The 247,318-nt window shown below is 41.5% G+C and overlaps 5 protein-coding genes and 1 long non-coding RNA gene across 8 annotated transcripts; 3 read left to right on the plus strand and 3 right to left on the minus strand.

Annotated features, from left to right (window-relative positions):
* The first annotated feature begins 4,516 nt into the window (after nt 1-4,516).
* trpm3 (transient receptor potential cation channel, subfamily M, member 3) lies at nt 4,517-179,447 on the plus strand. Of its 2 annotated transcripts, XM_030060102.1 has the most exons (27): nt 4,517-4,991; nt 13,022-13,084; nt 110,189-110,268; nt 112,242-112,443; nt 114,670-114,883; nt 116,733-116,857; nt 118,280-118,451; nt 130,872-131,046; nt 131,598-131,721; nt 141,487-141,559; nt 145,502-145,602; nt 145,815-145,949; nt 146,266-146,316; nt 150,939-151,079; nt 154,822-154,851; nt 156,546-156,838; nt 158,294-158,522; nt 163,265-163,468; nt 165,702-165,842; nt 168,264-168,392; nt 169,331-169,582; nt 170,521-170,695; nt 172,603-172,731; nt 174,507-174,654; nt 175,213-175,406; nt 175,791-175,923; nt 176,134-179,447. In XM_030060102.1, the coding sequence occupies exons 2-27, from the start codon at nt 13,028-13,030 to the stop codon at nt 177,752-177,754; spliced, it is 5,328 nt and encodes a 1,775-aa protein (XP_029915962.1). In that variant the 5' UTR covers nt 4,517-4,991; nt 13,022-13,027; the 3' UTR covers nt 177,755-179,447. The 2 variants fall into 2 exon arrangements, with proteins under 2 accessions (XP_029915962.1, XP_029915961.1); XM_030060101.1 differs by lacking the exons at nt 154,822-154,851; nt 172,603-172,731 and having other exon boundaries at nt 176,134-177,754.
* A 10,815-nt stretch (nt 179,448-190,262) lies between these two features.
* klf9 (Kruppel like factor 9) lies at nt 190,263-194,982 on the plus strand. Of its 2 annotated transcripts, none has more exons than XM_030060229.1 (2): nt 190,263-191,080; nt 192,732-194,982. In XM_030060229.1, exons 1-2 carry the CDS (start codon nt 190,679-190,681, stop codon nt 193,005-193,007), a joined length of 678 nt encoding a protein of 225 aa, XP_029916089.1. In that variant the 5' UTR covers nt 190,263-190,678; the 3' UTR covers nt 193,008-194,982. The 2 variants fall into 2 exon arrangements, with proteins under 2 accessions (XP_029916089.1, XP_029916088.1); XM_030060228.1 differs by having other exon boundaries at nt 190,264-191,075; nt 192,727-194,982.
* Nucleotides 194,983-195,163: 181 nt separating this feature from the next.
* fam219ab (family with sequence similarity 219 member Ab) lies at nt 195,164-206,772 on the minus strand. The gene is made up of 6 exons (XM_030060230.1): nt 206,544-206,772; nt 205,037-205,136; nt 202,407-202,512; nt 201,310-201,390; nt 201,057-201,111; nt 195,164-197,216 (listed from the first exon to the last, which is right to left on the minus strand). The coding sequence occupies exons 1-6, from the start codon at nt 206,619-206,621 to the stop codon at nt 197,058-197,060; spliced, it is 579 nt and encodes a 192-aa protein (XP_029916090.1). The 5' UTR covers nt 206,622-206,772; the 3' UTR covers nt 195,164-197,057.
* Nucleotides 206,773-212,899: 6,127 nt separating this feature from the next.
* On the minus strand, nt 212,900-217,658 carry LOC115365294 (uncharacterized). The gene is made up of 2 exons (XR_003928759.1): nt 217,263-217,658; nt 212,900-214,098 (listed from the first exon to the last, which is right to left on the minus strand). It is a non-coding gene; the product is annotated as an uncharacterized LOC115365294 (long non-coding RNA).
* Nucleotides 217,659-221,266: 3,608 nt separating this feature from the next.
* On the minus strand, nt 221,267-225,510 carry ela3l (elastase 3 like). Its single transcript, XM_030060232.1, has 8 exons — nt 225,471-225,510; nt 225,178-225,266; nt 224,827-224,924; nt 224,201-224,329; nt 223,410-223,546; nt 222,267-222,412; nt 221,443-221,595; nt 221,267-221,312 (listed from the first exon to the last, which is right to left on the minus strand). Exons 1-8 carry the CDS (start codon nt 225,508-225,510, stop codon nt 221,295-221,297), a joined length of 810 nt encoding a protein of 269 aa, XP_029916092.1. The 3' UTR covers nt 221,267-221,294.
* Nucleotides 225,511-235,505: 9,995 nt separating this feature from the next.
* bco2l (beta-carotene 15, 15-dioxygenase 2, like) lies at nt 235,506-243,473 on the plus strand. The gene is made up of 11 exons (XM_030060482.1): nt 235,506-235,633; nt 235,774-235,996; nt 236,572-236,685; nt 236,856-236,958; nt 237,820-237,960; nt 239,278-239,438; nt 240,079-240,249; nt 241,708-241,845; nt 242,731-242,913; nt 243,128-243,238; nt 243,357-243,473. The coding sequence occupies exons 1-11, from the start codon at nt 235,521-235,523 to the stop codon at nt 243,471-243,473; spliced, it is 1,575 nt and encodes a 524-aa protein (XP_029916342.1). The 5' UTR covers nt 235,506-235,520.
* The last annotated feature ends 3,845 nt before the right edge of the window (nt 243,474-247,318 follow it).

Here is a 247,318-nt window from a genome sequence, read left to right on the forward strand (position 1 = left end):
TCTGCTTCCTGTTGTCTCCCATTGATTCTTCCTGCACAACAATGTCTTTCAGCCTGGCCTGGGCACTGTAAAACTGGCTCCGACGCTTGAACATTCACACTGCGCTGTTACAACGAATACAATACTCATCTTGAGACAATCTTAAGAGATCAGCCGAGCCCACGCCATTTTTCAAAGGCATTTAACTGGGGTGACATTTGTATCTATTTTTGAATAGCCTTTGAATGCTCTGTTTCTATGTCACGTGGATGGACTGTGACAGTATGTAATGCTTGTGTTTCAATTATGCAATGCACGGGCTTTTGAACTGTGCAAATACAATTACAGAAATGCCACGGCTAAAAATATGACACTGTATGTGTGTGTTGGAGTGTGGGTGGTAGCCTTTAGCAATATATATTGTTGAAATTCTTTTATTCCCCTCTCTTTCTTTTCTTTTCTTTTTTTTTTTTGGGAGGATGCTGCAGCACACAAAACACATTGTGGCACCTCAGCAGCTACTGTATCTCTATATCTCTTTTTTTTTTAACACTCACAGGCAACTGCTTTTGGATTCTTCCCCCTTCTCTCTGACCTTTCTTCTGACTGGAAGGTTAGACAACAACAACAACAAAAAAGTGGAGAGAGCAACAGGAAAAAGTGAGAAAAGAGAAAGTGGACACAAATCTATTGAGAGGAAAAAACTAGCGAGGAGTGTTACCCCCTGCCCACACCTGAGCACATCTACAGTCTATTTTCCACAACATGCAGGCAAATCGATATTCAGCAGAGGCCCTGGCAGCATACAGTACAGCTGTAGCAGAATACGGTATTATTAAAAGGAATTGGTGCTATATTTACTCTAATGATGAATACCTGCATTAGATGAGTGGATCAATGGTGTGTGTGAATGTGTGCATAGAAATGACAGTGTGTTCAAATCTGTGAATTTTTACTCTTTTATGCGTCAGTCTTAGCAGTTTGCCTCGTCCAGCCAGGAGCTTTACAGCTTCAGCAGACATCGGCTCAGTGTGTTCAGCGTAAGTTTTCCCTGGATTCCCTCCCCGCTCGGTATAATCTTTAATTCCACCATTCAGTCGTTTCAGCGGTTCCGCTGGATTCCCTGCTGATGCACAGTGATGGTGGTCCTGAATAATTAAACAATTCTGACAGCCATGTAGGGGGCCGTTTCCATGACAACCCCTCTCCCGGTGTCCTCACTGGCCTGAAGAGTAATGTAAATCTCCTGTCTGCTTAATGTCACCTTAACAACAGCAGAGTGGCACACACAACCTGTTGCAGGAACATGCCGGCTGATGTGGGACGTTGGGTCAGTGGGAACTTTTAATTCTCCGACCCCAAGTCCTCAGTTTCCTCTGTGCTTGTGTCATCACAGGTAAACAGTGTGTCGCACTGCCTGTGGTATTATAACACACACACACCTGTCGTCTGATAAGGCATGCGGTCACACCTCTTAGTCATGAGTTTGACAAAGACGCAGAATAAAATGGTGCTTTGATTCTTGAGTAAAGTCATTGTAAATAATAAAATATGCAGGAGCTACAATGCCTTAGCAGGAAGGCAAGTACCATTTCCACATTCCCTCACTATGGACTGTATGGGCAATACATGCATGTAGATTATGAGCGTCTAATAGCAACATACAAAATATTTGAAGTCCTCAATGCAGATGACTTGCTAAAATCCCACAAACATGCTCAACATGTTGATATGAGTCAGTGCAGAGGTGGGCGGGATGTTTTAAGGTCACAGTGGGCATATTTTAATGATGTCCATAATCTTTTCTGACAGTACGTCAACCACTGAGACACCCTCCACCACCCACACTCACACACTTCTCAATCACCCCATCTCTCTCTCTCTTACACACATCACTACTCAGGGCTAGTCAATTACCCTTTAACATCAAATGCTTCGTCAGTTCCCCGGCCCATTAGACAGTGAATTAACCTTATCTACCTGCAGATGAAGAGGTATGGGTGTGACAGTTATAGCCTTGCCCCAGTCAGAGCCATTGCTAGGAAATATGCCGTGTACTTTCAACCCAGTGTGATACCAGCTTATCAGGCCCAAGAAACCCAATAAAAATGGGATTATGACGCATTCTGTGTTATTGTCAAAAGTGCTTATACCAGATTTTAACCGTTCACTCGATTAATATGTTACTCCATTCTGTGGCTGATGGCTATCAGGGGCTGCGAGATGTTATAACACAGCACACAGCGTGAGATCTGTAAAGCCAGTACTTCCAGTGCACATTCCCAACCTGAGTCACTGAGTCTCAAATGATCCATGTCCTCTGTGGTGGTGAAAGAGCGAAACGGGGCTGTTAAAACATAAGTCAGAGGGCTTGAATCATTTAGTATAACAATGAAAGATCCTTGGCTGTAAAGGGACCTTGATGAAGGCAACTGCAGATGAAATGTGTTGCTTTCAATAGACTGAGACAGCCTTCAGTAGCCTACATATAACTACAAGATGGACTGTCAGGCCTCACCTCTGTGTAATAAGTGTATAACAAGAAACTGGAACATATTTTCATTACTTTTGGCAATGTAAATTGAGTAAAAGATTTTGGGGTACAATTTCTCAGGAACTGCATGGCATCTTTCAGGTAAACATCAACAGAGACCCAGGCTTTTTCATTCTTGATTTTTTTTTTTTTTTTTTTTTTACCTCAGAAGAGGTGACTCTAACCTGCATGCAGTTTAAACTATGTGACAAATCACTATTGCTGGCCAGAGAATGTGTTTTGATTCTCCTCATGACTCAATCAATACAGTTTTGAGGGGTGTTGAGAGTTCCTTTACTGAAATATGGTCTCCTTTGTTTGACTCCTTACCTGGGGAATAGACATGGTTAACAGTGATGCCAATACCCCCTGCAATGGCCAAACTCATCCAGAACAAACTCATTTTCGTCTTTCTTTTTTATCTCATTGATTAAATACTGCTGTGTCTGTTTTAACTGAGCTTTATTTCATTTATCACTGTATACTGCTGTGTTAAAGTTGTGACTTTTATATACAGACACACTAAGAGTGTGTATGCTGGATACATGAAGGATGGCCTCTGTGTGTAATGTCAAGGTGAGGGAGGGGTGAGATCGGGAGCTGGGAGATTTCTTTGTTGACAATGGATGGATAGCGCTAATTTCTTTTATTACTCATTTTACTTTTTCATTTCTATCTCTGTGTCATTCATGTGATGGCATAATGTATAACTCCCGTTTCTGTGAAAAACCAATAAAATTGTTTAAAAAAAAAAAAAAGAAATATGTTGCTTTCAACACAATTAAAGGACTTTTGCAGCTACTAAAGAGAGGTTGCACACAAACACTTTTCTGTACTTCTTATACACTGCCTCGGGCCACCTGTTGGCAAGGAAAAGGGGAAAGCCATAAATGTTTTGATGATGCCGATGATAATTTGTCATATGCTGCCTGCCTTAAAACTCTGCCTCAGCAGTTTGCATTGTTTGTAACACCAGGTGTGAAACCAATTGTCCTTTTGGGTCAAATTAAATTGAAACTTGAACTACCACTCACCAAACAACAATGATAAAAATTTCCTTTACAAATGGCACCAGAAAATTCATCTGCTGTGACTGACCTGAGAGCAGGCCCAGGGGCTGCGGCTCAGCTGAGAGCTTTTGCTTGAGGCTGTCACTGATCCTGCAACAGAGCCAAAACCAATTTGCTGTCAGCCCTAAGGGCCCGGGCCCAGCTGTAGGAGGATCACACGGTAAATCCACTGAGAGGCTCTCTCTGTACTTAGCCTGTTAGGCAGAAGATCTCTGACCATCAGTAGGCTACAGTTATCAGAAAGTTAGTTTTAAACACTGTTGTGATAATAACCTTTTCAGCTGACTGCCTCATTATGTGAAGTGATTGATCGGCTCAGTGTGTGTGTGTGTGTGTGTGTGTGTGTGTGTGTGTGTGTGTACACGCACACATTATGGTGGTAAGCTGATAATGCTGTTGTATTTAGAGCTGCATTTTATGGAGGGATAGCTGCACCTTTAGCCAGGCCCACCATCATCACATGGCTTTCTGATTGCTTATAGATTTTCTGCGTCTTCAGATGAGAAAAAAATAAAACAAATAAAGACCTTAATGTTCCCTGCTTTGGAGCGGTGTTGATTGAATGTCTATCAAGTGTTTGCCCTTGAATTACAAATGAACCATACACCCTATAAGCCCTTTTAAAGTCACTGTAATATGAAAAGAGTTTACATAGCCTGTGGCCAGAGGTTTGGGCAAAATGGTAGTTTGGGTAGTGTGTACCCAGAGGAGACAGGAGGAGGCGCTAGGGGACGAAATTATTATTATTATTTTTTTTACATTCATTATAACTAACGATAAAATGCATATTTAAACTTTATGGCACATAAATAATATTATAAAACTTAAAAATCACGTTTAAAAATCGTGTGATTTGATTGGCTCAGCTCACTCTGTATCAGAGGTCAGAGGTCGGAGATAGTTTTGAAGTTTTAGCTAGCCACTGTATGGGATACACAGTCTGTGGCCTGGAAAATCCCTGGCCAAGGTGAAAAGCTGTTACAGTTACTGAGGTACAACAGCTGAGAAAGTCTCTACATTCATTTTGCTGGTAAAGTAGAATACATTGTTGGGTTATCCAATTAAAATGGCAGAGGTAGAAAGACAAAACAAACAAACAAAGCAGTTGGCCGGTTAGCATTAGCATTTTAGCTAGCTACATTTGTAGGAATATGAAGATGAACCGGATACAATGGCGGGAGAGGTATCTGAGGAGGAAAGCGAGTCAACAAGCGTGAGTGGAAACAACAGCCCAAATGAAAAAAAAAAAAAAAAAAAAAAAGAAGGAGAAAAAATGCCTTGGAAACCAGGACCACCATACTAAATTAGAGAGTCAGGCCAAGAAGCTGTCATGATGCCAGAGAAAGACCAGGACCAAAACCACGACCCTCAAATCCAGCTGCACCTGTCCCTCCGGGCCAGGGACTCCAGTGAGTAAGCTTTATATTCTTTTGCTTACTGATTTTAAGCTACTTCTTACTATCACTGGTAAGCGGTCCAATCATAACTCCTTCAACTATTTCTTAAATGGCTTGTTTTGGGACCATTGGCTGTGTGTGCGTGTGCGCGTGCGCGTGCGTGTGTGTGTGTGTGTGTGTGTGTGTGTGTGTGTGTTAACACGGCTTGATGTTAGTTTGCTCCATACAACCCGTCCAGGCCAGGCTGGTGTGCAGTCATGTCAGTGGAGAGCCTGTTGTGTATTGGCTGCATGTGAATGTTGAGTTGCTGTGTGTAGTAGTACAACAGGCTGTTATGCACATATTTCAAATAATTTCTTTTCTTTTTTTTTTCTTTTTTTTTTTTTTTTTGTCATGGCACATTGACGGATATCCCTTTGTAGCACTATGTCTAAAACTGTGTGCATAGCTGTATAGCCTTGAGTCTAGCTGGGCTCAGTGCTGTGGTTGTATTTGTCTCTGTGCTGTCTAAAAAATGGGCATAGATCCAACTCTACAACCCATTGAAGTATAGGCATGCTTGATGTTGGAGAGGGGATTTGGCTCCCAAATCTGTCTCTGTGGAAAAAGCACAGAGACACATGCAATATACAGGCACACATACACATACTTAATTCACACATTGTGTATTATATTATTTCATAATGCTATTAAGAAAAATAAAACAGTAGCACCTGCTGTAAACAGTTAAACACCCTCTTAGCTCCCCCAGACAAACTTATCTACAACCACAGGATGCACAGAAATAAGTAAAGGGGCTGTGTGTGTGAAGGCTTCTTGTCTGGTATCCCAGTAGAGCAAGAGACTTTTATGGACTAGAACAGAAACTTTTATTTATTTATTTGTTTTTACATTTTTGGCATTTACCAAATCAAATGCCTTATTTCTCTGTTGTTAAATAATTGGTGCTTCAAGAAGGAGAAATGTACAGCTTCAGCACTGTGCAGTTGTCAAGATATGCCAGTTCCACATTATAGGCTAGATCTTCACCAAAAGTTAATCCACACCCCTCTCTGGCCAGTTGGTGTGAAAAACTGGTCGGTTGTTTCTTGGCCCATGAACAAGCTTTCCACCAAGTTTTATTCGAATTTGTTCATAACTTTTAGCAATATCCCCCTAACAAACAAACAAACAGACAGACAAATGGAATAGGGTGAAAACATAACCCCCGTCCAACTCTTCTGGTGGAACTAAAATGCTAAAAATTGATGGAAAATATAAAGATTTGAGCTTAACCAATTCAGCTATTAACAACAAATCCTGTCTCTCTGGACAAGTATTTATTGACATTAGAAATTCAAAACAGCCTGCACTGTCCAAGCTAAAATTAAATTAAACATTTTTTAAAGATTTTTTTTTTTATTTCTGCTTTAATCAACTTGCAGTAGAGATAAAGGAAAGGCGGGGGATGACATGCAGCTAAGGGCTCGGGCTGGATTCAAACCGAGGCCGCTGCGGTAAGGACTTAACCTCCATCAGGTGAGCCGGGGGCGCCCCAAAATTAAATTAAAATTTAAAAACTTCCCCCCGAACTAATATAAAAAAGCCAAACCTAAATTTTACTTCTTATGGCCGTAATGGAGCGGGCTCTCAGTGTCCTCATTATCCCTTCTTTTTACTTTCCACTCTTCTTTCTATTCCCCTTCCTCCTCATCAGCCTCCTCCACATTCTTGTCATGCAGCTCCTTTTCCACGATAATTATCACCTTTTGTCTTATTTATGAAATCCATTACTGTGTTACCGTGGATTTGCATACTACACACGCTGCATACATACTGAGGTTTTATTACTGGCACTGAGGTTTGCTAAAGGTGTTACATCTCTCTTAATTGCCTTTTTCTTGTTTGCCTCTCTCTTTCTCTGATTTGCCTTTGCCAGATGCTTTCCACTTTTTTACTTGAGCATCTTTTCTTTAATTTTATCTTAGACCCTAGAACAAGGGCCTAATATTTATGGTGTGTACGCAGGTGTGCACAGTTGTATGATAGAGTGGCGCGCAAACGAATGAGGCCTGATCCCTCCGGTTTATACCTGATGTGACAGACCTCAATTGGATGAGCCATTTTACAGGCCTTGACAGGAGAGAGGACAAAGTGGTGGAGGTGGAGGGATAGTCAGAGGGCCTGCAATAGATGGATGGAAAAACAAAGCATGGGAGAAGGGAAGGATGGATGGAGAGAGAGGAAAAAGTGAGGGGAAGAGGGAGCGTGAGAGGAGGGAACAAAAACATTCAGCTGAAGCTCTAGATGAAATGTGGATGAAACGGAAAGATAGAGAGATGAAATGGGGCAATAAAAGGAAGAAAAATGGGATGAGTGAGGGAGGAAATGGTGGGTGGGTCACAGTATTGACAAGAGGAGAGGGACAGAAATGGGGCGTTCCATCATGCTTATGTTTCCAGATAGAGAGTGGCATCAGGGGGCCCTAAAATGATCACCAGGGCGACGGGGCCCCTTGCTATCATCCCAGAGGACCCCCCTCCTCCCCGTTACTGTGGCATCTGAAGGATCCCTTCATTAATTCATGACAGAGTGCTGGGCTAAATTAGCCCTCGTTAGCCACCCGTTGTTTACTTTTCTTCATTTGCTCTCATTAACCCCCGCCTTCAAATTGGGCAGTCAATGTGTGTGTGTTTGTGCGTGTGTGCGTGTGTGAGGAATTTGTGGTGGGCATCGTAACACTCTCACCTAGCAACCTGCCCCAGGGAGATGCTCAAAGGATCTGGATCATTCAACTCTCCATGCACACACACACACACACACACACACACACACACTGAGTCTCCCACCCTGCACCCCCTTTGAGTAAGTGTGACTCAGGTGCCACTGCCGGTGACGTTCCACTTGTCAGATGCTAGTCAGGTCCAGACGACAGCCAGATCGACAGCAATAGATGATTTGTCACTCTCTCACTCACCTCTGTTGATTGACCAGGCCTCGGCAGCGTATTTGAGGAAAGAATGCGCAGACGGATCACCCGGTGAGGAAGAGGAGGGGAGCAGGAGGGACACTGTTGCTTTATCCTCATTATCATCTTTTTGGACGTTTATTTGATCCTCGTGGCTGCCAGCTCAGAGATGTTTTGTGTAGAGGAGCAACGCAGGCAAAACTTTTCCTCATCTTCTTGACTTTTCAAGCCCATAGACAGTCAGTGTGGTTTGACGCAAGCCATTTTGAAAAATCAACAAGCCCAACGTGGGAGCAGTGCTAAATTGGGAGACCTGAGAGAGCTTTGTTTACCGTATTAGGTATATTATGGTAATGCCATGGCAGGAGGGCTGAACTGAGCCGGCTGGGTGGCTTTGGAGTGGATTGTGGGATGTCTGGATTGTAGTCCCGGGCCCAGCATGGTTCCTGGCCCTACAGATGTGTTTTAATAGAGGATGACAGTGTCACATGCATGCACACATACAAACGTCATGCCCTGTCCTCCAACACGCCTCCACTAGCGGAGGGACGTCTTGCCCACCTGTGGCTTCTGACTCTTCTGACTGGAAACAGCCAACCCTCTCTACTGGCCATCATTTGTCCCTCCGTCCAATCATCTGCTTCTCTCTTTCCTCCTGTTGTTCTGAGATTACCCATCGTAAATAAGTATATGTGTTTCTGTTAAAAATAACAGTACCTTTGCTTAAAAGAAAATTCAGAAGTTGAAGACTCAAGCAAAGTAAAGGCGAAAGGAAATCGATTCCCACAGGAACCTACAAAGACTTTCAGAGTGGTAAGAGTTCAGCCATTTTAAATCTGTTTGCTCACTTACCACTGCAGTTCCAGTTGTGGAAAAATTGTTTGTCTCTTATTAGTTGAAGGTTCTTAAGTGCTTTGCTCGGGTTACTGTTGTTAAGATTTTTTCATTTTTTGAATTTGTACCAGTTAATGTGTATATATGGTTATGCAGGTCTTCTTATGATAGTTGTAATTGTATTATGTTAGCTTTAATAACAGATCAATGCTGAGAAGTGGTCGGCTGCTGGCATGCTGAATAAAAGATAAACATCTCCCTTTTGTCTCTCTTTCTCTTTCCCTGTCCATCTGTTGGCTGTTGGACACTGAGACGGCCATATGCTCTCTATGTATAAATCATCCACAATGGTCCCGTCCCTGTTGATAGGCTGCTGAACATGGATTTAGCACATTTGTTCAGAACAAGCCTTAGAGGGCTTCTCTAACTTTGTCCCGTATGCTGTTAATATTACCAGGGTAACTTCTGTCCTCATATCCCTTTCCCTAGAACTGCTTTTCTTTTTGTTTCTTTGGACTGCTGATTATCTCGACTACAGCCACTTGTCTAATCAGATTTGACCTTTTGTTTTTGCTGCACACCTTTAAAGTCTCATGCCCACACCTATTTGCACTAACACCGAGAAGGTGCATGTCCAAGCTGTAACAAGTCTTTCTGCTTGTGAACTCAATGCCTGCTGCGTTATGAACTGAGGGCCAAGCACTGTTTGTGTCGTGTCTATTTATGCATTTTTCTCTGTGGTTCATTTCTACTTTACAAATGTGACTGCTAACAAGATGATTTGGTCATGACCTGGACAGCACAGTCATTATGATAGATAGACAAATGATGGACTGACCACTTTTCTAGGCAATAGAAGGGATGCGACTGTCTCTGTGTGTGTGTGTGTGTGTGTGTGTGCATGGCACAGGCAGATGTTAGCATGCTTTGGTCCCCCCCCCCTGTGATTTGGTAGTGAGTGACTTTTCTCCAAGCCTTTCTTTGGCTGTTGTTTTGACTCATACGAGCTGTTCCTCATCTGAGAAACTGTGAAAGTGAGTCATTCACACACACGCATACACAAACACACACAAGCATGAGCATATTTAGACTATCATCCGTTTGCTGGCTACCGTTTCGACTGTTGTCAAACAGCTCTTGAGATGAGCACAAGTGTCAGTTGCAGCAAAGGCAGTTTGGTGACACTTCCCCACAGGAGGCTGTAGTTACTGGAATCAACATGACAGTTTGCTTCGTGCCTGTCAGGGTTAACATGGTGAGTCAGTCCCAAACACATTCACTGGTGCCAGAACTGTTGAAAAAGCACCAGGAGCATACTGTACCATAAAATATTTTGGTTCTACTCATGTATTTTCTGGTTATAGTAGGTGTAGACCCCTTACTAGATGTTGTAGTTGTGTATTCCTGTTGTAGAGGGCAGAGATAAGTGAGTGATGTGTGGAGGATGAATCGTTCAAGGGAAGAATATCCTCATTGGTTTTTAAGGCAACATTAGTGGTGGCAGCAATATTTCACAGAGATGGCATGCGCGTAGCTATGGTTTTTCTTCCCTGGAGCGGTGTTGGGAACATTCATTTATTATGTCGACATTTCAGACTCTATTTATTGGCACAAAGCACCAGTGCGGAGGTGATTTCTGGACAGGGCTTAACTTTATTTTTGAGCTCGTAATAATTCACCAATAGTGCTGTGTATAAATAAGCAATTAATATATTAAAGAGACTTACTGGAGCGAAAGCACAAATTCTGGCAAACAGAGTCACACATATTGTCTGTGAATGCTGTGTGTGAATTATTGATAGTGTCAGCCTGCTTAAAAATGCATCCCCAACCTTTCTATCGCACACAGAGAGGAAGTACCAATTAGTGTTAGGATATGAGTCGAGACAGAGGGTAATTATCAGCGGCGTGAGCACAGCAGCCCTCATACTCTTTTTGGAATATGTTTGGGCACAGACATGTGTTTTTTTCCCCAACACACTCTGCAGGTACACAAATCGCAAATGCATATAAGATTTACACATCAAATATTGAATACTGTATTATTAATTTTCTTCACATGATGCGGCTGTAGAAGCGGGTGTGACAGTATTGGAGAGGAGAGATGGAGCAGCAGGTTCATGAATGCGCAAGGAAAGGAGGTTGAAGTCTGGTGATAAAAAGACGGAGGAAATGCTCCGCTGATCACAGACCATTTGATGTTCGAGTACAACATGATTCTGAATTCATTGAACACATTTTCTGTATAGATTTTCTCCATTTGAGCGAGGTGGTTACATATCAATGTCTGAGTGTGCACATGAGTTATGACTAAGTTAATGACAAATCATGCATGCATGCACTGAGGGACAGGGGAGCAGGAAGTAGGCGCAGTCACAGATGGAATAAAGTGAAGAATTGGCACAAGAAGTGAAGTTGGGGTAGAGAAACTGGCTGCAATGAAGCGTGAGGAGGTAGTGGTCAAAGATTGTACAGACACCAGGCGAGTCTGAGTGACAGAGGAGTTCAGCTATGCCATGGACTGTCACTGCCTGTCTCCTACCATTAAAATGTGTGGGGCTGAATCAAATGTTGCATTGGAGTGATTATTTTCCATCATGATGAAGCACGGGGATGGATTCTAATTATTGCTGTGGCTGGGTGAATGTAGAAAGTAATGAATTTCATTTACATCTATCAGTTTTTTCTAAGATTCTTTTTTCATTTTCTCCAGAAAATGGTGGTGTTGTTTTCGAATATAATTGCAAATTACCAGTGAACATTTTTGCCTCATCAGTTGTCACCTTAGTGCTATTCGTGATCGCCGAACGATTAATCCTCTGATAGCTGTTCTAATTCTGGATATTCCCCACTGAGCTGTCAGTATTGCTAAGTTAGGTTCAGTATGGATTAGGGGGCAGTTTATAGCATCACTAACCAAATCATCAGTGACATAGAATCAAATAAATGTCACCATAAAGTCAAGTTAGGATAAAATAAGTGGCATCATAAGCGCAAGTAAAGCAGGCGTAGTTTCTCTGAATGTAGATGAAAGGGCACATCATTTTAAATTTCGCTTTTTATCATGTGTGGACACATTTCATGAACTTTGTAGGCGCAAAACAAAGGGAAACTGCAAAAACAGAGGTTAAACGTTATTCTTCTGGGAGATTTGTTTCAGATTGTGTCTGTGTATGTGTGTTTACACCTTGTGTTAGGTGTGACTGTGTCTTCTCAGTGTGTGTTTGCATGTGCACTGGGTGGACATGTTTGAAAGTTAAATTATAAAAGTGTGTTCTCCATCATTTTTTTTTTTAAAATGTAATCACACAAAACATTTGTTTGTGCATTTCCAACACTACTTATCTGGACTGACATAAAATCTATGTAAAATAGCCTAGTTGGGATAAACTCATGTTTATAATACAGTTACAGCACAAGGGCACAAACACATTGTGTGAGATATTTCAAATGAAAATTCCTGTATCTTATTTGCATTTTTAATGGAAAAAATACATACCTTGAAGTGAGCCTTGAAAATACAGGTTATATTCAACAACCTTTTGTTTGCATCACATTTCTCTGTGATTCTCTCAGCTCCTTTTACCAAACCAATAAAAACATTCAGAGAATAGAATGAATATAAAGGGATTGTGAACAGCGGTGACAGCGGTGAGTTGTGCGAGTGGGTGTGTGGAAGAGAGGGAATACATTGAAGTAGTGAGGAGTGCAATGATGGAAGAAATGTGCCGGTTTTGTGCAATTATAAGAAATGCAAAATCTTATGCAACCATTTGCTGTGTTCTTGTTTTCAACAAATTGCATCATCCTTACATTATTGAGGCTTTGGGGTCAACGGATCCTTTGTGAAGCAAGTATATGGCAAACGCTAATCTGCTGCAGTTATAGAACAAACAGTAAATAAATACCTCTGAAAAGAAATCATATCTGTGGGGAAAAGTATTCTGATTGCAAGATTAACAACACAAACATCATTTACATTTATAAAATTAGTATTCAAATTTCAATCTCTAATTACAATTGGATTTTCAATTCAGTATTTCAAAGATTTGGTCTAGTAATCGAAAAGGAAATCAGAAATGCAATCTTGGAGTTGGTGTAATTGTTCATATTGTGTTGGATGCTGATTTGAAATTTTAGCAGGTAATCAGATATAGTTTACAAGTTGTATTTAGGAGTCACACCCATACTAGGATGAAATTCCATAAAATATACCTGGTTTCTTACTTTCTTTTTCTCTCTTTCTTCATCTCTGCTTCAGAGGAAGATGACACGGAAATCCCACACCAGGAGAGTTCTGACCCCACTGTGCACAGAAATGAAAGTAGGAAACACACCTCCTGCTCCTTCACCATCTACCCCTTGTTCCCCCAGCATATACATCCTGTTCTCTTGTACGCTGCTCATGCCATATTGTTATAGCTGTAAATACGAGCTTGGACAAAACATTCATGTCTTCTACCTACTTATATTCACTACTTGGATTTGTCTGCCACTGTCTGCCACAAAGCATTGCCAGTAAAACTACTTGATATAGGTGCCTAGACAGTCTATGTGCGCCTCTCTCCAGCTTTATACAGATTTATTCAGCTCATTCCTACAACTACTGCTTCTGCTGACATCTTAACCATCTTATCCTGCTTGCTTCTCTCTACTATGTGCTTCTGTTTCGTTCATGCTTTTGTCTGTTCTATATACGATCTATGGTGTGCTACTGTATGTGCTTTAGTGTCATATACAGTATGTGCTTTTATTGTAGGTGTGTTTGTGCTGCTATAGTCTGTTATTGTGTGCACTCTGCTATAGTATCTTATGTGTGCTATACTTACATGTATATTGTTTTGTCTGCTTGCCATTGTCTGCTGATTAGGTCTTTTATATGTTATTGTGTCTCTTATGTCGTGACTTATGCAGTTTTTAATCTCTGTAACACATGCATTTTCATTTTTGTAATTTTAGGTTGCCTTTTAAAGTTATTGCTAGGGACAGCAGGGACATTCCCTCTGGCTCTTACTTATAGTTTAACTGTTGATTAGTGTTTATTGTCCCTGAAAAAAAAAACAATAAATAAATAAACCGGCTAGTGTTAAAATGAGCATTTGCTGTTAGCCTGTAAACCTGACTTAGTGATAGCTGTGATAAAACCACACCAATTTGAATGACCATGTTAACCCTGTCAACTTATCAGGATGAATTGTCAAGTTGGACTTCCAGTGTCTCCAATATGGTGTGAATGCAGTATGTACACCCACATTATGTTCCCTTAGCATCTTATTTTTGTTCCCTTGGCATCTTTTTCCTGTTCCTTTATTCCTCAGCAACACGTTTCTCAGTTTACCATGTTTTTTTGCCGCTTCAGGCTATTTTCAAAACAGTAGGATAATTATCAACATTTCTGGGGGAAAAAAGTTTGCAATTGTGCATTACACTATGTCTCCTTGCCTATATCTTCTGCATCAGTCCAAGAAGTTTGGACTGACACCTACACATGTTCTTGTAAATGCGGTTTGCATTTCTCTTTTATGTGCTAAAGTCAACCAGAGGTGAACATTGAAGTGTTTCATTCCAATTTGATTGAGTTGGAAACAGGTCTTTAGTCAGCTCATTCCTTCAACGATGTTGTTTAATGAGTTTAACTTTGAAGCCAGAAATCATTTTCACAGTGTCAGATTTTTTGGCATGCTTTGGGGCAAAACATATTTTAATTGCGAAGGACATTCTCATTTAGAGCTTAAACTGGAAGTCATGGACGATGACTTTTGGATGAAGTTGCGTACATTCAGACAGTTAAAGAATTTGCCTCATCAGTAGAGCTGGGTATCGAACACCAGATCTGATATGGAACCAGTTCCAAATTTACAAAACCAGGATATCATTAAGAAACACAACTTGAGGTTCTGCGTGTTGGTGACTGCAACAAATTGGGCCCTGCACATTTGCTGTAGACACTGACGCTGTACACAGGACATATGCTTGGACGGTGTAGGTGTGCAGAGCAAAAGATTTCAGCTAGGACCAATAGTGCTTAAAACTCAGGTAAACAGAGGTGAAAGTTGGCTGGTACAGTCTGGTATTCCTGCTACCACAAACAGATTGAGTTCAGCTACACAGTGTGAGGAACAGAGGAAAACAGTGCCAGCAGTCCATTGCACCTGCAACTTATGACTGCATTTCCAGCAAGAAAACACATCTACTAGTCAGCAGGAAACCACAGTTAGCTAGCAAGCGAGGCTGCTTATGAATGTAAATGAATTTGCGTATTCCTGAGAAGAATCAGAATCAAGAAGAACTGCTGACAAAAGATGATGTGGACACAGTTTTACAGACACTGATTTCAAACTCTCAGATTTAGAAAAACAATGTAATAATGAATTTGAGAAAAATGGGAAGAGGCAGCTTGTAGGAAGGGATGAACAGCATGTTCCACAAAATGTCATGCTGTCCTCATCAGCGTGTTTATTGAAAGATGGTGGAAATAATATGCTCTCATTAGTCGAGTACAGTATAATATAATGTTGTTGAAGTGGCAGTTAAAACAAATCAGCTGTTGCTATATGACACTCGGAGATTAATGGCTGAGCGTTTCTATGACTGAACAGATAAATGGACTTTTGACTACGGTATTTGTCATTGTAATAAACAGTGCAATTCCCAGCATATCTAACTGTAACAATAGGGGCATTGTCCCCTTAAATTCACTGCGCCCAATTTGCTGTCAACACAGTTTGGCACAATAACTCTCTCTCTTTTGGAAATTAGAAATCAGACAAGCAATTTTTCTTCAAGTGTTTTGTTATTCCTTCAGTTAATGGCAGTAACTACTGCAGAGACATGCTTTCCTCTTTTTTTGATATCTTGTTAAAGTCTGAGCTTGACATTCTACAGGACCTCTGGAAAAAAGAAAAAAAAACAAACATCCTGCTCATCAGACAGCCAATTAGATTGCCTCACAAAAAGTCACCATTTACTGGAATGACTTGGAATTAACTGGAGTATTTTGTTCAGGCAAACAATTTAAAATGTTAACTTAATTTTTTATTTGTTCGTCCACCTTTACATGATCATGTGTGATGCCTTAGCTTGTCACTGCCTTTCAGTTGTAGATGCAGAAAAGTTGTTTTGATTGCTTTGTTAGATTCCAGATTCCACTTGATTATTGTTATTATCTTTGTTGAATAACAAACATAGGCTAATGCTTATCACATGCTATGTGTATGCATCATAAAGAAAATGTCTGGTATCATCTTTTCTGAGGAGATCAGTGACTGATCCTCTAAGTTGACTGTGTGTGTGTGTGTGTGTTACTGAAAGAGAGAGAGGGACAGGCAATACTCAGTTATGTTTGTATGTTTGCAAGTGGCAGGCTGTGTGTCTGCTGTTTGTGTGAGGAAATGTGTACGTCTGTGGAAGTAACTGCATACGTAATTGCACTTGTGCACATACGGTGATATATGGGAGGATTCTAATGAAGCATTGATGATGCAAGATCAAAGTTTTCCGGGCAGTAACCATGGCAACAACACAACCCTGCGTAGGTGGAGTTTTGATGTTAAAGAAGAAGGTGGGGGTGTTGGGAAAATGGGGGGAGGGGTGGGCTGTTGAGGAAGAGGAGGAGGAGGAGGGAGGTGTCAGTGAGGTGTCAGCTCGTAGAAACCAGACTTGTCCAAACTTTAAATACGCAGTCGAATTTTTTTCTCAGAGCTACTCGGATATAATTCGACAACTCTCTTCACATTTCTACCATTCACAGAGTTTCCTCTTTTGCTTTTTTCACACTCTGCTGCTATGGATCCATCTCAGCTGTCAAGCAGATTTTCCACAAACTTTTGAAATGTTGTAGAAACTGAGGCACGAAATTCCAGCGACATGGTTGAGATGAATAGCATAAGCTTGCAGCCACGTGTAAGAACAGCCAGTTAATGTAATAATTCATCACAATATAATAAAATGTACCACTAAATAGGTTGAGAATGTAATAAAAGCCTTTTAATGTAATAAAGTGCTGGATAACATCACATTAAATTAAATGGCAATTATTAGTACACTTTTAATTGAGAGTGTAATAAGTAGTATATAATATACTAATAATATAATACTTTATCACATAACTTGATATCTTTGTTACATTACCAGTTGAAGTATTTAAACCCACTGTTTCTGTACATTGTTTCAAGATATTTAAAGGGACATTTCTCAGGCTGTAATTGACTCACAGTTTTAAGAGTTGACTCAGAGTCGCCTTTCAATACAATGAATCAGCTGTTTGTCCACTATAAAATGAATCATTCACCAAGTGTTTGGTATTACTCAACATGCTATGGTTCTTTAGTTTCAGCTAATACTGGCCTTACTTAATGCTTCCTCTCAAAGTTGAGAACAAAGCAAATGCACTTGGAAATTTTTAATATGCGTTATGGGTGCCTTGAACATACCTAGTAGGACTGCCATTATGACATTTCTAGAGGGTAGTGGTCATATATCATTTTAAAGATGACATTTCAGGACCAAAGCCAATTATGCATTTTGTTTTTTTTTACGACACCAAAGACACCATACCAAGACACCATAATTAAATATAATTCAAAAACCAAAGCAAAACTAGATGGAAATATGTCTTGTTCTTTACAAAGAGTTAAGATAGTGTGGCGTGATTACACATTTTCTCAAAAATTGACATGATTATGTCTTTTTGTCTCTCACTCGCTTCTCACCCGGTGTCTCTTCCTATTTTCATCCTTGAGGGCGGCTCTTTTTAAAATTTTTCTGTCTCTCACTCAATCAGTAACTCACTTGCCCACATTTTCCCTTTTTTTCTCACACTCTCACTCACTTGCTCTCTCGCTCACCCACACACACACAGACACACACACACACACACACACACACACACACACACACACACACACACACAGACACACACACACACACACACACACACACACACACACACACTTAACACTGGTGGGTACTCCCAGGTGGGTGGAAGGGTGGCAAATGGTTGTTGGGAGCAACAGCAGTGTCCCTGGTGTTCAGACAGTATCACTCTCTCTTACTCTATCCATGTTTCGTTGTATGTCTCGCTATCTTTTTCTCTTATTCTCTCTCAAAGATTGTGTGTGAGAGAACACAGGCAACATCAGTATAGCCAGAAGGTGAACATGCGTATGTATCACTTGAGCGAACAAGTTTGAAGCATGCCAATTTGAGTGACAGGACTCTCAAAGCATAACAAGCAGCTTTCTCATTATGATCCATTATTCATTCTAATCCTTAAGGGCGTCTCTTGAATAAAGTATTTCTCATTCTCACCTTCAGTCAACTCCACGGCAAGCTGTTTTTACAGTGGATCTGAAGGCTTTGAGATGAGCAGTGTGAGACGAAGACGAAGAGAGCAGCAGGAAATGGAAAGTCAGAGTAGATTACAACTGCTGGTTTTGTTCGGTATCGCCCTTTAATCTTCGAACGCACCAGAGAAACCGAGGCTCAGGCAGCTTAGCCCATGAGCCTTGAACCGCATCGACTAAAGAGGAAGAAGACGAGAGGGGAGAGCGGGAGTGTGTGAATGAGAAAACAGAGAACGGGAGGGGGTGGTGGGGGGGCGGGGTGGGGGGTGAAGGTTTAGGGGCTGTGGGTATTCAAAGCACAATTTTCAGAGGGCGAGAGTGACTCTGAACAGGGTGTCAGTCTTCCTGCCTCTCCAGCTCTCCACAAGGCTCAACAGGAACCCTGCACCCCAGAGACTCAAGCTTGTCTTTGTTTTTTCCTCCAATAGCCCTCGCTCTCTTTCTGTCCCTCTCTCCACCTGTCTTGCTGTCCTTCCCTCTCTGTTTTTTTTCTGTTCTTTCTCTGCAGTGTCAGCTCTTTATCATTATTCCCTCTCTCTCTCTTGCAGTCCCTTTCGCCCTACTCTCAAAATCTTAACACTCCCACCCCTCCCTCTCCCTCTTCCTCTCTCTCCGTCCCTCCCTCGCCTCTTCTCCCTCTTTCTCTTTGTTTCTCTCTCTCTCTCTCGCTTTCTCCCCGTGAAGAGGGAAAACAGCATCAACAGCAGAGCCACAGTAACAGCACATGCAACAGGGTGCAGACAGCACCCTCTGCTTCGCCACCCCTCCTCTCTGACTCTCCCACTCTCCCAGAGGAGGACCAAAGGCAAGAAAAAGAAGAGCAAAGGAGAGCAGCCGAACAGGTGAAAATCTGTGAATTTCTTCATTGAAAGGAGCGGAGACTCCTCTCAGTTACAAGATCAGAAAAGAGAAAAAGTGAAGGAGAAACAGGTGGAAAAGAGCTGGATTTTCTCTTGCACATTCCTCCAAATTGAGAAAAGCGGTGCAGAAAAAGAAGAGGCAGAGAGACAGAGCGAGTCAGGCTAGTTCAGCAGGCAGCAGAGTTGAGGATGAAGTGACGATGCCACCTGTAGCACTACTTTGATTAAATAGTGTTTGACTTCCTGCAAGCCTCAGTGTGGCCACCCTTCTTCCCACATCTCCCTGACTGAATTCTCCACACCTATGGCTTCCAAGAAGAAGTGGGCTGAACGGAGGGAGTTGCGCAGAGACCGGCCCTTCTCCACCCGGGATGATTCATCTGTTGCATCTGGGACATCTGGGCCTGGGCGTCCTACCACTAGGGGGCGTTTTTCGGAGTCATGGAAGAGGCTGAGCTCCAGAGGGGGGTCCACCAAGAGGGGGGCGCTAAACTCTCAGCAGCCACCGGTAAGATGCTTCGAGGACACACAGACCCCCTCGATACGACCCCCCACCCCACCCCCCCAGACCAATCAATGACCTAAGCGCCAGGAGGGAAATGTGCCATCTTGGGCTTGTGTCAAGATGGCATGGTGCCTGGGGTTGGAGGTGTTGGGGGAATAGGGGGGGCTATGAGGGATTAAGATGTAAATGGGATGAAGAAATTTGGAGCATACTGTTTTGAATAGACGATGGTGTCATATGTCATAGGAATAAACAGAGTTTTGGGGAGACTCACCTGTTGGTCAGGTTACTAGTTAAAGCTGCATCAGTTGCATCTGCAGAAACCAAATACTGTTTCAAATCAGGCAACAAAAATATGGAGTGAGCAAGTAATTTATTAGCAAATCCAGCTGGCAATAACAACCATGTAGACGCAGACCACAAATTACATGCTTATTCCGTGCATTTGCCAGTTGAGCCTCAACAGTCCTTGCTTGTATTGTCTCTCTGCATTTTTGATTGTTATAAGTGAGAACATCACCCCTGTGTCCTTCGGATTATTTATTCTGGTTATCCACGCTAACAGTTTAGCTTGTGTCATGCTAGGTGACTAGCCTTGTCCAATTTAATATATTCATGTTTTTATTTTGTCCCTTGTATATTTTTACATTTAAAAAATGAAATATCACCTATTTAATACATCTGATAGAGTGAGGTATACTTTTGGACTTTGTACTGTTCAACAGTACAAAGTCCAACAGTGTTGCACTGTGTGCAACAGTGTTGCGCAGTCTCCCATAAGCCATTACCTTCACTTTGCATGATAAAGGGTACAGTATTCTCTGGACCTTCAAAACAGTATGTTACTTAATGTACTTTTGTTTTATATACAGATTATATAAATATCATCAGAAATCGGATTTTGAAACTTAAAATCTGAGAATTTCTCGGTTTTCAGATTATGCAAGTTGCCCACTGTCACTCAACACGGTTTATGATAAAGCGTTAGCATGTAGCACTGAGGCTAATGCTCTACCAGGAACGCATGAATGATTTGTTGTATGTGCTCTCATCACTTAATGGGCAGGATGACCAATCCTGCCTATCCTGGCAAACCTCCAGCAGGCAGTGGATACTACAGGGAGAAAACTGTGTTGACACTATCTGCAACCAGGTTGACAGGTACTCTATGCTGACAAATTGTTAAGTGGTTTGAGAGGCTCCACTTATCTCTTTGTAGTTGTCTTGTGCACCTGCAAAGTTTTGCTTTGGTTTTGCCTCTCATGATGTAATGCCATCTGAACAGCTTGATAATCCACAACTTTTTCATATGAATAAATGTCTCTTATTGCATTTATTAATAATTCAACCTATACCCAGTTTATGAAAGCTTTAACATGTTATTTTCTCAACACGCGTGATGTGTTTTACATTCATGGAAGCAGCAATAGCAGTTTGTTTCAAATATGTTACACAGGAGCTAGGTAGTTAACATGACTAACAAAAGTAACCATGGCTGAATAAATACAGGAACGACGAGTACCTACATAAATGTAGCTAAATGAAAGGCCAAGGGAAAGGAAACCGATAATTGCAGATAATTGTGAGGAAGGCAAACCTTTTGAAAAGGAGAGCAACTGAAGGAAAACACTCAAAGATGAGAAGGGACTCAGGAACCATACACATGTAGTTTCTTTTTCTTTTGGTAAGAGGTTATTATTTGATTTATTACCCACAGTGTCTTTTCAGTGTGTTTATTATCTTGACCCCTTGCCTACTTTGAACTGCAAGCTGAAAGTAAGCTTTTAAAGGATAACTTTTGGTAGCCTTATATCAGGTAGATAGGTAGATAGTCCAGCATTGCCTGAATTGGTTGCAGAAATGTGACCCAGAACCAATCAGGACAGCAAAATGTGTGATGTCGCCCAGAGCGTCTCCTGAGCCTCATCAACGCTCCCCTGTCAGGCATCGTATCAAACCCACCCCATATTAGATAAACTATTGTGATTGGCCAGATCAGCTGGAAGTCTGTCTGAACAGGAGGGGGGCACACCAATCATTTTCAGCAAATAGCAGGAGCTCATAGATTTGTCTTGTCCCCAGAATATCCAGTAGATATTTCACAGCTAATTAAATAAATAAATAAATAAATAAATAGAAATTTGTCAGTTTAGCTCAGTTTTGTAAACATAGTGATAAATTAGATAAAATGACAGGTGTTGCAGCACAACTGTAAGTAATTGCTCTCTTATGACAATTAAGTGGCATTATCAGCTGTCAGTTGTAGATGGCAATAGATATACAATAAAACAAAACATTATCTTCTAGGACAGGCTTGGTCTGTAGTGTAATAGTCCACAAATGTGGTCACTTTTAGACTCTTTTAGAGTTAGACTAGACTGAAAGTCTGTTTTGTTATTAGTAGTTGCTTCACTAGTCTCAGTAGAACAGCCCAGCTTGTTTGTAAATTACAGACATTAAATCCTTTAATAATAAATAAATTCCGGCCATAAATTTTATTATGGCAGCACAATGGTCATACATTTTCTCCACCCTGGAGGCCATGGTTGTAGATGTTTATTTAGGATGCTGTTTTGTAAATGGTTTGTTAAAACAAGTTTTTTTATTACACATTTACTATTTTATTGTCATGTACACGCCTACACCTTTACACAGTCCCATCCCCAGTAAATACACTTGGAGATACAGTACATGAGGTAGTTTTTTTAAATTTCCTATTTGAAACTATTGACTGATGCATGCATTTGTCAAGGGGAATAATTTGTAACCCATTTGCACACATGCACTCTGACTCTCTTCTCTCTCTACCTCTCCACTCCCTCACTCTCTTTCTCTCTTGCTCTTTTCCACCGCCCTCCTCTTTTCGCCTGTCTCTTGTATCTGCATCAGGCACTGGGGTGTTCGGAGAGTGCTGAAACATTAATGTATATGCTTTTGGTTGCTTTGGTCTGGCTAGCTAGTGGGAATAATTTCTCCCCAGTCATTCTGCCAGTGATGAAACTTCTCTGTGATATTGATCTGGGGTCTCACCCTCTCAATTTTGAAATGTAGAGCTTTATTGATCTTTATGTATCAAGGTCTGAACTGAAGCTGATTTCTGCTCATGGGTTATCACATGCTCACCCAATTTAAGGCCTCAGCGTTTTTTGGAGATATGACAGCTGAGAGATGACAGAAATGAATAGAGAGTGGAAGGAGATTCTAACTTTTCAGTGGGCGCCCAGAAACCACATTACATGCATATTAAAATGTAACAACTTTGGGAAAAATATTTATTCTAGACTGGTGTCCTGTGCAGGGTAGTATTCCCTGCTTTTCACCCAGAGCATGCTGGGATAGGTACTAGCCTCCTGTGACTCTGAATAGGCATAAATGTATATGGAAGAAGGTTGTTACGTATGGATGTAATGGATGAAAATGGATGTATAGGAGCATATTTACTATAACAATGCTAACTGTGAGGCATTATTGTCACAGGTGTCAAAACAGACCATATTCCTGTTTCCGGCCCTACATTTTTTATGACAGTGGAAAGCATGTGCTTTATCTGCAATTGTGTGTGTTTGTGCGTGTGTGTGTGTGTGTGTGTGTGTGTGTGTGTGTGTGCAAAGAGAGGCTAAACTTGGCCCTGTGGGGATTTGTGTTGCATGGATATGAACCATAGAGTGATACACCCACAACACCACTGCTAGCTGGAAGATACTTCACATTATTAGATGTTTATTATGGCCAGGAGGGTCTGTTTTTGCCTATTTGTGTGTGTGTGTGTGTGTGTGTGTGTGTGTGTGTGTGTGTGTGTGTGTGTGTTACTGAGTGAGTGAGCCAGTGTGTGACTTCACTGAATGAGTGAGAGACGGAGTGTGACGCACCAAGACAAAGACGCTCTGAAAGATCAAAATTTGGAACAGCGAGCGGACAAGAGATGGAGAATTACTGAATTACTCCACAGGAGCTCGGAGAGAAGTCGATCCTCTGTATTGGTGTTGAAGGAGTGAAAGACAGAGAGAGTGAAAGGTCCAGACAGAAAAAGAAAAGTGAGCCAGTGAAGCTTTCAGAGAATTCAACACTGAGACAAGTCTGTCTCTTCTACTTGCTCACACCTCCCTTTGCTTTTTCTCTGGCACATTTCTCCTCCCTGTCTGAGTCCCACATCACACCCCCTTCCACACTTTTATGTGTTTGTGTGTACAAAGAGTGTATATCGAGGGATGAGTGTGTGATAGTGTTTCTGTCGGTATGTGTGTTCAACCATGCTTGTTTCTTTATCGCCATGTGAATGCCCTGCAGTTCATCAAGCCATCTGTGGATCATGGCGGCCTTCTGCTCAGTGCGTCCAGAGAATTCCCACTCACTCACCGCTTCTGGTGTGTGTGCGGTGTTTGTTTGTATGCATGTGCACAACCATGTGTGCAGTGCATGTACAGACGAGCATATGTGTATGTCAGTAGTGAGGACTCCTGAGTAGTGAGGACATTGGATGTTATTACCATTTGAGATAAGCCTGCAGTGTCAAAGCCCTGGTGGCTCACGCTATCGCCCTGATGGTGTTTGGCTGTAATGAGCTTCATTTAAAGTCACAGTGGGACCAAGACAGGCTTCAGAGCAGACAGTTCTGCTCACTGTGATCACCCCTGCTACCAAAGCATGACTTCAAAAGCCCTCATAACCCATTTATCTGCTTTCCTCAGTGGTCGTCAGCTGCTGTGAAGAGGCACAATGTTGTTCGATTCATGCGCCTTCAGATTTTGCTCGCATTAAGAAAAACAAGTAACCGATTTATTTCCTCATCTTCATTTTAGCTGGTTTTAATGAGGTTAGAATCAAACTGAACATCCATTGATTTCTCAAATCCTTATACGGGGCATAGAATACAAGGTTTCGGGGAATGTTTTTCTGCTTATGGGATTACGAAATATGCCGTTTCACCCTGGTGCCTGCAGATTATTGTAATGTATTGTTGCCATCAGAATATAAACTTCTCTATGCAGCAATATTCTTGTTCTTTTTGTCCCCCTCTGCTTCATGGTTTGAATCGTGCCGTTCCATCCCAAAGCCTATAGAGAGAGAGAGCGATGAGCCACAGCCGCTGTCGTTTGAGCATCAGTGGCAGTGCTGTGCATTAGAGTGGAATACATAGTGCTCAGTGAAGCTAAATGCTATAAGATGAGCATCACAGTTGATTTCATCTATGAAGCCTACCAGTAATTTGACTATTACTGTCATTTTTGCTCAGCCTTGTTGTATGTTTACAACAAAGACATAATTATGTGCGGTCATTGAGAAATTAGGATACTTTTGAAAGATTCCCACTAGCATTGAGGCTATGTGATATTGATTGGGCGCATAATCAACTAAATAGATCTAGCTTCCTGAAATTTGTATCCTCTTGGCTGCTGTCTAATTGTCTCCAATTCACAATTTTTCTGGAAAGGTCAAATCCACCACCATTCATTTTTCTGTTTAGCCCATTTTTAGTGGTCAAACATGACGCTTTAGGTGGCCCAAGATATTTTTTTGGTGGAATATTTGCGTTTTTAAATCTCTGTTTCAGCCCCTTATGCTGCCACCAAACAGCCAACACATTTTTGTTGTATTTTGGCTCGATTACTTATTTTGAAATACCATCAATAACATATTTGGCAAATGCCCCCATGTGAAGTAATTTTTAATGTGCGTGCATGATCTTGCTCAAAGGTATCACATGCCCATTGGTGGGCAGATATTGGCTGTAGGCGCGTTAAACCTATGGCCTTTTGTTTCTGGGACAGTCTCTGTCTATCTGCTAGACCACACTAACACGTCCATTTGTGTCCTGATTCCTACAAACCCTAAATCCACAGGTCCTACTGCTACAACTCCCTCTTACATTTCTCCTGCACAACTCGTGTGAATAGACATCATGAAAGTTTTGGGCCTGTCCTGAATTACGATCAGTTGTCCAGAATTCCAAATCCTGTCCTGTTTGTCCAGAAAGTTAGACTAAAGCAAAGTTCTGATTAGCTATAGCCTAATAAAACAGTAAATACTGATCGTTATGAGACATTACTTGTTGCCTTCATACGGGCTCTGTTATGTCCGTAGCCTGTATGAATTATGGCAGATGTGACAATGAAATGAATTTTATGTAACCCATAATGATTCATATATTGTAACATACAACACAGTCATGTTTCTTTTTCCTCATGACAGACAGATGAACCGAAATAGTAAATTTTAGTGATGAATTTTGAATTTCATGTGTTTTACTGTCGCTATTGTTGCTCGCTGACACTGAATGTAATGTGCTTGAGGCCGCGCCCCTGTGGCCACATGACCACACCCACCCTCAACTCCCCTGTCCCAGATTTCACCCATTCTCATCTGGTTACCCTATACACAACATCTCCTACCACTGCATTACAGTTAGATTAGAGCAAGCTGTCCATCCCACATCTTTTCATGAACAACTGTATGCATGACTGTGACCATGTGTACCTATTTGCCAGCTGTGTGTGTGGGTGCTTGTGTATGCTGCTTTCAGTAAGTGTATTGATTTTTCATCACAGTCATCATCATCATACAGACACAAAAAGGACATGTTGAATTTTTTACTGAAAATTCAATTTGTTCTTTTTGTGTCTCGTGTCCCTCGGGGGAGAGAAAATCGAAAATGCGTGAATGCTTTTGTTGGATTCTCATCACAATGAACCCAAGTGTGATATTACTTGATGAGGCAGAGGTCAGAAAGGAGCAAAGAGTTTTATCGGTTCCTATGGAAACGGCTTGTGGATCAGCGATTTGGATTGTGTTCAGAGATGATGATTTTAGAAAAGATCAGTGGTTCACTCACTTAATAGCGTTTTCTGGGTGTTCCCGCAACAAAGCTGAGAGTTGTTCAGTCATTGTGCCTCATAGCGTGACCACATGGAATTGCTAATGATCACTTTTCAACACACTGTGAAAAAACATCACTCAAAGTTGTGCACTTGGTTGGTGTGTTGCTGGGAGACAGCATGCCGTAACTAGAATTTAGACCAATTGATCTTTGCAGAACTGTACATTGTTGTTATGAAGATACAAAAAAACAATGCAGCTTCAAAGCATCTGACTGCTGCATGCACACTGCCAGCTCTGAAGTTATAGCTTTTAACTCTGTTAGCTTAATAATAGCAATATTAATTCTAACAGAGTAGCTACAACAGTGCTAACAAGTGAAACATGTTGTCCAACAGTAGAACTTCTAATATAATAATCACTGTAGTTTACTAAACGCTACGCAATCAAGACAAACCACAGAATCAGAGAGAAGGCTGCAGAAGAGAAGAAGAGCACAGAGGCAAAAACAAAGAGAAACGTCATTACATAAATGCAAGGGAAGGTCTGTTAAAGGACCAGTGATTTTGTGTGTTTAGCCTATTATTTACATCTATCTATCTATCTATCTATCTATCTATCTATCTATCTGAATATTTCAAATATCTTTTTCCAAAACAAGTAGTCATGTTTGAGAACTTCTGTATCATTTTTCATACGTTATCCCTTCATTCCACTATGATATTAATAATGAACTCTCTTTCCATCACTGTAATAAAGTTGTCTACATTACACAAAAGCAGCCGTGCTGTTGAGTTTTGATGACTTGAAATTGGGTGGAGTGAAACGGGGAAACGTTTGCTTGACACAGCAAATTATCTGGGGGGTTCCTCCTGAAAGTCATCAGTCATGGCCCTCCTCAGTCGACTCAGAGGGTAGAGTCGGTTCATCCCCTGTGTGATTTGCCAATGGTTTGTTGCAATGTAAAATGTGGGATAAATTGTAGTAAATGGGTCAAACATTCAAAATCACTTGTATGGTACTGGTATGACCATAGAAATTAATTTCAGATTACACAGAGATTACATTACAAGTGATTACCAGAATCTTAAATCTTAAATCTAAAGCCAGCAAACAACTGGTATAGTGATGCCAGAACTGGACTGATGTATTTCCCTCTGACAGCAACAGTTAAAATGTTAGTTGCTGGTTTCTAAACAAATTGAAATCACTGATTTCAGTTGGAATAAACGGAGTTGCTGCAGTTATGGAGACGTACAAAAAAAAAGGGGGGAGAAATACAAAAAATGGCTCAAATTTAAAGTTGGTTCTTATGTTAAACAGATGATATTAGCCATTGTGCTCATTTGAAATTGGATTATAGTCTCATAATTTCATTAAAAAGCTTTGGACAGTTAGATCACATCATTTTTCCTGGTGTCTTGCATCCTCCCTCCTTCTCCCTGCCCATTTCTAGTTCCACTGGAGCATTCTCTGTCCTGTATTCAACCAACACATATTCTTATCTTATTTTGTCATTTCATTACATGATGACTGATGTTGTACAACTGGTGCCTGAAATCTGGATTAGCAGTTCTTACAGTTTTTCCTGCTTTCTTGCATCCTCTCTCCCTCCCTCTGGTCTCATGTTAGAATGAAGGGACATTAGAGCACTGGCTTTTCAACTTCAGGCCTATTTCCTATTAATTTAGAGTTGGTAAATATGGATTTTATCTGTTGTGGTGCAATGTGGTGACCATGAAAATAAATTAAGAAACCATAAAGCATGCTATTATATTGCTAATGTGAACAATATGAGCTGTAAGATGGCTCAGTTCAGTTACCTAGGGATTCTACTTTGACTTTCACAATAAAAGTGCTATTCAGTATCAGCAGCCTTAATAAGTTCATGCAAATAAAAACTATTTTTTGTTAGAGGTCAATTTAATGCTCTTCAGTATTGGATGGGACTTGATCCGTGTCACCCCCCCAGCCCACTCCCCACCCCGCCCTTCCCGCTTGCTATGCCCATCTAAGTAATATGCTTAGTGGAAACAGTGAAGACCAGGCATAAATTAACAGAGGCAGTGTCAAAGGTGCTCGAGTGAGTGGGAGCACTACGTCTGGCTTGTTAAATTTCCCTAATCGCAGACACATTATTAAAGGTGCACCAGCCAAGTTTGCACATTCCAAATGTCAGCAAGATCAACTGTTTGAAAAATTTGAACCTCAGTGCCCAGACACCATAAGGGTGCATTCAGACGGGGTTTTTTGCTCATATGCTAAAAACAGCAAGGCACATCCAGTCTCCTTTGGTGCAGGTTTTTAAGTCGACATTTGACAAATGTGCCAAAAAGTAAACAAATTCATTGCACTGTCACTGTAAATATAGATGGATGACGACAGAGGCTTTGCTTTTGGTGGTGGATATAATAGCTTACACCAGTGCTAATGTTTCATCATCATATCACCTCCCCTCATCATCTGTCTTACTTCTGCATGTGCTGTCTTTTGTTGTGTTTTATCGTTAACTGCCACAACAGTGATGCAAAGCCACATGTCGTTGTTAGTGAGGTGTAAAGCAAAAGTGCCACTGTATTATATTAAGAGCAACACAGCAGCTCTGTTTGTATTTACATCGTGACCAAGTGTGCACATAAAAATGTTGTGAGGTGTTTGGCCTCACTGAAAAAGTAAAAGCAGGACGCACATGTACAGAAAAACCCCCCCCCCAAAAAGACAGTTTTGTTCATCAGTCTTACTGCACGTTTCAATCTGTGGTTCCCTGTGTGCAGAGAATTATCTATACTTGATACCCAATTTGGACAAATAGTTTGAATCTGTAGTTTCTCGTATAGGGAAGATAGGACACTCTTTCCGATTGCAGTCACACTTAGGTGGAGAAAATAGGTGTACATTAAAATCTTGGCAGTGTTGTTTTAACACAACCAAAATGTATATTCAATGAAGAATTTAAAAGTCCAAAAGCTGTATTACAAATCTGCTCAAAGTCAACCCATAATAAAACATCTTGTTATAGGCTTAGGTACAGTGCTGCGTAGCTCAGTGTCACAGGGCTCCTAAAGTTACTTGCTTGTTATGATGTCACTGAAATGAGAGCAGTTCATCTGATGTGACTTATACCAAATGCTCAATCAAACCCTTGACTTCCTCTCTTAAAATCTCACTATCTCAAGAGACTTATGTTGGCTCTATGTGGTAGACATAATTTTAATATAACCTCATTTACAAAATGAGAAACCCAGCCCTTTTATGAACACATTAATCATAGTACTACACAGTCAACGGCGTGGGTGGATAATATCACCCACAGCCTATTAGTAAATCATTAGCCTACAGTACTGTGCCTCATACTAATTAAAGAGAAATCAAGTGGCAAACGGAAGTGTAGAGATGAGTGAGAACCATCTGGACAGAGGGCAGTGGGAGGCGGACAGACAGAGACAGATCTCAGCACAGCCTCTGTGATCACAGCACAATGAACCAGACAGAATGAGCCATGAAAAACACACAAGCAGAATGACAGAGGGTCTTTTCTTTTGTTTGGAAGTTGATCTGCGTCTCAGTGAAAAGTCTGACACAACAGCGTAATTGGTATCTCTTAGTAACCGCCATGCCGTGCGTGTAGACTTTAATTTCACATTGTGTTGGCAAGTTGGTGAATCGAGTCTTAACAAACCAACCTGAGTTTGGGCTGCTGGCATGCCAGTGCTAGGGGTGGGAAACACTGGGTAACTGGCAACATGATGCTATCTTCTAATCTTAGCCATATGGCATCATTGTTAGACAATCATCTATGGTACATCACGATAGCTGTAACTGAGGAAGAAAATACACCCTGGAAAAGACAAAATGATGTTCCGATAAGCAAGAATCAGTTGTATTTTTCAGTGTTTTAATCTGCACAGCCACTGCAACATGAACATGACAAAACTGTTTCTGCTAAAATATCTAAAGGCACGGAAAAAAATTGCCTCATGATAAAGTGTAACAATAATGTATAACAAGAAGAAGTATTGTGATATATTGTGTTATTGATTTATTGTCCCACCACTAGCCAGCACAGCTATGAACTTGACGTTTTAATCTGCTTACTTCATTTTTCAGTGGCAGACTGATAGTTCAAATGCTAGTTTGATGGTGGTGATGTTGATGGTAGTAGTAGTGGTATATGTGTGTGTGTGTGTGTGTGTGTGTGTGTGTGTGTGTGTGTGTATGTGTGTGCGTGTGCGTGTGCGCGTATGTATGTGTAGAGGGTGTTGACTGGCAACAGTATCTTGGAAACAGACTAAGCATCGTGTGTAGCGTGTTTAAGCAGTGAACGCAGTGGGAGGTGTTGGATAGTGGGAGCACAAGCTAGGGAGACAAAGCATCTTTTGGGAGAGAGAAAGCACTTGTTTATGTTTGCCTGTGTGTATTTGTGTGTTTGTGTGTGTGTGTGTGAGAGAGAGAGAAGAAGAGGGAGCTTGATACAGATGGAGCTATAAGCGTGAGAAGAATGAGTCAGTTGGGTGGTTTTAATATGTCCTAAGAGTGTCAGATGTTACAAACACAGGTGTTACTTTTTATTCCTCCCACTGTCTGTCTGTCACACACAAAAACAAAGTGTGCAGCACCGCCCTTTCATTGTTCAAGCCTCAAACTATTTTGAGATCTCCTCCTTAGATACTATTCACAGCGATGATGTGGATGGTGAACTTTGCAGGCTGGAGAGGAGAATGGGCAAAATGAACTCTGAGGCCCGTGAAAGGGAAAGGGAGGGGAAAGGAGGGCCAGAGGACAAGTTTTGATAAGGTCGCAGGACAGACTTTTGTTGCCGCGGCAATGACTCCCCAGCTCACCTTGCTGAGAACAGTTGACCTGATAGACATCAGCAATGTGTGTGTGTGTGTGTGTGTGTGTGTGTGTGTGTGTGTGAACATGCACTACCTGATTGAGGGCAGTGGCTTTAAAAATCTGTCACTGTCACGGCAGTTTGGCTCCATCAGCCTCTGTCTCCCTGAGTTCTTTTACTTTGCCTTTGTCTGGTTTGTTTATCATAAAGAAAGGAAGGTCACATTTTTTAGCTGTATCATCATTGTATACAATCATTGTTGCGCTGTTTATAGTCCTGATATTGCCATACAAGTTATTGTTTGATTGAAGTTGTTGATATATCTCAATATCTTGTGCTGATACTACTACAGATTTATAATATCTATCTATCTATCTGTCTATCTATCTATCTATCTATCTATCTATCTATCTATCTATCTATCTATCTATCTATATATATATATGTACATTAAAAAGGTGAGAGAGATACTATCAAACCACATAAAAAAAAAAAAAAATGAGAACATGATCTCAGGTTTTATTCCTCCTGCCTCAGTTTGATTGACTCTTCAGCTGCACCTGCTATCCTCCACTACAACAAACAGGTAGTGAGCAGCAGTAACTGTGAGCTTGGATTATATCAGAGGAGGCGAGGGCAAGCTTCCATCAAAATACAGAGCTTTAGCTGGTGATGGTGTCAGTTGTGGACTTTTTCACATCAGCTCTGCTATTCGCTAAGCCTTCAAAATGTAGGTTTTAAGCAAGTGGGCTCTACAGCAGTGTTTGCTAAAAAATGCTATTATAGTGTTGCAGTGCTACTACCAACAATTGAGATATTTTTACCATAAGTTGGTTGGTTTCACCAGAGACCAGACAGTATCGTTACCCAGCCTTGCTGGAATATATTACTGTAGAAAATGCAGCCACTAAAACGATTGCAGTTACTGATTTGTACAAAGTCACAGATCTTGGTGGATGATGAAGATAGTTATCAAGCATAATATTAAATAGTAAAATCCCTGTTTTTACATGGGTTTACCATCCCTTTAAAAAAGCTAGAGCTAGAGTATAACCTTCTTGAATCAAAGAGAGAGGACATGGACATGCTGTATCTGATATTCAAAAAAAGCAGACATTGGCCTGGTATATCAGAAAAACAATTAATTAGTCTAACTCTAATGGAAAAATTTACTCATGAAACATAACTGTTAGAAAATATGTAAACTGGAAATTCTGGATTCATTGTTTTTACTGCCTCTCCTGTCTCTGTGTGGCATCTTTCAATCCCATTTATCTCCCATTTTTTTCCTCTGTGTAAGAGAGAAAGACATAGAAAGACAGTTCCATAATCCTGTCTCTCCACATGGCTTTTGAATCATTTGTTTAAGTGAACTGTGAAAAGCCATTATGAGAAACTAATGAATCAAATTGAAAGGTGCATTATATTGGTGTGATTGAAGTGTGCCGTTGTGCTTTGTCTACACATTCTGCTCCTAGCCCTCTCGGCCAGGGCACTAATTCTGAGTGGCAGGGATATAGAAGTGAAATCGGCTCCACATATGTGTGTGTGTGTGTGTGTGTGTGTGTGTGTGTGTGTGTGTGTGTGTGTGTGTGTGTGTGTGTGTGTGTGTGTGTGTGTGTGTGTGTGTGTGTGTGTGTGTGTGTGTGTGTGTGTGTGTGTGTGTGTGTGGCCGTGCCCATGTGCGTAAAACAGCAAAATCCGCTCTACCTGAAGTGAGGGATTAAAAACGGTTCCTCTAGGGGTTCCTTATCTACTCCACAGCTGTCAAAGGACACACACATGCAGACATGCACACACACAGGAACATACATAGAAAAACGGAGGCCACTACTCTCAAACTTTGGGATACACAGGTAGCGGACCAGGTAGTGTTTTACAGCCTATTTAAAGGTTCCTAAACTCCTAGCGTTTCAAAGACACGCCCCCACACATGAGCACCAAGGTGCGATGGAATGAACGTGCAGCAGAAACACACTCGGCATGGGGACTCGCCAGTTTAAGGAGCCACTCACAAAAGAACACGATTTGAGTTGCTCCCCTCATGGATTTGTCAGATTACTGGCATGGGTCCTGATCAAAGCTGTTTTAAACCCCCTCTGAGCAGCCGCACTCTGAATTCCTTCCGCTAATTTATCCTCACTCAGACGGAGAGCGAAAGAAACAGAAGTGGAGAGAGCGAAAGAGGGAGAGACAGAGACAGGCGGAGATGTTTCAGTCATGCTCAGTCATGCCTCAGTCTAAACAGCTTCCATTAGACAGCTCTCATTAGATTATAGCTTCTTTGTATGCGGAGAGAAACCGTAAGCCTTTGCCACTTTTTTTTTTAACCATCATTCCTCTCAGAAATACCTGTAGTTTTCTTAAGCGCTCCCCTGTCTTCATTCACATTCACTTGCTCATTTAGATATGTTACGGTGATGTGATCATCATCATCATCATGACCTTTATTTAAACTTCTTCTCTCCACCACTGGTTTTTGGCCTGTGTTAACCCCATGAGCCATAGTCATACAATAGAGCTGAGCATTGCAATATTGTTTTTTCACAATACTGTATAGGTTCTATTTTAAGCTCTATTTATACATTTTCAGTAAATTCCATAGTTTATCGCAGTGTATCATGATACAAATCATATTGTGACCCATGTATCGTGATAGCTATTGTATTGTGAGGTCCTTGCCAATACCCAGCCATATTAATACAGTAATTTGTTAGGATGTATTTTCATGCAGCAGTGTTTCTCTATATTTTATTACTTTAATATCCAACGTCAGTAGTTTTAATATGTGGAAATGACGGATGTTTCTTGGACCGCTTTTGCCTCGATGTTTTTGAACACCATGGCCACACCAATAAAGCATCCAAACTTTGCATATCTCATTTAGATGCAATCCAGTCTCTGTTTACCCCAAGCTGTCCTCAAACCGTGTTGTCCATCGCCAAACCAAGAAACAATAACATCAAGTGATGACCTACAGTAGTGGAGAGAACATTTTTTCTGTAGCTCTTTCCTTTTTTATGTAAATTCAGACACTGTTCAGTCGATCTCTGTTGATTTGAATCCTGTGTATTATCTGCCCTTTGAACTGTGCCTTTGAAGCTGTGTTGTGTGAAGCCATGAGCTCTGAGCTTTGAGGCTAAGCGTTTCCTGGTAAGTATTTCCCGGTGCAGCGGTGTGGCAGTAATGACTGTCATAAAGGCCATTACCAGGGGCCCAGAGGCCACAGGACTGCAGGGTTCAGCTTTATTACACCGGCCCCAAAGATGGTAATTACACTATGTCTATGTTGCTACGGCAACATTGGGGTTTCAGCGGCTAATGCAGAATTTATGTCAGGCGAGTGTGGCATTTTGTTTTCATATGGAGGGTTGTGGTTGGGCATTTGGTTTTGTGTGTGTGTGTGTGTTAGTTGTATCAGGGCCTCATTTCAAAGAGAGAGGCACACATTTTAGGTTGACTTATTAGTTGTGCCTGAGTGTCCCACCATCTCTTTCGCCTCACTTGTTCCATCCACACTATTGAGCACCGGGAGCTCCAACTATCTTAGCCTGTGCCTTTCAGAGACAACTGGCCTGAACCAGACTAGACCTAAACTCAGGCCGTCTTGACCAGGGAGAAATGATCTCATCAAAATTACAGGAGTCTCATGGCTGGTGTCTGTCTCATCGGTTCAACACGCTTTACCATCCAAATTTCTAATTTCATTCAGTCTTGTGAAAGTTTCACTGAAGGTTTCTCAGCTCAAACCTCCATAAGGAACCAGTGATCAACGTGAGATGACGGTGTGCACAGGTCTGAAGACGGCACTCCATTCTGACTGTTTGTTGTTCTGGCTTCTGACATTGAGCCATGTCTGCATTGCTCTGTTGACTCAGAAGATTAGATCGGCAAGCACTAAAGCTAATCTGGCATTTATAGTTGTGTGTGTGTGTGTGTGTGTGTGTGTGTGTGTGTGTGTGTGTGTGTGTGTGTGTGTGTGTGTGTTTATGTCTGAGTGAGAGTTAGCTCCATCTCTCCATTGAGTATTGAGTTGACAGGGACATTGGGGAGCTGGAGCTGGTGTTAACCAGATGGGCACTGCACTGATCTGCTGTCTGGAGAGAGAGAGAGAGAGAGAGAGAGAGAGAGGGAGAGGGAGAGGGAGAGAGAGAGGGAGAGAGAGAGAGAGGGAGAGGGAGAGAGAGAGGGAGAGAGAGAGAGGGAGAGAGAGAGAGAGAGAGAGAGAGAGAGAGAGAGAGAGAGAGAGACTCCTTATTTATTTTTTTCCTATTAAATATTGGCCATAGAAAACTGTTTTCTTTCATTTTCAAAGCAAAAGAGGACAAATGGTGACAAAATAGCAAATCTTTATCTCACACTCTTTACTCATGTGTAAAGTTAGTGTATGTATTGTGAAAATTGTGCTTAAAAACACATAATTATTGTTTTAATGTGACCATAGCAAAACAGGGTTTTTTTTGTTTGTTTGTTTGTTTTTTGGATCAAAATATATAGTCATCTTGAGAATTATTGTCAGCCTCCATCAAAATGAGCAAAAAGAAAACAGTATAACAGGATTTAAGAGAGAGATAGTTATTAAGCTACAGAAAAGGTTAGTGACTAAAAACAAAACATACATCAACAGTTGAAAATAGCACTAAGCGCAGACAGAGTTATAATAAAAATGTTTCAGAACATTTTACCCACGCAAACACAGTGAGGAATATTGTGAAAGAGGTGAAGAAGAACCCAAGGAGCACAGTTTCAGATCTTCACAGTTCAGTGGAATCCCTTGAGGTGTATAAAGCTTTAAAAATAAAGTGTTAGACGCCACCTCCATGTCAACAAGCTTTTTGCAAGGCTCTCACAAAAGACACCCTTACTGAGAGTGATCCATAAACTTACATGACTGATCTTTGCCGAGCATTCCTGGAACTGCTGTTAGGATTATATGATGTGGTCAGATTAAATCGACACATTAACTTGTGGTGATGGATCACTGATGCCTGTGGCCTGTTTGCTGCTGGAGGTCCAGGGTCTCCTGTTAATATTGATGGAATAATGACTTTCGCTGCGGACCAGGACATTTGGCTCCTGCCAGCGATATCGAGGACCTTGAAATATTCTGTGTGGAGGACTGGTCCAAGATCCCTCTGAGTATTTTTCAGCGTTGTTAGATAATAGAGGTGCAGCGTTGTTATCCTCTTCATGGCAGGCCTCATCAAATATTAAAAAAAGTTTTGCAGGAAAATTGTCCTTCTCAACAAATGTTTTGCATTTGAAAAATGATTGTGTACCATTAAAATTACAGGGCTCCCTCTTTTGTTTGAGCTTAAATTATGATTCATTATATGTATTGTTCATTTTTTGCAACCTTTTTTTTTTTTGCTAATTTTCTCGAAGGGTGCCAATAATTCTGGAGGAGATGATATATTTTTTTTTTTCTCAAAAAGGAGCTGAGTAACTCTGGAGGACAGCTCAAGTTCACTTCTTTGTTTCACCAAAACAAACCACTAATGGTGAATTTGTTTCCCAGCCTCATTTCCACTCAGAGATTCAGATGGAAACCTTAATATGTTAACTTGGGGGAAATATGGCTAAGTAAATCAGTTCAACTGCCTTAATGTAGACACATTATGCAAAAGAGAAACCCAGCTCTGGGCTTCAAGATTGATATGCATAAAATGAGTATACCTTGATGTGTTTCTCTCAATTGATTTTCTCTCTCCATCACCATATCCATTTCTCTCACTCTCCACTTCTTTGGATTGAAGATGGAAGACTTCCACCTCAAATGCACTCCTCGAAAAACTTAAGGCACAGCCATTTTGACCTTGGCCCTACTTTTCCTTTTCCATCATAGTTATTGATTGAAATAGCACTGCTTCCTGTCATTCCCAAGAAGGAACCTAGGTAAATGAATTTGCTTGTTATTTGCTTGTTAAAAAACAGTGATTACCTTGCATTGGAAAGCTGATTTTGGCCTGACATACTTTATGTGCTCCGATTTCATTTTGATTAAACACACAACACTCAACACAATAACAAACCCTCAAAAAATAAGGAAACAATTCCTACCCCGTCGCCTCCTATTTGAGTTTTTCAGTTGTGCTAACATTGTGCTACCTACTGAATCAAGCAAGCTGGCTAACCAGAGAGAACCACCTGTGCTAAAGGAGGTACAGCAGTCGTCTTGTAATTGGAAGGGTCCTGGTTCGACCCCAAGCTCCTCCAGAGAGTGTGTTGAAGTGTCCTTGAGTAAGACATTGAACCCCTGACTGCTCCTGATGTGCAGCTTGCCATGCAAGGTGCCAAGCCCCTGCAAACAGTGTGTGAATCAGTGAAGGTAAACTTTGGTTAGTCAGTAGACTAGAGAAGTGCCATAGGCTGACAGCCCTGAGAGATTCAGTCCTTTCATTCAGAGCGCTGTGACGACGGCTAGCACTGTTTTTTTTTTTTTCTTTCTGTGATCCTGAGGCATAAGGTTTACATTTTTTTGAGAGATCAGAGTACCTCCCGCTATGGAGAATTATTTCCTCTCACACAGTTACAGAGCTTGTGTGTGTGTCGATCTTCAGTTGTTGTCAGTGCTGTGTGTTCATGGGCAGCTTTTAGCAGGAAATGTGACGCAAACTGATGTGTCTGTCAGTCTCAGTGATTAAGTTTGATTAGGCCTTTAGAGGCTGAATGATGCCTTTTCTGATTAAAAGAATGCAATCCATTCAAAGTTTACATGGCTAGTGCCAGTAGTACTGACCAAGAGTGGCTAGAATAGAATAGAATAGAATTTAAAGCATTTATTGTCAAATACAATGAAATTAGGAGTGCTGCTCCGGATCAGTGTGATTAATAAGACAGCTAAAGATAGGCAACAAGCACACATCCAATAAATATTCAACTAAAATAAATACTTTAAAAAGAATAGATATTGCACCTGAAAACATTGTTGGATTATACTTCATTGTCATTGTTTCATCTTTTTATTTACACCAAAGAGATGCTTGTGAAGACTCTCAATCATCCAGCTCATGGTTATCCAAGGAGAGTTTAATCGAGGGCAGTGTAACAACAAATTCCAGTTGCCCTTGATTCAGCTGTCTTTGGGTTACACCAAATACAGTTTGTAATGTCCCTTATTACTTAATATTTTAGCTCTCTAGGGAGGTAGGTAGGTAGGTATACTTTATTGATCCCAAACAGGGAAATTCCCAAAATTTGTGTGCGGTTCAGATTCCCTCAATAGATATTCCTGCTGTTTAAATGACTACAAAAGAAGGAACACCATCCTCCAATTTCCACAATATTTCATTTTGCAAATAAACATCTTTACATTCCTTTATCATCACTTTTTAGTTCTATTGTAGATCAGAACAAAGGATGGTGTCAGTCCTGAAAGCAATAATAGCAGGCAACAAGATTACCTCTGTGTGCGCTTATACTTCTGTGATTTAGGATCTGTTTTTTTTTTCCCCAGTCTAGCCACTGTTTTCCTTGGGCTGACAGATGGTGAACTAATTATTGGTGCTGCTATCAATGCTGTTGTCAAATAATCAGTCAGCCAGATTCTGTGTGGATTTGCCTCCCCAAACTGAGCCACTACTGATCTTCAAAGCTTTGTATTTGATTTAGGCTTGTTGGACATGAATCGTACTTTTAATCCAGCTTGGGTTGAATTGTTATTAATTCTTAGTACCTTAGTACCTTATTAACTCACATCTCTGAAAATGCTGCAGTAGAGGTTTAGGGTTAGGATTACATTTATACCTGAATTTGAAATTTTCCCTGAATCCCTGAAAATCTTCAGATTGGGACGCTCTTTCAGTAGAAATGCAAACTCTGCAATTGCATCCTCATTATACTGAAGATAGATAACAACTACACTTTATACTCCACTTATGACTCTACCCTTGATGCCTCTAAATTTAATCTTGATGCCAGTGTGTTTCTCCAACAGACTTGAATCATCTGATGATGCCACTTATTCAGAATGATCGGTCTGGGTTTGTCAGGTCCTGCTTGGCCTCATCCTACTCTGTCTCATGTCTAGATCCTGTAAAAGCTTTTTTTTTTTTTTTTTTTATCAAGTGGAACTAGATAATTATTGGTCTGTACTTGTGCATATGGGTCTTGGCTTTCCTGTTCATTAAAATGGTAATTATTTTGTATGCTATCCTTCAGCTCTGGTTCTAAACTGGTCAACTCTGCACTCCTTGGTTTCCTGTATGGCACTGAAATCATCAAGTTTGCTCTCTATCCAACAGATCATTCAGGGTTTTCTATAGAACCATTACTGCAAGCCATCCATTAGTCTGCTGCTATCTGCCCCATGTCATTTAATGACACCCACCACAAGGTGTCAGCCTTTGCAGACGACTCTCTGTATCTAAACAAGACATCTGGGTCAGTCTAACTATTTGTCACGTTAGGGGGCTTCTCGGGCAATAAGATAAATTGTTTTTTTCTGTCATATATTTTGCTGTCAAGCTGTTCCAATTTCTTTGTTGACAGTCGGCTTGCTATTACTTATTGTTACTGTTAATACAATCTCATGCTCCCTAGGGATCCTCCTGTTAAATGATGATTCTGACTGAATTTAACAGCTGGAGTTGAATTTACAGCATCAAAGACATTACTTGCTCTCATGGAAACCGCCACACGATCTGTCTGTACCACACTGCAATACATTGTAAGATAATCAGCTATGATACATCATGATATCTGTAACTGAAGAAGAAAAAAATAACTCGAATGAAGGCAAAATAGTTTCCCAATAAGCAGGAATCATTCATGTTTTTCAGTGTTTTAATCTGCACAGGTTAAAACACAAATATTGATATTTGGCACGTGTAGTGATAGTATTATCACAGGAGGAATTATTGAAAGATATTTTGATGTTTTCTCCCACCCCTAATCAATCCATGTCATACCGAATGCCAGGACTTCTCAGTCAACATACCAGCAAAAATCTTCAAGACATGGATTATAGCCACTGAGAATGTGGAATACCAGCACATTGACTTTTTTCCTTTATCTTTTGCTTATTCTTTATCCAATGTCAAAGGTGTGGGAAGAGGGATGGAAACTGGATACAAGTAAGGGGGGTTCGTTGAGAGTGGATGTGGATGATTTAGTACTTCTTTAGTTCTTGTTGTAAATACAATATTGCACATCAATAGAAAATAAATAAAAACAGCTAACCAGTTAAAAAAGCTGACTGTAGACAAGCAGATCAGTTCAGCAACTTCAGATGAGGATTTACGTGTGTATTTGTGTGAGATTTAAAGCATAAGACAATGTTTTTCTGTCAGATTGCGTAAATACCTGTGTGTAGAGAAAAGATAGTTTTGCTTTGGATGCTGTCGGGGCTAACAGCTGTGGTATCTGTTGGCCTTATAGGACTCCACTGGAGAGCTGTGTACCAAGGCAAGCAGGACATATGGCTCTGTAATGAAGCAACTGTCAGATTGATCAGTGTGATGTTAAAAAGATGATTCATCCATTTTCTTTTTTTTTCTTTACCACAGTAAATTCTTAGTAAATGTAGCATGTGTATGTAGCCTATATGTTTACAGTCCACAGGCTAGCTGGGATATTAGCACATCACAAATTCTTCTCCAAGAACCACCAGTATTCCTTATACATTATTCAATACCAAATATGTGGACAGAGTTCCCATAACTGTGCCATGCTGAGTGCCATTTATGCCGTCCACAGATCAGGGGCTGTTTGAAGATTCATGTCTTCTGCTAGACAAACACACACAAACAAACACACATTCATGGTACAAACATACATGCCTTATTAATGGTGAACCATGACATCTGCTTGGCTGTACGCAGAACAAAATATTAACAAAGGCAGATAAAGAGCAGACCAGAAAACACAGAAAACACTGAGGCATTTTCTTTCTATACTGTTGTTTGCAAGTATCTTAAGAGAGTAAATCATAGCAGTAGTTTAGTTCAGTTTAGTTTTTTATAGGTAAAGAAAAGCAGTACAACTTTATTTAGACATTATATATTGTACTATGTAGCTGTACTATCATGATGCATCTAATTGGCTTTTCAGCAAAGGCTTATAGTAGATGTTGCTCCTACTTCGTTATGAGTCCCTGTTTGCAATGTTTGTCTCTTTTGACTCTTTATTTGGTTGATTGCTCAGTGCTGATATTCAGCTTGCTATCAAATGACTCACTTCAGTGATTCATGTTACTGAAAAGTCTACTGATTTTCAAGTAATATGATAACATGAAACACAGGGTGGATCCCAGTCCCTTGTTTCATGTATCCTTGACTCCTTGCTCCTCCATCTTCATGCTCATGACCCAGAAATTGATCTCTGACACCACATTTAAAGACATCGTAATTGCTGAAGAGGAAACACAAGCGCAACCTTGGTGCGTCCTATATAAACGTTTCCATGTTTGTCTTTTTCTTTTTTTTTTGTTTTTTTTTTTTAACTGTGCAACCACGCTACACCTGGCATTTGGAGTCATAATGATATCACTTCACAGATGTGAGTTTAGGCGTTTCTTTTCTCGTCTCCTGACCTAATAAGTTACGTTTGTTTGTGTCGTTCCAAGGTTTAATGTGTGATATTAAAAAGATTAAGTGCTTAGGTGTTTACATCTTCCCAAATAAGAGTTAATGAGTTTCAGTGTTGAGCAGAAAAGCTGCCACACCCACACTGAATTTCTTTACACTGAATCTTCCACCAATTTCTGCAAATTAACTCATAAGTAACAAAAAAAGTTAATGTAGAGATGATTTGGCTATATCTGACATTATGTGCATTTATTGTGTCCATGTCATTGCAGTGACAATAAGATATTTACCCTCAATGTTTATTTATGGATTCAGATGGCGTTAGGCTATGTGTTGTATTCCTTAGGCTAGGCTTAAGGTAAGGTTATGTAGTCTGTATAGATGAAGCAAAAGGCACTTTAATGTTTCCTTTCTTTCATCTGGTAGCTAAGTATTAACATTTGACTGTCTAAATAAAGTATTGAAGCTCTTTGTTTTCTAAAAACAAAGATAAATGTGGCAAAGTGTTTTGCTTTGTAGGAAAACATGACTGAAATTGGAGATAGTGTATCTTAGTTGACGTGCATGCAATCATGTTTATAAAAAAAAAAAAAAAAAAAAAACTAGATGTCTCAACAGTAAATTTAATTTGATGTTGCTGTTGCTGCTACTTCAATTGTGTATTTGGGAGATATCAATTATTTCACTCCTTTCCATTATGGGGAATGTGAAATGCCACGGAGAGATCATTTTTAATGCAGAGAAAATTGGATTGACCTTGTTGGACTATTGCACAGCATGGGAACTACAAATAATTAGTGGTAAACTGATAGCTTCAATTTATCCTGATGAAACAAGATTTAAACAGGGGTTCTGGGTTTGTCTCTCCTTCCACCACTGCATTGTCTCTCATCTTATCTTTTTTGATTCCTCATCCCTCTCTGCTTCCTTTCTTTTCTCCTCCATACTTATTGCTAGTCTGTGTTCTGTTTTCATTCGTCTGACCTGCACTCACTCCTGTTTATTTAATCAAACATATGCACATAACGTAATATTTCTCCTCTCTTGTAAGTGGGTCTCTTACCAAACGTTGCAGCCCTGGCCTCAGCTCTGATCATGATAGATAGATGGATAGAGATAAATCGAACAGCAGGGAAGGTTGAGGAAGAGTAAATGCCGGATTTGAAAAATGTGGGCTTGACTTAATGGTCACCGCTGACAGATGTGGTCGTGGGACAAGAATAACTTGAAGTGTATAAAGGGCGAGGGGTGTAACTGTTAGAGAAGTTTTAGGAAGCAATAAACAGTAGCAGACTGTTGCCATGGTAACAGACTTCTGATTGTACACATGACCCACAGCGACTGAGAGCAAGCGAACAACTGAGCAAGTGAGGGCAAATGCACACGTTGGCAAAGAAAAAGTGGAAAGAAAATCCATTTTGAGAGCTATTGTGTGTGTGTGTGTGTGTGTGTGTGTGTGTGTGTGTGTGTGTGTGTCTGTGTGTGTCTGTGTGTGTGCAGGCTTCCACCCCGCAGGCTAATCATTGCCTCTCTCCAGATGGAGGAGTGTGCCCGACCCAGCAGAGGTCTTCCTGCTTCCCCAGGGCAAGAAGAGTAGGGGGTCGCAGTGTGTATGTGTATTTGTGTGCTGTGCGCGTGCATGTGCGTGTGTGTACACTGGTATTGAACTGTCACTTACCCAGGATCCTCCAGGGGATAAGCGTCACACAGAGAAAAAGGAGAAGAAGCCATATTCGTGAGAGGCTTGGCACATCAATCCTCACAGACAACTTTGTTATCACATACCTTCAGTCACTTTAAAAAAAAAAAACAACGAAAGAACGACAGTGTCACTGTGTGTGTGTGTGTGTGTGTGTGTGTGTGTGTGTCTGTTTGTTTGTGTTTGAGTGTGTGTGTGTGTGTGTAGGATGCGTTTATCTAGAACCAAAATAACGCCATATATAATGCCATGTGTGCATACATTTTCAGCATCAGTGGCCTCAGTGGGAGTCAGACTGCTAATTTTGGCGGATTTAGTACCATGGGAGACGGAGAGAGAGAGGTTGAGGTTGAGGCAGCAACAAGATATACAATCCTATACTTGATAGTACGCACTAGATGTGTCCCATGGTGTAAATAACATTATGATAAGTGCATATTAGCACTCTGAGTCACCCCAAATGGGAATTGAATTGCGTCCTCAGTGCCAGCAGAACACTTCTCTATACCATCTGAGTCACAGCTCCCTGAGGGGAATCAAATCGTAGCTTTCTTCTGTCTACAAAACCCCAGGTTTGAAATAAAACATATAACTGCAAAGTATCAAGCAAGATGTTGCTCTACACTGGGAGACAATAACAAGCATCTTGGCACATAAATTATTCAGGAAAGGCGCTTTCCAAACAAACTTGTATATTCACAGATCCTGTTACACTTAGATCCTTATGCTAAGTTTCAAGGTGCCTGCACTTGAATGCTCTGTTCACAGACAGAAGCTGCTCTCACTGTCAGGTTAGATATTCACCATTTGTCTTTTTAATAAATTGTGAGGTAATGATAAATGGGCTCTCTGGATGTTTCTATCTTTTTGAAGCCTGGGAAAAAAGCAGAGAGACTGAGTAAAAAGCCAACTCGTGTTTGCACAGTTTGTTCCAGTATAGATTAGGTGTAAGTGCTTATGCAGACACGTGCACATGCACAAACTCTCTCTCTCTCTTTGTCTCTCACAAACACACACAAACACAGGCATTTGCAATTGCACTCAGATGAATAACAGGTTCACATCTTCAGTAAGCATCATTAGGTGGGAGCAGCACATCAGAGGCTCCTGACTTTGATGGAGTGACAGGTGGAAATGGGTTTCATTCTCGCTGCTGTCACAGTGCAAATAGGCAGCGTGACAAGATCCACCTGTAGCAGAGATGTCTCAGAGAAAAAAAACTGCTCAAGAGCATGCCCACTCAATCTTATTATGCATCAGATCTATGGTACACTGAAGATGAAAAGTAGTTATTCACCTACACTTGCAGGCAAAGACTCATAGATGTCAAAGAAAGCCTGCTATTTCATAGTGCTGAAATGACATTAATTAATTGATGAGTCAGTAAACAGAAAATCACTTACAATTTTGATAATCCAGTTGTTTCAGTCATTTATTAAGTTAAAAATGAGAAACATTTGCTGAATCAAGCTTCAAGGTAAAAAGCAGCAGGTTAATTGACTATGAAAATAATTGTTCATTAGTTTTGGACAACATTTCAATGCGGAAAGTGTACATGGCAATATTTTTTGATCTGATTATTGACTATAAATGCCGTTCATGAAACCCTTGGCATGTACAAGACATATTTCATGTAATGCTCCCTATCCTACTTCAGGGAACCATCAAAACCTGTGTACGAGATGAAGCGTGGCCGGCTATTCCTTGTTTTTGCCTCCATTGTCAGATGCAAGCCCTCAGCACAAGAGCACTTAGGTAATTCATGGTAAATTGCTCCCAGACTCGCTACCCTCACCTGCCAAGTTAAGATCCCTATGGAAGAAATAAATTACTGTGAGTGAATTGAATCTAGTCTTGTCCGGACTTGTTTTCTGCTGCTGCTTTAATGCCTTTTTTGAATGTTGTGATAATTAGTGTTGCCAAGAGGAGTGAGAGGGTAAAGTAAACAGCCTCTCTCTCTCTCTCTCTCTCTCTCTCTCTCTCTCTCTCTCTCTCTCTCTCTCTCTCTCTGTCTCTCTCTCTCTCTCTCTTTCTCTCTCTCGCTCCCTGTCTGAAGCAGGTGTGTCGAACCTATGCCCCCTGGTGGCTAAAGTGTGCATGTTTCTCTTCAGCCAAACATGAACACAGACTTGACTTTACCAACTTATTTTCCTGATGTAATTATTGTTCAGTAGCAAGACTCAGGCTTTGCAGTAGCTCAGTGTGCCTGCTAGTTGATGAGTGGTTAAGATGTGTTGATTTTGGAAATATTTGAGTCAGGCCTGGATGCAGGTGGAGAAGCTGGGATGAGTATTGTGTATTAGAAGGCTGCCATCTAGAGCCAAGATAGTGACAGTGCAGGGTGACGCACTGAGCCAGAGATGTGACTGCTGAACCATTTCAATAGATGGAGAAAGATAACACAAAAGTGATGGGGGGAAAGGACAGGCAGTCTCTCTCTCTTGCTCTTTCTTTCTATCTCACCAACCCACACACAAGCACACAACCCCTGTCTCCACGGTAACCAGCTGTACGGTTGACAGACAGATTCCCCAGGGGTGTTGGCGGTCCCCGGGGAGAGATAGTGGTCAGTGAGGTGGACGGTCTGAATGTCACTCTGTGACTCTGTCAGGGCCAAACACACACTGCGACTCAGGAGAGAAGCTAATTAGGACAACCACAGATATGACATGCTATCACTGGTACAACAAATTACCCAGATGGTAATCACGATACAGTGATGTATTGTATCACATTTTGACATATTTTATTAATTGCAGCAACAGCTTGTCAGCCATTGCCATACATTTTTCTGGATAAAACAAGAATAGAATAGGTTAGCCATAAAGAAAATGTGGATAACAAAAAGCTTTAGAGATTATTCATTTAAAGATTAAATACATATAGTGTAACTGAAAAGCCATAATGGAATTTATGCACTGTGGCTCAGTTGAAGTATTACACCATTCAGTGTTCATTACATGAAATACAGGACAGGCTGTTTCTCTTGCGTGGTGCAGTTGCATAAAACAGAAATAGATGGATAGATTAAAGCTTTGTTTATGCAACTGCATTGCTTACGACATTAATTTGAACTGGTTATTATTTTTTTCCCAGTGATAACTCTGACGTGCGGCTTCATGTTTTGTCATCAACACCTCTGATCCTCCGGTGCTTTGATCTGTGCCTAGTTGGATCACATCATACTGAATCACTCCACAACCAGCCAGAACATGCAAACGCCTTCACACGGCGATCCGTCAATTGCATTTTCCATATCTATTGTCTGGATGGGAGGTTTTGTGTTTTTGTAAGTAAATCAATAACTCCTTACAGGGTTAAACAAAAAAAAAACACTGAGTAATACAAATAGAGGCACATCAAATGCAGAATGCCAACAAAGAGGAAAATGGAAAGTTGGCTCATTTTCACCTGTCTGCGTCATAGTCAAGCATTTCAGCCTTTGGGTGCTGTTTAGCACTGATAAGCTTTTCCTATTGTTGATACATACTAGGTAACTATAGCTCTGTGTGTGAATCAATAGCATTTGCAAGGTGCAATTTATTCCTGCTCCAAGGCAAGGAGACAAATCAATTAGCCTGTAATCATACCTGTAGTCATAACCATAGTATTTAAGAGAGAATGATGATAGAGACATTCTGTACTACTATATGTTTTAATGAGTTTACTGCTGGGAGGGAGGGCAGACAAATTGAAGATGAACATTTTTTCTGCCACTGTTACACATTTGTTCTTTAGTAGACAATACTGTAAAAGAGATACAGAATGAAACTTGCATTGAAAATACATTGTATATAATTGCCTTTAATTTTTCCTTGCGAAAGACTTTGGTTGCAGTCTGGTGTCCTGAGGTCAATGAGATGCAGTCCGTTAGAAAAGGTTAAGCATTATTCAGTGCTAGAGAAGTTTGAACATAAAATAGGCACACACACGCACACACATGCAAACACAAATGACCTCAGTTTAAGGTGAAGATTATCTGAAGCATAGTGAGAGTTACAGAGAGAGAGAGAGAGAGAATTTCAGTTAAAAAAAAATCTTTGTTTTACATGTTAATTTTACATTTTATGTGTTAATACAAAATCTTATAGCGAAACAGGAGGAGAGCGAGATAGACAGAAATAGAGAGGCAACCCAAGGAAGCGCTGAAAAATGGGTCTATGCAATGTGATGTTTACCTCGAAAGTGCTGTTTTATTTAAGATAATTTTTAAATTGTTTAAGTCAATGTAGGTGTTTTTCTGATCTGAATATGATCTCAGTTATGCGTTCAAATCAGGAATGTAGGTCAGTCTTCCTTTTCGCTGTCACAGTATCAAGCTCCGTGTGTTTCCATATGCAAGCCCCAGCTACATTCACTGTAAAAGACAGAGGTTGGACTCCACTTCACCCATTTACTTAACTATTATAACGCATCACACGCTCATCTCTTGCCAGTTTTCTCCCTCTCCCTCTTCATCCCTCCCTCTCTTTCTCCATCACTCTCTCTCTCCCCATCTCTTCATTTTTCCCCCTTGCGCACAGTCTCTGCTCTTCCCCTGCGTCCAGCTCCATTTCTCTCTGTTAGCTTGTGGATCCATTGGATGTTGATCTCATCCTCTCTCTCTTTCTCTCTCTCTTCCCCTCTCTCCTCCTCTCTCTCTCTCTCTCTCTCTTTCTCATCTTGGAGACAGTAGTGTGCAGCCTCAAATCTGCGCTGCTGCCTGTCAGGCTGCTCAGTTTATGCGCTCTGCGCTGCTCTCCTTTCCTCTCCTCTCATCTCTCCTCTGTGCTGCTGCACCGCACTGCACTGCTCTCCTCTCCACCTCTCCTCCTTCTCTTTCTCTCTCCTTTCTCATTCTTCTTCTACCTTCATCCCTCCTCCACTGCACTCTCGTCTTCTCCATTGTGCTTTGCCGTGCCCTGCACTGTTGGTTTGGGAAAATACTGTGTACTGTGGGCTTTTTTTGCGCCAGAGCTGGGAACACTTGGGCTGCAGGTGGAAGAGGAATCAGATGCTCCTGGTGCTCCAGATTTGGCTTGGCTCGGACCCTGTGGATCTGTGTGGGCCGGAAGGGAGGAGAGGGAGGAGAGGGAGGGGAGAGGAAGAGGAGAGCTGCCCAGGTGAGAGCTTTATCCGCTTGGGGAAGTGAAGGCTTTGAGGCGGCGGTGGTGGCGGCAGCGGTTGCTGGTTGTCCGTCGAGGGTCATGCCCTGGGACCTAGGTGTTTTTTGTCGGTTGGAGTTGGAGACGCCCTCCAATTTTTTCCCCCCTGGTGGGGCAGTGTTGATCCTGGCGCTGGGAAAAGCCGCCGGGCACCAGTGGCGGCACCGCGAACAGTGGGCACCATGAACCAGCTGGACGCACCACGGCCACTCAACTGGACCATCAGGAAACTGTGCCATGCAGCCTTCCTGCCGTCCGTACGCCTGCTAAAGGTAGAGAACACAGGGGAAGGGACTGTGGGAATGAATTAAAAAAATATATGCCTTAGGAAAATGTGTGGTAAAGTGTGTCAGGCAGCCCTTCAGCTCTCTGCCTACTTTCCCAAGGTTGATTAGCAAATAGGAGAGGGGAGAGTGAGAAAGAAATGGAAGAAGATGGCTGGAAAAGCTGCCATGCCACCTCTCTGCCCTCCTTTAAGAGTGCACAACACAGAAAACAGTGCATGGGATGCAAGCCCGGGCAAGAGGAGAGAGGATGAAGAATGGGAGCCAGAGAAGGATAAGAAGAAAGGGGAGAATGGGGAAGGGAAGGATTGTAAAAACTGCCAACATTCAAAAAAAAAAAAAAAAAACTCAGAGGGGGGGGGGCATGGAGATTTGGAGGTGTGGAGATGCTTGGGGGGGGGGTGACAATGGAGAGAGGAGCATGATGTAAGAGTGATGGATACAGAAAGGGATCAGAGAGAGAAGTAGGTAAAGAGGAAAAAGAAAGATGCATAAAGGAGTATGAGAGAAAGAAAGATAGAGAGGATGAGATGAGGACAGTAAGAGCTGGAGGGGGATCAAAGGGGCATTAGGGTGGATCACAGGGGTCCACTGTTAGAGATAACAGGCAAGTGGCACAAAGGGTGAAGGGGAAAGGTTGAAATTCAGAGATAAAGAGATGAAGGGATTGACGAAGGAGGGAGGGAGGGGTAAATGAAACGGTTGATAGTGAATGAAAGACAGGGACAACAAGGGAAGCCAGAATTGGCAGCAACGGGTGGGGAGCGATGATGATGGACAGGAGTGAGGAGGGAGGTTTTATAAAGGGGGAGAGGCGGGAAGGATGAGGGAGAGTTAGAGGGATGCACAAGTGGAAAGGAACATGATGAACTCACATTTTGCAACATAAAATCCCAGTAGGCTGTTCCCATATGTTGTTTAAATGGAAATCTCTGTTCAGCTGCTGAGTTTTATGTCAAACCTCATGCATCCTTGTTGGATATATTTTGTGCATTTTGCTAGATTTAGCTTTGTTCAACAGGCGAACTGTGAGTGAGTGTCTATTCTGTGTATGTGTATGTGTGTGTGTGTGTGTGTGTGTGTGTGCGTGCTCGCTTGTGTTTTACAGTGTCTAGATTATTGGTTTCCCCTGAGCCTGGCAGTCTTGTAGATATCTGAAGTTCCTTTTTATGGCTTGTTTACAGACACTTGTAGACTGAAGCCTCATCTTTATTCATCTGCTTTCATAAACCAGTTATATGCACTCTATATGGAAGTCTATTGTTGGAGCTCCTGAATGCCTGTTCCTCACTCTCCTTTGATCTGGTTTTATCAAAGTGTCTCACAGTAAGTGTCGCTGTGATGTTGAAACAGGGCAACACACCACCCCTGAGCCTGGGCTCACATGTCACACATTTGCATTTGTATAGCTTGGTTAAATTAATATCATTGTAATCCCTGATTGAATGTGTGCAGGGGATGGGGTGGGGGTGAAGAGTTGTGTGTTTGTATGTGTGTACGTGTGTGCGTGTGAATGTAAAGATGCATGTTATGGAGCTGCAAGCAGAATGTTTTTCATAATGAAATGAAAAATTGACTTTTTCTCCTTGTTAGCTAATTGCCCATGCCACATTATACACCTACTTAACAATAAATGCCAAAAACATAGTTATGGTTATTTTTGTAATTGAATGTAGAAAATCCTATTACTTTAACCTCCTTGAGAGGTTAGTGGTCTCTTTAATGGTTATCTCATGCTATGCCAATATAAGGTAGCCTTCATTATTCAGGGTGTTTCCCTGTCTTCGACCCAGTGCATGCTGGGATAGGCTCTAGTCCCCTGTGACCCTGATTAGAAATAAGCGGGTATGGAAAATGGATGGATGGATATACCTTTGGGCATGAATCAAAAAATCAAATGACAACCAATAAAACAACTGCAAAACATTCCCATCATGCCCCATGTTCTGTGTGTGTGTGTTTAATCTTTGCTTACATGAATGCACATGACAGAGCAACAAATGCATTTGCAGCATCCTTTCCTGAAGCGGGAGTTGAATCCCTAACCTTGGTAGCATTACTGCCATGCTCTGCCCACAGAGCCACGCAGCTGCACAACCACCGATGGAGCTACAGAGACCAATAATCTCTGATGGGGCTAACAGTGTTTATCTGATTCCTCCTATAGGGAGACATCACTATGTCAGTGTTAAATTAACCTAATAGGCCTGTCATTATCATGGGACATTTCTGCACGACAAGCACTTTCCTCCTGTCTCCCCTCCAAGTTATTACCTGCCTGCCGCTGCCAGCTCCTCATGAGTGTGTGGGCAAATGTGCGTGTGTGTGCATACAGTATAAGTGTGACCACAATTTATAGGACTGTCACACATATATTCTGTCATCCGCGGGGAGGAAAATGTGTGTGACAGATTGTATGTGTATTTGCGTGTGTGTGTGTGTGTGTGTTTATGTCTGCGTCCATGCATCCTTTGCTATCAGTGTATGCATTTGCGCTATAGACAGTGCTGTAGGCAAAGCTGAAGTTACAGCAAATAATATGCATTTTATATGCACCAGTCTGTGAGTATGTGAAGTTAACAACCTGCCAAGTTTAATAAGAGTTTAAACTGGCAGAGATGACCGAAAACCTAAACCTATCATAAGAAGTTGATGATGCTGCAGTATTGTGCATTATTACATTAATATTAGACTATATACAATCAAATAGTGATATAATGTACTTGAAGATTTTATTGTCTACATCATGATTGTACCTCCTCCCAGAATACCTCCTCAAAACAAATATCAACAATTGTCATGTACAGTCCACCTGACCCAGTGAACCTCACACACACATACTCGCACACTGCCACAAGTCTTGAGTTTGGGATAAGATACATTTTAAATGAAGAGCGTGTAACAGTCATGAGGGACTGAGTCCACCTGACACTTTATCCACAAGAGAACTGCTTCTTAGAATGTGCGAAATAGTGTGTCTGTGTGTGTGTTAGAGTGCACACACATGCATGAGTGATTGTGCGTCCTCAAATGTTCCTGTGTACGATGGTGTGTGATCATTGTGTATTTGTGTGTGCAACTGTGTGTGTGGGTTTCTATATGCGATTGTGTGCATGTGACTGTGTATGCTTGACATACACACATACATACATACACCTTCTTGCATGTACGTTAATGTGTACTTGCAGTGCCTGTGTGTGAGTGTGAGCATATGTGTATCTCTGCACACGAAGATGAAAAGCCCCATTATGAAGGATAACCTGGAGGGGTTACAATTCAATTCACAGCTCTATAAGAGCTAAGTGTCACAGTAAATGGACTTTTAACTTGATTTTTTGCTTCATTAGCAGACTTTCCTCTCTGGAATTACCAGTCAGCCTCAGTAAGATAGAAACTCATGTTCAGTTATAGAAAATATAAATGTACTTCAGCGGGAGATATCCCCAATTTACCTGTCAGAGTTTTCAGGGGCAGAGGGGCTGCACTAACTCAAGTCCCATTTTTTTAAGCAATGATCCTAAACCGCCAATGAATCAAGTTTGCACTGACAGGAGTATTCAACAAGTAATTAAATTCATTAGAGCAGCTTCCAACTAACCTTTAAAATGACAAAAGCAATTGGTAGAGTGTCAACTCCCTAAAGAGTGATATCTCTATTAAACAAGGTAGGGAAAGAAGTGTTTTCTGAATTTGGGCACAATGGGAGACAATAGCTGTAGTTTCACTCCTGTTTGCACAATCTCAACCTGTGTATCTACTCATAAACAATACATAGTTTTGAGTTCAGTTCTTTTTGTTTTGTACTTCGGTAGATTATAGATTTTACATTGTAGATTTTAACAAAGTAGTTTTGTGATTTCAAATCTTCACTCCATCAGAGCTCGCATCTGGTTTCTTAAATATTGATATATCCTCTGTACTGACAGCTTTGCGCTTTCACAAGTTTAAGCTTGGGATTTTCTGTGACAGATTGAAGACTGGGTGGAATAAAGGCTGATACAGGGAAACCATATGGGACAAAAGTCTGGAATTGAATACCTGTCTTCTTTCATCTCCTCTCAGTGACTTCTGTACTTTCTTTTTCACCACAAATCTGTCCCTTTTCAATCATGTCTGTCTTTTCTTTGCGTTTTTTAAAACGACAATCTCTGTCATTGTTTGCATTGTGATTGTTTTCCTGTTTTATCTTGCTTTCCAGCGCAATCCCATTTTAAACTGTCTAACGCTCCGCTCCTCTAACTAGCCTTTATCTCTTCTGTGATTTTTATTTCACATCTCCCTACTCTCAGAAAATCAGATAGGGGGCTTGGTGTTAATCCTTATCATGAGTTAATGCCTCTGCGGTAGCTGTGTGGAGAAAAGATGAGCGAAGTGTGTACAGTAAAACACCCGTCTTTGGCTCTCTCCCTAAAGTAATTCATTTTCCACCCTCCCCTCCCAGTCTCTTCCCCGCATCTTTTTCTATTCCTGTCTATTTGCCTCCACCTCTTTTTCTTTTTCACTCTCTTTTCGCACGCTTCCTTTTTTCTTTCTCTCTGTCACCCGAGTGCTTTCCACAATAAAACCTAGATAACACTCCATCTTATGCAAAATACATGGGAGAAGGGACGCTACTAAAGAAATAAATAAATCTCTCTCTAATGCTAAAAATAAATTTGCATTACATAAAATGGCACAGTGTTGTGGAGCTTTATGTCTTCTTGCCCGGGTGAGAGGAGTGAATCTGTGGGGAGATTAGCCTTACACAACAGTCTAACACGGATATTAATTATCTCATTCAATCTCTGTTTCCTGACAGTGCAATCTTTCATCTAAATGACCAAGGAGCAGAGTACATTCTGTCACCTATAGGTGGCACCCCACATTTCTGTATCAACTGTAGATGGATATAGATGGATGGATAGATCTTGGCATAAAGATGACATGCAAACTGGAAAAAGCATAGACAAGATCCACCTAAAATCAAAGTATTCACTATAGATTAGGTACCTGCATTTTTTATATGAGTATGTGTTTTTGTATAGAGTCCTGCTATGTATACTGTGTCAGTGTGTATAGCATACATGTAGTATATTTGCATTAGAAGAATACACAGAGGGCTGACTGGCTTTCATAACACAAATCTGATCTGAAGTCAAAGGTGTGTTGATACAGATGTTATCACAGCACTGCACCTCTGCTTAGCTCTGTTAACATGGACTTAAAGCTGTAATACATTCCCATATTCCAGTGAATGGGTTGGCATCAGTGTGTTTAACTCAGTTCAGTTTGATATGACACTGTGTGTGTGAAGCATCCTTTTTACTGTCAGGAAGCACAAATCAGATTTTACGTGGCTTGTCTGAGCAGCTAAAATGCCATAATGTTCATACAGCGGTGCTAATTTGCAGGCTGAGCTGATTCTCTGCACTGGATTCCCACTGCACACAGCAGAACAAGTGCTCTGGCTCATTAACATATTTCCGTTCATCATTAAGACTACTGGAAGCCACCGATTATCAGATTGAGTTTGCTGTGCCGGGTGATGAGGGTCTTTGTGTGTCTAGTGTGTGCTTTTCCCTTCAACTTTTCACATTGCATTGTAGATCACTCTTGTTTTCCTAACTCAGTGCCCTCTCTCCTTCACTCTTGTTGCCGCCACACTTGCTGACAGATCCAAGTGTGTTAGGAACAAATGCTGCTTGAGTGTTGACTGAAACTCTGGACGAAACAAAGTGTTGTCATGCACACGCCTAAGGGCAACTTTCTTCCCCCTTCTTCACCTTCCATCTTTTTTTTTTTCCTCTCTTGGTGTGTGAACAGGCCTCAGCCCCTACATAGCATCTCAAACCTTGCATATTTGTGTCTCAATTAACCAACAAATTCTGTGTTCATAAGATTTCAATTAAAACATTATCTCACTAATGAGGCAAATGGAGAACATAAGCTGCCAATTAACACCTCATTCTTTTCTTCAGGCACACAAAGACTTTATATTTCCTATTTGGCATGGTTCCCACGCAGTATCATGGGGAGTGAAACAGGCTGTTTTCACATTTGTCTTTCATATTTTCTAAAAATGACACAGTCTTAAAAAAGAAACCAACTTCAGGAGACAATATGTCATCTCTTTCTGTCTAAATATATCTGTGCTAAATTACTGCAACAGTTAGTACAGTATGATTTTGTCTGCCAGTGAGTTGCTGAATCATCTATGAGGGAAGCATGGTAAAAGAATATTTCATTTTAAAATACATGGTCCAGCTCTTCCAATGTTCATTCAATTTTCCCACATACAGTGCAATAACGTGCTGTTATCCTGCATATGCTGACCAGTTACTGAAGTTGATCACTTCACCATCAGCACACTGACTCATTTGAAAGCTTACACACACAAATGCGCAGTCCTTCTCTATCCACCCACGCTTTCCACCTTGTAGCAGCAGCAGCAGCAGCATCCCTGACATGATCAGTAGAGTTATGAACCCTGCAACCTGACCTTTGGCTTGTAAACTGCCAGGGGGATTTATGTGCTAGAGATGGAGGGCTGTTTGATTATGTATAAGGACAGACAGACACCTATCTTTCTCTTAAGCTCTGCTTTATGGACTCTCTCTACATACATTTAACAAGGAATATAAACTGTCACACTGGTGTCGGGGTAATTTATAATGCCCCATTTGTGTATGTGCTTGAGCATTTATGTGTGTATCTAAAAAACAGTTGCATATATGTAGTTTGTGGCTGTGCAGCTGTATCCATTTTCCTGTGTGTCCTGACCCCTTACCCACTACTTCTTTCTGCTCATATTTTTCAGTTGGTTTGTCTGTAGCACTGAAGGTCCCTAAACTCATGATACTTTCACCCTCGCAGCTCTCCAGGATGTAGACGTGATGATGGCTAACGCCCCATAAGGAGAACAGCAGAGAGAAAGGCTTTGGTTGAATGCACACACGCTATCTTATTAAATCACTCTAATCAATTACGCTAAGTGCTACCGTCTTAGCTTGTGCCAAGAATGGGGAATGAGGCTACTGTGTGTAGGACATTCAACTGTGTGTGTGTGTGTGTGTGTGTGTGTGTGTGTGTGTGTGTGTTTGTGTGCGTGTGTGTATGTGTTGGAGAGAGAGAGGGGGAGGGGCAAGCTGTGGTCGCATGTAGTGTACCATGGATTATTCACGTATGCGTGCATCCTTGGGAAGTAATTTACAGCTTAACAGTAAGTCAGTAATAAATCAATAAAACCAATAATCAATACATATCCATTTAATCACCTACCCTCACATATCATTTTCAAGGCTGTTACGATAATAGAAAGGCACGTTAGGTGTGAGGTAAGGACTGGAAAGTATGCAAAGTATCTCTCGAGCTCAGGAGACTAAAATTGGAGCCTTGCCAATCAAATGAGAGCTGAAGCTGTATTGTGATTGATGTGTGTGTAATCAATCAAGCAGTTGTTCATGTTGAACTGAAGCCAGCGAAACAGCACTGCTTTGGCAGGGTGTTGAGGTGCAGCCAGACTGGCGAAAGCCTGTATTCTGGAAAATCAGCACCATGGACAGCAGCAGCACAGCATCTCATCCTCTGGCTGCAAACCCTCCAGACATTGGTGTGTTGCAGATACTGGTTACAAATGAAACTGAGATCAGGACTTTATTATTTATGTATACTCAGTGTTACTTGTAATGGCAGTGCGCCTCTAACAATGAAAATTAGTATTAAGGTGCTTTTACACGGATATTTGTTAGTGTGCATGTGAACACTGTTTTTTCATTCATTTCAAAGAGAGCCTGCATCCCACAGCTGCACTACTTAGCCTCACATTAGCCTTACCCCATGCAGAGATGTTGAAAATATTTTAACTTTTGCGTGGGGCTCTTTGGGCCCCTTGAAGATTCATTGTTGTTCTGCTCATATAACTTGTAGTTGGTGACAGTGTTATATGACCAAGCTGGTCAGTAAAAAATGGAGAGGTTAAAGTGGTAGTTCAGGTTCTTACCAATACAGTTTTATTTGCAGCTCCATGCGAGTGTAATAGATCCTCCAAGTCTGACCCGTCAACCACTTCCCTGTTGCAAGAATGAGCGCTTCACTAGGGGTGTTGTTTTGGAAATTAAATGAAGTGGATCTGATCCAGAAAAGCAAAACAGTTTTGAGTGGTGAAACCAAGCTTAGACAATATTTTGAAGGATGCACAACACACGTTTGTTTGGAAGTCATTATCCATACTCTTTTCCAGTCCTCTCACTTGCTAACTGATGGAACTACTTTGTTTGGGTAACACTATGCAACAGCTTCCTTAGTGCTGTATGTCTGTTTACACACCTGGTAAACGCTGCTGCGTTGTGATATAGAAACAAAGTAGTTCCAAATGAATCCCAAACAAATGTCTGTTGCTGTGCATCCTTCAAAACATTTTTTCAGCTTTGGGTCTGCAGTAAATCATGTTGTTTGCTGGGCCATATCCACTTCACTCATATGGGTTAGAGCCTGAAGTATTACTTAAACAGAGTGGTGAATGACCGCCACTGCTAATACGATGGTGCAGACCCACACTATCATAATTGGCTACCTAAAAGAAAGACCTGATAGTTTGTACAGTAAGCCATGTGAAAGGAATTGATGTCTATTCCTACGGTTGTAAGTATATTCCAAACAATGGAAGACTGTAAAATTATTAAAGGAGGATTGAACCGTAAAAACACATAAACACTGTTTATGCTGGTAAACTGCAAGGTAAAATGCAAGGTAAAACTCTGCCTGTTTTACAGGCATTATTATGTAATGATTAGATGGAGCATTTTCTGGATTCGCTGGATGCTAATTGTAATTAGTACTATATATAGTTACAACTACCTAAGCCTGCAAATCTAGGAGGGTTGAATTTTCTTTTAACAACATGTTTGTTTGAGCCATAGTCTAGGTTGTATTTAATGTCAGCCTGCAACATATGCAAGCAAAAACATCTGTCCGAATGCACCCTTCGTGACAAAGACGTAATGCCTAAAAATGCCTCATCACATGGAGAACAGCTCCTTAGTTTGTATCCTTTCTTTATTTTGTGAGCACTCGTGTATCATAAGATCTGGCATGCAGAGCTGCCTGAGATGTGCAAGCAGTAATAGCAGGGTGTGAGCATCAGTGAGAGTGACAAGAAATAACATACTACAGTATGCACTCATTAGCATTTTACTGGATAGAGTCCCACCTGTTTAAATCTCTCTGGGTGAATAGGTAGTATGCACACACAGTGCCTACAGGTGCAGATGTTTGTGGATGCGTACCAAACATCTGAGTATATGGTGGTGTATGACTAATTTATACCGTCCTGGTCAGTGTGGTCTGAACATTTAGACTCAGGGGGAGGGGTTGAGTCATGCCATATAAGTTCTCCATATTCTAAGCTATTAAAAAGGCCGACAGGCCACTGGTTAACTACAGACCGCACTGCTTCCTGACCCACTTCAGCACTCAACTGCATGGTAGATAATTCATCCTTTTCCCCCTACCTACCCGCTCAAACTGAGGTGTGATTTATCATGCAAAGAAGAGAGACAGATAAGAAAGAATGTTATTGTTTTCTCTCTCAGCCCCCTCTGATTTAATATTATTCTTTGGCGCTATAGGAGATCAAACGTTTGGTGCTCCATGCAGTGTGATCGGTTGCATAAGTGCTCAGCGTGGCTTTTTTTTTTTTTTTTTTTTTATCATTTTACGGCATCAAATGAAAATGAAAATGTTTTTTTTTTATTACTTTATTTCATTGTTAGGGTTCGCTGCACATGGTTGTTTTCCTTTCCGCCTGACAGGTTTATACAGTAGAATATGCATGGATATCATTAGGGTTGGTTATTTTTTACACTGCTTTGATGAAAACTTAGCCAAACAGTGGTTGGAATGAAAACGTTATAAATAAATCATTGTGATACAAAGAGCTTTTATATTGCACAAGAATTTAAAGTGAGACTTTTGGTTGGCTACTATTGACTCATTCCCATGACAAGATATAATTAGATGGAGTGTATTTGTTACCTTTTCAAGTCATATTAACAATATTACATCTTGTATAGCAAATTGCAATACCAGTCTTTATGTGGATGATACAGTTCTGTATTGCTTTGCTGATACTGTGCACTCAGCCAGTGCAATCCTACAAGCCTTTGACATATCGCAGCATGCACTTTTTAAATTTGAAATAAGTTCTGAATGCAAACAAGACTGAAGAATAAATTGTGTTCTCTAGAACCAGAGATGTTTCAGACAGTGGTTTGCATCTTACCACTCTGAATGGACATAATATTGAGAAGGTATCAATATCTTCATAGAAATATCTTGGCTGGATCACAAAGTGGCTTTTAAATTTCACATTGACACACTTGTCAGCAAGCTATGACAAAAAAATGGATGTTTGTGCAGAAACAGAGCCACTATTCCTGCGTTTAGAAGGGAGTGGATAATTTAGGCCATCTTCTTGTCGGTTTTGCATTGTAGTGATGTTATTTATAGACACACCTGCCTCCAGCAGTTTAACCCCTAGATTCAGTTCATCACTCTGCCCTAAGATTTATCACCGCTGACTTTTATTGTGCTCATCATTACATCTTGTATCAAAAGGTTGGATAGACATCTCTAAGTGTGAGACATGACAGACATTATTTACAAAGCCCCTAATGGCAACTAGCCATCATAAATCACTTCCTCATTAAATTGGTTCTGTAGTCATCGCTTGTTCAAGTGATTGGCTAATGTTCCAAGTCCCACGAGCAAACACTAAATTTGGTAAAACGACTTTTATCTTTTGTGCATACACTTTTGGAACATTTTAAAACACACATTACAACACAGATTAACACAACACAGATAAAACTCACAATACCCATTAAAACACAACTGTACCCATAGATAAATTTAAAATTGATGATGATTACAAACTAGCTCTATCTGTGTTCTGTTGTTGTTTGCTTGTTTGTTTTCTCGGACATTATTTTTGTGTGTGTGTATATATATATATATATATATATATATATATATATATATATATTAATTCTTTTTTTTTTTTTTATTGTACTCTCAATGTTACTGAAAATAAGGGCATGCCCTCAGTGATTCCTCGAGATTGGAATAGGCCTAATGGTTGAATGAATGGATGAAATGAAGAGGAGTGAATAAAGACTTTTTTTTTTTTTTTTTTTTTTTAAATATGGAGAGTGTTGAAAGGGAATAATATTCTTTATGACAGGCAGAGTCTTTTAACAAAATGCTTTGATCTGAGAGAGCACTGGAACAGAGCTCTTTCTCTCTGCCTGTCCCCCCTTATGTAATGTCTCATTTCACCACTGTTCTCCATCTGCATCTCTCTGTCCTCTCTCTTTTTTTTTTCTCTCTCTCTCTCTCTCTTTGTGTTTCTCTCCCTGCTACTTCATCTCTGTTACTCTTTCTGCTTCACATTCCCCTTTTATGATTAAAAAGCTCTCTAACCCAAAGCAAACAAAATTCACTGCATTTTCATACAGTGAACCTTTCTCCTCTTATTCTGCACAATTAAATTGTCATTACATCTGCATTTATTCAGTAGAACAGAATGACAGATAAAACGTATTTTCGTTGGGGATGCCTCAGTCAAGTAAGTTGAACTGATTACAATGGTACCTAACATACTTTCGGTTTCTAGTTTTCGAGATGGAAAATGCCTGGCTATATTGGTCAGTCCATAAAACTCACATTATTCAAATGATGTGTCCAATTTGGATTCTAGCACTGGGACCTAATTAAGCTCTCATGTTGTTCTGTTGTCTGGCCAGCAGTGTGCTGTGCTGCATAGTGATTGGAAATGCTTAGTGGTCATGTTAACACATAGACAAACACACGTGGGCATACTGACACACATATATATCCACATCCACATATACAGAATTTTTCAGAATTTCCCTGGTTGGGATCAATAAAGTATATCTATCTATCTTTCTATCTACATGCATTTGAGGAGCCAGAGACAAATAATACACAAAGAATACACATTCCATAAGGGATTAATTAAGTATTGTATTGTGAGCATTATCAGTACACTTTCACATATAAATAAGCACAAGAAGGCACATGTATTTGCAGGCTTGACTGCACACACACATTGACACTGGCTTAGATTTTATCTCTCAGCTTCTTTATCCAAAACCTCTAACACCTTTTTATTTGTAATCAATATGTGGTATCCTTTTACCCACCACCTCGCACTGGCCACAACTAAATTTGCTCTCTTGCAGTGACATTTTGGAAGACTTTCAACCACTTAGAAGCGCTCAAAGGAATGGCACTGTTTTTTTCCCCCCCTTGTCCTTGTTCCATTTTAAAATGTCTACGAAGCAGGAATATGAATCTGGCTGTTGATGTTTTGTTTTTAGAACAATTTGCACTCCAGTTTTCGGGAGTGCAATCATTTCCTTGTAATTTATCTCTCTTTCCCTGTGCACATCTCTCTCTCTCTGTCTCTCTCTCTCCATCTGCCTTGCTTGTTGTGTTGTTTCAGTGATAGTGGTCTCTCTCAGGTCATTAGCTGTGAGTGGTGACATCCTAAATCATGCAGGAGCGGCTTCATTACCCAATTGCCTCCTCCCTTATGTTTCCCGCTGCCTGTAGACACACCCAAATCACACTTGTACACATTCAAAAACACACACACACACACCTAACGGTGCCCACATGCTGCAAATGGCAACATGCACACACACCTACAAATGAATGCTCACACTTGCACACACCAGCATGCACATTTAATTACCAGCAGGCCTCCATACACACACAAACACACATACACACACACACACACAGAGCACCAAAAGACAAACCCACACATTGGGCTGGATGCAGGAAGTGGTATACGAACTAATTTCCTCCTATTTTTGTTTGTATCCACAGTTTGTTCTTATTTTGTTAGTACCCATTGATTTCTGGAGTTCACCAGTGTTTTTTTATTTTTGCTTTTCTTTTACATAAGAGAAATGTTACAAATGGTCTAGAGCACTCTTAGCAAGATAAGAAAAAGCTTTTTCATCGCCACAGTCTGCAAATTGGTTGTTCAGCACATGGAAACATATTTTTTAAGACTGAAAGACATAAAAAACATTGAAATTAGAATATTTTAATGGAGCCATCTGACAATTTATTGAAATAACAGCACAAAAAAGCCTGTATTTTGATACTGAACAATTGTATTTCAATAACTGTATGTCTCTCTTCGGAGACAATATTCACAGTGTCACAGATTTTTTTCCCTCTAGTTAATTAACTTCCTGACTTTTTTGTAACTCCAGTACTGAAAATCACATTTGTTTTGTTTTTTTTGTTTGTTTGTTTTTTTAAAACATTCATTTAACAGGACTTCAATTTAGTTCAGTTAGACCTTTATTGTGCCAAGAAGGGTAACATAATTTGGCTCTGCCCTCACAAACCACACAATCACAATCAACTTGCATTTAAGCTGCTGAAGCTCCTTTACTTCCTTAATGTTTTGGTGGAGTCTGAATAGTTTGCACACGGTACACCAGGCCTTATATAGCGTTTATGGGGTGTTACCTTATGCTATTAACAAATGCTCAGACACATGCCTCCATTTTCACAAACAGGTGCGTCTGGAGTTGACTTCTCTTATTTTTCTCCTAACAAACTGAAGAAAAGTCTACATTGGATTCATGGTGTGTTCTTTAACCGCGCAACTGTTTGCACTTGTGTTCTTCTAATGATGAATCCCATTATCCTTGTAAATTGAAAGCGTATACAAGTTGACCCTAATTAGCATAGGTAAATGCATGACACTGCAGGGCCGTGTGCACACACAGAAATTGATCAGTTTTAGAGAAGTCAAGAATGCCCAGGCGAAACTCGAAAGAGGGTGGAGCTGCTGCAGGAAATGAACGCCAAACAAGCATATTTGTAGCATCAATGATGGATATAAAGTAACAGAAAAAATGCCTGGGATACGATTACTCGTATCTGGAGAAGGGTACACATCTGGTGAAGTAAAAAAAAAAAAACTTGAATGAATTGAAGCGTTAGTATAGTGTTTATTTATTATAAAAGACCAAAATGTAAATTAATAAAAATAATTATAAAATTTTATAAATGAAAAAAATATTATTGTAATTTAAACCCTATAATATTATACAACTGTAGAACTGACAAAAATGCAATATTAGGCCTAATTTATTTTGCAGAAACATGTCAGCACTTAAATGTGTGTAAATGTGCTCTTTAGTAAGCGGAAATTCTGTTCTCATCTGTCTAAATCCCAAATTAGAAAACACTGGCAAATGTCAGAATCTTCGTGAAAACTGCACAAGTGGATTTTAAGAAGATATTTCTTGATGAATAACGTCCAGTGTTGTTTTGATGTGTTCATGAATCAGTGATTAGCCTGTTTCCTCTCCAGAGTTGGTTTGCAATGACACTCTAATAGAAGTGAGTCCCTTCTCCAGTGAAATAGAGGCACTGGATAAAAAGTCAGCCCCAGTGGAGGCATTAGGTTTTTTTCATACAGCTAAAATGGTACACGCATGCTTGCACATGCACACACACACACACACACACACACACACACACACACACACACACACACACACACACACACACACACACACACAAGCATGAGGGGTCTTTGAAGCTGTAACATTAAGCTTTTGTCGATTTTAACAGCTGGTGTTAAATGGCCTGAATTCCTATATCACTGTGACCCTCACAGGAATAAGACCAAGCACGAAGAAATTGTCTTCTCCACTTCTCTCTCTTCCATTCTCACTCTCTCTTTCCTTTTTCTGCTTCACCATCCGTTGCCCTTCTGTTTTAATGGGATGTGCAGCTATAAATCTCCTGGCAGGGCTATAGGACAGCACTCATGGGAGTTAAACCAGCTACACTGTCTGTTTGTGTGTATGCATAAGAAAGCATCCTATGCTTTAGTGAGTGTTTGCTTTCCAAGCATGGCAATGTATATTTGACAATCTGTTTAAAGCCCATAAAAGATACAGGGTGGAGGAGGGAACGTGACTGAGAAACAGAGTGTGGAGGCAGAGAAACAATGTAAGAACAGACCGATTTTATCGAGGAGGTAAATGAGATCTTGTGTGTCTGTGAGTGTGTGCTTTCATCTGTGCCTCTTTGAGTAAGAGTGTGTGTATCTGTGTATGTGTGTGTGTGTGCGCTAGTGTTGCTAGAGAGGGTGATGTATGTGTGTGTATGTGTGTGCATATGTGCCTGCATGTGTGTATGGCTGTAAATTGGATATTGGGACATGGAAAATGAAAGTGAACAGCATAGCCACACAGCGCTATTTTTGTCCCTCCATCCATCTCTCAGTCCTTCTCATGCTCTCTCCCTCAGTTGCTCTCTCCCATCGTTCTCCCCAACTTTCTTTATGCCTTCTCACTCTTTCTTTGTCTCTCTGTGTGTGTCTCTCTCTCTTTTCACTCTCACTCTGTCTCTCTCCTTGCCCTTCCCCCTTGGGATAGCAGTGGCCATATCAATCCCGTCACCTCTCCCAACCTCCCATCTCTTATAGACACTGGTCATGCTCCCATCACAGACCGCAGTTACATCCCCGACCCCCGAAGGGATGACTGTCATTTTACATCTAAGAGGATATTATAGCAGTGCTCCATTTTGCCTTCCGGCAGCTAAAGTGCAATTTTAAAGTGCAATGCTCAGTCTAAAATTATCTATGCAATCCACTCACAAGCCATTTCCATGCTCAAACCTTCCACTGTCCTGCAAAACTCTGAGCTGAAACGTCAGATGTTCAGTCTTCCCCAGTTTTACTGCATCAGATTTAGCGATCACAGAAGTAGTCTGTTTTTTTTTTTTTTTTTTCAAAAAAAAAAACCAAAAAAAAAACATGTTCTTACTGCACTGATGTAGTCCTGTTGTTATACGCCCAAGGCAAATTCTTTGGAAAATCCTGTGATACTTATGCAGGATTTCCCTCTACTCTTATTCATCTTTTCCTAACCCACTTCCACAGTAGGCAGCCCGGCTATGGCACTTATATCTGTATCTATATAAAAATTTAATTTCTGCCAAGGCTGCAAGAGAGCTATTGATCCCACCGCCTGGAAAAGGAGTTTTCTCTGGCAGACCAGAGAGATAGCAAGTAGAGGTTTTATTGGGAGGGGGAAGGAACAGTATGAGATCAAATATAGTCAGAAGCTCATTTGAGACCAGCTTTTCCTAGCACTTCAGTGTGAGTAGTTGTTCCCTTTTTGCAAAGCACAGTCACTTGTTCCACGCAACCTTGTACTCCTTCAGATGCACTCCAGTTCACACCTGTGACCTGAGTTATTGTTCTTGTTTTATGTGGAAACACATCATTTGCAGTGCCTCTCCTTGTTTTCCTTTACCGTTTTGCTCAGCACACACATACAGTATGGCTGTCCTAAGACTGTGCCTCCCTCAAGAGTGCGCAACAACAGTGGCAGAACATCAAGAGGATTATACACTCTGTGAGGACAACTAGAGACTTAGACAGCACTGTTCTCTCTGCCTGCTTTTCAGCCTGATCCCAAAAGACAGTGGGGAGCTAGGATGCATTTTCTATGGAGAAAGAGAGAGGGATAAAGAAGAAGAGAGAGCAAGGTGGAGAAGAGGAAAAGAGAAGAGGAAAGGAAAGGAGGTGAGGTTAGAAAGAAAAGAGGTGAAACAGCTATTGAGGGAAGAGAGTAGAATGGATGAGCAGACGGGAAAAGGGACAAAAGATGGGATGTAGGAAGTTGGCGTAATGGTGTGCGTGTATGTCCAGTTCTCAGTGGGATTGTTGGCTGGTGCTGTGCTACCCAGGCACCAGCTCCAGCCCTGCCAACAACCTTATGTAATGAAGCTTTATCCCTGTCACTCCACAAGGGTGAGAGGTAGTCCAGCACTTTGCCTGGGCTCCATCTGAATGGTATAAAGCTGTGTTGAGCTGGTGGGGAGATACATTGTGGCTCCTGAATGGGGCTTATTGCTCAACTACTCGTTTTTGGAAATTTGGGGGAAAGCATCTTGGTTCTGTGAATAGGCCATGCTGTCACCAACCCAAGCATTTTTGTTCAAATGGGTTTACATTGGCCTGTCAAAGAAGAAGCTCATCCAAGTATGACACTGGTATTTTAAAGTCCAAGTGGATCTGAGGTGGTTTGGTTTTGCCTTCTTGAGAAGACAGTTGTCTGTGTCCTGCCATTTTGGTTGTGACTGGATTGGTCTTTGCATCATTTTTTTGATACACATAATCAATGTGAAATATTTCCCACTGTGGCTCATAACAGATTGGACAGGAAATCAGCTATTTAATGTACAGGGTGTCCACAAAGCCTCTTTACAATTTAAAAAATCTATTACAAACGCAATTGATGAGATGTTAATCAGATTTGTTTTGTGTACTCAGTGGTTATCAAAGTTTTTAATCACATTGCCTTTGTGTATTTCAGGTACCCTGTTGATGAAATAGGTTCTGTTAAATAAACCCCTAAAAAATGGCTACTCCTCAAGAAAAGGCACAATGTGTATTGTGGTTTATTGAAACTAAATCAGATACGCAGACTCAGCAAAACTACAGGATTCTGTGGGGTTATGTTAAAGATATTGTGTATCGAACAAAGATACGGGACATCAACGACCTGAAGCAAAAGATAACTGATGCCATTGCCACCATTGATGAGGCTATGCTACAGCGAACATAGCAAGAAATCGAGTACCGTCTTGATGTGCTTCGTGCAACTAATGGTGCCCCATATAGAGGTGTATTAAATGAGGCAAAAAAAACCCTTCAATATCTACTCCTCATTTTGTAATAATTTCCACAGATTTGTCTATTCATTTGCTTTTGTAATAAATTTGTTAAATTGTAAAGAGACTTTATGGACACCCTGTATTTGAACAAGGCACTGCATGGGCTTCACTGACTATGATCCTGTTTGATCTACCTCACACTGGCCCTCAAGTATGATGACTGTTTTAACATTACTACTCGACTAGACCAGATGAGACTACCAGACTGGTTTGAGACTATTTAAGTCATGATCCCTACCTGTCACACTAGATGATTTTAGACCTGTGCCCCTAAACATAATTACATTTAGACATCAGTTTGCTCAGGTTACAGCAGATTGCCATCATGTTTGGTGAGCACATTCATGCTCCTCAGAGAGTGAACCCTGTCAGTTTTGGTGACCTCATGACATTTCTTCTATCATTGCTCTCAGGCCAAAACATACAATCTCCATTTTCCCACCACTTTCTTTCCCCTGACATCCATCATGTGTCTTCATGTGTAATGCCAGTGTGATCAACTTCCCAAAAAGATGGCAAACATTTGGTCTGATTTGCCCTTGTTGAGCAAGCCTTGAGCAATCCTTTAAACTCCCCCAGACTTCACTTGTTGTATCTGCTGGTTTTGTTGTTATTGTAAGCCAGTGAGCCACTAGCGCCTTTATCGTGAATTTTGACCATCCCATTTCTCTTCAAAGTCACAGGGTCAGGAGGACAGACATAGTGTGGTTGTTGAAACATGTTTTTACTTGTCAGCCATGAAAGGTCATATTTGGTTCAGCGGTGCGAGGTGCCCAAAAAGGCTTCTGGAAAGCCATTATTGTACTATGCTGGCCCATTTCTTCCCATCCTTTATGGCATTTTACAAAATGCTTTTATCTAGGGCTACTCATTGCCCCATGAGAGCATATCCATATTGTATATTTTTAGAATGGCTGCCCATGGTGGAGAGCGAACCTCTGACCTTGGCTGTGTTCACAACATATTAAACCATATGAGCTTTGCAAAACCAGCTCTCATCCCTTGATCTGTTTTTGTTTCACATGTGTGCATGTCTGCGTGTGCGTCCTTGTGTGTGTGTGTCTGGTAAAGAGGGTCAGGTGCTGAACAGTGGCTGCTGCCAAGGGAGGCAGACAAAGAAAGCCTAGACCACAGAGAGGCTGTAAATGAGAGTAGCTATTTGGGGAAACCTTCTCACTCTCCACTGTGCTGCACCACAGGTGCAGAGAGGAGCACACATGACTCATTTCATGGGCAGACACCAATTCATATTACATGCATAGAGTCTTGGCTAGATGAGGATACACAGGATTCATGCACTGGCATATAAATTATATGTCTGCAATTTGTAAACACAAATATGCCAAAAGTTGAAAATATGATAAAAATGGACAATCACACTTTATTTATTAATGTGTTTTGCTCCTATATTTGCATGTTTGCATGGAAGCTTTCACTCTGTGAAACTGAATCAATTGATAGAAGAAGGCAGGTGAGTGAGGTGGGAATAGGGGAAAGAAAAGCAATTAAAGAGGCAGTTAAATTGTAGCAGTGCAGCGGAGCATTGGATAGAGTCGGTCCCCGGCTTAATTACGCCTGGCCATCACAACGAGATGTGTCATCACTGAACAGCAGATGAGCCAGGAGTTATGTGGTCTGGCTTCATCCTAATGTGTGCTCGGCCTCTGCATGCTGTCGTCCATCTGATAATCACATGGACGGAAGGAAACTGAAATGGTTAAAAATGTTTGGTGTGACTAGGGAGAATAAATAGACACACTAAGATTCTGTCTAATGGGACATGTCAGATAGCACCAAGAAATGTCAGCTGATGAGGGTAAGATATTTTTGCTGTTGTTATTTATATACAACAAAGGCGTCTCTGATGTATTTTTGTCTCTTGATATTTTCAGTACATCATTTTGAGGCTTCTTGTTCAGCTGAGCTCATTTCAACTCCAGCTCTTGCTGTCTTTAAATCTATCATTTCTCACTTTAAGTCAGTTCCTGTGTACTTATCTGGCTATATTTGTACCCTCCCTTCCTATTTGTTTCAGCCCCCTCCACTGCTGACTCCTCCGCACCCTCACCCTGCCTTCACATTGTCCCTCCGTCTCAGTCTCTGTCTTACATGAACATGTCTCTGGGCTGACAGGCTGACAGCAGGGAGGAGAGAATAAGAGAAAGGCAAAAGAGAGGGAGAGGATAGTTGAGAGCCAAGAGGTGATGAGGTGTTTCAACCTGAGGAAAGAGTGAAAAATCCCATTGTCAAAAAGGGAGTAATAGAGAGAGAAAGGCTGAGGGCTGAGGCAGTAATGAGTTGCTGAGAGAATGAGAGAGAAAGAAGTCCGAAAAGGGAAGGGGGAGTGAAAATGTCCATTGTACAACAGAGTAAAGCAGGACCAGAACAAGAAAACAGTGTGATAGACATTTTTTATGAAAAAAAGCCAGTGAAGGGCAATGGAGGACAGCAAATGAGAGAGGGAGACATGTCAAAAATAGACGGTGAAAAACCTGATAATGAGCGAGGGAGTGGAAGAGAGGCTGAGAAAAAGAGAGAGAATGAGAGGTTTCACTCGCCCTGATCCTTTGCCAGCTCTCTTTGCCTTATCAGTCTTGTCCAGACATGGGAGACCAACATGTACCCACAATGCAATGTGGCTCTTACCCATCCGCCTGGAAAGAACCCCTAACCCTGTCCTATCAGCACAGGGCGAGGTCGGCTGCCAGTGCCAGTGGCTCTTCCTCTCTGAGTTCAGGGAAAGATTTACACGCTCGGCAGAGGGGCAAACACACACAAACACACACACATGCACGCATGCATACACGCCTGAGACAAAGCTTAATCAGCCAATCAGCACTCAAAGTTAAGGCCAGGCCACATCACAATCTGCATCACTGCTTGGGGCGGCAGTACAGACACAGATGAATACACACACACACACACACACACACAAACAAAATACACAAACAGGTAAACCAGCCAGAGAGACAATATTGCTGTGCTGTGTTTGTCTGTTTTATGATTTTTATGATACTCTAAGTGAAATCCCTCGCCAGCAAAAATGGATGCAATGGATAATATGTCTATTTCCAGTGGAGTCGATAGGGGTTTTTAATACGGCCCAAAATGGCTTTTGAAAATTTTGCGCACATGCTTGCACACACACACACACACACACACACACGTGCGCGCACACACACAGTCACGCAGATGAGTATGCATGTGCACCAGTCATTCAGAAATAGAACTCAGCTGCACTGAGTCAGCTACAACCACAGGCAATAGTGAAGGGAAGCGAATAACTATGCAGTCTGCATGCACATATTGCTTAGTGCCACTACATTTATCACAGGACTTGCTTAGTGACGTGTCCTCTACGATGAACTGACCTTAAATACCAACGTGTGATTAGAGGTGACTCAAACATGTAGCTCCAGTTTAAACAAAATGTTAGATCACTTCAGTGTGTGTGTGTGTGTGTGGTTATGTGTGTTTTCTCCCATGTGCGCATGACCATTTCCTTTGTGTGTGATCAAGGTAGGGCTTAGTAAGTGTGACTCCTTGACTGATACACATTGATGAATTGGTTGATGAGTTTTGCGAGGCCATTTCCTGAGCCGAAGGGTAAAAGCCAGCAGACTGCGAACTTGACACAGGCGTGAAAAATCAACATAAAAGCCTTTCGAATCCTCCTTCTTCCATTTGAAATTAGATATTGTGCACGGTTTGAGGAAGAGAAACGGACAGAGAGCGAGAAAAGGAGGGAGGGAGACAGTGACTTATGCATTGTGTGAGCAAGGTGCGTGTGAATGCGCTGTGTTAAAACTCCCCGTGGAAATTACAACCGAGATGAGATGAGATTCTTCATCCGCAGCATGTGAAAAAAAAAATTATGCAAAGGCGAAAAATCTCACGTGAGCAGACAGCAGCAGGAGGAATGTGACTCTTCGCTCCATCACTCTCACTATGAACTCATTATGCACATCTTCTTTGCCTGGCATGTCCGATCATATCATTAGCAAAATTCACCTGTCAAGATAAACAAGCTCAGGGTGGACCAAAAAGGACACGACAAATGTGTATTGCAGGGTGACATTGTGTGTATTTGCAGTGAGTCGCGAGGTGGGTGGTTTGCCCTGTCATGTGGTTTCTGTCCATCTGTTGCAGATTAAGCTGCGTCTCTCACTCCAGCCCGCCCCTCTTACTGGTTTGTTCCCACAGTGCTGACCCCTTCACACCTGTTTGATACACACTCTACATGACAAATAGGTTTCATCTGACCTGGATTAGCAAAGGTTAAGTCATGAAGAAAGAAAAAACAGAACCACTTTACAATAAGATTACCCTTATACAGAGTTCTTGAATTATAATTGGGTTATTAATTTGGTAAACACTTTATAAATCACAAATAAACAAGGATAAACAAGTTTCCATGCATCAGTGCTGGCTCACTATTTGACAAGATTAAGTCTACTGCTGAACTGCATCTATTCTGTTATATCTCAGTTGTTGCTAGTTGCTTAGCTTACTTTAGCTTGTCCCTTTATCAGTCAGCCATCCTTGGTATCTGCATCAGTCTAGGAACACTGTGTTACAACTTGTTTAAAATGATTTATTAATGATTTATAGTATACAACCTAATTAATAACCTAATTATAACCATAAATCCTTTTGTAAGGGTAGTCTTATTGTAAGTGCTAACGAGAACACAAAATGGGTCCCAAAAAATGCTGTTTCATTTGTGTGATAGGTGACCTCTGAAAACAGACTTTGTATGAAACAGAGATGCTCATTGATCTTTGTTTGAAGAGATCTAATGTAATCATTTCTGAAGCTGGAGGAGCAATGAATCTGCTCTTTGCAGCTCAAATGCCATCAAAATGCCCAGCTACACATAATTGACTGGCTTTTAATCTTGCAAGCCCATAAAGTCTATCTCAAAGATTTGAAAATAACTTTTGATAGCTTTACAATGCTTGGTGCTCCTGTAAAGTTGCACTACAAATTTGTCTGGCAATCGTTTTTTTCATATTTGATCAAAATCTTAGGGCCCACACACTCACATTTACAGTAGCTACACTCCCATTACATCAGGTCACTTACATCTGTACCCACTGTCTTTATGTGTTACTCATGTCTTAGCATTGAGGAGAGCATATTAAACCTAGGGTTGGATCCTGATAAGATTTTATCAATGTCAGTGCCTTTGATTCCTTAATAATTCCCTTCATCAGTTCCCAAAATGGAACAAGCTTTTTAGAATGATTGAAAGAACACTATAGGCCCTATCTTACACACTGTGCTAGTTTCCAACAAGCACAGCTGTTATTTTCCCATGCAGTGTCCATGTTGTGTAAATAGAAAATGCACTCGTGCCTGTCTGTGTGCCCATGCGTATTGTTGGTGCACTGCTAACTTGGGGCAGTTGAAAGCGATTGCGCGATTGACCAACAAAAACCAGGTCTGAAGTCAGTGGCACAGTTTTCACTGTTTGTTTAAGGGTGCATGATCAAGAGTATAATGCGCCCCTGCATAGGCGCGTGCCAGCACGTGTACAATCTGCTTGTTACACACACAAAGATGGCTTTACACACATAGGGATTCCTTGTTACAAACACAGGGACACCTGCTTCACCTCAGGGAGCTTTGGTGGAATCCTGCTGTTGCCGAAGATGATCTGCTCTTGTGCTTTCACTTTGTGCACAAGAGGATCCGTTGCCTCTGCAGAGAAGCGTTCCTTCTTACCTGGCAAATGCGCCATTATAATAGCAATCTGCCAAGGCGCAAGTGTGCATGGTTTTTAAAGGGAATGGGACATGGCACTCCGACTGATTTACTGCTTATTGCACCCAAAACACATCCATGATTAATTAGTCCAACCCTTTTGACCTATGCGCCCAGTGCAATGACCCTTTTCCCGCCATTAAAAAGTGGACAAAAAGTGGACTTGGACACGCCCTAAATGCACTTGTGCCATGCTCTTCAGACTGTGCGCTTAGATCGTTAAAATAGACCCCTAAACATGTGTGCCCACTACCAGTTCACCAGTTCCCAGTTTTACTTTTGGCTTTACACTTGAACACTTCTTCCACACTCATGTCACGTGCTTCTGTTATTATCAAGAATTGCTCAATTTCATGCTTTAATCCACTGTGCGCTGATGACAGCAAAGTCACTCATGCACTTTGATGATGTCATACAAAAATGCTGAAATTATTGTAGCGTGAATGAGGAATGTTTACAATCACTTGTATTCTTCTGCGGAGAGATCATTTTCTGCATTAGTGTGAGGCGCTGTGTGGGAAGCTGTGAGTGGGTGAGGAGGTTTGCTGCAGGTCTTGCTTGAAAATGAGACGCTTTATCTAAAAAGATATCTGGTGTCAGCAGAGGATAGCTAGATAAATGTGTGCATGTGAGAGTGTGTGTGTGTGTGTGTGTGTGTGTGTGTGTGTGTGTGTGTGTGTGTGTGTGTGTGTTTGTCTGTGTGTTTGTGCTCAGGGTCAGTGGTGCTGTGGAGCTCAGCTGGCAGGGTATGGGGCAAACTCCCCTCACATTTAAATCCCACAGTGAGTGCCCACACTTTAAAAGCTATGGATTTGCTGACCTAAAATATAAAGCCAAGGCATTTAATGTGAAATCAGACTATGGCATGCACCTGCCTTGTTATACAGACGATGTAAACTCTGCTGGAAAGAGAGGGAGGGAAGGGAATGTGTGAGCAAAAGAGAGTGCTTTTTACAATATATGTGCTGCACTGTGTGTGTGAGTGTGTGTGTGTTTGTGTGTGTGTGTGTGTGTGTGTGTGTGTGTGTGTGTGTGACTGGGGGCAGCACTGATTGTCTGATTATGTAGGTAATGGTGCTGTCCTCCCAGACTGGGCTGGCCTGACAGTTCATTTCACCGGACACAGTGTTAGCTTGACACCACTAATCTCAGCAAATCAAAGCACTCACTCACTCACTCACACACACACACACACACACACACACACACACACACACACACACTCACACACACACACACACACACACACACACACACACACACACACAATACCATTAAATGAAGATTTTGGAAAGACTTTAGGATAAGGGTACATGAAATAACATGAATTCAGGTCTGAATTCATACAGTACATGAAAATGCATTACTTCATGCATTAATATCTTTTGCAGGGTTTTCCCTGCCTTATAATTTCTTAGGCGCACCGCCTAGATGTTACCAGTGATACAATGGCAACATAGCGACTTTCCAAAATACCCCCAAGTGACTTAATAACCTAACGTTAGTCAGAAACTTATTTATGTAACGTTTGTTGTGTTTGTTTTTGTGCCGATATGCCGTGCGCTGGCCGCCCATCTCTCCCTCGTTCCACTTGCTGATACAATGACAACTTAGCGACTTTTCAAACTCCCCCAAGTGGCTAAATCCCCTAACGTTAATCAGAGACGTATTTGTGTAATTATTGTGTTTGTTTTTATGCTGCTATGCCGTGCGCTGGCTGCCTTCCCATTAAGGCTGAGCAATTTTATCGATTCTGCGATATATATCGATATTTTGTTTCCCGAGAAAGTATCGATTTTTCAGCCGCGAGTATCGATACATTAAGCCCCATTCAAATCCCCCGTGTTCTGTCTGGCGCTCTGCTCGCCGCCCATTTCCCCTGTTCGCGTTGCAGGAGAGCGATTAGGTCAGCCAACCGCTAGTGTTGATGTAGAGCATTTCTAGCAAGTTACCCATCTAGATACTCTCTTTACACAGACGCTGACGTCTTTCTTCCTCTGTTTATGCAGTCAGAGCTAAGAGATTCAGGAGAGAGGCGGCAAATATAAATCCAGCACCTTCAATCCATGTCAGTGTGCTACCGCAGCGCACTGACATAGATTGTGTAACAAAGCAAAGAGTTGCCACTCCGGTCTATTTTCCCTGGCTAACAGCAGCACACTGGCTTAGCTTGTCTATTCATAGAAGAGGTATCACTTCGGCTCATTTTTCAATCTGTGTTATCACATGCATACCACTGCTCATTCATTGGTAGCTGAATTGTTAGGTCTTTTTGATAAGTAATTTACATTTTTAAAATAATAATAATAATTTAACATATTGTTAAATTATTGGAGTCAAGCCAAACTAATTTTCTCATCACATCTTTGATTCATTTTGTCCAGCATTTGCAAACTGTAGACTATCTGTCCAGTCAGAGCCATATATTGTGTAATTGATTGATGCTTTCAGTTTTCAGTTCAGTTAATTCAATTCAAGTCAATGGAACACTCACAAGATGTCACCAAAATCACTCTGTCCCTTTAAAATCTTTCAGAAAATGATGCAAGTGTATCGAATCGTATCGAATCATATCGAATCGTATTGTTGGCCGAATATCGTGATATATATCGTATCGTGAGCTGAATATCATGTATCGTATCGTATCGTGAGATTAGTGTATCGCTACAGCCCTACTTCCCATCTCTCCTTCGTTCCACTTGCTGTTCGCTTCGCTTTTCACACACAAGCACCCAGCCACCCCGCGCAGTTGACAGAAGTTGTGATTTTGATTTGATAATCATTTATTGTCCAGCTTTTTTGTATTAATTTCTGTACTTTATTTTATTTCCTGGTACTGTTTGTGTTTGTACCTATTTTATCTTAGATCTTGCCATTTATGTTTGTGTGTGGAGACATTTGAGAAAATTATTAAAAATAATTAAATTATAAAATGTTAATCTAATGCCCAAATAAATCAATCAATATCTGTGTTTCCCAATAACTGCCTTTTATCAAAATGCAGTTTGTTAAACACTCTGAGACAAATCAAGAAGCTACTATAACAATTTCAAAGAGTGCGGGGGTCCGGACGCCCCCCCCCCCCCCCCCCCACCACCACCACCACCACCATGAAATAATAATCTATCAACCCCATGTTATTGAGCACAAACACTTTATCTAATCAACTTTATCAAAATGTTTATATTATTTCTGATTGTCTGATTGTTTTGAGCTATGAAGCAAGATATTTTTGCACATCTATAAGCACAAACATTCATAACTACTGCATGAATTTAAAACAAATTAAATTGGGGGAGAATAAAACAGAACAAAACAAAAAGTGAATGGTTTCTCTTGTAAAGAGTCTTATAAATGAAAAAGTTATTAATTAATGCTGTTCATGAGTGAGGTCATAAACTTGTGTTGATTCATGAGATATTAATACATGAAGTAATACATTTTCACACTTGTATTTTTTATTTGACTTACCCTTACTATAAAGTATTACCATTAATTTTCTTTCTTTCATCCAGAAAGGACATTTATTCCCACCTCTGTTTAACAGGTGCCTCACCAAATATTTCAGATATTATTTCCTCATAAATCTGGCATACTCTCTTTTCATGTACAATTTCTTCCTGCATTTCAAAGCCCATCTTTGACTAATAAATTGGTTCTGAAGTATGTGGCTATAGTAATATCAGTTCATACCTCATGAGGTTAAACCAGGCAAAGCTGAATACTGTACTGTGCTGGCCGTCTAATGCATTCATTATAGCTTGCAGTGAGCACTGGGAGTAAGAATTAGTCTACCTGTGCTGTATAATAAGCTCCATTAAGTAACCCCATTCTGTAGAAATGGCCTTGTGGTCTTTGAATCGAAGATGACTATGCTTGCTTTGTCACTGGAAAGCAGTTCATTCATGTTAATGTTGCACCTCCATACTGTCAGATCCCCCCAGGTGTTACATAACCGATTACATAATACAACTTCATAATCCTTCGTTGTTACGCTGCTAATTCTCTATTCAACACTTCATCCACTGGACAGCTCCTGTGCACATTTGAGTTCCCACAGATCATTATGTTGCCACCCCAGAACACACCTGTGTGCATGTGTGTGTGAGTGAATGTGTTCCAGTATAACCTGTTCTCAGTCTCGGTTTCTGAGTCAGTTTGAGTGAGATGCTGGAAACGATGTACAGTATAAATGAATTTCTTATTTGTCCACCAATTTATTATTTTGTTAGAACCCTTTGCTCTCCCGTTTTCTTACTTTGCTTTTCTTTTAAGTGAGAATTTTTTTTATGAGTGGTTGAGAGAATTCTACCCAAGACAAGAAAAAAGTTTTCTCATTGTGGACAATCCACAAAGCTCTGCTTGTCCAGCACAAGGAAAGCCGCATTTTCAATGTGAAGAACATGGAAAATGCATTAAACTAATATGAATGCATGGTCAATTTTAGAATATTTTATGTTTTAGAGTAATTTTAGAGTAAGGATTAGATTATTAAATTTGCCGATTCAGGGTTCATTGAAATAACAGCAAAAACAAATCTATAGACTATGACAGGTATTTAAAAAATGTTATACAGTGGTCCCTCGTTTATCGCGGGAGTTACGTTCTAAAAATAACCCACAATAGGTGAAATCCGCAAAGTAGTCAGCTTTATTTTTTACAATTATTATAGATGTTTTAAGGCTCACCCCTCACTACACACTTTATACGCTTTTCTCAGACAGGCATTAACATTTTCTCACTTTTCTCTCTTGTTTAAACACTCTCAAAGTTCAAACCTTCGTAGAAAAATAAGTCCAGTAAAAAAAAAAAAAGCATGCAAAATTGCACAAAAAAAAATCTGCGAAACTGCGAGGCCGCGAAAGGTGAACCGCGTTATAGCGAGGGACAACTGTATGGATAAATCAATTCTAAGAATGCCCCCCATCAGTTCAATTCACTGCAGTTCTGTTCAGTTCTATTCAATAGGTTTTACTGGCATGACATTCTTGATCAAACACGTTGCCAAAGCAAAAAATGACAGATAAACAATAAAATAAAATGTAGACGGAGAAAAATAAAACATGTATACACATTAAGATAGTAGTAATTTAAAAAAGTGTATATACACATATACTTGAAAATTATAATGATAATCAGCAATAGTATAGAATAATGTTAACTGAGTTAAGACAATTAGAGGGAATTAATTAATCAGTTAAATGAAAAGTATTCTGCACTGAAACATGTCTTGCTTTGTGACACACAGTAACATGTTTCTCTGCCAGTTCTACTGTAGTGCTGTCTTCCCCCAGAAGGCTCTGAATAAGTCTGTCTTTTGGGAGCTAACAAAGTCTGGGATTTTCTGTTTGAATTTGATTAAAAAAAAAAAAGTCTCTTTGTACTTTGGACAGCTGGCAAGGAAGTGAATTTCTGCCTCTCCTGTTTCACATGGTGCACAAACTCTTTTTGCTCTTTCTAGCCATTTTCTCGCATGGCGACCAGTTTCAGTCACTAGTTTATGGTCACTCAGTCTATATTTAGCCTAGTTAGGGTTTCTCTTTGTGTTGGACGTTTTATTTGAGTCAAATATTGGGCTAATTGAAATTTTCTGTCCAATAAATTACAGACTTCCTTCCACTGTGTGCAATGTCTTAGCTTGTTTTCTTTATCTATATCTTTTACTCGTTATTTGGAAATTATGTTCATAGCATCATTTTGGCATATATTTATGGTTTCCTTGTTTGTTCCATCCCAGGTGCATCGAGGTTCTAGGTTCAGATAGTTTTGCTGTTCTGAATGTGCCCTGTGTTGGTATGAATTTGGATCTGACTCTATCAAGTGGTTCCTAAATTTGATTGTTCTTTTTTTGATTTTAATTAAGAGTGGGAATTGGCTCAGCTCTGCTCTGCAGTGAGCCTGAAGTATGTGTGCTCTGTTGTATGGCTCAGTGTTGTTTTTCCCAAAATTAATTGATATTTTTTAGTTTGTGATCTTGCTTTTTTTTTTTTTATCATAATTTTAGTTTTGTCGAGATTTACTCCGATTGCCCAGTTTTCATAGTAATCACAGAGTTTGTTCAAATGGTCCTGCATTCCTTGCTCTGTTTGACATAGCAGTAGAAGGTCATCTGCGCAGAGAAGACACTTTCCTTTCCTTTTAAGTCAAATCCTAGGGCTGGAGAGTTTTGTAGAAATTTTGATTACTGGTCAGTGTATATATTGAATAATGTTGTGGCTATATTGAAACCTTGATGGACCCCGCAACATTGTTTGAAGAATTCTGTTCTTTTTTTGTCCAATTTTTACAGCACATTCATTTTCTGTGTATTTACATGGGATCAAGTCATATACCTTACCTCCATTACCATTTTGGAGTAACTGATAGAAAAGACTATTGTGCCACATCTGTTGTTCTATGTTTGGGTATAAAACCAATTTGGGATTTCCTTAGTATATTTTTTTTATCAATCAGGAAGGTCAGTATTCTTGAATTTAGGGTACTACAAAATAGTTTTCCCAAATTAGTATTTACATAGACCCCTCTGAAATTATTGAGATTGTCTCCATTTTCAAAAATAGGAGTAATCAGTCCCTTATTCCAGATTTCAGGATATATGCCACTTTTTAAAACCAAATTAAATCATTTTAGTACAGCCATTTTAAGTTTGCTGCTACTGTGTTTCAACATTTCTATTCTGATACCATCACTGCCACATGCTTTTCTGTTTTTATGATCAGCCAGCTTTTCATGTAGCTCTTACATTGTGATTCTCTCTCTCTCTCTATCTCTCTCCCTCTCTCTGTTTTACTAATTAAGAGTGATTTGTATGTTCTCACTGCAGGAGATTTTTCCTGGGGAAGTAGTCATGTGTAAATGCAGGCCACTTTCTGTACCATTCACTTCCTCTTTGTCCAATTAGAGGGCATGAAACAGATTCCCGCTGAGCAAGGGCCGGTGGAACACAAGCTATTAGCCAAAATAGGCAAGATGCTGCTGCTGATTAACAATCATGACTGTTTGATTAAGATGGAGACTAGCATGGATGACAGATGCCAAAACCATGGATCTCCTCCTCCAGCCACACAACCACACAGCCACCCTGACACATACACATGTTGCAAACAGCACCATCCGTCTTATCTCTGCAAAGATTCCTGTTAACACACCTTGATGCACTGATGCCACGCTTGAGTAAGAGCAAAACACAGACAGAGAGGGGCGGGCTGGGATGGTGGGAGGGGGGCAGACAGAGATACAGGGTGTTTCAGATTTCATCTAAACACCTGACAGGCTCCTAACAATCAATCTGGTCAACGGCAACAAGCCAGGCTGTTTGGTTTCAACCAACTCAGTGAACAAATGATACAGAGTGTGTACAAGCATTTGTGTGTGCAACATCTGTGTGTGTTTTTGATATATTTTCTAGTGTGTGCTGTTGTGTGTGTGTGTGTCAGAAAAAGATAAAGAAACCATTGATGATGAGACCCATAGCGACAGGCCATTAGTCCTCTGAAGATGGAGAATGAGGAGCAAAGGAATACACACTAACAGAAAAAAAAAACAAAAAAACAATTGTGTGTATAAGTGTGTGTGTGTGTGTGTGTGTGTGTGTGTGTGTGTGTGTGTGTGTGTGTGTGTGTGTGTGCGCGCGTGCGCGCGCGCACACGTATGCACGAACACACGCGCGCGTGTTCGTGCATGTGTGCATGTTTGTCATTGAGTGCATATGTGTCACAGAGAAAGTTCAAGGCCATTTTGCACCTCAGCTTTTGTCCTCATTATCCTGTCATGTCTGTAGTTATGCAAACAGTCGCCTCTGCTCATCCAATTGGACCTTCAGATTCCCACAGCACACTGCCAGTGACACATCAACAAACACACACACACACACCATTTAACATAATGTAGATAGAGGACAGATGCAGACAGGAGATGGGAGGGACAATTGTTTTTCCTCTAGCTTTTTTCCAGTTCCAGAAGAGGCATCATTAGCAGACAAAGAGTTGAATCCACTGATGGTTCCTGGGAACTGAGCAGGGATCTCTGTATTGCCACCAGGACTTGGCGAAGGCTTACACCTCGACATAACCACATAATGTTTTAAGTTTCACTCGACTGCTTTTTTCATGTTTGCTAATAACTAGCCCACAGGAACTGCAAAGCAATAACATCAGTACTCAAACATGCACTGATTCACTCATTCACACACGCACGCACACACGCACACACATACACGCATTCTATAATAATTCATAATAAAACTAATTAATTCCATTTGCAGTGCAATTATTATTCTGCCCTAGTCTGATTCACACTAATATTGAAGCTGTTGAACATGTCTGGATGCAAGGTTCAAAAGGCTGAATCCTGGTTTTGGTTCCATACCCCTTTGAATTTCCAGTTCATTAAAAGTTAGTCCAGTAAAGAATGAAAAAATGTGATACGCGGTCGTTGTGTGCACTCTTACCTTAATAGTCGCCTGCATAAAAATGCTTCATAATGAAGTTGATTGATGTGGAAGACGTGGATTGGTCTTGAGATGCTGCTCATTTTCTTTTTTCTTCAAGTGAAAATATGACTGTACTTTTGTGCTGATTTGATGTAACACTCGTTCCTCCACAACTGAGGTGGTGTGCCTTTGAGTTGTGTGCCTACTGACTTTACTACATTATTTTTTTATCTGTTTCACTGCAGAGTGCTTTGATTCACTTATTGTGAGTGTTATTTCTTGACAGGAACTAAAAGGCAATAAAAGGTACATGATTAAAAGTAAATTACTTGAACATCACAAAGTAGGCAGCGATAAATTAAACATTTGGATCGACAAGAGTGTCTGTCGATGGGAGTGTCAAAGTGAATGGGATCTTGTGAGTAATGGAAGGTCATGTAACTTTGCATTAGAGACAGAGCTGAGGACTCTCAAGACTAATGCCACAGCTACTGCTGACATGACTTAGGGGGATGTAACTTTGTCTTGACTCAGACTTGAGCCTTGACCTCATCTGGTGACAAGATAACTTGAAAAACTGCCTGACACTGCATCTGAAACTTTTTTTCTTTCTGGTGTGGGAAACTTGAGGCTTTGAGGTTTTTTTTTTTTTTTTTGGATTTGACTTTGGAGTTTTGGAGTTTGACCTAACCTTTGGTCAGAGGTGGTGTGACTTAGCCTCAGTGTACCTCTTGACAGAGATGAGTGTAAAAAATCAGCACAATTGAATCCACTGATGGATCCACTGATCTCTCGCTTTATCTGTTCTTTTTATCCCTTTCCTCCTTTCACGTATCTCACTTTCAACTCTGTTGCATCTCTGTGTCCTTGAATAGCATTGTGTTGATAGTGTAGGAGGGACAGATCATTTTAATGAGCCTTGCTTCTCTTTCTCCTCCCACTTCTAGGCCTGTCTTAAAGGCCAGAGTTCATCTTGATTTAGCCGACAGAAGCTGACGTGATTGTGTGGGAAAGATGAACATGGATTTGGGTACACTTATATTGTACACACACACACACACACACACACACAGAGAGAGAGAGAGAGAGAGAGGGAGAAAGGGAGAGAACCACCCACAGTGTATATACACTAGGCTGGGCTTGTCAACCTGCTAATAGAGACTTTGATGTTTTCTTAATAAAACATTTCACAGCAAAACAGAGGAGAGAGGAACTAAAATCACTTTAAAAACTCATCAACTCCCACATGCGCACGCATGGACACTTATATGCACACACACACAAACATCAACCCACACAAACACACACATCTCTCACAAGCACAAACGCAATTTAAATGCTGTCAGGCCTTCTTCTCTCACTGTACATATGGCCTTCACCCAAACATTTGTAAATGGGACAATGTCATTTCTCAAAGAAAAATACTTCACCCTAAGGTGCATTCATTTCAACCATAGACATAATAAAACACAGGCTCAAGAATGAAGCTCTTTACACAGAAATTCAGCCTGTCAGAAAGAGTTGTCACACTCTGGTTAGCACTGTAAGACCTGGCTCAGCTGGATTTATTCCCTCCAGCTTCCTTCACATTACTCAGGAGTGTTTCTTTGACCGAGGTAAGGTGGAACTAGAACTCACACACACACACACACACACACACAAAAACAAACAAGATACAGTGCAAAGCCACAAAATACAATCCAAAAAAAAAAAAAAAAAAAAAAAAACAATACAAAAAGGCAGAACAACACAAAATCACAGAAAGTGGTAAGTGCAGGCAGAAATGGATTAGATGTCAGTCTCAGCCAGTATTTGTCAGTCATGGTAATTTGGCAATTTGTGGACCAACAGTATTATAAATATTGATTTTGTCATGCGTTTTTTGGTTCTTTTTGTGTTTTCTTATTTTGTAATGTGTTTTGCACTGCAGGGCAAAGGGTACCATTCAAACTGGGAATTTGGGAAACTCTAGTTGATTCCCGTGGCTACTGTAACCCATGCACCCAACCTTTTAAATGACAAGACATTGTTGAGAAATGTTTAAAGCAAATGAAATGAAACATTGCTCAAATTGCTCAAAATCCTGAAGGTGCTTTGAAAAGATTTACTATACGCAATAAAGTTATTAAAGCCTTTTCCTTATCCAAAGAGATATGGCCAGAGTCCTGGTTACAATGTCCAGATGAGTCAACCATGTCCCACATCATGATCAAACAGTGAACAGCCACCCTACAACACTTGTCCGGGTGGACTATAGAGTCAGTGTCCTTATCAAGCTTTTTTGCAATGTACTACTCAACACATTCACCCAAAACACCTTATAAATCCTGTCCAATGATAGCCTGGAAAGGCTCTGTGCAGCTCTGACAAGTTCTCCTGTTACCCACTATTCCCTCTTGATCAGCCTCCACCTCTCTAATGTTCGTCTCTGGAACATCAAGAGCCATCCTTCAGCAGATGTGGTGTCCTGCTGACAGAAGGTGGACTGCAGACTGATGGAGCCCTAAAATGTTCAGCAAAACTAAGCATATAACATTCATACATATATCAGGGTGCACTCATACAGTCCCCCACTACTTTGTAGAAATTGTATTGTATTGGCATCTGTTTAGTAACACCCTACAGCAAATGGAGTTTGCAAATTGCAGGGTAACAGTACCCTTTACAAATACAGAGAGCGGAGCCCACTGTGTGCTGTGATCCCTGCTCATTTTTAAACTTTCAGCAGAGCCACTTATTCATCCTATACCTCCTCCCAGCCTGAAGCCGTGTCCATGGAGGCTGATGAAGATGGGCTGCTTCAAAATAAGCTTCTGGTGTCAGCAGTCCTGCTGCGACTTGTGCATGTAAATCATGCATCCTGGCAGTGGTAATGCATCTTTCACGCCTTTGGCATGATCAAGGGGTGTCCCACAGAACTCAGAAAATGTCCAGGATCTGGTAAAAAGCAGAGAGCAACACATTCATTCACATTCAGCTCCTTCCCAGCACACAACTTGTCTTGCCCCTGCTCCATGCCATTGGACTCACGATGATGACAGCTCACCACTGCACACAAGCCGCTTCAAACCATCCATCAGTCTTTGTCCACTGCTCTTTTCACATTCCCTCCAACCTGTTCTGACCCTCTTATTTTGGATTATAGAGTTGTCAAGTGCCCCACAGGTTCAAAAGTATTTTCCTATTTGGATTTCCTTTTAATGATCACCACTATATCACTCAACATTTAATTACAGGAGTCCTCTGGATAAATAAATTATACTATAGAGTTATGATGCTCATGTTTCAACATTGATACTGAGAATTCACATTTTTCTGTCACTTGAGTTGCCAAATGGCACTGCATATTAATACTACAGTTCCTGTGAGCCTTATTCAACCAGCTATACCTACAAAATATATTCAAATGTATTCAGTATTATATTATATTGTACTCCAGACTGGTGGTTGCAATCAGGAAGAAACCACTGCACCATAGATCCTGAAATGATTGAAGAATGTCTGTGTGGAGTCAGCTCAAAGCTATGTACCAGCGCAGCCAACATAATTTCAAACTCGCTCTATCTTAAGGCAGGGCACTGTGGGACTTGTAGTTGGTTTATTGAACATTTTTATGTACTCAGTCACTTTTACTTTGCACCTTTTACTTTTTTCAGTGAACATGGACTATTTCAATACACACTTTATTTGTTTGTGTTTTTGATTCAACTTGAAGAATTTAATTTCACAAGTGTTTGAAATGAATTGCAATTGGGAAAATAAATAGGATTTTTACATAGGAACTCTGGCTGCCTAATATAACCCTGCCCACTTTGCAGCTCTGTTCATCCACTGCTACAGCCTCCATCTGTGTCAACCCCTGCCAAGGAGGGCTCTTGGTCTGTTCCCCTTAGCCCCTCTACACCTTCACTTTTAGCCCTGGGATTGGTCTAGTCCTACTTCCAAAACCCCCTCACTCCTACCTGCTCCCAAAGCATTCTCATCAGTTACCACCTCGCCACACTTATCCTCAATCCACCTCGCCATTCTTTGCTCATCTTCCCCCATGTGGCTTCCCTGCTGTTCTCCCCCAGCCCCACCAACAAATTCCCCCACTCTCCTCTGCGATACGCTGCCCAGGGCTTCTGTCTCTCCAAGTGTCTTGACTGTAGACAGGCAAAACCTTGTGTTCACTGTTCCCACACTGAAAACAGAGCAATCTGTCAGTGCTGGCATACACAGCACAGGAGCTGTCTCCAACTCTCACACTGAAAATCACATTTCAAGTTTAACCAGCTCATTTTTTCACAGAATGATAAACACGCTTTAATTCCTGATATTTGCAGTGAGCTTATTCAGAAGCTCCAAGTGAGCATCCTGAAACACACTATAGCCAAAGCCTCAGATTTAATGACATGTAACACTTGGCATTCAAAGCCCCTTCATCCAAATACCACTAGCAGTAACCTTGTTGACCAGATTTCTTTTAGAATCACCACCAAAGCCTTATTCATCATGGAGGTCTTGTCAGGTTTTTGACACCCTGCCTCTTGGCAGAGTTCTTCAAACCAGGAAAATGTCTTTCACTGTATCGCTGCTGTCAGGCAAACACCACAGCTGATAATGACACCTCATCCATTCCCCTTATTAACTGAGAAGTCATGCTGTCCTGTCAACTTGTACCAAGCTCCCCCACCCACCTGCCCACCTGCCCACCCACCCACACACTGCTAGCCAAAACTAAACTAACTTAACATCTTATACCAATGAAGTATAACTCAGCACCCCATTGTGCAAGAAAGGAGTGGAAAGTGAAAAATGGAGAAAAGTGGCCAGAAAGCCAGTAAACCACAGACCCCCCACCAATACCTCTCACCAGCAGAGTGGACCTGCTAATACATATATTTATTAGCAGCATGTAGAGAAAAAGAGAGAAATGATATGCTCCAGTGGGAGTTGTATGTCCTCCCTCTTGGCAGATCCCCCCTCACTGTGAGGGAAAAAAAGAGTTTTGAAGTGAAGTTCCTTGAGTATCAAAGTAAGTAGTGTGCCAGAAACACTTTAGACTTTCTTGAACAGACTTTCTATAGCATTCTGCCAGTTGGTAATAGATAGAGACAGACAGAGAAGGCGATAGACAGAAGTACAGGCAGACACTGCATGCACACGTGCGTGTATGTGTGGTAATGGATTTTTTTTTTTTTTTTCAGCTGAATGCTGAAATACCTTTTAATGAATAAGGTGGCTTTCATCACACATTGGTTCCATCATCTTCTCTCCCAAGTCATTATATACATTTTTCTGCAATCAGCTGAAGTTCATATGCATGAATGCAGGCGCGCACGCACGCGCGCATACACACACACACACACACACACACACACACACACACACACACACACACACACACACACATACATGCACACACATACACATACACACGTACATGCACAAACACACACATATAACACTCAATTTATATCTACCCTGTTCACTAATGATTTACACTTTCTGTGGTGTATGCAACTCTCGTGTTTCACAAGACTGTGGATTTAGATTCGAGTAAGGATAGGGCCACATATTTTTGTCTGAACCCAACCCGAGCCTGAGAGCATAGTAACCAAGCCGACTTGAACCTGACAGGCATTCCTGTCTCTGTGTCCAAACCCGACCCAAGCCCGAAATGTTGCTTGTCCTCCATCGCTAGGTTACATTTACCGCCTGAAATAGCCTACATGTTGCCTTAAGCATTGTTAATCCAAGAAAATCTGTCTTTTTAATTCCATTTTTAATACTTGGAACTTGGTGTTTATACTGCTCTATTTAAAGGTGCATATCATGAAATCACAAAACGCTTATTTGCAGAGCTACAGTAGTCTCGTCACAAATTTTCAGCGCTCAGCGGGGTTTGTATCGTCTAGCTCTCTTGGGAGATCTCTGTTTATAACTTAAGGTTTTGTCAGCTTGTAGTTCAAGCCTTGTAAACTTGATCGGTCTGGGAGAGGGGCCATCTGTTCTTGGCCAGTCGTCTGCCCTCTGTCAGGATCCAAGCCAATTATATGCTGCCTCTCACACTGACACTGTTGTCCCTGAGTACACTTCCTATCAGTCAGTCAAAGGCACAGCAACAAAGATGACTGCAATGCAAGCACAGTTGAGTTTTTGTATGTAACTGTATTGTAACCTTCCCATTGGCTTTTTGTTAATGTCCGTATTTGTTTACAGCATGTTATTAGTGTTGTTAACTGTCTCACAAGCCCATGCCAAACATTTCTATGGAGCAGAAGTAGCAGGCTAATGATAACATTTGCTGTGAGTGCTTGTTTGCTTCATTCATGCAAGGCTCCTCAAGTACCATGTACATTAACATCATCGTTTATTTAATGACTGTCACCATAGTGGACATTAACATTAATTAGACGAATGCAGATGTGAAGTTACATGTGTTCAGATTATTCAAACTTCAGTTACAGATTTTTTTTAAGCTTCCACCGACAGAGTTTCAAACACAAAATAAATTCCTCCAGAAAGATTCACAACTGTTTCAAAAACTAGTTTCAAGCAACCAGAGCTAAGTTTTACCTCTTGACAGGTATCTTTAAGGTTTCTGATTGTAACATTTATCTAGCACTCCACCAGAACTCGATATATCCAGAGAAACTGTTTTCCGTTGTCCTTGAATGAGCAGCTAGTCCACCCAGCTGTAGCTTTCAATTATTTCCAACAACTTTTCTCTTTATTGTTTCAACCTTGAGCTAGTGTTGCAGATGGAGCTCAGCAACACAAATTCTACTATTTATTGCTTTCTCATTCGTTGCCTAAATAAATAAGATCCATTTGATTTATCAAAATGTCATGCATCATATATATTCTGTATTTTGTACCACACTTTGACTGTGCCTCTATCACACTCACCGGGTATAACTTTTTCAGTTCCTCTGTCTCATTTTCTCTCTTTTTTCTTCCTTGCTACCTCTCTCATATTTGATGATCAGGGGCTCTCTGTCCACTTTCTGCATCTCTACAGTTATATAAAATATACATATTTTATAATACACACACAAGAGGGTGAGGGTGCAGGGTCAGACAAGGGAATATTTACGCAGAAAAGCTCAGTAAAGAGCTGTGTGTCAGCTTTGACCACAGTTCATGTCTGTGTCTCTGTGCAAACTCAGAGTAGAGATCTGATTCACGTAGATGAGTGTCTGGCCAAAGGCCATCCAAAGGCAAATCAGACGTATTTTGCTGTCCTGCTATATTCACTTCAAACTTCAAAACAACATGAATCTAATTACTGAGAAAACACAGAGATGTAATTTGGATATGTATGAGGATGCTTTCACACATGTAGCTCATTTGCTTTGTTGTTCAAGGGCTAAAATGCTACAATTGTTCCCTTGGTTTGTGAGCAATTGGTTAGAAATGTCTTTGTTTTCCCACAGAGAGATTTGTAACAACATCAACATACTTTAGCTCTGTTCTGACCTTTGGAGATCATCAGCTTTCTGGTTTGTGTGTGTGTGTGTGTGTGTGTGTGTGTGCGTGTGTGTGTGTGTGTGCGTGTGTGTGTGCGTGTGCGTGTGCGTGTGTGTGTGCGTGTGCGTGTGCGTGTGTGTGTGCGTGGTTGCAACACAGTCTCTAAAAATTACATTCCCACACAGCTTAAATGCATTTTTAATTACATTTTAGAGGGAAACATCTATGTATGCATGTTTCTAATCAATCATATTTTGGTCCCATACAACTAAACAGCATTCTCAATTGCATTTATATTGAAACCGTGAGCTGTTTTGGTTGGTTGAGTTACTTGCGTTCTCACTGCAGATAAACCGCTCCAGGGTTTGATTGGAAGCCAACCGAGACATTCCTTTCTTAGCGTTCTCAGCCCACTTGTTTTGTCCTGCATCCGAGTACGATTACTTTGTTCACATATACCCAGACAAACCAATCTTTGTGGGGAACACTCACAAAGACCGGTGAAGTGTTTCCAGATGAGCCAGGTGAGAAAACACCCTAAATTGCTGTCTTCTGTGACTGAAGATTGGGGAAGGACTATGGATTGGTCTCTGTCCATTCCTCCATCCATTCATCACTTGTAATTTCGCCACCTTTGCAGGCCTGTTGTGGATGATACTTGGGGGAGTGGTGGATTTTGACACGGGTATGGTTTTTCAATATAAACCGGATTGGAACTACATCTGTGATTAATGCCTTTTTACATTGATATCCAGTGTTCACTAAATGAAAATGATTGGTCCACCACAACACCACCAATAGGCCAAGAAGTCCCTGAGATAATAACAGCTGCTCCCAGGACAACTTGCACCTTTTGTGAAGAATATCATCATTTCTGTTGACTTGTCAGTTAAATCTATATATTGTATAGTATATACCTGAATATTTTTTTTGTGTCCATGTTTGTGTTCGGGAGGCTCTTTAACTCACTTGGGGTGTTGAGATGTCTGACACATTTTGTCTAAAAACCTTTTACATTTAAACCGGTAATGATAATAAAACGCTATTGTGGAGCAGCCGCAGCCTTCAGCCTGTAAACATGGGCACACGACTGACCTCATTCGCTGCTTTGACAATGTGAGAATCTTTGCAAAGATCATCTTCCCTGAGATCTGATATTAAAACAAACCTCACACATCAACATTTTCACATCTGTGAGAGGCTATTGATAAAGCATTGATACGGCCATGTTTATCCAGTTCCTCACAAACTGCTGACTGACAGCACCATTACTCAGTAGACAGCTCCACTGACAGGCTGATAACAAAAAACAAAAACCCATGATTCTGTGTCAATTTCAGGAAAAGAGCATCCATCAAATGTGTTAACAGTGTGTTAATAATCTGATAAACTGTGCGTCAGTATAGTAAGTGCATTCTTATGCACTTACCTAGTTTAATCCAAATCACACTCCACTCAGAGTTGGAAGTATATACAACATGCCCGTCAGGCCAGTCAGTGTACTATTCTGCCAGAATATCATGAAATATTATGAGAATATTATGCCAGAGTACAGTGCAAAAGATTAAGTGTCCCCTTTAGGTCAAGTTGTAATTATTTATAAACATTGGCAAACAACATGAAGCTCCTTGATGCATCCAGGAGTTGCCAAAATCAGCCTAGTACTGTGGGCACATTTGATAGATGGACAGACAGAAGGACAGATCAATACAACCAGATCCATAGTCCTTCCTTTTCCATTTCATCATTTAGACACGCCTGTTCTCTGTGTCCATAAGCCCCGTAGCAAAATATTGTTAAGCAAATATGTAATTATTCTGTCGATGTTATCCTATTCTGTGTGTGTGTGTGTACATGTGTGCATGTGTGTGCTGTCATATCAGTGTGCTGATGCACGTGGGCATGCTCCAGAGATCGCTGTCCCAATTCCCAGCAATGCCCGAGGGGCTTTGGGAAGAGGCCCAGGAAGGGAGGGGAGGGGGTTCCTCCTAGTTTTCAGTATCCATGGTAACACCATCCTGCCCTGCCAGGAGCTGTGTCAGTGGTGCTGAGACAGGATGCGGAGAGACAGACGGAGGGATGGAGGAAGGGAGGAAAAGAAAGAGAAGAAAAAATGGGTGCAGGATGTAATGAGAGACAGATGAAGTCAGTGAGATGAATGCATTTCGTATGTGGTCTCTGATGTAATTAATTTGATAAACTAAACTAAAGTAATGGACAGAAGGAGAGTGGATGATGGATGGATGGATAGATGGGTGGATGGTTGAAGAGATGACTGAGCTGAGAGTGAATGAAGGATCCAGAAGAAGGCAAAGTAGTGAGGAATGACAGGGCTGTATGAATGGATGGAAAGTGTAATACCTACCACTCCATGGGAAAATAACGCATAATTCAGTTAAACTAGGACTCAAATAGAAGAAAACAATATTTACTTAGCCAGGTTTACACATTGTATACAGTTGTATGGGAGATTTCTGCACCGCTGGGAAGGAGCTCAAACGGGAAGGCAGAAAGGGCTTTCTGTAACATCAAGTGTGCAGTTCAAATCCATATTCCAATTTGGGCATGGCTAAGAATACATCAGTCTGTCTCACTGTAAGGCAGGGAGATGTGGGGCCCGCTCCATTAAAACGGAGGGGGGAAATGGGACAAAACTCACACTGAGACATACGGAGTTCAAAGTATTCTCTAGGTTCAAAGAAAAGTGGCAAATTCCACATGCAGGACTTAATTAGACCAATATTCTTAAGTCCTCAGTATCCCAAAAAGATGCATTAAAGAGCCCTATCAAAATAATGATCACACATGTTACTATTTTAACACTGCCATCACAAAGAATGCACTTATGAAGGAGGCTGCAGCCTTTTGTCAGTCATTTTCTTAGGTTTGGTTCCGGCATCTGCATGTTTCCTCGTACTGACATGCCTTGTGTTTTTGACACAGTGCATTTTTGGGCGCTTACCTGTTGAATATGTCTGTACTGAAGCAACATCGCACCATACATCAACAGTGGCATGTATGTTGAGTTTAACTATATCCTCAGTATAGAATAGTCTATTAACCGTCTTCCTCAAGCACAACCAGACCAGAGGTTGCCAGTTCTCTCTTTCCCATTTTTATTTTCAACACTATGTCCCTTGATAGATGGCAAGCGCATGAGAATGATGTCGCACCCCTTGAGCATAGTGGGTTCTTGCTTTTGAGCTCTCTGTGATCATAGCCTAACGCCCTAAGATCACAGCCTAAGATCTGAAAAGAGACAACTCACAGTTCACTCAGCCAATTTGTCTGGGGACTAGTCAAGGCTGGACTCAAGCAAATTATAAGTAAAGTAAAACAAAACCCACCACTTCCTGGAATGAGATGATGAACTCCAAACCCAAACTGGAATATTAGTATCAGTATTTGTGCCGGTATCAGGCTTAATGGATGGTATAAGTGATTTCAGCTAAAACTGATATTCGATACCAAAAGCCCGGAGCAACATGTCAGAAATGACTGATAGATCGATAATTTTTTGTCAATTTAGTGACACACAGAAGCTTGTATTTGTCAAATGGTGGAGAGAAAAAAGATTTTATATCAATTTTTATGTCCAATTATGCCGTATTATGCATTATATAAGTAGGCTAATGGTTCAAGCCTGTCACAGTAAAAAGTAATGTATTGGATCAGTGCTCTGTATCGATCAATAAATTAAGGTTTTGGGGTGTTGAATGTATAACCAAATGGACTGCTGTCATCTCCTTTAACTTCTTTCCTTTTATCCCTTTCTATATTCGCACATTAATGAATGCCTTACACGTATATAATCCTCCCTGCTACCATAGCTCATTCATTTTTTTTATGTTGTTAATCTTTTTGCTATTTTAAAACAGTACTTTGGCAACACATGTCAACTGAAATGCCAATAAAAGCCCAGGGAGTAAAATTGAACTGAATTGAATAATGTCAAGGCTCTAGTGGCCTCTGCCCACCGCTATTACACACGCACACACTCACACGCACATACACACATGCTCGGACAGAAGGGCTATCCTTGGCATTGGCGCTACCCTACTTACTTTGGTAGGAAGGGGGGCGCTCTGACTTCCTTCCGCTGTCTCCCTACCTCTGTTCCTTCCTGTCTTTCTCTCTCTCTCTCTCCCTCTCTCTCTCTCTTTCTTTCTCACTATCACATGTGCACACATACACACACACACACACACACACACACACACACACACGCACGCATTTGAGTCCAGTGAGAGTCCTACTTGACTTAAGTGGTGGCTGGATTGGTTCTACCAAGCAGATTGAGTTTACAAACCAGCCTAACTGCTTATCGATCAGTTCAGGGTTCCATGAAGAGGCAAGCGACGGGGGAGATCAATAATTCAATACAGCCCTAATGATTTTATTATGTGATTATAAAAGAGCAGAGGTTTAGATGTGGATTCGTGTTGATGTGTAGGGGAGTTTTGAGTGGTGTGTTTTAGGGGACTGTTAATATGGGGGGGGGTTAGGATTGGAATTTTGATTGTGTGTGTGTGTGTGTGTGTGTGTCTTTGTGAGTGTGTTCATACCGACTGCGTGCCAGAAGAGGAAACTTGTCAGCTGTTCCCGCTGTGCTGGAAACAACATGGAGAGAGACATAGAGAGAGAGAGAAAGAGAGACAGAGGTACTGTGTGTTTGTGTGAGTGTATGCTCGTGTGTGAACGCGCATGCATTGTCGTGTGCCTGCAGTCTTGTATTTTTGTGCGAACACATTGTGTGTCTGTGACTGTGATTGTGACAAATGGTTTCAGCTATTCATTTCTGCTTTGGCTCAGTAACTCTAAATACAAGTTCTATTATGATTTTGAAAAAACGCTGAGAATCGTGTTCCACTTACATTTTCCAAAATGAGACACTGGATGGAGGAAATAATTTCTTTTCTCCTGGATGGATAGGCACACAAACATTGTGCTCATTTTAGAAAAACAACTAATTTGTCCTCCATCTATTTACGAACAAACATCTTCTAAATGCCTTGGTTTTCTTCCAAGTACGTTCACATTTTTCATTAGAGAGTCGGCGATTGATCACACTCCTGTGCTCCATTAGATCTCAAACAGCCGTTTCAACCGTAAGAAAAAAAAAAAAGCAGCTTAAGAGCCTCACAACGTCACCATCTGTTTTTTTTTTTTTTTTTTTAAGAGATTTTAAGAAGGCTTCACATTTGATCATCCATGAGAATACTGCGAAGCCATTTCACGTGTCTGACAGCTGCCTAAAGCACTCCGGGCTTCCCAACAGCGAGACTGTGACTCGCGCTAATGGAGCTGCGGCTGAATCACAGTGTGTCCACCATGCTGGATGGGATATTAAAAATGAATCATTGGCCATGTACACTTGACCTGCGAAATACATGTATCATAAATGGAGGGGAGAGATGAGAGGGAGGGTGAGGAGAGGGAAGGAGAGGGAGGGACATCAAGTGAATGAGAGACATAGAAGAGATGGGGAAGAACGGACAGCAAGAAAGTCAGTCGATATGAGCCTTTGGTGGATAATTTTATCACTTCTTTTCCCAGAATATGGCCCTTTCTTCTTCTTCTTCTTCTTCTTCTTCTTCTTCTTCTTCTTCTTCTTCTCACACTCTCTGCCTCTCTCTCCCTGTCTTTATTTTTCTCTCTCTCTCACACACAAACTCCCTATCGACTAGGGAGTAACCGTCGCCTGAGAAGCAATTTCACAGCCTTTGGCCTGAGCCACCTCAACACCTGCAACTTCATTACACTGTCACTGGTCTGTGTTACACACACACAAGCTACACATACACACATAAAACAGCATGATGACGGTGCTAAGGCACTATAGCACACAGTGTCCAGGTCATACAGCCAGTGGTCTGTTTAACAGGAAATTCACCTCTGTGGAACAGCCAAAGCCCATACAAAAAGGAGTGGTACAATAGCATTGGACAGGCAAAGATATTAAGATAAAATGCATATAGAAAGTTACAGAGAAAAAATAAAGCTTTCCTTGAGATATAACCGGAACAGTGCACTTATAAATTGGGATGGGATAATATTCATACCACGCAGTATGATTCAGTATGCGATAAGGGGTTAAGGGTTTGATACACCACAATACAATGTCATAAATTATGACTGTGCAAAGTTATGTTTTTATCTGAGCCATAAATTTTCCAAGTGATGGCACTGGCTTGTGAGAATGTAACACTTGATTTGGACTTTCCACTGTTAATATTCAGCTTTATGTCATTTTTGTATCACTTAGCATCCACAGTGTTTCTATCTGACTCTTACTCAAACTGATGCAAAGTGGACACTGAGCTAAAAATCAGCTGATTCTGTTGATATTGATACTACGTTGAGTATTAGCACTGATATGAAATCAGGATTCTACTGACTCTTGAGTATCTACATTGATTGGGAAAATCAAAACTGATACAAAGTTGTTACAAAGTTTATTTAACATTAGAGGTTCCAAGTAAATCTAAAAATATGGTCATAAACAATGCAAATAATGTAATTCTTATGAACAGCTATTATTCATTATAAACTGTCACTGGACTTTTCTTGATCATTATTATTATTGACACGTTTTTCAATTGCAAAAAATCAATTTTAATGTGTTGTTTTATCCCTAGTAAGGATACAGCACAGACTGTTAGTGTTTCTGTACAAAAATACAGTACTAACCTACACTACCAACACAACATGCCAAAATTCAATATTACAATACAATGCTGAATGACAGCACTTAATGAAATAACACAGCAAAAAGTCAATACAGCAATGCTCACTGCTGCACTATTTCCGTCTCGTACTTCTCTCCTTCATCCGGTGCCTGTGTATAATAATGTACTGCACCACTTCTCAGAGGCTGACCGGCGGGTGTCAGTCAAAATAGCTTTTAAATAAAACGTCATGTGATCAGTAGAATGAATGCAGTTCATGGCCTTGTCTCTCTCGCTGTCATTCACTCTGGCTCGTCCTCTCTCTCCCCCTCTCTCTGATGTCTCCAGGCCTAATGACAGCAACCTGTTGCCACTGTTATGTTTCTCTCCTTTTCTCCCTTTTTCACTCCCTCTCCATTAACTTCTCCTCACTCTTGAAATTCATCCACAAACTCAAGACATTACTGACCTTAGGCGAGGCATGCAGTTCAATACTAATCACAATAGAAGATGAAGTGAACGCAGAATTGTACGGGAAACACGACATATATAAAACAAAAAAGTGATGTAGACTGAATCAGAGGAGTTAGGCATCATGAGGGACAAGAAAAAATTTCACCCTATGTTATTTCATCATGCGCTTTTTCCACTGTCTACTCCTTTCTTTCTGATGTAAGGTTTCCCCCTCTCAGCACAGTGAATGTAAAGCTATCCTCTGCTTTTCTCTCTTTTTTTTCTCCTCTCACATCCTCTGTTTCTCCTGCTTTCCTATGACTGTCTTCTTTTCTTATTCCTCCTCTGTCTGGACCCCGATGTCAAACTTTTAATCTCTTTCTAACTCTTTTCTCCTTCCTTTTCTCCTTCGCCTTCCCCTTCCATACTCTTAAGCCATGTCCACTCCACTTGTCTGGTGCAGAGTTGCTGTCTCCTCCCTACACCCTCCTCCTGTCTCCTTCTCCCAGCTCTCCCACCTGCACTTTCTCTCTCTCTCTTCATGCCCATGCTCGTTTTCAGCCACTGTCGCCCCTTTCGTGTCTCTGACATAGAGTGCGACCTCACTGTTTGTCCAGACTCCTCACGCCCTCTCGCTTTCCTCCCTCTCTGTCTCCTCTCTCGGTGATTGATCCCCCCTTGTTCCTCTCCCCTTTCATCCTTACCTCCTCTCTCTCTCTTAACCCCACCCCTCCCTACTCAGTGTGAACCTGTCTCCCCGTTCCTCTGTCACAGACAGAATGGCCATGCCAGTGTTGATTAGAGCCCGCATGGCCAGACGCTCAGCTCGGCTTAGTGGAGGCCTGTGGGAAAGAGAGCTGCTTATTCAAGCCTCAGGAGATGGATTGGAAACGACGGGGGCTAAAACAAGCAAGCATTCTCTCATTATGTTCACACATTCAACACGCACTCACACACACGCATACAGCCATGCATGTAGACACAACCAGCCTACACGCACACACAAACAAACCACAAATGCACACCCTTAAATAATACTTTTCCCTTTGATTTTTGAATTTAATATGCTATATGCTGCATTACAAGGTGATTCAGCCGGCGGCGTAACCACCCATTGTTGCTAAGGATTAACGTCTCTTCTTTGAAGAATGGGTGTGCTGTAATGTAGACGTGAGTGAATATACTGAGAGTGCGGCAGGACACTTGCATCTCTTAACACTTGGCTTTTCAAGAATTCAGATTTTTCCATCAATGCTGATCCACTCCGCTCCCCGCCTCGCCTTTCACATCTGCTGTACTTCATGCCTTTTTTTTCTTTTTCCTACTTTTTCCCTCTTAATGCTTGATATATTTATCCATTTTCTTGTTTTTTCACCTTCCTATCCCCTTGTGTATTCTTCTTGACACGCAACTACCCTCTTCCTTTGTGTCTCCTCTCACTGAGCCTCAACTCCAAAAGCCACATTAGCACATTCTGTAGTGCATTCTCCTCTCTTTCTCTCTTACATGTTCCTCCTTGGCTAATCACACACAGTACCTCCAAGCACAAAATGTACTACGATCTCTATTGCCCTTTTTTTTTTTTTTTTTTACCATTACCTTGTAGGTGACAAGTCTTCATTGTGGTAAAGGACCTGCTGATATTTTAAATGTTTTAAGCGATCATATTTAAGGGCATTTACAATTCCTGTTTTACATTTTATGTAAATCGAACACAGCATATCCTGTGCTGAATTGAGCAGAAAGGCTGCTTGAAGGACTTCACTCTGCCTACGGTGTATTTTATAGAGCACCATTTAACTGCAATGACATCCATAAATTACACATAGGTTACTGCATAAACCTCTGTGCGACCTGTTCTAGAGCCTCCCATCAGGATAACAGCCAATCATATTTCAGAGAGTGTTAGTGAGGGTCACCCTAAGGCCACAGAGGTCAGTGGTCAAACACAGATGACATCAGATGACAGGACCTTACATGAGGAATTATATTTCTTTGTGATGCAGCCTTGCATGCTCCATAAGGAAGCAAAAGCCATGGATTACCCATCAACATTTGAGTCACTGAACATCGGCAACCTGCAACAATGGCTGTTTATGACTAAGGAGCACATTTGCAACAAAGCTCCCCCATCTGTTAAATCTAATCAAATCTAAAGCTTTAAATCTAAGACTTCCTGTAAATAGCACCCACTTTTAGTAGGACATCCTTTTAATTTGTCATTTTTTGGAGAGTGTATGATATAATACAGACAGTTAAGCTCCTGAGAAACACTTTTAAAGCCTTGTTACTCAACAGCTTCATCTCATTTATTTAAACTGGGTGAATTTATGCATTGTGTGTGCATTTAATACAAATAACCCCAGTGGCCCTTAACAAATTAAAAGCGCTCAGCATGTCAGCTTTTTGGAAGTGTGCCATGTATATGTCTTCAGTGCTTTTTATTGTTGCCAATTTTTTTGGGCGACATAGTGAGCATGATGAAATTATGGGCAATGCCCCTGGGAGACTAAACTCAAACTTTTCTCTAAATCTTGTATTCATGGCGAATTGTTTCTGTCACTGGTTACTCCTAATAGTACAAGAAGCTTGATCTAATTTGATGCTTGCCTTAATTTCTATACAACAGTAGTTTTATTTATTTGGAACAGAATCCTGAAAGAGGTTGGACATCAAAGACTGAAGGAGTATTCCATGTATACACCATGTACTGAACCCCTGGGATAAATGGATTTGACCATCTCTCTCTCTCTCACACACACACACACACACACACACACACACACACACACACACACAGAGAGTAAGCTGTCCACAGGTCCACTATATCAGCTCTGTTGCTCTGCTACAATTTCTAAGTTTATACTTTAAATCTCTCCTAAGCTGTAAAGTGCTGAAACAAGTGGAAAGGTCCCTCTGTGTTCTGTGTTATGTGTGTGTGTGTGTGTGTATGTGTGCGTGCTTGCCCATACTTATGCATGCTGGCAACCCTTCAAAAGAGAAAGCCAAGAGTTTGTATGCGTGTGCAGGTCAGTGAGTGCTATTTCACTTGCAAAAAAAAAAAGGAAAAAAAAAAACAAAACATTCCTGTTGTTGACAAGATTACATTTTAAAAGCACCACTGACCTCGTCCTTAATGCATGCAGTAACTATATGAAGTTGACATTGATGTTCTGTGGGTCTGGGTCAAGTTTTGACTCACAATCTGGGAGGTTTACCAAGACGGTGACTTGCCCTGGAATAGCTGGCAGCATTGTGAAGGTCACTGCATACATTTTACATCTGAGGCTACTGTATGTATGCAGGGATTGTCACCTTGTGGATCACACCCACCTCCACACGCACAGACACACATTTAAAGGACCACCAGTGACTATGCATGTTTAGCATATCTACAAAATTTATGTATTTAATGTTTCTGCTAATCCTTTCCGGAATCAAGCATAATTTTTTTTCTACTTTTCATCTAGCCTTTGGTTTCCACTCATTCCAAAACAAGAAAACTGACTTTCAGAGACTTCAGACTTTCTTTACACCAGTATTCCATCACTGTAATACAGTAGTCCACATTAGTTTTCCTAAAAGCAGCAGCACTGTTGTGTTTTGACGACTGAAAATTGGGCAGAATGATGACTTTTGTTACCACAGAAGCAGATAATTATATGGTGTGTGTTTCAACCAAAACTCCTGATTTGAAAATAAAGGGATATATCTTGAGAAATCTTTAGTACTCTCTTTTGCAAAATGGTTTGTTGAAATGTAAAATGGGGATAAATTCTAAATCACTGGTATGGTCCATTAAGTTATGCCCTAAAAATTGCTGTGCCTGCCAGAGCTGCCTGTGGGTTGTTGTTTGGGGTCATTGACACTCAATGGGGGACAGAGAGTGAAAAGAGGGAGGAGGTGAACAGCGATACAGAGGGAGAGGGGCACTTTAAGTGACATTAAGGGGAGACTACTGTGAGAGAGATGGAAGGTGAAAGCATGGTGCATATTATATTCTGACTCTATCACAGCTCAGTCCAAGTCAGATCAATTCGGGTACGAGAGAGAGAGGCCAAGGGAAAACAGATCAGGCTCATTTTCTCCACACTGATCTCCGAAACATGTAACTAAATGGCTATTTCGTATAAAGTGTCTGTCAGGTGAAAACACATTAATTTTTCTCGGTGGCCGTATCTATTTGGGTTTCCATTTTTTATCGACTCATACATTAATATCCTAAACTCCTCCATCTGGGTTTCCTCACTGCATAAAAAGCATCTATATCAGCCTGTAGGTTCAGTGAAATGGAAGCAGATGGTCCAAATGACCTCTGTCTAGAAGCTCATCTCTTCCATTAGATGGTGAATTTGAATGGTGAGGACGCATCACATCCATTACAGGCTCATTAGGAGATGATGCCAGGGAAATCCTTCATTTGCTTGACTGACCCACTACTATATTTACAAACATTAAAAACTGACATCCCTGTTTTCTATTTCATTGAACATCAACATTCATTTTCAGAAGAGCAGAAAAGAGGGTGATGCTGATGAGCTGCTAGATTTGACACCCTGAATCGTAAATTTTGTAGAGGGATCTGTCTTAGAAGATGAGAATTTGGGTGATGTGATATGTCAGAATCAAAATTTTTGAGTGGCTTCACACTTAAGAGAGAGGAAAAATAAATATTTGGTTTTTATTTATGTATATATATATATATATATATATATATATATATATATATATATATATATATATATATATATATATATAACATTTTTTTTTTTTTTTTTTTTACACACGCCTCGTCATGAAAAAATGTGGAATGAGCAAGAGTGGGATTATTTACAACTCTGGTGACCTGGGTGTTTGAAGAAGGTTTCTATTCTAAGCTAAGTTTTCATTTTAAGTGTTTTTTGTTTGTTCGTTTGTTTGTTTTTTAAGTTAAACATGGTCACTGGCTCAACGTGCAGTAGGACTTTATTGAAAGAGACATTTTGATCTGGTAAAGATAATCTTCAAGTCACTGAAGAAGATCCTTACCAGATTTCACTTTCTGAATTCCTCAAAAACATGGATTATCTATATTATCTTAAGAAGAATAAACTTAAAGGCACAGACATGCTATTTGTCTTTCATGGTCTGAATTCTCCAGGCTGCTTGTTAACATAATGTTGATTTCGTGTTTATTTTGGCAGACAGACAAGCACCTTAGAGGGCAGAGTATGTTTGTGTTCTTGTGTGTTTGTGACTGCTAATGTTTCTTCAGGCTATCTTTATGCAGCCATGCATACAGACAGGTAACATTATGTGTGTGTGATAGACCACACTCACACACATTTGCCTCAGGTCTCTGCAGCCTTTGGACTTCAGGTGCATTCCTCCGAGCATGCTGAGAGTGTTGTGACGCTGGAAAGCTCTGCTGTTGCTCAGAAAACTTAGGAACATTGTTCAGGGATTTCATTTATATCAGATTTGGGCACAGCATTTATTTCTGATGAATAATGAGCTTGGAGAGAGTTTGCACATGTGTTTTAGTGATGTGTGTGTGCACTGGCAGGATGCGTGTACATTCATTTAGTGCTACATGTACGTTTGGTCTTATGAACAGGTTTTTGCTACCTCATCATGTTTGATAGGAGGTTTTGCATCATAATTTACAGTAAGTAGGATTACAGTCACTGGAAAGTACATTTTACATCATGTTTTTCTACCCATGCGTTTGTTAGACTTCATTTAGTTCAGATTACAGTCTTATGTGCCCAAGTTTCCCCACTGCTCCTGCTAATTAAACCTGGTCCACATTATCTTCAGGTCCGTTAATCCCCCAGATGAAAACACTGGGAACTAAGGGGGCGAGGGTTAGGGGCTTAAACCTTTGAAACTGTAATGAACCAGCAGGAACAGGGTAACAGGGTCACTGCATGTACAGCACACACAGCTCACCTACACAACGTGCACGTGCATATGTCTGTCTTCATAAAGTAAATTTATGTGTGTGTGTGTGTGTGTGTGTTGTGAAAGCATAAAGTAAGGATGGTGAGCAGGGAAGACGAATGACATGTTTCTCAGCCTATTCTTGCCATCCAGCCGTTCCCAGCGGTCTTGATCTCTGACAGAAATCTGGCTGAAACAGATGACACACACACACGCATGCACACACACACACACGCGCACACTCACACACACACACACGCACACACACACACACACACACACACACACACACACACAGTTTTTCTATATTTGTTTGGAAATTGTATTGACTTATATTGATTCTCTACAGCCTTTCCCTAAGCTTAGCCATAACCAAATTATGCCTAACCCTAACCTTTAACCCCTAACCTTAACCTAACCCCAATTCTAACCTACCTCAACCAATAAGCCAGAATTAGCAGACCTTGTGAGGTCGACCCAAAATGTCCTGACAACCCCAAATGTCCTCACAAGAACAGTGGCTTCTCAAAAACTGGGCCTCACAAGTATAGCTAAACAACCCCAATTAATTCTTAAGCACTCTATCTCTGAAAAACGGTTTTGACTTTTGCATTTTGTGGATCTTTAAGGGATTATTGTGGAATTACAGATAAAGAACTAATTATGTTTGTCTTTTTTATGTCTTGGTTCATACATGCAACCAGTTTGGTTGGAGTTAATGGATGAAACAGGGCACAGAGGACACGATGAGAAGTCAGGAAAGGCACTGGCTTAATACCCCTCTCCAGCACCACACACACACACACACACACACACACACATTCCAACAGTGCTGATAGTGCCAGAGTGACTGTGGATTAGACTTCTGGACAGAGCAGAGGTCTGGTCTGGTTTTCCGATCAGGTTTGTTCAGAGCGATTTAGTTTTTAGCCAGGATCATGCCGCTTTATACCCTCCACCTTGTTTATGAAAGGAAGGCCACAGCAATGCTGCCCACCAACAAAAACAGGTGAGTCATGGAGAGCAGGCGTATCTACTTTACTTTGGGTTTTTTTTTTTTGGTCTTTTTGTGCAAATTATTTCAATGCCCTGAGGATTTACCACAGGTTATTAATAACACACGTGGTTTTTAATAATGGAAACTGAGTCTACTTCTCTCTCTGAATTTTAATTAGAAAAGGAACGCTTCATTTGTAGAAATATGTCTTTCAGTTTACGACGACAGTAATTAACAGGGAGAGACAAAAGGGGAAACCAGTGGTGCCAAAAATCAACTGACATCATGTGCCCATTATAAATCCTCTTGTTGCATGCATGCACATTGTACAAATTGGCCATCTCAGAAAATATGATACATTCCATCTAATTTGTATTGTACGATAAATAATTGAAAGTGGCAACAAAATAACGCAGCAAGCTCAAAGTGTGAATGCAATAATTGCATGTTGTAACACAAATTACAATAAGTGTTAGTTTAGTCATTTGTAGCTCCTAAGAAATAAATATGCATGCATAAAATGTGTACAGTCTGTTGTTGCCTCTAGCTTACCAAACTATTTTATCACAGAAAAATGCATTAGATGTGCTCTAAGATTAGCGTTTCTCTTACACTTTAAAATTACGTCCTCTTGGACCAGCCTAATTCATAGTGAATGTCTTTCTATTAATCATTTTCTGCTTATATCGCTGTTTAAAAATGTAACAGCTGTCTGAATTACGATGTCAATCTTTATGCATCTGAAATCAAAGTGGAGCCAAAGCACAGATAGTAAAGTGGAGCCAAAGCACAGATAGTAAACATTTCTCTGGCTTTCTCTCTGCTCTGTGTGTCATGGCAGCGTACTGCATGGCACTTAGCTCACTGAGAGCGCCGAGAGGCATCAAGGTGCACAAAAGGAAAGGAAGCAGCTGTTCCTGTCCTTTGACTTCCATAACTGAGCCAGCTGGCAAGTGAAACTAAATTCACTGTGAGGGAATTCAAAAAGTTGCACAAAGAGGAGAAGAGAGAGTCTTAATGTGGTGTGAAAGGGGAGGCGGAGATAAAGCGTTAATTGGAATGGATGTATCTGGAAGACAATGTGAAAGGGATTTTGTCAGAATTTGCGCATAGTATTCTTGTTTTGATGTCTATATCTTTTTAGTCTCTTGTCAGTGCGACTAACATATGCCCATATGCGAAAGCTGAGTCATTCATGTTTGTTCAAATGAAAGAGGGACAGAGAAGAGAGATTAAGCTGTTGATTTGACATGGTTTTCAATTCAGCTTCCTGCCACTGCCAGTAATGAAGAGGAGAGACAATAGCAAAGGACGGGGAGGAGAGGAGAAGAGAGTGGTGGTGGCCAAGGTGGAGATTAATGGAGTCAAGACCCCTAACAGGCTGTCAGACGCTGCTTACTTGTAGCAAAGGCACTCAACATGCACACACATACACACAAACACAAGATTCCCTCTCCCCTCAACGTTTTGCCAGACGGCTGGTGTGTGTATGCCTCAGTGATAAATCTTAATTACACAATGGGGTGCGGGCCATGTGCCATCTCATCATGCCATGTCAAATCTCATAAGTGACACCAGAGAGTGGGAGAGACAGAGAGAGAGATGGAACAAAACAAGAGACAGAGAGAGAAAAGGGGAACAGTGCAACAAAATCTATAGAAAAAGAAAGAAAAGTGAATTACACAGAGGAGAGAGTATGCTGGCCAGGGAGAATAAAGGAGAAGGGAAGCAAATGCAGAAGTAGAGGCTGTTTTCTGTCCTTCAAAGAACACGAAAGGCTTTTTGTGTCGAGTGGCTGTTTGTGAGTTTCACATCAACCATGTCAACACTGATCAAATCTAAAATCCTCTGCTGCTATCACGGTAGAGCAGCAGATCTAGTTTGTGTCCGAATGAGCCGGCGGATGAATACACAGGATCAGTGCTGTCAGAGAGGAAAGGGGCCTGGGGACGTGATGCGGCCCCGCTGAGTCATCCTGGCCAGGGTGACCTGTGAAAGTAGCCCCCCTGTCCCCACCCCTCCCCCTTTGCCCGAGGCTTGAGCCCCCCAGAGTAATGGTTAATCGTGGGAAGTCTGGTGTTAGGGTAAGTGTGCCTGTGTGCGGGCCGAGCCCGTTTGTGGCCGGTTGCAGTGGGTTTTGGCGTGCCGTGGGGTGACAGGGCTAGTCAGACGGATGGGGAGTGTGTTGTTATAGCCGTGGCGATGGGGAAAGCCCTGTACAAGCAGCTCTCAGCTCCGCTGGCTGGGAGAAGAGCCGGGGCAACTCTCCCAGAATGAAAAGCAGAAAAAAAACTAGCCTTTTGTTTTCATGGCTGCTGTGTTCCCTCTGTTGTGGGTTTGGGAATCTGGTCTGTGTGTCCCCCTCAGGCGTCTGCTGTGTCTTTAACCGTCCCTTTGAGTATCGTTGTGACTTTCTGTCCTGTTCTGGATGCCCTGGCGTTGTGCTCTGTCACCTCAAAGCCTCACACACACAAACTCCACTTCCTTGATTGGCAGTGCCGAACCAGGAACTACAACCTTTGAACCACAAAGCGCTAAATTGTTTTACACACAGCTGGCATCGGCTAACACTAGTACGGTCTCCTGTGAACACAGACATTGTTGGTTATATTTGTGTTGCCTCTGTTTGGGATGAATGGCTGTATTCATTCTATTTTATCAATTCCTTTTCTTTTTGTGGTTTTTTTTTTTAAAGCAAACACAGCAAAATATAAGAGCACCACATACAGGAAATGTACTGCTACATGAAAACAAATAATCATTTGTCACTCACTGTATACCTTACTGATTTTGACTGTGCTTGCCTTTCTTATGAAATATGAAGTAGTAGGAACTCCAGTGCAAGGCAGTGTTTCCCTTGTTTAAAACATTTAAAATGCCTCTAAGTGTCTGGGCTGCCCCCTGAAAGTTGGCAAGTCGAATCATATGTTGAACCTCATGAACCTCCACCAAGGTGGAGTCCAAGGTGTCGTGTTTTTTCTTTTCTTCTTTCTGTTTTTTTTTTTTTTTTTTTTTTTTAAGTCACTGTTTGTAATCTGTATCTGTTATCTGTATATACTGTTTATAGTGTAAATTATGCTTCATATCTTGCCATCCACTTTGCTGCTGTAATACGTGAAATTTCCCCACCGTGGGACTAATAAAGGAATATCTTATCTTATCTTATCTTAATAATACAATAAAACAAAACACATTCTCTTAAAATGGCACTAGGAACATATTACAATAATGAATGTAAAAATATTAAGTTTTTATTATCCTTTTAGAACTGGTAGATGTGCAATTAATCAGATTAATTAATTGGAGAAGTGCGGAAGATGGTACTAAAGCCACTGTCCATAATCAACATGAAAACACGTCACATGTGAAGTCATTGATAAGGAGTCGATTCATTGTGTTGAAAGGCCGACTCTGAGTTGACTCAGAGTAAGACTTCTACTGTCCCATAGCACAAGAACATAATGTATCTGGAGAAGGTTGATCAGTTCTCAGTGATTTAAAAACTTACCTTACCAATGGCTGAAATTTCTGGCTTTCAAAACTCTCTCCAGCCCATTCTCTGTTTTGGAACAAAAACACTCCACCCTCCCAATTTACTCACACTTTCAGTTGTTTAGTGATGGAGAATGGTGTACAAGCGACCGGCACCACAATACCTTTTTGTTCTTCAGCCAAACAAGAGGCATTTCAGCTGACTAATGTCTTACAGTAATCATCATGATGTAGTGTATTAAGCGTAACAGTTGATGCTTGTGTGGTAGTTCATAGAGATAATTAGTGTAAGGATTAGCAAATATTCATTCATTCATTCATTCATTCAGAGAAGTGAGTTTATTTGTCTTCAAATAACACAGGGATGGTATTACCATCTACCGCGTAGCTTATATAAAGTTCAAAATGACTCAATTGGTCTGTTTGGCTAGTGGGAAATTAAAAAGTGATTAGCTTGTAATGTCCTCAGTGTTACTCTTAACCCTCTTGGTCAGTTTTTTTTCTCAGATTAGCCAATTCCAGAGGGTCTGATTGGTCTGGCTCTGCGCTGTAGCCACACACTTATACACATACATTCTGTATGTATATATAATGTATGAATAAAACAGAACTGGATTTCTGCAGACATGTTGTCTGAATATCACTTAGCCCTCTATGACAAACTTCTTTTTCTTTTCTTTTCTTTTCTTTTCCTCTGTTCTTTTTTGATAGTGGAGAATCAAATATAGTAGCCCTGATCTATATTTTAAATATTGAATGATTAAATATATTATTTAGGGAATATTGTTAATAGAATTTGTATTTGTTTTTGTTTTTTTTAAAAATTATACTGTACTTTATTGCAATTTGTCTTTTTTTAAATTGCTAACATTTACATTACAAAATTTGATGTTACAACTTGAAAATTACAATACTCACACTGGGCTAATGAGGATTCATCTAGCCTAATGAAGTTTATATGGCACTGGTCTGGCTGGCTAGTACCCAGAATTATTTAGTTCCACTTCTGTTTTTCTGTATTTTCAAAGGAATCCATTATTTTTCATTAATATTCAAATTTATACAGTGATGTGCTTTAACCACATCCTTTTCTCTGTAGATAGTTACTGTGATGTAAGCATCAAGTTCCATGATTTGGGTTTCTTGTGTCACGACAGGAGGTTGATGGAGGACCCAAATGAGGGAGCCAGGAGGCACGGAGTTCAGCAAACAGCAAAAATATTTAATAAACTCTCAGGAAACTCAGGGAACAAATGACAGTAAGGCAATAACTGGACAAGGAACAAAACTCAAAACAGGACTTAAATACACAAGAACTAAATAGCTAACAAGACACACCTGGGGAAGGGGCTGGAGTACAAGACAGGAGAACACAGAGGATAGGCCGAGGGAAACACTGGGAGGGATCAGAACAATCAGGGATAATTGACAGACACGGGACAGGTGTGGCACTGGGAGGGGCAAACAAGACTAACCAGACACAAGAGACCACAGGAAAACAGAAAAACAAGAGACTAACAAGAGACTAAAAGTACAAAAACACAGAAAACACAGAACCATGACATCTTGAGTTCAGACACTAGCGTGAAAACATCCTGCATGTCATGCACCATGGTGGCAGGCCACAAAAAGCAAAAAGAAAAACAGAATTATTATTACTATAGTGTTTGCTTTATGATATGTGACTGTACCTCTTTAGAAGTTTCTGTCAATGCTGATTGACTCTAATTAGCCAGCTTATTCTGAAAATGTGATTAAATTGAGTGTGTTTGTCGATCACAGGCCAACATAAGCTGTGCGAGACACCATTCAATGTTGCAATGCCTTGGCTGCTGGTAGAGGTCGATGAGTCATAGATTATATATAATCCAGTTTTAAATAAAACAATACAACACGCAGACTTGGCTGCGTTTACTGAATTTTACATTTCATCTTTATTCCATAACATTTAACCTCATTAGTGGCCTTTCAGGAGGAGCAACCTGAGAATCAATTCTATGAGCTCGATGCAGGGTTTCCTACCTAGATCGCCTCTTACTAAGATCCTTGTCTGTGTGCAACCAAGACTTTTGCATTTCTGCTGGATATGGGTCATATATAGACCCTATACAACTGTGTATATTAGGCTCGATATGTGCGCTTGTTGTGTGCTTGTGGCAGCGTAATTGGCCCCTGGTCAGTCAGTCAGTCTCCCACTTCTGCAACAGATATGACAGAACAGCATCAGGTCATAACACACAGGTCTTATTCCTTTGGCTGCACTGTCCTCAGGAACTGACAAGGTCCTCCATATTTATGTGCATATGTGCTAACACACGTATAGAGGTGCATCCACACATATGTGCACAGACAAGTGCACACAGAGGCAACAAGCTGCATAGATAGATTATAGGGACTGACACTCCAGCAGAATTGACTGCCTCAGTGCACTGATCATCAGCTTTCTCTCTCTCACAGCTCTTCATCTAATCCAACTTGGGCTTGAGACACGAATAACATAAAATATAGTTGTTAGAATATCATCAGTGTATGAATCTGTTTGTGTGGGGAAAAGTGAATTGTGTGTGTGCATGTGTGCCATGTCTGTGTACACGTATTCCATCTTCAAAGTGTTGAGGATTTTGTTGTTAAAGCAGATTCAGATGTGAAATTGATGATTTTTTTTGTTTGTTTGTTCTTTTTAAAGGCCCACTGAGAATAAGGTTCTGCATCTCATGTGCTTTGATAGAAATCCCCAGAAACCAGGCTGTTCCTTGAGAAATTGACTGTGGCAGACAAATCCTTGTATAACAAAGCGAAGCCACCGATCCTATCTCATTTTGATCCAAAAACAGCGTCTGTGTTTAGATTAATCTGATAACCTTGAATTTTGAATTTCAACCTTAAAGACAGAACAATATTTGTGGCACTCTCTGTCTGTGCTGTAGGCATGTGATTATATTCCACTGACGTTTCACGAGGAACGTGTTAGCTTTAAATACACTATATTACCAAAAGTATTCGCTCACCCATTCAAATGATCAGAATCAGGTGTCCTAATCACTTGGCCTGGCCACAGGTGTATAAAATCAAGCACTCAGGCATGCAGACTGTGAAACAAGACATTTGTGAAAGAATGGGCCGCTCTCAGGAGCTCAGTGAATTCCAGTGTGGAACTGTCATAGGATGCCACCTGTGCAACAAATCCAGTCGTGAAATTTCCTCGCTCCTAAATATTCCACAGTCAACTGTCAGCTCTATTATAACAAAATGGAAGCGTTTGGGAACAACAGCAACTCAGCCACGAAGTGGTAGGCGGATGAGGGGTCAGCGGATGCTGAAGCGCATAGTGCAAAGAGGTCGCCGACTTTCTGCACAGTCAATTGCTACAGAGCTACAAACTTCATGTGACCTTCAGATTAGCCCAAGTACAGTACGCAGAGAGCTTCATGGAATGGGTTTCCATGGCCGAGCAGCTGCAGCCAAGCCACACATCACCAAGTGCAATGCAAAGCGTCGGATGCAATGGTGTAAAGCACGCCACCACTGGCCTCTAGAGCAGTGGAGACGCGTTCTCTGGAGTGATGAATCACGCTTTTCCATCTGGCAATCTGATGGACGAGTCTGGGTTTGGAGGTTGCCAGGAGAACGGTACATTTTAGACTGCATTGTGCCGACTGTGAAATTTGGTGGAGGAGGAATTATGGTGTGGGGTTGTTTTTCAGGAGCTGGGCTTGGCCCCTTAGTTCCAGTGAAAGGAACTTTGAATGCTTCAGGATACCAAAACATTTTGGACAATTCCATGCTCCCAACCTTGTGGGAACAGTTTGGAGCGGGCCCCTTCCTCTTCCAACATGACTGTGCACCAGTGCACAAAGCAAGGTCCATAAAGACATGGATGACAGAGTCTGGTGTGGATGAACTTGACTGGCCTGCACAGAGTCCTGACCTGAACCCGATAGAACACCTTTGGGATGAATTAGAGCGGAGACTGAGAGCCAGGCCTTCTCGACCAACATCAGTGTGTGACCTCACCAATGCGCTTTTGGAAGAATGGTCAAAAATTCCTATAAACACTCTCCTCAACCTTGTGGACAGTCTTCCCAGAAGAGTTGAAGCTGTAATAGCTGCAAAAGGTGGACCGACATCATATTGAACTCTATGGGTCAGGAATGGGATGGCACTTCAGTTCATAGTATGAGTAAAGGCAGGTGAGCGAATACTTTTGGTAATATAGTGTACGTTGTTATCAGAAAACCTTTTTATTTCGTGAAGGACAAGAGAGCATTGTCAGCTCTCCACTCTCTTTTACATGTGAGCTGCTTGAAGAGCTCAGGTAGACGAATGTGAGTGTACTCTTGATATGAAGCTGAATTCTGTACTCTCCCTGCTGTCATTCTTGCATGCAAAGGTCAGAGCCCTGATGTCAGACAAAGACTGACTGAGTTCTCCTGTCTTTATCCCTGCAGGCACAGAAATCGTGGATAGAAAGAGCATTCAGCAAGAGAGAATGTGTTCATATCATAGTGAGCGCCAAAGACCCCCATAGGTGAGTACTGAAAAGTGTTTTTGCTAATGCTGTCTAATGCTGAGAGGAAGGAAGTGCACAAATTGGCTAAATCCCAATAACTGGTATCTGGAGGTGTGGCCTAAACCCTTAGAGCTCTGGCTGATCTGTTAAGTTTTTCAATTCAAGAGGTGAATTTGGGTGGGGTGAGGTGTGAGTGCAGCATGAAGAACCTATACCCATTGATATATAATAAATTCATGAAATTCATTTGAAAGCATTTGTAAGTGTAAATAGTGGAGATGTCCCAAGTAAGATTTCTTTAGTTGAACAATCGACTAATCACGGTCTTGGTTGGCCAAGACCCCGACTGACAAATTAAACAACTGGTTGACCAAAAGTGGTCAACCCTGCTAAATAACCCTGTGAATGCAATACAGTAGTAAACACAATATAAGGTTTTTACTGTGCTAGATTTCATTATCAAGATATGTCCTAGGAACATTGTAGAAGTTATTTCTCAAAATGCACATGGTAGAAAGTCCTTACATTTTGCTTGTTTATTTGATATAAAAGTTACTGGACCTAAGGGGTGAGTCAGCTAATGTGATATCCTACCTGACGTAGACTAAGTTCTGTTTCACTGTTGACCTTTAAAGAAATGCCTCAAAGTAATATCATGTTAGCCTCGATTTGCATCACAGGTACGTATTCTCCACTAATGAGGAAAAATGTAAAGGACCACTGACATGCATTTTCAGAGCACAAATAGCCAGTTTAGGTACGATAGTAACATTTGTGGTATTAAAGGACAGGCCAGTGTCCTACAATATATAAAAGGCAATATATAAGATGCCAACAGAAATGTACTGTGTACACTGAATGTGTTTATTAGTATTCTTCCATACTACACTAATACTGTTGTATGGGTGATGATAAAAGCACTTAAAGAAAATGAACAGTGAGTTATGAGGGAGGGGAACACCTTCCCACTCACACTTCTTTCCCTCTTGATGCTCTCCTCCTCTGGCTCTGCAAAGTCGCTGTCACAGTCATGTCTAAATCTGTAGTAGTGCTGATGCTGTTGCTCGGGGTGACAGACTCAGAGGAGCAAGTCTAATTCCTGAAGCGCTGGTCCAAGTACAAACATATACACACACATGCACACCCAAATGTAAGCAGGCACTTTTATGCACTTGCCATTGTGTGCGGACAAGCACCCATGTGTAAACACATGGACACACACACACACACACACACACACACACACATGCACAGGAAAGGCTGCTGTTTGTTTGGGTAAAAAGAATTAGCATAACTGGAGGGAAGCTGGTGGAAGCTGAGAGCAAGAGGAGGGGAAAATGGGCTCCTCCAGATCAAATGATCTTGTCTCTATTTACTCAAATAAACGTGTGTTGACTCACAAGAGAGACAGAGGCACATACCCTTGCTAAGAGATGATGGAAACTTCAACTGATAATCAAAGCCTTCGGACAACCCCAACCCCCCGTCCACTGGATGGTTCCCACTCCATCCTGTGAGATTAAAACACAACGTGTGAAAATTACATTCAACTCCTGTGCATAAGCATCTACTTAGGTAGGAGCACCACAATCCACACAAGTGTCACTCTGGTGAGTTCCTGTAGCTGTAGAGAGGAAGAGGAAGACAGACGAAGGGAGACAGAGAGACAGACAGAGATTTTTGAGGAGCAGAACACAAAAGAGACAGAGGCAGAGGGAGTAAAATACAAAAACGCGGGGGCCTTTGGATCCCTCTCCTTCTCGTCTCCCAATCAGAGGATGAAAGTCCGATGTCAAGCTGTCACTTGTGCCTTACCCACCTCCCACTGCCAGGCATACATGACTATGGCACACACACACACACACATTCTCTTTGCCTCTCATGCTCCCTGCACTTCCTTCTCCTGTGGCTCTTCCTTCCCTGGATTTCAATTACTCTGTGTAAGGGACTGTGTAAAATGCTGATTGTCCTTTTACTCTCCTCCCATCCAGGTGTTGCTGTGGCCGCCTGATAGGTCAGCATGTGGGCCTGCCCCCGGGCATCTCATCCAGTCAGAATGATAAGGCAGAGCGCTTGGCCAAGAATGACAGCCTGTCGGAGAAGTGGTCGATCAGCAAACACACGCAGCTCAGCCCCACCGATGCCTTCGGCACTATCGAGTTCCAGGGTGGAGGACACTCCAACAAAGCCATGGTGACTGCCCCGGTCATCCCACATTGTTACTTTTCCTCTGTGTCCTGCAGACCGAGTGCATTGCCCAAATGTCATCTTCTCAAGAAAAATACATCAACACTTCATGGCTTTCAAAGCTAAAGCTAGCTAGCTACCAAATGACTTCAAAATGCGCTGTATAAGTGCAGATGTCAGCCATAATCTACAGCAGACTGGGCTGTGAAGCGTAAATTGAGTTTGTACTTGAACAAATATGGCACCTTGCTTTGACCTGTAATTGAAGCAGTCCTCTTGGGCCAGTGAGTATTATTCTGAAAATGACAGAATGCCTTAGTGACATGTATCATTTCCCAAAAATGTTTTGTCAAAATCGGATTAGTCTGTGTATGAGATATTGTGTGTCACAGCCAGACGAATCAACAAATGGAGACCAATTTATTATTATCAAGAAGGGAAAAACATTGTGGAGGAAAAATAACAACTGAGCTTTCTCGAAGACGTTGCTCTGATGACATCAGTGGTCAGAGTGGACAGTGTTGAATACAAGAGGAGGATTGAGGTTTATGAAACTGCAAATAATAGTTGAGGTTAAAGCTCCACAATAATAGAGCATTTACTTCCTTTTATTTATGAGGTATTGCTCAATTAATAGCAGAAATTATTTTTGTGGAAAATTATGTCCTCAAGTGCTATAAACCATAATGTAGTTTGACAGTAAACAGGTCTAGAGCAGTGAAGTGTGGGGTGCTCGGCTGATGGAAACAAGTTTGTTCCTTGATACTGATGGCACATTTGTGACAGTGCTGTCTGAAAAAAAAAAAACAGGGTGAATATCACATTGACTGTCATACTTTTTTGACATTTATGACATTTCATACATAGTCATCGGTTTGCTTGTGAAGCTTTCCCTGCAGACAGTGTCAGGTATCAGTAAAAATCAAATGTCTGAATGACTGAGATACATTGTAAAGTTTTTGCAGGATGTGTAATGACTATGGTTGAGCTTTTCACATGCAGAGGCTAGAGCTAGTTTGTCCAGATTCTCCTCAGTTTATTCATTGTTAAACCAAACCAGCTTGACTTTGACTCAAAATATGATGGAAGGTATTGCACATATACAGTATGACTTAACATTTGTCATGTCTGAATAATCCTCAGAATAACAATAACAGCAACAAAATCATCAGTCAAAAGAGTCACATTACACAGTATGATAATTCATTTGAAATAGGCCTACCGTATTTCCCCAATTAATCGCCCGGCCGCAAATAGCCACCTAGTTCTTTTAAACGCCTGGGGTCTGCACCCATTTTGCATATTAAACGCCCACCCAAATAACTGCCGGGGCGATTATTTGCATTATATTGAGGTAAACCCAAAATAAGGCTATTCACCTTATTTTTGTAGAAGTAAACAGTTAGCCGCACAATAACTGTGCGGCACTTCGGTTTTCTGTCAAAATAAGAGAGCTAGCTAATGTTAGAAAAATGGGTGTCCCGTAATCTTAAATCGACCGACTATAAATATGTTGGACAGTAACTGTCAACACAATAATGGCCTGGTGCAGGTCTGTGCAAAAATAAATAAAGGCCTGCAGCGAATAGCCGCCTGGTTCTTTTAAATGCCTGGGCTCCAAGTTGATTTTGCGTATTAAACGCCCGGGCGATTAATTGGGGAAATACGGTAAAGACGAAACTCATTTCTGTCAGGAGAGAACAAGGTTATGATTGATGAATTGCTCTGTCCCAAAGCACATTCACAGTTGTACATATGCCCAGCTTTAACACCACTGTACTGTAACCATCTTGGTTATCACCGTCTGCATCACATCACCACCATTTCCATGGTAACAGTGAATTCAGATGATTGAGGCTGAATTGTGTGTGATTTATTTCCACCGTTAAATTATTCATCCAGATACATTCCAGGTTGGATCTCAGGGGTTGCATGAGACAGATAAACAGCTGCTCTATAATGCATGTAGTTCTCCAATCATAACAAACATCTGTTCAATACCTTTGGGGAGAAGTTAACGTGATGAATAAAAGCCGAACACTTGAGGTTATTGTCTGCGACACAGTCATAACATTTATCTGTATAATTTCAAGGTACATTTAGCAAACAATATAGAGAGGTGTTCACAGCTTTATTTGATGCGGTCCAAATTCAAACTTGGAGTGCATGTGTGTGTGTACGTGACAGGTGCTACATATGTGTTTCCACCAACCCACTGTATCCTGTTTGCAGTATGTACGTGTGTCGTATGACACCAAGCCTGACCTGCTGCTCCACCTGATGACGAAGGAGTGGCAGCTGGATCTACCCAAGCTGCTCATCTCAGTCCACGGGGGCCTGCAGAACTTTGAACTGCAGCCAAAACTGAAACAGGTCTTCGGCAAGGGGCTTATCAAGGCTGCGATGACCACCGGAGCCTGGATCTTCACCGGAGGGGTCAACACAGGTGAGGCAGAAGCAGAGAGAGTATTATGGTAATATTTAAAGTCTGCGAAATGCTCCTGAGAACTGTTTTATTACATTACATTTACACAAATGTTCGTATTAGTGTATTTTACAAAAAAAAATATTTTTTGTGAATTTTTTATGATCAGTGTGCAGATCCTCATTTCCTCCTTTTTGATACATATCTAACAGCCGTGGACCTGCAGTTGGAGTTTTCAAGTCAAGCGATATCAGCAATGAAATATCTCATGTTTATTAAACCCTTCAGGGCTGTGGGGATGTTGAACCATTGGATCACTGAGAAAAGGTCCTGTCATGTTCATTATGAACAGTTACTCATAGTTAGACCAAATGGTAGAGCAGTGAAGTGATAGTTCTCGCTGCTTCCAACTACTTTCATCTTTACTAAAAATACTAGGCAGATTAATCTGCTTCCAATATCTTCTTTTTCATTGAGATGCTTATTTGATCCATACTTTTGTTTAAAAATCAACATTGTTGAGCAGTTGCTCTTGTTTTGCACATGCAGAGTATGGTGATGTATCTTCCCTCCTTTATTATCTTTGGTCAGACACAGATTCTTGAAAGTAATCAACACTATTTCATTGCATCTTCACTATAGTGGCCACCAAGCACACCAAGCTAACATCACTAATGTTAAAAGGCAACAAATAACAAAAACTCACTCACAGCAGGCAGGCAGGTGTCACGAAGGGGCTGTGACAGACGGAAAGAATAATTCAGTGTGGGATGCGAGTGCGCACACAATGAATACAGAAAGGAGCAGAAAGTAAGATTTAGTGACAGAATGGGTGCAAGGGGAAGACGGAGGAGGAGAGAGGCCTGAATAATGGATGGAGGGATGGATGGGTGGGACAGTGGGGGGTGGAGGTAGAGAGAGAATGAATGTCAGCAGGAGAGATGGGATGAGATGGCCTCCAGGCCCAACTGCTGCTCCCCTGAGAACAAAATAAAGAGGCCTGGGGCGACGATCTGCCTGGGCTTGAAGCTCGGTGTGTGTGCGTGTGTGTGTCCATGGTTCATCTGTTGTCATCATGTTGTCTAACCTGCATGTGTGTAGGCTAACTTGAGTGTGTGTGTGTGTGTGTGTGTGTTAGGTCTGTGAATGTTTGGCTTAAAAGAAATTCAGTTTGATTCACAAATCACTCTTGATGTAATTTAATAATGTGTTTGTTTTTTTTTGTTTTGTTTTGTTTTTTTTTCCAGTTTAAGTTTGCAAATTATGATTGGAATCAAAGATCTGCACAAGTAGCCAAAAAATTATGTCCATTAAATAAGCATGTGCAATAATGAAAGACTATCCTTTTTCATTTGAAATATGAAAAATCAGACAATAGAATCACTTAAACATGTTTTAATCTAAGACAAGCTTTGACAAGAAGATGCAGTGCATAGTATTACCTGTTTTATCACCACATGATCTTTTTTCTTTGTAAGAACTGTGAATGATTCGATTCAAAGCATTTCATTCTGAAGTCAGAGCCATTATTTGCATTAATTTCCTTTAGCAGATTTATACATTTGAATGAGCTGAATTTATTATGGATGCATCGATACAGTGATTGAATTGTTAAACCCCTTTTGTGTGTGTGTGTGTGTGTGTGTGTGTGTGTGTGTGTGTGTGTGCGCATGTTCACTAGCAGGCACACTCTTGGTTTCTATGTCTGGTAGAATCTGAGTATCGCTGAGAGAGGAGTGTATCATTTATCCAAAGTTTCGCCCATGTATTGATTTTGACGGAACTGCTTTGTTATCTGTTTCTCCATCACACACACATACACACACCTTCACACACACACACACACACACACACACACACACACACGCAGGGGTCATCCGCCATGTGGGTGATGCCCTGAAAGACCACGCCTCGAAGTCCCGGGGGAAGATCTGCACCATTGGCATTGCCCCATGGGGCATAGTGGAAAACCAGGAGGATCTAGTGGGCAAAGATGTAAGTGACAACAACCAAACTGAACATGGTGAAACAGCTTCTGTGCTGGAGCATGTACACATTGTTGCTGGGTTGCGTGTGTGCATGTTACCAGTGTCATGTGATATCCACGTTTTGCCAGAGCCGCTAAATTGCTGTTGACAACTTATTAGATGAGATGCTGAGTAAGCCAATCGGTTTGGGAATAAACACTCCTTCAAAGTGAATTGGACAGCTGGTGGAGCCCCACGAAACTGGAGCACATGCTGACTCATCTAAATCTAGGGAATCAATGTTAATTTATAGTTAAGAATTCATCAGAATGTGCAACACCCTGTCATACTGAGCAAGTCAACCAAAGCCGATTAATGCTGGTGACTGAAATGAGATGATTAGGTGGTGGGATTCTCTTTTTATGCTTCATCGTCTGCACTAAATAATATCTGCCCAGCCGAGGTGTTTCATGCCTGCCTAATAACAAGATGAATTCACTACAAAATGTTACTACACATGTGCAGAGGACTGACATTACTGTCTCATCAGCACCTGCCCAGCCTGAATGCTACTCTGGATATTAAGGAATCACACTGGTGTAATTTTAGAAATTTAGTCATTTTAGGATAAAGTAGAGTGTACATGTTGTTTAAAATGATGAGCAGTATGTCTCTGTTTGGTGTTTTTAATGTATTTTTAAATACAGTGACTTGCAGGAAGTAGGGCAAACCTGCAGAAGTCAGAGGTCACAGAACATGAAATGGAGTAGAACAGACTTTCCCACTCAAATCAACATAGCAGGATGGTCAGAGCGGCAGCCATTTTTACGTGAATTGTTGCCATTGCAAAGAGCTGCTGCTGTTGTACCGGACTAACTTCTGTACTCCGCTTGGTGGTCATTATTAACGTTTATGCACTAGTTTCAGCAATCAGCCACAGCACAGCATCTTCTTGGTTGGCAAGAAAGTGTGGCACGAGGCGCCCCCGTGGCTCACTGGCTAAGAGCGCGTACCATGTACCAATCGCAGTGACTGGTGTTCGAATCCGACCTCAGGTCCTTTGCTGCATGTCACCCTCTCTCTTTCCCCTGCCTTTCCTGTCTATCTTCACTGTGACTGTCAAATTAAAGCAGAAATGCCAAAAAAAATGTTTAGAAAGTGTGACACACCTTACTGCCCTATATATCCGCCGTCACTGTAGCAACTCATTACAAGTGCATTTTATTTTAAACTAGCCAAAAGACCACAGCGAATAGTTGCATGGCTGTTCTACTCCATCCAACTTCTGTGTCAGAAATAGCTTGTCATTGATGGGTTTAGACTTTTCATGGGTTTTAATGGCAATAGGAACAAACAAAACTCATCCTGGTGCTTCCCATTAAGAGCCCTTTTGTCCTGCGTTTTGTACATTCCCCTGTTGGTAACTGGGCTGTTATTTTCCTCTTGCTAGGTGGTGCGTCCATACCAGACCATGTCCAACCCTCTGAGCAAGCTGACGGTGCTGAACAGCCTCCACTCCCACTTCATCCTGGCAGACAACGGCACCACAGGGAAGTACGGTGCCGAGGTCAAACTGCGACGCCAGCTGGAGAAACACATCTCCCTACAAAAGATCAACACACGTGAGTGCAGTTTATGCCCGTCAGTCACAATCCGCAGTTCCAGCACTAGACTGACCTATTTACCCAACATTAAACTCCTTGTCCTGAACTCAGCAGTGTTACTCAAGAATTAGAGGATGTGATTTTAAATGGCAAAGATAACAGCATAATGCAGCTATAATCCCTGCTTTATCAAAGACACTACTGCAGGTTAATTGGGTTCAAACTCTATTTTACAGCTGCAGCGAGACCAACATTATGATTACCTGTTCACACAGAGCACATGCTGTCAGATAATCTATTTTTTTCTGTGAGACTTTGAAACTGGCCGTCTCATCAGGAGCTTTTTTTTTTCCTTTTCTTTTTTTCCCCCAAAGTCTTTAGAAGTCACCTGACAGCTCAGATCACTCTTTCCTCAAATGAACCCTGCCAGCTAATCCTTGTCTTCCTGTGCTGGGGACCTGAGGCCCGGAGGAAACTGTGTACCGAACCAGCTAGCAAACACACTCAGGCAAACAAGCGCGCATGCACATACACACGAGTGCAAATGCAGACAGCGACACACAAGTAGACAAACAAACACACAACCAGCTTGCACTCACATAGACAAAGAAACATGCATATGTAGGGACACACACACACACAGGAACAAGAAGTGGGTCAGATGATTTTTTTTTATATTGACAGACATAAGCATCACAGAGTAATATAATACTGCTGCTGATGAAACTCTTACAACAGGAGTTAGCTGAATGCCTGTCTGGCCCGCAATGTCTTCATTTAAGGTACATTATGCTCATTAAAAGGCAGCAAGAGTGTGTTTGCATGCATTGTGTGTGTGTGTGTGTATGCGTGTACAGTTATGTGTGTAGAGTTTGTCTGCTGTCTAGATTTTGTCACATTGCATTTCTCCTTCTGCAATTTCCAGCTTATACCTTAGCAACGAACCAAATAGATTTGCATGAATATAATGGATGGATTTCACATTTCTCACAGTCTCTCTCTCTCTCTCACTCTTACACACACACATACACACACACACACACACACACACACACACACACAAATGCACAAACATAGAGGCAAGCATACACCCATTAAATATATTCCTCAATGTTCTAACTAGCGTTATTTCCAAGGTGCCAGAGCAAGGAACGAGTCTGAATTGCAGAAATGTTGTTCGCTGTTTCAGTTGTGATTTATTGTAGCAAGCTGTTGTTTGGTTGTCAACAAAAAGCCAGGTTGTAATCATTTACCAAGGCCTCTGCTGACACGAATTCACACATTTCAACATGAACCAGCAGTGCCTCTCATTTAAAAGCCGAAAGTGTCACCAAACGGGTACATCGGGGCCCTGCTGAGAGCAATATCATGACTCAGACATGGCAGCTTCTTTATTGCCTCATTCTTAAGTTGCATGACTCGTGAAGGTTTACATCCCCTGCTGCACCCTTTCCAAAGACTTTTCTGCACTTCATTTTGACCTCACTTGTGTCAGTGGCATTTTTATTCACTGTCAGACCTGTCACTGAAGTTCATTGATGGGCAGTTTTCAAGGTTATGCAGACTGTCAGCCCTAGATGGGAACTGTGCCCACGTTGAAATCCTTCACAGGGCACTTACAGGATTACAGAACCAAAAGCCCAGATCCACCGGGTACCCATATATCACTGCCACCGCTCTTACAGCTTTCTCACCTATCAACAACAGCCCTGGCAGACAACAGGAGTTTAGCTTCCTGCCCCTCATCCAGTCATGTGACCTATGGACTTCCCTTTGTCATCCTATGCCTGGGTTCATAGAAAAGGGGCTGGGGAGGCAAAGGGACGCCCAGTTGTCATACGAGCATCTGACCATCCATGTGATGGTAAAGGACCATTCCTAACACAAATCCATCATCTGATTAGCTATATTTGGATCCTCAGCAACCAAAATTAGCACTTGCACTACTTGGGACCCGCTACTTAAACAACATCTGTGTGGCTACATCAAACCATTCATAACACAGATCATCAACCACAGCCTCTCTCACATTGTCTCCATGCCTCGCATAAACTTACACCACACTTCACAACAGCGAGCGCAGGGGGGTAACTGTTCTCAGCCAACTGATCTGGTTTGATATACCACAAGACAAGATCATTAAAATACACTCTGGAGTCATATAAAGGATAGCATTTCTACCATGAAAGCAAAGTTAACTTGTTTTCTCTGAAAGGACTTGCAAAGTCAGGACATATGATAAATCTAACTACCCTGATTGTCCTGTTTAAGAATTAATGAAGTTTCACAAATAACAAGCACTTCAGCAAACCATTAGACCAATAGCACTGTCAACAAAAGTAATAATTTTACATCCAGTAGACAAATGACAGCTTTTCCCACATAAAGCCACTGCATCTCATTTGATCTTACTTTACTGTTGGCATAATCCTCGTGGCCAAGGAGAGGCTGTCATTTTCTCATTTTGCTCCCTCTCCCTCTCCCTGTATTTTCATACTGTTAATTTAAATTCTTATTTTCCTCTGTTCTTGTCAGTCTTGGGAGAGTCTGCAGGCCAAGGAAGTGGCTGCCACTGCTGCTGTCCAGATCTGAATGTGTGTGGCTTTCTGTGTGTGTGTGTGTGTGCGTGCGTGCGTGCGTGCGTGCGTGCGTGTGTGTGCGTGTTTTTGGCTGAGTGCTACAATTACACCATTACTTTTCTTTTTTAGTATTAAACAGTGTTAAATAATTTGTAATTAAAATGCAACCTTGTGCAATTTGGAGGTTGCCGGAGTTAAAATTGCAATGTCTTTATATGGGCGGGTATGTGCAGGCGCCTGTGCTTGCGTGCTGGTGTGCTTATGTGTGCATTCTTTACTTCCTGATTCACCTCCAGGGTTGCCAGACAAAGGCTGATTTGTGAATTGATTACCTGTCCACAGTCAATAGAGGAGTGCATCAATTTTCCTCACAGCAGGAATCCCATGGGATCCCGCTGTAGCCTAAGGTCCTACAAGAGCCAATAAAAATAAAGATAAAGAGGAGGAGAGCAGTTTACTTTGAATGGTCTAACATGTGGGTTGTGGACCACACAGAACCACCCCCTTTATTCCTTGTTTTAACACACACTGCACACAAACACAAGATGAAAGAAGTGTGGTGGATAGATAGGCGTAATCTCCCCCCGTGGTCTTTTTGTGATGTCTGGGCAATCCTGCAGCTAATCCTACTGTGCCTGTGTGTGATTTTCAGAGCAGTGGCTATCACCACGTTACTGCCGGAAATGCTGTCGAAATCAAATTGTCTGCACTATCGCACAGTTATTAAATATGGGGATGGATTGTTTTAAAATCAGTGCATGGGTTTCTTATTATCAAGACACACACTAGATAAAAAAGACATTGCATATTGACTTGGTAATATCACAAAAAATGTATCTATTAGGTTGCGATTAATTTTCTGAGCTGTTTCTGTGTTCTGGTTTCCTGTTCACTCCAGAAATGTTTATAGTGTGTTGTATGCCTTTCCTACCATCCGTTACAAGTGATGGCAGCACCATTGGCACCTGTCAAAGCTCATCAATGGAAGACAGTTTCACAAACCCTCTGCCCCTTAACGCCCTCTTAGCGACAAGCTAAGAGGGCGTTAAGGGCTACCTAGGCTATCTCCTCAAGTCCCGTCTGATGTGGAAGGTGTAACCTCCTGTGGCACAGTAGCCTCTTTAGTGGAAATGGGACAAAAATCTCTAAAGATGAGCTCTTGCTTGGTGTAAACAGAATAGATGTCTTTAGACAGGAAGCTGGGGTTGGAAGGGTGTAAACATGCCAGCATATTCACCCACCAAACTGGATGCACAGCTCCCTGCCATCCCATGCATGCATGGCTCTCTCATGACTTAAACAGCTTAACCAGGCATGGTCTAGCTTGGCAGAGCATGGACAAAGAAGCAGATTTAAATGAACTTGAGTTGGTTTCAGTTGAGGCAGTACAGGAGGAGATGTGAGTTTAACATGGAACAAGAGATGGAAAGAGCTCGTAAGCCCTGGGCATGAACATTCATGGACTAATCAAATTTGATTGTTGATTTCTTGTTGCTATTCCACAAAATGCAGCATTTTTTGCTTCCGCTGACACACTGTCATGCCCATTGATTTCTCACCGTCAACGCCAGAGAGAAAAAGAGAGTTTTCTTTCACTACTTCTTGCTGTGTCCTGCTGTTTGCAAAAATTGTTAGACATGTTGAAGAAAAGCAATGAAAGAGAGACACCAGGTAGCATAGCTCAGTAAACCGCTGCACAGCTATTTCAACAAATCTCCAGCGATGGCTGTTGATGCTTTTTAATCACATACCTGCCTCGCAGAGAGGAAGAATGATGGAGGGAGAGAGGAGAGAGAGTGAGACAATAAAGACAGAGACAATAGGAAGAAGATGAGTGGAAAGGAAGACTTAGATGAAGAAAGAAGGGGGCTTGAAGTAGCCGAGGAGAGGAGGAGGCAGGGAGTTATTACTTTAAGATGTCTCCACTGAATAAACAGGCCTGGGAAAAAATGAAAAGAAAGCAAGAAAAAGGAGATATTTAGTCTTCTAATGTTCTCTCAAGTCTTCATTTGACCCTGATCACTTAGACAGTTTAGCTGGGAGTGAGCACTTTGTATATTGAAGTGTACGTACATTAGTATGTGTGTGTGTGTGTATGTGTGTGTGTGTACTGTATAAGTCCATACAGTATCTCTGTCACCTTCACTGACCCTCCTGTACCAGTAGTTTCATTAATAACGGGAATACATGAAGGATGAAATATACAGTAGCTGAAAGTAATTGAATTCAGAAACCATAAGGCCTTGTGTTGCAGATTAGTCCAGGCACTCTGCCCTCCGCTGTGGAGCAGCCCATACAGAGGAGATTATAGTCAAGCGACCAGACATGGAAAGTCAAAAAGGTCATAATACTGTTCTTTCAAGCACCACATAGACTTGGGAAAACATTACTGCAGCACAGCCGCTCTTTCATTTCTTTCTTTCTTATCTGGCTAATTGTGGTTTGTGGAAAGTGTATGATCGAGTTTTTTTTCTGATGGTTATTACAATTAGAATCATGTACTGTACATGATATAGCTGCAGTGTCATGGCTTGAATTTGGGTCACAAATGTCGTTCTTCACTGTATCTAATGCACATCATAATAATTTCCCAGTTTGGGATCAATAAAGTAAATCTATCTATCTATCTATCTATCTATCTATCTATCTATCTATTAAATTAATGTTATTTTTAATTCCTGTAGATTCTTCTGTTCTGTGCTGCTGGTTGGCTAAATCAGCAAGTATGAACTGATTCAGTAGGTGCAGATCAGCAGATAGTACAGTATCTCTATGGGCACTTGAAGATAAACACAGAGATAGTGTGGAGACAATAAAAGTCATTGCTCATGTGCAAGTGAACCCAGAGAATATATGTGAAAAAGATAAATGTGTAAACATCTACAACATTCATCTCTGTGGGGAGAGATAAAACAGTCCCTAGTGGGGTTTTTGTGTTGAGGAATTGTTCTTGGTATGGTTCAAGGTTGTGGATGTGCATGAATTAGAAAATGCAATCTGGCATGGAGGGAAGTTGGGTCAGTTGTAGTGTGAACTAGCAAAAGTTTGTTTTAGGAAATTATAGTAGCAGTGGTTAAAGAAGGAGGTCAGGAATGCCCTGATTACATCAAGAAACTGTTAAAGATGCCAAGACAAACAGCTTTTTTGTTTTATTCATTTCAGCCATTCATATTTTATGAACATATTGTAGGGAGTCCATGGGTTGATAGATTGGTCTCTTTCTATTCATTTGTTTGTTGTATTATTCATCTCACTCATAATTTGATTTTGACAAAACCCAGGTGAATGATGTATCTCACCACGGCTTTCCACTGCAATTAAAAGGTCAACTCAGCAAGCTGACAGGTGACCTTTTTCTTCTTTTTTATTTTCATCATGGGGAGACTATGGATGGATCTCCTGTCTGTTAGGTCATTCATGCATCATACACACAACATGGGTAGTTTTTTTCTGTCCATTTGTCATCTGCATTATGAGTGATCAATGATGAGGGAATGTACACTACTCACAAAAAGTTAGGGAAATTCGGCTTTCGGGTGAAATTTCAGGATGAACCTAAAATTCATTATAACCTTTACAGGTGAACTTAATGTGACCTTCTGTAAACTTTTGAATGCACATGTCCAACTGTTCAATGTTTCAGTACTTTTTGCACAAGTTGCTGTTCTCTAACAAGGAGTTTAACGGCAAAATTCACATCAGGTGTTTGATGCTCCAGCTCATCGAGGTCGTATCATTAGGGAACGGCTGCTGGAGACTGGGGTACCTCAGATGGAGTGGCCTGCACTTTCTCCAGACCTGCATCCCATAGAAAACCTATGGGATCAGCTGAGTCGCCGTGTAGAGGCTCGGAGCTCTGTACCCCAGAACCTCAATGTCCTGAGGGCCGCCCTTCAAGAAGAGTAGGATGCCATGCCTCAGCAGACAATAAGTCGACTTGTGAACAGCATGAGACGTCGTTGTCAAGCTGTAATTGATGCTCAAGGGCACATGACAAGTTATTGACACTGACATTTTTTGTTGTGGTATATCCACCACTGTTGTTGGCTTTTGTTTCAAGAAATTGTTTGAGATGAGGAAATCACCAGTGTATGCTTCTACTTAAATGCCCTACTTTCATGATATAATATCACTGTAGCGTGAACATTTTACATTTTCCATAAATTTCACCCAAAAGCCAAATATCCCTAACTTTTTGTGAGTAGTGTATGTCTTTCTATGTTTTGATGTGTGCCATTTTGTTATTGTTTGAATCTTCTCTGCGAGACCTTCCCCAAAGTTTCCTCATTTTTTTTCTCTCAATTTTCATTCATTAATTTTGGTCACTGTGATGGAAAGAGACTGTTGTGAGGCATAATTATGTCTCAGCAAGCAATGACACACATTGCTGTCACTGTCTGAGTTTGGGGGTGTTGTTTTCACTGAACATTTTCACTCACTGTTTCATACTGTTGCCACTTCAGGGCCACTTGAGACTGTTACTGTGATAAAGGGATAAACAAATTAATTTGACTTGACTCACCATGTTTCAGTTTTTTTAAAAAAATACACTCTGGCTCAGGAAAAGCCTGCAACCTCAGGTCAAAACAAGGTGACCCTTCCTATAGAGGGACTGCATCATTTGTAGTGCACAATACGTTTACTGTTGCCTTGTTTACTGTGGCAGTAATTTATGACATCCTGCTAGTCTGCAAAGGAGAGAGACTGGGAGTGGGAAACTGGACCCGGCCCCTGCAGTATTTTAGGTTTATGAGGTGTGTCATTGCTTGCTGAGGCACAATTACGCCTCACAACAGCATCTTTCCATCACAGTGACCAACAGAGCAGATCTGGAGCCACAATTTTTGGATCCAGATCTGGTTGTACACTAGAGCACACGAGTGGACAACATTTTTTATTAAGATTCCGCAATTTTCTTAAAAAAGCTACAACTTGGCCTACAGAGCATGATGGCATAAACACACTAGTTTTCTTGAGCACATGCAAACAAACAAACCTTACTTAAACTGTATAATTACATTTCCTCAGCACTTACAGAGGGACCAGAGCATGGTAGTACTGGTAGTACTGCAGGAACAGATGCTTTCACAGAAACACACACACACACACACACACACACACACACACACACAAATCAATGAGGTATTCCTTTAACCTCAATTTCCCAGTGGAAAATGTCTTTTCCTGGTCAATGACACCATTCATGATTGATTCTCTCGGGCTCATTCGGGCCTTGATAATGCTACAACTCGACTCAAATTAAATACGTGACACAGACCATCTGACTGGAGCTGAATCCCTTTGAGTTGGTCAGAAAACACTGTGGTGTCAAAACATGACAGAGGAAGAAAAGTTCGACGGTATAGCCACAACGTCGGCCTTTTTTTTTGTGGCCCCTGACCTTTTGTTCTCTGCCTGTCAAGTCATGTTGCATTCACAGCTCGTATTTTTACAGTCTGCTATTATAGGTGCCAGCATAATGGTGTGAGGGGGTGGGGGGTGGGTGCGAAGACGACCCACATACTGTAGCTCACCTCCTCCAGAAATGCTGATGTTAATTTGACACATGCAAGGACACAGACAATTGCACATACCCACACATGCTGTACACATACACATACACAAACACATACACACACACTTTCAAATGCACTCACGTATGCAAAGGGTGAGTCATCAATAGATCTCTAATAAGGACTATTTAAGCATGTTACATGTGTCCTGCTCACACGCTCCTCTTTGTCTCCATCCCACTTTACTTCCCTCTATCCCATCCTGGATAAATATAGAAAGTTGTGGCGAGCGAGTGGCTCATCAACCACTTCTTTCCCACTCTCCTGGCCCTGTTTTTCTCCCTTATTGCATGTTAGTTTCCCTCCCAAGAGGTGTGCGAATGGGTGAAGGAAACCTTTAGAGGGAGAGAGAGAGTGGGAGTGGTTTAAAGAAATAGGGTGAGACAGGATAGGAAAGACTGATGTACTCTAGTCTTCCTCTCTCTCTTTCTTTCTCTCGCTTCCTCTCTCTCTCTTGATCGCTCACATAGTCACTGACACACACACACACACACACACACACACACAAACACGCAACCACAAACCGTTTGTCAAGTTTAGTGTTGAGGGGGTGTGTTATTGCATGTAATGGAGTTACGGAGTGGTTGATTGCAGGCTGGTCACTGCCTTCCTCTGTCAGCATGGCTGTAGTGTTTGGGGATCACACAGATAGTGAAGGAAACAGTGAATGAGACAGATAATAAAGGAAAGGGAGAAGGATTCTGTTGTGTTTTGACTCTTTCAGTGGATCACTCACATGCAGTAGTATTTTCCTGGCACCCTGGTGTATCAGCTGCCCTCATCTGTTCTGTGAAGAATACATTAATGTTAGGCTATTTGGCTAGCTTGTTGATTTCAGCAACTGAACTGTTAGGACAACATAACTTATCGCATAAGCACTATGTATACAAAACAATGTGCTTTAATGTGTGCACCCCATAAGAGCCAGGCTTTGTTTTTTGCTCATTTGTGCATTCATGAATAATGTTTTTTGCATAGGGGAAATACAGTATGCAGTGTTTAGGCTGAGCCCCAGCAGGCCTACATGAGGGGCTGCTGGGGCGCTCACACACCAGGCAACTTTTATAACCAGTGGCTAAGTCAGTGAAGGAATTAATGTTTTGTTTAGTGTTTCTTTTACTTCTAGCAACACTGTGTTACCACAGCACTGTGGTGGAGTGAAGTCAGTGTTGTTTTGCTCATTCCAATCATGCACATCCTCCTCCGCTCCTCCACCCGAGCACCTTGTGCACTTGTTATGAAATGTATATATCTTTATACATCATTAAATCACAGCAGTCCATGTTACAAACAACAACAAAGCAGTTGTTTCCATCATCTGACATTGTCATAACTCATCTGCATGGGTTTACAGTTAAAATTGCAGCTAAAATGTTCAGATTCAGTCTTTGCCTTTCCTATCAGTGGGTTTGTAAATGGACATTTCTATAGCACTTTTCTAGTCTTCTGACCACTCAAAGCACTTACAATGTTTGCCTCACATTCACACACTGATGGCAGAGGCTTCCATGCAAGTGTCCAAGCTGCCCATCAGGAGTGACTATGCCGCCCTGCCTCATTTGTCAGAACAAATGCATGCTGTGTGGCCAAGCTTTGTTCCAGGGTTCCCAACCCTCCTGGAAATCTTGGGAAGTTATGGACTAGTTTCCCAGTCATTGAAAACACCTGGAAAATTGAAAACTGATTAAATGTCCTGTAAGTAGTCTTGAAATGTTAGTATATTATTGTTTTACATGCCAGCCATAAAACAATAGCAATTTGGGTTTGAATAGTTCACTCATTGTTAACATGATGTTGTTTTAGTGAAGTGTTACAACCAGCAGATACTGAATATTTCACATTTTTGTAAAATATTGTACAATGCATTGGACTATATCTCACTTTGACACTACTTGAGGGGAAATTTATGGGATACCACACCACACTTTGACAGTGCTCATAAATTGCCCTGGTTGAAGACAACCCTCCCATGGTGATTGTGGGGCTTAAAAGAAAAGTGCAAATACAGACCAGCTGATACTGAGAGAGCAACACACAGCAAACAGAAAGAGACACAGATGCAAGATAGTCCACCGAGAAGTAGGAAGCAGGAAAGACAGATGTATGGAAAGCCCACTGTTCACTCCGTAGCAGCTGACAGAAAGAATAGCTCGTGTGGACTAGCCTGACAACGTTGTACTTGGCAGAGTAAACGTACTGAGAAGGATCCTATCTCCGCTAAATACTCCCCAGCAGATTAGCTCTCCGGCTATGGGTTTGCATTTTCCATCTTGAACAATAGATTTTCTTCTCTAAGCGATGACTCGTGTAACTACACAACACGTGTTCAAATTGGGCTCAGCGTTTTAACAAATAGAAGTGATGTATGTTTCGTTTGATAACAGAAGAGAGCGCAGACCACAAAACCAGCCACCAAAGGATGAAAAAAAAATCAGACAACTTCTGTCTATCGAGCAATGTCAAAATCACCTTGTGATGAAATGTGAAACAGCTGGACTGTCAGGAGAAGCAGCAGTTATCGGAACGACAACGTTGCTGAGGTTAAGGCTCCAGTTCCCACAGGATCAGGTTTTAGTTTGGGCTTAAGCTAATTAGAAAAACAAACTTAACTGTAAGGTCAGATGTCAGCAAAAAATAAACTCACCGTTCATGGTTAGGCAGGCAAGAAAGAACAGCCTTTGGTTTGTGGTTTGTTTGTCTCTTTGTGTGTATGCTTATCTGTATTTGTGTGTATGTGTTTGTGTTTGTGTGTGTATGTGTGTGCAGGCAGAATTTTCTCCTACCAATTAGCCAAGACACAGCTGTGCATTCCCCTCCTCATCTGCTCTTCGGTGGGTTTCAATTGAACAGTAATCTGCTTTAGATACTGTGGTGTTGCCTCCACAGCTCAGTAGTCATCAATATCAATGCTTGATATGACACACACGCACAAACACACAGGTGAGAGAAAAAAACACTGAGGTAAAAACTGTTTTTTTTTTTTGTTTGTTTGTTTTTGCTTTTGCTTTTGTTTTTGTTTTTTTAACATTTTGACCAAACAGACAGCAAACGAGCCAGACAGATGAAAAGGAAGCATTGCACACAAAACGCGAGTCATTAGTCTGCTTCTCTGCCATATTCTGCTCTGCTGATGTATGGTCGTGTGATGTGTTGTGGCACAGTGACGTTTTACCTCTTTGAAGTAGGCGAGGCCCCTAAAATATTCTCCTTATGTAACTGTCCCTGTTGCAAGACTGCGCGAGGCTGTGTGAGGCAAAGCGTAATGGTGGTGGGAATGTTTCTGGGCGTGTGTGTGTGTGTGTTTCCGTGAGAGTGTGTGTGTGTGCATACGTGAGCATGCTTTTGTATGTGCCTGCCTGCCTGCCTGCCTGCCTGCCTGCGTGTATGAGAGCGAGACTGTGTTTTCTCCTCAGTGAATTATGCAGACCAAGACGAGGGTGCAGGGCGGGGAGGATCCGGCAGTTACACAGCTTTTGAATTAGAAGAGTCAAAACACCCGACAGAAAACACAAGTGCATGGAAGAGAGCAAGAGGGAGAGGATGAGAAAGGAGAGAATGTTGGAAGCAAGACAAAAAAGATGGAGAGAGAGAGAGAGAGCAGGAATGGACAGGATTAGGATGCAGGATTTGGGGAATGGATTTTAGGAAGGACAGCTGAGGCCACGATGAAGTTAAAGGGGAAAGTACATGATGTCCATGTTAGAGAGAGTGGGGTTTATAGTGTTTCAAAGTGAATATTGAGTGGCATGATGAGAAATCAGTGATAAATCCTATGAGCGTGTAGTAATAAAGTGCAGATCTGCCTCCTCCTGAACAAAATGTAGCCTGGGTGCAGAAAAACCCACCTGCTAATTATGTGTAATTACTCCAAATGGCCCATGACGAGCGGGAAAGGAGCCATTTTTGTATCAAACAGCGGGGGATTTATCACTCATTTATCACTTACACACACGCGCAGGCTCATGCCACAGGAACAGAGCACAAAGCACAAAGTGGATCGGTTATTTTTGGCACAGATGCTTATTTTAAAACCTCTCTAAAATAATCACAAATTGTGCAGCAGAGTAAGGCGATATTTCAGGTGTCGTGTGATCAAGTGCTGCTGATGTAATGAATGCATTTGATTTACTTGATTCTTTCTCCTTTTCCTTTTCCTTTTCTTGACTTTCCTGTGTCATTGTCATCCTCTTCCTTCTCCATCCTCATGTTACCTTTTCCTCCATGTTTCCTCCCTTTATTCCTCTTTGCCTCTCCTCCTGTCTTGCTGCCACTCCCACTGTGTGCAGGTATCGGTCAGGGTGTGCCTGTGGTGGCTCTGATCGTCGAGGGAGGCCCTAATGTGATCTCCATAGTGCTGGAGTACCTCAGGGACACGCCTCCGGTCCCTGTGGTGGTGTGTGACGGCAGCGGCAGAGCCTCAGATATCTTGGCCTTTGGACACAAATACTCAGAGGAGGGAGGGTACGCACCTTTTCACCAAACATTCATGAATAATCCTGTAAAGTTAAAGGAGCAAAAGTTGGTGGCCTCTCATCACATATATCAATATATGCTCATTCAGTAGCAAGATCACACTTTGACAACATGAACATAATGTGTTTTGAGAAAAAGATTTGTTTTAAGATAAAAGCTACACCAAATCCGACAAAAAAAGCATCCATGTTCTGAAATGTGTTGATGTACATGCCCACCACTTCAATCACATACAGCTAAATAGTTTGGGTGTTTCACTCATGAGACAGATGTGATTGATTCATAACTGTTTTTATGGCTTAATATCCTGGCACAGATGAAGGTAAACTTGCAGAATCTCATTTTACCAAGGACTCAGAGTGATTGATAGTCATGCTGAGAGCCCACTCAACCTTGGTTTCACTTACTGACATACAAATCCAATTTGCCAGCACTCCCTCTTCCCTTGTTCCCTCCTGTCTGTGTCTCCTCTCTTGCTCGCTGTTTTCTCTCCTTCCCTCCGTCTTCTTCCCCTTAACCCTCTTTCCTCTTCTCTGCAGGATAATTAACGAGTCTTTAAGAGACCAGTTGCTGGTGACCATCCAGAAGACTTTCACCTACAGTCGCACACAAGCCCAGCACCTCTTTATCATTCTGATGGAGTGCATGAAGAAGAAGGAGCTGGTGAGTGTCACAGTCACGCTCACTCACACATGCATGCGTGCATTCACACATACACCCACACGGACACACATGAGCACACGTACGTGGGCACGCATACACATGTGCGCACACATGTTTCGCACACATGTAGGCGAACACACTCCCACACACAAAGAAGTATATACCCACCATAAACCCAGGCCATGAAACAAGCAAGCACAGACATGCTCGCATAGAGAAACAGACACATTTACACTCGTTACACTACCGATACTAAAGCCATCACCATTCAAAGGTGAATATCTAGCATGCTGCATTGTGGGATTGGGGTACCATTGTTGCAGGGTAATGGTTTTTGTTTAGTTTCAGCTTGTACGCTGTTTGTATGCACCTGTCAACAGATTATGCGCTTTTTCAGTCACCACTGTACAAAGAACACACAAGCTAAAAAATATTGGGAAAATGGACATGGAAAAGCTCACAAAAGAAACCAAGGAGCGATACGTGGATAATGTGGATCTGTACTAACTACCAAAAAAGGAGTGGGCTGCTCATCCAGATACACTGCTTCCAATTACAGTTAGAAATATTGGCACCTGTTAAAAATGTATACACCTGTTAAAAATGTTAAGTCATGTGCAGTTTGCAAACAGAGGGGCACATGACCTAAAAATTCATGAAACAGCCAAGTTTCTTCTATGTTCTTAATGGAACTCCCACTGCAGCAGGGTGAGTATTGACGACACATCCCTAAGCTCTACCGGTGAGATAAAATGAAAAAAAAAAAAAAAAAAAAAAACATGCAATAGCGGTGAAAGGGGGACAAGATGGATTTGTCATATCACTCATCATGACACTTTCATTGATGCAATTAGTATGTGATGTTTTATGTATGGCATGTTATAATAAGTGGATGGAAATGTATTCAGATGACGTCGGAAACCAAGTGGTTGCCACCTTGAGACTCCACACCCCTTTGGCAGTGTTTAATGCAAGACACAGCAGTGGCTGTCACACACATCTCTGTTCCCGAGGGTGGAGTCTCAGTCCCTTCAGAGCACCGTCAGTCATACGAGACAGACCTCTGATTAATGCTGTTACCTACTGTATGTGTGTGTGTGTGTGTGTGTGTGTGTGTGTGTGTTTGTGTGTGTGTGTGTGTGTGTGTGTGTGAGAACCTGCCCATGCGTAGCAGTCATGGTACATTTGATCATACATTTGATCATATTCTCCACAGAAGAATGTGTGGTTAACAACAGTGCAGTGCAGTGCACACACACACACACATACACACACACACACACACACACACACACACACACACACACACACACACACACATACATACAAACACCACTCAGACAATGAGATAACTCTAAGTGCAGCTTCAGTCACCATCTGTTTTAAATGTGATGAATAGCACATCATCTATTAGGCACCAAACAAACAGCTTGTAGCGCTTAGCTTAGCTCCATAGCAATATTAACTTATTTACCGCTTGGTTGCACTTGCCTCAACTCCGTTTGAAGATAGCATGTAAGAGAGGGAAGTATTTGCCAGATCACTGACTGTTGGCAATTTTGCCGCCAGTGGAATTTTGCTAATAAATTTGTAATTAGTTGCATACATGCACGCAGCCCTTTTTCATCACGCCTTGTGGAGTAGATGTACATAGTTAGAATTCAACCTTTAATTCAAAGCTTAATGGCTGAGATGTTGAAATGAGATATTCATTATGTGGTAGTCTTTGATAATAAAAAATCAATTAGGCACTTCATAATGTGTTTGAGTTATTATCACAATTATGTAAAACACTGAGTCACACAAACAAAAAAAAAAAACAAACAAAAATAAAACATTACAGTGTGCAGATGCCATCCACACACACACATGCACACACATGCCACGGTTCGGTTTTTGCAGCCAGTGCAGCACTGGTCATGGTTGTGGAGTGTGAAAGTGGATTGATTGCATACGCAGCGGGGCTCCGGTGGTGGCTGACTGATGCTCACACTGATGGCTCTTCTGAACGCAGCTCACCAGACCTGCACAATGGAGTGTGAATTATTCAGCTGGAGCAGCTCTGGAGCTCATATAATCTGATGCACGGGAGACGCAGCCAGTCTCTGAACTTACAAAACTGTTACCACTGCTCTATTGAGCTTGAGCAGGAACAAAGCGATAGTGTATACATCGGTCACCATAACAGAGGTCACCATAATAGAAAAAAAAGTAGGGCTTTTTTCTCCAGGAGTTGGTCGCCAGTGAGCGTATCACAAAGAAGTCAAGCAAGGACAGCAAATTATTTCCAACTAGATAGGATCACTTTTGGAAGGCAGCATTGGTAGTGAATAGGCACTGTAATAATAATTGTCTCCTCCATTTCTAGCTCTCTGTCCACAGTGCGTCATATGACAACAAGGTTGCTGCATCACATTCAACACTCTGATAGGTTGAATGCTTCGCTCGCTGCTCTGTTTTTGTTTTGTGAGTGTCAAATGGATAAACATAAACAGACATAGCAGATCATCCTCAAATTTTGCCTTTTTACCCCAAAACAGTCCATCAAAATGACTTTCTGAATACAGAAATATAAGGTACTATATGCAGTTGCTGAGTCACTGTTTCGTTTTAGTTCTGCCATGCCTAGTTTAAACACTTGATCGCTGGATTCGGAGTTTGAGCTCAAAGACGCAATCTGATCAGCTGCTGCTTGATGAAATTTGGTTTGAAGTGAGAAGCAAATTTTCAACGCCTGTCTTGCTTTGCTTGCTTTGCTCCCAGTCCCAGAATTCCATGTGCAGGGTTGCCACCAGTTCGCACAGAAAATTAATTAAGTGAAATAACATGAAAACATGTCACTCACTACAGTGACATGTTGGTGTACCCTCACCATAGCATGATTTTCCATACCGTTAATCTCTTTGATAATTCACTGATCACCAGAAGTGATGTTTGTCTCGTGGTTCGTCTATCCACCCACAGCAGAGGTTAGGAGTGCAGGGTCAGTCACAGAGCAGCACCTGTGGAGCCAGCAGGGATTGTTTTCCTTCAAAGACAACTCAAACAGGGCAGCTGCTTGCTGCAACAGGGAATTCCAGCAGGGCCCTCTGGTTGAGCGATGAATCCATAATCACCACACCACACTGTGTTGCAGGACTTGTGTAATAGCTACCACAGATAACAGTTCAGCCTAGCAAGCCCTTTATATCCAGGACACTGTGCCTCATGCTGTGTATAGCAATGTAAAGTATGTCATTCTAATTGCCTGTAGTCCAACAATGTCATGAAACATTTAGTGAACATGTTGCATTGTGTTGATAATGTATTCAGTAGAAGCAATCCTGATTCCTGTGTGGCTCCCACATAAGGGAAGTCTTTGCTCAATGTACACGCATTGCAGTCATTAATGCCCACACACCCTGCAACAACTCTCAGAAAGCTAAAGTTGATTATGGTTGTTGCTGAGAGAAAGAGAGAGAAACCTCTGTATAATCCCACTCTGCTGCCTCAGACCTTTCTGTCTCTCTCACACAAAGGCAGTTTCACCAGCCAACAGCAAAGCATCTTCCTATTCATCAAGGTGACAGACATCTCAGGGGTTTCTTCTCAATCGCACAAGGAAACCCTTGGATTGGAGCGTGTGTGTGTGTGTGTGTGAGAGAGAGAGAGAGGGAGAGAGAGAGGGAGAGGGAGAGGGGAGGTTGGAGTGGGGTTTGTGGGAAATGTGAGGGAACAAGAGAAATGTGAGGGAATGAAACAGAGAGAGAGACTCTGTGTGTGTGTGTGTGTGTGTGTGTGTGTGTGTGTGTGAGAGTGTGTGTAGGTGTAGGTGTAGGTGTGGGTGAGTGGTTTTTTTTGTATGTCTGTATATATGCTGCTTTCATTCTAATGGCTCTCGAACCAGAAAATCAAACAAAAAAACAAGAGACAAAAGGTGACTGCCCAGGATAATGTGTGAGAAGGAGAGAATGCATGTGTGTGTGCGTGTATGTGTGTGTGTGTTGCTGCTTGGGAAAGCATGTGAGAGGAGGAAGGAGAGTAAGGAAAGTCCTTGTCTTGCTTTTATCTTATTTTGAGAGCGGTGGTTTATTCATGTAGACATGAATGCTTCAGTTATTTCCCTGTTGCCTCTCTTTTCTGTTTATCATACTGAAGGCCTGTTTATGCTTTACATCAAGAAGCAATACATTTGCAGTGCTTAAAGGATAATTCCAGTATTTTTCAACCTGGGCTCTATTTTTCCACCTTTTCTGGTGTGATAGAAACAGAAATCTTTCACAGAAATGTTTGAAATTGGTCCAGTATCGAGCAAGAATACCGCAAAACAGGCTGCAATGTAATCAAACAGGGCAAGTTTGTTTGTCAAATTTTGTCCAAGTGCTTGTTTTGCCATTGACTGACTCCGATTGTTATTATACAGTAAGTGGCTGACAACATCATGGAAAGGATCCCGACACCGACAGAACTAGACATTTTCTTTAGATCCAATAACATTAACTCCACTCTGTCGGCAGCAGGTCTCTCTGCCCTTGAACAGCATTTTTCTTTAAGTAAAAATGCTTTGGCAGAGAATTTCATCTCCTCTTTGGCAGGCAGTTGTAATCCCGCTCAAACAGTCAAGACACATTGGTCTGCAAGATGCAGTGTACGGACAGTAGTGTTTGGATCCATCTGAAGCACGACTAGCCACAACTTCAGTGTGTCCCTATCCTTCCTAGTGACTCCTCTCTCCCTCTCATTTTAGAGTAAGACTTAAGGTGGCAAGGTGTTAAGGTGGTACACACATCTGTGTCTGTAGGGATCCTTTCCATAATGTCACACACAATCTGATCCTGTCGGTGGCAAAACAAGCATTTTAAGAGGACGTAATATAGTGTGCCTGTATGCCCTGTCTGATAACATTGCAGGCTGCTTTGCTTTGCTTTTTTGGCTCAATACTGGACCAATTCCAATTTTTTTTTGTCTGTATGAGCCATTTGTACCCCAAAAGGTGGAAAAGTATGGCCCAGCTTGAAAAATACTGAAATTAGCCTTCAGTGCATCCACAGTGGAATATAATGTATATGTATGCGTGTACCGTAAGTCTGTGTTTCTGCGCCGCTGTCTATCAGTGTTTACGTGCAATGTCAGTATAAATGTTTGTGTGTATGTAAGCATACCCATGCGTGCATGTTACAGCCCAGCTCTTCTCTTGTCCTTGTCATGTCGTGTTTGTATATTTGCTTTACCAGTCAGCTGTACTCAAGCCTGAAAGCCAATGCTGCTTCAACATTCACATTTTAAGATGCTACATGGTGGATTTTATCTTCATTATACAATAGTGCGGGAGTATAGTTAGGGAGCTAATTCTAAAAATTAAAAAAAAAAATTGCTCGCCACTGTTTTCAAAGCGTAGCCCAATTATCTGCTTTATGTTTTCATTTGGTCTACTTTGGGAGTGCTCTGGCTCATTTCCTGGTGGGAGAAAAAATCCCTTCTGGTAAATGCTAGACTTATGATAGGTTATGAATCAGAAGGAGCAGGGAGGGAAATGATATCAAAGCTAATCACAGAATAATGTGCAAGTTCTTGAGTGGTGCAGTGGGTGAACATATGTAAAATGCACAGATGGAATGCTGTATGCGCTATAAAAGGGAATAGTGAAAGAAGGCATAGGCCATATTTGTATCAATTTGTACGGATGATAAGGATAATTATCTTTCCCGTTTATCCACATCACATAGCGTGTCTCTGTTATTCCTCCTACGCAAAGGCTGTGTAATCTCCGTGAATGTCAAACAAGCACCCAGTAAAGACTATAGATCTCAGAAGTAAGATTTTCTTTAAATATTATCAGGGCCCTTTGTCACGTGTCACTTACTGTAGGTAGCTCCATTTTGGTAAAAGAGCAGGAACCCAAATCTATGTCTGATTAAAAGGAGAGCACCTCTCTCTCTCCCTCGCTCGTCTCCAGTGAGGGTGGTGCAAGATAAGTGTCCTGGTATCTCCCAGCTTGCTATGAATAATTGAGTGTAGAATAGGCCTTATATGTTTAATTCGGATTAATTATTGAGGATGAACCACCAACCCACAATGTTCCTCCGCCTCTATGACAAGAGAGACCAGAATGAGTAGGAGGAAGAGAGAGGAGTGTGTTAAAGGGACAATGAGAGACAGAAGAGGGGCGGGGGACGTTGGGTGGAGAGTAAATGTGAGCCTCACATACAGTGGAGAGTGTGATCTAGAAACTGAGAAACAGTGAGGGGGGAATGACACACACACACACACACACACACACAGAAAGAGAGAGACATCATTGCTTGATTATCAGCGGGGCAGTTTTTCACTTAAAAATTTCATGAATACAGTTTGTGTTAGAGCTGCTGTTATTTTTCCTCTGTTTTGCTTGTCATTCTGAATACTGTTGGATGATGCTTTATCTCAGACAGAAATCCATACACATCTAAATTTTTTATAACACCATTCACAGTTGCAAGGTTTGCATGGACCTCCTGTTCCATGTGCACATGCGTTTCAGTGCATTCACATGTGCCAGTGTGGTGGTGTGTGTGTGTGTGTGTGTGTGTGTGTGTGTGTATTGGGCGAGGTTGTGGTGGTGGTGGTGGTAGGGGGGTCTTTGCCTGTTAAATGAAGATGAATGTTTTCCAATCAGGTTGGCCCACTGCAGCGTGAAGAGCAGTTTTCTGTTCGTCTAAGCATGTAGCTCAGTGTCTCTAAATATGCAGCCATGCTCAAACAGAGCCCATTCACACTGAGAAAGTGAGCACTTTCTCTTCCTGTTTCAGTACTTAGATCCATCTTCAGTTTTTCAACAGCACATCCTCCTCCTGTCACTCTTTTTCTCTCTTCCTTTGCTCCCTACACTCTTTCCTGCTAAATCCCTCATCATATCCTCTCTGCCTCTGCTTCTGCCTCTGCCTCCACTCCGCTCCCTCTCCCACTCCTTTCTTCCTGCCTCTATTCCCGTCAACAGAATGATAAGAGTGTGACAGACAGGAGTCAATGCCCTGTCTCTATGCACGCTGACCCCTGAGGTGACGAACGTCGGTTTAGAGGCAGGGAAGTGTCAAAACTGTATTCAGCCCTCAAAATGGCTGAACGTTTCAAAAGCCATGAACCAAAAAGAATTACAGTCTGCCCTGCAATGAAAACGTCAGAGTGAAATAATTAAAGGAGACTGGATGGGAGAATTTTAAGCCGCAGCATTTGTGCCAATGGTAATGAAAAACAGTGATGTTGTGTCTAACCTTTGCAGGCTTCGCTAAACATTGACCCGGAGCATCTTATTTGCCTCACAATAAGCAATTCTTGTATGAGGTGATGGAAATAGATGTCAGAAAGTCACTCCCTCATTGTACCTTTGCATAAACTAACTGATACCTCGCTGTGGGTCCCTTGAGAGTGAATTACCAGCCTCCTGTCATCATAGAGGTTACACTGGTTAGCCTCCATGCTGCGGTGCCTCTGCTAGCAGACAGCGTGTTTCCACAGGGTCACCTTGGGGATATGATCAGAGGAAGGGAAGAGGGAAGAAGACGCAAGGAGAAGGAGGGGAAGGAGAAGGATGGGGTGGTGGGAGGGGTGATGGAGGAGGTGGGAGCAAGAGGATGGGGGGTTGTGAGAAAAGGTGGAGGTGGGGGAGTGAAAGAAAGCAAGAAGAAAGAGAGGGAAGAGAAAGGTGTTGGTGGAGTGACGGAAGAGCCAGGGGGAGGAGGGAGAATACAAAGAACAGCTTACATCTCATATAATAATCATCTTTCCTTATCACACCTTCATCCATCTTTGCTAGTGAGAGGCAACCAAGAATCCGGTGTGTCTGTGTGTGTCTGTGTGTGTGTTTTTGTGTGTAAAGGAATTCACCCATGCAGCTGTAATTATAAATATGGGGTATGATGAACAAGTGGCTATGATAGGTTTCTTTGCTGATTGGATGAAATTAGGGTCACACACAAGCACACCCAGAACATATATAGATTCATGCCCTCTCTCTCTTTGTCTTTGTCTCTGTCTCACTCTCTGTCTCACTCTCTGCCTCTCTCTCTCTCTCTCTCTCTCTCTCTCTCTCTCTCTCTCTCTCTCTCCCTCTCTCTCTCTCTCGCTCTCTCTCTCTCTCTCTCTGAATGGGTAGGGAATTCCACACACACACTTGTTCAGATTACATGTGTGTTCAACAGATGGCTCACTAAATGTGTTGTTAACATTTATTAGAGCAAAAGCAGGGATGCATCCTGGCCAATCTAATCTGGCCATACCACTCACTCACGCGAACACACACATACACACACACGCAGATCATGTAACAAACTCAGAAAGACACGTGACATTGCACGACACCAACAACTCACAGATGTCCACACATCCCACCAAGGAAGACCTTGATCAATACCTTCACATCCCATTGCACTCCTATTTCATCTGGAGATAAAACCCTTTGATTACTCATGCGCACACACACACACACACACATACACATATAGGCGTGTGTGTGAGCACAGACGCACTCACAGATGCTCACCTTATTAGCAGCTGCACTCATATGTGTGACACAGGATCGAGGCAGTCTGGTTCGTTACTTGACTCTCAGGGAGGAGCCAATGTGTCATCAGCACATGGCCTAAGAATGACGAATGAGCCAACATAATAGATACTGTAAATCATCAATGTGAATTGAATTACTGTTTTGCCATTAGAGAGAGAGAGAGAGAGAGAGTGAGAGAGAGAGAGAGAGAGAGAGAGAGTCTACAACATTACCACAGCCCAAGGGAGAGAATCAGCAGCAGCAGCAAAGCCAGCAAGATTCCAGGAGCTCTGCAAAATGAAGCCATTTAGAGTAGGGGGATGTGGGGTGAGGGGGGTGTTGGTAAGATGGGAGATGGGCTGCAGGGACAGCACGCAGGGAAGGGGGGGTGGGGGGTGGGGGAGATGAATGGGTGAAGGGAAGGATTAGAGGAATAGATTTATTACCCCTTGTCCTGGGGTCGTTAGCTTGTCAAGCATTCCGACCACGCAGCCTCTCGTACACGACTCCCACATCAAGGTGCCCTTCACGCATGCACACACACACACACACGCGCTCACACATGCACACCTCATGCGTATACATGCTTGCCTTTGTGACGTAAAACAATCATTCCTCAGATATTCCCAGTCACTTTGCAGCATGGAGGACATGCAAAAATGCAGCTTAAAGACAAGACGACCCAAACTTGCCCTGAACCAAAATAATATAACATACGGAAAAGAAAAAAAATAATAATGGCAAAAATGATTGTGGCACCAACAGATTATATTCATTTTCTCTTCTCTTCGCTTTGTTGTTTTTTTTTTTTTTTTTACTCACTTGTCCTTCTCTGTTGATCTCATTTTAACAAATTCCCTCCTTACAGTGAACAAGCTGTATATGAGAGCTTTATGGTCCTCCCTAGTCCCTACACAGGAAGCAAGAGGAGAGTCCATAGTGGGAAATATATCAGTGGTACCCTCTCTTCTCCTCTCCTCCTCCACCCGTCACTGTTTCGGTGCAGTGCTGAGTGCTTGAGCAGCAGCTTAGAGTTTCAGCGAAGCAGTTTAATCCAGCAAATGAAAGCCCTCTCACTCAAGCTGTCACTGGTTTTCTTATGCTAAAAGCCTCAGTATATTACATGAAACAGCACAACGACTAGAGTGGTTAGTTTCAAACCGTTTGCCCTGTATACATTTAAGGTCTCTTTCTTTCTCTTTGTCTCTCTTTCTCTCGCTCTCTCTTTCTTTCTCTCTCTCTCTCAATCCTTGGCTTTCTCTCAGATAACGGTTTTCCGGATGGGGTCAGAGGGTCATCAAGACATTGACCTTGCCATCCTCACCGCACTGCTCAAAGGTAGGTGTATGAGAGTTTGTCTTTGACTGTGCGTGCACGCGCACACACATGAGCATGAGTGCATAAGTGGCCTCCATGACTTACATTTCACTGTGGCCCCCCAGGGGATTCTGTGTTGTTATTTTGAAGTTACATAAAAGGAGTATGATATAATTTCAGAAAGTATTCCTCCCACTATCCCCATTTTAGGTTTATATTCACTAAAAGCATACCAGTATATTTTTGCTTTTACATCGCATAGCTCAGGATACATCTGTGCCCAGTTCTTTCTCTCTTAAATAGAGGGGGAGGTTATAGTTCCAGAGTAGACTATCCTACTAGCTATTAAATATATGTGGATCCAAACAAGCCTGCAGTGATTTAAGGGATATTATGTTGGTTAAATCCTGATATCACAGCACGGCACCTGCAGAATAACTAATTAGCTTGGCCACATCCACTTATTAGCTCAGTGGCCAGAGAGAACGAATTACAGTAAGATGTTTACAGTATTAGGAGGTTACACTTGTATATATGTTATTAAATTTAATCTTCATTTATCCGAGTAAATCCCACTGGGTTCAAGGATCTATTTTTAAACAGAGATATGGCCAAACTTTAATAACATATACCATTCCAGAGCAGCACATTTGGAAAATCCACCATAAAATAGTCAGCCTCCAAGAGGACTCTCGTCCCACATGTTGCACCCAGAACTGCTCAGGCTAGCTCAGATCCACGTACAATACACAATTCCTCCATTCAACAACAGCTTCTAATATCTCAGGAGTATACAAATGCACGCTCTCTCAGTCAGAGTCTGATATCTTTCAATGCTTACAGCTCTATACAGGTAACATCACACCATTGTAATGCCATTCATCGGCATCACATTACTGTCAGACCGGTGTCAAGTGAATTAAGAGCTCCAGGCACCTCCTCCTCATATCAGCGTACAGCACAAGCCGAATAATCAATCCACGTGGCCACAGTATCACAGAATTTAGTCGTGCAGTCGGCAGAAGCAGGCTCTCTGCAAAAATTGTAATGCAATTAGTGACAATTTGAGAAAATAGGATTATAAAATTGAAAATGCCTCAACGTGTAGGGGGAGCAATTAAACCCAGCCACCATTACATGGCTTCTATCTTGTTCCCACTCCTCCAACCACACTTCATACCCTTCCTTCTCTCCTCCCTGCACCCACCACCCTCCCCCAACACCCACCACCCCAGATCCATACTTTCGACCTCCTGTTCAGTAGCCTGTATTGATCACTGTGGCACTTGTTTCTTCTAGGAATATAAAGATAACTGGGCTCATGAGAGTTTGTTTGCATGCATGCACGCGCACACACACACACACATACACACACACACACACACACACACACACACACACACACACACACACACAGACATTTGCTCATGCAGAAATACTTGCATGCTGTACTCGGTAGCTCACCGGATAAGAGTGCGTACTTCTTGTTAAGGCTGAGTCCTGATCGCAGCGTCCTTGGTTTGAATCTGACCTCAGGCCATTTGCTGCATGTCATCCCTTCTCTCTCCCCTGCCTTTCCTGTCTCTCTACTGGGATTGTCAAATAAAGCAGAAATGCCAAAAAAAATAATCTCCAGAAAAAAAATACATGCACGCATACCCAAAACAGCAAGTCCTTGGGGGCTACTTTTCAATCCCTAACAGATGATTGAAAGTCTCAGGAATTGCTCCTCAGAGAAACATTTCACTCCACAGAGAGAGTGCAAAGAGCAAAGCTAGAGAGTTTGGAGAGAGAGAAACAGATGATTTATAATTTATGTGCACCAGTGTGTGCAAATGCATGACTTAACTCGCTTTATGCACAATTCTCTCATCTCTATCTTCTTCTCAAACTTGTGCTCACTCCCTTCTCCTATGCACACATGTCCACTCTTATGTTTTCTGTTACACCCTATATGTTAATCTGTTCATTTCTTTTTTCCTTTTCAGTTCTTTGGTTTTTCATTTCCTTTCACATATCTTAGAAGAATGTCTAAAGCATGGCTTTAAAAAGAGAGAGCAAGGATGTGGCAGGCATGGCATTTCAATGAATTACTGAAGGGAAGAACTGAAATAAGAGGAAGAGAGGGAATAAAATAGAAAAGAAGATACTAGAAGTAGTAGAAAAAAGAGACGGAAGGAGTAAGGAAAGGAGGAAAAAATGCTTGATGGTAAATAGCATAAGGGCCGTTTTGCACATGAGTCTTATTCTGCCACTGAGTTGACTGAGACATGTTAAAGCTTTTAGTGTAAAATGAAATCAGTCACATCCTGCCTGAGAGCTTTTAAAACACTGGATTAGACTCCTTCGCTGAAGAACTAAGCTACTGCCTGAAGCTCAACAAAGCACGGCAGAGGGTACAGGGAATGCAGTCAGGAAGACAGAGCAAGAGAAAGCTGCGGAGAGAAAAAAGAAAACGAGTGAGAAAATAACAGGAGAGAGTGCGACTGAGCAAAAAGAGAGGAGACTTGGCAGGAAGGAAACTGCAGCTAAGGACCCATGGTACACTAGAGAAAAGCTCAGAGTAATTGATGGTCTGGTGTCTGAAGGAGTCCATACCCTGAAGATTGGGGCCGTAAACTCCAGTGGCTGCAGCTCAATATTCTCTGCTGGCAGGCAGACATAAAGCTATAGGCCATTGATAAAGCAAGGCCACCGTGCCTTTTAATATACACATATCTCCACTAAAGCCCTATTAGAGTGCTCTGCATGTCATTACCAGGTCTCTGTCTGAGCTCACACCATTAAGCTCTAGTAATGCTTCTCAGACCTTTTAAGAAGGAGGGAGTACTGTCTAAAGTAATGATGTTAGTATGCCTTTTAAAAATTTACACAGTCTTGTCAATTCACCAAGTATTATTATACTTCAATATTACACTGGCTTCCCTTAAAGGTTGAGGCAAATTGTTTCACCGTCTTTCTCATTTTGGATAACTTCTCTCAGCACGCAGATTATGAGTCTCAACAATAGACAAGGTCTCTCTGTAAGATCACAGTAATCAGCAGCCTTTGAAGAATTTCCTTTGAACAAGTGAAAATTCACTCTGTGGCTTAGTCTTAGACATTTTTACTGCAGTCTTTCAATGTACAATAAAATATATCTCAAAGGTACTTTTGCTTCACTGGCAGACAGGGCCTAAAGATGGCTGTGTTGGTCATTCAGATCACCCACTTTACACCAAGGCAACATATCTTTAAATCTATTCCATGAAATTTGGGGAACACATTTCATGCTCCCCAGAGGATGGACCCTGTCATTTTGGTGACGTCAAGACCTCCCCTGTAACGCCAACGATGAGCCAAAATGTCAACTTTGCACACAAGATATCACAAAATGTATTTACTGGATTGCCATGACATCTGATAAATGCTTTTATACTCCCCAAAACAAGATTGATTGTGGTGACCATATGACCCTTCCTCAACACAACCCTTAGGCCAAAGGATGAACCCTGTCAAATTTTGTACCACTCTTACCTGATGCTTTGTATTTTCTTCAGTGGCTGAGGTGCTTGCAGGCAAATTCACTCACCTACAATGACAAAACTACTGGTCTCCAAACCCCTGTGAGACAATAACTACAAAGTGTTTCTGTACCTGTCAGATGCTTTAGTTAGGAAAAGTAATAGGGTTCACTGAGGGAAAAAGTTCACCAGGGTAACTTAGTGGCTTTATTCCAGTGCCTTAACCTTTTGAAAAGTCTGTATATATACCTATATAGTAATAATGTGAAGTTGAATTAATATACTGATTAATACATTAGAACCAGGTCATTACAGTGGCACCAAAGCAAGAATATAAGCAAAAAAAACAAAACAATATAAAACTATAAAACATGGAATAACAGCTGTGTGGTGACAAAATGCAAAAACGGATGGCATAAAATGCAAATTTGACCCATAACGTGTTCATTCTGTCTTCTAGGTGCCAATGCTTCAGCTCCTGACCAGTTGAGTCTTGCTCTGGCCTGGAATAGAGTGGACATCGCTCGCAGTCAGATCTTCATCTATGGACAACAGTGGCCTGTGAGAAACACAAACACAATGTTCCTGCTCTACAACTTCCAGGATGCTCTTGTACTCTGTCCTGTGCTCGTATATCTTCTTTATTAACAGTATTGATTGTGTTCACAGGGCTTGTTTGTGAGTTTGTTCTCACCAAATCCTTGCTGAATTTTTTATATGGGGTTTATTAGTTACAATTAAAATATGCATCTTGTCTGTCCTTGGTTCAATAGGTGGGTTCCCTGGAGCAGTCAATGCTGGATGCCTTAGTTCTGGACAGGGTGGACTTTGTCAAGCTGCTAATTGAGAATGGAGTCAGCATGCACCGCTTCCTCACCCTCTCCAGACTGGAGGAGCTGTACAACACGGTAATAACACATGCATACAGTTGTAACAATATTGCTAATTACAGTGTAAACATAAGTTCAGTGTAAACATAAGTTCTGTCAGTACCTTTTCTTTTTTTTTGCAGCAGTAGACTAGAAAGCAGAGAGTTTAGTTAAGGATTTTCATCATGAGCTGTGAAATTAACCGCTGCTTCATCAAAAAAAAAAAAAAAATGGTGATGGCAGCGTGCGGAGTAGCAGGCAGTATCAGCTTTGTTAAATGACCTGTTAACACTGTCACTGATAATAACTATATGTGTCTTTATAAGCTGTGTTTAATATGTTTTTGTTTCATCAGAGACATGGGCCGTCCAACACGCTGTATCACCTTGTCAGAGACGTCAAAAAGGTAAGACTGTGACTGTATTCACTGTACCTCTGTGTGGCTGCGCAAGGCTCACTGTATATGAACACTGGCTTGAGTTTGTTCACAAGAGTAGTGATGTTCATTCTAGAGTTTGTGTTGCTTTCTTGCAATGTGTGTCAACGGTTAGCATACTTGTCTGCAGAATGTGCCTACTTCCACAGAACATGTTTGCAGACTGTGCACCGTTACTCTGTCCACGTCCATTTGGTGTGTGTCCAGGTTTTGGTCGTCCCAGTTGTTGCTAATGGCATATAGAGGCCGGCTCTTCTCTTTCAGCTGGAGATGCAGGCTGCAGTGGCTGTGTAGAGCTATGCACGACTCCCATACCTCCCCTCTTTAGCAGTCCACCCTTTCCTTTCTCTAAGCCCTGTACACAAACACACTACCATGGTAAACAAACACCACACATATAAAACACACAGTAGTTTTATGCACAAAACATGACTTTGGGCAAAACGAGGCCGCAGTGGAACCGCTGTGAGGCCTGCAAATAACAAACCCAAAGACAGCCGTTCACTTTTATAATTAATAATATTAATGCTATTTAATCCAATGAGGATTGGAATTGTCCTTTTTTTTACATGCTATACCCTATTTTTACCATTATTATTATTTAATTTGTGTGTTTCGGGTAATGAAATGGCTGTATTATTTACTATTTTGCTCTGTGTATGTATTGGTTGTACTTAAGCCCAGAATCCCCAACACCATGCAGCATGTGTTGCTTTTGCTGTCTGCTGTAGCACAGCGATGATCACGGGCAACACAGAGACAGAAATGTATAGTTTCACATTCAGCACATGCCCACATGCCAATTAGGACTGATCTCCAGTTGAGAGATGATGGAGGGGTCAGCATCACCAGCATTAGCATTGAGATGTGTTCTTTAATTAAAGCGTTACTGATTACAATAATGCAGCATGCTCCTCTGGGAGTCATTAAAGTTCGCTGGTGTAATCACCCCTCCTTTAACCCTTCATGGTCGTTAAACACCATTCTGATGTGAGGTTGCACAGATGAGGAAATGCAATTTAAATTACATTACACCTGACCTCACCATACCACACATTGATGTACACATACCCAATGAAAAACATTTACCTTACTGCATGGCAAAACATTATCCATCTTCTTTTAGCAGAGCTCTGTGCAAGTGCCATAATGTAGCTGTGTGTGTGGCTCTTCATAGTATCCTAGTGCGATGCAAATTAGATTTTAGTACTATCCCTCAGGTTGCGTCAACATGTCATCACTCTTTCCTTTCTTTCTCATTTTTCTTTTTGTGGAAACCGTACATTGTAATAGGTCACACGTTTAGAAACTGGCCATTCTTATTTCACTTTAGGTGTTCTGCTAATGAAAGCTGTAAGGACCAGTGAAGGTTGCTCTCAGGTTCAATCTGGTTCTGTCATTAGATTGTGAGAGAGCTGGTTCAGAAAAAGGGAAAATCACAGAGATGAACTTGTTCTGTGTAGTCACCCAGGCAGAAATAGGTTTTCCTGCAGAGCAAATGAACAATGCAGCTCAGTGTCTAAAGGCTGGTAGCAATATACCGTGTGCCATGAGTCTGGAAAAAATTTTGATTTAACCAGCCAATTTTATTTCCTGGGTCCTTGAAATGAAATATTGTGTATTTATATTTTCACACTGATGTGTTGTAGGTAAGCAAATAACAAGTATTTTACTGCAACACTGACACACTATTGTGTAGAAGTGCCTGAAACTGGGCCTGAAACTAAGTGAAAAAAATATACACTCTTAGGCCCCCAGCCAGAATACATGCATTTCCCTCTAGGGATTATATATAATGTGAATTCAAATGATTTTTTGCGGGTGCAATTACTGGTGCAATTACATAGTAATAAAAGAGATGGAATGCAAAGTGTCAACGATCATGATTGTTTGGTAGCAAGCTAGCCAACTTGAAAACTCCTGTTTCTTAGCATTAACAATAGCAGCTGCCTCACAGGGCTGCTAAAGCCTCTGCTGATGCAAATTTAAAGCTTTAAATGACTTTGATTTTTGATGAGAGCCAGGTTGCATAGTCAACCTAGCCATGTACCATATGTAACCTACCAACTTATCTGCATATAGTAATGGTAGGTATGTGTTTGTATTATGTTTTGTTTTCCTTTTACCCTTTTTTATTCGGGGGGGTTTATGATAACAAATATATGAAATTAAAAAAAAAGCTGAAATGAATCATTTCATGAGGTAGTGAAGGTCAAGTGTAAGGGTGTAGAGGGCAGAGTGGTCAAGTCTGTATAGGTTTTTGTTTTGCAGTAAACAAGTTTCTGACAATGGCACCAAAATAATAATAATGATAATAATTATTACTGTAATAATCAATGATTCCAATGGAATTACCATAGAAAATGAATGGGGGGCTTTTTAGGCCCCCGTTCTTTTAATAATAATTTAATAATATAATTAGAAAATTCAAAACTATGATGGTTCAGAACATTGCTGAAGAATAAATGAAAGGTAGAATGCATTTATTGAGGAGATACCAGAACAAATCACATTAGGGGTCTGAAAGGCCCCCGTTATGTGTTCTAGGGTTAAGAGTTCTTCAGTCAAACATTTACTGTTGGGAAATCAGCTGGGGCTGAACGTTCACGGATCATTAGCATGTATGGAGAGCCGAACCCTATACTGCAATCTGATGTTTTGTCACATCACATCATTTTGTCTAATAGAGGCTTTTGAGATTCCTTTTACAGTCAGCAATCTGACTTGTTTCTCCATGATGGATAGCAGAGGGTTAATGGCTATAATTAGAGTGTCCTCCATGGATATTGTTCGGCGAGGTGTTGAGCTTTATTGTTCTGAAGCTCAGCGTTGCCCAGGCCTGGTGTACTGGACTGTCTGTCCCAGAGTCTAAACAGGCCAAAAATCTTGCTGGAAAGCTAAAGTCCTCAAAGTTTCTGAAATCGTTTGAACGCCATGTTTGCATTCCACAACAGAAATTCACCGCTGGAAATGCTCCACGTGAAACTCCATTCCAACCATGTCCTCTTAGGTTCTTGCCATTGGCTATTCCCAGCAACAGTAGTGAAAAAGGAGGTGTTCACCTCTCTTTTCCTCTCAGGATTTCCTAGACAGAGCTTCGATCCTTGCATCCAGAAGCTCTTGCTTGTTTTCTTACAAGAGTTGCTGTGTTTCTAAGATTTGAGCCTTTAAAACCAAACGGGTCTAAGCTCACAGAGCAGATTCACACAAAAAGTGAACACACAGTTGATATCTGCAGGCTCAACCTCACAGGGAGTTAAATGAGGGCACAGCTGACTGCGTGGTGCATTTGAACTATGTGTATCCCTAGAATAGTCGGTGTGTGCTCAGTTTGATCTCTGGATGTACAAAAAGGCAAGCTGTATCTACAGTTCTTTCAAATTTCTTGGTTCAAAGTATATTTGCTGGCCTTTGGAAGCTTGGTATCAGCGCTGCCAGGCTTCATAGAGATAATACCAATAAAATTGAATTTATTGGACATTATGATGACAGGTAAGGGATGAAGGGGATGGTTAGGCTCTCTGGTACCACAGTTCTCACTGCAGGGGAGAAGAGAGAGGAGATGGTATCAAAACAGGCGTAGATGTGAGGTAATTGGCATGGCTCAAAGGAACAGTGGGAATTCTTTGACCTTAACTTGCCTGGGTAATCGATGTAGGATCTGGGGTCTATCTCGAGGGCAGATGTGATGCAGAGGAAAAGCAAGTGCGGACATGGTTATAGTAATCATATGAAAGGATTTCTGTTTCAATAATAATTCTCCTCCCCTCCCACCTTATTAGTTATCTATCTTTCCTTGCTATTGCTCCTCTCTTTCAGGCTAATGAGTCATTACCGCTCTCGCTCTTCTTTCTCTCTCGCCTTTCTCTTTGTCTTCTAGACTGCACTGAACCTCTCAGAGAAGATCTCATTACTTCCCTAAATGCAAATTAAGACAAATCATTCAATTTTTTTTTTACATCCTTCACAATGGTCCTCATAATATATCCTTTCTTTAAACCTTACCTGAGTTTCCAGTCTAAGTTCTTTCTCCCATCCTCTTTTTTTCCACCCTAGTACGGCCCTGACATCTCAGGGCTGTACAGTTAACAAACCTCAAGGATGTAGGCAAGAAAAAAATACTACACTTGAAATTGTGACCAAAATATGGTTGCAACAATGGAGAAATGTCTCTAAGCCTCTAAGGCAAAATCTCCTTAATACCAAGCAATGGCTTCTGAATATCAGACATAAATTGAAGCCTAGTTAAGATCCCAGTTTTTTCATGATAGCTGGACAGAGAACTTGCCTGAGAGTTTCTGTGTACCCCATCTGCCCCTTCTCTTGCCACTGCTTGTTGCGTCGTGTACTCACTGACCTTGTGTGTTCTTTCCAAGCGAGAATATCCAGGGTTCAGTTGGATCTACTTCAAGGTGAATCTGATAATCACGTTTCTTTCTAAGCCAAAAAACAGTGTGATGTAGATTTTGTGAAGTGATGGTGAATGATTTTTGTGATTCCTTTTGTATCCTTCCCCCCTGTTTACTTTTCTTTATGAATCACTTGGCTTAGACTTGAGCGGTTGTTGTTTGAAACAATGTCTTGATTTCTAGGGTAACCTGCCGCCGGACTACCGCATCAGCCTCATTGACATTGGATTGGTCATCGAATACCTCATGGGTGGAGCGTACCGGTGTAATTACACCAGGAAGAGATTCAGAACGCTATACCACAACCTCTTCGGACCCAAGAGAGTAAGTGGATGACCCTCAGCTGCATTAGCGTCACACACACCATTTAGGGCACGTCTACACTGCTAGTCATGTCTGGGAGTGAAGTTTTTACCTGGATTCAGAGCCGCTACATTTTACAAGCAAAGGCAGATTAGCATTGAAATGATCCTCACATTAATGAAATTAGCCCTGCAAAGTGTGAGAAAGACTTTAATGAGGAATTATGTTAATAATAAAACATTTGCCTAATCAGAAACTGTGTGCTCCAGGGCAAACTTCACCTTGCTCATACTAACACCAAATTAGCATGTACCTATGGAATTATGTGGCTCTGACTGGACTGAATGAGCATGAAGTAGATAGGGCAGTGGCCTGCAGGGTTTGGGTATGAGACATAACATTTGGAGCAAGGCTGACAGAAGTGGGTTAGCGATGTATGTTGAGTCATTTTTTTAGGCTGCAAGTGATTCATGGGCTCTCCACTACACTGAAAGATTAATCAAAGATTCATTTTGTAATCATAGATCTTTTTTTGCAATAGCTAGTCATTTTTCTGAATATCAGAAAAATATTTGATTAAAAATGACAGGACAAAAATAATGTGAAGAATTAATGCATATCCAGTGACTATCAATGATTTCCTGGCCAGTATTATATGTGCAAACCATTGTAGCAGTACGCTGATGCAGTGTCTCGCAGGCGGCTTCAGTTTAAATGCAACCTTAAATAGTTTTGGTATGAATATATTCAGCAATGATCATTATGATGTCAGTGAAGTAGTGGCTTAGCTTTCCCTGTCGTAGCACTGACTGAATCCTCACAAATAATCTCCAGCAAACATTCATTAGCATAGTTCAAACGTGGGAGCTGTTCTCCACTTAATCTTTAACTCTACATCAGATAGAGCAGTACCCTAGCACCACTTACTGCCCTGCTGCAATAAATCATCTATAAGTGGGATATAAGTGTAGTACTCAAGCATATGCTGTCATGACCCAAGAGTATACAGGTTTTCATTATAAAAAATCACTACAGCATCTCATTTCAGTGATTAGCACCTTCAACCATGGAGGAGAAACTCATCAGTGAAATAAGCTGATGTAGCTTTTGGTTGAGTGAAAAGCTGTATACTTGTGCAGGCTACAACTTCCTATTTTAGTTACTTTGAATGAAGTGAACATTTTGCTTGCTGTTTTTGTCATTCTAACAGTCATAATGATGTAGACATTTTCATTTTTGTTTACACAACATGTATATAATATCCTCTCATGGGCCATTTTGTGACTCTAATATCTCATTCTCTCACTCTGCATAAATGTTTCATGCACCGCCACAGGTGTGATGGAAATAGAAATGTGCGCAGCTGTGTCTGAAACACCATATTTCTGCTTGACGGTGCACCTTTGTGTTTGTATGTGCGTGTGTGTGCGTCTTTATATATCTGTGCATCTCTGCATATCTCTGCTGTGACAGCGCCAAAGCAGCTGGAAAGGCAGCGATAAAAGGAAAGAAAAGCAACAGAAGGGCAGAGACTGAGGATGTAAAGGAAGGAGCACAGACTGAATGAGAGACAGTTCCAGTTTAACTGTGATTTGAATCAAGACGAGTGGAGCTCACTGACAGCCCCTTTCTAGATGAAGCGAATGTGTGAACACAGCCACGTGCTTACACACTAGGGCTGTGACTTTCCTCCAAAATAAATTTCGAATTTCGATTGCCCTATAATGTCAAATATCGAATTATGTTCGAATTTTTAGGGTCAATTTTAGTCTATTGTTTAGCCTATTGATATGTACAATATGGGTGTCATTTACGGTCTGTCCGCCAGAGGGCGTTTCAACCATATTAACAAGCGCTTTCCTTCTGAAAGGCACAACATTAATAATGATAATCTGGATGTATTTACGATCGTATTTTAATAAGCACTTTTTGTCGGAAATCCAAAAAGTTTCCACACATCACTTTTGAGATGATCAGGAGCTGTGATTTCAGTCTCCGGGACCGGTTCTGCTGCTGCATTGTTTTCAGCCATGCTGTAAACTTCCTACAGGTGCGCGCTGCACTGATGCATGCCCACACTTTTTTATCCCGCGCACGATCACGCGTAACGTTGATTTGCGTCGTTACGCAACGTAAACAAAGACACACACACACACACACACACACACACACACACACACACACACACACACATTCGAACGTGAATTTCAGCAATCGAACGTTATATCCCTCCCTCCAGTTCGAATTAATATCGAATTTCGAAGTTCGTTGTCACAGCCCTATTACACACACATACACACACACAGGCAAACACACATTAACTAAGAACAAAGCCTTGAAATAGATGCAGATATCAAAATCCCCACAGGAGGCCTAGGCTATTTTTACCACCTCAGATGATGTCTCATGAATGCATAATTCATACGTGCCCTCCTTTAATACAGATGCACAGTACTGTACATGCCACACACATTACTTATGCACAATCACACGTGCACAATGCCTTTATTAACAATTACACGCACATGTAGAAGAGATGGCTTGTATACATATAGTATCCCGTCAATCACACCGTCAAAAATTGAAGTGTTTTTCTAACCATTTTCAATAAACTCTCGTAGTTCAGTTCAGTAGAGGAACTGCTGTGCCATGACAGCAAATCCAAAACACCTTCAGTAATGTTAGCCAGCTGTTTTGAAAAGTAGTGTGCAAATTAAGAATTACTTCCCAGTAAGTACCTGCTCCCTAACTAGAGTCTAGAAAGCAGACTAATTTGACAATAATAAGGTCCCTCAAACACCGGTAATGGATGTGCAGTGTAATTTACATGTCAATTTTGTGACATGAAAATACTTAGATATCAGATATAAAATCTTCTTGCTGGACTGTGCTGAGTGGTTGCTATTGACATATGAAACGTGCTCAATGGTCAGCACACACTTGACAGCAACAACTAATGGGGATTCTTTTTTGACCCCTTAATGAAAACATGGGTTGTTAAGATAAAAACTTTATTTTACTAGAAATGATGAAAAGTGAATAAAAACTCATTTTTGTTCATGTATGGAACCAGAAAAGATACATAAAAACTGCAGGGGTGCAAATTTAATAAGGTGGAGACTGATGATGAGCTTGACACTGATAGTGATCAGTGAAACATTAAATTTGCTAGCATTATCAGATAGGCATCTATATCAGTGGGATTTCCATCCATTTAAACACACATCACGTGATATAAGAGAATAAATTCAGTTCATTTGTTTATTGCAGGAAACCACTGCAAAACAGAACAGCAAGAATGATATTATTATGAGCCTGAAAATGTGTTATTTCCTCTTTTCACCATTAAAGATGGATGCACCATTTCAGTGATCTTTCAATTTGATTCCTGATTTTAAATTTTTATGAAAAAGTTTTTGTATGTTGTGTGGTTAAAAGTTAAAAAGTTGTGAAAATCACCATTTTTTCACCTAACGTGGACATCAATTCAAGATAGCTGTCAAATGAAACCCATGGGACATTAGTTGTTCATGGCAACAGGCAAAAATCTTAATCTCATGTGAAACCTATGGCAGCAACCTATTTCTCCTGCCAGACTATCTTTATGGAAGCTAATGGCCCACCATTCAAAATAATGTGCAGGTATGAGTGAGTGAGTGTGTCTGTCAGTCTGTGCTGTGTTGTGCTTATAGAGTCACTGCTCTATAAAACACATCAGACAAGCTCTTGTTCTGTTTGTTTATGTGTTTTGTTGCTTTTCTAGCCCAAAGCCCTGAAACTGCTGGGGATGGAGGTGAGTGATGAAACCATCAAGGCTGCTGTTCAGTCAGCGTCGTGCCTGTCCCTCGTCTGAAAGCACTGTCTTCTCATAACATGAGCGCATACTCAATCAGCAAAAGGCTTTTGGCAAAATCGCCATCAAGAGCGTGACGTATGCCTTACAGTCTCTGAAAGGAAGAGTTTTAGGCACACATGATTTATTTTGCGAGCAAAGTGTGTCCACTTTTGGGCCGGTTCAAGGCAGCCTGTCAAATATAATTATCAGGTGCACTTCAAGCATTTCACACGATCTGGAAAGAAGTCACTTTCTAACAAATTTTCCTCAGTGCAATGAGAGGGAAAAAAGGTTTAGGACTGTCAATTTTTCATGGCTTTTTGACACGGTAAAAATGTATATGACTCATGTTATGATACATGTCAGAGCACTCCAGTTACATTTGGCTGAATAGGTAATGACTGGCCTAACAGGATTACATAATCTACATGGTTTGTGTACTCACATGTATCCATGGCGTGCACACCATGAAGTATTATCCGCATCATAAAGCTTTTATCACAGCATGTGTCTTGAAATTTTCTCAGAGGTATTTATATCTAACATGCGTGGCTGTCTGTTTTATTGTCTGTCTGCCTGTATGAAATCTGTCTCTCTGTCAGTCTGCCTGTCTGTAAATCTGTGCTTGTTGAAAATCTACTTCCTTGTCTTAATGTCTTTCTCTTTGTCTTTCAGTCAGTCTGGCAATCTGGCCATGAAACTGACTCAGCATTGAACATCAAATTCACTGTTATCACTTCACACAATTTTAATTGATTTTGGTGTAATTAACTCTGCAGTAAATATCCATAAAATCACAACACTGTTCTTTGCGAAAATGGCATGTGCTTCACTATTAAATGCAACAGTATCAAGGTAGCTCTCTTTGGCAGAAATGTCTGTATAATTTATCTCAAAGCCAGCAGCAGCTCTAAAGGTACTGAAAGTGAACATGTAACCAAGCCTCAGCAGCCCCCAGGCCCTTGTGCAGATCAATACAGCCCACTGCGATGTGACATTGGAGGCAAACTGGCCATGTTGATCTCCCCAGAGACATTGGGCCAACCTATAGAGACCACTAGTCCCACATTTTCACACTTAGGCTCTAGCAGAGTGCATCTAGAATAAAAAGTAAAGGAGTTCCTTGTATTTGTGAAATACTATGAGCAGATTTAGTGGAAAAAATGTATGAGACCATGCCTGTTGCTCACCACCAAAATCACTTTGTACACTGCACATTTCCTCAACCTGTCTCCTCCTGCAACAACTTTCCTTCTGCACTGAAGTAATAAATTCAGTGGTTGTTTACATCAAGTGGTATGAGCTCTCTAGATGACTGACGTGGTCAAACCCAGATAAAGTCCTCCAGAACTTGATGTAATGTGCATAAACCAAATTTCTCGGGTCCCTCTCACCCACTGTATCCATAAATAGTCTTTGCGTTATTATACACTTCTTGTCAGGGTCAGAGTAAAACACTTGGTTGTCTCCCACAGCGGAGTTGAGTTGTAGCACTATAATTACTTCATAAGGCCTACACCTAATGTAATCCTCCTCCCCTGACATTGTGTCAGTATAATTGGCATATCATTATGAAGAAATCACCCCAAAAATATCTAGAAAGCCGTCTCTTGTTACTCGCTTCCCTCTTACTTGTCTCGGGTCTCCTCCAGGATGACATGCCGATCCGCAGAGGCCGACAGAAGACGACACGTAAACGAGAAGAGGAGGTGGACATCGATTTGGATGACCCCGAGATCAACCACTTCCCCTTCCCCTTCCACGAGCTAATGGTGTGGGCTGTCCTGATGAAACGCCAGAAGATGGCGCTGTTCTTCTGGCAGCATGGCGAAGAGGCCATGGCCAAAGCTCTGGTAGCCTGCAAGCTTTGCAAGGCCATGGCGCATGAAGCCTCTGAGAACGATATGGTGGATGACATCTCGCAGGAGCTCAACCACAACTCTAGGTGGGCTTCAAGGACACACACACACACACACACACACACCATCTTTTCTGCCTGAGTGGCAGAGCTGTTCAAGCAACATGTTCCAAAATAGGGTGATTTTCTAGGGCTGAACACTTTTCTCATGGAAAGTTTTCTACGCTAAATGATTAATGCAGAGCTGAGCTGGGAGTCTAGACTGGAACGACATCAACCCCTACAATCCAACACATATATGAAGTCGCACACTCACACACACACACACACACACACACACACACACACACTCATACATACCTATTTTCCTGCAATCTGACCTGTTTCAGAATACTGCTTCAGGCTCCCTTGGGGTGTCAATGACATACATACAGAAATCTAATGACATGCATCATCGTTAGTTAAGGATATGCATGTGAGATGAAGGTAATCAACCATCAAAATGCTGGTTATGGAAATAGTTGTTAATTAGAGGGAAAGATTTCAGATACTACAAATCAAGCTTCCCACACTTCACCCTGCCTTACCAATACACATGCGCGCGCACACACACACACACACACACACACACACACACAGACACACACACAAACACACGCATGCACCAATTCAAAGTAGAGAGCTGACATACTTGGGGTGCATTTGCAACAGAATTTGAATGCCTTTCCTTGCAGAGCTCAATTCACAACAGGCATATCTTTCTTAAATTTTTGAACTGTGGGGTTGTGTGTGTTTGTGTTTATATCTGCCTTTGTGTGTGTGTGTGTGTGTGTGTGTGTGTGTGTGTGTGTCTTTTGCCTGTGCTTCACTGTTACTGAAGTTTTGGTTCATACTGTCTGTGTGAAAGCACATAATGCATAGATTATGTGCTTCAGGGAGTTTTTCCTGCTCTTCAAGGCACTTGTAAACAAGTGGTATGAATACTCTTTTGTCACTATGTTCTCGTTCTCTGGACACGTCGAGGACACGTCCAGTCCCATATTTCTGCCCCATTTGATGTGTCCTAACGTATTTCCACGAAATTCTGTGTCCTATATTTCTGTCATCCAGACTTCAAAACAAAATTTCTGTCTAAATGTTGCAGGCAGTTGTTCTTGTTCAGCATGCAGAATACATGCCCACACAGCAAATACCAAAAAAACCAACCCCATCACCTTGGGAGGGATACAGACATACATCTTGCTGAAAATTTGGCCACTCTGTGCCATGGAAATGTAAAATATATTTTATATATACACATGCTTTCAAAGAAATGAGGTATACTCGTCATTAAAGCTTTGACCATTTAATGGTCTATCAGCTGCATTGAGACACCATATGTTGCTGTGTCTATCTTTGTAAGTGCACATCTAAATTACCTCAGCATTTGTCCAGATGGCTGTTAAACTACACAACCAACTCAATTAGATATGTATACGTTGAGACAAAGTATATTCATCTCTGCATTCGTGTCTGTGCCTGTATATGTATATCATTGCCCAGAGAGTTTGGCCAGCTGGCAGTGGAGCTGCTCGACCAGTCCTATAAACAGGATGAACAGATGGCCATGAAGCTGCTGACGTACGAGCTGAAGAACTGGAGCAACGCCACCTGCCTGCAGCTGGCGGTAGCGGCCAAACACAGGGACTTCATCGCTCACACCTGCAGTCAGATGCTGCTGACCGACATGTGGATGGGACGCCTGCGCATGCGCAAGAACTCTGGCCTGAAGGTAGTGGAAGTGGGGCAGATGGTTGGGGTAACCTGTGCGTAAGGAAAGGGAGTAGCTTCAAAGCAGCTGTTAAGGCAAAATCACCTTAAATAACACCAACCTAACACATGGAGTGGAAATGTCTTTTAGAAGCGTGCATGGTGGAGGTAGCCTGCGCATGTGGGTGAACTGAAGTTCGGAAGTCACATGGGGTCAAATACTGTGGCTGTGACTTTGAACAGCTCTGTGTACGTACAGCGTCTGAGTGTTTAACCACTGATCAAATGTCTGTTCACTTCACCATAACTTCAGAGACAAATACTGGGGCTAAGGGTTACCTAGGTGTCAGAGAAGCAGGGCTTTAACCCCTTTTAACACCATTTAAAAAAAAAAAAACAACACACACCACATACCTTTTACATTGTATCAACTACATCTTTGCAAAAGTTTAGACCTCTGACTCAAACTTTAGTGAGTTTTTAGTATCCCTAAACTTTAACCCTAATCTAGTGCTCGCTGATGCAGTGGATGTTAATGGGTTAACTGGCAGCCTGAGAAAATTTGGGTTGGCAAATTAAGAAATACTCCCTGAACAACGTTTGTCGAGTGTGATTGGAGTTTTTCGCAGATTTTTAAATTTGTCCATTCGTTTCAGGTTAATTTTTTCATTGTTTTAACATGCATGTATCACAATTCAAGATTTTTATATAAGTACTGCAGTCAATTTAGTGCTTATTTTGGGCCATTCAATACTAACATTACTTTAAAAAAAAAAAAAAAAAAAAAAAAAACAGAAGAAAAGCCAACAACATTTTTCAAAGTTACACCAGAATGTGAATATGCTTTTATTTTAAAATTTTTTAGTTCATTCTGTTCTTTTAATATTAATGCACACATTAAGAAACACCGCAAGAGCCAAGACGAGGTACTTACATGTAAAGTATTACTAAGTGATTTTTAGATCATATAAATTATTCACATATAAAATTATATATATTTCCTTAACTATGTTTTAAATAATGCACGTCCCATGAGCTGAAGATTCACAGTGTTTTGTGGGTTTAGAATGAGCTATTTTAATCTACACAGCCCCTGTTCACCATATTGGTGTAAATGCACAGAACTGTAAAAGGACAGGACCTTTGTTCTGACAGTGACAGTACCATATAGTTTGTCCTTAAAAAGAAAATTAAAACTGGAATCTATTCAAGACATAGTTCACCAACTACTGTGACAGTACCATATTTGCTCTTACAGAGAAGTGAAGAGTGAAAGTTTCTGTCATGAGAAATTTACCACTGATTCCAACATCTCTTGAGCGTCAAAGATGATGACTAACAATTTCAACATTGAATGGGAGTGATTGGCTCTACAGAAATGGTGATGGCAGTATTGAGACTCAGTTGCACGCATAGTGATGCAGGTGGATTGCAAAAAAGAAACCTTTTGTTTTGTTTTGTGCAGGGTTTCTCAACCCCGCCCAAAACAACCCTTCTAGTGGGCCTCAGAATACCATTGGTAGAAGCCAGAGTCCTGCACATGTCTAATTTTAAACACATGTCCGACCTGCTACCTGCAATTTCCTTTAAATCAATTCTCGACCCGACCAGTTAATGCAAGACCTGCAACTCGATCTGTCAAGCACATTGCTCCACATCGTATTTAAAAAAGGTTAGTTTAAACTTCAGTTAGGCTAAACAGTGAAAACACTCATTTGACTACGCCTTGGAGAATGTGTATTCAGCAATCTGATGTTCACCATTTCATCCATGCTGATGGCGATCAATGTGTGGCTATGAACACTTTCTGTCTGGATGCTATTCAAGGAGGCAAGCTAGCATATCACAATAAAAAAAAAAAAAAAAAAAAAAAAAAACAATAATTTGGGATGTAGTTGGGATAGTTGTTATGTGTATGTATTTTTATTATTATTATTTTTATTACAAGGGCTTTAGTTCTTCAAGTTGAAGGTTATTAAAGCCTAATATCATTGTTTACAGTCTTGAGGTTTTTTGAAACATTTATGGACAGTTATGACCTACAGGCAAAAACTGGTATTAGTTTCAGCACTTGTGTAATAAACAAAAGTATAGATTTGCCAACAGAGCTTGTGAGAAATATTTTTTTTTTCTTATGGGCTCTGACATGTTATGATGATGAGTAGGTGGGCCTTGGGGTGGAAAAGGTTGAGAACCCCTAGTTTAGTGCTTCTTTTATCCCCCAGCTGGTGCAATGGGGCTGCTCAGTGTGGCCAGGAAGCAGAAACTGGTTGTACTGGGCAGCTCCCAGGTGTGAATGTGTGGACTTGTAGCAATGGAAGGCAAGCCTTTACTGATAAGACCATACAATACATAAAATACAACAGAATACAAAGTAACCAGTCAATCAGTTCCATCAATACATGAAAATCACTGCACATTAAACCACTGAAAAGCAAAAAAATAGACAAGTTTTATTAATTAAATGCATAACAGATGGAATAACAGACAGACAATGACAGTTGGTAGACCATACATCCTCAGTCATATTTCCCCTGATAAATAAATATTAAAACAACAACAACAAAAAAAATCTCATTACATTTATTCTAAGGTGCTACATGTATAAGTCCCCAAAGGAATAAATGCAAAATGATATGAAGTGGAGACAGCAAATACAGAGACACAAGGTTTACTGTCAGTTTCATGCAAATACATGAGTATCTTTCCATTGTGATCATCCATCTACCACAATGAGAGAGTTCTTCTCCACATGAATATGACCTGAGGCATTAAATGTGAGGGAAAAGGAGCGCTCACTCAAACACTGAAGTTGTAGTGAAGAGGAGGTTGTACGCTGAAGGGGAAAACACTAGGAATGTGTAGGCACCTCCAGAGTGCATACATACACTGTGGGATAAGCCTACGAGGCCTACTTTACAGGACTCTCTTTATAGCCAGAGGGAAGAGAGGAATTGGCTGAATAAAATGTTCCATATTGTCTACTGAGGTTCATGCAGAGAATATTTTGTACATTTGGAGTCTGAATAGGGTAGTTGTATTAAGATAGAAGGTTGAGATTTGAGCAATTCCTTGCTCCCATAAGTGGGTTGTCCACAAGTCTGGCAGTAGGGTGAGAGGAGCCAGCTGCTTAGATCAGAGAGGTTATTTATAATGAGGAGTTGCCCTGGGAGCTGCTGGAGAGATGGCTAGGTTTGCACTCATTCACACACACACACCCACGCACACATGCACACATACGTACACACACGCACAAGCACCTACACACTCACACACACACACACACACACACACACACACACAAAATCAGACAGTAAAAGATGAATCTGGCCAGCTCCTGTGAGTCAAGCAGACCACAGGTGCTTTAAGTACACTCGGGTCTCCATCGGGGGGAAGGAGACTGAGGTGGAGAAGGGGGAGCAAGTGTTTGCAGATGCTTCACAGTCGCTTCCAAGGCAAACTCATTGGAGCAGAAAGACAGAGCAAAAACCACAAGTGGAACAAACAAGGTTCTTTGCCCCCAGGAGTTCATGATATACAGCAAATAAAGTTGTCAAAGCATGCTCACATCAACACAAACCAGTTCCCTCTCTCTCTCTTTCTCTCCCTCTCTCTCTGTCACACACACACACACACACACACACACACACACACACACACACACACACACAAACATGCATGTGTATTAGTCTTGCTATAGTTGTGCAGGCAGTCTGTCATGCTCTAACCCCCAATCCCCTACCTCATCTGAACTCAGAAACAGACTATGAATAGCAGAGATGAGTACTTTGATTTCTTCACACAATGATAATTCTAAGCTATTGTTGCCTCGGCCCTTTATTCCTTGACATGACTCTGACAAAGACAACAAGAGGCACTCAAGCATTACTTTTTGTTCAGTGGCTAGAAATATGTCCCTGACTGGTGACTACCCTCATTCCTTCACCCTAAAAATATCCCTTTCACACACTCAGACATCAACACTACAGCAGAGAGTGTACACATTTAGAGTATTGACCTACAAACCCTACAAACTCTTTTCCCATACCTTATCTCATTAGAAAGGAGTGAAATTAAACTTGTAGTGTAAAAAGTCAATTATGCCAAATCTAAGTCAGCAGTCAATGGGATGAAAAAAGCTGAGTTTTTCTTTTAGCAGCACATTGTCAGAATGGTGAACAGACAAGCTGCTTTGAGAGATAAGGAAGACAACTGACCACATTGCTCTCCTTCCTCTCCTCTGTCTTCCCCTCCTGCCTCACCTCCGCACTGTGTTAACCATGCTCCCTTTTTTCTTTTCTTGTTTGACTATTATGTATCTGGAGTGTTTGCAGCACGTCTTCCTCCTCTATCTGCTGCGAGTGCATTTCCCTCTCATCCATTGTCGCGGCTCAGCAGCCTCGCTGCTTGTCTGGCCTAATGCTTCTGTAATTGACTCTTCGATGAGAACACCAGCCTGAGCTGTCAGATACACCAAGGCGTTGTCATTCAGCCTGGTGCATGGCCTTATGAGGGGTTCACGGGGGTGGAGGTGGGGTGGATTGTTTATGTATATTTTGAATGGCCAGACAGAGCGTGCACATACGCTCTGAAAACATACGTTTTCCAGACTCTCTAATGTCCTGTGTCCTAATTTCTGCAATGCTGCTCATGCAATTGTACAGCTTTTCCCACATCTCTTAGTTTGTGCTCCTTTTAAACCTGCTCTCCACTCCTGACTCACCTCCACATCCACCTCTGTTTCCTCTCCCCTGTATCACCCAGGTGATCCTTGGCCTGCTTTTGCCACCATCCATCCTGAGCCTGGAGTTCAAGAACAAGGATGAGATGTCCTACATGCCCCAGGACCAGGAGGCCTACCTGCAGGAGAAGGAGGAGGAGGAGCCCGAGAAGCCAGTCAAGGAGAAGGAGGAGGAGGACATGGAGTTCACAGTAAGATCTTACTGTGAGACGCAGTACAACTCCGTGGTGAGAGAACCCACCTCAGCCCCGCATCTCAGAATCTATATACATATTAAGCCGTGATAAATTCTAGTCACTGCACACAAGCTTAGCTGAGATTTAAAAATAATTTTTAAGCACATAGTCCACAGTCTGTGTCCCTTGTTATTAATTCTTGTGGACGAAATGCAGTTTCATTCATAGAGACAGTGAACTGTGGTTCCGCAAGCTAGACGACGGACACAGATGCAAGCACATACGCACACAGTTATCCACACAAACATACAGTACTTCTTTTTCTATTCTGGCCAACTGGACCCTTCCAGCCAAATCAACCTTTCCTGTTTCTCGTCGTCTCAGCGAAGACGTGGTCGTGGAGTTGTAGCGTCTCAGTGTGTCGCCGCTTGCGGCTCCTTGTGTATGTTTTCCTGTCCCTTCTATCTCCTTTTCTACTTCCCTCTATATTCCCCTCAGTCCCTCTTGTTCTCTACCCAGTTTTCTCTTTTGCCCTTTTGTTTCTTTGTCGATTTCTTTTTCTTTCCTCTCTCTTTGTCCCGCTCTTGCTCTTTCTCTCTCCCTCTCTCCTAGCTCAGTTCTGATAGAGGTACAGTACTGTATGCTGGCCGACTGCTGCCCCTCACTCTGTCCCATCAGTGATGGCTTGCTCCACTCAGCATGCCGGCTGCTGAGAAAGGGGGGCTCAGGCTTTTGCATTATATAACCGTGTCCGCCTGCTGCTGCAGAGCTTAAATCATGCAGAGTCTGAGCACCTTCTCCCGGCTCTCAGCACAAGAGTTGGTACTAGTCCATCTGCATAGACATGGATGTACAGCAGGATTGGGACGCATTCCATTTCAATCCAGTCAATTTTGGAGATGACGCTGGTGGTCTGTTTGTGTATTGAAATCAAGCGGCAGTCATTCAAGACTGAAATTTTAATTTTTAATATGCAAGCCGGCTCTCAGGTGGTTCCATTAACTGATTGAATTGAACTGGAATAGCTTTCAGCACCACTGTACATACTTTCCATTTGCATTGAGTGCAGCCAGCTAGCCAGTGCAAAAACTCACAAAAAGGGCCATGTGACACTTGTAGTCCTTGAGGTACTCTGGTGTTCTACAAAGACCCTCACTGCCCAAGGATGCATTTGCAATGACCTCTTCCACCTGCACTGGCTTCTGACTGTCCAAATGCACCTTCAGATAACCCAAACTATGAATCGGACAACGATTCATACTGAAAAACACAGCCTGCCACACCACGGGGGGAGATTGTCCTACCGTATCCTCAGATGCTTTTTAAAAACCACACCATGATGATCTTTTTTTTAGCTTGTGTCCATTTGCTGATCGGATAATATGCATGTTCAGTACCGTGAAGGCATGGTGGGATTTACACACTGGCATCTGAATCTGTCCACCCTAAAGGGCCTGTCTGTGTGTGTGCCTCGATCCAGGCATGGGCAAAACCTTTGTTGAATATGTTCCACATATTTGAAAAGAAAAGGAAAAGAAAAAGAAAAAGTGGTGTTTTTTCCGGTGTGGTTGCTCAAGAGCCTGGGAAATTCAATCAGCTGCTGGTCAAGTATTTCAAATATGTGGAACCACTTTCAGACAGATTATTTTGCCCAGATCTGTTAGCAGATCTCCAGACATGCAATACAATTCCATGATTCGACTCCGCCAGACGCCTGGTGTTGCTTTGACATACGACCATGACCCATAAAAACAGAGGGATCTGACCCCTCTCTCATGGATAAGGAAATGTGTCCCAGTTGGAAATGAGATATCAATGTATCTTTTTCTTTTCTTTCCTTTTTCTCTCTTTCTGTCTTTATCTTCTCTCTGTCGTGTCTGTTCCTGTTGTCTGAGACACTATCCATGAGTGTGCGTGTCCGTGTCATACTTGTCACCAGTCTTCACCCAACACTCAACCTCACACACATGAACCACATTTTGGAATGACATTGCCTGTGCTTGCTTCTTTGATTATGATATTTGTGCACCAAGGAGCAGCCTTTAATGAAACCCCTTCCTGTTTCCCTTCTCCCTTTTTCTTTTTTGTTTCTTGATTATTCCACTCTCCCCATCACACCACCTCCCTCCCACATATTTGTATGTCCACCTTCTCTCCCTTTGCCTCCCTCCCACAACACCTCCGTCTTACAACCGTCCCACTCCACTCTATTTCTTGATCCCTCAAATCCTTCTCCACACCTCTGTCTCCTTCATCCCTCTGTGTGGGGCTTGGCTGCCCCCAGGCCATGCTGGGTAAAGTTGCTACTGAGACAAACAGAAAGAAGGACGTTGAGGAGGTTCAGAACCGCCACCGCCTCATCCCCATGGGACGCAAGATCTACGAGTTCTACAACGCTCCTATTGTCAAGTTCTGGTTCCATACGGTCAGTATCCCTGCTCCATGCTATCTCAGGAGGGCTGGGTGATATGGACAGAGTCCAGTATCACAAAGTAATTGACTGAATATCTTTACATCAATATTATGATGATATTATATGGATGACTACTGATGCTTTCATGAGATATTTATATGCAAGAGATTTTTGATAAGCTCAAGTCATTAGTGATGTGGATATGGTGATCAAGCAGGTATAAGCTGATAACAGAATAGCTGCAACAGTATAAGTTAACAAAATTGAATCCCTTTACTAATGCAACCTTTAACACGAGACCACCACAATGGTCAAGTGAAACCAGTGCCTGCATGAACACACCCACAGGCATTTGGGTGGACATTCCCACAGAGGTTAAATACCTGGACCTTACCCCACTGTCTTTGTCAGACTAGTGCGGACTAGAAAGACCGATGCGCATGAACTGGTGAAGCCCCTTGGATAAGAGGCGAAACGTCTTCCTAAGACAAATACAAGTCCAGTTGCCTACGATTCAGTTTGCCCAAAGAGAACGATGACCTGGATAAATGAGAATATCCATAGACAACCTTTAAAAACAACACTTTTACCTTATTATGAGATCCAAAATCCCAGGTGATATGTTGTCTCATATAGCAATAGCAATATAATATGAATATACTGCCAAGTCTTAACTCTCCACTTCTTTTTAGTCAGATAGACAGACAGAAAGAGAGAGAGAGAGAGAGAATGTTAATATACAGCTCCACAGTCAGTACCTGTTTCTACAATACCATCAAATGCTTGTTTCCCGTGGTTAGTGCCTGGTTCTGCAGTTTCTCTATCACCATTAACCTCCTGCTACACACTGTCAGTACCTCACTTCGCAAAGCCCTCCTCATTAGGTGTGGCTTCCCCATGGTGAGTACCGAGTTCTGCAGTAACACAGCGAGCAACTCTGCTTTGCAATGCCAGCATCGTCAAGTTTCAAGCTCCTCGTGAACGATATGTAGCTCTACAACACCACCACCCCGCATCAGATTGAAGTTAGGGAAGAGGGGGGTGAAGAAGACGTAGGAGTGGGACCGTGCATGATGAGAAAAGGAGAGGGAGGCAAAGAAGGGAAAGGGAAGGAAAGGAGGGGATTTTATAGTGGCAGTGTAAACACATACTAAACCCTCTGAGTGATGGCATATTGTCACTGCAAAGAGGATAAATAAACAGCCATGTGTGTGTGATTCAGGGCAGTCTCTGTGCGTGCGCGCGCATGTGTGTGTGTGTGTGTGTGTGTGTGTGTGTGTGTGTGTGTCAACGTATTGAGTGTGTGGGAGGGATGATTAGCCAATCTTAGCTGATCTTTCATCTCCCATGCCCCATGGTAGCTCTTTCAATTTGCTTGCCCAGTGAAAACATCTCAGCGCATCACCAGCAGGAGTCTCATTGTTTATTTATACTGAAAAAATAATTTCACCATCTCGTCTTTCATCCCCTTTTCCCTTCCCTGGCTACTCTCACTCCTCTTCATTTCCTCCCCTTGCTTTCCTACACGCTACAGAAAAATACTGCACTGTACTATGTGTAATTCCACTTACAGAACAGATGCTCAGCCCCCCAGGGTCAAAATGAGATCATTAGCAGATTTGTATCGCAGAGCATTGTCCCTTTAGGGCTAATATAGAAATGCTGGCTATGACTATGAAGGCATTCTCATTCACACATCTTTAAAAGCTTTAAATTACATCTGAGTCCTTCCAATTCACAGGACATCCAGTCAGCTGACAAGAATATATCCAATATAATAATAATAGAGTGTATCTATTTAAATCATTCTGATGTGGTTTTTAAAGACTCTCAAAGCACACCAGTGAATAAATGAATACGCTTTAAGGTTATCCAAAATGTCACATGGCAGTGCTTGGACACCTTGGTGTAATCTTGATATAAAAATGAATTTTGCATGCATTTGTGTCAGGTGTAATTTTCATTTTGATCAGAATTCAGTGTAGTGTGGATCTTGATGAGCCACACTGCACAAAAATGAGCTCAGGAAAAATTGAAGTGGATGGCAGACACAGATTTAAATAGCAACAGTCACAGGAGACAGAATGGGCATTTTCAGGCCAAATGTGGAGGTGCAGTAATCAGGTGTCTTGACACCAAATCTCTATTATCAGATCTCCAAAATTACACTGAAGGGAAGAGGAATTAGGGTCAATCATTCACCATGCATGTGTTTAATTTGACCATTGTTACACATTATAGCCCTTTTCAAAACGAACTTCCAGCCATTTTGTTGGCAGTGAATGAATTGAACTTTATTGATATATGCTAATGTGGGCAAACGGCACACACCCACATGCCTGTACAAATGCATTAAGACACACACACATGCATGCGCACATTACCATACATGTGCACACATTGATTTCCTTCTGCTGCTGTGTTTGCATGCAGATGGCATATGTGGGCTACCTGATGCTGTTTAACTACATCGTTCTCGTCAAGATGGACCTGTGGCCTTCTCCTCAGGAGTGGATTGTCATCGCGTACATCTTCACAAACGGCATCGAGAAGATGAGAGAGGTACAACACAGCAGAACAGTGGCCATGTGCAAATGTGCACCATAAATACAGATCAGAAAAATGCACACGTGTACATATAAACACTACTGTGCACAAAATAAAGAATGTATATCGCTTCTAATTATTGCACTGAAAACTAAGGACTAGTATCCACAAAGATGTGGATATGTTATTCATCAGGAAGTAGTCTGAAGGAATGGTGAGACTAACTACTGTTTCCGTATCATTAAACAACCTACAGAGTGTTCAGTAGCAGGGTGTAGGGTAGTGTAGGGTGTAATGAATAGAAGAACTGTGTGTGTGTGTGTGTGTGAGAGAGAGAGAGAGAGAGAGAGAGTCAGAGAGTTTCTTCATTTTCTCCCACACTGCATAAAAGAAAATGAGCGAATCTTACCTTTCTAATTTCCACCACAACTTGAAAAACTTGCCCACAATGACACAATTCAACTTATTTTTGGAGACAGATGTGAGTATATCATATTAGCTGCAAGCTACATCTTTACTTGTCAGTAAGTACATTTGTATTTCATGCCACTCAAGCATCAAGAATTGAACTCAGCTGAACTGACAGAGACGAAAGGTAAACAACCCTTCAACATAACTCCGTGGCAATTCTTATTCTGTAACTGTGTAAAATGCATTTATTGGTGTGCCAAATATTTTTAGCTACACACTGATGCTTCCTCAGACACTCAGCAGTACCTGCTGCTCCAATTAGTAAACTCATACTGCCCTCTTATGGTATTCATGATGTAGTACATTTCTACTCCACTAATCCCTTTGAATCTCTCTATGCCTTTGCTTTCTTTACCACATTTTCTCTCTCATTTTATGTTTTTACTTCTATTTTTCCTGTATTTGGGCTTTTCCTTTGCTTGCTTCCTCTCCACTTATTTTCTTCTCCCTGTATTTTCATTTCTCCCCCATCCCTCTGCCAGATCCTCATGTCAGAGCCAGGGAAGTTGTTACAGAAGGTGAAGGTCTGGCTTCAGGAGTACTGGAACATCACAGACCTCATGGCCATCCTCATCTTCTCTGTTGGCATGGTGCTCCGCCTCCAGGAGCCACCGCTCATGAGCTACGGGCGGGTCATTTACTGTGTCAACATCATCTATTGGTACATCCGGCTGCTTGACATCTTTGGGGTCAACAAGTACCTGGGCCCCTATGTAATGATGATCGGCAAGATGGTGAGAAGAGGCATTTTATTTACATTCTTCTGTCTCTCTGTGACCTTCTGTTTGTCTAATTTCATCTTTCTTCTTTCTGGCTTTTCTGTTTGAACCCAGTCAATATGACCTGTGCCCGGAGTTCCTCTGCATGTAGATTACATATGTCCAATTTTGTTGTGCAGGTAACCTTCCTGACAGAACTTCTTAGCCTCAAGCCCACCTCTTTGTTTGATCTCAAAGAATACACGATGGCCTGTGATACATAAATAACAGCATGAAGACAAAACTGGAAATGGGATCAAAGGCCCATGTCTGTATCTGTCTGATGTGAGAGTGTCTCTGAAACGGGCTCAGCACAATTGAACATGAATACTCTTTGATATGAAAATCAGCAATTAGAGAGAAAGGGAGAGCGAGGGAGATTCCACTTAGCATTCAATAACATGGACAAGTTATTGGCATGTATGATGCTGCAGCGCTCTAAGTGCTCCGATTTCAGGTCCGATTGAGAGGCGTGTCTCTTCAGAAGATAATTTATTCATTTCTGCAATCAAGAAGAGAAAAACATCCTCGAAAACAAAAAAATGTTTAGTGAATAATTTTCTCAATCAACCTGGAATTAATCTCCGTGAAGTGGATTTTATATTTATGTTGAAAGTTTGTTTCACTCCAGAACTGATTAAATTAAAACCTAATTGGTCTCTCTTGGGGATAGTAATAAAAAATGCAAATGCCAGCCATCACTTAATAAGCCTGTTAAACTACTTCTCCAGCTGGAACGCCTGCTCTCCTGTTTAACCCTGTTCCTTACCTCATCTGTTCTACAAACATTTTAAACTTAGCTACTGCTCTACATCCTTTCCTCTCTCGTATATACCCCTTATCCCTCTTTTCTCATCTCCCTGACAATTCTCCTCTCTCTGTTCCCATTCCTCTGCCCGTCCTCCCTCTGTCAGATGATCGACATGATGTATTTTGTGATCATCATGCTGGTGGTGCTGATGAGTTTTGGGGTGGCACGGCAAGCCATCCTCAACCCCAATGAGGACCCGTCCTGGATGCTAGCCAGGAACATCTTCTTCATGCCCTACTGGATGATCTATGGAGAGGTGTTTGCTGACCAGATTGACCGTAAGTTAAGGGCAAGATTCAAAGTGTTAGAACTACAAGAAAAACTTTGTAATCCCGGGGAGAATAGTTCCTCACAGGGCCGGCCCGAGGTTTTTTGGGGCTCCTAAACAAAAAGTCCATATGGGGCCCTTATTTTCATTCAACCAGGTAATTAAAGACCTGTCGTATTATCAGGGCCAAACCAGTCACACACTAAAATTACAATACATGAGCCTTTTCCTGCCATCTAGTGGCCATTTGGTAGTACTACAAATGTGGTACCTGTGACTGTCATTCTTTGTTTTATATTGTTATATTGTAATACTATATTATCACTATGTTACTGTAAGAAGATCCTATCCTCACTCACTAAAACATGCATAGGGAGACCGACTTTGTTGAGTCTTTAAAAAAATGTTACCTTTCTCAGTAACTTCACTATGCTAAACTCAGTAACATAAGGTGATAACAGATATCAAATTAAAAGACCACTTTGAAAACAGCTATGGCCATTTTCCCTCCTCAAAATGTTTACATTTATTGGAGCGAAATTTAACTCCCTTCCCAGGGGCTAGTTGTTATATGGTTGATACTTACAGATAACTGAGGGTCCTGGGATTTATATGACACTTAGGATACTACTCACCTTCATTCTACCTTAAAATATGATCGTGGTAGAGGCCACCAAAATTGGCCAGTCATATCATGATAAATAGATACTGTTACATTTTCTGTTTCTGTTTCTAATGACATTTGGAGAAGCAAAAAACTTGCAAACAAAACATGCAAAAAGCGGAAAAGAAGCTAGATTAGTCGATTATGTTAATACATTAGTTTGCTAAAATAATAAGGCATTGGCTGCACCTATAACGATATTCAGAACCACACTTTAAATACCTGCTTGCAAAAAACAGCTCTTATTTGTCTTGATTTCATTCTTTGTTTTTTTCTTGAATTTTTTTCCGACTTCTTTTTGCCACCCAGATGGGTATTTGTGTTTTTGTGACTGGAACATCACTTCAGCTAGACTGTAATGGCTGTAATGGCTGCAGTCATCAGCATCAGTGTAGCATGATGTGGGCCTGATGTCATTAAGACTGCCGCACACAAATTCCTTACCAACTACAAAATTAGGGTAAGATTGGAATATATCGGAAGGAAACATATAAAATGTCATGATTATTATGGCTGTGTGTACTTGTATTGTTTATTAAATTATTTGGTTTGAATGATATTATATCAGTAATAACATTTGGCAGGCTGGGGCCCTGTTGAACCAATCAGATTTGTTTATTGGGCCGGGCCGGCCCTGGTTCCCCAATGTAGGAAGAGAGATGACAGTAGCATGACAGGACACTGATGCAGAAATCCATTTAACATTCATTCATCCTTCAAGGGTTTGAAATGTTGCTGGAGGATGTGTGTGTCTTTTTGCAACATTTACATCTGACAAACACTACGTTACAACACACACTGACATCTGCAGTCCTCAGAATGCAGTAAAATAATAAATACTGCAAACAGTATGTTTTAAGAACTAATTAAATCAAATGGTTACATGATGTTAAATTTGTTGTAGGACAATTCCTGACAAAATTTGTTGCTATATTACTACATTTGCATAATCTTTGAATGTGTTACTCAGTTACTCAGCCTCTTACATTAGGACATCTATACAGTCAGTTTATTCTAATGTTTGGCATGCATTTGGCCTAATACAATGTACAGAAAATTCATTAGCACTGACACACTAAATCAAATGCTCACTGAGATAAGGGTCTGTGAGAATATGTTTTTATGAGTGTGAGTGTATATGTGTGCTGTTCTGTTATCTATTTGTATGGGAGTATATCTGAGTGTGTGTAGAGAATGTGAGGAGTGGCCCAAAGAGAAGAGATCTGAAATAATGTTTTCGTTCTTTGTTTCAGATATGCATAGTAGGAAGTTACAGCACAGGCTGAATGAAAAACTCTGGCTGGTCGATAATTACTTTCGATCTCACGGAACCTGGCGTAATAATGGTCCATCCCACATTGCCCAGTGCAGTCAAAATCCCAGTAAATCCATAGATATACGCCTTAATTTAACCTTATCTACCTACCCCACCTCTCCTCCATCATCCCGACATCACCACCATGTCATACTCACTCCTACCACTAGAGGCCACTAGAGACAAAGGCGTGCATGCAGCTCCACAATCTCTACGGTTAAAGTTGCCCTCACATTTTTCTGATGTCTTGGGTCAGCTGAGCCATATCAACAACATCACCCCCCCCCCCCCAAAAAAAACATTAACTCATTCAAGAAAATGTGAAGTGAATAAATACACTATAAGGCTGCCTAACTTTTCCAGCTTTTCTAACGATTTGTAGCTTGACCCAAGGCTTTATTCTCAGGGCAACTTTATCCTGACCAGTTTTGACACTGGCTGGCCAGTGACATTGTTACATGGCAGTAGCACTTTTCAAATGTGTTCCTATATTTTTAACATTTTATTTTTGGTTGGTTGTGATTATTTTAGTTTGAACATCAAGGGTCACAATCAAAGTTTATCTGGTAAAGTTTGATACTACCTTGATGTCTCTTCGCTCTATTTTTAACTCTGACTTTGTCTTTGCTTCATTTTGAAGAAGTGAAGCTGCCATGTTAACATTGTTGATCACATGAACCATATCCACCCTCCCTTTACGCCAGCTCGGCTTCTCACTGGAGCGATTGCAACATTGCCAAAATATCACTCCCAGTATAACCAATATGTAACACAAGTAAGCACAGGAGCATAGAAATCTAGATATGAATTCCACACCATGCATGAATAAAAGGCAAAGCTACACACCTTCAAACAGACACATACACACACACACACATGCACACCACAATATGCATATCAACCACCTCTCATCATCTGTAATCTGTTTTTTCACGTGGTTCAGTTGTCAGAGTTTTTTTAATCCAAATTTTGTTGAGGGTAAACATTTCTTAATAGAAAAATTACTTCAGTTCTCTATCTTTGGGCTGCATTGTGTGAACAATTGAACATCAAGCAATGATGAGCATGACTAGATTGAATCAGATAGGCAAACAAACCAAGAATAAATGCTGACTGTTCCCCATATAAGCCACAGCAACTGAACCATCACAGATGGAAAAAACGTACTATGTATCCTAAATACATCTCAATTGATTCAAGGCAATAAACCATTGCTGACCGAGGCTATGGCACACATATGCAACAATATATTTTAAACATTGAACACATGTTTAAATATATTGGGAACACAAATTGTGATACATGCTGAATGTATTTTTCAATATAGATTTTTTTTTAGATGCACATTTCAGCACATGAGCCCCCAACCATTAAAGCGTCCACTCCTTCCAGTCCTTCTTAACGAAAAGAAGCATAAGAACAAATTATGCTTCTTGTTTGTTTGCAAAATATGTAAATATGCTTTTTGTTTGCTGGTCAGCTGTTTGCTTATTTGTGATTGTCTGTCTTGAATCTCGGTGTATGCTCGATTGATTGTTTTTTATGTTACTCCATCTGTTTGTTTTCTTATTGTTTCTATGGATTTTATGTTTATTTTGATGTTTACTCGATCGTGCAGTGTGTCTTCTCCTTTCGTTGTGTGTGTACGCATGTCTTTCTGACTGTGCATCGACAAGTTTTGTTTTTATGCACTGCTGGCCTTTACTTTTGTCATTCATTATCTTTTCAAGTTTGCGTTTTGTTTTAATAAATCCACAGATATTCCCTCTGTTAACTTGTCTTCCTTTGTATGCGTGCGCGCGTGTGTGTGTGTGTGTGTGTGTGTTGCGCGGTGGTGTGAAGCCCCCTGTGGCCAGAACATCACAACAGAAGATGGGGTGGTGGCCCTGCCTCCCTGTAAAACAGGTGCCTGGATTGTCCCAGCCATCATGGCCTGCTATCTGCTGGTGGCCAACATACTGCTGGTCAACCTGCTCATCGCTGTGTTCAAGTGCGTAAACTCTCTCAATCTGATATTTTCCTGCATCCCCTTTTTGTAGCTGTGACAGACCATAGACATAAACCGTAATGCTTTATTGAGGTAAATTCTGTTGCAAAGGTAATTTCCCTCCAGCCTCCAACACCCACACAACAGCTCTTCAGATATCTCTAAGCTTTGCATATTGTTAGGTTATTTCTTCATAGCCGTATCCAATTTATACTCTTTAACATATGGAGCACAATTGGCTTTCAGACAATTGAGTTTGGCAGCAGACTGTATTAACATAATGGGATGGTGCTGCTTAAACAAAGACATTATAATGCTAGTCATATGTTATTGTGCATTGTTGTCTGTTAGAAAAGCTGTAGCTTGGATGATCATCATCACTTCCTTCTTTACCAAAAAAAACCTTTCTTTGTATTCCGCCATTTTCTCCAATCAATCAGTGCACTATTTGAAAAGGTTACTGTGTATGGTTTGAAACTGATGAGCTTGTTTACACAGTAGTGGATATTAATCTCTCGTGGTTGGTGTTACGTCCCTGTTTGTGACTCTCCGTCATTGTAGCAACACGTTCTTCGAAGTGAAGTCCATCTCCAACCAGGTTTGGAAGTTCCAGCGTTACCAGCTGATCATGACCTTCCATGAGCGGCCTGTACTTCCTCCACCCCTCATCATTTTTAGTCATATGACAATGGTCCTCAAGCACTTATGCTGTCGCTGGCGCAAGCATGACGACGACGAGAGGGACTATGGGCTGAGTGAGTGGATGATGAACATTAATAAGCCTGATAAACTCAGACTAGTGTAGCTTAAGCTGAACATAATAGAGTGAATAGCAGTGATCTCTGATGAAAGAGCCCTAATTAAGTCACATCACTCTTTGGAGGACAAAATGGAATGCATCTCTCGTTTGAAATGACAAAATTCTTCATATTGTTTTTAATATTCAGCAGTTAGTGTATTAACAAAGTTATTTATCAGAAGGTCACTGAACCAATCACTAATGTGTAGCCCCAAGGCTACTTAAAATTAAATCTGGCCTTATCAGTCAAATAAAGCTGCTTTGGATGTAAGACACAATCACAGAAATATGTCATTAAAGTGTTATCTTCTCCCTTCTCTCTCAACCTTTTCATGGACAGAGCTCTTCATCACAGAGGATGAACTGAAGAAGGTTCATGACTTTGAAGAGCAATGTATAGAAGAGTACTTTCGAGAGAAAGATGACCGGTTCAACTCGTCCAATGATGAGAGGATCAGAGTCACTTCTGAGAGGTCAGACACTGCAAAAACTGAAAAACCTTTTTGAACCATTGTACATCAGGACATTTATTCTGTGTAAACTTTCTATATGACTGAGTAGGTAGAGCGTGTGACAGCCAGCAACATCACGTCCATCTCTTTCCTGCCATCCCTGCCCTAACTTCTCTCCAACACCATTAATCAGTTTTCTATGTCTTTTTCTCACGTCTCTTCCCCTCCCAGGGTGGAGAACATGGCCATGCGTCTTGAGGAAGTCAACGAGAGGGAACACTTCATGAAGGCCTCGCTGCAGACTGTTGACATTCGTCTGGCCCAAATGGAAGAGCTGATTGGTCGAATTGCTGTAGCACTGGAGCGTGTGACAGGTGTTGAGCGTGGAGAGGTCAACAAAGCCCGTTCCCGGACCTCATCTGACTGCACAGACTCAGCATACATACTCCGCCAGGGTGAGTGCCCTGATACAGCCTACATTCTCCGCCAAAGCAGCTTCAACAGCACAGAAGGGAATGCCTACCGCCTGCAGGAAGCTCTGGAGGGAGGAGCAGAGGGCTCCATGTCCCCTCCATCTCCTACCGGCATGGCTACACGGACAAGGAGTCACTCATTCTATGTCGGCGGAGGTCGTGGTGGTGAACGAGCAAGTGGAGCTGAGCGAGCGGAGAGCTTTTTCAAAGAACGCTCACTTAGTCTCCACCGAGCCAATAGCTCACAGTCGGTGGCTTCAGCCGCTGCCCCCAAGGAGTCTAAGCCCCTCCCCCTGGCGACACTGTCGGTCTCCCAGCAGCACCGTCCATCATCATGCATTGATATCTATGTCTCAACTTCTGAGGAGGTGGGGCCTGCCGAGGTCTTCCTGGATCCTCTCCGTGTGGCCCCATCCCTCCAGAGAGACTCGTCCCTCCATTCAGAGATCATGGAGGCGGTGCTGTCGGGAGGCCGGGACTTCAACAGCGCTACCACCAGCGGTTTGGGCGACAGGCACTCGGAGGGTGGCGCAGGCAGTAGTGGAACAGCTGGGGCTATGTTTGACGATAGTGCAGCAGCTGATCTGTCTTTGTGCTCAGCCCACCTATTACCAGACACCACCCTACCTCCCTGGGACATGGAACCATCGCCGCCACCCTCGGCAGGGCTGCTGGAGCGTTCTAAGAGCAGCCGCTACCTCTCCACGGCCGGCACAGGGTTCCTGGACGAGCCTCCACTGGTCAAGTCCCACAGCCTCATGTTCACACCAAGGGGCTGCTACAGTGGGCTGGGGGCAGGAGTCCAAGTAAAAGCAGCAGAATACACCAGCATCACTGACTGCATCGATACACGCTGTGTCTCCTCTCCGTACCCTCCTGCAGAGCGCTCGCACTCCCCGGGAGGATCCACCTCCTTCTCTTTTGACAAGCCACCAGACCTGGGTTCCTCTCACCCAGAAAGAGAGGCAGAGCTTAGCCACACAGATTCTGATCCAGAGGACCCCGAGGACCTGGTTCCAGCCCCTGATACCCCTCGATTAGGGGGCCTTGGTGGGCCCAGTGGGGCCCCTCTCTGCTCCCCCTTCTCCAGGCTGGAGCGAGCAAACAGCTGCTCTTCAGACGACTCCCATCCTTCCCTCACCCTGGCCCCTCCGCACCGGAAGAGCCTGTCGGTGAGCGAGAGGATGGAGAGGGGACCAGGTCTGGGGGCAGAAAGGGGGCCTGGGCCAGGAGGCCGGGGTTTGGGAGGAACCAGAAACCCATTCCTCAGGAGCAAGTCTGGTGCGCGGCCTGAAACAGCCAAGACTGACAGCCTCTCCATGAGGAAGCTGGCTACTCCATCAGCTTTCCGCAGCTTCGATAGACAAAACTATACGTGACAGTGAGGATGTTGGTCAGCACACCAAGAATAATAATAGGACCAGGGAAGAAAACTTTAGGGCAAATGTGAGAGCAGGGTGAAGTTGCTCATAGATGCTGATGTGGGCCAGATGTACAATTTTCTCACTTGTGTTTTCAGGTCAGAAAAGGTGACGTAAAGCTCTGGAGGGCAACTTTACCCAGGATCAGGAACCGAGGGAAGGGGGTGGGAGATTGGGGTCCTACTGTACACCAGTCGAAAGCAAAGAGCTATGAATCTAGGCTAGTTTTTACCTCCTCTTGTAGCTAAGTAACTCTCAATGGGGTGTTTTGGCAATGGAAGGTGTATGTGTATGTCTTCCACCCACCACCTTTTACATCAAGTAGACATTCTGTCACTGTGTTACATCACATATCAATCACCATGATAGTAAAAGAAAGTATACTGTAACTCTTAGCTACATTATATGATAGAAACTGTAAAGTCAAAGAGAGAGAAGGAGAGAGAAGAAAGAAAGGCATGGCCATCTGATAATGTCCCAGTATATTGGTCAGTGTTGTCAAAAAATAACCTTAGATTTTCCTTAGATTTCCCTCTGCTCATATACTCAGACTCTACTCTGTAAGACCCAGGCAGTAGTTCAAAAAAAAAAAAAAAAAAAAAAAAAGATTAGAAATGAGTTTGGAACCTCCAGGACCGAGAATTATTGTGCTAACATGGCAATAACTTACCGCTAGATACACAAATACACCTTTCAAATACGTAAATAAAAAATATTTTGTTTGTAAAAGGAAAATCAAACTTATTTCTTACACTTTTGTTAATGGATCATGGCAAAATTCATTAGAAAACAAGCTCTTTTCAAGAGTCCCACAGCTGAATATCCCTGTTTTGATCAGATCAGATACAAACAGAAAACAGCAAGATGGCAAAATATCACTGGGTCACACAGTGTTTTAGCATATATCACTCAACAGATTTTTACTTTATGTGTCTCCATTAATGACGTTTGAGTGTCTGCAGTCTGTAGTGACTAGAACAGTAGATGCTAGAGGTTTAATTAGCCATGTGAAACGAATAAGAAACAAGTGTGGGAAAAAGTGACGTGGTTAGCATCCACTGTTTTACAACTCAAGCTTGGGGCACAGCATGGAGGCAAGGCGTGAAGCTGTATCAGGAAAGTGAAATGAGGGCAGGCACATCTTTGAGGGCCAACACATCAGGAAGGAAAGAAGATGGAGCAGTTTTGTGAAAGGAAATACATACACAGTGCAGACATTCACACACATATATAGATACACACACACACACATAAACAGTTCCCTATGAGGCTGTGTAGTCAGTGAAACTTTAAATATTGCTATAATAGAAAGTCCCAAATTTATCCCAGTCAGCTTTAACAAGTGCAATTGCAAAAGTAGCGACAAGAGGCGGTATGAACCGGTTTCAGAGGTAACGCCTGCTGTGAACTTCCTTTGCTTGCACAAAAAACCAAAAATCATTCCACTGTAGCTCTCTTCTTACCCAGCCCTCCTTCATGTTTTTGGCAGTGGCATTATGTTGCAAGGGTTTGACACAAGCCTACAACTAATGGATCCGTCCTTCATCTGTTCCATACTTATCATTCATTTGCTTTTCTCCTTTCTTTTATAACTTCATTCACTGAGCAACTGGAAAAGGAGACTTCCTACAAAAAAAAAAAGCAGCAGACTTGTCTAACTACTAAATCCATTACAAAATCATGTACATTTCAAGAGTTAAGAAGGGAATGGGAAACATCTTCGGTTCCAAAACAGGAAGAACTAATTTACTTTTAAACTTGAAAATGTGCTGTCAAGTATATGCATTTTATAGTTGAGTCAGATAGACGAGAAGGCATGCATTTTACGAGACATGGCGGAAGTTTTGTCAAAAGATGAAAGCCAGATCAGTGTTTCAACAACAACAACAATAAAATCTCTTTATTTATTTATTATTCTGATGGAGAAAGTCTAGGGGGATAGAAATGCTCTTCTGTGATAGCTTTGTAAAGATAAGATAGGTGAAATTAATAGAACAGATTCTTAAACTGATTTTTTTATGTTTGTGTTTTATATTTCATCAATATTACACTTCAGTTTAATCATATTGCATTTATTTTGAGACTGATTCTATTTATTGACATATTTTCTTGCTCATTATTAAGAATTAAATGCCTGTTTGAATTACTAAATGAATATTTATATCTTCTCAGTGCTATTTTTGTCTAATTTTAAGTATTTTCTATTTAAGATTTTAAATTTAATAAAAGATGACCATCTACAAGCACTAAATATGATGTATTATATTATTTATTAAAACTAGAACTGTCTGATATATTGTACATTTTAATCATATTTAAAGTATTTAATAATTTTTATTGTATGTTTTATGAAGCAGCTGTCATGAGAATTTTCTAATGTAAAGTTGACATGGCAATACACAGCTGCAGGCATTACCAAACGTAGGGTGCCTTTCGGGCATGGATGAGGAACACGGGGACTGCAGTGGCTTAGAAATCTGTGAAATCTTTCATCTTCCATTTTTCCCTTATTACAAAACCCAAATACCAGTGATTATTTTCTACGTGGCTGTTGCTTACACTCATGGACCTTTGTTACTCTCCTAAACAGATCTGATGTGCAGAGTGGGGGATAGTTGGTCGTCTGTATCATCTTTTACGCGGACATTTATTTGAATTCATGTTCATGGTACACTACAAACTGTATAATAATATCTCAGTGGAGTTTCATAGCTGAGATTAAAAGAACTTTTTGCACAAGACTTACCACAGATGGGGATTAAAAAAGACACCATGAAGGTGATGCTAATGCAGTTACTAATGTGTGTGTTGCTTGATTTGAATGATTGGCCTTATTCCTATCAACAGCCACTGAGAGGGGCGTCCTAGCACCACAAGCCAGGTGTATCCCAGAGGAACGGGATCACTCAGCCTCTTGATACTGATAGGGGATCAGTTTTGCAACGTCCTCCGCCAAGATTTAGGTTGTGTTTTGCATAGGAAAAGTGACCCCAAGTCAGTGCTCAGGGACAACTTGACTGCAAAGTGATGCAAAGTATCATGGAGTAACTTTTGTGTGGTCAGAAAGAAAGAAAGTAAGAAAGGATTTCAATCTTTGTTCAGCAGAAGGCTTTCAATATAATCACTGTGCTGTATGACTTAAACGACTTAAGCCCATAATCTCCTGGGATCCTGGGGAAATCTATATATTTTGTGCTATACTGTGCTCAAGAAATGTGTTAGGATAAGATATGTTGTCTCCACACCACTCAGCAGACACCTTGTTCACCCACAGGAGTTTAAGTTCCTGACAGTCCGAACTGCAGGGAGAGATTTTTTTGGAGGGTGGGGGGGTTGTGAAGGGTTGTGTATATTTGTGGAGAGGGCTTTGGTCACACACACCGTCCCCCTTACTCACATCAGTGCTGAACCGAACCAAACCACTGAACCACATGAAATCGAGCTGAGCCCTGCTCTGCGTTTGTCCACACAGCTGTGGAGCAGCACCGCTCAACCAACCTGATTTTACATGGCTCAGTAGTGGGACAACAAGATGTAGGTTCATGGCCTCCTATGTGACCCATTTTAATATCAAATTCTAAAATACTGGTGATATTAAAGGTCCTTTTTCTCTCTTTTTGATTCCCCTAATCCTTATAGTAAGGAATATGAGATATAACGTACATGTCCATGGCACTTCTGAACTCATGTGTGCATGATTCTGTAAATGTTTTTCTATATGTTGACATGGCCATTGTGCAAGGTATTGATGGTTCAAATCAAAGGGAGGTGGATGTATATGCGTGTGTGTGTGTGTGCGTGCATGCGTGCGTGCGTGGGTGGGCAAAACTGGGTGAGTGTTTACCCAAATGTAGATGACAATAGCCTAATAATGGAGAGGCGTGCCAATGCAGCGCAATCCAATAAAATCCCGATGTACAGTATTTTTTAAATATTTTCCTATACTGTAGCTAACAGTTTTGTGGAATCATCAGCACATTATTATAATCAAGAGATTTATTTCCCCCTCCTTTGATGACCTGTCAGTGAGTACTTGTAAGATAAAGAGAAGTACATGCACATGTTTTTCTGCAATAATTGCTGATGTTGTGGTTTTACAACTGAAAGGGACTTACCCTCCTACTGGTCTCACTTTATTTAATGTCCTTTAAATGCATGCAGTTCTTCCACTGAGAGTGTACAGAGATGATCTTCTGTAAAGATGACAGAGAGAGAGCTAGAAAGAGATTATAATATGAAATCACAGTAGTGAGTATTTGGATGCAAATACAAATCTGTATTCTTCAATGTCAATAGGATCATGTCTGGCATGCATTGTTAAATAAACAACTTAAATAGATTGGTATACTGTGTCTCTCCTATTTTCACTTTGCCTGTGCTACCAATGCAAAAGCAACCAATTACAAAAAAAATGCCTAAAGACAAACAATGGTTGATGACTATGAGAAAAATATGTGAGAAAAAACATGTTGCCTTAAGTTCAACACGTGAGATTTGGTTTGTCACTGCGAGAGAGACACTAAACCTCAGCAACATCAACATTTCTTGGAAACTTTTCATGATCTACAAATTGGGGGCGCAGACTATTAACTGCGTTGTTGTAGAGCTCGTAAAACATCAAAGGAGCGTAATAGGCCTGTGTAAAATCTAAAGTAATGAGGCGCATCACACAAGCTGTTCTCCAGTTGTCGCGGGGCTTCAGCCACCGGAGCCCATCCCCCGCCATCCACAGCTGCTTGTGAGCGCTGAGGTCAGCTGGACAGGTGCTGTAAAAACCAGTACAAGTGGATAACTGTGATCCTTAATTGTGGCTGGCTGAGTGACATTTGAAAACACTCATCAAGTACACACCTGTGGCCATAAGTCAAGTCAAGTAGCCTAATATCACAAATTATAAAGTTGCCTCTGGGGGCTTTACAGTAACACAGGATCATCTGTCCTCAGACCCACACACTGAATAAGGAACAGCTCCCTAAAAACACACATCAGGATTAATTAAAATGTAAGTGTGCTAACTGAAAACTATTGTGTAAGTTACCTAGCAATCGCTTTGTTTCTCTCTTAACATTATTTGCCTTTTGGTCATCATATTAACTCGCTAAAATGCAACATCCAACAGATGTGGAATGACAGAAAACTGCAGCCAGTGCCTCACATTCTTGCAACCATGATGTCCTCACAACATCAAAAGTATGGAAAGTCATCTTTTCCTCCACATGTGCTCAAATTAAAAGCCATTCAAAAGTCCAAGTTAGGGCTTCCATGGCCCAGCAGACATCTATGGAAACCTGGTTTCTCATCTACATTGGATTTCAGAAATCAGATGACTGCTGTGTGTGGGGAATAACCTGCACACTGAAGTGCATGCTGAAACTCAACTCAAACATAGTTAAGGTATTTTACAGCCCAGCTCATATGAAAATGTTGATACCCATCTTTCTGTTGCAGCTTGTTGCTGTTAGCCTTCAACACAATCCAACAGGACGCTCGTTTTCTGCCTCAAAAACCTTTCTCAGTGCTCTTTTTGAAGCTGGAAAACTAATTTTACAGTCAATATGTATTGAAATTGTACACCCAAAATGGCTGCAAACCATGCTTTCTAACAGGTTTTATTCAGCATTTACAATACATTGCGTTGTGTCTGCCCACATCCACAATATACTGACAGCTGATAAGTCAGCTAATGCTACCATCACTGTCACTCAGTGCTCGGAGGATCCCTCTTGTAAAAGTGTGACATGTCAACATGGCTTTCACATCGTCAACTTGGAAAAGAAATAGTGCTCACGAGAAGTTGCGAGGTGCGGAGCCCCCCTGGGGTCAGCTCAGAAGAATGTAAGGCCCCTGTGTAAAGCTGTACTCTTGATTTAGAAATCTGTGCACAGTTTACAAACCATGCTCTCAGATTATAAAATCTGTGCCCTCGGATTACAAATCCATGCCCATGAATTTGGAAACAGTTTACAAATCCATGGGCATGGATTTATAATTTGCAGGCACAGTTTATAAATCTGTAGATATGGATTCGTGATGCAAAGGCATGCATCATGAATCCGAGAGCATGGTAAACTTTGCACACAGATTAATAAACTGAGAGCACAGATTTACACATAGCTCCTTATTATTCTCTCAAGTGACCCCAGATGGGCTCCGCAGCGTGGGAACAGCGAAACATCTTGGTTTCACACCAGCCATGGAAAACTCCAAACATCTTAAATAAATCATAAAAAGTAAAAATACACCAGAACACAATTATTAGGTTAGTAAATGGTTTACAGGCCTACAGTATGTTTCAGTCTGTGTTACGTGAGGCATGAGACTGAAGCAGACAGAGACCACAACAAAAGAAAACAGGAGTCATCATTTAAGTTATATCTAGTTTAACGTATGTCTGGACGTTGGTCAAGGCTCAGTCTCAGCCCTCTGCATGAAAAAGTAAAACGATCACTCAAATCGAATTGAAAATCTGCCTGCAGGCAGTGTTTAGATAGATAGATAGATAGATAGATAGATAGATAGATAGATAGATACTTTATTCATCCCGCAGGAAATTCACAGTTTTTCAGCAGTATCCACAGATTACAGATTAAATAAAATAAAAAAAGATTAAAAAAAAAATAAAGAATAAGATCTAAGTACAACAGAATAAGATCTGAGTACAACAGAATAAGATCTAAGTACAACCCAGTGTGCAAAAAGCAATGTGCAACAACAACAAAAAAAAAAAAAACGTGTGCATGGGTGTATAAAATGTGCATAGAGGTAGGTCAATGTGCAAATTTAGAAGAAATATACAGTATACATAGCATATGCAGGTTTTACATGCTCAAGCTAAATCAGAATCAAAAATACTTCCTTGATCCCCAGGGGAAACTGGGGCAGTTACAGTTGCTCAAATTCTCAGGAGAAGAATAGATTATAAGCATAAGAGAAGTTATAAGACATAGAAAAAGACTTGGCATTGTAGAAAGCTGGCTGTGCTCGATTTAAACCATTTGGCTCCCTAATGGCCGGCTGTGATTTCAATACAAACATTTAGAGCAGTGTGGATTTCTTGCATACCTGGCAGCCCCTGTGAACACACTGCACAGGGCCCATCATGTGGCATTAGTGAGCTGACAGGCTACAGCATCACTAACATTCATGTAGCAGAAAAATGTATCTGCAATTTATTGGCCAAAACATGAAAATGTAATAATAAGGCACACGGCAGAGACTTGCATATGACTTTAATATTTTGTTTGACATTTTAGTAACTATTGATTGGTGGATTGATTGACTGATTGATTGACAGTTCCGGGAAAGCAGTGAGCCAGCAGAGGCCGTGCTCTGCAGTGCAGGGCTCTGTCTCACCGCCTGACAGTGTCTCTGCCTTGTCGGTGGTAAAGTCAGGTCAGGCTTGTAAACGGCCCTGTAAAGGCGCTGTAAACTGCCTCTGGAGGCTTATTGCTTAAATAAATGGTCTGCGATGACAAGCAGCAGGGCTGGGATTTCCACTCTGGGAGGGGCTGTAGCCGTTTAACTCGCCTACTGGAGAATGGGTCAGCGGAGGTGCGTCAACTCACACTCCGCACGCAGAAGGGAACATTCTGTTCTCCGGTTACGCATGTTCTCTCTCTCTCTCTCTCTCTCTCTCTCTCTCTCTCTCTCTCTCTCTCTCTCTCTCTCACACACACACACACACACACACACACACACATATCCCAACACACACAGGCCCACCCTCCCTCTTCAAAAAAACAATCCCTATCTTTGACAGGACGACAACTTGATGTCAACAACAACATGACCCACATGCGCTCGATCTGCACCCCGTGCACTCGGTGAAAAGCACACCGAGCACACAGCCGGTGGGGTGCAGCAGCGCACCTCCTCTCTTCCAGGGAAATGTTTACAGCTGCTCTGAGAAGGAGGGCAGCTTCGGGCTGCGCGTCCGGCAGAGCTCCTCTTTCGTTTCAACCCGACTTTTCCTGGAAACTCGGAGGTCCCGTCAGCCGGAGCGGAGGTGGAGCCATCACACGGGACCTGATCGGACTCGTCCCAGCCAAAGATCAATAATGTTCCCATAGCCTGATAGTCAAGTGGCGGCGGCTGCAGCGTGTCTGTCGTGCGTAATAGTCTGTTTATAGCACCCCTCTGGCACTTGGTGTGACTGCTGTCTCCTGCGGCACAATATTCCTGTAGTATTAGCACATATGGAGCAGTGCATGATTTATAGTTTTGTTGTTTCAGTCTTGTTCCCAATTTATGGTTCTGTTCTGTTTCACAATAGATCTTTTGGATTTCACCTTTGTCGTGGAGTTAAAAAAGCAGTAATAGTACCCTAATGGCCTAATTTGTGTTGAAGACAAAGGTAATGAGGATGTTCAGAAGGGGGGTAGGTGTGTGTGTGTGTGTGTGTGTGTGTGTGTTTGTGGGGGAGTGACACTCTCTCCCCCCTCCCATCTGTGAAATCTTTCTACAGTGTGACATTTCCACTCCTTATGTTCCATCATATGATGGCTATACATTATGGGACTGTATACCAGCCCATCGTGATATACTATCTGAGAGGGGCACGCGCTGGCACGTAGGCACTCTTTCCATTGCCAGTTGTGAAATGTTGCTACTGTGTGACATTTCCACTCCATAACTCTGCAGATGCTGGCCACATTATGGTCCCGTATGTCAGCCTGCCATGTTACAGGAACATGGAGGTACATAAAGATTTTACTTAGGTCTGTCTAGAATGGGCTGAAGTATACTGAGGGTAAACAGTGAGTGTATTGCCTTGCCTGGGCCACAATACTCACATAAACAGCTGAAGGGAACACACGTCCAGACTACCATGATATGCCAAGTACAAACTGGCAAGAGGGAACATTGCTCAATGTTCAACCAAAGCGCTGAGCAAGATTTTCTAGGAACTTGAATGAACCACCCACCGCATTGAGAACACAGGGTTTTTGTTTTGATTTTTTTTTTTCCCTGACTACAAATCCTGCCTCCTCTGAGGGAGTATAGGCTCTTAAATGTCTACCTATTGTCTGCCCACTCACATGGCTGCTGGATCCACTTACACTTTTCACTGGTAAACAATCACACTGCTTTAGCTGCAGTGTGAATGTTCACCAAACACTGTCTGATAAAGAACTGCAAATAAGTTAGCTGTTTTCACAATCAACACCATCATGTTGCCTAAATCAAATACTGGCTGCACCAGCCTGCAGTTAGTCTTTGTGTGTGTGTGTGTCACATTGTTTTTATTACTGTATTTCAGTTTGTAGTCTGCAGTATTTTAGTTTTATTTAACTATTTAAAAAGAATACATTCTACTGCTAATTCACCTTCATCTGGAGCATGACTGTCACTACTGACAAATCAATCAGTATCCATTTTCCTCCAAGCCGCAGACACCGCTTTTGATCGAGCTTCTTTCAGCCTGCCTTGTCCACGTTTACCTCACTGATTTCTTACAGCTCCCAGAATAATTTTGACAGTGGAGAATACATGTGATCTTGTGTTCGGTTGGGTTTAATGCATAGATACTCAACGTCCGGCTCACGGGCCATACGCGGTCCTCTGGGACATTGATGGTGCGCCCCCAAAAGCCAATCAAATCCCAAAGGACGAGTGCAGAGTAACTGCAGTCCCACGGTTTCCCTTAATCCCTGTGAATCCCAGGAGCTCACAGATAGGAGAGCTTTTGTTCTGAAAGGTTTTACTTCACCATCTGAACAAAATTCACTTCAGTCCTTTTATTTTACATTTTTTGTGTGGAATAATTTGTAATATTCTTGTAATTTGATGGTAATTTTCTGGTAATTCATTTTTAAATACACAGTCATAATCATTGCAAATATATTCTTGTGGTAATTTTTTTTCTATTTTTTTTTTTTTAGTCAAAATTTCTGTTCATTTCCAGTATTTATGTAATTTTTACCTTTTTTTGTTACAATTAGCAGACAATTTCCTGGTCATTTTTGTAATGTAACTTTTTAATATATAATGGTTTCAGAGGGTTTAGGCAGGAATGCCTCTTGTTATGGCACGTTTAGCATGTTAGTTACAGGAGAATATGTACTTTTTGAAAGGAAACAAGTAAATAATGGTTTCTTTCATCCAGCGGCCCTTGGCCCCTGGCCTGAGCCACTTGAGTGTCCCTGGTTTAATGTACTGGAGGAGAGTGCAGTTCTAAAAGCAATCACAAAGACATTGCAGGCTAAAAGTAAACCAGTGAAAGCTCAGCCGGTGCCTTTCCCAAAATGCACTGCATTCAGGTCTCCTAAGCCGACAGTGACAAGTTGATAACATGGAAGCATTCATCATGCACAGTGACAAGTGAGCCTGTCATTGTCCCCGAGGAGATCGAGTGTAATGCGGAGGACAATGGCATCCATACGCTGTGCTAATTTAGGATTAGGTTGTGAACCACTAAATGAGACATGCCCACAGCTCAAGAGTTATGAACCACAGGGGTTGGTGTGGTTTACATCTGTGAAAACACAGCAGTAAAACACATATCTCCCTTTTCATGTTGCAGATTTATGTGTCGCTCCATGAACACTAACCTGCCAGCCCTTGTTAGATGCCACGGTGGCATCTAACAAGGGCTATGCTTGGGACTGACAGTAAATCTGATAAATCGGTGCCCAACCCTCACCCCACAGTTCCTTTTGCTCAGTGAACTGGTATGACCCCTCTGCATACATACAGTACATACCGTGCTTATGGAGAGTAATTATAGTAGTCCTATCATAAATTTGAGAAGGGTAGCCTATATAGCCTACTATAGGTATATGACTAAAGTTAGACCTAAGGAGATGTAAAACACACACACACACACACACACACACACACACACACACACACACACACACACACACACACACACACACACACACGATAAGGTAAAATACAGTTCAGAGATATGCTATGGAATACCAGGTTCATTTTATGAGCAACACTGGCACGCCATTGGCTGATTGGTATCATACAATCCGGTGCTGCTGCCAGCCTGCCAACGCAAACGAGGAAACAAGGCGGCTGTGGTCAAAGTTTGACAATGATAGATGCATGAGGGAAAATAAAACATATGTACTTGCTGATTATGAGTAAGCCTATAGGCTCCTTTACCCGACCCTTGGATAGGCTATTCTTACTTGTTTTTATTCTTTCTCTTTCTCATTAGCCACACACTAAATTAAGCTTCATTTCTGTGATAACAAGCACAGACTAGTTTTGATTCTAGATCTGTCCCGATGGTCCACAGGTAGGTAAAAATCAAGATTATACAGGTTTACAAAAAAAGATTCATTAAAAAAAAAAAAAAACGACACGCCTGCCTCTGTGTACAAATCGAGAACCCAAACATATTTTGCAGCACTCCGACAATGACGAGCGGTGCAAATGCAGCTTCCTATGCAGCTTCTCAGAGGGAACCGCAGTGATTTAGAGCCACAACACGCAACCAAGGTGCTTACAAAAGTAGTGTCGTGATACCATCGGAGGTAAACAAGTTTGTTTTGTCTCTGACGGAATGTGTCATGGCGCGTTTGGGGATCCGGTGCGGGCCTGTGAGGACATGTAATGTGCTCTGCCTGTGACCCTGAGTGGGACGGCCTAATGTCGAGATGCTGCCTTCAGGTGCATCTGCGAAAATCCTACGTTAAACGGTCAAGGTCGTAAATAAATCCCCCTGCAGCACATGGACCCTCAACCAAATTCATTTTTATTGGCCTAGCTTTAATTATATTTTCGCAGTACATCAGGATAGAGCTTTTTAGACCTGCAATGGCAAAATGAAAAGGTGAAGATGTACAGTTTGAGCTGATATGTCTTCAGTGCTCTTACAGTTAAGTTATAGTTATAGTTGGATTACAGTTACTGAGCAAACACCCTGCATGTTACATTTCACTGCTAGATGTTTGAATTTCCCAGCAGAGGTATCAATTGATAACAGTCATAAGACATTTCAAAGATCTGTCCTAAAGGCTAATTTAATTTTTCACCAGAATTTCCACATTTAGCTTAATTGATTAAATTTCTAGGCTTGGATGCATTAGTGCAATTAGTAGGCTATTGACTGACTGGATAGGATATTACTGAGCTTTTGATCACTGGGATAAATTATTAGACAGTCATCTATCTTGCACAGACACCATCTTCCATTGAAATAAATTCAATTAAAATAAAATGATAATAGTAATAAAAACTTGATTTATCACCCGAGGAACAATTTATTGCTGGGTGTGTAAACAACATCATTTTGCCAAATTAAGGACATAAATTAGACTAGTTTTGTCGTGTTTGACAAGTCTGACAGCACTGGAAGGCAGCATAAATCTACTGAAAACTGCCCGACTCTAGCCGTCGTTCCCAGCCCAGCATTGGTCAGATTTCCTGTCAGTCAAATCCATGAATGGGCAGTGAGTCACGTTTCCTCGCAGCCAATTGCAGTCGCGCTTTATTATGACACCGTGGGATTCCGCGAAATTGTTTCTTGGAGTTGAGAGAAGTGCTGCACACAGTAAAATAGGACAAGTTGACGCATGTGTGGGAGCGCACAGAGAGACGGGATAAACGCGGGGACAGCAGCTCAATCGATCGCCGTTTTGCTGTTCTGATCCCATTCGGGCATCCTCTGCTTAATCCAGCGAGACGGGGGACGATTCAGACTGTTATCTCTCCTCGGGGGGTGTTTATTTATCCGCCCTACACCTCAGTAAGAAAACGCACCCTTTGCGGAATGGTCACATTGAGGACGACACGTGTGGATGGTTAACCACATGTTTCCTGGGAACAAGGCCGTGTGATTATTTTATTGTCGGCGTATTTTGGGGGGGATTGATTTGAAAGATTTAATTACGCCATTCCGGTACGGGACAGGGATTTGCTCTAGTGATGTCGGAGGTTGATTTCTCCGCAGAGTGCCTCTCCAGCCGACCCCCGGGACTGCCAGAGGACACGCTGAAAGAGACCCAAGAGAACAGGACTTTACTGATGGTGGCAATGATTTTACTGGACTTGAACAAATGCAATCCCAACGCTATCAGTGGGGGAGGAAGCAGATGTCTGGGGGGAGGCGACGCCGGCGCGCAGGACAAGGTGGAGCGGGGCGGTTGCCGGTTGAACACCGGAGAGACTCGGGGCTCGGCGGCACCAAAACAGTCTCGGAATAAAAAGACGGCGGCAGTAAGGCAGGAGTGCCCCGAGAAGCGGCACTGCTGCCCTTTTACCGGCTGTGGGAAAATTTATGGCAAATCGTCCCACCTCAAAGCCCACCTTAGGGTCCATACGGGTGAGTGGTGGTTCGGGTGACACGCCTACAAACCCCACATACAGCTCTGCGTCACTTCCATCATAATTCTAAGCTCATGCCGGCATCACAGTAAGATGACACACTCATAAAACAACACTGCTTATTCTCAGGAGTCAGGAAGTCTTGTATTAAGAGAGGGATGAGCTGACCCTGAAAATTAATAACAAAAACGCACTTGGAACAGGTTTATAACGTAGTTATCATAGCCTAGAGATGTCGGAGGAAGTAAAAACATCATAAAACTAAACTGAACAAGCCAAAGCTACTAACACCCACAGGAATATCATAGTGACTTGAGGTTACAGGGGTTGTGCCATTGACGACAATCCATCCCCTCTCGGAATGTGGCAACGTGCGCGCAAGAGAGAGCGCACATGTTCCTGCAAATCAATAACAGATTATAGGAACGCTTGTCCTGTGAATTTCCCCAGGCAGAGGTGTGACCGCAGGCCAGAGGGCTGCAGGATGGCCGGTGGGTGGGGTGTGTGTGTGTGAAGGGGGTGGCGGGGCTGGCGAGGTCCTTTAGTGTGCTGTTGACACGTATAGAGCCTGCGATCCGGGAACGCCGCGTGCCACCGCCCATTTGCGGTACATGGTAAATAGTCGACATGTGATGAGAAGGCCTCCATATCACAGGCCACACCATATGCCATATGCCATAGGCTAACTGTGCTACCCGACGCCTCCGAGCAGAGCCACTGGCATTTATGGCAGGTCGCATCAGGAGATACATGTTAGTATTATTTATAGCCGACATGTATTTATTATAATTACCGGGATCAGGGTGAGGTCACACAGTGCGACACATGTGAAGCTGACATTAGTTTATGATTCACATGCGGGTCACTGCGACACTGCTGTCCCCACATGTTCTTGTCCTGTGGTAACCCTGCCCGCTGCGCCACTGTTTCCTCATACGTCACCGCCTCGCACTCCCCTCGTGTCGGCTTGTAAACAAGAGCGGGCATGTGGTTAGAGGGAGCACGTGCAGGCGGGGGAAGCTTTGGTGGGTGTAGTCACAGCTTTTTGGTTGTTTTTTCTTCACCAGAACCTGTGTGACTCACGCTCTCTCTCTCTCCTTTTTTTTTTTTTTTAAGTCGATGTGCTTTATCGCTGTCCCTAGAAACTAAATGCAGACGCGTTTCCCTAAAGTTTGATATTCAACGGAAAAACAACCTGGTGTGATAAAGGCTGACGTCTCTTGCTTAGTGTGTGTGTGAGTGTGTGTGTGAGAGAGTGGGAGTGTTTCCCGTGTTTCTTCTACTTGGATTAGACGTCCAAGTGAGTTCGAGGTGAAGATAAAAAGGTTAGGGCTCAGGGAATGATTACTGTCAACTGGGGCTGAACAGATAATAAAAATATTATTGAAAATCTCAATATCGCCAAGTGCAATATCCTAATTGCAGCTGGAATATTGTGATAAAGGTAAATATGTAACAAAACAGCACTCTAAATGACGCTGGAGGGCTACAGAGATGTCCTTAATTGTTATTTCGGCAGAAATTAAACTTGTGACACAATAATGGTCATTCCCAGTAAAATCATTTAAAAAGTAAAAAAAAAATTTTTTTTTTTTTTTTTCTTTTTTTTAACCATATCATTCAGTGACGGTGTGTGCGTGTTTCCTCAGGTGAGCGGCCGTTCGAGTGCACCTGGCCGGACTGCGGCAAGAAGTTCTCGCGATCAGACGAGCTGACGCGTCACTACCGCACGCACACGGGCGAGAAGCGCTTCACCTGCCCGCTGTGCGACAAGTGCTTCATGAGGAGCGACCACCTGACGAAGCACGCCCGCCGACACGCAGGCTTCCACCCCAGCATGCTGCAGGGCACCGGGGCGGCCAAGAGGCGCCGCTGCTCCGTGTCTGTCTCCTCGTCCGACTCCGGAGACCAGAGCCCCGCCGGGATGTGAGACACACACACTGCAACAACACACACGCACACACGTCCTCACGGTTATATGCGCACACAGGCATGTGTGGGCTACAAAGACACGCCCACACATGCGCGTGTTGTCTTTCCACACACGGCAGAAAGTCACAGTGCTGACTACTGAACCAGCACTCTGCAAATGTTAGACGACAAACAGAGAAAGACTTTTCACAAGTTCCAGCCTCCCCATCCTGTTGCCAAGGTGACTCAATGGATATTTCAGTTTTCCTAAGGGTCTTTCTGATAGCTTCAGCTGATTTGTCTGATATGATTTTTCTAAATAAAATATGGCATCATAGCAGTAGTCATGGTACTTATATGATCTTTGACAAACTAGAATCAAAGTGTCACTTTGCATGACTGACTTAGTGTGTGTGTGTGTGGCCATGTGCAGATACATATTATTTGCTGAAGGACTGTTTCCAGGACCTCTTAGTCAAGTATCAATATTTGATTTAATGTGTGTTGACAAACTGAACAGACCATTAAAATAACAGTGTTGTCAATATTATTATAAAGCCACCACCACCACCACCACCACCACCATCATCATCATCATCATCATCATCATCATCATCACACACACACACACACACACACACACACACACACTGTTCTTTGACAGTTACTCTCCACTGCAGGACAAGGTGAATGTATAGCAGTATTCTGATGTAAATAGATTAAACACACTACCTTTCCAATGAATGATATTGTATACTTATATTGTTAAATGTGGATAATTACATACTATGATAAGACAATGCTCTAATTCAGAATGAATGAGCTTGGGAATTTAATTTCATATATTTGGCTGTGTACTTAGTAAATCAGGTACTGTGGGCTTGTAGGTCTAGGGCTCTAGGCAGTGTGTTTTCTCTTTCTAGATTGTGTTATTACTTCAGTAAACTTTTTCGTTTGTTGTTTTGTAAATGATTACACCAAAATACCTTACAGTCCTTTGACAAGACCACACTACGTTTGTGAATCTCATGGGATATTTTTTTTTTTCCATATTTCATACATTTCAAGAAGGAATTTGTAACAGTGTTGCCTTTGCAAAAGTTGAGGTCAGAAACGCTTTTGGATCTCAAGAAATTGCCTCATGTGCAGTGAAAGTGTTCCAGGTTTCAGCTGGAATTGAAAAAGACTGTGCCTTTCTGGGGTTTTGTAGCAGCAAGGCATTTCTACATTGTTCAACCTGTGGAAATATCGACCACCTTGAATGAACGACATCAGATTCCTGTTGATATTCAAGCCTTTGAATGTCGATGTGATTTGTCTCTTACGCCAACAGGGCCAGTTACTGTGTACTGAAATGGACTTTTTTTTACTCTCTTAAGATTACATTGTATCAGGGAATAATGTTCATACATGTTCACTTAAATCCACTTTACACCCCCTGGTGGTGATTTGGAAGCATAACATTTCTCTCAACACAAGAAAAGGTTTTGGTTGCATCTTTTTCTTATGTTCTGTAATAGCATTTTTTCATGTACTCTTATATTTGTGAATCAACTAATTCCATCATGTAGCATGCTTGAATGTTGTTTGATAGAGTATTTTTTTTTTATTTGTCTGGTAGTCATTTGTAATATTGCTAATGGGATGGCAGGTGTTATTTGTTCACTTGGCTGAGCTGTAAATGAGATGATGTCAGGCGATGAAATTGTTCTGTCAGTTCTTGCCCATGTAATGCATTGAAAACGTCCAGGTAGAGTGTAAAGTTATACAGGTACACACTACACCTGTAAAGTTAAGTGGTGTATTTCTTTTTCAGCATTACATGACAACTGTGATTAGATGTTGGTGCCTTTCAGCTTGAAGCCCTTACATTTGATGCAACTGTACTGTAATCAGGGACTGTCACCGCAGACCCACAGATCTGTTATCAGATGTACATAGCTGTGTAATTACTGCTTAAAACATTTAACATTAAAGCTACTTTCCTTTCTAAATGTGTTTGGAAGTTCTTCCATATGTCTGTTCATAGCCACGAACCCATATCTGCTATTAATAGTGTACAGTTAATTGTGTTTTTGTAAAAATGATGGGTGGAAACACGTTGCCTCAATCTATCAATCATCACGTGTGAATGATGAGAAAGTGCAGGAATAGAGCCAGGGACAGGCGGGGGTACTCCATTAGCTTTGTGTTTATTACTTTCATACACTACACATAACAATAACATTGTTAAATACTGGAATGGAAGTGTTTACAATACAACAAAATCATTTGAAAAAAGAAAAAAAAAAAATTGTCACCCGTGTCTAAATGTAAAAAAAAAAAAAAAAAAAAAAATGTAATGCATAACTTCATAGACAGCAAATGCTCTTTCAAATAAATTAAGTCAAGATGGCAATAATTATCCACGCTTCTTTTAAACATCTCTGTACTTAAGGCATACTCTAATTGCAAATAATCAACTGATTTAAAGGAGACAGAGAGAGAGAGAGGGCTGTCAGTGAGGGGGGTTAGTGCTCAAGGATCCATCATGTTACGATTTAAAAATGATTCCCAAACTGTTATTAAAAGAAAAAATGACACCCCACTCTTTATGTTGGCATTATATGTCTGTATGCATGCATGCATGCATGCATGCATGCATGCCTGTGTGTGTGTGTGTGTGTGGGAGAGAGAGAAGAAAAGGGAACCCATTCCCAAGTCTGAACCTGTGCGCTCCTTTGTCTCTCTATGGCATAAAACTGTCCTGTAGAGATGGGATGGCAGGAGTATACAGTGATCGTCAGGTTCTGTGACACTTGGAAAAGATAATAGTAAGATGCTGAAAAATCTATCTAAAGCTAAGAACAGCAACAACAACATCTCGAGTCCGGCCTCCCAGTCCCTTTGGCCTCAATAAGAAGAGGAGAGTTGTGTATGTGTCGTGTGTTGGAGGGTCGGTGCAACGATATGTAGTCTTCCCTTTTGACACAGTTCATTTCAGATAAGACACTGTCACTGCTATTTAGGAAAGAGTATCATCCAGATATCGGCCAGCAAATCAAATTAAAAATGTGCAACGGTAAGACATTCAAAACAGTACAAGTCAAACAAGTGCCAAAATAATAAAGTGTGAGAACACAGTAGAAATGGGGAAACAAGTCGCCAATTCAGATGTGCAACAGGCTGCTCGACATTATTTGCCATTATTTTGATTCAGTCTGGTGCTCTTCATGCATGTTTTGTTCCTCTGCCATTCATGTTCATACATTCATCACTAAACTCAAACCATGAAGCACCTCAAGCCAGTAAACAGTAGGGTAAAGGAAGAAAGAAAAAAAAGAAAGCAGAGGGCAAGCGCATGAATGGCTGCACTGACCTGGCCTGTGCTACATGACAACAAATACAGTACCAGAGAGCTTCTATTCAAGGTACTGAGACCGCAGTCCACTTTTCAGATATGTCCACTTCAGCCAAAACGGTCATACCGACCCTTCCTGTCTGAAAAAAGTAAGCCATCAAATAAAAATTAAAAAAAGAAATCGAATACAAATGCAATAAATACAACCTATAACTCAGGTAAGCAGAGCAGCTGAGTCAGCAGGAGTTATGATAATATTTCTTGATCTTCAGGGAAATGGAAATAATTTTTTTTCTAGCATCCAATGACCTTTTGCTTTCTCTCTACTGATGTCAGTGTTTTTATGTTACATCATGTTCTCCAGGAGAAGGTAATGGGAAGGCTAAGAGTGAGTCAGCCCTCCCCCCCCAGGGGCCTCAAACACAAGTGCACGTCCTACCATAGGAGGAAACCATCACTGTCAGTCACAATTCAAATATATACTGAATATTCTCACAATTCATATTTTTCCCTCTCCTAGATTTAAACTCGACTTTAATTTGTTAATTTTGATTACTTTGTCATTGTCGTTATCATAGTAGCACATAACTGTTGTAACAATATTCTACCAATGCTTCTCTGTCGCCGCTCTGGTGGCGAAGTAAACTCACAGCAGATGAGGTTTGGGGGGTTATGTTGTGTCGAAAGGGGAGGGGGGCAGGAGGGGGGGAGGGGTCAGAAGGGGCGGGGTTACTGTATTTGACAGGCGGTAGAGGAGGTTGCCTGGCAGCACATGCAGGTGGGGTTGACGGATTTGGGTGGGATCAGATCCAGGTCCTCGTCGTCTGGGATCTCATCAAGACGGTAGCCGTCCTTCAGTAGCTGGATGTTCAGATCCTGGTTGATTTGCTGAAGAGGGGAGGGGTGGCGGGGCATTTTGTGGGGAGTAACAGAAAAAACACATGAATTATGAGACACCTGTATCGAGTCATATCATATAAAAAGTTGATTCAGGTACAAATCCTGATTTTTTTTGATGATTTTTATATTGCCATTTTTATATTGCCATGCTGACCCTGAATCAATACTTAGTCCCTATTTTAGACACTTTTTTAATATTTTTTTTTTATTCAAGGTGGTAAAAAGGTTGCCACTTAAAATGCAACAGATGGTGGTGTGACCTTCTCAGACAAACATTTACTTCCAGGTCTCTGGAGTCGCATCATAGGAAACCAGAGGTGGGAAGTAACGAAGTACAAATACTTCGTTACCGTACTTAAGTAGATTTTTCAGGTATCTGTACTTTACTTGAGTATTTAATTTTCTGCCGACTTTTTACTTTTACTCCCTACATTTGAACACAAATATCTGTACTTTCTACTCCTTACATTGTCAAAACAGGCTTGTTACTTCTCTCTCCCTCTCTCTCTCTTTTTGGTGGGGGCGGGCGGGCTCGTTACCACCAAGAAAAACATTACAACACCTGCACCGGCACCGTACGAGAACAAAAGGCAGAGAAACTTTCCAGGCTACAGCAGCGCACTGACATAGATTGTGAAACAAAGCGAAGAGTTGCCAGTCCGCTGTATTTTCACTGGCTAACAGCAGCACACTGGCTTAGCTTGTCTATTCAGAGAAGAGGTATCACTTCGGCTTATTTTTCGTTCTATGTTATCACAGGCATACTACTGCTCATTCATTGGTAGTTGAATTGTTAGGTCTGTTTGATAAGTAATTAACATTTTTAAAACAAATAATAATTTAACATATTTTTAAATTATTGGAGTCAACATCTACTCCTTCAAGATAATTTATTATGTTCTACAACTCATAAACATACACCAACACTACATACTGAGTGTTTGAGCAGCATATCTCCTCTGTGCTACAAAAGATCCGTGGTAAAAATGATCAACATTAATGCTGAAGCCCTCCCCCACAGTTTCAAAAAATCCTGGAGGAAACCCTGCACAGAGAGGGAAAGGGAGAGAGGGCGCGGGGCGTGATAGCAGTTAAGAAAAAGAAAACCATATAGAAAAATCTGGAGAGATGGAGGAAGACAGTTGCCAGGGAAGATAACGTTAGCCGACAACAAAACAGAGTCGGAGAAGCAAGAAAAAATCTGTTAAAAGTCATATACGTTAAGTATATTAAGTATTGAGAGTACCAAAGCTGTTATCAAGGTACTCATTCAAGACCTCTGGTCAGTTCAGTCTTGATTATTGTGTGAAACTGGGCTTGCAGCAAAACTAGAATGTTGCGTGATTTTTATTTTCTCTGTACCAGCACTTTGCAGGTTCTTAATAAAAGAGGAAATGTTCCTGTTTTGTGTGCCCTGAACTTTTTTTTCGTCAAAAAGTTATCAAAAAGGTATATGTATCATTAATGGTAAAAAAAAAAAAAAAAAAAAAAAAAAAAATCATTTTTACTTTTTACTTTTGTACTTAAGTACATTTCAGAGCCTGTACTTTCTTACTTTTACTTGAGTAAAGAAGTTGAATTGGTACTTCTAATTTTACCAGAGTCTTTTCTCACACAAGTATCTTTACTTCTGCTTAAGTACAGAATGTCAGTACTTTTGCCACCTCTGTAGGAAACAAGCCTGTAGTCCCAGGAATTAAAGACTGAGAGAAAAATATACGACAGCACCTGCAGAGCAGCGATTCATGCTGCACCTCCACACTTTAAATCAGACGTCTGGAGGATGAGTTAGACATTTTTTTGTTTTGTTTTGTTTTTGTTTTGCTGGTCCATTTCTATCTTTAGCCCTGAAATAAATGTTAGAAGTTCAGAGTAAATTTGGATGACAAGCTCATGATAATTGTCTTTGGAAGTGTTCATCAGCTGTGGTGTTTTTTTTAGTAACCCAAAATCACACAACACCATACAATTTGCAGTTATTATAGTATTACAAAATGTACTGAAACGGCAAATCAAGTATCATGAATTGTATACTGAGGGGTCTTCATGACTCCATGAATAAAATTCCATTTATTTATTCACTGAATGAGTAGCTACTTTTAAATATTTTTTAAAATATTTTTTTCGAAAATACTTTCCATTTTTTATATTTTATTATCTATTATTATTATTATTTATACAATTTAAATGTTTTGTAGTTTGTTTAATTTACTTTACTTTGATTTTTTTTTTTTTAAGATTTATGTCTGAAATCAAAGGAATTTTGTGGGCCGGTGACCTGTTTGGGTTTTGGAGGATTAAATTGTTTTGATGTCATACTTGACATACTTGACAGATACATAGATTCCACGTGGTGAGATTAAACTGTCATGTTAAAGTAATCACTCAAATTTTTTTGTCACTGAAACAATTTATAGCTAATTAAATGATAGAGAAATTATGCTTCATTTTGCTTGGGACCTCCTGGAAGCTCCTGAAGGACCCCTGAGGATCCCCGGATCCCACTTTGAAAACCGCTCAGCTAAAACGCTGGTGTGACTGCCTGACAAACTTCTAGATATACATACTGAGACATTTTGACATTTTTGGGACTGGCAGACCTACTGAGCTGAAATCAAGAGGCGCTTCACTGAAGTGGGCAGAAAGTTGTTTCCACTGATGGTGTGGGTTTAATGACTATAAACTCAGGTCAACTTTAAATCTGTCACATGATGAAGGCAAGAAACAACTTACAAGTGGCAAGATCTTCTGAGCTCGTGACTTAGTCTGAGTAACATGTACAGTGGTAACCATGACAAAGTGAGATTCACAGCCTTCACTACAGATGGTTGTAAGGATCATCGCCTGGAGCTCTGTGATGAAAACGATGAGTCGTGCCTCTGTGATTTTTTTTCTGCAAAGACAATGTCTGTGCTATGAGAGAAAACAACAATCTAATTATTGTCCTCTCTTCAGTACAACAGATTAAAGCCCCATTAGTGCTATTTTTTCACATCTGTCAAATTACTCATCTATTCCCCTACACAGCACAAACCATGAGTCACTTCCTGCCTGTCTTAAACTACAATCTCAGTGTTCCCTATCTCACATGTAACATGTTATCTAACACTGAGAGTCAGGGACTCTAACGAATAAAAGCCAACAAAGTAGCCAACATTAATTACAAGTCAAAATAAACATTATGATTTGAAGATATGCTTGGTGAGTGATGCACAATAATGGACCTCTACAGTGACACCCTGCACGCCTTAATTACAGAGGAAGTACTTCCAATACAACAGTAACACAAGTCACACAACTCTGTTGGAGTGTTTACATGAGTTAATTACTTATTACAGCATTCTCACGGTGGCACTGACACTGGAGCACTGTTCTGCATGTAAAAACAAACTGTGTTTACAAGCCAGGACTCGGTGGAGATACAAAACTGAGGCGATTCAACGAATGAGAATGAGGATCCCTCTGGGGAGTAAAGGCATGGCTGCCGTTTGCACTGATATCGACGGCGTAATCAGGGCTAGGATTTGCAGGAAGAGTCAGTTATAGATGACATTTCACATCTCCTTCCCGTGTCACGCACATGTACACACACGTGCAGGTGCACAATAAGTAACTGTGCATGTGTGAAGAGTGAATAATGCCTACAGAGTTAACACAGATGAATAGGTGAATGTAAACAGGTTTTGCTTTAAGGCTGGTTTAGGCTGGACCTCGATCCTGGCCTACTGACGTCCATGTTCATGCAGGAAAGAACAGGAGCGAGTGAGCGGGTGAGTGAGGTGTAAATGCAGGTGTTGTTGTAGGTACCTGCTCCCTCAAACATCTCACCTCGGCTGAGGAGTATCCCGATGATGAGTATCTAGACATGTCGAAGTCATCATCACTGAAACACAAAAACAAGCTCAGTTTGTTTGTGCGTGTGTATATTTCTCCATATCTTTGTGCTTACATACATTAACAAGAAGCAGACGGAGAATCATGAATGAGAACAAGGATAAATATACTTGAAGAGTGTGTGTGTGTGCGTGTGTGTGCGTGTGTGTGTGTGTGTGTGTGTGTGTGTGTGTGTGTGTGCGTTCACCTGTCTGTGTCTAGGGCCACCAGGGGCTTCTCATCTGGACTCTGGTCTAGTGAGGAATAGCCTTTATTGGGCACTACCAACCTGTGAGGACGAGAGCGAGCGGTGAGAAAGGGACAGCAGCAGAGAGGTGATCAGAGAAGTGATCAGAGGAGCAGAGAGCGGGCGTAACAGAAAGTGACAGGGAGGTTGTGGAGGAGGAGGAGGAGGAGGAGGAGGAGGGAGAGCAGAAAATGAATGTGCAAGCAGGAGGGGGTGAATGAAAACAAGAGTAGCAGAGATGATAAAAGCAGAAACGAGTGGTGGGCCTGGAGGCAACATCCCAGCTCAGCAGTAATAACAACAAAAGCTTGTAAGAGATCCCATTTTCAAGTCAGGCGGCTTGAAAACCATGAATTCATAAAATGATTTTTTTTTATACCTTTTTACAAATAAAGTGGTGGCAAAAGGCAATGGAAAAGACGTGAGAATAAAATCTGTCTGTCACAGAAATGATAGAACATTAGATCTCTCAGGTGAATCCTCATAGGCTTTACTTGCAGTAAATAATCAACCAGAATTGATATCAGCTCTGATCCACTGTTGATTATATACTTTATTAAAAGTGATACTTGTGTCACTACTGCTGAAAAGGACCGACTTGGCATCTTTCCTGTTGTTTGTACAGCAACTGTGCACGTGCTTTTATACTGCACATCAAATTGCCTCATTACAGACGTTTATGGTTTTGTGGCGTACACTCCAGTGTATCGCTACACACAACACAGTTATAATTTTGACCTCTTTTCATTTAAATTAATTAGCTTGTACACAGTAGTAGGCAGCACAGCACTGAGAATGTGTGACATGGGAAATGCAAGAACAACTTCTAATTTCCAGTGGGCCATCAACAGCGAACCAAGACACTAAAGGCTGCTGCAGGATGAGGACATCAAACCAGCCTGTCACTAAAAGCAAAAACTTCAGACTGAAGATTTGACCCTGCAATAAACAATCTGCAAACTACCGGCTGTTTGCTCTGTGTGAGGGCATTCCAGAGGGGGTGGAAGTGTTTCTTACATCTGCTCTGTCAAACCAAGATCAGAGCGGTGGCTTCTCACCGTGTTCTGGCCATGACGTTGTTCTTCTTGGGTTGCTGGTTGACTGGACTACCTACAGTGTTGCCGTTCTTCAACGAGCCCTTCCTGGCCAGCTCTCTCTGTTTCTCTGCACAGGACAGACATAGCAACAGAGTTTTGTTTACATAATTCACACTTTTTGGAACTCAGAATGGGGTAAAAACAGCAAAGAAGTGTTATACAGACTTACAAAAACGTAAGTGCAACAAACATATTCCTGAACAAACCAAAGTAGCCTACATGGTTATAGAAGCTGGCTTTGAATCACAAGGTTGCTGGTTTTAGTCCCTGAAATGACTGGTGAACTTTGGGTGGGAGAAGGGAATGAACTAATGCTGAGGGACAGTTGTACCTGCCAGCTTCCACATCTTAATGTAGTAAAGCAAGGCGTAGCTAAGAGAGAGCATGTACTTTATCAGCTTTCCCTGCCTGAAAATGATACATTACTGTTGCATGTCATTTTGTCACATTTAAAACTAATATGACACCGCACTGCAAACTCTATGGCAGCCTCCTCCACTTCCAATTTTGACATTACACCTAACAAAAATAATATTTTTGCTTACTTGTTGCTTTCTCTGAAGTGTTGAGCTCTGACAAAAAGAATGATATGAACACACTCATCAGGGAGTGTGCTGATCACAGATGGGAATAGTGTTTCATACTATAAAATATTTGACAAAAGTTCAACTTTGAGAGCCCAGTATCACTTTCTGTCTCTGGACTGAGTGACAAAACGTGAGATCTCATAGCAATTGGAGGGGCTGTTTCACAGAATGGTGATTGGTGTTTCTGGACTAAGGAAAACAGAGGAGAGGACTCTGCTGCTGGGGTCTAGCACTGTTAAACAATTAAAAAGAAAAATCCTCAACCCTTTTCACTTAGAAGCAGTAAAAACTCCTCATGCGACATCAGCAGCCCTCCCTTCTGTTTCTTCCCTGTTAGATGCTGGTCAGCAGGAAAATGACAAATGACTGAAGTGATGCCATCAGTTTAGTTTGAGTCAGAGATGAATTGAAACATCATCTACGAATGATAAACTAATGCTGTATTTCATTCATTTTGTGGCACTAGTTACCATATTACAGTTTTCATTTAGAAATGATGATAAAATGTAAATTACAGCCTCATTTTCTCCAGCCTTTAACATGCATACTGTCTGGTTTAATCAACAGGCAAAAACAACCATGTTATTCCCCAGCTGGCATTTAACATGAACATGTTATTCAGTGATGAGGCGAAGAATAAGCAGTGATGAAATTACATATAATAGCTGGGCAAAAATGTTGGAATTATCATGATGGTATTTATGGGTTATAAAATACTTGAAAGAGATTTTTTTCCCCCCAATGATAGTCATCATGGTGGTTTCACTTTTTACATGTTTGTGGATATACAACATACCACTTTATTATAACACTTTTTTTTTTTTAACTTGTAAATTAATATTGTTAAATTTTACATTTCAGTGTATTTCTGCAACTGTATATTTTACAGATTTGAGTACCCTTCATTCTTAAAGGCCTGGGCTTTTTGGGCTTAGCACGGCTTTATGTAGGAGGATACACTAAAGAAGCATTGTTGCTCACACACCACTGGACTCTGTCCAACGTACCGAAATGAGCCTTTGAGGACCGGCTATTGACAAACACAATGGTTCTCAGACACAAAACAGACCAGAGGTGCATTTTTTTTGAAGATGTCCAAAGATGAAACAATAAAATGGCTGGCCGGCTATGCACCAAAACTACGCTGTTTATTACAGATGATTTAAGAGTGAAACATGGATGATTAAACAATTGTTTAATGCACTTTAGAGCATATCACCACAATGTTTGATACACTTTGTAATGGGCAGGTTATCTCAAAACCATTCCTCCATATTCAGATGTCAGGAAATGCTTTGACACAGATTTAAATATATCTGTGTCAAACATATGTCAACACAGGCCAAACATCATACAGTTATAGCTATACATCACACTGATACACCTGCTGCTCAGGGCAGATCGATGTCATGTACCACCTTATTGACTAAGTATCGATTTACCTTAATATCAACACTGTGACGATATTGTAGGGATGACAATTGGTGGTTTCATAAGATATTTACACACAAGAGATTTTTGATTAACAGTAGTTAAAGTGTAGGCTATATGATGATCAAGCAGTAGAGGCAAATAAGAGAACACCTCCAACAGTCTAATAAGTTCAAACTGAAAAGTTCAAAATTGAAAACTGAATCTCCTCATTGTAATGCAGCCTTTAAAACCAGGAAAAGATGAGACTTACACCATATTAAAACATCCAGAACCCCAGATGATATATATGCATATCACCCAGCCCTACAACTGCTCTTTTAATTCTTCCTGCTACAGAACTCTGTAACTTAATATTTACCTACTCAGCTACACAATATCTATTATGAATCCCTATACTGCCTCATTACTGTGTAGATTTTGAGTGTGACATGGCGGCCCAGCCTCTCTGAACCACACAGATCTGCAGGCCACAGCAGGTTGTTCTTTACACGGGCTCAAAAAACACAGCAAGATACAACACATTTCTGATTTCCAGAGGCAGACATTTGGCCAGCAACAGCTATCACTCACCTATTTTCATCTGCAGGGGTGAGGGCTTGTAGTTGATGGTGACAGGTTCCCCCTCTCTGGTGTCAGAGTCTGCCTCGGAGGCTGTGGAAGAGGCTGGGTCCTGCAGACAGAGAGACACACAGAAATGTGCATTAGATGCAGTCACCTATGAATAATTAATGCATTTTAGTAATGCATAATACACCCTACTATGCCCATATGATGTGAATAAAACATTTCATAAATAGATTATATTTGTGAGACACTTGCTCTCTCTCTATGTGTGTGTGGTGTGTGTGTGTGTGAAATAAAGTCTGATTAACAGCAAAGCACCAACGAGCACAAACATTTCACCGCATAGTTCACACAACATAAACATTACTCTACAAGTGGAATACCCAAACTTTATCAGAGATCCCTGAAGACACTCTTTAGACCACACACACACACACACACACACACACACACACACACAGACATGAGAAAGGTTTTGTCTAAAGGAGCTCCGTTTGAGAAGGTTTCTGCATAACTGGCGAGGGAGCAGTGTAGCTGGTAAAACAGCAAATCAAATGGCCATTATAGATCCTGTCTTTACCATCTTTACCACCAGCAATGATACTGGAATTAAATTAATTTTCATTTTGATGGGAGATACACTAATGACCCCTGGGAGCCCTGAGACTCCAGTTTGGCAGTGACAGCTTCAGAATACACATCTTGGGTTACCTCCTGACCCTGGTACCATATGGACAGGGCATCATCAACCACCAGACCTGACAGATCAGAGGCCCATGCGGCATACAGATGAATGGAGATAGGAGCTGGTGTGGGTGGGCGGACTGCTTTGGCTCTACAGGCTCTCAGTGGAGCCACACAGCCGGTCACAGGGAGCGGGGCCGCCCTGCAGGATGCAGTAACCCAGGGCCCCGCTACAGGCCACGGAGCGCATCACTGAGGCTGATAAACACACACACACTCACACACACACACACACACAAAAAAACACCGTGGTTTGATAACACACGCATATTTTCGCCATTAAACACGGCTCAGTGAACACACCACCACTGCAGTATTGTCCGCCAAGCCGGAGCAACTTGTTAGGGATGCTGAGGATGTGGCCGTGATGGGATGGGATGCTTGTTTTCGCCAGACATGACGGATGCTGCTCACTACGCAGCAGACCGGACGCTGCCTGCATCCCATTACAAGGGGAAAAACACACTGTACACACAATTGCCAGCCTATTGCGCAGACCACTAACAATCCCCCGAGGCTTTAGGAAGACATGTTCCCTGTGATTTTAACATTTTACTGTCTAGCAGCAGGCTGAAATCGGTCCATTTGGTGATCCATTGGTTACATCAGCCAACATGGCAAGTGATTGATTTGACAAAGCATAACATGGTGAGTGGTAGGCCTCGCTCAGTGATCGGAGCACATTGAACTACTACGATTGTTAATTTTACCCCAAAAAGACCAAAGTGATTTATCATCTCCAGATACGGGTGATAGAAATCCGACTTACGAGCGGCTGCATCTCAGCCTGCATCTCCGCCTCCTGCACGGCGCTCGGCACTTGAAATCTGTCTATTTCTTCCATCATTTTGGCGACGCGCCTCTTTCCTCCCTTCTCCTGGAGCCTGGTGATTGACGGCTGCTCGTTGTGGCGACTTATCGCTGATATTGTGCGTCTTTTCTCAGATTTGTAACGATCTCAGTGGTTCTCCGGTGGCTAGCCTCATCCCAGCAGGCAGTATGTCGACGGTGGTGTGACCAGGGTGACGGTGACTCCACCACCCACTTCCGGGTAGGGTATCCCAAACTGGGGTGCGGGGACACACCCGGGGTCTCTTGAGTGGGGGCTAGGGGGTCCCGCGGCAGACTGAATGGCGGGTTTAATGTCACTACTCGTTCATCAGTACATAGGACGGTGAGGGACTCACAGAAATATGACTGTACCCACTATTACAGCCCTCAAGTTTTCCCAGGGGTGGCCTGCAAAATGAGGACTAATTTAATTTCAATAGTATTGAAGTTATTTACAGTTGGCACTTGAGAACAGATTTAACTCATCGTCACACCCCTTCCCCCACACACAAGCAGATTAACAGACAGTCAAAGACTAAAATCACTTTATTAAATGAAGACACTGGAACCAATTTATTATATCATAACCATAACCATATAATGGCCATAACCATGACCCCAACTTTTGGCTTAAAAATAAATAAATAAAATAAAATAAAATAAAGATAATAATCACTGTATCTTCCCGTTGGGGACTTTGGGTTTATGGCACTCAATACTGAATTTATAGTGGCGTTTTATAGTATTTAAATTTATGATATTCATTCATATATTCTCATAATATCCTCATAAGGATATATAATTAAGATTTAATGGATATGATTACCCAATCACATGAACACTTTGGAATAATTTCGAGGCTTTAAATATTCTATTACTTTTATCGACCTCTATCGACGACCAAGGAATTGCAACAACATCACAGGTGTTGGAGAGCTCCCTGAAGTTTCCAGCAGCAAGTCAAAGTCTCCATGCAACGGCATCATGTGTTCTCAGTTTGATGTATTTACTGTTGGAAGAGAGGGCTGGGATGTAAAGAGTCAGTGCACTGCAATGCAAAATGCTGCATTCACATGGTGGAAGCTGTAAGCTGGAAAGAATAACCCAGATAGGGTACAAATGCTTGCGGTGCATTTGGGGCTATTATACATTACAGATATTATATTCTTTAAGGTGTCTCTATATTTGTGTCACCGTCACTTGTGCTTGTGAAGGTTCATTTAGATACCACAAATGACAAAAGCGCACATATGTTGATGCTTTGGTACAGATATCAGAGGTAGCTCCACAGGGACAAGTGTGTAGGCCTGCTCATGTACCTTTAAGGAGGACACGTGTGACAAAAGTATATTTGAAATGGATCAGTATTGAATCCTTATCGCTGAAGTGTGATAATAAGACTGAACACTGCTTTGTCATTTCCTTTACTGGCTGTGCTATTCATAAAAACTTATAGTTTCAGATTTGTGATAATTTTGTGTTATGGGGCTTTATTGGCTTTACTTTATTCTCTTTACTTAACTTTACTTCACATTACTGTACTTTAACTATGAAGACAAACTTTCTGAATTGAAGAAACTCCCAACAAAAAGACCCAACAATTACGTGTGTCTGAAACAACCAATGGACTGGCGATACCTTATGCTGCTTTTAAGAAATATTTGTATTTTACATATATGGAATTATTGTTGTATTTCTTTACTATATCCTAGATAGATCTATCTATAGTGGCTCTATAACATTTTAGTTTTGTTCAAATTTGTTTAAAAATGCTCTAAAATATTTTTAAGGTTTCTGTATATCTTTTTTTTTTTTTTTTTTTTTTTTTTTTTTGCAAGGGAACAACTTCACATTTGGAAAAAACTAATTAACAACTGTTTTCATGAGTGAAATTTCATTACAACTGGCCAGACTAATTAATCAAATGCCAAATTCGGGACAAATTAATTGTAAAGATAGAAATTATGGGTTGCCAACCACAAAAAAATTCACTGCAACATTCCTGTAGCTTCATTCCTTCAGGGACTGGGTTTGAGATTATAGTCACCTTATTGGACTTCATAATGTATGCCATCACTATTATATCTTTTGCTGGAGAAATTAACAGTAGTTTTAGAAATTTAATTAAGATCAAGTGAACAACTTGGAGCGCATTAATTATATAGACAGAATTTCTGCGTTGAATTAGGAGCGAGAAAATGACATAACCTAAGGCTAATGCTGGTGTGACAGAAGAATATCCGCGATATAATGAGTCGAGCTCATTGAAAGTCACTGACACGTTTGATTGCACAATGTCCTTACCTGGAAATACCAGCAGAGAGCAGCAATACCATGCTCTGCTGCACAATAATGGAGAGGGCTCTTGGCAATCATCACACTGCTGCAGCCTACTTTCACGTTCAACCTGCAGCGATCACGGTTTGGGTCGGCAGGTGGCAGTCTAACTCTACACAATGAACATCAGTGGCAGCGTAGAGCATTGAAGGGACGGAGTAGCAAGCATGAATGACAATGAGATGTATGCAGGGTCAAGTAGGTTATAATGCCTTTGCTATAGACTGCTGTCAGCAAGCAGTTTGAGGGCCAGATTTGTGGCATGTGTATTAAATACGACTGCAGGAGAGTGCTGTGTATCTGCAGGTCGGCCTTGTATGTCAGGATAATGTGAGGCGCTGGACTCAAATTGGATGAGAATAATTTGCATTTGCAAATTAAAATATATTTTCTTTCCTTATTTCTCTTTTTCTTTCTCTCTTTCTCTCTCTCTCTCACACACACACGCACGCACGCACACACACACACACACACACACACACACACACACACACACACTATGTGTCATTGTTTTGCTGCTGTGCCTGGCATACTGATACCTTTCCTATCACAGACATTATTTCTGCTTATTTCATGCTATAATTAGACCTTGTACACAGAATAAACATTCATACTGACTACATTATACTGAATTATAATGTTGTCAAAAACGATTTAGTGATGTGTGTGTGTTTGTTTGTATGTGCACACACGCACGCGCACGCATGTGTGTGTTAATGTGTTTGTGTGTGTGTGCATGCATGATTATGTTTATGTGTGTGCCTTTCTTGGTGACTCTATAGGGGGCCCAATATGGAGATGTGATTATATGTGATTAGAACTTTGTCTGATGAGCCATTAATAATTCATATACAAAGACATTAAGACAAGCACACACTCACGCGCGCGCTCGCGCGCACACACACACACACACACACACACACACACAGGTTTGCATGCACATATGTCTCTTCCTGAAGCACTGCAAGGCTAATATCTCTAGCTCCCCTGGCGTTTAGGACTAGACCGTCTGTTTGGAAAACTGGTAGATATTTGGCTTCACACACACGGGAAATGAGCATTCAGACCTGTTACAGAGAAATCCAGCGTCCAAGTGGGTTGAGGGCAAACAAAGGCCAGCGTTTTAGTCAGCAATAGATTTGTGTCTGGATGCCCATTCACAGACACACACCCATACACATTCATTTGTCCAGTCAAGCACATGTTTGCATTAGCTTTCTGATAAATGTAACTGTACATCCTCATTGTGCTGCACAAAAACAATCACACTGTACTGTACTGTCCCAAATCAGCATACACACCCACATATTCACTCTTTCTCTCCCTCCATCTCTCTCTGTCTGTTTGACTGTATGTTTCTCTCTCACACACACTCACACGTACTCACTTGAGATGTTGAGCCACTAAATTAAATTATAGATTACATAAGATTCAAATTTTTGAAGTTCCCCCGCAGTTTTAAGACATGATATGTCCAAAACATGGATTAACATCTAATACATTTGCAATGAGATTTGCAACACAACACAGTTACAGTTACAACACAGACACATATACATACATAAATCCACTGACACACACAAACACACATACAAACAGTATCCTCTGATCCTCATTGGCCATGACTCAGTCTGGGCTGATGTGGGTTATGCAACCCCTCCAGCGGTGCAGATGGAGCTGCAGATTACTGGTCTGGTGTGTGTTTATTAGTAATCTCTGTGTTTGTAATATTTGTCCATCTCGTTATATAATGCCAGACTGAGTCCAGCAGCCCTCTCACTCATCTCAGACACAGTTGGGACACCCAGGAAGGACATTGCTGTGAGATAGTGCAGTCCTTCGGATGGAGAAGAGCACTGGTTGCTGCTGAATTCCATTTCTGATCTCAACAGGATGCCACACAGTCATCCCCGCTATAATGCTCTGTCTTTGGAGGGAAGGATCAATGCGTCCATGCTTGAGCATAGACACAGAGTTTACAGCTGTTAATCTTAAGCATATGCACCAGAGAGGCTCATATGCACAAGGTTATCCTTTCTCTATTTTGTCATATAGAAGACAGAAGACTCAGGCGTCTGCTAAACTTTCACTTTTACACCCTATGTGGCCACATTTTAGCGTTGACATCTATAGCCATTTATACCTCTTTTCAGTGTTAAATAAACAGGTGTTCAGTGGGATGTTGATTCTGTGTTTTCTTCAAGCCTCATAGGGTCAAAATGCCCAAATATTTCAAAAAGGCTAAGAGGAGATATTTGACTAAACTACATTCGCTGTCAGGAGAGGTTTCGATTATTAGTAGGGTTGATTTGAAAACTAGGGAGGGTCAGTTCAGCGGCTCATAGCTGTTCTGACTAATGCTCAGTGAGGTTTAGACCGCTGAATCTGCACCGGTCAGTTTGTGTGGGTCTGGGATCGATTCAGTTAGAGGGAAATGGAAAAACAAATAAGAGAAAGAGAGATAGAGGGAAAGAGAGAGAGAGAGAGAGGCAGACAGATAAATGGGACACCAATAAATATTAGAGAGCTGTAGCGTCTCCTTTCTGACAAGCATTTTCAAACCAACAGCCCACCAAATGCCCCTGCCATCTGTTTGATCTGCACCATGGGCCTGCGTGTTACACCTCTGCATGCATGTATACATGCTGTCTCTCATTTTGAATGTCTTTTTCTCTCTCACTCACTCTCTCACACTCACGCACACACACACAAACACAATGGGCGTACAGCTAATGTATCTCCACTGTGGCCAAACACCATTAGGCGGCTTCCCTGCTCATCTCAGCAGGGAATCAGGTAAATCCATCACTCTCACAATCTCTTTAGCAGTTTGCCTCCATGGTACCCAAATACTAATGCAATCAGTGAAAGCCTAGGACCTGTCTGTGTGCGTGACTGTGTGTGTTTGTGAGACCAGGAGATGGAAGAGAGAGTGACTTGGAGAGAAGGCCAGGCGATGCCTCTGTGCTTGCTCTTTCATTCAAGATTTAGACATTCCTCCTGGCAGTTTTTCGCCAGACCTTTCATTTTGTCTGAGCATGTATGTGAGAGTGTGATGGTGCAAGAGAGTAAACACAGTAAAATCAGGATGTTGGTTTTCAGTTACTTGAAATGATTGCTGTAATTTCCTCCAAGCAGCAAAAACCCCACGCCTCCCTCATATTGTGATGTTGTATCTGGTTAATAGATAAGGATTATATGGCTGTTGTTGACTAATAAAAGGAAGTGGAGTCACTAAGTTCAAAAAGCTCAACTTTGATTCTCTTAGCACAGGAAATTGCCAGATATATATCTATATATCTGTATATCTATCTATCTATCTATCTATCTGGATAGATAGAGAAACTAATGCTAAATGTTAATGATAGGGCAACACTGACATAGACCACATCAGTTATATACAAAGTAAATCCTTTTATTATACGAGTAAAATGAGTAAAAAAATAGACCAGTCATTGTGTCAATGAAGTAAAGAGCAGGATGGTAATTAACACAGTGGAGCAGCTATATCTGTATAGTGATTATAATTACTCTATTTTATGGTATGTACAGAAATATCCTGTAAATGACATAGAACAGAAAGTACTGCATGGGAAATAGCATCAACACAGCTATGTCTAACAGCAGAGCGTCTACCATATGGAAGAGAAAAATTCTATGCAGCACTTTTTATTCTAATGCTGTGGAAATAAAATCATGATTGGCTCATAACAGTGTCAGTCAGGCTGGCAGCTACAACACACTCACTAATAACACAATTTCCACTCATTATTGACTGTGAGTGTTCAGTCAGTCTGTCACTCCTCATGAAGGTTGCCTATAAATAGTTATTTAGTCTTTAGAGGAGCTCACTAAAAGGTAGAGAGGCACACTGGGACGGAGTGGAGAGAATACCGTATCCTTGAGCTAAACTGTCGCCGTCGCGGCTCTTGGTTGATTTTTCATCTAAGATTGTTGTTTTTTTTTTTTTATTGTTCCTTTTAATCCCCCTGGGAGGTGGATCAGCGGAAGCACAGAGACTTGCATGTCAATCTGGGAGTCTGTCAAACAGGAGCCTGCAGCTCCCTCTCTGTAAACACCACATCATCAAAACATCCCTCACCTATTATTCATTCTCAGGTTCTCATCCCTCCAAAATATCTGCCCTTTATCTCTCTCTTTAACGCATCTTGACTCTCGCGCACCCTTTCTCTCTTGCTCCCTCTTGACTTTCAGGTACTCATTTCTTCTGTTTGCCACTCCATCATTGGCACAATTAGTGCTCCAGCTGGCACATACCAAGCTGCTTCTGCTGTGATGAGACTTTGCTTCTCTCCATCCCTCATGTTCACCTCTAACACTTTACTTTTGATTCCCATTCAATGCATTCACCCCACTCAGTCTAACACTTCCACCCGTTCACCATGCCCTTTCATTCTGTTTTCCACTCTTTCTCCTCCACATCTGCATTTTCTCAGATGAAAATGAAAGGGCTCGAGGAGGAGAGCGTGGCCTGCCTGTGCAGAGATGACTCGAGCAAAGCAAACAGACTGACAGATGGACAGTCCCAGCGAAGCGCCGGGGAGATAAGAGGATTGGACCGGTTGTTGCTTGTTGGTCTTTACGTAACCCTTAACACAGCTAGCTCGTCAGCTTCTTCTGAACTCCTCTAAATGGCAGGGATGAGACAGAAGTGACATGACAAAACAATTCAAGGGAGAATATCAGATTCTGGGGGAAAACAAGGACAGAGCATGACTGATAAACTGCAGAGGAAAGAGAAAGACACAGAGAGAGAATCAAATTTTGAGTTCCAACAAGTTGGCAAATTTTTATTTCGTCTCCATCTGAAATCCTTTTGCCATGATCAGGCTGCAGTCAACAGGTATTTTTGCTCTCCTTTCTTCTGCTCCTGCTCCGCCGTGAAAACCGTTTCCCTCTCCGGTTGTGACGGCACCTTGCAGGCCTTGTAGAGGATGACGAAGAGGATGAGGATGAGGATGCCCACCACGGAGTTACACACGATGGCCACAATGGCCCACACAGACAGGCCAGTCCTCAGATCAGCCTCCATGGTTGGCTGGACATTCGCCTCCAGACTCACTTTGTCCACTTTTAGACTTGTGTGTGGTCTGCAACTGACACCATGGTTATTGGTTTGCTTCCACAATTAGTCCCTGGGAGAACAGAAAAAGCGGAGTTAAGTGAACATACTGGGTTTGATTTCTACACAAACAGAACACACACATACTAGCACACTTGGCCTTGGTTAACCTGCCGGCGTCCTGGGAAATCTGTCGTGTGGGCCTGCTGACTCCACTAGTGAGATCAGCGAGGTACAAGATTACTTTCTCTCCGACAAGCTAGTCACCAGGCCAAGAGGGTTTCATTCCTGCGAACACTATTTGGAGCAAGCTACATCGAGCATCTAACATGGCTTTTTGTTTTTCATTTTAGCTGTTTTACATTCCTTTACAAACCATCCTTGAGAGGCAATAATTAACAGCAGTGGTTTTTCATTGTTAAGCACTGGGGGTTTCTTAAAGTTACACTATTTCAGTACTCGCAATATGCAAGAAACATCATAAAGGACTGAGACAGAGAAACATTCATTGCAGCGATTTTGTTGTGTACAATAATCAGCAGATAGCAGAGTGTGCCTTTCGGCTGCAGTTGCACGTTGGAGCATTCATTTTCTTGTTCCCTCCATACAGCCAGAGAGCAATGAAGTTATTAAATTGATAAAGAAAAGTAGGTGCCAGTAAGCACTTTTTCTCTGTGAATTATTTTCAATGAGTCGGAGCAGAGGTGTGTTTAGGGGAGAACATGTTTGAGAATGTAGTTGCTGGTTTTGTGGCTGGTATTAAATGGGTCACTGAGGTATACTTATGTGTGCGTATGTGTTTGAGTGTAAGAGGGATAGAGAAACAGGAAAGAGCATGAAATGGACTACGTGAATATTATTCCAGTCAGAGTTTAACAGATAAAAACTCCGGCTCATCTCCTTCCCTCTATACCTCTTCCCTTTCCCCTAATGCATTTCAAATGAGACCGCATGCTCCCTCCTCTCCCCAAGTGAGGGCAATACCACAGACGGCCGACCCTTGATGCCGAAACCTCATTTCAAGTTTCTAGTTATAACTCTCTGTACAGGCTTTTATGACCAAACAAAATAAAGATGGATGGCTCCAAGTTAGAGTGGGTGGCTTGACTGGCTCTCAAGCACGTGAAGTAGACATCAGCATCGGTACCAGATGGGTCCCTCTCCGGGTGACGATGGCATCACTCTGAGAAAAATTACCCTCATAATCACCAGCCAGGATTACTGAGGGTGCGACTCTCCTCCTCACAGATTTTGAGGTTATGTCCAGAATATTCTGAGGAGCTTTAAGGCTGGGTTTTGATTAGTTCATCATGGGACGAGAGCATCCAGTTTGCCATTTCAATTAGAAAATATGAAACAAAGAGAGGGATGTGTAAACTATCAAAGACAGAGGAGGAAGTATAAGATTCAGAGAGAGAGAGAGAGAGAGAGAGAGAGAGAGACAGAGAGAAAGAAAGAGAGAGAGGAGAGAGAGAGAAAACGAGAGGGAGTGTGTTTGTGTGTAAAATGTGGTTGCGAGAGGCAGAGCTGTCAGTGTGCTTATACTGACTTCAGAAAATCAGTAGTGCATATAACAAGAAAACACACAGCAGTCAGCCTCGTTATACACTATCGCCAATTATAGATGATTTTCACAATCCATGATTTCTGAAGTACATGACTTGCGGTTTATTTCTAAATATTACAAGGATAATTTGTTCCCATTGGCAAGATTAATAAATTTCCTCCACACAACAGATAACTCTATTTCCACTGCTGACTCAATGAGTCACTTGTAATGGGGCACTGCATTACACAAAATCTTTTTATGATCCTGGGCTATAGGGTGAGGAATCTTCTTATTGATGTATTGGATATTGAGTAGGAGGAGATAATCAGTGCTGCTATCAATGAATGATGAAACATACATATTGGTACAGCAAGGCTATGTCCTTTTGCCATAACACAACTTTCTGTCTTCTCGGAGTAGGTTCTTGAAAGGTCGTGTACATCATACAACATCTCTGTCTAAACGCTGTGTGACATTAATAGTCTCTAATAAACCTGAATGGAAAGTTTGCACACAAGTTTTTGTTTTGTTTGATTCCAAAGAGTCCAAAAAGCAAGAGCAGCAGCACTGTCGCCCCACAAACACACACATACAAACACACACAGACCAAAGTACAAACGTGCACACACTTTCCCAAGGCCGCCATCAGTACACTGATACATGGCTTACACTGTTTCTGTTATGCAATGGCTCTGTGCTCTGTAGCTGTACAGGAGATAAATGAGCGAAGATATAAGACTGAAGAGGAGGCTGAAATTTACGGTCTGAGTTTGGAGTCTGGCAACAGCACACACTTCTGCATGCGTGTGTGTGTGTGTTTGAATGGTGTTACTGATGCACATAATAGCCTTTTGTTTGGACATGCCAAGAAGTTAATGTAAATGTATGCAAATAATATATGCACCACCGAGTACTTTTACAGAGGCAGGCAAAGACAGAGAGGCTACGGAGAGGGGGGGGGGAGAGAGAGAGAGAGAGAGAGAGAGAGAGAGAGAGAGAGAGAGAGAGAGAGAGAGAGAGAGAGAGAGAGAGAGACTTGTGCTTATGTTCAGATGGAATAGTCAAATCCTTGTAGGATGTTTGCATAATGCATCAGCCCACAGTGACTATCAGTGTCAGTGGCCTCCATCTCATATGACACATGACACTCCTCTGGTCTGGGGCCTTCCTCCCCGGTCTGAACTTATTTCAGAGCACCAGCTGCATAGCCAGGACTTTAAAAAAGACTTGGAGAATCAACTGTGTTGAGTATTGCCAGGAATGCGCATTAATGGACAACTACGGTGAGGTCTAAAAGTTGGTTATTTATTAAACATGCAAGTATTGGCTGCAACAATTAACTTCTTAGATGTACACTACACAAAACACACGAAAACTTTGGCATGTCATCATTACGCAGCTATAATATCCAAAAATGGGGGGAAAACCGCACTGTATTAGTTTACCATGTAAGATCACAAAAACAGGCTACCATTAAGAACAATGAGATCACTACATCGTCACAGTATCACAGTCCCAAGTCCCAGTCGAAATATTACTGAAAGAGTTTGTGATTCTTTTTGCGTTAGAGTGGGACCGCCTTGAGTCGCGCTTGGTGACTGGCGTGACTGTGTTTTGTTTTCGGCGCTTATCGTCGCTGTGAGCAAATCAGCACTCTGAGGCTATAAACATTTCATGCAACAGCCTACCCAGTTCCTCCGTCTGGTATCCGGTAACCATGCGTGCGTATTCCCCCGCCACCGGCACCGTCCAAAGTGCAAAGTGGATGAACATCAAATTTCAAACTGGATCTCGCTGTGATATTCAGCAACTCTTCGCCAGAGCGCTCCTGTAGCTGGAACTTGCGGCGAAGTAGGTCACCAAACTCTGATCGACCGTCCGGCGGTGGGGCTCGATCGGCGCGCGCGCAGACGGACGGACGGACGGATGGGCGGTCGGCACTAGACTAGTAATGAAGTGAAACTGGCGGAGTCCCGGCCGGTTCCCGTAGAAAACTGACAGGAGCAAGGCGACAGAGCGGAGATGCTGCTGTCACTGTAGCTCCTCATCACCCCTCAGGCCCTCCCCCCTCCTCCACCCAGCCTTCCCTCCCGCTCTGAAGCGCGCTATTTATAAGCTCTCAGATCATCCCATCAAGGTCTGTCCCTCTCACACCAGGAGCTCCTCGCAGGTCATAGCTCAGACAATCTTACGAGCTCACACAGTCATGCTTTTGACAGCTTATGTTCAGCAGAAAAGGAAGCGCACGTTACACCGTTCATGTCCATGAGATGGGACTTTACTGATCCCATATAAGAGAGAAACTCCTTATCCTTTATGTTTTGCAGGTTGGGACTGCTGTCATGCCCAAGGGGACTTCAGCAGCTCAAGATGATTTCCCCACATGAGGGCTAGAACCAGAGAACCAACCCTTCATTTGAGGTTTAAAAAATACTCTGTATACATTATAGGTTGTCTTGGGAGTTATCTCTAATGCACTGTGAGGCTGGGGGGGCTGGATAGGCTAGACTGCGCAGAAGGCCTGGTGTGTCCTTGTCCTTGATGTTGTGTCGCGTCTCTTTTTTCTCCTCTGTTTTTGTTTCAGCTGACTCATTGTTGAATAGTTAATTTTAGGCAACTGCTTTTGTTCTTTTATACTTTTTTGTAAAGTGTTTTGAGAAATGTTTATGTTGAAAGTCTACATAAATGAACTTGCACTTGTTTGGACTTGTTTTCTGAAGGATATGTGAAATATATTTTTTGCAGTATGGACAATCACTACACAGCAGCAAGGGCATTATGGCCGAAGCTGCAGGAACTACAAGCACCTTTAGTGGACTCCGCACAAGGTGCACAAGTTGTAGAAACTGAATATCTGGCAGCTGCACAAACCTCAAACTTGTGGGCCCGCACTCTCTCATTGGTATTCAACACAACAGCAGGGTGTCCCTGGGGGATTCTGTTGGGCTCCTTTGTATCTGTGTGTGTGTCTGTGTGTGGGAGAGAGAGGGAGGGACAGAGGGAGAGGGGAGTGGGGTACCCTGACTGACAGAGTTCAGACACGGACAAAGCATACTTTTGAGGCTCGGCCCTAACTCTCACCAGTGGCTTCAGACAAAAGCTTCCCAGGCACGCAGAGGCAGCCGAAAGCAGCGGTGCAGTAAAGTGTTACTCAGACTCACACACACATACTGACTGTACTTCAAGGGGTGCTTTCATTAAATTCAATTAAATATGATTGCAGCAACTGATAACTGACTGATAACAATGGCTGGTCAAAATATAATCCTAGCTGTTGACACAGTACATTGCTGGATCATGTACAAACATCTGATTACTACAGTAGCAGGTGATTATCACTTCAAAGGCTAATCACTATAAGCACTGTGGCATATTTTAAACAGATGATGTACTCAATATATCGACTAACTTGGTTAACATAATCACATCATCAGTTTCAATTTTGGAACCACTTCTGAAGTAATTATAGCAGGGCAATATAATAATGTGATAGCAATGTGTTACATAAACACCTGTTTTTATATTTCTAACCTCTTTAGAGGCACATTTTATTGCACAGAGACAAGTGATTGCAGTTATTACAGTATCAGTTGCTGCAGTGAGGATGCACCATGTGTTATAACAAAACTAAAAGGAGGCTAAGCGACAGGTTGGCGAGGCACCAGCACGGCATTAGGACTGCGAATGTGAACCATCCAATGGCCGTGCATTTTAAAGAGGCGGGCCACAGAAGTCCAGATTCCCTGTAGGTCAGAGTGTTGGAGGTGAAACTGGACAGCTGCAAGGGAGGAGACAGAGGGAGAGAGAGACAGAGAGGAAGAGAGAGAGAGAGAGAAAGAGGGAAAGGAAGAGAGAGAGAGAGAGAGAGAGAGAGATGTAACTATCCCAAAGGAAAACCTTTTGAATTTTCAGACTAAAAGCCACAGTATCCCCCGGACTAAACGATGACTAAGACCTCAGTGTGTTCTTGTGGTGTATTTTTGGACTTGGGGCTTATTAGTCGAATATATCAAGGAGAAATTGGGCTTTCTTCTTATTTTTGTTGACATTTGTTCTGTATTTGAGGTGCATTACTGTATTATTATCGTCTTGGAGAGGATATTGTGAAAAGGCCTGTGTTGGGTGTCATGTAAAAAACAAAACAAAAAAAAAACACCCCAACTTTTTTTCTGGAGAGCTTTTTAACATGACTTAATCCAATAAATACAAATCTATTTTCATTATGGAAGGAGAGGGGCCTTGGGAGTCTTACTTTTTTGTTGCATTCAAAACAGTGCATATATATATATATTCACCAGCATGGAATCACAGACTTAAAAGTAGAGCAGCAGCAATTGTGGATGGATTCATTTGGTACCAAATTCAGATTTAACCAGGCAGGGAGCTTCAGTTGTGCTGTACATGAGGGGATAGATAGGATAGCGCTCACTGATCACAGGTTGATATTCTCCAGACAGAGCTGCTATTACAAGCAGTCTGATCCACCACATCAGAGAAATTCACTCAAATATAGCCTGAGAGAATCACTGACACACAAACTCTCTGTCTGCCTCCATCTCTATCTCTATCTGTCTGTCTGTCTTGCTCATACGCACACACACATGCACGCATACAGTCACAGACGGAGACACACGTACACGCACACACTGACACGCATGCAGCCATACACACAAAGTTGTTATTTTTTGCACTTGCCAGACGTGTCATGTCTGATCATTGCCTGTCATATCACCGAAGCAGCTTTCACACCTCCGTTTCCCTTCAAACCTATGTGTATGTGTGCACGCTTCTTTGTATGTTAGAGTCTTGAGAACGTGGCAGAGAAACAGAAAGAGAGAATGAGAGAGAGAGAGAGAGAGGGAGGGAGGGGTGAGCGCTAGAACTGAGAGGCAATGTAATTTCCCCCCTTAATTTACTCTTTCATCCTTTTTTCATCATGGCAAGACAAAAAGGAATGATGGAAGTGTTAATCTCAACATTGCCATTCTAGCCTCCTGAATTTTCAGAGTGCCTTTATCATTAGAAAAGGTACACTCCCCAGACAAGTATTATGGTCTCCATAAAGCCCTCATGCTGAGAGGGCAAGAGGACAGGCCAGGTCAGAATCAAACAGGGATATTAGATTCATATTTTATATGAAGAGTCTATTTCATATTTAGTTAATGTAGAGACTTCATTAAGAGTGGTAACATCATTCCTCCTACCTCACCCACCCCCCATCATTTCCTTCATCACATAGCACTCACTTTCATCCTGCATAATTATACACCTTGACATTATCTGACACTTTGTAGATGGGAATTTTTGACTGAACCTTTTTTTTCTTCCCTCGCTTTTTCTAGATTCAGTGCATTACTTCAACTTGTTGCTGTTGCTCCTGGTTCTCCTTCCATTTGGCCAGGAACATTGGCCATTCTGCACAGTGTCCTGCTTCATTTGAAACCTGTCAGAACCAATTCCTTATCACGAGTGTATGAGGACACCTTGTGGACATTTGCTGACATTGTTTGAATTTTTGCCCAAGCTTCAGAGGACAGGGCAGAATTAGGAAATGGGGTGGAATAAGGCTCGGTGCTCATGACTATTCATGATGAGACATGATGAGCAAATTCAGTACTTTCTGATTCCAGCAAACACACATTTTGAATACTGACAAGACAATTCAGTTTCTTTAATTATTTTTTTTACTGGGCTTTTTTATTGACCTTTCTCCTTCAGCTTTAGTTGTTCATCATAACCTAGAAAAAGAAAAAGAAAGGACAAAGATTCAGCTATTATGAACTACAACAGGGAAGCAGCATTTATCCTTCATATCGCCCACAACAAACCTGATGAGCATTTGTGTGCATTTGTGTGTGTGTTCTTCACCTGGTCGATCCAGTCATTGAAGGCAGAGACACGGGTGAAGACGGTGGGTTTCTTCTCGTAGTTGCAGCCAAGACCGGAGACGAAGCTGGCAATGCCGTGAACCTCCCAGACTCCCTCAGTGTTCTTGCAGTTCAGAGGACCACCAGAGTCACCCTGCACCCAGCAAGCCAACAGGATGCATTTTTAAACATGTATTTTATTCATTTGGTAGAGATACTCAATAGTCGAGTTGTAAAAAAAATTCAGGGGGATGGTCAATTTTTTTCACTTGATGAAAAGTGAGGATGGCAGTTTTACAGGGTGGATGATTTTGACCGTTTTTATTTCAGGGGGGATGCCATCCACCCTCATCCCCCCTCAACTTGAGTACTGGAGATACTGGCAGACTGGCAAGGCACAAGTATGAAAATCACAGTCAAAATCACTTTTTTCTAAGAAAAGTGATCTGATTAGCTGGTGCTGACACATTACAAGACAGTTACACAAGTCTGGATCAACACAACTAGCGCAGAACAAAATGAAATAGGACCTCAGATGCAGTGCAAACAAGACTAAAAACATTATACAGAACATTCAAAGCACAGAAATTGTCCCAGTTCTGTTATGTTCCTCATTCTGTATTCTATACCTCATGCAGAATTTAAAAATGCAATAAAAACAAAGGGCATAAATAAATATATATAAGTATTCTTTGCCCATTCTTTGATTTTTCGGACATGTTTGCCCTTGTACGAGCACTGCTCTCTCCCTCTCTCTCTCTCTCTCTCTCTCTCTCTCTCTCTCTCTCACACACACACACACACACACACACACCACCAGCTTACATTGCATCCAGCCACGATGCCGTCCCCGCCGGCACACACCATGGTGGTCCTGACAGCGATACCCCACCAGTCAGGCTGGGAGCAGGTGGCATGGTCAGCCACAGGCATCAAAGCCTGCTGCAGCTTATCAGCAATGGGGCCTCCGGCTAAAACACACACAGCCAGAGTCTATTACCATAATCCACACACACTAGACATCTGTCAAATATGCTTTACAGTATCTCTGCAGACACTGAATTCACCTCCTACCCAAAGATTTCAATTTGGCCGAGATCCCAGTGAGACGGGGTTGAAATTCTTCTGCGCAGACATGTGATTTTCACTGGGACGATTTGCCTCGTTTTGCAAATCCTATTACCCACACAACCAGCTATAAATTGCAAAAACTGCTTTGTATCAAAAAGTAATATATTATCATTTTTGAGAATGTCACACTGTACAATAATCATATCTATTTATGTGCAATATTTCATATTACTTGAGTTTATAGCATAATTATTTTCATTCAAGCACTTTACTGTTTTATATTTAGTTATCTATATATCTGCATTAGGAATTGTGTGGTTGTGGTTGCCTGAGGCTATATCGCACTGTTTTTTCATTCACCAACCAGGAGCAGCACTCCACATTTCATTGTATTTGCAATATAATGACAACAATGGCTTTCTATCAAAATTGCCTTGTGCACCAGTTGTACTGCAAAACTCTCCATCTTAACAAGTCATTTAGCCTCATAGTCAGTGTTAAAATCTTGCTTTTGTTAAAACAAGTGAAAAAAAAAATCTGTCAGTGGGATGAGATAATCCCACTTGTTTCCAGTGCAGTTTTGTTTGTTTCAGGGCTTATTTCCTGGAAACAAGTATAAATCTGTTGCATCAAAACTGAATAATGCAGATCAGCACACTCTTATCAAGAGAATGACACGTGATTCCAGACTTTTTTCTTTTCTTTCTTTCTTTCTTTCTTTCTTTTTTCTTTTCTTTTCTTTTCTTTCTTTTTTTTTTTTTTTTTTTTGCAGTGGACCAATTAGCATAATAGTGTTTCTGAGATGTTCAAGTAATACTTGCAGACACACACACACACACACACACACACACACACACACACACACACACAGAGACCTCTGAAAAAACAGGGACTTACTGGACAGCCTGCCCCATCCGGTGATGTAGCAGGGATAGAGGTTGTGCAGCACAGTGCCAGCAGCAGGAATACAAGCCAACTGCACCTGGTCACTCAAAGTCACCGGCTCAGACAGCTTGATCAGGGCAATGTCATTACTGAGAGAGACACACAGAGAGAGGGAGGGCGACTGAGGAAGGTGCTAGAACTGACAGGCAATTTAAATTTTTCCTCTGGAGCAAGAGAGAAAGAGAGAGAGAGAGAGAGAAAGAGGGAGAGAGAAATAGAGTCAGATGAGATAACAAGAAAAGGTAATTGTTGTTGTTTTTCCCATCACACCATCACAATCTGTAGTTTTCCCCTCTTTCTGTGTTTCATCAATTTTATATATGCAAATAAATAAACGCTACTCTCCAAGCGCCTATCTTATCTCTCCCATTTTCCACTGTGGAACAAAGTTTGTGCTGTGGAAAAAAAGTCAAGTAATTATTGATATAACTTGAATCAGATCCACAGACTTGAGTGCTTTACAGGCTGCAGCCGTACCTGTGAAGGTCCACTCTTATTTTTATTTACAACGCTTTTTTATGAGGAATGTTGTTTTTTATTATATGATGTACTGTGGAGCGTGACAAAAAAGGTGAGAAAAGGGAGATGGATGATTTGTGACAAAAGACATAACTTCAACCTGCAATATTGCAAATAAATGGACCTTTTCCGACCTGCACATCCTTGAACAGGACAGATTGTGACATAGTGTACACCAGGCAAATTAACCTGATTATTGTAATGTGCAGTGGGCTTTTCCGTACCCAAGGGCCACCAGGATGGGGTTCCACTTCTGGTGGACAATGATCTTCTCAGGCAGGATAGCCTTGGAGCCAGCTTCATCCACCACCAGGTTGTGTTTGCCAACAAACACCCTGTAGGAGAGCTTGGAGCTGCAGGGGAAAGAATAGAAAGAGGACTCGGCTGAATAATTTGATTTGTTCAAAATGATGGTGTGATTAGTGGCTGTAGTAAAGAGGGGATTTCTGCTGTGCAGCTGCCCAAATGACTTTGGGTGTACTTGTGCTTTATGTATGCTGGTGTGTGTGCTTTCACAAGGGTGTGGATGTGGCTGTTTTTGTACTTTGATTCCTGTTGGAACCCGCTTGAGCTTTAGACCTTCAGGGTGCATACATTTATGCAAAGTTATTCCTTTTTTGGGCTGATCTTCACTTCTACAAAGGGTTTTTTCAGGGTTGGGTCTTGGGATTAGCGTTAAGATTAAGTTTAGGTTAGATTCAAGGTTAGGCATATAGTGGAGTAAAAGAATAAACAAGTCAATAAAAGTGCTGTGTGCATGTGAGAGCGCATAACTTCACTGATTTATGTGCTGGAGCCAGGGTTTACATGTGAGTATGTGCATGTGTGTGACTTCCTTTACTGCTCTTACTTGATACAGTGAGCTGCGGTCATGACCCAGTTGGCAGCAATCAGAGATCCTCCACAAGTGTGTCTCCATTCACCAGCTTTTTCATACTGGAGGGAGATCTTGAAGTGCAGAAAGGCCACAGAGGATGAGCAAATGAGAAGTGGAAGGTGGTGAAGATGTGATTGGCGGATGACATGGTTCGCCGTTCACAGTGTGCAATAGGTGTTGTGAGCCTTGACAAGAATACTAATTTAAGACAAACAGCGGCATCTGATTACACTGTTGGGTGTTTCGGTCCCATAAATACACACAGGACCTTAAGGTGTGCTAGTAAATATAAAAACATAGACAGATGTGTGTGTGTTAGCATACCTGCCAGGGCCAGCTGTGGGGCTTGGCATCTACCCCGTTGACAACACGGGATGTCAGGGGCTCAATGGGTGGGGTGCCGCACCCAAGGGCTTTATATGGTGGAGACGGGCACGGGACAGGGAGAATAAATGAGGTTGGAGCTGAATTACTTTGAATGCACAGATTATGCACAAAGCGCAGCCTTTCTCTATCCCATACAGAATGCACAGGGCTTGCTCCCTATGCAGTAATATACACGCATGCATCCAAACACACAAACACACACAGAATTAGAGAGTACCAGATGTTCTTACCGCTAGCAATGAGCACTGAGGCCAACACGATGGGGATCATATTGATTGATGCTGCTGCTGTGGGACAGCAGGACACACCATTCTCTTTTAAACTTTCCACCCCAGGCAACACCCCTTCCAAATGTGGCAATGAAAACTCCTATTGGTCCTTTCGCAGCCTCCAGGGGACGAAGACAGGCCAATGACAAAAGGGGCAGTGTAACTGGGCAGCTGAAGAGTCACGCAGGTGTGTTTTCTGGGGCAATTCACATGACCTTCGTTACATGAAAGCGACAATGTGCAATCTGTTTCCATATGTGTCGCATGTGATTTTAAGAAACACTTTGTGTATGAACATGCACAAGAAGGGTGTGGATGTGGAAGGAACAGCTTATCCCACTCATCACCTTCTGCTTTCACCCTCACCTTTGATCTTTTCTCTGACAAACTCTCATGCCTAAAAGCTGGGATTAACCACTTGCATAACAGCATGGGAAGCCATCATCTGCTTTAGTGGCCTCTTTTCTGCAAAATGTAAAAAAAAAAAAAAAAAAAATCAAAGTCATTATAATGATAAATAACCAGGACAATCAGAAACAGATGGTGTCTTCGGTGCAGACACTATTGACAGCTACACTCAATTTGACAATTTATAATGTACAATGTTCATCAGTGTACTGTTTGGTTGCAAAACAGCCAGAAGTGAGAAGGTGAGACTCTCTGCATGAAAGGCACAAGGCTATAAGTCAACAGACATTCAGTGTTTGGGATTATTACATGCAGTATAGTTGCTGTTGTAAAGTGGAATGTAGTGAGTGTCTTAATAGTGGAGCGGTCCAGTGTACCGTGAGGTAGTTATGATGACTTGAATGAACAGAACCTGAATAAGTTATGAGAGTTGGAGACACACACAGTTCCTGAGGCATTAAAGTGTCAGACTCTCCAGGCCTGAGGTGGCACAGGGTTAGGCAGATATTATAAATCTGAACCGAGATTGTCAAAAGGCTGCCTGGGTAAGACTGAATAGCACGATAAAGGTTATGTGTTACGGTGTAGCAAACAGGTACAGTCAGTTCAGTGGGTGCTGAGGAACAGTCAGTGTCTGGTCACATAAAGCTTCGATACAAGGAGCTCGGAGACATTTCTAACACGGGACCATGAGAGCACGATATGAAGGTTAGAGGGTGTTTGCAGCAGTCAAGAATCCACTTATCTGTGTTTTATCTGGGGTGCCACTGAAAAACAAAGCCCTGAAGCCTGTAATGAATATTTGAAAAAACATAGGCCTTAAATAAATTGTATTTGCATCAGCCCACTGGACTTCAGTATCTCTGTTCTGTTTATAAATGATTTAGTTTCCCTGTTAGCCACTAGAGGGGACAATTTATCTATTTAGACACAAAAGTGAATTAAAACAGTTAAAAGAGCAATATTTATTGCTCTCTTTTTCATGTTGACTATAAGAAGCCATTTTTCATACATCCAAATTCTGTAAAGGGAGTCAGTTCAAATTTTAACTCTAGATCTAACTTTGTAGTGCCACCAAAAAAGGGCGTCGGAAAAAACTTTGACACTGAGAATGATCAATACAGATTTACAGAGAATGCATCCATAACAATGACAAGGCAGCATAGTCACGAAACAGCTGGGTCTACCAACCATATTGCATTTTAAAATTTACGTTCAATGTTTGATTACATTCAGCGCTTATTGCCTGCAAATTGGATAAAACACATGATCAAATGAAAAAGGATTGAAGAGCAACAACAGCAAAACAACAAACTTAGGAATACTTGGTTTGTGTGTGTGTGTGTGTGTGTGTGTGTGTGTGTGTGTGTGTGTGTGTGTGTGTGCGTGCGTGCGTGCGTGCGTGCGTGCGTGCGTGCACCCTGGCGTGTGCACATGTGCGCTACTTCACAGTTGTGATAGGCAATTAACTGAAAGCTAATTAAAATTACTCTTCAAATCTGTAAAACATTGTTAGAGTTATTGCAAGCCAATGTACATAATAGATGCCCCCTTTCCCATTTTCTGATTAAACCTCTTGTATTCATTAATTTACTAGTGGCCAGATGACACAAGATAATGAACTGGGGAGCATGCTGAATTGATATAACTATATTGCACAGGGGAAAAAAATGATAAAAATAGATTAAGTTAATGATCTCAGAGAATGCACTTTTTGGAAAAGCTATACATATGTGTCCAACCTGAAACTTCATTGACCTTCCTTATTGATCTCAGCATCCCTGATCTACAGCGTCTGCTCCTCACCACTGAAATATGTTTATGTACAATTAGATGCAACCAGTCATAATCTGAGACTGTGGCCTCGGGATGGGTTTTGCTAGTTTCATGGGTGAGCAAAGCATAAAGCCTCATTTGCTGAAACCCCACTCTCATGTTTGTAATAGGTACACTTCAGCCTGTCTGGCCGATCAGAACGGCAGCTGAACTCTGAATGACACTCTGCATGAGGTTTATTGTGGGTTTATGTCATATAAGGGCAGTAAAAACCGGACTGAATACTGCTATAAGCTATGTGAAGGAAAAGGGGAAGATTTTGCAATAGTAATATTGTGACAGTTAATGCTGTTGGCTGCAGACAAGTGTTTGGTTTTTGACTCATTTCCCTTCAGTGACCGATCTTTTTGCATCCCACATCACTAGTTTGGAGGTGTGCAGTAGGCCTATGCTCAGTGGGGGAGCTTGAGATGGATTTTTGATGGTTTGCTGCATTATGGCAGAGTTATCTAGATTGCACTCAGCCGAGCATGGCCAGTATTGTTTGTTTTTTCAGTCCCCTAAAGATAATAAAACTGTATTTCCCAATTAACACCTAACTGAAGTAAAATCTAACCACTGGGGAGACTGCTGTTTTGGTTTTATCATCATCATCATCATCACTATCCCCCTGGATAATCTCCCCCCTGTGGTAAGATGACTATGCCCTTGCCCTTTTCTGTGGCAAATTAAGCCTCTGCCGGCTCAATGCACCATTCGTTCTGTTACTGTGAATTTGAACTTCACCACATGAATTCCATTTTTTATTTTTTGTCTCATCCTTGTTTGTATTATCATTTCATCTATTCACCAAAAAGTGACTTCAAGTGAAGTTTAGTTTCAGTGAAAAGGCCTCATTTAGCAAATTAAAAATGGTATTGTCTGTTTTTATGTCTTTGAGCATCTCCCTTTCTTCCCCACTACTGTATGAAAAGTTGCCATGCAGTCATATACACATATCTGCATGTATAATCATCTTTTCAGAGTTAAATTATTCAGACTTGTAACCACAAGTGATCTTTCAGATCCTGCTCCCCTGCTGTTTTATGTGGGGTTATGGTCACGAGGAAGCACGGAGAGTGATGAAATCTGAAAATTGTGTTTATCTGGCCTAGAAACCTTAAAAGGAAAATTATGCATAACTAAATAGTGTTGGTCGGACGATGAAGATTTCTTCTTAATTGTATTTATTTATATTTTTAAAAGCAGTCAAGTCTTTAATGCCAAACTTGCTGCTTTTACATTCGGTTACCTTTGAAGATTAATAAGCCCCGATGAATTTCCTGACAGCACAGGTCCCAAGAGATTGTTGCCTTTGAGCCAAACAAGTCTAAACTTGGATAAAGTAGGCACTGATAAAATTTGGTCATGGAATTCTTGCTGCATGTCATGCAATAGCCGTGGGAATGTTGTGGAATGTGATGTGATATAATACCATTCACTGCAATGCAACTTCACTGCGAAGGTATGTTGGAAATTTGCCTGGTAGTAAAAGGAAAGGCACCCAAGACCAATACATCACACAAAAACAGCACAGACTCAACGTGTAATACATAAATGGCAAAAAAGACAATGTGAAGGCATTCAAAAGCATCCAGAGGGAGGCAGCTCCAGTTCAGTATGAAGGGGATGGTATGGGGCTTGTATTGTGGCTAATGTCTTTCTGTCTGCCTCATATAGACTATCGAGCTGCTCCTGCCGTCTATCTATGATATTGCCAGCTGTTTTGACAATTCTGGCAAGCTTGCCTTTGTCCGTGGCATTTACGTTCCCATATCAGCCTGTTCTATAAAAAACACGGATGTTTTCCACAAGACTAATGTAGCCTTTTCCGGCGTCTTTGCTCATTCCGACGCTTAAGCTGCCTAATTAAAAACTGTATCTGTCTGGGCCGATTAAAAATGCTGTCTGTGTTCTGAGAGAAGTTGAGCTTGTCATCAAAAAGAGTCCCAAGGTACTTAAACCAGTGAACAATCTCCACTGGTTGGTCATTTAGACAGAGTGCTGGAATGGGCTCCCACTGTGACGAGTGGGTTCTTGTCAAGGCAGAATAATGCAGATCAGCCAATGGGGACCACGAAAATGACATTTGGTTCAAGGAAATTCTGGAGCATGAGTTGATTAGCTTTGGAAACTGGTGGGAAAGGGGAAAGATTTTGGTGGCAGATTTGAAATAAAACAAAAAATTGAGACTGAATATGAGAATAAATGACTTGTTAAGATGGAGTTTTTTTTTTTTATTTTTTTTATTTCCTTCCCTGTGTATAATGAAGACAAAATCAGGGTGTTTGTCCATCATCGTGTCACAACCCTGTGATTTCTCTTTGCTTTTGCTTTGTCTTCTCTGTTTTGGTATTGTTTGTGTGCTCCATATGTCCCTCTCTTGTTCCTGTAGGTCCACTTTCCTCTTGCTGCACACCTGTTCTTGGTTCACCTGTTCATTAGCCCTCTCTCAGCCAATCAGCTCTTTACCTGTTCTCCTGTTCATCCACCTGTTCCTGATTCCCTCATCAGTTGAGTTTGTATTAAAGTCCAACTCTCAGTTCACTCTCTTCAAATTTGTTGTTAGTTCTTATTTCCATTTTTCTGTCTCATTATCAGCTGTTTTTTTTTTTTTTTTTTTTTTTTTTGCCTAGTTTTCTGTTTGTAACTTTCTTTTTAGTTTTTTAGTTTAGTTACTACACTACCCATTCTTCAGTCTTCAGTCTTTAGTTTGCACCGCTTGTGTCTTGCACCATGTCTGTTAGCTCAGTCACCGGTCACACTGCCAGCTCTGTGTGAGGGCATTCATGCCTAGTGTATTTCAGTGGTGGATTACTTGGGTTTGATGTTTATAGTACATTTGACTGCACAGCAGTGTACAGAGCATTCTGTTTGACATTGTACCACCATAAAAAGTTATTGTACAACTAAAACCCCCTACCTAGCGTTCTGTATATGCTCAATCAGGAAATGTCCACTTTGGGCTGTTTGATTGTCTGAAAAGCTCCAAATAGCCCATGTGCATCATGATTACATGCTCAAACTCTTGGAAATAAAAGACTGCATTTGATTTGTGAATGTGAGGAATCGCCAATAAACATGAATGTCCACAGGCTGTGTTAAGTTTATGAATTTATTGGCTCATTGAAACAAACAGTGACAGTTCAGCCAGCTCATTACGGCACGGAGCTAAAATTACACATATGTGACACTGACGCACGGTGTTGACAACTATTCTGCGAAACCTCCACTGTATTATCGTCGCCCTGCTGTGCTTGCCAACTCCTGAGCACCTGCCAGCAGGTATTCTCCATTACAGACATTTTTACCACAGCCTCGCCTTTGAGTCTGCATCTGGGTCCACTTGCCTGCACTAGTTGTGACACGCCTGGCTGTTGCAGAACAACCAGAGCCATATCTTCAACATACTTGGCACAACCATGTATCATCATAATTACCTAAAATGTGTATTACCTCAATTAATAACATACTGCAAATCTATGTTGTGCAGACCAGGTGAAGTCATGACATATTTCCAAATACTGGATGTAAATACTGTATATCCAAATCGATGTGTGTGCAGTTTTATATGATAATCTGGTAAGTACTTGGTAAACAGTGAGAGTAAAACTTTATAACAACTATCATTAATAAATGGTAAATTGATAGTTAATTAAACAGTAACACTTTACAATAACAGTACAACAATTAACGTTACTTAACGTTAGTTAATGTTAGTTAATGCTGTAATGGTTAATTAACTGTTAGTTAATGATTATTGTGGCATTTACTAATGTTAATAATATCTACAATAACCCTTAAATAACATATAAATTAATACCATAGCATGAACAGCATTAGGTAACGGTTAGTTAACTGTTACTTAATGTTTATTACCTGTTACTTAATGTTTATTACGGCATTAACTAATGTTAATTGTTGTACTCTTATTGTAAAGTGTTACCAATTAAACTTAAGTTAGTAGCCATTTTTCTGTTAAGAAATCATAAAATTATAATTAAGAATGTTTACTGATTATTAGTAATGCTACACACATACACATAAAACAACTAAGGAATGTTAAACACTGATAGAGGCATGGCATTTGGCTCTGCTCATAACTCTTAACCCTAACCCTACATTTATGTAAATTCATGGTGACACTGCTGATGAAATGGTCCTCAAAATTTTTACAAAATAGGAGCAACCAAATACTAAAGAGCCAGCTTGTTTAAAAATAACCATTTTTTTGATTTTCCCTGACAAATCCATCAATTTATGTTTTGCATAAGCTGCCATTTTCTTCTAAACTAGACCAAAACCAATCCAAACCCCAGTCTTAACCATGCCTACATAAGACTACAATATTAGACCCTAACCCAACCTGGCAGTACCCTTAACCAAAGTTAGATCTTATTCCTCAAATAGGCCTAAACCAGCCTGAACCCTAACCTTAATCCTTTCAGAGAAGAATTTTAAACCTTAGCCATAACCTGAACCTAACCTTAACCAAACTCAGACCTATAATAATTCTTAAACTAGACTAAGACCAGTTTAAACCCTAACCTTAACCATTTGGGAATAAGATCCAAATAACATATGGTTTCACATGAACTTGGAGCCGGTGTCGAGACGTGTTGTTCATCAGGGTTGTGGCAGATACGTCGTGGACGTGGGCCGGTGCCTTGTCTAGAAAACTCACCTTGCAAGCTGCCTGTACTACTTAAAGTGGAGATGTGTGTGTGTGTCAACACCTTACCCTACATTTCAGAGCAGAATATTGCACTTTTTACTGCACTACATTTATCTGATGATAAAATAATACAAATTATAGCATTACTAGTGATTAGTAAATATTATTAACTGTACTTTCACTGTTTGTAAACAGCAAAATACTATTAATTCAAGTTAATTTATATATCACTTACCATTTATTAATGATGGTTGTTACAAAGTGTTATCACAGTGAGTTTTAATAACGACCCTCATCATGAAACGATAGCCACTGCCTTCATGGTGAGGTTTCACTTTTCAGTAGAGGCTGATCATATATTTCAACATTGTGCGGTGGTGCTGATTAGTGCCTGGAGCACTGCCTGGGCTTGGGGTGGAGCCAAGGGTACAAAGGTTGCCTTGTCATATCCTCAAAGCTTAAAGAGTGTTTAAAAACCTCTCCGCTTGTTTGGTCAAAGCCATAGACTACCAGCCATGTCCAACATCACAGTGCCTCACACCCAGAGCGGTGAGTACATAAACACATCCAGGAGCAAAGCCGGATCATGTGCACATACTATATACATCTGTGTAAACACACATGCACATGAAAATTTAATAGGATGAGTTGGGATTGAGCTGAAGATAGCACTCTTTGCAATGGTAAATTGATTTGATTTATATTTTACATCACAATGTGAACCTGAGGCAAAGATGCAGGTGTCTGGTGCTTGTGGTAGTGTTTTAGAAAGCTACATCATGTCAGCATTTGATTGTGTATTCTTTAATGCAATAAAAACTGCATGACTGAGACACAATACTGTCTAAAAACTGAATATCTTCAGTGCGATCCTCTGTCAAGCTCTAAAATCCAATTAGTCATGGTTAAATCTATGACTCTTTGATTGATAATTAGCTTATTGTCTCAATAGTAATGCATTTGGCTACACACTCACACACACATGAACTCTCAAATGCACTTGAATACTATAGCTTTCTATTGTTCTTATCTCTTAATTTCCTGGTGCAGTGACAATGTTATATTGTTGAATTTCATCAACAATCTGCCTGCTTTATCCTCAGAGGCATTCACTTCATCTGTTGCACTGAAATTCTGATAAGACTTGCTGGCATTTTCTGTTGTTCCCTCTCTACAAGGTCTCCTGCTGCAGGAGTGATGTCAAGGAATACACAAACTGTCTCATTAGGAGCTTTTAGTCACACTCGGCTGTTGTTACCAGAAAGGAGAGGATTGGTTAACAGGTCCCTTTACATTTGTAATTGACATAACTAAAATTAACAAGGGTGCTCTGCAAAGATGACAGCCAATTCAAACATGGTAATTTACATGTATATCTACATACTTTTCATACCATGAGGGAAAGCAGTTCATTAAAGCAATAGCTGTCACAAGTAAAATACAGTTGGAATTGTGATTATCCACAACCAAAGATAAAAAAGCAATACCTGAAGCTATTATCCACATCAGTTCTGAGCTCATCAGTCTCTCCACAATGCCGTTCAATTTTGAATGCAGCACAAAGCGCATGAAATACCCCCTAAAAATGGCAATACACATTCAGACATCAGACGTGCCGCAGCAGTAGCAAACATACCCAATCACAATCAAAAACTCAAAATGTTGGACATTTTTAAAGCGTATTGCTGTATCTCGCTATTGCACATACCCTCTTATTGCGCACATTCCCCTTTTTATTGTGCGTTGTACTAGTATCACGGGAATGGGCAAATTTCTGGCTCTGTTGGTTGGTTGCAATAACAATTCACATAGTCAAGCCAGTCTGCCATCAAACCTAAGCTCGATATGTGATTAAATATTGAACCTCACACATGATCTGCCTTTGCTAATCAAGTAACTCTCATATACATTTCACAATCTCCATTATGGGCTGAGATATGGGGTAATGAACAGGGACTGCATATTGAATAACAGATAAAACAGTAGATAGTGCAGGTGTCATTCACAGTGCAATGCCCCAGAGAGCCAGGTGTTGAGACAAGCAGGAGGTGTTACATAATGACTTCTACCATGTAATGGCTTGTGTTTCTCTGCCATAAGCATTTTTTAATTACTTGTAGGGTTTGGTGGAGGTGTTGCTTAAAGCAAAGTTGATGCTGTAGGTGAGGGGTGTGAAACTGTGATTTGCTGTGTGAAGAACACTGTTTGTGGTGGTTCATTTAAACAATGTGCACTTCTCCTGTGAAGTTCCTGTGAAGTTGACACAATGTGCAGGATGTTTCTGTCACTATCATACAATCTCAATTCAATTACCTTATTGGTATCCCTTGAAGTAGCACCACTGGATTACACAGATTACACTGACAGAGGTTAAGTTGTGGACCTGGCTGATAACCTTTGTGTTGATGTTAGCTATCCACGATCTTAAAGGATGAATTGTAATTTGATTATTCGCACCCACCCCTTCTGAAGTAACACACCACTCTGACCTCTTTTTGAACTTCCTACATTCACAGCAGTTCAAAGTTCCAAAGCTATAAAAATGGATTAGGGAATAAAACATTGCATTACGTATGCATGTCAGCACTCACCTTCCCGTGTGTGTGTGTGTGTGTGTGAGAAAGAGAGACGAATCTCTCTTGCACGTCTACAGAACCCCACCCCGCCCCACGGGTCACATGAAAAAATAAATTCATGTGCAAATCTGTAAGCACAGATTCATAAGCCATACCGTGAAATTACAAATCCATAGCCTCAGATTGAAATTGAAAAATGAAAAGTACAATATAGCTACACACAGTGAAGAAGACAAAGCACCGTATATGTTGTGATTAAACACAGTATATCCTTAGAATCTAGATAAATTAGATTTACCTGGCTGAAATATTGTATATACCTCACTATATACCTTCAGACTTTGAATTGCGTGAGGTACAGGTCAACTACAATTCAGATTTTTTTTGCTCTTATGATTTTTGCTTAGTTAAATTTCCAAAAATTTAACTATTCGGTGATCCTCCTCTCCCTTCCTCTCCTCCCCTCTGATAGTACCCAGCAGGGAGCGGTGCCCTCAAGGCAAAGATCTGGAGAGCGTGGCACCTCTGCTGCATACTATGGAGGAAACCCCAAATGCGATTCCCACCACCATCAAGGGGACCATTCCCTCCTGGATCAATGGGAGCTTCTTGAGGAACGGACCTGGGAAGTTTGAGTTTGGAGAGGACAGGTACTGCATAACCAGATCTCCACAAAAGAAACAAAAACATGCACAAATCAGTACAATGCATCTCTCTACCTCTCATTCTCACCATCTGTCAACCTCAAACAACCCTGATGACACATTAATCACTGTCTGCGTTGTCTCAGATACACCCACTGGTTTGACGGCATGGCCTTGATGCACCGGTTCCACATCTGTGAGGGCAATGTCACCTACAGCAGCCGCTTTCTGCGAAGTGACTCATTCGTTCAAAACTCAGAGAGAAATCGCATTGTGGTGTCAGAGTTCGGCACACTCGCCATGCCTGATCCGTGCAAGAACATCTTCGCACGCTTCTTCTCCCGCTTTCAGATTCCCAGTATGTGTGCCGTCTTCAAATACGGCGTATCCCCATGAGTAAATGAATCCCTTTAATTTCAGTTCACTTCAGCGCAGTGTAATATAGTGCAGGCAGTGCCAAATGTAATAATAAAGAATTCAATTCACTTGTGTATATAGGTAACGAGGCAGCTATGCCAGATTACTGGAGGCAAAATAAGAGCCACTCAAAGAAAAAGAGAGGAGAAAATAATTTTCTCTCTACTTTGTTTTCATGTCCTTGACTGTATGTGCTGTATTGTGACAGTGTTTGCAGGCTAATACAGGCTGATGTTATACCATGCTGTGTTATCTAAAGACATTAAAGGAGTGAGTCAGTAGTTGTGTGTGCACATTAGTCTGCCCAGTTGTGTGTGTGTGTGTGTGTGTGTGTGTCATTTGCATGGGAGGGGAGGTTAAGCTGAAGAATAACGTAAAGCTGCTGAGAGAGTAAAGAGAGTACAAACTGAAAATTTTTTTTTTCCAGTATTATTAAGAATGATGATTTTTTGCTGAAGCAGTACTGTATATACAAAATGAAAATCTGATCTTTGTACATAACGTGGTTTCTCTATGTGTGCACAGAGACCACAGATAATGCCAGTGTGAACTTTGTCAAGTACAAGGGAGACTATTATGTCAGCACGGAGACCAACTATATGAGACGAATAGATCCACAAAGTCTGGAGACGAAGGAGAAGGTGAGCTAACAACACAGATGCTGACAAAGAGTTGGAGGATGAGAGTGAGGTGAGTGAGGGTAGTGATGATAACCAGGACAGCAGAGATGATGAAGATGATGATTGTGCATGTGTGTGTGTGTGTGTGTGTGTGTGTGTGTGTGTGTGTGTGTGTGTTATGTCCCTTTAAGGTGGATTGGAGTCAGTTCATTGCTGTTAACTCAGCCACAGCCCACCCCCACTATGACCGTGAAGGGGCCTCATACAATATGGGCAACTCCTACGGCAAAGGCGGTAACCTTCTCATCTTTCCTTCCTACTTACCTGCCTACTTTCCTACTTATTGACACACCCATACACCATGTATCCATGGTATCACATTGCAAGCACAATGGAAATGGAACCTGTAAAACTGCAATGTAATCCTGTACTTGAATTTAAATTTGAGGCTTGTACGTGCATGTTTTGGTTCAAAATAAAAAGTCACATCAGTACTGTCCTTTGCATTTTCCACTTCATGCCCTACCATTTCATATGCCACAATTTTGTGCACACGACATCCATCCCACATCTGTCTGTCGTGAGGGACGGATCTCTCCTCTCCCTGAGGGTTGTTCCTATTTTTTCTCCCCATTCAAGTTTTTCTAGGGAGTATTCCCCTGTCCAATGTGAGAGTCTAAAAACAGCGGATGTTGTGTTGTTGTAAATCCCTGTGAGGCAAATTTGTAATTTATGATATTGGGCTATACAAATAAAATTTGTTTTATTCAAAGGATTGTACAAATTGGAAAATTAAAATGTATTTCCTGTATAGATGCACTCAATATATAAGGAATCTTATATATTCTATTATATAAGATTATCTTATATTATCTATTACACGTATCATTTGGACACCGTTGTTGTTTAATAACCTGAAATACATCTATCCAATTAGCAGAATTCATTTGTGATTTCCAACCTGCATTACTATTTGAATAAAGCTAATCATAAAGTGTGTAAAACTCAAATTTAGTTGCACACATGGGATCAAATGGCCACTGTAACACATTTCAGTCCTGCTTCAGTGGTGCATGGAATGTGCTTAAGTATATATTCAGCAGGTGATTCTCTTTATGTTTTTTCATGATAACTTCCGAATTTGTTTTCTTTCAGGTTTCTTCTACAACATCATCCGTGTGCCCCCTCCTAAGGAGAAGGAGGCGAAGGAGGACACAGTGGATCTGAGCGGTGCTGAGGTCATCTGCTCCATCCGTGCGTCTGAACCCAGGAAACCCTCCTATTATCACAGCTTTGGTGAGTTATTCAGTACACAAAACATTAGGACAGCTCTCCAAATATTGAACGGCACACTTTTGCCCAATCTATATCTTTGCTGTCTGATGGCTTTGGACTCCTTCTGTAACTTGTCTCCATCGCTTAATGGACACTGAAGTGGATTTGATAGGTAAATTCAATAAGAGATCATAGCGTTTGCCAGGACTGACATAGTGAGGGTAATTCATTACAAGAGCAGGCCATAATTTTTGTGCACTCGTGTAATGTGAACGTATTAATCATCAGTTTAGATGTCAGACATATTCTGCCTCTTTTTGTCAGTCACAGCCTCTTTGTCTTTCTTTTCAGCTTCTTTGCCTGGGTCACACATAAAAGTACTCTCTTAGTCTCGATCTCCCTAACAAAATACACACGCACATTCACTCAGGCACACACTCAGACACAGACATACCTTCATGTCTGTTTGTCCTTTTTGATTTCTTTCTTGTCATCAAAGACGTTCTTCATGTCTTTGACTGTAGTTCTAAGAAAGTGATTAGTGAGATCTGCTGGTGGAGGGGAAAAAAGCACATGCATAATTTGTATGTCTTTTGTCTCACTACACAGACTTTTTAATTGTTTTGTTGCTTGCTTGCTTGCATGTGTGTGTGTGTGTGTGTGTGTGTGTGTGTGTGTGTGTGCTTGCATGTTTGTATGCCTATACTAGTGGTTTTCAAACTGTTTCATGTTTTGGACCTCCCAAGCTGGCTTTCATTAACTTGCAATCCCCCATTAGAAATGATTTTTGCTCAGGGACTCAGGGTTTGAAAAGACACTTCTGTTTGTGTTTAGTATTATATTTATTAGCTGCCATACTTGAGCAATAACAAATAGATTAAAAGTGGTGAGATTAAAACATGATGTTGAAACAATCACTGATACATTAATTATTTTTTTTGTACAAAAACAAACTATCGCTCATTTTGCTGAGGACCCCCATGAACAACCTCAAGCACTCCTGGGAGGCCCCAGGTTCCCACTTTTGAAAACCGTTGGCCTATATGCATAGTGTGTGTATGTTATTTGTTTTGCCAGTTCAGTGCGCTGCATTATTGTTGTACCATCTTGCCTGGCAGACCACCCTCCCTCCGCCAGACAGTCTGGCACCAAGAAGTCTCACAAGAGGTGGAGCACTGTATGCTTGCACTGGGGGATGATATAATTCCAATTATTCCTCCAATCACACACCCAAATATAGATGCATCAGCTCCAGGAGCTATTCTAAATGTGAAACTGTGTATGTGTGGGAGTCTAATTTGTTTAGTGTTTCATGTAAATGTTCCCTTTTGTCTCCAGTCATGTCAGAGAACTACATTGTGTTCATTGAGCAGCCGATCAAGCTGGACCTGATGAGGTTCATGCTGTACCGAATTCTGGGCAAGAGCTTCCATCAAGTCATGAGCTGGGAGCCCCAGTATGAAACCATCTTCCACCTGGTCAACAGGCACACAGGCAAGGTTGGTTAAAACTTTTTTATTAGCTTGCTGCACATTCTTGCCTGGAGTCTCTCCAGGCAAGAATGTGTCAAGCAGGCTGCACGGTGCCCACCCCAGCTGCTGAATAGTCAAAATGTAACATAAAAGTCAAGTTGCAAGTTAATCTCTTCACACATGGCGACTTTAAAAAGGTTTTTTTCCTTCATTTATTTTGATGAAGTCACACCCAGCTGGTGCAGCCTTTCTCATACATTGTTACTCGCAATTTTCTCATCTCGTTGCACACCATACCCATTAAGCATACAACGTCACACTTTCATATGTAGTTGAGGTAACAACACGATGGAGTGAGCTCATGTGTGCCCTGAGATTTTATTCAAATGTTAAGGAGATCAATGTTAAGCAAAACACTACAGTGACATTAAAGTCGAATGCAATCGGCCCACTCATCTACCCATCTCCCACAATGGGCAGTGACTTTTTGCATTTGTGTATTCTCCATTCTCCTTTTGGATGATTGCACCAGACTTAAGACGACATTTCGGTAATTGTTGACTGCACGTCCTTTTTGTTTGTCCAAAAAGCCTTTGTAACCTTCACAATTTTTATTGACATTTTGCCAATTCTGAGTCCTGCTTGGGTTATGTGACTTGTCCAACAGGAGAGTGAGGTGAGGTACCGCGCAGCACCCATGTTCACGCTGCATCAAATCAATGCTTTTGAGAATGATGGATTCTTGGTCATGGACATGTGCTGCGGGGATGACGGGGCGGTGATTGCCGACTTCACACTGGAGAACCTCCGCAAAGGCCCAGGGAAGGAGCTTGATGAGGTGACTGGATAGACAGACTCACAAACACATGTGAAAACGCACAGAAGCATATTCAGTTGATATGATCGTGTTTCATGCACTTTGCCATGAAAGAGCAGGTCAGGCTGGAAGAATGCAATGTTGTCTCCAAAAGGAACCTATTTTAGCAGATGTGCTTTAATGTAGTGGTGTTTTCATTTGCACCACTGCTCTTCTAAGGGTTTGCAGCTCCCACTTCCTTCCACATCAGTCCTTACCCTGTCTACTGTTTGTATCCAACCCCAGCTCTGTCTTTGTTTTGGCCTGACTGTGTAGCACTTCATAAACATTGTTTTTGAAAAGTGCTATACTCGTAAAGATATTATTAGCACAGCTAGAAGCAGTATTAAAATGTCCTGTTTAAGCAAAAGTGTTGTTACTTTGCTGATGCAATTTTTGGTGAAAAAATCTGCTGGAGTGACTCATTTAAAATTTAGTCACAGTTAATCTGACTTACTTTATTATTATTATTATTATTATTATTATTATAAAAGCTAACACTGGTATGTCCAATCTCTCCAATTCAATCCAAAATATATCAGAAGAAAAAAAATATTTTACTTGAAACAACATCCATAACAAAGGAAAATACAAGTTAAAGAGGAAGTTTAGGAATATCTGGTGGCTTGTAAAAAGAACATTTGAATACTCAAACAGCCCGTGGGATTTGATCTCTTGACTTTCACTCTTTCCCCCTTACCTTGTTTTCCTAATTTATATATAAATGGACCAGAGTTCAATACAAAGCTTGTGAAGAGCCAACAAAATCCTTAATCTGCAGTGGATGAGTTTAAAATGAAGTGAAGTATGGTACTTCAATTAAAGCACAGTTTTTGTATTTTTCAACCCAAGCTGTATTGAAATCTTGATACCCAGCATTTATAAGCATGCATAGCACAACCTTACACGACCCTAAATTTTCCTCCACTGGGAATACAGAAAGAAAAGAGCCTCCATTTTTCTTGTGTTGACACTGTGAGGTCAGAAATTTACAAGCAGAATGTCCTAGGTCAGACTTTAATTGAATGCAGCATGAGCCCACTTAGCTGCAGGACAATGTGAATTCATACACAGCATCTATTATCAGTAATACTAAATAAAACTCCTCAAAAAGCACCATTTGCAAACATGTTTTGGGTAGACATTAATGACATTATCAACATTTTAATATACCCATACTGAATCAATCCTTTATGTAAAAATAAAATGAATGACTTCAAAATAATTACTCAAACTGTAAGTATGCAAAAGGAACTCAGTTACAGTAACAAGTGTGAGCGTAGTGTCATTTCTTCCACCTTATTAATTCTGGATCATTGCCATAACAAAGATAATGTTGTGTTTCTGTTTTGGGTCTGCTTGCTCCGGGGCAACATTATACCTTTCAGTCAGAGGAGTAACAGTCACTATATTTTATGTTTCCTCTGTTTCTCTTGTCAGTTTTACAACGCGTTGTGCAGAAACCTTCCAAGGAGATATGTCCTGCCTCTGTCTGTGGACCAGCACACTCCCTTGGACCAAAACCTTGTCACTTTACATTACTGTGCAGCTACTGCTACAATGACAGGACCTGGAGAGGTAGGTCCGCCCGGCATGCAATATGCACACTGTGTATATATGTGCGTTTTAACTGTCCATCAAACTATCCTCCAGTTTACGGGACAAAATTAAGAATGAAGGCCTATAATTATGGCAATTCCTGCCCATTCACTCCCACATATTGTATGCAATTATCCCGATTGATATGGTCAGATAAAGCACAGAAGGTAGTTTCATGAGCAATCTTCAGTAATTTCATGACTTAGAGACTATAAAAAAGATTTAAAAGTGAGAGTGCTGCTTAACAATTGCCATTTAACCACTTATGTGTAGTGTCTTATAATTAACCCCCCTCCCCACCCACACACACACACTGAACCACACACACATACACGCATATACTGCCCAGCATTTTCCTCTGGTGGAATTACGCTGATATGCTAAAAGAAAAGGTGATGTTTTAGTTGTCATGGCTACCTGACTGACACAGCATCTGAGTTCCACCCCAAGTGAGAGCACTATTAAGTAGCTGCTGAAAAACAGCTGCTTAAGTGCTGCTGGCTATTTTGTGGGTTGCCATCACAGTTGCTGAAAACAAATGGAAACAAACAGGCTTGGAATTGGATGGAGAAGAAAGGTACATCTATCTTCAAAGACAAATTAGAAGAATTTGCCTTATTCTCAACTAAAACTTTGAAATTAATGCCACAGACTCCTTGCAAGTGCTCATTTGTTTAGAGGACGCTGCATTATCGATTCTAGCACTCATAGCTTATATAGGTGATATAGTATACAGTGTGTATAAGCAAGGTCATTTTCTTTCCTGTGATAATTGCTGTGCCTAACTCCATAATGTTCCTATTAAATGGTTGAAATTGCACAGAGCTGGGTGTAACATCCTGACTTCCTCCTGTAAATCTACAGGTCTACTTGACCCACGAGGAGCTGCATAATGACGAGCTGCTGCAGTACGGTGGTCTTGAGTTCCCACAGATCAATTATGCCCACTACAATGGCAGAAATTACCGCTACTTCTACTCTTGTGGTTTTGGACACGTCTTTGCCGATTCACTGCTCAAGATGGATGTCCACACCAAGGAGCTTAAGGTCCATATAAATCAGATAATACTTAGAGAGACTTCATTGTTAACTCAGCTGGGTATTAGCATGTCAAGGTTATTTGTACTGCCTTTTTTTTCACTGAGAATCGTAGGCTGGGACTTTTAGTTTGATAACAAAAGTAGACAAGTTCTATAACACAGGTAAAGCAATGAAAGGGCTTTATATGTACTTTGCTGCATATGTAATCTTCCTTATTCAGGTGTGGCGTCACCCTGGCCTCTTCCCCTCTGAGCCTGTATTTGTTGCTGCACCCAATGCCACTGAGGAGGATGATGGAGTGGTCATGTCGGTCATCATCACACCCAGAGAAGTCAGTAAACTAGACAAATGGCTGGGTACCGTCACTATCATTACTGTGAGAGGAAAGTGCTCGGTGACCTTTTTGTCAACGCAGTGGTATATTTAATCTTTTGTGTTTCTGTTTGAAGGAGAAAAGCACTTTCCTGCTTGTTCTGGATGCCAAGACCTTCACCGAGCTGGGCAGAGCCGAGGTGCCTGTCAACATCCCATATGGGACCCATGGCGTGTTTAACGAGATGGGCTAAACATGCTGTAGCGCTGTTTCCAGCCGTTATGGCAGGATGCTGAAATTGAACCAGCAACCAATCACTCCTAAAACATGATATTTCTGTTGATGCTGCTGCCTGCAAAAGTTACACTCTTTAAAAAAATACATACAACTGAGTTCAGGAAAGAGCTTCAGACCATGGCAAAATTTGCAGACTCATGCTATGTGTTTGTTCCAGCTTGATAGGAATAGGTTTATGTCCTCATTGTATGCCGCCAATATGGTTTAAAAAAAGATGGCAATAATTTGGAGCCTAACAAGACAGGAAGCCCAGCGTGGCACCAGCATACTGATAGAGTTTTGTCCTCTATGTGCTCTTACTGTGCTCTTGTAAGATTTTGAAACACCCTTTGGACCGTGGCCAAAGATTCGTGCCTATGGTGCTTTCTCACAAAAACACCCTGAAAAAAATAAATGAAAGTCAACATCCACATTAAAATGAAATCAGTTTCCCTTTGTTTTTTTTAATTTAAACCCAAAGTGTTTTTGCAACATCAAGCCGATGGAAACGCTATACTCCCAAAGCGATCAGAACAGCACTTAGGATACATGAAAATGCATCGGAGGAAATTCAATTTCTGTCAAAGTAATGTGATAGAAAATGGACAATGTCTGAAATGCGTGGAAAACAAATGGATCTGACTGGTCGATAGCCTCCAGAGAGTCTAGCAGAGGTCACATCAGAAACTTAGCGTAGTTTATCAGCTCAACACAACCCAAACCAGAGTTGGCAGGTATAAAAAATGCAGACATAGGATCCTTGTCGTTTGTGAAAAAGAACAGTTGCTGCCTTTTCATTGTATAAACAGAGGCGAACCAATCAGAATAGTGCAAAATATAACTTCATTCTAGATAAAGGTCAAAATAATAGACCCTTTTCACGCCAGCCATTTTGACCTGTGAAAGCAGAGTAAGCACAGGCATTAGTAATAATTTGAGTCTGTTTCATTCAGGTCTATCAGAGATGAATCTTTGGCTCACTGGAAAGATTCTGTCACATCTTAATAGAACGGAAACATATTTAATGTCATCAATATCACGTGTGTTTACCCTTTTATTTTATGTCAAAATGGCTGCTGTGAAAAAGATTTGTTGCACTTGTCGCTCCACTGTTTCCTCACATTTCCCCTCTCACATCAATCTGAACTGTCTGATTTTAACTAATTTCTGGTTGTGCGCCTGACCGATGTGAATGCTGATATATGTTACGATATATTCCTTTTCACTTTTTAATGTATCAAAATAGATTTTTAGTTTGAAGTTACCTGTGGGGAAGTTATAAAGACATTTAGAAACAAGAAGGTCCATGCTGAGTTTTTAACCTTTTAATTAGCTTCCTGCATAGCAACGAATAAAATTCACAAAATCAGAGAGAGAGCTATTTTCTGCTATTTGAATTTTTTTAATAGTGAAAATTCCCTGCAGTTATGTTTTTGCCATGTTTTGTTTTCAGGTGTGTTCTAATATGCATGCCATACAGGTCTCCCCAAGATACACATTAATTAGCCTGTGATTAGTGATCTAATCAGTCATGCTTAACCTCTCTGTTTCTTCTGTGTGTGTGTGTGTGTGTGTGTGTGTGTGTGTGTGTGTGTGCGTGTGCATGCATACACTGGGATTCATTAGTGCTCTCTCCAAAGGGCAGGAACATTTGAGTGTGATACGGCAACCTTTGCCCTGAGATAAATCTTAAGCTAATTTTTGTGTAAGCAAAGCTATGAGGCGAAGCAAAACCTTATCAACTGAGGCCAGCGGCCTTTTAATTTTCTCAAGTATTACTGGATAAAGCATTAGCCATAAGGTTCAGTGGTTTATTCAAGATGTTGATATTATTCTCGATAGGTAACGTTTGGCTGATTACGTTTAATTCACCTTGGTCAATTTTGGATGATTCATAAACACATTCACTGCCATTCTAAAAGAGTCATGCCGTTATTCACTTCTGCATGCATGAATTACACACACGCACACACACACACACACACACACACATGCCACGCACACACTTGACTGCAGTTTGCCTCCTGTATTCTAGGGAGGTGAAGGGTTCAGCCTGCCTGAGTTCTCATTTGACCCCTGAACTCACCCGCAAACCATTCTGTTGTTTCCCTGATAGCAAGTTATTGCGTCACCGCAAGTCTTAACTTTGACTGTAATCCGTATCATTATTTCATATCCCGTGAATTCACAATGATATCATCTATATTCACCATATTAGACACACTTCTCAGAAGCAAGGACTGATTTCTCTCAGTAGTGGGAACAATGTCTTCTATATCCAGATTTGTCATTCCCTATCTACAGTCTTCAGCTATCTTGTGGGGGCACTACTATCTGGCACGCAGATTATGTGCATCTGTGTGTGTGTCTGTGTGTGCATATGTGTGTGCAGGAGTGAGTGCGTGCATGCACTTGGTTGCTGGTTGGAGTGCATGCATATGCTTGCTCATGAAAGAGTGCCCGTGTACTATCTGTGTGCGTGGACGAGTGCTGATGTTTCTCTGTGGGCTCTTTCTAATTGTTCACGTAAAGCACTGCAGATGCTTTATGAAGTCAGAAAGGAGCAATTAAATACCCACGGAGCGGGGTGGATCATGCAATGTCAACAAGAATAAACTCCCACCATGGACCTGGCAGCCTGGCACAAAAAATAGCATGCAAAGGATTTATATACACCACATTATTATGGATGTAGATAATTTGAGGCCTGAATAAGTACTCACAATGCAAATTTGGCTATTTGATTTGCTGTGATGGTGGCTAATGCTTTCATCCAGTGTTGTTTTTTCTCTCTTGATTTCATGCCTTTTCGGATTATAATGAACCGCCTCATCCTCCTTAGCCCACAGATGTAGCCATTGTAAAGCTTTATATTGCATGCAACAGCGCTTTACCGCTGCTTTGCTGCTCCACTGCAATGAGAAATTACTTGGAAAATTCAAATTTCTTCTTGTTTTAGCAGGCAGACAGTACAAGGAATAGTCTGGCAATGATTTGCTCAGAAGACACAAGGTTGGCTTTCTGGGTTACAAGATGCAGTTTTACTTAAAAAAAAAAAAAAAAAAAAAACAGTTGAGAAAGGATAGGCTGCACTGGCCACTGCAGTGCTAATGCAGGATACATTCATAGTGGACGATGCTTATCACTGTCTCCATAATGACAGAGATTACAAACCCTGGTGGGAGATGAGAATAAGCCCAGGCCAATATAGGCAGAGTGAGGCTGATTTTGCCATTGCAGCAGCAAGCTGTTTTCCCCTTTGGACTGAAGCTCGGCCTGACAGTCAAACGTCATTATGAGCTAGTGGCCTTGCAGTTTGTCACTGTCAGGGCCGCTAAATAGAGACTTTGTTTTCAAGATTTGTAAAGATTTATGACATTCCGCACACTATTTAAGCGACGATGCACGACAAAGTCGTTTTGGTTAATGTGAAGCCACTTTGAAAAATGACAGATTCTGTGGGTTGCAGGCTTATTTCCTCCAAGCACTAACATGAAATAAGGCATTGTGCTGTTTCTTAAGACTTTCTTTCAATCAGAGGAAACACAGATGTCATGTGAAGTGTTAGGATATTGCTGAACTGAATAATGACGTTGTCATCATTATCGTCAAGTCCACCTTTGAACCTCATTCATCCCTATTAAAAGCTTTGGTAAATTCCTGTGAGTTGTGTGAATCCACAGAGAATGACGCCCTGATGCCAGCCAACAAATGAACTGGCCTTTTGGCTATACAAAACAGCTGAATAGAGGCCACACTGTGCGCTGCCATCTGACCAGAGAACCTTCCTATGACTTCTAGTGGTCAGTGCACTTATGTGAT

The sequence above is a fragment of the Myripristis murdjan genome, chromosome 9, assembly GCF_902150065.1.
Source record: "Myripristis murdjan chromosome 9, fMyrMur1.1, whole genome shotgun sequence".
Lineage (NCBI taxonomy): Eukaryota > Metazoa > Chordata > Actinopteri > Holocentriformes > Holocentridae > Myripristis > Myripristis murdjan.

Excerpts from the sequence above, each read along its gene's own strand:
- fam219ab (XM_030060230.1), bottom strand. The coding sequence starts at position 206,621 with ATGATGGAAGAAATAGACAGATTTCAAGTGCCGAGCGCCGTGCAGGAG. Across the intron at positions 201,391-202,406 it reads AACGTCATGGCCAGAACACG|GTTGGTAGTGCCCAATAAAG; the intron begins GTGAGAAGCCAC and ends TCGTCCTCACAG. Across the intron at positions 197,217-201,056 it reads CGGGATACTCCTCAGCCGAG|CAAATCAACCAGGATCTGAA; the intron begins GTGAGATGTTTG and ends TCCCCTCTTCAG.
- bco2l (XM_030060482.1), top strand. The coding sequence starts at position 235,521 with ATGGAGGAAACCCCAAATGCGATTCCCACCACCATCAAGGGGACCATT. Across the intron at positions 236,686-236,855 it reads GTCTGGAGACGAAGGAGAAG|GTGGATTGGAGTCAGTTCAT; the intron begins GTGAGCTAACAA and ends TGTCCCTTTAAG. Across the intron at positions 243,239-243,356 it reads TCATCATCACACCCAGAGAA|GAGAAAAGCACTTTCCTGCT; the intron begins GTCAGTAAACTA and ends TTCTGTTTGAAG.
- trpm3 (XM_030060102.1), top strand. The coding sequence starts at position 13,028 with ATGACACGGAAATCCCACACCAGGAGAGTTCTGACCCCACTGTGCACA. Across the intron at positions 146,317-150,938 it reads TTGTCAGAGACGTCAAAAAG|GGTAACCTGCCGCCGGACTA; the intron begins GTAAGACTGTGA and ends CTTGATTTCTAG. Across the intron at positions 163,469-165,701 it reads AGACGCAGTACAACTCCGTG|GCCATGCTGGGTAAAGTTGC; the intron begins GTGAGAGAACCC and ends GGCTGCCCCCAG.
- ela3l (XM_030060232.1), bottom strand. The coding sequence starts at position 225,510 with ATGATCCCCATCGTGTTGGCCTCAGTGCTCATTGCTAGCG. Across the intron at positions 225,267-225,470 it reads CTCAGTGCTCATTGCTAGCG|CCCTTGGGTGCGGCACCCCA; the intron begins GTAAGAACATCT and ends CACCATATAAAG. Across the intron at positions 222,413-223,409 it reads CGGATGGGGCAGGCTGTCCA|CCGGAGGCCCCATTGCTGAT; the intron begins GTAAGTCCCTGT and ends TGTGTGTTTTAG.
- klf9 (XM_030060229.1), top strand. The coding sequence starts at position 190,679 with ATGTCGGAGGTTGATTTCTCCGCAGAGTGCCTCTCCAGCCGACCCCCG. Across the intron at positions 191,081-192,731 it reads TTAGGGTCCATACGGGTGAG|CGGCCGTTCGAGTGCACCTG; the intron begins TGGTGGTTCGGG and ends TCCTCAGGTGAG.